We start from the raw sequence: 288,358 nt of genomic DNA on the forward strand, positions 1-288,358 counted from the left end.
ATCCACCTGTGGGCAAGCCCACTGATCCCTGCAGTTCCCGAGACGCGCCCCCACCGCACCTGTCTCCACCTGTGGAGCCCCAGCGTCATGCGGTGGACTCAGAGGAAGCGAGGGAAGATATTTGATCCTGGAACTGGCTGACTGGTGCAGCTTTTTCCTTCTTCCCTTGTCTTTGTGCAGAAAGGAAGCGCCTTTGACCCGCTTGCTTTTCTGAAGCCGAAAGGACTGTACCTGAAAATACGGTGCTTTCTTTAGGCTTTTGTGAGGAAACCTGAGGTAAAATTTTTTCTTCCCAGCTGTTGCTGTGGATACGAGGTCCCAGAGACCATCCCCAAACAATTCCTCACCCTTATAAGGCAGAATCTCCATGTGCCTTTTAAATGCAGCATCACCTGTCCACTGCCGGGTTTCTACTACCCTCCTGGCAGAATGGACATTGCATTAATTCTGGATGCCAGCCGGCAAATATCCCTCTGTGCATCCTTTATATATAAGACAACGTCTTAAATATGCTCAATGTTAGCAAATATTATTATCCCTGTCTTAGCGTATTAATATTATCTGACAGGGTGTCAGACCACGCTGCAGCAGCACTATTTATGCTGAGGCAATAGCAGGTTTCAGTATATAACCTGAGTGTGTAAATACAGACTTCAGGATCGCCTCCTGCTTTTTATTAGCAGGTTCCTTCAAGGTGGCCGTATCCTAAGGCGGCAGTGCCACCTTTTGACAAACGTGTGAGTGCCTAATCCACCCTAAGGGATATCTCCCAACGTGACCTATCCTCTGGCGGGAAAGGGTACGCCATCAGTAACTTTTTAGAAATAACCAGTTTCTTATCGGGGGAAACCACGCTTCTTTACACACTTCATTCATTCATCTGATGGGGGAACAAAAAGTGGCTGTTTTTTCTCCCCAAAAATAAAACCCCTTTTATGTGGTACTTGGGTTTATGTCAGAAAATGCGTAACACATTTTTCATTGCCGAGATCATGTAACGGATGTTCCTAGTGGATTGTGTATATGTCTCAACCTCGTCGACACTGGAGTCAGACTCCGTGTCGACATCTGTGTCTGCCATCTGAGGTAACGGGCGTTGTTTTGAGCCCCTGATGGCCTTTGAGACGCCTGGGCAGACGCGGGCTGAGAAGCCAGCTGTCCCACAGCTGTTACGTCATCCAGCCTTTTATGTAAGGAGTTGACACTGTCGGTTAATACCTTCCACCTATCCATCCACTCTGGTGTCGGCCCCACAGGGGGCGACATCCCATTTATCGGCCTCTGCTCCGCCTCCACGTAACCTTCCTCATCCAACATGTCGACACAGCCGTACCGACACACCGCACACACACAGGGAATGCTCTGACTGAGGACAGGACCCCACAAAGTCCTTTGGGGAGACCGAGAGAGAGTATGCCAGCACACACCAGAGCGCTATATAATGCAGGGATTAACACTATAACTGAGTGATTTTTCCCCAAATAGCTGCTTGTATACATATATTGCGCCTAAATTTAGTGCCCCCCCTCTCTTTTTAACCCTTTGAGCCTGAAAACTACAGGGGAGAGCCTGGGGAGCTGTCTTCCAGCTGCACTGTGAAGAGAAAATGGCGCCAGTGTGCTGAGGGAGAAGCCCCGCCCCCTTTTCGGCGGACTTTCTCCCGCTTTTTCTATGATACTGGCAGGGGTAATTTTACATCTATATAGCCTCTAGGACTATATATGATGTATATTTTGCCAGCCAAGGTGTTATTTATTGCCCTCAGGGCGCCCCCCCCCCCCCAGCGCCCTGCACCCATCAGTGACCGAAGTGTGAGGTGTACATGAGGAGCAATGGCGCACAGCTGCAGTGCTGTGCGCTACCTTGGTGAAGACCGAAGTCTTCTGCCGCCGATTTTCCGGACCTTCTTCGTGCTTCTGGCTCTGTAAGGGGGACGGCGGCGCGGCTCCGGGAACGAACACCAAGGTCGGGTCCTGCGGTCGATCCCTCTGGAGCTAATGGTGTCCAGTAGCCTAAGAAGCCCAAACTACCACCTGTTAGGTAGGTTCGCTTCTTCTCCCCTTAGTCCCTCGCTGCAGTGAGTCTGTTGCCAGCAGATCTCACTGAAAATAAAAAACCTAAATATACTTTCTTTCTAGGTGCTCAGGAGAGGCCCTAGTGTGCATCCAGCTCAGCCGGGCACAGAAATCTACCTGAGGTCTGGAGGAGGGTCTTAGTGGGAGGAGCCAGTGCACACCAGGTAGTCCTAAAGCTTTCTTTAGTTGTGCCCAGTCTCCTGCGGAGCCGCTAATCCCCATGGTCCTTACGGAGTCCCAGCATCCACTTAGGACGTTAGAGAAAAGAAGATAGATAACTGCAGCTTCTATATCTAGATAGTGTAAAGTGAGCTTAATGTGTGCAGCCATTATAGTGGGCTGGAGTGGGATACTACCTGTTAGCAGGTGTGCATGCATCAGTTAAATGTGGTGTGCTTAAAAATTGCACAAGTACAGATAGATGTGGAAATAATGAAGATAAGGAGGTATGCTGATGGCATGGTGATGCTAGGTGTGGGGAAAGGGAATGTACAACTGTGATGGAGTGAGAAAAGGGAGGAGGAGTGATATGTTATATAGAACAAATTGAACAAATGTCCTAGGTGATGGTTGTGGATGCAAAAAATATGGATGAAGGTGATATGGGGGGGGGGGGGGGGGGGGGGGGGGGGGGAGGGGAGGGGTGGAGGGAAAAAGGAAAATGGAAGAGGGTCAATGAAACTGGATGGGAAAAGGGGGGGGGGTGTTGAAAAGAAAAGATTCTGAAGCCGGCAAGAGTGTTGATTCATCAATGCACTCGGTTGCTAGGGAAGATGGAGGCGGCCTACGAGGCCATTCAGTTTGGCAGATTCCATGCCAGAGTGTTTCAGTGGGACCTGTTGGACAAATGGTCTGGATCCCATCTGCACATGCACCGACAGATAATCCTGTCTTCCAAGACCAGAATCTCACTCCTGTGGTGGCTGCACAGCTCTCACCTCCTAGAGGGACGCAGATTCGGGATGCACATCCAGCCTCCCTTTGTGCCCCCGGTGGCACCGTGGGATCTTAACGTGGTGTTGCAGTTCTTGCAATCTCATTGGTTTGAACCTTTAAGTAAGGTAGAGTTGAAATTCGTCACTTGGAAAGTGATAATGCTGTTGGCCTTGGCCTCTGCAAGGCGGGTGTCTGTATTGGCGGCTTTGTCTCACAAGAGCCCCTATTTGATCTTCCATGAAGAAAGAGCGGAGTTGAGAACTCATCAGCAATGTCTGCCTAAAGTGGTGTCATCGTTTCACATGAACCAACCTATTGTGGTGCCAGTGGCTACTGACGCCTTTGAGGAATCGAAGTCTCTAGATGTGGTCAGAGCTTTGAAAATTTATGTAGCCAGAACGGCTAAGATTAGGAAAATGGAGGCTCTGTTTGTTCTGTATGATCCCAACAAGATTGGGGCTCCTGCTTCAAGGCAGACTATTGCACGCTGGATCTGTAATACGATTCTGCAAGCTCATTCTACGGCTGGATTGCCGTTACCGAAATCGGTGAAGGCCCATTCTACCAGAAAGGTGGGCTCATCCTGGGCGGCTGCCCGGGGAGTCTCGGCATTACAGCTTTGCCGAGCAGCTACTTGGTCGGGTTCAAACACTTTTGCAAAGTTTTACAAGTTTGATACCTTGGCTAAGGAAGACCTTAGTCATCCGCACTCTCCCGCCCGTTCTTGAGCTTTGCTATAAACCCCATGGTTCTTGAAGTGTCCCCAGCATCCTCTAGGACGTAAGGAGAAAATAGGATTTTAATACCTACCATTGAATCCTTTTCTCTTAGTCTGTAGAGGATGCTGGGCGCCCGTCCTAGTGCGTACTGTATCTGCAGTCATTGGTTATGGTTACACACGTGTTGTATTGCATTTATAGTCAGCCTGTTGCTGTCATTAGTCATGCCGTTGCATGCATTGGGTTAAATGCCATGTTATACGGCATGTTTGAGGTGTGAGCTGGTGTATATCTCACCTTAGTTAAATCAAAATAAATCCTTTTTCCTCAAAATGTCCGTCTCCCTGGGCACAGTTCCTATAACTGGAGTCTGGAGGAGGGGCATAGAGGGAGGAGCCAGTTCACACCCCTTTTAAAGTCTTAAAGTGCCCATGTCTCCTGCGGATCCCGTCTATACCACATGGTTCTTGAAGTGTACCCAGCATCCTCTACGGACTAAGAGAAGAGGATTTACCGGTAGGTATTAAAATCCTATTTTTACACAGTTCTAATGCTTACTGGTATTCATTATTCTGGTGCCTATAATTTACTGAGAACTGCGTCCATACAACTGTTATGTTATGGAGAGGATACTAGCTAGCAGTATTGTTTGCAATTACTGGTTATGGAAGAGGATGGCCATGGATTAGGTATACATTAGCGAGGATGCGTGCGCTACGCCGAAGCATTGAAAGGCTGAACTCTTGTAACTAACCTGGAGTCCATTCAATGAGACAATATTGGAGGTGTTGCTTAAAATAGCACTACCTTATAAAAACCACTCACACATTTTTAATTTGATATTCACAGTAGATCATATTGCCTCTAACAAATGAGATTTTAGAAGACTTAAGACTAAGAATTGTTCACTTGCATAAAGCTAGAAAGGATTACAACATCATCTCTAAAAAGCCTTGATGTTCCTCAGTTCAAACTGTCTATAAATGGAGAAAGTTCAAAATAATATAGACAGATTAAGCCAAAGTTGAGTTGTTTGAAAGGAACACACAACCCTATGTAAAGTAAGGCACAGCACACCAGCAAAAGAAACCTTATACCAACTGTAAAGTAGGGTAAAGGGAGATCTTAGTTTGGGGCTGATTTGCTGCCACTTGCTCTCACTGATGGAAAAACACTGATTTGAATGATTATCGTTCAGTGTTTGGATTGATTAGTATGAATATCAAACCAGACGATCTAACTGGATTATGGGGAAAGACTTAATAGGTTAGGTATGTTTACACTAGAAAAAAGGCGCCTAAGAGGGGACATTATTTATATTTACAAATATATACATGGAGTTATCAGGCAATTTGTTCATTGAGAGATTTCTATACAAGACACACGGACACCATCTGAGGTTAGAGAAGAGAAAATGTCATACCCAACAAAGGAAAAGGTTCTTCACAGTAAGGGCAGTAAAGATTTGGAATTATCTGCCAGAGAAGGTAATAATGGTGGACTCAGACAATGTTTTAAAAAGGATTAGACAAATTTCTGAACATGATATCCAAGGCTATATCATTTAAAATTAATGTATTTTAGAAACAGCATGAATTATAGTTGTTATTATGGCTTAAAATATAACTTCATCGGGGTGACTATAGTAGAACTATAGTTATATACAGAATATTGTAAGAGTTATAATACAGGTTGAACTTGATGGACAATTTGTCTTTTTTCAACCTCATTAACTATGTTACTATGTTACCAGACCATTGTTCAACTGACTACAGGCAGTGAAGTAAAATGCCTCCACACATTTCGCCGTATATGGAGGTGCCACAATTAACGTATGGTCACTCCTCCCCATCTCTGTGTCTGTTAGTCGGTTGCACTATCATGCAGTTTATTGCTAGCATAAGGCTAGGTGTTCGCTAATTGAAGCTCAACAGAAGTTGGGTGATGCTTCAGGTAAAGGACCCAAAACATAAATAAACAACTGAATGACTTCAACAGTAAAAAAATTAGGTAAATTAAGTGGACCAGTTGAGTCCAGGCCTCAAACCGATTAGAAAGCTTTGGCATGAACTGCAGAAACCAGTTCACATTAGACATCCCAAAAAAATTGCTGAACTGCAAGTTTTGTAAGGAGGAATATGCCTCCTGACTGTTGTGTAGGTCTGATGCACAGATGAGGCTATTGTGCCAAAGTAGGGTCAACCACTTATTAAATCCAAGAGTTCACATACTGTACCTGTTCTACCTTAAGTTCAAGTTCAGTTTATTGCCATCAGCCAAAACAAATTGACAGAAGAAATTTCAATAGTACATAGCACCAAGTAGCAGGTGACACAGTCATAGCATACAAAAACATAACAATAATACAATCATACATTTAACATCCATACTGCAAATGTAATAAAACTGTTCCTAAAAGGACTAGTACACGCTAGCAGAGTATGAAACCTCTTTCGGAACGGAAGTTCGACAAAGAACTCATTACAAGGATGACCACTTCCTGATAAAATACTCCTAGCTTTACTTAAAGTCCTATGCCTGTACAACTCATCAAAGGTAGGCAGCGGCATTCCAATGATTTTACTAGTGGTTCTTCTAATTCTCTCTAATGCACACCGATCTTTGAAGGTACAGCCACCATACCATGTCACTATTCCATAACTCAGGATGCTCTCAATCGAGCACCTATAAAAGTTTAACATGGTCTGCGCGCCAACACCTGCTGCTCTTGAACGTCGCAGGAAAAAAAGTCGTTGTTGAGCTTTTTTTTTACTATTAATTGCAAGTGCGGCGACCATGTCAAGCAAGACGAAATCTGAATGCCCAAAAAGCGGAATGAAGCAATAATTTCGACTGCTTGATCACCAACAAACACTGGCGATTTCTGCAACTGTCCTTTCCTAAAATCCACAATCAGTTCTTTAGTCTTCCCACTATTTAAAAATAAATGATTTTCACTACTCCAACCAACTAATTTCGCAACGTCTGTCCTATAAGCTGACTCATCATCAACGTTAATTAAACCTACTACAGCAATGTCATCTGTAAATTTGATCACTTTAACAGATGCATCTGCTGACACACAGTCGTGGGTAAACATCGAGTATAAAAAAGGGCTAAGGACACAGCCCTGGGGTAGACCTGTACTTATATATTGGTAGATGCTCAATTAGCTTAGTGATATCATTCAGGTGCTCGAAAGGGAGGGGTATTTCTAAGCAAGAAAAAAAGGCATTTGTTTCCCGCAGCACCCTGAATGATAACCGTAACCAGATATAAATTCCACATAATAATAGAATTCAGAGATCTTCGTTACACATATTTGCGCAAATGTGTGAATAAGCCCCAAAGCCGCATCAAGGCATCTCTGTATATTTGGGGTCCCTAGCGCTATATCTAGGTGCAGGGTGTGGCACCCCAAAACACCAGCATAAGCCAGAAAGCCCAGCGTAGCATACCAGTGAAAAAACTATAGTGTTAATAAATTAGTATTTAGGAAGCCGAAGCTATAGAGAAAGTGATACAAAAATTAAATGCAATTAAAATAGAGAAATAGTGTTAAAAAATGAATAAGTGAAAAGTGTTAATAGGATGTAAAGGTATGCCACACTAAGGCCATCCAGCTCAGCCAGTCCAGAGGCACCACACCTCCATTACCCCAATCTGGGTCTAAGATTAACCAGCAAGGAGCCACATGATAATGGCTCCTTACTACAATATGTCTAAGCTAAGAGCTACCTACCTTGGAACAACCCCATAATGCTCCATGTGGCATGTCAGGGCCTTCACCTCCTCCTAATGCAGGAACCTCTCTGCCTCTCACAACAAACATATATATTGGTAGATGCTCAATTAGCTTAGTGATATCATTCAGGTGCTCGAAAGGGAGGGGTATTTCTAAGCAAGAAAAAAAGGCATTTGTTTCCCCCAGCACCCTGAATGATAACCGTAACCAGATATAAATTATACATAATAATAGAATTCAGAGATCTTCGTTATACACATTTGCGCAAATATGTGTAACGAAGATCTCTGAATTCTATTATGTGGCATTTATATCTGGTTACGATTATCATTCAGGGTGCTGGGGGAAACAAATGCCTTTTTTTCTTGCTGAGAAATACCCCTCCCTTTCGAGCACCTGAATGATATCACTAAGCTAATTGAGCATCTACCAATAAATATGTTTGTTGTGAGAGGCAGAGAGGTTCCTGCATTAGGAGGAGGTGCAGGCCCTGACATGCCACATGGAGCATTATGGGGTTGCTCCAATGTGGGTAGCTCTTAGCTTAGACATATTGTAGTAAGGAGCCATTATCATGTGGCTCCTTGCTGGTTAATCTTAGACCCAGATTGGGGTAATGGAGGTGTGAGGTGTGGTGCCTCTGGACTGGCTGAGCTGGATGGTCTTAGTGTGGCATACCTTTACATTCTATTAACACTTTTCACTTATTAATTTTTTAACACTATTTTTCTATTTTAATTGCATTTCATTTTTGTATCACTTTCTATATAGCTTCGGCTTCCTAAACACTATAGTTTTTTCACTGGTATGCTACGCTGGGCTTTCTGGCTTATGCTGGTGTTTTGGGGTGCCACACCCTGCACCTAGATATAGCGCTAGGGACCCCAAATATACAGAGACGCCTTGATACGGCTTTGGGGCTTATTCACATATTTGCGCAAATATGTGTAACGAAGATCTCTGAATTCTATTATTGTGTGGAATTTATATCTGGTTACGGTTATCATTCAGGGTGCTGGGGGAAACAAATGCCTTTTTTTCTTGCGTAGACATGTATTTATCAGCACCTCCCCGGACCTAACACTACCCATTTTAACCATCTGTGGGCGATTTGTCAAAAATTCTAAAATCCAATTACAAGTAAAACTATCAAGGTCCAACACAGATAATAGATTAGTCAAAGACGCAGGAATCACTGTGTTTGGATTTTCCTACCTGTTATCGGGTTCTTTTGTGATGCATGTGAATACAGAACCCTAGGAAAATGCTTTACCTATATGAATAATTGTAACCTGGATGCCCCCTCCCCGCCACCTCTCCATTAAAGAAAATATTTTGAATACCCCAGAAAAGGATTCCTAGGGAAATGCTTTACCGATGTGCCGAATTATAACCGGAAGGACACCTACCCTCTGCCTCACCATTAAAGAAAATATTTAGCATACACCAGAAATGTCACCGTACATCTGAGGGTACTTATACCCCGGGTTGAGAATCACTTCTCAAATTAAATGTGTGTGCGCGTGTGTGTGTGTGTGTGTGTGGGTGGGGGGAGTCATCCAATTTACACGCAAGTTCATCTCGTTGCAAGTAACTTGCCTTGCCTATGATACTGTCAGACCTGCGGATTTCTGTTTGTAGCCCCACAGGGGTGAGATCGAGTCGCAAGGGGGTGAATTGCGGCGCCGTTACCGACATTTACACTCTGCTGAAAGGGCAACTCATTCCCTTTGCGTGTAATTCGATTGACCCTGGTTTGGAGTTAAGTAGCAGAGCTACAGGATATATAGTTTGAGCTTTTGGCTGACATATACTTTTAGCACACAGTCCATGATCATATACTCATGGCATTTCACCTTAGATAACAATCTAGCGGTTCTCATTTAAACTGGACAACTACATATGTGGAAGGACTGCATAGAATAGTGCTGCTTGGTGCTCAGGCCAAACAACTGAACCAGCATGTCTGTAGTTGGCTTATCAATACAACATACATATTTACCATTTATTATGCTTCTTAAATCACTTATACACTAAATTCAGGAGCATTTCTTTCTTTAAGATATGTGCAGCAAGCTGACAGTACACCTCCTACTTAAGAGAGTTTAGGTCTATTTTGTGCCCTAATTCCCCATGTGAACCATTTTCCCAGTCAACAAATGTGACAAAGAATAAATGGACATTACAGTACGTGTACAAAACAACGTGACATAGATTATGTCAAGTGATGCATTTTCAGGCACTGTGCTTTGACGGCAGGAGTTTTGTATTTCTACAGAGAATGGGTTTTATCCTTGGATATCTAAACTAAGGGCTGAGGCAGCTGCCAGCATGTGGAGACTTAAGAAAGATCAATTCAGTCTATGTTTACATTTTTTGTAGGCTTTGCACTAAGCCCTGTGATTCAGAAAAAAACAGACATTACAATATACATATATATATAAAAACAATGAATTGGCGGTACCATCTATCTGACAAAGATAAATAATTCAAATGCATTTGGTCTAATTGCTTTTTAATACATCTATTTACATACAGTTGATGCCTGGAGCCTGTCTATCTCTCCAGAGGGGATGTAGTAATGTTTATATGTTGCTGTTATCCTAGTAGCAGCTGGTACCACACCCTTTGTCCATTGTGAGCCTTCCTCTGTTGCCGTTGACACTCTTCTCCACCCATTTCTCAGATGCCATTTTGTATTATCAATAATACAACTGTAAGATGCTTCCTGAATTCTTTTCAGGTAACAGACATCTTTAAAGGGAGAAATAGGCATTTGCTGAAGTATTCATTGTTTAAGCACAGATAGGGCATTTGTTTTTAAATCAATTGGGACATTTACATTACATACCCAATTATGTGCCACAAAGGTAAGCTTGCTTGAGCAGTTATTCAATTAAATATAGAGAAATGTACCATTTTTAAATGAAAAGGAGTCTGTAAAAGCAATGAGACCCTAGGGCCTAGTGAGGCTGCATAGATGGAAGCAGCCTCACACTCAATGCTGAGGCCAGGAACCTTGCAGACTGGTTACTAGTTATGAGCACAGCGCACGTAGCATTCATAGTGAGCGACTTGTGCACAATATACAATCACCTATACACAGAGCTTAATCTCAGTTGCACAGGCAGTATCTTTTTATAATGAAAAATACAGTGACAAGCTGAGTGATGACACCATCCCACAGTACTCTAGTGGTATTTCATATCATTAGCTATTCCTGGGCCATCTAGGTCTATATCACTCACTGCATTCAGGACTGGTACTCTCCAAAACATGCCAGATTCACTGATGTTATACCAATCAGAACGAAACACTAGGGATTGTACTGCTCGGGGACAACAACATGGCATTGACCAGCTGGGTTACTGTAGGGTTGAGACACATGGGCAATTCATATGTATTGTTCTTCAATCCATGCTGTGTTCAAGTCACCTGACATCATTGAACAGGTGATAGACACCTCAGCCATGTCTTGTAAAACCCCCCCCCCCCCAATCTCTGTTCTGTTCTTCATGCATCCTTAGCTATATTGGTTTTACTATGTCCCATGTGTTCCTCACAGAATTGTCAGAGGGCCCCCTGTGATGCATTTCAGCTACTTCCCATCCTTGGTGAATGGGATAGAGTAAGGGAGAACACATGTATGTGTAAACATCAAAACACGGAATTTGAATGCAGATAAGAACAAATTGGCTCATCTAGTCTGCCCCTCTTCTAACTATAGTTACCGCATACCATGTTTGATCCCTTAGGGGCTGACTGTGAGCCACACGCAAAGTAGCTGTAGTTATGAGCAGCCATGGGAGCCAGATTTATTGCCTTTACCTAATGGAGGGGAGAAATCTGTGCCACCCAATGACAGTATGCCAGCCATCGCAACAGTCACCATTAGTATTGCCCCCCCCCCCTTCAATGCTAGGTGCCAAAGTTCACGACACAGGATGGTTCCATTTGTTGTAATGTTGCTGCCAATAAATGTTCATGTATCATTTAAAATATATGGACAAATTCTGACACCTGACAATTATCACTTACATATATTATTTTATTGGATCACTCTTAAAAATCCCTAAACATAAAATAGACGATTGCGAATAGAAAAATACTACTAACTTTCACAAACACGGTACACATTAAGTTTAAGGATCTCATTAGAACTGAAGGTATGAGAGAATATTTCATGGGTTTGATATTGTCCTGTTTACACATCAAATTTCTTGTCATGAATCCTACAGTAGGTAAATCAGATATATTTGTATATGCTGCTGACCTGTTTGTACAGTAATCTTCCAAAAACATTAACAGGCCCCAGAGATACGAGATGTGATCTGCTGGCTTGGTCCAATGGACTATATGGTCATTGGTATGCATGACCGGCAAACGGGATTCCAGTGGTTACAATACCAGCACCAGCATCCCGATGGTCACGATCCGGACAGGGGTGAAGTAAGTATTCTAACTCCCCCCCTAACCCTAACCTCCTGCCTTAGTGCCTAAACCTACCCCCCTCCCCTCCCTTCTGTAGCCTAATACTAACACCATTGCCCCGCAGCCTAACCCTAATCTCCCCAGGTGGCATCTAAACCTACAAGTCAAACCTTAACCCTCCTGACTATACTTACCGTCGGGGATTCCGGCGTTGGGATGTTGACCAGGTTGGGATTCCGGCGACGGTATTCTGGCGGGTGTCAGGATTCTGGCTGCCGGCTGCCAGTATCTTGACCATAAACCATCTTATTCAATGTACTCACCTACATATTTGATCCAATTGCATACTGCCCATTGTGTGCAGGCTGGCTCATATGCCCAGCTTTAGAGACAAACCACTGACATGCAATACTCAGAATTAAAAAGTGTTCACCTTATTAACCAAAGTCTACTACTGATCAGCATAGTGGAGTAGAAATTGATGTAAGAATAGGCCTGCTACTCAGTCCAAGATTCAGGAACTAGTTGTTAAGACTGTAAAGGACATGTAGGGGTATAAAGGGTAATTCCATTAGAGCATCCACCCTAGTTTTACACTTTATACATTAATGCAAACCCAACTGTTTTTCATAAAATGTATATTGTTAAAGTATCTGTTCCTATGCGCTGTTGTATCTATTTTCTCTTTCTTTTCACGCAATTTTTTCAAGGGTTGAGTAACAGCAGCAGGGAATAACAGATATTATATATTCCTAGATCAAGCGTTAAATCATTTGGATTTTCAAACTTAATTGTTAACTCACAATGTAATTCAGAGTGCATGCATTTATTTATAGGCCTGGTCCTAGCAAGGTAGCACTGGGGCTTGTATACCGTTGGGTGACCTGTTACCTTTGCTTGTAGTGATTAAAATGTTCTCAAGAAGCAAGTAGCCTATTTTGTATGCTAGAAGAGTAACATGTGCCACATGAGCAATCACAGCCATCTTTATGGTTCTAGTTGAGAGTTTTGGCATTAGAGAGCACCAGCTGTGCTTTGTTACTTTCTATTACACAAGACTGCCCACTCGCGCCTAAGGAACCATTGAGGGACTGGACTATTTACCAACTACTCAAGGAGAAAAGATTTCACTTTCATAAATAGACCTGTGGGTATGCAACATATCTTCTATTCCCAACACATGATAAATCTACAACACATGAATTATATCTTGTTATTTTTGACTTTCAACAGATATTTTGTTACAGTTAATATACAGTTGCAGCATTGTCATTCTTCTGTCATCAGCAGCTCACTCTGGGTTAATGATAAAATTGTGTTGATAATATTTGTCATCTCAAGGACACATTGTGTAATACTCATTCTCAGCACAGATTCATGCTTCTCCCTGCATGTTCCTCATTGTCACACTACTTTCTGGGCATAAAAAGAGGTTTTTACTGATCACAAAGCTATGTGCAAAATCCAAAGCAGATGCTCTTAGAAGAGTATAATATTGCTGCCTTTAAGACACAAACAATGCTCATCCGTTTCACTTTTAATCATATTGAACCAAATTATATATATATATATATATATATATATATATATACACACACATACATACGTACATACATACACATACTGTATATTTCAGCAGCACGGCTGTGATGCAAGCAGCTGCAAACAGATCAGTGATTAAGCTCTTAGCTATGTGTGGCTTGTATATTTCACAACGTAGTGCAGGCTGGATACTTCTGGAAACAGTAAACGCCAAGCACAGATTTGCAAACTGCCAGACAAACACTTCATAAAATGTGTGTGTGTGTGTGTGTGTGTGTGTGTGTGTGTGTGTGTGTGTGTGTGTGTGTGTGTGTGTATATATATATATACACACACACACAAAGTAAAATACAACATATGAAAACAAGTACACCAAGTCCGCACAATTGTTAATGTTGACATTCCACTTTAGTGTTATGGTTAGGCTGCGGTTAGTGTGGGGCTGGTGGTAGGGCTACAATCTGCTGAAAAGCTACGTTAAAATGCAGACATTGGCAAAGCTGACATTATGTCAATATAAACATTCTGAATGTCAATACATCCGAGCACATTTTTTGTTGCGCAGAAAGACAATTATGTATATATTATTGCCTGAACACACAAACAAAATCATCACTTGTTGGGACTGCTATTTCTATTTTACTACAATTAACTACTACATCAGTCTAAAAATATTTGACATTTAAAAAGACATACATTCAGGTGCTAATGGCAACTGTATGCATATGGTGATAAATTACATTTATTGTGCTGTTTTGTGAGCTCGCTTTTTTAGGTGGGCATATATATGTACAGGGCCGGCTCTAGACCTTGTGGCGCCCAGGGCGAACGTTTCCTTTGGCGCCCCTCCCAACAAGCGAAATAGGGTTAGTGCGCGCCACAGGCGCGCAGCAAAAATAGGAGCGTGGCTTCATAGGGAAGGGCGTGGTCACAGTTTTGCTCCCTGTAGTTTTGCCCCCCCAGTAGCTGTTGTGCCCCCTGCAGCTTTGCCCCCAGTACTGCGCTCTCAGTATTTGTGCCCCAATTAGTTTTTCCCCCAGTAGTTGTGCCCACCAATAGCTGTACCCCTAGTAAAAAAATAAAGAATACTCACCAGCCCCGTTCCTGTTTCCCGACCACTGCTGCCCTCCGTCTCCAGTGAAGCTCCTCGGATCTATGCGTCTCTCCCATAGGAGCGGACAGACACTAGAGGTCAATTATGACCTCTAGCGTCTATGGCTGTTCTAAACTGTCATGCGGTGCTCAATGACGTCAGGCACACCGCACGGCAGGCACCAGTAGCGGGGAAAGGTCCTCTCTGCGAAGGGAAACTAGAAGCTACCTCACTGCACGTCTAGTTTCCCTTCATGGATAGGACCTTTTCCTAACCACTGCTGCCGCCACCCCAGTTAGTAGCAGCTCTTGCCACGGTGGCGGCGCCCTCAGGACAGCAGCGCCCCAGGAAAAAGTCCTGCTTGCCCGTGGTAAGAGCCGCTACTGTATATGTATAAAAGTCCACATAAAATACAACCATCTCATGTGGTATATCCTGCTTACCATGTTCTTAAAGCATGTAATAACAAAACAAAAAAAAATTATATATATATATATACATATATATAGGGACCTAAATGAAGTTGTCCACTTTTGGACAGCCTCTGGTCTTTCTGCAGTGACAGTGCTTTTGTGGAGGATTGGACTGTGATTGGGATAACTAAATAGCTGCTCATTGACAAATGTTTCAGTCATTTTACATATGTAGAGTTCTAAAACCTGTAAATTGAAGATTAATTTCACAATATAAGATGATTATGCACAATAGATTTTTCTGCATTTAGTGGAACTGTTCATATCCTTACATGTAGTTCTAACAATTTACATTTTATTTGTGATTTATATAGCATTGATATACTGTATATTACACAGCACTGTACAGAGCATAGTTAGTCATCCATATGAGACCCTGCCTCAATAAACCTTACAATATAAACCACACATTCAGGTTTAATTTCATTAATATACAATTAATCTACCAGTATATTTTGGAGTGTGAGAGGAACACACAAACTCCACACAGATATGGCTCAGGTCAGAATCAAACCCATGACTGCAGGCCATGAGGCAGCAATGCAAACAACCGTGCTGTCCAATGTTTCCCATTTGCCCTGTATTTCACAACAGTCCAGCGGGTATATTTACTAAAGTGCGGGTTTATAGAAGTGTGGTTGTTGGCCATAGCAGCAAATCAGATTCTAGCTAGTATCTTCTAAAAGGGGCACGATAAATGTTAAGTAGAATCTGAGCAGTTGCTACGGGCAACATCTCCACTATAGGTCAGGACGCAAATCTGTTAGGACGCTGCAGTGCCTAGTATATGAAGTGGCTAGTTATAAAGTGGCAGCTTAAATCAACAGCAGTGTTATACCTGTGTTAAACCGAAGGAAAACAGAAGGCAAACAAACCAACAAGACAACAGCGTTACAACCACAAAACTCAGGACCAGGAGCCCTCCCCTCACCTCTACCATGACAACTCCAGAACCAGGTTTGCCACCTCTCTGGCTGAGAACATCAAGTCCACCCCTGGGCCTAAACCTAAAGATGAGCAGGCAGCTGTGGGTGGAGAACACCAGGACCAGGCTCAGCAGGGACATCTGCATGGGTCCTGAGGGTGCTCCCCACATTCTCATACCCACCCATACTATGATCTTATCAAAATAATGTTATCCCAATTTTCCTTCTGACACTGGTTATCTGCAATAGTTCTTTATCTCCCCTTTTGTTTTGTGTGTGTGTGTATGTATGTGTATATATATATATATATATATATATATTATATATATATGTGTGTGTGTATATAATTTTTTTCTCTCTTCCACCCCACCATGTGCTTTTCCTGCAATGTTTACCTCCACTGATTGCACACCCAGCCATTGCGCCCTACATACAGGGTACATCATACACTACACGTGTCAGTTTTCCCATATATGCACTTGGCCCTTGTATGGCTCACCTCCCACAGTGTAACCTTCGAAGTGCGCCCAACATGGCTGCCTCATCTGGTACGCTTGTGGATGAGATGAAAAATACATAGACCTGATAGTTTTGTCAGAACCCTACTGTGAACTTTAGGACTCTGAAATCACCCCCATTTTGTGTCATCTCTTCTAGGGGTGGACTATTCCACCCTGGGTAATCCTACGCTGTGCGCCCAAGATGACTGCCGCACCTGGTACCTTGTGAGGGTGGAATACACAACCCTTGGAAGTTATTACCCAAAATGCCTACACCAATCCTGCATTATGCTTTCTGTGTGCTTAAGGTTTTCTTTTATTATGTCTGTGTGGCTTATCTATTGCTGTCTTACTTAAATATTCTGTATTATGTGCATTGTTTTTGATGTCTGTAAAGCGCCTTGAGTCCTGTTGGAGAAAGAGCGCTATATAAATAAAATTATGATTATTATTATTACTTCTAAAAACCTGCACTTTAGTCAATTCCTCCAAGAATTTTAAAGTATGGATAAATTATTATTACGTTTTTATCCTATAAGGATGCATTGGGCGGATTGTATTGCTAACAACACATCAGGGCAGATGTATTCAGTCTAGAGGAGTGATAAAGTGGAAGGTGAAAATGCACCAACCAATCAATTCCTAACTGCCATGTTACAGGCTTGGGGCCAGATGTACTAAGCCTTGAAAAGTGATTAATTGTATGGTGATGAAGTACCAACCAACCGGGTGGTCTTCAGGTTGCCGGCTGCCAGGATCCCGGCGCACAGTATACCGGCGCCGGCCCCGCAAGGGGCTCATTTGCGCTCGCCACGCTGTCGGTATGCTGGCGGTCGGGCTTCCGGCGCCGGTATGCTGGTCGCTGGGAGCCCAGACGCCGGCATACCATACTACACCCCAACCAGCTCCTGTCATTTTTCAAACCCAGCCTGTGACATGGTAGTTAGGAGCTGATTTGCTGGTACTTTATCACTGTGACATTTAACACTTTTGAAAGCTTAGTACATCTCCCCCTTGGTTTGAAAAATGACAGTTAGGAGCTGACTGGCTGGTGCGTTCTCACCTTCCACTTTATCACTTCTCCAGGCTTAATAAATCTGCCCCATTGTAGGTCACAAAAGTTATTCTGAGTTTCATTGACAAATTTTAGAAGACCTAGGCAGTGTGCATCCCCACTATTTGATAAACAAGTAGTGTCACATGCATTTGATAGGAACACATAACAAAAACGTGCATAGCTCTATGTACTTTAGTTCTAATTTTACTAGACACATGGGGCCAAATGTAATAGAGTGAGAGTTTCAAAAAGTGAGAGATTTGGTAAGGTTTTGCAGTTTTTTTTTTTAAAGTGGCAATCATTTACACAGCAAGATCATCCTGGTTTTGCAGTGTAAAGTGCCCCATACACTACTGCGACATGTCCATCTGACATGTCGCAGGCGATCACCCCGGCAGCCTCCTGGGTGGCAGGATCGCCAAAGATACATCGTATGCTGTCCTTTTGCATACAATGTATCTTGGGCGATCCCAGCCACGCCTGCGGGGTCGGACCAGATTGAATGTGTATTGGATCGGACGCACAGGCAAAATGCCGATTTCACCCAATATATCGGGCCGCATGCCCGAATTGGGCTGAAATCAGGCATAATCGTTCTAGTGTATGGGGCCCTTAAATCATTGCCACTTTAAAAAAAACTGCAAAACCTTACCAAATCTCTCACTTTCTGAAACTCTCACTCTATTACATTTGGCCCAGGGTCTGATTCATGTTTGTATGGAATTGCATGGCAGCAAGGAAGCAGCTATGCAGTTCAGTGTAATTAAAATTCAATTGCAGCAGATGGCATCGGTAGGAGATAGAAGCCTCCAGCATGTATTTGTGAGAGCTGCGGACACAGCCTCTGATCACTGTTGCGACCAATGGACATCTGATCCAGACACCTGGGTCCAGTAAGTCTGCTTCCTACGACACAGACCCTGGCTGCATCATGCCTTCAAAAAGAGGGCAACACGCCCCCATTTTGAAGAACAATGCAGGTATCGCCCCTGCGCTGCCGCCCAAATGCTGTGAGCGATATCGCAAGACCCATTGTGCACATGTGCATAACGGGTCTTCTGCCTGCGCAAACCCCACACCTCAGATATGTACATAAACTATACGGTTTACCACAGTAGGAACAAAATAATTGTTTGGCTACATTATGTCAACACTGTATGCTACTATGTATATAAGACATAAACAGCTATAGGCAGAAGCTGCAAAGAAGAGCATAGTGGCCACAACTGTAAACTAATTTACTTCAATATATTCACTTAATGTTCTAGAAATATCAAGCTGGGCTACTTGAGAAATTGGCAGAAACAGATGGACAGTATAGGACAAGCAATCAGAATTGGCTGATGATCCGGCAGACACACTGACTAATTCCCTCATACAGCATAGGTTTGACACTATATTGAAAACTGTATGCGTATCAGCCACTGGGGCCCAGCAGAATCAGATGCCAGAAGCAAAGAAAACAACATGCCGCCAAAGTCCCCATCTGTCTAGCAGTGAATGGATTCATTCATTTGGCAGCTACACAAGATTAAATTAATATCTAGTTCAGGTGTTATTAGTAATTACTAGATATCTCCCCGATTGCATCTTAATGTCTTTTACAAATCAGCCCTACAATGGGGTATATTTACTAAGGTCCCGATTTTGACCGAGATGGTGTTTTTTGTCCAAAGTGTCATCTCGGGAATTTACTAAACTCAAATCTCGGCAGTGATGAGGGCATTCGTATTTTTTTGGAAGTCCAAGAAAAAAAATACGAATGAATACACTATCGGTCAAATACGACTGTTTTTTGATACAACTCGGTAATTTACTAAAAAGTGTATTTCACGAACACTGCCGGCAATAGCCAAACACTGCCGTGAAAAAATACAAATTGTAAAAAAAAGCAGATTTAAAACAGACCTGCTATTTTTTTTACCGTGTTGTGATAGGCATGCACATTGTAACCAATGGTGGGAACTTTGCGGTCAGCGGTTGACCGAAAGTAACCTCACCGCTGACCGCAAAGTTCCCACCATTGGATACAATGGAGCGCATAGGCGCTACATTGTATCTCTGCCGTGTGCTGCCTCACAGACACTACAGGAGCACACAGCCAATCAGGAGGGTGCCACGACGTGGCGCTCCTTGATTGGCAGAAGGGACCCTCTTTGACAGTTGTCAGGGGGGTCCAGGCAGTCGGGGAAAGGGGTCCCATGTAAAAACATGGGACCCCTTTCAGTGCGTGGTCGGATTTCCGTTTTTTTATTTTGCCAAGTACGTGGATTATACAAAGGAAAGAAGATACCCTGGATTATGTGAGTAAAATTTTTTTCACAGGTACCCCTAGGATTCTACATGGAGAAGAGGGCCGTGCCACGTGTGAACATAGGTAAGTATGTATGTTTGGAGGTGTGCATGTATGTAATAAACTTATACTATCACGGTGTGTGTGTTCTGTTTTTTGTTGGGTATTTTTTTAGTAGTAGTACTACAGGTACCAGCGGGCCCGTTTTTCCACCACATGCTGGTACTTGGGGTTCTCCAAGTACCAGCTTGCGGGGGAGGCTTGCTGGGATTTGTAGTACTGCTACTAAAAACAGTTATTCTCTTTTTTTACACAAGGCTATCAGCCCCCCATCCGCCGCCCTTGGATGGGGGGACAGCCTCGGGCTTCACCCCTGGCCCTTGGGTGGCTGGAGGGGGGACACCCCTTGATTTAAGGGGTTCCCACTCCTCCAGGGTACCCCGGCCAGGGGTGACTAGTTGGGTATGTAATGCCAGGGCCACAGGGACCAGTATAAAGGTGTCCCCCGGCTATGGCATTATGTACCTGGCTAGTGGAGCCCGGTGCTGGTTTCAAAAATACGGGGGACCCCTACGCTTTTTGTCCCCCATATTTTTGGAACCAGGCGCAGAGCCCGGTGCTGGTTTATGAAATAACGGGGTACCCCTGTCATTTCCCCCCCCATATTTTGTGAACTCAAAGAGCCCGAGGCTGGTTTTGCTTAGGGGGGGGACCCCACACATTTTTTTTTTGCTTTTTAACAATGTTATTTTTTTTACGAAAGGTGCACAATGAAGCCATGCACGGATCTCACAGATCCGGCCGAGATTCATTGTGTTAATGTCGGCAGTGTTTTACTATTCACTCCCGTAAAACACTGCCAAAAAATACGAATGACATCGACATCGGAAAACACGAAAATGCAGAATACGACAGCTTAGTAAATTAGTCGTAATAAATTCAAAAAGTTGCAAATTTACACTTTCGATGTCATTCGTGTTTGAACTTTAACCTCATTCTGAAAAATATGAATTTTAATAAAAAATATACCCCATTGTGTGAGGTTTTTTTTTTCTGTCCGCCCTGTTTGAGCAAAGCATAAAGGAAGCCTTGGGAAGAAATAAAATTAGAGATCATTGATCCCTATGGGAAGCACATTAGAATATGCCTGTTTTTACTAGCCCTTTTTGGTCCGTCTGGCATCTGGAATATATTGTTTGGCCTAGTTTTTTTTATATGTCCCCTGTAAGGAGCAATGATCCCTATCCCAAGTTTAGTTGGGGGTCCTTTCTCCTTGTGTTTAGTGGACCTCATGAAGAAAAAAGATCCCCATTTGTGCGTAGTGGAAATCCCAACATTTCATTTCAGCACTGATACTAAATGAGAGTACAAGCAACTGAATAAATGACACAAAATCTTAAAAGGATTAGAATGTTATCTATAAATAAACTTGAGTATAAAGATATTACAGGGACAACAGCTGGAGTACGTGATTTACGGGTGTGGTTCATCAAATCGACAGTGTCTAGGTCGACAATGTTTAGGTCGACCACTATAGGTCGACAGTCACTAGGTCGACATGGATGGAAGGTCGACAGGGTTTCTAGGTCGACATGTGCTAGGTCGACAGGTCTAAAGGTCGACATGAGGATTTTTTTTTTTTTTTGGTGTCGTTTTCTTCGTAGAGTGACCGGGATCCCAAATTAGTGCACCGCTTCGCTCGCCATGCTTCGGGCATGGTGCCTTCGCTCCGCTACCGCTCGGCACACTTTACCGTTCCAATCGTAGTCCACGTGGATCGTTAAGTATGAAAAAATTTAAAAAAAGAAAAAAAAAATGTGAAAAACTCATGTCGACCTTTAGACCTGTCGACCTAGAAACCCTGTCGACCTTCAATCCATGTCGACCTAGTGACTGTCGACCTATAGTGGTCGACCTAGACACTGTCGATCTTCAAACCGGATCCCGTGATTAAAACGTACTCGCAGTGCTGGTCATGTTTACGCAAGGATAAATAAGCATTGTAGTTAGGTCATGCTGGTCATAGTTATGTAATACGGTGTGTGGAAATTCACGGCTGTTATCACTTATACCTGTTATCAGTTTGTGTTTCCACTCAGGATACAAAGTACCTGCTGCAGACAACTACAGGGAAAGGACAGATCTATAAATATTATTTTCATTTTGGCAAAGATGTGATGCATAAATTAAGGCAGAGAACTCCACCCATACCTTAGAGAGCTGGTGCTGCAATCGCACCCCAATGCTCTTACGATTACTTCTGCTCACCTTTAAAACCCATATGGAAAGGGGAATCCAAAATCTAAAGAGAACATATTGTCATAATAAAGGGATAGCAACTGTGTACTTGACCTCCCGGATTATAAAGGCTAACAAAAAGAGGCGTGGTAAATGCTATTCAAAACTTTAGTACATAATCTACAGTAAAAGTGCATGGAATACAGTGTATGTTCAGTTGGTGTTGAATATAAGAATGTAAGCTCTCACGAATGTAAGCTCTCACAAGCAAGGCCCTCTTCCCTCATGTGCTTACCCTTTTCTTACTTTAATAATCTTCAGCTGCACCAAATCCCGCAGTCTTCTGCCACCTGATACTTATTCCAGTGTCATCTGCTGATGTAGCTATGTTTATTTACCCTGTACTTGTCCTATATTGTCGTCAACTGTAAGTTGCTGTTTTCCTGTTTGATTATTTGTTTATGTACTCTGTAATTGGGTGCTGCGGAACCCTCGTGGCGCCATATAAATAAAGAATAATAATAATAATATATCATCCAGATGGTGGCCTTCATTCGTGAGACACATTGGTAGTCAATTTCCGAAAATTTTGGCGTCGATTCTATTCGGCAACTAATGAATAGCGCCGGGAATTAGCTCCCAACGCTATTCAATTCAGCAACTAATTACCTGCAATTGTCGGGAATTCTTCTCTCATCCCCGGGGGATGAGAAGAGAAACCCGACAAAAGTGCTGCCTCGCGGCCGGCGCGAGGCTGATTCTGTCGGGAATCAGCCTCGCGCCGGGGAGTTAAGTCGGAGAATGCCCGTTCTCCCGACAAAACTACCTGTTTTGTCGGCGAGAACGGGCCATCGCCGACGTAACTAGTTGCTGAATTGAATAGCGTCGGGAGCTAATTCCCGGCGCTATTCATTAGTTGCCGAATAGAATCGACCCCAATGAGTCACTCAGCAGTTCATTTCCGGAGTTATCGCTGCAAGTTCTTGATAAAGCATTTGTCTGGATACATTAATAAGCAGAATTTTTGTTACTGGCCCCTGCACAGCCAACGTGGCCATCTGAAAGCTGAGGTCTACAAACATCAACCAAGGACCATTATTATTTATTTACCAAGCGTTTCTTATATAGCGCAGCAAATCCTGTTGCTCTTTACAATTGGAAAACAGTGATAAAACATAACTGGGTAACAACAGACAGACAAAGAGGAAGGAAGACCCTGCTTGTAAGTTTACACGCTACAGAGAAATAGGCATTAATAAACAAGGATAGGTGTTATCTATGGGTGTGGTATAAAGTATCTATATTCATTAGGTCTACAGTTGACAGATAGGTCAACTTATCAAAGGTCAACATAAAAATGGTCAACACTTTTTTTTTTTTTTTTTTGCATTTTGGGGTTAGTGTGGATAGCTTTTTCATCTGGGACCACCAATTGTAGAAATGCTTCACTCGCCATACTTCGGGCAGTCTCGCTTCGATCGTCACAAGGTTTCTAAAAGTTAGGATTTGTGACATGGATAGTCAAGGAAGGGAAAAGTACAAAAACATGGGGGGGAAAAAAACCCAACCTATAGTCTGCATCCAGTTATGTATTGCATAATGGTCCACCAGATTGCAAAATTGTTGGTTGTATGATATGGTCACACAGCAATTATGGCTAGGAGGATGTGAAAGTGAATAGAGAAAATGTGAGGATGTGTGTGGACTGTACAGTGGGGATGTAAATTGGCTGGGGAAGTTTATGAAGGTTATGCGGGCAGTTTGATCAGCTTGCCTGAAAAGGTGAGTTTTCACGGAACACTTGAAGGTTTGGAGACTAGAGGAGAGAGTCTCATTGGTTCCAGAGTGGGTGCAGCACAAAGAAAGTCCTGCAATCGTGAATGGATGCGAATAATGTGTGGAGGAGAGACGCAGATCTTGTGGGAGATATTTTGAGATAAGCAAAGAGATGTCTGTTGGTGAAAATTTGGTTATTGGCCTAGTGTGTGAGTAAAAGTATTTTATATTGAATACGGTAGAATACAAGTAACCAATGGAGGGACTAACAGAGAAGATCAGCAGACTATGACTGTCTAGAGAGGAAGATTAGCTACCTTCAGGATGGATGATAGTGGTCAGAGTCTCTTTTTGGCAAGACCAGCATGAAGAATATTGCTATAAGCAATGCGAGAGACAAGGGGGGTAATTCAGACCTGATCGTAGATGTGCTAAATTTAGCACATCTACGATCAGCTTCCCTGACATGTGGGGGGACGCCCAGCACAGGGCCGTCGTAGAAGTACAAAAGCATCGCGCTTTTGTACTATAGGAGTAGCTCCCAGCCAGCGCAGCTCCTGCGCGCTGTCAGGGAGCTAATCGTCGCTGTCCGTGTCGCAGCGGCTGCGTGTGACGTCACGCAGCCACCGCGGCCCGCCCCCCAGCGGTCCTGCATTGCTCGGACCACACCGCCGGCCCGCCCAGCAACCGCCTCTGCCTGTCAATCAGGCAGAGGCGATCGCTGGGCTAAGACAGCCGTCGGCTGTCTGGCATGCGCCGGTGCACTTCAGACCTGATCGCTGCTGTGCACAGCAGCGATCAGGTCTGAATTAGCCTCAATGAGCGCATGGATTAGAGTTTTCGCAGTGTCTTGTGTAAGATATGGTCAGATTTTGGATGCGTGTAACATGATTTTTGAGACTGACTGAATGTGGGGGAAGAGAGGACAGTTCAATCAAGAATGACACCTAGACAGGGAGCTTGTGGGGTAGGATTGATTGTTGAGTTCTCAACAGTGACAGATATCAGGTTGATAACCACAATTGGTTGGTGGAAAAATAATCAATTGGTTTGGAAATATGTTTGAGATGGCGAGATGACATCCAAGATGAAACACCAGAAAAGACATTCAGTGACACGGACCAATACAGATGGTGACAAATCAGGGGAGGACAGGCAGATGATACTGAAATCCAGAAGCGCTGATTAGTTTGCCAAGCGATGTGTATATTTTGAGGAAAGCAGGGGGCCTAAGACTGAACCTTGCGGTACTCCAACTGATAAAGTTAGCAAAGAGGAGGTGGCCTCAGAGAGCACACACTGAAATAGCAATTAGGTAGGATGATAACCAAGAAAGGGCTGTGTACTGAAGACCTAGGGATTGTAGTGTTTGTATGAGAAGAATGTGGTCAACTGTGTCAAAAGCAGCAGAGAGATCTAGAAGACTTTAGGAGTAATAACCTTTAGACTTTGCAGTGACCAGATCAATCACTACCATTAATGAACTTAAGACTGCTATACGCCAAGATATGATGGCATCATATTCAAAACCAAATAAACTGAATTCTACTCACTTGATTATGTACTAAAATTCTTAATAGTATTCACCATGCCTTTTTGTTAACCTTTAAAATCTGGGAGTTCTTTTTGCCTCACCCAAATACATCCACTGCAAAGTGAATCTGTGAACTACTGCAGCTACTATTATATGTGATTTAGCAAGGATATATGTGTAGCTGAATTAAAGTCAGTATACTCATTTCCATTAATCAGCTACCCTTATGGAACGCTAGTGACTCAGCCTTAGCACTGCACATGTAGAAAGTAGAGTAACACATGAATGCAAGTATATTTAAAACAATGTCCTCCATCAGTAAAATAAATACTATAGGTATTTGTCATGAAGCAGGTTGCCTTTGCTGCATTCTCCTGAAGGAGAAAAATACCATGATAGGTCCTATAAATTGTGATCTCAAAGTCTAGGACCATCAATATGGGACTAAAAAGCTAGAGGGATAGGCAACCATTGGCTGTGAAGGTATACACATCCCAGACTACTGACAGTATTGGCATGCACTAACCGAACACATGGCAGGGCTTGTTCTACAGGCTGCCTACCCTTGAAATACAGCATCTGAAGTGCAGTGAGCACTGATCGTGCAGCCCTGCTGGGGAACCATTGACTAACACTGTTCACCAACAGGTAAACGTAATGCAGCATAAAATACTGTAGAACTGTTCATATCAGTAACTAAAGTAACCCAAAAAAACTAATTTTGGGGCAGAGCTGGCTTTCTTTTTAGTGGCATAATGCAATTGAGAAATTTTAGTAAAATTAATGGGGCAGATGTATTAAGCCTGGAGAGGTGATAAAGCAGTGATAAACGCAAGGTGATAACGCACCAGCCAGTCAGCTCCTGTCAATTTACATATTGGAGCTGACTGGCTGGTGTGTTATCATCTTGCACTTATCACTTCTCCAGGCTTAATACATCTGCCCCACTTTACCAAAAACAAAAGGAATGGAAATTAGAACTGAAGTGGACAAGCAACTATTCTATATAAGGCAACTGATCTCTTTGGTTTAATGGTCATTTAACATAGGTTGTGCTGTGACCAACATAGCTGTATAATTTAAGAGACTAATAATAAGAATTTACTCACCGGTAATTCTATTTCTCGTAGTCCGTAGTGGATGCTGGGTACTCCGTAAGGACCATGGGGAATAGACGGGCTCCGCAGGAGACTGGGCACTCTTAAAAGAAAGATTAGGTACTATATCTGGTGTGCACTGGCTCTTCCCTCTATGCCCCTCCTCCAGGCCTCAGTTAAGGAAACTGTGCCCGGAAGAGCTGACATTACTAGGAAAGGATTTGGAATCCAGGGTAAGACTCATACCAGCCACACCAATCACACTGTACAACTTGTGATAACCATACCCAGTTAACAGTATGAACAACAACTGAGCCTCAGTCAACAGATGGCTCAAAACAATAAACCTTTAGGTAAGCAATAACTATATACATGTATTGCAGAGAGTCCGCACTTTGGGACGGGCTCCCAGCATCCACTACGGACTACGAGAAATAGAATTACCGGTGAGTAAATTCTTATTTTCTCTGACGTCCTAGTGGATGCTGGGTACTCCGTAAGGACCATGGGGATTATACCAAAGCTCCCAAACGGGCGGGAGAGTGTGGACGACTCTGCAGCACCGAATGAGCAAAGGCAAGGTCCTCCTCAGCCAGGGTATCAAACTTGTAGAATTTAGCAAATGTGTTTGAACCCGACCAAGTAGCAGCTCGGCAAAGTTGTAAAGCCGAGACCCCTCGGGCAGCCGCCCAAGAAGAGCCCACCTTCCTCGTGGAATGGGCTTTTACTGATTTAGGATGCGGCAATCCTGCCGCAGAATGAGCTTGCTGAATCGTTACAGATCCAGCGCGCAATAGTTTGCTTTGAAGCAGGAGCACCCAGCTTGTTGGGCGCATGCAGGATAAACAGCGAGTCAGTCTTCCTGACTCCAGCCGTCCTGGCTACATAGATTTTCAAAGCCCTGACTACATCTAGTAACTTGGGAGTCCTCCAAGTCCCGAGTAGCCGCAGGCACCACAATAGGTTGGTTCAAATGAAACGCTGATACCACCTTAGGGAGAAATTGGAGACGAGTCCTCAATTCTGCCCTGTCCATATGGAAGATCAGATATGGGCTTTTACACGACAAAGCCGCCAATTCTGACACACGCCTAGCCGAAGCGAAGGCCAATAGCATGACCACTTTCCACGTGAGATATTTTAGTTCCACGGTCTTAAGTGGCTCAAACCAGTGGGATTTCAGGAAATCCAACACGAAGTTAAGATCCCAAGGTGCCACTGGAGGCACAAAAGAGGGCTGAATATGCAGCACTCCCTTAACAAACGTCTGAACTTCAGGTAGTGAAGCCAGTTCTTTTTGAAAGAAAATAGATAGGGCTGAAATCTGGACCTTTATGGATCCTAATTTTAGGCCCATAGTCACTCCTGACTGTAGGAAGTGCAGGAATCGACCCAGCTGGAATTCCTCTGTAGGGGCCTTCCTGGCCTCACACCAAGCAACATTTTCGCCATATACGGTGATAATGTTGTGCTGTCACATCTTTCCTAGCCTTTATCAGCGTAGGAATCACTTCATCTGGAATGCCCTTTTCCGTTAGGATCCGGCGTTCAACCGCCATGCCGTCAAACGCAGCCGCGGTAAGTCTTGGAACAGACAGGGCCCCTGCTGTAACAGGTTCTGTCTGAGAGGCAGAGGCCATGGTTCCTCTGAGATCATTTCTTGTAGTTCTGGGTACCAAGTTCTTCTTGGCCAATCCGGAACGATGAGTATAGTTCTTACTCCTCTCTTTCTTACTATCCTCAGTACCTTGGGTATGAGAGGAAGAGGAGGGAACACATAAACCGACTGGTACACCCACGGTGTCACTAGTGCGTCCACAGCTATCGCCTGAGGGCCTCTTGACCTGGCGCAATATTTTTTTAGCTTTTTGTTGAGGCGGGACGCCATCATGTCCACCTGTGGCCGTTCCCAACGGTTTACAATCTGCGTGAAGACTTCTGGATGAAGTCCCCACTCTCCCGGGTGGAGGTCGTGCCTGCTGAGGAAGTCTGCTTCCCAGTTGTCCACTCCTGGAATGAACACTGCTGACAGTGCTAGCACGTGATTTTCCGCCCATCGGAGAATCCTTGTGGCTTCTGCATCGCCATCCTGCTTCTTGTGCCGCCCTGGCGGTTTACATGGGCGACCGCCGTGATGTTGTCTGATTGAATCAGCACTGGTTGGTTTTGAAGCAGGGGCTCTGCTTGACTCAGGGCGTTGTAAATGGCCCTTAGTTCCAGTATATTTATGTGTAGTGAAGTCTCCTGACTTGACCACTGTCCCTGGAAGTTCCTTCCCTGAGTGACTGCCCCCCCATCCTCGGAGGCTTGCGTCCGTGGTCACCAAGATCCAGTCCTGTATGCCGAATCTGCGGCCCTCGAGAAGATGAGCACTCTGCAGCCACCACAGCAGAGGCACCCTGGCCCTTGGGGACAGGGTGATCAACCGATGCATCTGAAGATGCGATCCGGACCATTTGTCTAACAGATCCCACTGAAAGATCCTTGCATGGAACCTGCCGAAGGGAATTGCTTCGTAAGAAGCCACCATCTTTCCCAGGACTCGCGTGCAGTGATGCACCGACACCTGTTTTGGTTTCAGGAGGTCCCTGACCAGCGATGACAATTCCTGGGCCTTCTCCACCGGGAGAAACACCTTCTTCTGTTCTGTGTCCAGAATCATGCCCAGGAAGAGCAGACGCGTCGCAGGAATCAGCTGCGACTTTGGGATATTCAGAATCCAGCCGTGCTGTTGCAACACTTCCCGAGAAAGTGCTACGCTGACTAACAACTGCTCTCTGGACCTCGCCTTTATAAGGAGATCGTCCAAGTACGGGATAATTATAACTCCCTTCTTCCGAAGGAGTATCATCATTTCGGCCATTACCTTGGTAAATACCCTCGGTGCCGTGGACAGACCAAACGGCAACGTCTGGAATTGGTAATGACAGTCCTGTACCACAAACCTGAGGTACTCCTGGTGAGGTGGGTAAATGGGGACATGCAGATAAGCGTCCTTGATGTCCAGCGACACCATAAAATCCCCCTCTTCCAGGCTTGCAATAACCGCCCTGAGCGATTCCATTTTGAACTTGAACTTCCTTACATAAGTGTTCAAGGATTTTAAATTTAGAATGGGTCTCACCGAACCGTCCGGTTTCGGTACCACAAACATTGTGGAATAGTAACCCCGTCCCTGTTGAAGGAGGGGAACCTTGATAATCACCTGCTGAAGGTACAGCTTGTGAATAGCCGCCAGCACTACCTCCCTTTCCCTGGGAGCCGCTGGCAATGCTGATTTGAGGTAACGGCGAGGGGAAGTCGCCTCGAAGTCCAGCTTGTATCCCTGAGATACCACTTGTAGAACCCAGAGATCCACCTGTGAGCGAACACACTGGTCGCTGAAGTTCCGGAGACGCGCCCCCACCGCACCCGGCTCCACCTGTGGAGCCCCAGCGTCATGCGGTGGACTTAGTGGAAGCAGGGGAGGATTTTTGTTCCTGGGAACTGGCTGTCTGGTGCAGCTTTTTTCCTCTACCCCTGCCTCTGGGCAGAAAGGATGTGCCTCTGACTCGCTTGCCTTTCTGAGGCCGAAAGGACTGTACTTGATAATACGGTGCTTTCTTAGGCTGTGAGGGAACCTGAGGTAAAAAAGTCGACTTCCCAGCTGTTGCTGTGGATACGAGGTCCGAGAGACCGTCCCCAAACAATTCCTCACCCTTATAAGGCAAAACCTCCATGTGCCTTTTAGAATCAGCATCACCTGTCCACTGCCGAGTCCATAATACTCTCCTGGCAGAAATGGACATTGCATTAATTCTAGATGCCAGCCGGCAAATGTCCCTCTGTGCATCCCTCATATACAAGACGACGTCCTTTATATGCTCTATGGTTAGCAAAATAGCATCCCTGTCGAGGGTATCAATGTTGTCTGACAGGGTATCAGACCATGCTGCTGCAGCACTACACATCCATGCTGAGGCAATAGCAGGTCTCAGTATAGTACCCGAGTGTGTATAAACAGACTTCAGGATAGCCTCCTGCTTCCTATCTGCAGGCTCCTTTAGGGCGGCCGTATCCTGAGACGGCAGTGCCACCCTTTTAGATAATCGTGTGAGCGCCTTGTCCACTCTAGGGGATGTCTCCCAGCGTAACCTATCCGTTGGCGGGAAAGGGTACGCCATCAGTAACCTCTTAGAAACCACTAGTTTCTTATCAGGGGAACACCACGCTTCCTCACACAATTCATTTAATTCATCAGATGGGGGAAAAGTCACTGGCTGCTTTTTCTCCCCAAACATAATACCCTTTTTAGTGGTAACTGGGTTAATGTCAGAAATATGCAACACATTTTTCATTGCCGTAATCATGCATCGGATGGCCCTTGTGGACTGTACATTTGTCTCATCCTCGTCTACACTGGAGTCAGACTCCGTGTCGACATCTGTGTCTGCCATCTGAGCTAGCGGGCGTTTTTGAGCCCCTGATGGCCTCTGAGACGCCTGGGCAGGCGCGGGCTGAGATGCCGGCTGTTACGTCATCGAACCTTTTATGTAAAGAGTTGACACTGTCGGTTAATACCTTCCACATATCCATCCACTCTGGTGTCGGCCCCGTAGGGGCGACATCACACTTATCGGCTCCTGCTCCGCCTCCACGTAGCCCTCCTCCTCAAACATGTCGACACTGCTGTACCGACACACCGCACACACACAGGGAATGCTCTGACTGAGGACAGGACCCCACAAAGTCCTTTGGGGAGACAGAGAGAGAGAGTATGCCAGCACACACCACAGCGCTATATAACACAGGGATATCCACTATACTGAGTGATTTTTCCCAATAGCTGCTAATACACAAATTGCGCCTAAATTTATGTGCCCCCCCTCTCTTTTTTACCCTTGTCGTACTGGATACTGCAGGGGAGAGCCTGGGGAGCGTCCTTCCAGCGGAGCTGTGAAGACAAAATGGCGCTGGCTGTGCTAAGGAAGATAGCCCCGCCCCCTCAGCGGCGGGCTTCTCCCGCTTTTTATAATGTTAATGGCGGGGTTTTTTGCACATATACAGTGTTATACACTGTATTATGTGCTAATTTATGCCAAAAGGTAAACTAATTGCTGACCAGGGCGCCCCCCCCCCCAGCGCCCTGCACCCAACAGTGACCGGAGTGTGTGGTGTGCTATGGGAGCAATGGCGCACAGCTGCAGTGCTGTGCGCTACCTTAATGAAGACAGGAGTCTTCAGCCGCCGTTTTTCATCTTTATCTTCTGGCTCTGCAAGGGGGACGGCGGCGCGGCTCCGGGAACGGACGATCGAGGTCGGGCCCTGTGTTCGATCCCTCTGGAGCTAATGGTGTCCAGTAGCCTTAGAAGCACAAGCTAGCTGCAAGCAGGTAGGTTTGCTTCTCTCCCCTCAGTCCCTCGTAGCAGTGAGTCTGTTGCCAGCAGATCTCACTGAAAATAAAAAACCTAACAAATACTTTTCTAGTGAACTCAGGAGAGCCCACTAGGTGCGCATCCAGCTCTGGCCGGGCACAGATTCTAACTGAGGTCTGGAGGAGGGCCATAGAGGGAGGAGCCAGTGCACACCAGATATAGTACCTAATCTTTCTTTTAAGAGTGCCCAGTCTCCTGCGGAGCCCGTCTATTCCCCATGGTCCTTACGGAGTACCCAGCATCCACTAGGACGTCAGAGAAATAAAGATTTGTTATGCAATCAACGTATTAATTATGAGCTGCCAAGATCATTCTTTTGACTTCCCGGTACGGCAGCCACGTGAGGAACTGTTTTTGTGATGCTGTTATGAAACACCACTTATATAAACAGGGCTTTAGGTGAGCCTTATAATTAACATTTTAATTTATGTAATATTTGACACTTGTGACCTGTAAACAAAGCACAAAAGTAATTTTATATATGTGCACATACATATATAGAAACTGCTGAGGCAAAAGTTATGATAGCAATCTGATGTAATTGATTACTGTATGGCCCATGCTAACATATGCCTTTTTTATACATTTAGGCAAAATATATAATAAAAGATGATTTATATTAGGAGTCATCTCTTCCAGGGGCAACATACCTGAGAAATAGACATACCTTTGAATCAGGAGGCCACAGTGCAGAAGAATTACCTATCTTCCAGGCAAGCTTTATCCACCAGGACATTTTAAACACATTATATGGATGCAGCCTATCCATGATGTTATCCAACTCTGCAAATCACCATGCATTGTTTACATACAATCGAGCATCTGCTGCAAAGTTAATACTTTGCTATAAAAGTTTCCAGGATGAAATGCACCATGGCATTTGCACAGTTGCCTAGGAAAATCTCCATGCAAATGATAGATTTGTGGGACATAACTGTATTTATATCCTTACTTCACAGAAGGGTTGCATTCGCCTGAGATTACTGTCCAGTGTGTTTTCTGGCAATACAACTCTGAACTTATTTCCGTATCATAAAGACACTTACGGAAAACCATGTACATATTTTACTCTAGCCTAAATCCAATACATGGTTCCAAAATGGGTAGGTGTATCCAAAGATTCCAGGAGTTTACGTGAAGGATCCGATTAACTGTAGATTGTCATGAATTAACCCCCCTCTACCCAGTCTCCCCGATTCTTCTGTTTATGTACATTGTTTATTTCAGCATACAGACCAGACTGTTTAAAATGCCAAGATAAGAAACAATTTATTATAGAGAAGAAAAATCTCTCATTTAAAATAGAAATCTGTACATCTTTGTCACAATCAATATACATGAACTGTACACATTTACAGCAGTTCATAATTTATCAAATAAAAGACTAACAAAGTTCACAAAATAGATGGTGGTTTGTGGAAAAGACTTTTACCCAATTAAGTACAAGAAATTACAAAGCAGAACTCCACTTTCTAAAAATAAGAAGTTTACTCCGTATTAGAAAACTACAAGCTAGGAAATGTACAGATAAGCTGGCTGGTGAGAACGCCATAGTTCAGACAGTGTCTTTATTGTGTATTTTCAAAGCCTGCTGCCAAAGCAGAAGAATGTATTTACTTTCAAGTTTATGTCACAATATGAAGGATTCTCAAGTATATTTTGGCAGACTTGGAATATTCTCCAGATACTATATACAACTATATCTATTTTCAGTGCAAGTTATGTCTGCCATATACAATTCCAGTAAGTGTCATATTCCAAACTCCTCACCCTGCTACTGAGCTGCCAGAAATAGTAACAATGAAAACATTAGTGCAAGTTGTACTCTGCGGTACTGCAGAGAGGAAAATAGTCCTACAAACACAAGAGCTTTGGGTTCACAGATGAAGGCCAAGTACGCACTGGTATCAATTTAACACTAGTAAAAATGAGAAACACATGACTTGCATATCTTACTAATAATAAGGGCAGTGGCTGTCCTAATGTTGAACACAAGAATCGAGGAATATGCTGTTGCTGGAAAAGCAACGCAAACTGCATACTAGAGAGACCTACTGTACATTGGGTATGGTGCTATTACACAATAATTGGTTGTGTTGACAGCAGTTTACTGTATACTATTAGTGATGAAAATGTGTGAAATTAACACCAGTGAGTACAAGGTCTTAGAACAGGTGTGTCATCCAGTTCTGTCAGGTTTGGCTTGCTGCAAAGGGAACATAGCTTGACCTGATCTAATCATAGGGGTCATTGAGCTCTATAGTAAACACACTGTCAGCACACACTGACAATATAGGTGCTAACTGATGAAGACAGCCAAATGCTGGGGGAAGATAAACATGAAGTATGCACATTCACCCTAATACAGGCATGTCCAAACTGTGGCCCTCCAGCTGTTGAAAAACTACACATCCCAGCATGCCCTGACAGATTCAGCATTCTCTGACAGCAAAACTGTGTCAGGGCATGCTGGGATATGTAGTTTCACAACAGATGGAGGCCCGCAGTTTGGACATGCCTGCCCTAATACAAGTTAACCACTGACCAAAGGACTAGTGAGAAATACACAGAGACTAATTCAGTCCCTAAAATCTATTATTGCCCTTTAGTTACAGGCTATTAAATTACTAAAAAGGTACTGTCCAAACCATGGCACTTTCACTTCAGTAAGGTCTACTTCTATTTTGTGCCCCATCTTCACTGCTGTGACATTTTAAACCTCACAATCCTTCCCCATAGGAGCCCTCCCAAATTAAAGACAATATTATTCCATCTGTTACAAGATGATCCAGCCATTGACCATATCTTAGCCAGATACAGTCATCATGTTGTAGTTTTTGGAGGGGCTTGTTCGACCGATGAGTAGTTCATCTTTGCAGCTGATTCTGCTCTCAACAAGAGTGCTGCTATTTTGGTTACAGACACTTAATGGTACAGACTCATACAGCACACATATAGAGCCATCCTCCCCAATGCGATAAGACACTTCATAGGGATCAATCCACAAGGTGAGTTCGCTTGGCAGAAGTTTGAACATTTCTTGGCCGCTTAAGCCAATACGGTCAGCGGCTTGCCCAACCAAGGGATCCATTTTGTGGTTAATCCTAATACACCGATAGGCAGAACCTTTGGTAGGCTTTTCTGGAAACCAATGATGTCTGTAATGTTCTATAATGGAAAAGTAACTTGTTTATGTACAATTACAATAATTTTTGTTTATATACAATGGCAACACAATTACTAGTCAAAATCAAGAAAATAAAATCAAACAGTATTTGTAAGGTGAAGTAAGTTAGTTGCTGCTTAAATATAAAGGATCAAAAATATGGCTATATATGCAAAATACAATTATGGTCTGAGAAGAAAATCATGTAAATAAGTCAAAAACACACAATATGGTATTTCTTATCCCAGGCTCACAACAAAGTTGTGCACGTAAATTCAAGTTTTCACAAACTTCTTACCGAGGTAATTTATTTTAACTACCACTTCAAGTAGACACAGCAAAAATGTTTCACAATAGAATTAGTAACAAGATGCTTTGACCTTTATAGCCACCCTACTGTGCATTAGGAAGATTCAATAGCCTTAATTTAAGAATGTGGCACAGTATATTTCCTATAGTTATGGCACTTCATGCATTAGGCTGGGGAGATCGGGCAACATGCTTTGTTGTAAGCATGTAGATGTAGTGCTGCTGTGAATAACAGATTAGCACATCAGTTGTACTTCATAGGCCAGTGATGGCTAACCTTGACACTCCAGCTGTTGAACTAAACATCCCAGCATGCCCTGCAACAGTTTTAGCATGGCCAAATAGCAAAACTGTAGCAAGGCATGCTGGTATGTGTAGTTCAACAACAGCTGCAGTGTCAAGGTTAGCCATAGGGCATATAGATTATTGTATAATTATTATTCCATACAGGCTGCCACAGGACAGCAGTGTAGGAAACCACTTTAGGCTAAAAGGCCACATGCCAGTAAGAGGGAGTGTGCGTGAGCAATGTGCCACCTGGGAGGCAGCCAGGAGACACCCTATAGACACCCGGAGAGGAGACTGCTGACATCAGTCACGTACAGGGCAGATGGGAAGTGTGATACCGCACACACAGGTACACATACAGCGGGTGGGCGGGTGTGATTACACTGTATATACATATATGGGGGGAGGGAGGGGGAGGTGCCCGGACAGCCCAGAGAGCTGTCACTACCAGCAGCAGGAGGGACGCAGCAGCAGCGCGGGGGGCAGGAGGGGGCCGGCGGCCGCACTCTACAACAAAGACTCGGCAAGCGCCAAAGTACCCCGGACCACTGTCACACCCGCGCCCCGGACACACACACCGCACGGCCGCCCTTACCTGCCAGCAGCTCCTGCAATGACTGGTTGAACGTCTGCAGCTCCCGGTCATTCATCAGGCCCTTGGTCCGCAGGAACTTTAAGAGAAAGCCCACGGCTGCGATGATCTCTGGCTTCATGCTGGCGCGGTTGTAGTGGGTATGCATGGAGGCTGCGGGCTCAGGCGGGCGGCTCCCACCGGCGGTATCCGGCTGCTCTCCGGTTTCTTATGTTACGATTTTTTTGTTCTTATTTTTCACTTTTTTTTTTTTTTTTATGTGTTTTTATTAGAGACGAGACAAAGCCCGTGACATGTCCGGAGATACACGGGGAGCCCGGGGTGTGTACAAGCGCCGCTCCCTGCTTACCATCCCTCGGGCAGGAGGACACCGCTCACATTCACACACACAGTCTCTACAACCACTTCCCGGAGGCAAAGTGCTCTCCGCTAGCCTAGTGCGCACTCTTATAAGGCGAGGGGAAGGAAATGGCGTCAAAGGGGCGGGGTCAGGGTAACGGCCCAATCGGGAGATCGCCCCATTCTGACGTCGCCGTGTTGCGGGGAGGATGGAGGAGGGGTGACGTAATCTGTCTGCAAACAGTGGAGAGCGCAGGTGCGGCGGAGGGGGAAAGTCCCTCCTGGTAAACACGGCAGCACGGAGGGGGAGGGGCGGTGTGCTACGTGATACAGAATGTAGGCTGTGTCCGTCGCATGCGTGTTACTGTGTATATACATAGGGAAGCTCGCGGGTGCCTGCTGCCGCGTTTGTGAGCTGTGGCCTATAGGCGGCGCTGTCATCAGTGTGACGTCACGCAATGGCCGCCTGTGAGCCCCCCGCCCCCACCGGAAGGCGTCCCGAGACCATAACAAGGCAAAGTCATGGCACAACAACAAAGGCTAGGCAGCGCTGCAGCCGTCGCCGCTGGGATTAGTGGGCAGGGGTCTGCAGCAGACGGGTGCTGGGGGCCGGCTGTGCACCTTCCCCACTGATTCCCCTAGCACTTGGTGACACGGGCTCTTCGCCTTGTCTCCTATGTGAGAGAGAAATATGGGTGTCGGGCGGCAGCAGCAGAGTCACACGGCACAGCACACTGCCGGGCCGGCTGGCATCACAGTACACAGGCCTCTGATCCACGTGATAGTGTTATTCAGAAATTAAAAATATCCATGACTAAATCCGTATACGTATATTACGTAAGGGATCTGCAGAGAGCAGCCGGTTCCATCTAGTAGTATATGTAAATAATACTGTAAGAAGCAGGTATCTTGTGAAACATCTCCAACTTACTCATTTACATTGGTATTTTCAGGATTTTTGTTTTGTTTCAATAACGTGTTTTGTTTAATATCTGCATATTGATTTTTTTAATATGGTCCAGAAACACGAGGCTGAAGTTAGCTTCTTATTCACTTCTTATAAGAAACCAGGTCTTGTACAATATAATACAGTTTAGGGTAGTGTTCGGTACTACATAGGTTTGCAAAACATGGTAATTGTCCACACAGATTACAGTAAGGCAAGTATTTTTCATATGGGAAAACCAGACCGTCTTCATTTTCTATACTTATATTTGTTTTTTCCTAAGACAGAAAACGCTCAAAAGTGTTTGAGCTTTCTACATACTAGTTACATAGGCGAATGGAGCAGCGTTTTAGGAGTATATGTAAACATGAAAGTGCTACAAATACACTGCTCCTTCCAACAATGTAAAACTATAAATGCAGCCTAAATACATTGGTAACATGCTGGATGCTTTTTCCTTTGGTCGTGGCCCTATTGATCAACATTTTCCTTTATATGACAACTACATTTATTTGGGTCTTTTTTTTTTATTTAAGTGGGGGAAAAAATATTCTACTGTACAGTAGGTTGCAATGCATAGTTTATTGTAGTTGTAGCTCTGTCAATTATACATTTTATGTAATCCATTAACTAAATGCATTATATTTGGTGTTGCACATATTTTAAGACACTGGCCTCTCAAGTCATGGGTTTGTGTGCACAGATTGCATTTCTCAGATAATAAACACTGTACTTGAATTTCAATCTCAAAAAGTAATGATTTACCTAGTATCAATGATTGATTATACTTTGGTATAGTTTTTGTGTTTCTTGAAGTTAATGAGTGACTATTAATAAATTACATCTAAACGGTCTCTACAGTTGTTGTCAACTTAGGGTTTGCGTGCTTAATATGACATAGTTTTTTTTGTTTTGAGGTGGTTTTGTCTTTGTTCTTGAGCTGTTGATTTTTAGACCTTGCACATATGTGTTTTTGAAAAACATTAAAAGTAAATGTTTGGCATACAAAACAACAGTAAGGTGGTTAAAAGTGTAGTAAGGTCAATATTAACACTGGAATATTAAAATATTGTATGTATACATTGTAAATTGTTACTATACTGAGTACAAACTAGACGATAAAGTGGCCAATACTGACACATCGTTCACGATATCATCCAGTGCACATGTACTATGTCGCTGACGATTCACGCTCCCGCGCGTCATCAGCGACATCTTCATGCATGTACAGCCGACTGCAATATTGCCAGCGAGGGCCATGCAGCATGGCCCTTGCTTCTCCCCCCCTCCCTGCTGTCATTCATTGCTGGGGTCACGTCGCTGACGGCATCGCTGGGTACACATGTCATCCAATGTGTACTCAGCTTAAGTGTTCTTTATGCTTTATAGTCTTGTTTGTTGCTGCTTTTTAGGACTCTTCAAACCTCTAGGCTGACCATCTTTATATAATAAGCACCAACTCATTCACGTTTCCATACTCGACTGGATAATTATATTAGAAGGAAATCCACCAATAGTACCCAAGAAATAAGGCTGATGGCCAAGCATTTTGCGGTACAAAAACTCATTTAGTACTCCATTTATAAACAACCTACAGTATTTACTTATCACTTTTTGTCTGCACATCCACTAACTGGTTCAGCCACCCGTTTCACCATTTCTGCAACCTCTTCAGCAGTGTAATGGCGAAATTCCTGTCAGGTAGATAGACATTAAGGGTCCTCCACGTGCTCTGGACCCTAAAACAGCAGCAGATCCACAGGAAGCACACACCCTTCTTGTGGACTCAAGTATCCATCTGTGGATGTTCAGTTCTGTGCTTTGGTGTTTTGTATGTGGTTAGTTTTAGGTTTGGAATAGCAGGGATTGTCTAAGAGGAACAGCAAAGTAACATGTACTCATTTTGAACAGAGAGACAAGTAGGATCTCATAGCTCAAGATAAATGTTTACATTTCTATTTACGATGTGCTTTGATAGTATTATAGCAACTGTACAGAGAGCTTGTAAAAAACAAAAAAACAAACAAAAAAAACACATGTTATTCCTCCTAAATATAGTATGTGATAAAAAGTGCTTCAGGAAGTAGGTTGTTGGTGTTGTCTGGAAAAAGTATTGTGGGTGTATAGCCATGTTAGGTTTAATCTACTTTTCTCTTACGTCCTAGAGGATGCTGGGGTCCACTTTAGTACCATGGGGTATAGACTGGTCCACCAGGAGCCATTGGCACTTTAAGAGTTTGAGAGTGTGGGCTGGCTCCTCTCTCTATGCCCCCCCCTACCAGACTCAGTTTAGAAAATGTGCCCAGAGGAGCCGGTCACAGCTAGGGGAGCTCCATAGGAGTTCTTTTAGTTTTATTATTTTTAATAGAGTTTAGGCACAGGGAGGCTCTTACTTCGAGGGACTAAGGGGGGAGTAGTGTCCGCCCTGCGAGGTCTGAACCATTATCTCCGCTGACAGGACACTGAGCTCCTGAGGGGATCGAACGTTCCCCGCCACAGGGGATCATTCACCCCAGCAGCATGCCGCCACCCCCTTACAGAGCCAGAATATCAGTGGCGAATTAGTCACCGGCCCCGCTGGCAAGCGGGGAGCTGGTGTGAAGATGGCGGCAACAGGGTATGGGCGCTTCGGGGCTCAGCGGTACATAGTGCAGTGCTGTGAGGGGTGCCCTGAGCCAGCTCCTACACCCTGCACTGACCACCAAGCCTGTCAGAGTCCCAGGATCGCTGCCAGCACTTTTCTTCAGGCCAGTATAATCTTCAGAAGAGCGGGAAGCAGCGCCATGAAAGGGGGTGGAGCTTCTCAGAGCGGACCCAGCAGTGTTCAGCGCCATTTTCCTGCCTGCAGAAATGCTGTCAGTGAGAGCTGTCCCTCCAAATCAACTCCAGCTATCTAATACAGTACCACAGAAAAGAACACAAAGATACCAAGTATCACCTGGTGCCAATTAAATGCTCAGTCTTTAATCCTAAACTGTCTGCAGCTATTCAATATCGAAGGAGCTACTCCCCCCTTCAAAGAACAAACACTTCCAAAAAGATTCAGACAGAATTTATTTTAAAATATAATTTTATTTTTATTTAACTGTTTTTACTTACTATAATAAAATATATACTCATAAGATAGCTCCCTGTGGACCAATTAGACTGACAATTATCAAACTAAAAAACAATAATAAACAATATACAATTATTCTCTAGCTCAGTGCATCCTTTACCTTCACATATCACAAAAAAAACTGTTGTTCATAAAAAACCAGCATGCTATTAGTGTACTTTTAATATAGCAAGATATTTCCTAGCCAAGCTGACTTGCGGCATGCATATATTTATAGCCTAATTGCAACTAGTCCTTTAATACGAATAGTCCTTGCTTGGAAGATCTTTCACTAAAGATCCTTTCTTACCAAGTTAGTACTTAGTCTGTTGGTTTGTTTTGCAGTTTGCCAAGCAGAGAAAGGGTTAATGGTTAATTATCCAAGCATAGAGAGATTAATATGCAGATCGGTTTAAAACAGTTCCTGTATAGACTTCTATAGTAGGCAGCTGTTATTTAGGTATGCAGTCATAGATAGTTTTTATGCAGAGTTTAAAATTTGCAATCGCAGTTAAGCATGGCCATGCTAATTTAAAACAGGTGATTTACCACATCCTCACTGTGGGTGGTGTATTTCCATTCTCTCCCGGCTCTGGTGCTTTAAACCTGTAATGTGAGCCTTGTCCGGAGGTATGTCCAGTCCCAGTCGTGTGAGGTAATGCAGCAGATCTTGCCAGTGTGGTCCCACCGAGCGAACAGATTGAGACGCGTTTCCCCACCTTACAGCAGCTCTGTAGTTCAGCGGCTGGTTGCAATTAGGCTATAAATATATGCATGCCGCAAGTCAGCTTGGCTAGGAAATATCTTGCTATATTAAAAGTATACTAATAGCATGCTGGTTTTTTATGAACAACAGTTTTTTTGTGATATGTGAAGGTAAAGGATGCATTGAGCTAGAGAATAATTGTATATTGTTTATTATTGTTTTTTTTTTTAAATAATTGTCAGTCTAATTGGTCCACAGGGAGCTATCTTATACAGTACCAGGGGGTTGTAGAAGAGGGGGGGGGGGGGGGGGGAGGCTGTATATCTGTACTGTGCAACCTATTAAGATACACAGTAAGCGCTGGTTAGGGGTCTCCCTATCTTGTAGTGCTGTGTGTGGGTTGGCTCCAATCTCTGTGTCTCTCTTGCCATTCTTAGGGGGGAAACTCTGTCTGCCCTTCACTGTGTGTGTGTGTGTGTGTGTGTGTGTGTGTGTGTGTGTGTGTGTTTGTGGTCTCCTTTAAGCTATGTCCAGGGACTCTGAGTCATATGCTGCAGAGGATATGTCCTCTCAGGATGATCCCATTCCATGTAATCAGGATTGCACTGTGTTAGCGCAGGTCCCAGCAAGGGAGCCTGAGTAGTTAGCCTCTATTAAAAGTATGATTTTTCAGATTTCTACTAGAGTTGCACAAAATTAGTCTGCAACTCAGGTTTTACAGAACTCTATGGAAGTTTGGTCCGGTTCTGTTACCTCAGGTCCCCCTACTGTATGCTCCCAAAAACGTGCTCTTGCCCAGGTTATGCACGATGACACGGATACCGATTCTGATACGGCAGACGGTGATGGGGATGTACTGCGGGGGGTGGCATCTCTTGCAAAAGGGGTGCAGTTGATGATAGAGGCCATTAGAGATGTGTTGAATATTGCTGATACAACACCTGAGCAGGTTGAGGAGGCATACTTAACTGACAATAAGAAAACCTCGCTAACCTTCCCTGCGTCTAAGGAATTAAATGCTATATTTGAGAGAGCCTGGGAAAACCCGGAGAAAAAAATTTCAGATCCCTAGAAAGGTTCTGGTTGCTTTCCCTTTCCCTGAAGAGGATAGGAAAAACTGGGAAAACCCACCCATAGTTGACGCATCTGTATCCAGACTCTCAAAAAAAGGTGGTTTTACCTGTCCCCTGATCTACCGCGTTCAAAGAACCATCTGATCGCAAAATTGACACTACGCTCAAATCCATATACACGGCTTCACGGGCTATACTACGTCCTACTATTGCCTGTGCATGGATTTCCAAAGCTATAGTAAAGTGGTCAGGCACGTTACTTGAGGATTTGGATACAATGGATAAAAGTGACGCTGAATTGTTTTTCCGTAACATTCAGGATTCTGGAGGATTTATGGTGGAATCCATGAAAGACCTGGGTTCGATGGCTGCAGGGATATCTTCCATGTCTGTTTCGGCTCGTAGAGGACTTTGGCTGCGCCAGTGGTCTGTCGACGCGGAATCCAGGAGAGGTGTGGAGACCCTACCCTACACAGGTCAGGCTCTCTTTGGGGAATCGTTGGATGCGTGGATTTCCACAGCTACAGCTGGTAAGTCACCTTTTCTTCCCTCAGCTGCACCTGCTACGAAGAAACCTTTTTCTTCAGCTGCATCATAGTCCTTTTGGGCTGCTAAAACAAGAAAGACCAAGCCGTCCAACACCTTCTCTAGAGGAGGTCGTCCAAAATCCAAAAAACCTGCTGCGGCGGGTTCCCAGGAAAAGAAGCCTGCTTCGAGCACGCCAAAGTCCTCAGCATGACGGTGGACAGCACAGCCTGGAGGTAGGGCGGGTGGGGGTGAGACTCAGGCATTTCAGCCACGTCTGGGTGTCGTCCGGCCTGGATCCCTGAGTGCAAGATATTGTGTCCCAGGGGTACAGGCTGGAGTTTCAAGATCTCCCTCCTCACCGATTCTTCAAATCAGGCTTGCCAGCTTTGCTGGCAGACAGGGCTATCCTACATGAAGCCAACCAGAAGTTGGTGGAGTCACAGGTCATTGTACCAGTTCCACCCCATTTGCAAAACAAAGGTTACGATTCGAACCTTTTCATGTACCGAAACCAGATGGTTCGGTCAGGCCCATTTTGAACTTAAAATCGCTAAACCCCTTTCTGAGGGAGTTCAAGTTCAAAATGGAGACTCTGAAGGCGGTGATATCAGGTCTGGAGGAAGGGGAATACCTGGTATCACTGGATATCAATGATGCGTACCTCCACATTCCGATTTGGCCCCCGCATCAAGCTTTTCTCCGATTCGCACTGTTAGACAGTCATTTTCAGTTCCAGGCCCTGCCATTCGGCCTCTCCACAGCACCAAGGGTATTCACCAAGGTGATGGCGGAGATGATGGTTCTCCTCCGCAGACAGGGGGTGAACTTAATTCCGTATCTGATGATAAAGGCATCATCCAAGGAGAAGCTGTTACGGTCCATTGTTCTCACGACCCACCTACTCAGGGAACACGGTTGGATCCTGAATCTTCCAAAATCACATTTGGAGCTGACCAGGAGGTTGTCCTTTCTGGGAATGATCCTCGACACGGAAGTGCAGTGGGTGTTTCTTCCGGAGGAGATAGCAATATTGTTGCAAACAATGGTCCGGGATGTACTGAAGCCAACCCGGGTGTCGGTTCATCAGTGCATTAACCTTCTGGGGAAGATGGTGGCCTCTTACGAGGCTCTGCAGTACGGGAGGTTTCATGCTCGACCCTTCCAACTGGATCTCCTGGATGAGTGGTCGGGATCTCATCTACACATGCATCAGAGAATACGTCTGTCGCCAAAGGCCAGGATTTCACTCCTGTGGTGGCTACAATTACCTCACCTTCTGGAGGGCCGCAGATTCAGGATTGAGGAATGGATCCTTCTAACCACGGATGCAAGTCTCCGGGGCTGAGGCGCAGTCACTCAAGGGGAGACCTTCCAAGGAAGGTGGTCAAGTCTGAATCCGGCCTACCAATAAACATTCTGGAACTAAGAGCTGTCTACAACGGTCTTCTCCAAGCGGCCCATCTTCTGCGGGATCGAGCCTTTCAAGTGCAGTCGGACAATGTAAAGACAGTGGCTTACATAAACCGACTGGGCGGAACGAAGAGCATGGCTGCAATGTCAAAGGTAACAAGAATCATCCTCTGGGCAGAAAAACACGCATTGGCGCTGTCAGCAACCTTCATTCCGGGAGTAGACAACTGGGAAGCGAACTTCCTCAGCAGACACGATCTCCATCCAGGAGAGTGGGGACTCCATCCGGAGGTGTTCACGGAGGTAAAAGATCTTTGGGGTGTACCTCAAATAGAAATGATGGCCTCTCGTCTCAACAAGAAGCTTCGGCGGTATTGTTTCAGGTCGAGGGACCGCAGGCCGTGGCAGAGGGCGCCCTAGTGACTCTGTGGGTGTACCAGTCGGTATACGTGTTTCCTCCACTTCCACTCATTCCAAGAGTTCTAAAACTCATAAGGAGAACAAGAGTTCAGGCGATCCTCATTGCTCCTGACTAGCCAAAAAAGGCTTGGTACACAGATCTTCTGGATCTACTGCTAGAAGAGCCGAGGCCTCTTTCTCTTCGGGAGGACCTGCTGCAGCAGGGGCCGTTCGCATATCAAGACTTACTGCGGCTACGTTTGACGGCATGGAGGTTGAACGCCAGATATTAGCTCGGAAGAGCACTCCGAACAAGGTTATTCCTACCCTGATGCAGGCTAGGAAAGGAGTAACGTCTAAACATTACCATCGTATTTGGAAAAAATATGTCTTGGTGTGAGTCCAAGAAGTTTCCTACGGTGTAGTTTCAACTGGGACGGTTTCTCCTCTTCCTGCAAGCAGGTGTAGATATGGGCCTGAGGTTGGGATCCGTAAATGTCCAGATTTCGGCCCTATCCATTTTCTTCCAGAAGCAATTGGCTTCCCTCCCTGAGGTTCAGACTTTCTTGAAAGGGGTTCTACTCATCCAGCCTCCCTTTGTGCCGCCTACGGCACCATAGGATCTTAACTTGGTGCTGCAGTTTCTCCAATCGGATTGGTTTGAGCCTCTACAGGAGGTTGAGGTCAAGTTTCTCACATGGAAGGCTGTCACTTTGTTGGCCTTCGCTTCTGCTAGACGTGTGTTGGAGTTGGGGGCTTTGTCTTGTAAGAGCCCCTACTTGATCTTTCATGAAGATAGAGCTGAGCTCCGGACACGTCAGCAGTTCCTTCCGAAGGTTGTGTCTGCATTTCATATCAACCAACCTATTGTGGTGCAGGTTGCTACTGACTCCTCAATTTCATCAAAGTCCTTGGATGTCGTTAAGGCTCTGAAAACCTATGTGAAGAGGACTGCTCGTCACAGAAAAACGGACTCTGTTTGTCCTGTATGATCCCAAGAAACTTGGGTGTCCTGCTTCTAAGCAGACGATCTTTCGCTGGATTAGATTCACTATCCAGCATTCGTATTCTATGGCAGGATTGGCGTGTCCCAAGTCTGTTAAGGCCTACTCTACTCGTAAGGTGGGTTCTTCCTGGGCTTCTGCCCGGAGTGTCTCGGCATTACAGCTTTGCCGAGCGGCTACTTGGTCTGGGTCGAACACGTTTGCAAAGTTCTATAAGTTCGATACTTTGGCCGCTGAGGACCTGAAGTTTGGTCAATCTGTTCTGCAGGAACCTCCGCGCTCTCCCTCCCGTTCTGGGAGCTTTGGTACATCCCCATGGTACTAATGTGGACCCCAGCATCCTCTAGGATGTAAGAGAAAATAGGATTTTAATTACCTACCGGTAAATCCTTTTCTCGTAGTCCGTAGAGGATGCTGGGCGCCTGCCCAGCTCTTTGTGATCCTAAAGTGGTTACTTAGTTCAGTAATGCTTAGTTCTTGGGTAAGTACTGTTTTGTTACTTGGTTAAGTAATATGGGCCCTCATTCCGAGTTGTTCGCTCGCTAGCTGCTTTTAGCAGCATTGCACACGCTAAGCCGCCGCCCTCTGGGAGTGTATCTTAGCTTAGCAGAATTGCGAACGAAAGATTCGCAGAATTGCGAATAGAAATTTCTTAGCAGTTTCTGAGTAGCTCCAGACTGACTCCTACACTGCGATCAGTTCAGTGAGTTTTGTTCCTGGTTTGACGTCACAAACACACCCAGCGTTCGCCGAGACACTCCCCCGTTTCTTCAGACACTCCCGCGTTTTTCCCAGAAACGCCAGCGTTTTTCCGCACACTCCCATAAAACGGCAAGTATCCGCCCAGAAACACCCACTTCCTGTCAATCACACTACGATCACCAGAACGATGAAAAATCCTCGTTAGGCCGTGAGTAAAATACCAAACTTTTGTGCTAATTCACTTGGCGCAGGCGCACTGCGAACATTGCGCATGCGCAGTTTGCGACTAATCGCTCCGTAGCGAAAAAAAATAACGAGCGAACAACTCGGAATGACCCCATTGTTCAGCCGTTGCTTATGTTTCAATCTGGCTAGCTTGGTTTGCCTTGTGTGTGAGCTGGTGTGAATCTCGCCACTATCTGTGTAATATCCTTCTCTCAAAGTTGTACGTCTGCTCGGGCACAGTTTCTAGACTGAGTCTGGTAGGAGGGGCATAGAGGGAGGAGCCAGCCCACACTCTCAAACTCAAGTGCCAGTGGCTCCTAGTGGACCTGTCTATACCCCATGGTACTAATGTAGACCCCAGCATCCTCTACGGACTATGAGAAAAGTATTTACCGGTATTTAATTAAAATCCTATTATTACAAGATTAATTTTTACACCATTGTAAGGCCAATACTAAGGTTCTTTGCTCTGAAGATAGCAAAGAATAGAAGAAGATATTTAAGATAGAAAGGCAAGATACCTTGGCTACGGTACCTATCTATTAGTGTCTAAGTGCCATAGCTTTCATCTTCATGGTTTTTGAAAAGTACTCACAAAAAATGTCATTTGAGATTGTATGGTCATAGGACTCTGTTCCTAATTCCCCCTCCCTATAGCTTTTTATAGAGTAGTTCAGTATTATAAATAATATAATGAAATTGACTATTACAGGTTGAGTATCCCATATCCAAATATTCCGAAATACGGAATATTCCGAAATACAGACTTTTTTGAGTGAGATAGTGAAACCTTTTGTTTTTTGATGGCTCAATGTACACAAACTTTGTTTAATACACAAAGTTATTAATAATATTGTATTAAATGACCTTCAGGCTGTGTATATAACGTGTATATGAAACATAAATGAATTGTGTGAATGTAGACACACTTTGTTTAATGCACAAAGTTATAAAAAATATTGGCTAAAATTACTTTCAGGCTGTGTGTACAAGGTGTATATGTAACATAAATGCATTCTGTGCTTAGATTTAGGTCCCATCACCATGATATCTCATTATGGTATCTAATTATTCCAAAATACGGAAAAATCCGATATCCAAAATACCTCTGGTCCCTAGCATTTTGGATAAGGGATACTCAACCTGTATAAGAGCTCTGTTTATCAAATGTATTTTATCGACATTTTGTTATTGTGCTTGTGAATACTTTGAAATCACATTGGATTTAGTTAATTTTGCATGGGGTTTAGATTGAGAATGGACTTTCGAGACTGTAGATGTGGTGTCGTCAGACAAGCATATGGAATGCCTTCTGCCATAGCCAGTTGTTTGCATGATAGCCTGAGTGGCACTACAGTATTTACCAGTTGTCCCTTCAAGTGTTGAGCTGCATTACAACAGCAGGAGGTTGAGCCGGAGCCTTTTCTAATCTCACTTGCAGATACATCTGAATAAAGCTCTGTTTTGAAGAACTCAGTGCAGCAAGATGAGAAACTGGCAAAGCAAACTTTTGGTTTTGTGCAGTCATGTCATTTTAACATTAGTTTTTGTCATTAAGAAAGAGTGTTCTGGACATAAAACAATATGCCTCTCGAAAATATGAACCCTTGTATTTTGTTTTTGTTTCTCGTATTCTAAGGCTGTATCCTAGTGTGCCTATTGGTCAGTGACGTAGCCCCTCCAATCTTGTTTAGCCTTACACTGTCTCTAATTTTACACTGGTGAATGACTCCCCAGCATTAATTAGTGCATGTTGTTCTTAGTATTGCCTTCTGGTTCTATTCCTGAGTTATAGCATAGCGTAGAGATGCAGGTGGTCACACAAAGGGCCTAATGTGCTCATGTCTGCTAAATCACAAGATTCTTTATTAGATTAGGATTCACATTTGGATGACTTCAGACTCTCCATTTTAATATGAGGAGTGCTCCATGGGAAACAAAGGAGTGATTGATGGCTTTATATACGACAGTGAGGAGTTTTGAATTTTTTTTGGTGGATGAGGAGCCAGTGATCAGTTTGCAGCGTGTTGAAGCCAATACAGAACAGTAGAAGAGGTGAATGAAAGGTGAGTGAGAGTAAGTCCAGGTAAGAGGAGGTTGCAGTAGTCTGGGCAGAAAAGGACAAGTGTGTGTATGAGTCATGGTAAGAAAAGGCTTTATTCTAGATATATAGTGGATGTGGCATGATTGTGAGATAGATTGTATGTGGTGAGTGAATGAGAGGGAAGAGTTAGGGATGTCACCCAGGAATGGGGACAGAGGAGAGGATGGTGGTGGGATCTTAGATGGGGGGATACAATGAGTTTGATTTTGAATCTATTGCATTTGAGAAAATTCTGGGGCCGAGGAAGGGACAGAGACCTAAAAGTTCAATGGTGGAAAGGTAAATTTGCGGGTCATCAGTATAGATATTGTTGTGGAGGCCAGAGGAGCTGATGAGAACTCCAAGCAAGACTGTGTCTAAGGAGAAGGGGGCCAAGAACAGACCCTTGGTAGATACTGAGAGGTAGACGGAGAGGTGGCATCAGAGGAGGAAATAGCAAAGGAGAAGGTAGAAAGATAAGAGGTCAGCCAAGAGAGGGCAGAGTAATGGAGACTGAAAGGGAGTAGGGTTTGAAGGAGGACATTGTTATCTACCACATAAGAGGCAACAGAAAGGTCAAGGGGAATGAGTAGATACAAGTGACCGTTGATTTGGCAGTGAGGAGGTTATTAGTGACCTTAGGGTAGTTTCAGTGGAATGGCGTAAGCAAAATCCAGATTTAAAATGCTCTAGGAAAGAGATGAATGTGATAGATGAGCTGGTGAAAAATCTTGGCGTTAAAAAGAAAAAGAGTGATTGGATGGTAATTAGAGAGAGAGTTTGAGTCATGTGAGGGTTATCACTGACCTGGTTTGGGAGTGTTGTGGACTCGGGGTTTCTTCCGGTGACCGGGAAGAGGAACCGCAACTGGGTCGCAGCAGAGATGGCCGAATGTAGGTTTTCCTCATGCAGGATTTGGACGGCAGGCAGGAGGCACGTGCGGATGCTGGCGGTCTCCTGAAAGACAAGACTTGAAAAGGCGCTGATGAATTGGTGAAGAGTACCGTAAGCTCGCTGAGAGCGATACTGAGGTGCTGGAGGCACTGGGGTGCTTGGAGGCACTGAGATACTTGGCGCTGAGGCGCTTGGAGGCACTGAGGCGCTTGGAGATGCTGAGATGCTTGGAGGCGCTGAGGTGCTTGGAGGCACTGAGGCGCTTGGAGGCACTGAGATACTTGGCGCTGAGGCGCTTGGAGGCACTGAGGCACTTGGAGATGCTGAGATGCTTGGAGGCGCTGAGGTGCTTGGAGGCGCTGAGGTGCTTGGAGGCGCTGAGGTGCTTGGAGGCGCTTGGAGACGCTGAGGCGCTTGGAGGCACTGAGGTGCTCGGAGACGCTGAGGTGCTTGGAAGCACTGAGGTGCTCGGAGACGCTGAGGCTCTTGGAGACGCTGAGAAGGCTGGAGACTACAGGGATACGGGAGCACTGGTGATCACAACTCTTGGGAGAATAGATGATACTCAGGCGCCGGAGCTCTGCCCGGCGTCTGAATTTGAACTTCCCGCCAGTGCCTGATTGGAGGGAAGTACTGATGACGTCACCCGCACCTTCCGTGGACGCCGGGCGTACCCGCGACGTCCACTCTCCTGCTGGCCGAACGGAGCACCGGGAGCCGGGAACCGCCAGCGAGGACGGCCGCACGGAGACCCAGCGCGCCCGGAGGGGTAAGTATGGTGGCCGCGGCGGCATGACAGTACCCCCTCTTCTAGGAGTGGCCCATGGCCACTTTCCTGGTTTCGTAGGGTGTCTAGAATGGAAAATCCGGATTAGACGAGGAGCTGAGACCTCAGAAGCCTTTATCCAACTTCTCTCCTCAGGACCAAAACCTTTCCACTCTACCAGATATTGCAGATTCTTATGATGGTAACGAGAGTCCAGAATAGTTTTGATCTCAAAGTCTGTTCCGGTTTTAGTTTCTACTGAGGTGGGGCTAGAAGACTTTGAATGAAAACGATTAAGGATGAGAGGTCGAAGAAGAGAAACATGGAAGGCATTTGGTATACGTAGGTGAGAAGGTAAACCCAACTTACAGACCACAGGATTCAGGACTTGTAGCACAGGATAAGGACCGATGAACCTTGGAGCAAACTTCATAGTGGGTACCCTTAACCGGAGATTACGTGTGGAAAGCCATACCCTATCACCAACCTTGTATTGAGGAGCGGCTCGCCATTTCTTATCCGCGAAGAACTTGTATCGGACAGAAACCTTTTTAAGACTAGCATGAATCTTACTCCAAATTTGTCTGAAGTGTAGTAAAGTGGAAGTCACAGCTGGTACCTCTTCTGTCGGAAGAATTGGCAATTCCGGAACTCGTGGGTGGAACCCATAGTTGATGAAGAACGGAGACTCGCCAGTGGAAGAATGAAATGAATGGTTATGGGCAAACTCCGCCCAAGGTAACAACTCCACCCAGTTGTCCTGTGAAGGGGAGAGATAAAGGCGGAGGAAAGTCTCTAAATCTTGGTTGACTCGTTCCGTTTGTACATTCGTTTGGGGATGATAGGCAGACGAAAATTGAAGTTTAATTTGTAAGGCTGAGCAGAGGGCTCTCCAAAACCTTGCGGTGAACTGTACCCCTCGATCAGAGACTATTTCTTGAGGTAAACCATGCAACCTAAAGTGTTCCCGGACGAATAGTAGAGCCAATTTGAGGCAGAGACAGGCAGACCTGTCAATGGAACGAAGTGCGCCATCTTAGAAAAATGGTCGACAATCACCCAGATGGTATTGTAACCCTTGGAACAGGTCAACTCGGTAATGAAGTCCTTGGAAATATGAGTCCAGGGTTTCATAGGAATGGACAGAGGACGAAGCAACCCGGCAGGAGGCAGACGAGGAGATTTATGCTGCGTACACTGTGGGCAAGAATTAACGTAATCCTGTACATCCTTCCTCATGGTGTCCCACCAGTAAGATCTTTGCAGAAACTTGAACATCTTCTGTGCGCCGGGATGACCAGAGAACTTGGAGATATGGGCCCACTGCAGTATTTTCGGCCGGAATTTTGTTGGTACAGACATTCTTCCAAGGGGAGGACCCGGAGTAGCGGAAGCAGCGGAAACATAAATTATATTCAGAATTAAACTCCGCTCAAAAGAATCTTCTTCATCTGTGGGAGTTTGTGAACGAGAGAGCGCATCAGCTTTAGTATTGAAAGTCCCGGCCCGGTACTTGATAACAAAAGAAAATCGAGTGAAGAAAAGCGCCCATCTAGCTTGGTGAGGATTCAAACACTGTGCGGTTTTAATGTACAACAAATTTTTGTGATCGGTGAAATAGTAATCACATGTTTGGCCCCTTCTAAAAGATACCTCCACTCCTCCAAAGCAGATTTTATTGCCAAAAGTTCTTGATCACCAATAGTATAATTCCGTTCGGCCGGAGAGAACTTACGAGAGTGGAAGCCACACGGATGCAATTTCTTATCCGAAGAGTACTGGGAGAGAACGGCTCCGACTCCGACCAAGGACGCATCAACCTCCAGGAAAAAATGTTCTTCGAAATCTGGTTGTTGGAGGACCGGGGCTGACATAAAAGCTAATTTCAAGTAGGTGAAGGCTCCCATGGCTTCGGGAGACCACAAACCCGGGTTGGAGCCCTTCCTGGTCAAGGCGGTAATGGGTGCAACTATGGTGGAGAAACCCCTAATGAATTTCCTGTAATAATTCGCAAAGCCTAGGAATCTTTGTACGGCTTTCAAAGAGAGGGGTTGAGTCCAGTCACGAATGGCGGAGAGTTTCTCCGGGTCCATGCGAAGCTCCGTCCCCAAGATGATATAACCGAGGAACGGAATTGATGTTACTTCGAAAGTACATTTGGAGATCTTAGCGTAGAGATGATTCTTTCTTAAACGGTGGAGCACTTCTTTGACCTGTGTCCTGTGTTCGGCAAGATCTTTGGAAAAAATCAGTATGTCGTCTAAATATACCACAACGCTTCGATATAACATGTCTCGGAAGATTTCATTGACGAATCCCTGGAAGACGGCAGGGGCATTACTAAGGCCGAACGGCATCACCAGATATTCATAATGCCCATCCCTGGTATTAAAGGCGGTCTTCCATTCATCCCCTTCTCGGATGCGTATAAGATTATAGGCTCCCCTCAAATCGAGCTTGGAGAAAACATGGGCGCCACAAACCCTATCAAATAACTCTGTGATTAGTGGCAAGGGGTACTTATTCTTGATGGTGATATCGTTTATGCCGCGGTAATCGATACATGGCCTTAACCACCCGTCCTTCTTCTTCACGAAAAATAAGCCTGCTCCAGCCGGGGAGATAGAGGGGCGAATGAATCCCTTGAGAAGATTGGACTTAATATAGTCCGACATAGCTTGAGTCTCAGGAAGTGACAGAGGATATGTGCGGCCACGGGGCGGCATTTTCCCCGGGATAAGGTCAATGGGGCAGTCCCAAGGCCTTTGGGGTGGTAACTGGTCAGCCGCCTGTTCCGAAAACACATCCTTGAACTCTTGATACGTCTCCGGAATAAGCTCTTCATCCGACTTAGAAGAAGCACGGAGTGGACAGACAGGAGTGAGACAGTTAGCGTGACAAAAAGAACTCCAAGACAGAATTTGAGAAGACTTCCAATCGATGTGGGGATTATGAATTTTGAGCCAAGGCATTCCGAGGACCAGATCGTGATGCATTTCCGGAATCACCAAGAATTTCATACATTCCTGATGTAGAGCTCCGACCTGCAGCTTAACTGGTTCCGTGCGCCACGTTATGAGACCCTTGGATATTCTTGTACCATTGATAGCCGTCAAAGAAATAGGCCGCTCGATAGGCCGTACCTTTAAATCCATGCTTTGGACACAGGAAGAAGAAACGAAGTTCCCCGCAGCCCCAGAGTCCAACAGGGCCTCACAAGACTTGGAGATTGACTTGGTGATTAAAGACACAGGAAGCAAACAATCCAAAGTCGGAGAAGATTTGGTCGTGACCCCCAACTTGACTCCTCCGGAACAAGCTAGGCCTGCCCGTTTCCCGGACGGGATTTGCAGGATTTAATGAAGTGATCTGCGGCTCCGCAGTACAGACAGAGTTTGCCCTCACGATGACTCTGTCGTTCTTCCGGAGACAATCGGGACTGGTTAATCTGCATGGGTTCGTCCGGACTTGGTACCACCGCTTGCCTAGAGGGAGGAAGCCGGAACCTGGATCGATCCGATCGACTACGTTCACCTCCACGTTCCTGCATCCGGAGATCCACTTTGACGCAGAGAGAGGTTAATTCCTCCAATGAATCCGGGAGTTCCTTAGTGACCAACTCATCCTTCAGGCGATCAGAGAGACCGTTCCAGAAAGCAGCTCTCAGGGCGTCATTATTCCAGTGAAGTTCAGAGGCAATGGTCTAAAAATGAACCACGTACTGACCCACGGATCGGGAGCCCTGACGGATGCGCAGCAAGTCAGAAGAGGCTGTGGTCAACCTGCCGGGCTCATCGAAAATTCTTTGAAAAGACGTGATGAGTTCAGAGTAGTTCAGTGAATCAGATCGTTCCCTTAGTGGAGACACCAAATCCAATGCAGATCCTTCAAGCAACAAAATAATATATGCCACTTTGGACCGGTCTGTTGAAAAATTATGTGCGAGTAGCTCAAAATGAACTTCGCATTGGTTTAAGAAACCTCAACAATTTCTTGGATTCCCATTATAACGGGAAGGAGTAGGAAGTTGAAGGCGCGGACTGAGACCAGCCGATGGTTGAACATTGCTGGGGGCGGCAACTGGTACGGCTACGGGAGCTGGGGCCGGAATTACAGAAGCTAAGGATGCTTGTATCTGATCCAAACGACCGGACAACTCCTGGAGGTACTGCATCACCTGGCCCTGTGCTGCTTCCTGACTTTGCACTCGGGAAGCCAGATTCTGGATGGCACTTGAGTCCGTGTTCCGATCCCCCGGGTCCATGTGGCCTGAGTATACTATCACTGACCTGGTTTGGGAGTGTTGTGGACTCGGGGTTTCTTCCGGTGTCCGGGAAGAGGAACCGCAACTGGGTCGCAGCAGAGATGGCCGAATGTAGGTTTTCCTCATGCAGGATTTGGACGGCAGGCAGGAGGCACGTGCGGACGCTGGAGGTCTCCTGAAAGACAAGACTTGAAAAGGCGCTGATGAATTGGTGAAGAGTACCGTAAGCTCGTTGAGAGCGATACTGAGGTGCTTGGAGGCACTAGGGTGCTTGGAGGCACTGGGGTGCTTGGAGGCACTGGGGTGCTTGGAGGCACTGAGGTGCTTGGAGGCACTGAGGTGCTTGGAGGCACTGAGATACTTGGCGGCGCTGAGGCGCTTGGAGGCACTGAGGTGCTTGGAGGCGCTTGGAGACGCTGAGGTGCTTGGAGGCACTGAGGCGCTTGGAGACACTGAGGCGCTTGGAGACACTGAGATGCTTGGAGGCACTGGGGTGCTTGGAGGTGCTTGGAGGCGCTTGGAGACGCTGAGATGCTTGGAGGCACTGAGGTGCTTGGAGGCACTGAGGTGCTTGGAGACGCTGAGGTGCTTGGAGGCGCTGAGGCGCTTGGAGACGCTGAGGTGCTTGGTGCTCGGAGACGCTGAGGTGCTTGGAAGCACTGAAGTGCTCGGAGACGCTGAGAAGGCTGGAGACTACAGGGATACGGGAGCACTGGTGATCACAACTCTGGGGAGAATAGATGATACTCAGGCGCCGGAGCTCTGCCCGGCGTCTGAATTTGAACTTCCCGCCAGTGCCTGATTGGAGGGAAGTACTGATGATGTCACCCGCACCTTCCGTGGACGCTGGGCGTACCCGCGACGTCCACACTCATGCTGGCCGAACGGAGCGCCGGGAGCCGGGAACCGCCAGCGAGGACGGCCGCACGGAGACCCAGCGCGCCCGGAGGGGTAAGTATGGTGGCCGCGGCAGCGGCATGACCAGGGTTTTTTGAGGATTGGTGTGATGAGGACATGCTTGAAGGAGAATGACATTGTACCAGATGAGAGGTGGTTGAGCTGGAAGTAGGCATCAAAACAGTGACTAGAGAATGTGAAAGAGACTATATGGGTTCTAAGGGGCAGGTGGAGGGAAGAAGTGGATGAGAGAAGGGCACAGACTTCTTCAACTGTATTGGGTGAAGACAGGGCAGACAGACAGTTACAGATGGGTTGGATACGGGAGACTGGTGCATAGAATTCCAGTGGCATTCCTACGTTTAGAACACAGACGCAGCGTAAGTAAGTACACTAACCCTCCCTTCCCGCAGCCTAACCCTAAGCCTCCCTTCCTGCAGCCTAACCCTAACCTAACCCTCCCTTCTAGTGCCTAACTCCCCCCCCCCCTCAATACCACCCACAACCTAACCCTAACACTCCCCAACCAGTTACAAAATGCCCCCAGGAGTGCCAGTTACACAATGCCCCCAGCAGTGCCAGTTATGCAATGTGCCCAGTAGTGGCAGATACACAATGTCCCCAGCAGTGCCAGATACACAATGCCCCCAGGAGTGCCAGATATAAAGGTGCCCTCAGCAGTGACAGATACACAGTTCCCTCAGCAATGCCAGTTACACCAGTACTATTTAAAAACAAAACAAAAAAAGGTCTGGGGATGGAGCTATTAAAAAAGTTATAGGTAGACAGATAATCGTTTTTAGAAAAGAAGGCACTCAAAATGGAAAATACATTTTGTCCCAGGACAGGTTCAGGAACCCAGTTCCTGATGATGTCATATTTAATGAGAGGTTCAGGAACTCCGTTCCTGCTGAAAAATAGCACTGGTTGTGATAAAATGGACCATGCTCTTACATTTTCAGTGCTGTTAACACTGGTACTTTTCCATTAGTTGCTGGATAGCTCCCTCGGTTATGAACTTACTGTGGATCAAATTCATTTGCAGTAGTGTTATTATTTTTTTTCTGCAGCGGGGTACACTGGTATTCCATAGGGAATAACATTGAGGTGTAGAGTAGGATCTTGATCCGAGGCACCAACAGGCTAAAAGCTTTGAATGTTCCCAGGATGCTTAGTGCCGCCTCCTCTATATCCCTGCGCCCAGGCATGGAGCTCAGTTTGTAAGTTGGTGCCCTGCAGGCAGGATCACTAACAGGCGGGCTGCTCCAAGCAGCCCTGAAAAGAGCTTTTTTTCTGAAGATTGAAGACTTCAAGGGCCTCAGCATAGCACTGACAAGTGCTGGATGTCAGTCTGACATTAAATGCTGCGGCTCCATCGCCTCCCCTGGCGGCACTGTATACTCCCGTGTCCCTGGTTGCCGGGTACTTACAGTGGAGGGCTCCGGTTTCCGGCGCATAGCACACACATCCACCGCTGCTCTCCAGGATTTCGTGGCCGCATCAGGGAGGAGGTAAGAGGGTCCCCCAGGCAGGACCCGCCGCAAACTGCGATCCGACGTGGCCAGTGGGAGGCGGGCCGCACGCGCTTGCATGGGCACTGTGTTGGTACAGGGACCCCACTAGACCACCAGGGCAAGGGCACAGGTCGGGTTTTAACCCGTTTTACAAGGTCCCGCAGTACCCGGTGAGGAAGTCCAGCTAGGGGATATGGCTCCAGCCTGTAGCCCCAGCCCCAGGCACCATTTTATATAAACATTCCCACCCTGGAGCTGCATATATCTTCTCCCTCATTCCCTGTGGCAGTGTTTGGTGCCATCACACATGCTGAGCTGCTCTGGGACTCCATGGGCAAAGCCTCCTCTGCAAAGCCGCCTCTGTAGTCAGCGCTGTGCATTTGCAGGACACTTAAGTATTCTACATGTCTTTTGGCAGTGTTAGTTAAGAAATAGTGCATTGTGACAGGGTAATCTGGTACAATTTCCCTGTGATATACATCCAGTCTTTACTGTGCATTATATCTAGTGACATATATAGCTTTACTTAGTATTGCTAGTCCAGTGCAGTTTTATTGTTTGTCATAACTTCTGCATTGTATATGTGACTGTGTGCATATAGCTACTGTGTGATATCTACTCCTTGTATCTATCTCATAAGTGCTAACCCTATATTCTCTACCCTGAGGGGGGCTCAAGGGTTTTCGGTTAATATAGGTGTTTTTCACAGGATATACTTGTATAGTATTTTTCCCTGTGCTTTTCAGTCACCATTTGCCACTTGAATCCTCTGTGCATTAAACTGTACATGGGGGTTCTTGTTTGGGTAAATTTTTTCTGCATTTATTGTACTGCGTTGCCTATGATGTCGGCTACAAGGGGCGACGGTTCCGTGGCTGATCCCGCCAGTCGCGGTGGTGACGTCATAGACCCCTTAGAGGATAACATTGCAGCTGAGGGCTCAAGTGCTGTGGGCTCTTTACCTCCCAGTCAGGTTGTAGCAACGGGGGCACATTCAGACCCACCTTGGGCTACTTTCTCTACATTGCTGAATACGCTTGTAACTCGACTCACGCCCCTTATGGGACCACCTGTGCTTTTACAGCCAAAATTTGTCCCTGCGGTTAATCCGCCATGGGCAGATACTCTGTCCACTGAGTTACAGCAATTCCATCAGACAGTGGATAAGCAGATACCTTGCCCTCACCCGCCTAAGGTCAAGGGGCCCTCTAAGCTGGCCCTTACTTCCTCGCAATCCACTCATGTTCCTGATACCGCTTCTGATGAAGAGGCTGTGTATACTGACCCCTCCGACACTGATGCAGATACTTCTGATGGGGAATCTGTTTCACAGGTAGATGTTCCTGATCTCTTGGAGGCTATCAGGCTGATTCTCCAAATCGATGATGACACAGAACCTCAAAAGGCCTCTAAGAAACCTGATAGGTTCAAACGTCAGAAGGTCGCTAAACTTGTTTTACCTCATTCTGACCATTTGGTTGACATACGTCAGAAATCCTAGGAGTGTCCAGGGAAAAAGTTTACACCTCAAAAGAAGATGCTAGCTCGCTATCCTCTTGCCGCAGAGCTAAGTAAAAATTGTGAAACACCGCCTCCAGTGGACTCACAAGTCGCACGGCTGGTGGTTTCTTCTGCTCTTCCTGTCACTACCGTCACTTCTCTGAAAGATCCAATGGATAAGCGCGTGGAGGGTTGCTTGAAGTCTATTTATACTCTCGTTGGAGCTCTACATAGACCTATTATTGCGGGCTCTTGGGCTGCTGAAGCCATCACGGCTTGGGTTCAGGAGGTGGAAGCGGAACTGCCGTCCAACTTTCCTGATAATGCTAAACAATGTCTCTCATATATTGTTACGGTTTCTCAATACATTCAGGAGGCGGCTTCTGATGCTGGTGTTCTGGCGGCCAAAGCGGCTACTACGTCTGTTCTGGCTCGCCGGATCTAATGGTTATGGTCCTGGTCTATGGATCTGGACTCTAAGAAAACTCTGGCGGTTCTCCCTTTTAAGGGGAATATTCTTTTTGGGGAAGACCTCAACAAAATTGTTGCTGATCTTGCCTCTGCTAAGACTGCATGTCTGCCTAGTACTGCTCCGAAGTCTAAGAGTACTTCCTTTCGTTCCTTTCGACCTCCAGGTAAAGCAAAAGGTCAGGCGTACCCGAAACAGTCACGCACTTCCAAGTCCAGTAAGCCCAAGCCTAAAAGAGCCTGGGCAGCCCGTCAGCCTGCTTCCAAATCTGACAAGCCTGCTGCATGATGGGGCGGGCCTCCCTCTGGGGAATCCCAGGGTGGGAGGCCGACTTCTAGGGTTTTCTCAGGCATGGTTACAGACCACTTCGGATGCCTGGGTTTGGGAAGTCGTTACTCACGGATACGCCATCTCTTTCCGGAAGCGTCCCCCTCGTCAGTTTTGCTCAACAAACATCCCTTTGGACCTGGTGAAAGCAAACGCTCTACAGGTGGTGGTACGATCCCTCCTGGACACAGGAGTGGTAGTGCCGGTACCTGTGACTCAGAGAGGTAGGGGGTACTATTCAACGATGTTCCTAGTCCCGAACCCGAATGGGTCCTCACAGCCCATTCTCAACCTCAAGTCTTTGAACAAATTTGTGCTAGTATCCAAGTTCCGTATGGAGACTCTTTGCTCTATTGTTCTGGCTTTGGAGCCCGGGGACTATATGGTATCCCTGGACATACAGGATGCTTACCTACATATTCCTATTGCCATGTTGCACCAGCAGTACCTGCGGTTTGCTGTTGGCAACCTACATTATCAATTGAGGGCCTTGCCTTTTGGACTGACAGCAGCTCCGCGAATCTTCACCAAAGTCATGGTGGTGATGACGGCTCTACTCCGCCGTTGGGGTATCAGGATCCTGCCGTATCTGGATGACTTGCTGATCCTGGCCAATTCACCAGAAGTTCTCCTCCATCATCTGGATCTGACGGTCCAGTTTCTGCAAGCCCACGGGTGGCTCATCAACTGGAAGAAATCATCCCTGGTCCCTGCTCAGAGCATGGTGCACCTGGGGGCACTGTTGGACACTCACAACCAGCGGTTGTTCTTGTCCCAGGAGAAGGTCCTGAACCTTCAGGACAGAATAAGATGCTTCCTTTCTCGCCCACGTGTGTCGATACACTCGGCGATGCAAGTGCTAGGCCTCATGGTGTCGGGTTTCGACATAGTAGAGTACGCTCAATTTCATTCCCGTCCTCTCCAGAAACTGATTCTGGCCAAGTGGGACGGCCTGCCTCACCGGATCAGGTCTCACATGATCTCCTTGTCTCCGGAGGTCCGTCTGTCGCTAACGTGGTGGCTACAGGACCAGCAGTTGAGCAGGGGCCGTCCCTTCTGGATCTCCAAATTTAGTCCTTCTGACGACGAATGGCAGTCTGAGGGGTTGGGGAGCGGTGTTGGAGCATCACTCTCTTCAGTTTCGGTGGACCTGGGAGGAGTCTCGCCTCCCGATAAACATTCTGGAATTACGAACAGTGTTCAATGCGCTGACATTAGCCCTGCCTCTGGTACGGAACAGGCCTGTTCACGTACAGTCAGACAACGCCACCACGGTGGCGTACATAAATCATCAAGGCGGCACTCAAAGCTGCATGGCAATGCTGGAAGTGTCAAGGTTTCTTCGCTGGGCGGAATGCCATCTGCCAGCCATATTGGCAGTGTTCAGTCCGGGAGTCCTCAACTGAGAAGCGGACTTCCTCAGTCGTCAGGACGTACACGCCGGAGAGTGGAGCCTTCATCCAGAAGTATTTCAACTCCTAGTGGACAAATGGGGCCTACCAGATGTAGACCTGATAGCGTCTCGACACAATCAAAAGGTTCCGGTCTTCGGATTGAGGACCAGGGATCCTCAAGCAGCGTTCATGGACGCACTGGCAATTCCATGGAACTTTCGGCTGCCGTACGTGTTCCCTCCGGTGTCTCTCCTGCCCAGAGTAATAAGGAAGTTCAAGCAAGAAGGAGGAATCCTACTTCTGATCACTCCAGCGTGGCCCAAACGGCATTGGTTCTCAGACCTACAGGGTCTCTCGTTACGACCAGACCTCCTTGTTCAGGGCCCCTGTGTCTACCAGGATTTGGCCCAGCAGGCTTTGACGGCGTGGCTCTTGAAGCTTCAGTCCTGAGAGCCAAAGTTTTTTTTGAGGCGGTCACTCAAACTATGTTGAAGGCCTATAAGCCGGCTTCTGCTCGGATTTATCATAGGATCTGGAATTCTTACTTCGCCTGGTGTGCCGCTAAGAATTGTGATGCTTTCAAGTTCAGTACTGCCAATCTTTTGGCTTTTCTGCAACAGGGCCTGGACTTAGGCCTTCGTCTGGCTTCCCTCCCTTCATATTTCTGCCTTGTCAGTTTGGTTTCAGAGAAAAATTGTGACTTTTCCTGATGTTCACACATTCACTCAGGATGTTCTTCGGATTCAACCTCCCTATGTTCCTCCTGTGGCTCCTTGGGATTTGTCGGTTATTCTGAATGAAATACAAGAGTCTCTGTTTGAACCTCTTGAGTCTGTGGACCTCAAATGGCTTACGCTTAAAGTCTTGTTTTTACTGGCTATTGCCTCTGCTAGACAGGTTTCAGACTTGGGTGCCTTATCCTGTAGGTCTCCCTTTCTGATTTGTCACCGTGACCAGCAGTTCTTAGAACGCGCCCTGGTTATCTACCTAAGGTGGTGTCTTCTTTCCACCTTAACCAAAAGATTGTGGTTCCGGCCCTTATCTCTCCTGATTTGTCCTCCAAAGAGCGGTTTTTGGATGTGGTACGGGCTCTCCATATCTATTTGAAGAGGACAGCCTCCATTAGGAAGTCTGATTCCCTCTTTGTACTTTTTGGTTTTCACAAACATGGCTGGCCTGCGAATAAGCAGACCCTGGCCAGATGGATTAGAATGGTGATTGCACAAGCTTATGTACAGGCTGGTCTTCCAGCTCCTGCTACCATCAAAGCCCATTCTACTCGGTTTGTTGGACCGTCTTGGGCGGCTGCCGTGGTGCGACCCTTGAGCAATTGTGCAAGGCGGCTACGTGGTCCTCAGTGAACACGTTCATAAGGTTCTATGCCTTCGATACTTCCGCCTCCCAGGATGCTTCCTTTGGACGCCGGGTTCTTGTGCCCACTACAGTGCGTCCCCTCCCATGAAGAACTGCATTAGGACATCCCTGATGTTATTCCCTGTGGAATACCAGTGTACCCCGCTGCAGAAAAGGAGATTTATGGTAAGAACTTACCCTTGTTAAATCTCCATCTGCGAGGTACACTAGATTCCACAGGGTGCCCACCCTGATGCACTTAGCTTCTTTGGGTTGGTATGGCATTAGCCACTGATACCTTCTCCTGTCGAGAGAATGTGATGTCTGTGGCTACTAACTGTTGTCTCTTTTACCCGCTACTGCATTGGACTGGTTAACAAAACTGAGCTCCAGTGCCTGGAGGCAGGGATATAGAGGAGGCAGCGCAATGCATCCTGGGAACAGTCAAAGCTTTTAGCCTGTTGGTGCCTCGGATCAAGATCCTACTCTACACCCTGATGTTATTCCCTGTGGAATCCAGTGTACCTCGCAGAAAGATTTAACAAGGGTAAATTCTTACCATAAATCTCCTTTTTTTTTAGTTTACCAATGAGAGGTTGGGAGTTCTTTTAGTAGATTGGAAGAATGAATTTTTTTTTAGCTATGTGGATATACATACCAGTGCCAGATTAAGGTCCACATGGGTCTGGAGCTGAAATTTACAAAGGGCCTATAATATGGGGCCATCGAGGGTGTGACTAGTGATGTGAGGGGAGGGGGGGGTAAGACCAGTAGCACCTATTACTATACTCACAGCAGCACCCATTACTATACTCACACAGCTGCACCTGTTAATCATATGGTGGCCAATCCTGGGATCGAGATCGGCGGTATCCTGGTGTTTTGGCCTAAAATTGGGCGGGATTGAATCCTCGGATTGGAGCTTCCAATCCCGGTATTCGGGCCAATGCTTTTTTTTTTAAAGCCGGGCACCATCTCAGCCAGTTCAGCACACGGCTCAGATGCTGCTCGGCTCCCCCTGCCCCCGGCAGTGTGGCTGTGTGCACTGCGCAGCGTAACATGGTGTTAGAGGTCACGCAGCACAGCACAAACCTCGCTGCCGGCCTGGAATGCCTGAACCCACCTCCTGCCGCCCTTACTCGCCGCCAGCTAGAGGCGCCGCCTGCTACCCGGACCTGCCAATAGCACAGCCGCCTGCCAACAGCACCGCCGACATCCTTACCTGAGGAGGGTATTTTTTTTTTTTAACCCTAATTAGTCCCGGGTATTAGGACCATCAGCATTATATAAACCATATAAATTGTAAATAATATTGTGTTTTAGATTTTTATGCTTTATAACCTAATAAATTGGAGTATACCAGAATTTAAAAGTAAACTGCATATGTGATATTATTGGTTTAGGAGTGGACGCTGAGAGTTATATACGCTAAGCATCACATTTCTATGGGCTGGCGGATCCCCTTCCCTCCTCAGCTGCTAGTCATATAACAAGTATATAACGCAGCCCTCCCAAACATAGCATATACACACAGACCCCCATCATATAAAGTACACACACCCACATATACACACAAAGGGGGTAATTCCAAGTTGATCGCAGCAGGAAATTTTTTAGCAGTTGGGCAAAACCATGGCCCTCATTCCGAGTTGTTCGCTCGGTAAAAATCTTCGCATCGCAGCGATTTTCCGCTTAATGCGCATGCGCAATGTCCGCACTGCGACTGCGCCAAGTAAATTTGCTATGTAGTTAGGATTTTTACTCACGGCTTTTTCATCGTTCTGGCGATCGTAATGTGATTGACAGGAAATGGGTGTTACTGGGCGGAAACAGGCCGTTTTATGGGCGTGTGGGAAAAAACGCTACCGTTTCCGGAAAAAACGCAGGGGTGGCCGGAGAAACGGAGGAGTGTCTGGGCGAACGCTGGGTGTGTTTGTGACGTCAAACCAGGAACGACAAGCACTGAACTGATCGCAGATGCCGAGTAAGTCTGAAGCTACTCAGAAACTGCTACGAGGTGTGTAATCGCAATATTGCGAATACATCGTTCGCAATTTTAAGATGCTAAGATTCTCTCCCAGTAGGCGGCGGCTTAGCATGAGCAAATCTGCTAAAATTCACTTGCGAGCGAACAACTCGGAATGAGGGCCCATGTGCACTGCAGGGGAGGCAGATATAACATGTGCAGAGAGAGTTAGATTTGGGTGTGGTGTGTTCAATCTGCAATCTAAATTGCAGTGTAAAAATAAAGCAGCCAGTATTTACCCTGCACAGAAACAAAATAACCCACGCAAATCTAACTCTCTCTGCAAATGTTATATCTGTGTCCCCTGCAGTGCACATGGGGGGTAATTCTGAGTTGATCGCAGCAGCAAGTTTGTTAGCAATTGGACAAAACCATGGTGGTCATTCCGAGTTGTTCGCTCGCAAACTGCTTTCTCTGATGTCCTAGTGGATGCTGGGAACTCCGTAAGGACCATGGGGATTAGCGGCTCCGCTGGAGACTGGGCACAAAAGTCAAGCTTTAGGACTACCTGGTGTGCACTGGCTCCTCCCCCTATGACCCTCCTCCAAGCCTCAGTTAGATTTTTGTGCCCGGCCGAGAAGGGTGCACACTAGGGGCTCTCCTGAGCTTCTTAGTGAAAGTTTAGTTTTAGGTTTTTTATTTTCAGTGAGACCTGCTGGCAACAGGCTCACTGCATCGAGGGACTAAGGGGAGAAGAAGCGAACTCACCTGCGTGCAGAGTGGATTGGGCTTCTTAGGCTACTGGACACCATTAGCTCCAGAGAAACCGAACACAGGCCCAGCCTCGGAGCTCGGTCCCAGAGCCGCGCCGCCGGCACCCTTACAGAGCCAGAAGCAAGAAGAGGTCCGGAAAAATCGGCGGCAGAAGACATCCTGTCTTCACCAAGGTAGCGCACAGCACTGCAGCTGTGCGCCATTGCTCCTCAGCACACTTCACACTTCGGTCACTGAGGGTGCAGGGCGCTAGGGGGGGGCGCCCTGAGCAGCAATAAAAACACCTTGGCTGGCGAAAATACATCACATATAGCCCCCAGGGCTATATGGATGAATTTTAACCCCTGCCAGATTCCACAGAAAAACGGGAGAAAAGGCCGCCGAGAAGGGGGCGGAGCCTATCTCCTCAGCACACTGGCGCCATTTTCTCTCACAGCTCCGTTGGAGGGAAGCTCCCTGGCTCTCCCCTGCAGTTACTACACTACAGAAAGGGGTTAAAAAAGAGAGGGGGGCACTAATTAGGCGCAGTATAACAATACAGCAGCTATAAGGGGAAAAACACTTATATAAGGTTATCCCTGTGTATATATATATAGCGCTCTGGTGTGTGCTGGCATACTCTCCCTCTGTCTCCCCAAAGGGCTAGTGGGGTCCTGTCCTCTATCAGAGCATTCCCTGTGTGTGTGCTGTGTGTCGGTACGTTGTGTCGACATGTATGAGGAGGAAAATGAGGTGGAGGTGGAGCAATTGCCTGTAACAGAGATGTCACCCCCTAGGGAGTCGACACCTGAGTGGATGAGCTTATGGAAGGAATTATGTGACAGTGTCAGCTCTTTACAAAAGATTGATGACATGAGACAGCCGGCGACTCAGCCTGTGCCTGTCCAGGTGTCTCAAAAGCCATCTGGGGCTCTAAAACGCCCGTTACCGCAGATGGCAGATACAGACGCCGACACGGATACTGACTCCAGTGTCGACGATTAAGAGACGAATGTGACTTCCAGTAGGGCCACACGTTACATGATTGAGGCTATGGAAAATGTTTTTACACATTTCTGATAATACCAGTACCACTAAAAAGGGTATTAGGTTGGGTGAGAAAAAACTGCCTGTAGTTTTTCCTGCATCTGAGGAATTAAATGAAGTGTGTGATGATGCGTGAGTTTCCCCCGATAAAAACTGTTAATTCCTAAAATGTTATTAGCATCATACCCCTTCCCGCCAGAGGATAGGGCACGTTGGGAAACACCCCTTAGGGTGAATAAAGCGCTCACACGCTTGTCTAAACAGGTGGCACTACCGTCCACGGATACGGCCGCCCTTAAGGAACCTGCTGACAGAAAGCAGTAAAATATCCTAAAATGTATATACACTCACACGGGTGTGATACTGCGACCAGCAATCGCCTCAGCCTGGATGTGCAGTGCTGGGGTGGCTTGGTCGGATTCCCTGACTGACAATATTGATACCCTAGATAGGGACAGTATATTACTAACTATAGAGCATTTAAAAGATGCATTTCTATATATGCGTGATGCACAGAGGGATATTTGCCGACTGGCATCAAGAGTAAGTGCGCTGTCCATTTCTGCCAGAAGAGGGTTATGGACAAGACAGTGGTCAGGTGATGATGATTCCAAAAGGCATATGGAAGTATCGCCTTATAAAAGGGAGGAGTTATTTGGGGTAGGTCTTACAGACCTGGTGGCCACTGGAAACAGCCAATTCCCAGGAACAAAAGCCCTCTCCCGCCTCCGCAAAGTCCTCAGCATAACGCTGGGGCTTTACAAGCGGTCTCAGGCACGGTGGGGGCCCGTCTCAAGAAATTCGAGACGTCTCCCCCTCGCCGTTTCATAAAGTCTGCTTTACCGACGTCTCCCTCAGACAGGGAGACAGTATTGCAAGCCATTCACAGGCTGTATTCCCAGCAGGTGATAATCAAGGTACCCCTCCTGCAACAGGGAAAGGGGTACTATTCCACACTATTTGTGGTACCGAAGCCGGACGGCTCGGTGAGACCATTTTTAAATCTAAAATCCTTGAACACTTACATACAAAGGTTCAAATTCAAGATGGAGTCACTCAGCAGTGATTGCAAACCTGGAAGAAGGGGACTATATGGTCTCTCTGGACATCAAAGATGCTTACCTACATGTCCCAATTTACCCTTCTCACCAAGGGTACCTCAGGTTTGTGGTACAGAACTGTCACTATCAGTTTCAGACGCTGCCGTTTGGATTGTCCACGGCACCCAGGGTCTTTACCAAGGTAATGGCCGAAATGATGATACTCCTTCGAAGGAAGGGAGTTTTAGTTATCCCTTACTTGGACGATCTCCTGATAAGGGCAAGATCCAGGGAACAGTTGGAAGTCGGGGTAGCACTATCTCAGATAGTGCTGCGCCAGCACGGTTGGATTCTCAATATTCCAAAATCACAGCTGATCCCGACGACACGACTTCTATTCCTAGGGATGATCCTGGACACAGTCCAGAAAAAGGTGTTTCTCCCAGAAGGAGAAAGCCAGGGAGTTATCCGAACTAGTCAGAAACCTCCTAAAACCAGGCCAGGTGTCAGTGCATCAGTGCACAAGGGTCCTGGGAAAAATGGTGGCTTCCTACGAAGCAATACCATTCGGCAGATTCCACGCAAGAACTTTCCAGTGGGACCTGCTGGACAAATGGTCCGGATCGCATCTTCAGATGCATCAGCGGATAACCCTGTCACCAAAGACAAGGGTGTCTCTCCTGTGGTGGTTGCAGAGGGCTCATCTTCTAGAGGGCCGCAGATTCGGCATTCAGGACTGGGTCCTGGTGACCACGGATGCCAGCCTGAGAGGCTGGGGAGCAGTCACACAGGGAAAAAATTTCCAGGGCTTGTGGTCAAGCCTGGAGACATCACTTCACATAAATATTTTGGAGCTAAGGGCCATTTAGAATGCCCTAAGCCAAGCAAGACCTCTGCTTCAAGGTCAGCCGGTGCTGATCCAGTCGGACAATATCACGGCAGTCGCCCACGTAAACAGACAGGGCGGCACAAGAAGCAGGAGGGCAATGGCAGAAGCTGCAAGGATTTTTCGCTGGGCGGAAAATCATGTGATAACACTGTCAGCAGTGTTCATTCCGGGAGTGGACAACTGGGAAGCAGACTTCCTCAGCAGGCACGACCTCCACCCGGGAGAGTGGGGACTTCACCCAGAAGTCTTCCACATGCTTGTAAACCATTGGGAAAAACCAAAGGTGGACATGATGGCGTCCCGCCTAAACAAAAAATTGGACAGGTATTGCGCCAGGTCAAGGGACCCTCAGGCAATAGCTGTGGACGCTCTGGTAACACCGTGGGTGTACCAGCCAGTGTATGTGTTCCCTCCTCTTCCTCTCATACCAAAAAGTACTGAGAATTATAAGACGGAGGGGAGTAAGAACTATACTCGTGGCTCCGGATTGGCCAAGAAGGACTTGGTACCCGGAACTTCAAGAGATGCTCACGGAGGACCCGTGGCCTCTACCTCTAAGAAGGGACCTGCTCCAGCAAGGACCCTGTCTATTCCAAGACTTACCGCGGCTGCGTTTGACGGCAGGGCGGTTGAACGCCGGATCCTGAAGGAAAAAGGCATTCCGGATGAAGTCATCCCTACCCTGGTTAAGCCAGGAAGGATGTAACCGCAAAGCATTATCACCGCATTTGGCGAAAATATGTTGCGTGGTGCGAGGCCAGTAAGGCCCCGATGGAGGAATTTCAACTAGGTCGATTCCTGCATTTCCTGTAAACAGGAGTGTCTATGGGCCTAAAATTGGGGTCCATTAAGGTTCAAATTTCGGCCCTGTCAATTTTCTTCCAGAAAGAACTAGCTTCACTACCTGAAGTTCAGACGTCTGTAAAAGGGGTACTGCATATACAGCCTCTTTTTGTGCCTCCAGTGGCACTTTGGGATCTCAATGTAGTTTTGGGGTTCCTACAGTCACATTGGTTTGAACCACTTGAATCTGTGGAGTTAAAATATCTCACATGAAAAGTGGTCATGTTGTTGGCCCTGGCCTCGGCCAGGCACGTGTCAGAATTGGGGGCTTTATCCTAAAAAAGCCCTTATCTGATCTTCCATTCAGACAGGGCGGAATTGAGGACTCGTCCTCATTTTCTCCCTAAGGTGGTTTCAGTGTTTCATCTGAACCAACCTATTTTGGTACCTACGGCTACTAGTGACTTGGAGGACTCCAAGTTGTTGGACGTAGTCAGGGCCTTGAAAATATATGTTTCCAGGACGGCTGGAGTCAGGAAATCTGACTCGCTGTTATCCTGTATGCACCCAACAAGCTGGGTGCTCCTGCTTCTAAGCAGACTATTGCTCGTTGGATTTGTAGTACAATTCAGCTTGCACATTCTGTGGCAGGCCTGCCACAGCCAAAATCTGTAAAAGCCCATTCCACAAGGAAGGTGGGCTCATCTTGGGCGGCTGCCCGAGGGGTCTCGGCGTTACAACTTTGCCGAGCAGCTACTTGGTCAGGGGCAAACACGTTTGCTAAATTCTACAAATATGATACCCTGGCTGAGGAGGACCTGGAGTTCTCTCATTCGGTGCTGCAGAGTTATCCGCACTCTCCCGCCCGTTTAGGAGCTTTGGTATAATCCCCATGGTCCTTACGGAGTTCCCAGCATCCACTAGGACGTCAGAGAAAATAAGAATTTACTTACCGATAATTCTATTTCTCATAGTCCGTAGTGGATGCTGGGCGCCCATCCCAAGTGCGGATTGTCTGCAATACTTGTACATAGTTATTGTTACAAAAATCGGGTTATTATTGTTGTGAGCCATCTTTTCAGAGGCTCCTCTGTTATCATGCTGTTAACTGGGTTCAGATCACAGGTTGTACGGTGTGATTGGTGTGGCTGGTATGAGTCTTACCCGGGATTCAAAATCCTTCCTTATTGTGTACGCTCGTCCGGGCACAGTATCCTAACTGAGGCTTGGAGGACGGTCATAGGGGGAGGAGCCAGTGCACACCAGGTAGTCCTAAAGCTTTACTTTTGTGCCCAGTCTCCTGCGGAGCCGCTAATCCCCATGGTCCTTACGGAGTTCCCAGCATCCACTACGGACTATGAGAAATAGAATTATCGGTAAGTAAATTCTTATTTTTTGCAGCTTTGCACACGCTAAGCCGCCGCCTACTGGGAGTGAATCTTAGCTTATCAAAATTGCGAACGAAAGATTCGCAATATTGCGAAAAGACTTCTCTGTGCAGTTTCTGAGTAGCTCGAGACTTACTCTGCCAGTGCGATCAGTTCAGTGCTTGTCGTTCCTGGTTTGACGTCACAAACACACCCAGCGTTCGCCCAGACACTCCTCCATTTCTCCAGCCACTCCCGCGTTTTTCCCAGAAACGGTAGCGTTTTCTCTGACGTCCTAGTGGATGCTGGGAACTCCGAAAGGACCATGGGGAATAGCGGCTCCGCAGGAGACTGGGCACAACTAAAGAAAGCTTTTAGGTCACCTGGTGTGCACTGGCTCCTCCCACTATGACCCTCCTCCAAGCCTCAGTTAGATTTTGTGCCCGGCCGAGGTTGGATGCACACTAGGGGCTCTCCTGAGCTTCTAAAAAGAAAGTATATAATTAGGTTTTTTATTTTACAGTGAGACCTGCTGGCAACAGGCTCACTGCAGCGAGGGACTAAGGGGAGAAGAAGCGAACCTACCTGCTTGCAGCTAGCTTGGGCTTCTTAGGCTACTGGACACCATTAGCTCCAGAGGGATCGACCGCATGGAACTGGCCTTGGTGTTCGGTCCCGGAGCCGCGCCGCCGTCCCCCTTACAGAGCCAGAAGCAAGAAGAGGTCCGGAAAATCGGCGGCAGAAGACATCAGTCTTCACCAAGGTAGCGCACAGCACTGCAGCTGTGCGCCATTGCTCCTCATACACACTTCACACTCCGGTCACTGAGGGTGCAGGGCGCTAGGGGGGGGCGCCCTGAGCAGCAATAAAAACACCTTGGCTGGCAAAAATACCACAATATATAGCCCCAGAGGCTATATATGTGATAATTACCCCTTCCAGAATCCATAAAAAAGCGGGAGAATAGTCCGCGAAAAAGGGGCGGAGCTATCTCCTTCAGCACACTGGCGCCATTTCTCCCTTACAGCTCCACTGGAAGGAAGCTCCCTGGCTCTCCCCTGCAGTCTACACTACAGAAAAGGGTAAAAAAGAGAGGGGGGGCACTAAATTTAGGCGCAGTGTATATAACAGCAGCTATAGGGGACATAATTCAGTTAGTCCCTGCATTATATAGCGCTCTGGTGTGTGCTGGCATACTCTCACTCTGTCTCCCCAAAGGGCTTTTGTGGGTCCTGTCCTCTGTTAGAGCATTCCCTGTGTGTGTGCGGTGTGTCGGTACGGCTGTGTCGACATGTTTGATGAGGATAATGATGTGGAGGCGGAGCAGATGCCTATAGAAGGGATGTCACCCCCTGCGGGGCAGACACCTGAGTGGATGGACTTATGGAAGGAATTGCGTGCACGTGTCGACTCCTTACACAAAAAATTTGACGACATGCCAAATGCGGGACAGCCGGCTTCTCAGCTCGTGCCTGTCCAGGCGTCTCAAAGGCCATCGGGGGCTCTAAAACGCCCGCTACCTCAGATGGCAGACGCGGATGTCGACACGGATACTGACACCAGTGTCGACGACGATGAGTCTAGTCTAATGTCCACTAAGGCCATTCGTTGCATGATTGAAGCAATGAAAGAGGTGTTACAAATTTCTGATATAAACCCAGGTACCACTAAAAGGGTATTATGTTTGGGGAGAAAAAACTACCCGTAGTTTTTCCCCCATCAGAAGAATTAAATGAAGTGTGTGAAGAAGCGTGGGCTTTCCCTGATAAAAGATTGGTAATCTCTAAGAAGTTACTAATGGCGTTCCCTTTCCCGCCAGAGGATAGGTCACGTTGGGAGACACCCCCTAGGGTGGATAAAGCGCTCACACGTTTGTCTAAAAAGGTGGCACTACCGTCTCCGGATACGGCCGCCCTCAAGGAACCTGCTGATAGAAAGCAGGAGGCGATCCTGAAGTCTGTATATACACACTCAGGCATTATACTTAGACCAGCTATTGCGTCAGCATGGATGTGCAGTGCTGCCTCTGCGTGGTCAGATTCCCTGTCAGAAAATATTGACACCCTAGACAGGGACACTATTCTGCTAACCATAGAGCATATAAAAGACTCAGTCTTATACATAAGAGATGCACAGAGGGAGATCTGCCGGCTGGCATCTAAAATAAGTGCATTGTCCATTTCTGCTAGGAGAGGCTTATGGACTCGCCAGTGGACAGGACCAGAGGCAGAGGTAGGGGAAAAAGGCTGCAACAAACAGCAGGTTCCCAGGAGCAAAAGTCCTCCCCCGCTTCTTCCAAGTCCGCCGCATGACGGTGGGGCTCCACAGGCGGAGCCAGGTACGGTGGGGGGCCGCCTCAAAAATTTCAGCGATCAGTGGGCTCGCTCACAGGTGGATCCCTGGATCCTGCAAATAGTATCTCAAGGGTACAAACTGGAATTCGAGGCGTCTCCACCCCACCGGTTCCTAAAATCTGCCTTGCCGATTACTCCTTCAGACAGGGAGGCTGTGCTAGCGGCAATTCACAAGCTGTATTCCCAGCAGGTGATAATCAAGGTGCCCCTACTTCAACAAGGACGGGGTTACTATTCCACACTGTTTGTGGTACCGAAACCGGACGGTTCGGTGAGACCCATTTTAAATTTGAAATCCTTGAACACATACATAAAAAAATCCAAGTTCAAGATGGAATCGCTCAGGGCGGTTATTGCAAGCCTGGACGAGGGGGATTACATGGTATCCCTGGACATCAAGGATGCTTACCTGCATGTCCCCATTTACTATCCTCACCAGGAGTACCTCAGATTTGTGGTACAGGATTGCCATTACCAATTCCAGATGCTGCCGTTTGGACTCTCCACGGCACCGAGGGTGTTTACCAAGGTAATGGCGGAAATGATGATACTCCTTCGAAGAAAGGGAGTTTTAATTATCCCGTACTTGGACGATCTCCTAATAAAGGCGAGGTCCAAGGAGCAGTTGTTGGTGGGAGTAGCACTATCTCAGGAGGTGCTACACCAGCACGGTTGGATTCTGAATATTCCAAAATCACAGCTGGTTCCGACGACACGTCTACTGTTCCTGGGTATGATTCTGGATACAGTCCAGAAAAAAGTGTTTCTCCCGGAGGAGAAAGCCATGGAGCTGTCATCTCTAGTCAGAGACCTCCTGAAACCAAAACAGGTATCGGTGCATCACTGCACGCGGGTCCTGGGAAAGATGGTGGCTTCTTACGAAGCAATTCCTTTCGGCAGGTTCCATGCCAGAATCTTTCAGTGGGACCTGTTGGACCAATGGTCCGGATCGCATCTTCAGATGCATCGCCTAATAACCCTGTCTCCAAGAACCAGGGTGTCTCTGCTGTGGTGGCTGCAGAGTGCTCATCTTCTAGAGGGCCGCAGATTCGGCATACAGGACTGGGTCCTGGTGACCACGGATGCCAGCCTTCGAGGCTGGGGGGCAGTCACACAGGGAAGAAACTTCCAAGGACTATGGTCGAGTCAGGAGACTTCCCTACACATAAATATTCTAAAAATAAGGGCCATTTACAATGCCCTAAGTCAGGCAAAATCCCTGCTTCTACACCAGCCGGTACTGATCCAGTCAGACAACATCACGGCAGTCGCCCATGTAAATCGACAGGGCGGCACAAGAAGCAGGATGGCAATGGCAGAAGCCACAAGGATTCTCCGATGGGCGGAAAATCACGTACTAGCACTGTCAGCAGTGTTCATTCCGGGAGTGGACAACTGGGAAGCAGACTTTCTCAGCAGGCACGACCTCCACCCGGGAGAGTGGGGACTTCATCCAGAAGTCTTCACGCTGATTGTAAATCGATGGGAACGGCCACAGGTGGACATGATGGCGTCCCGCCTAAACAAAAAACTAGAGAGATATTGCGCCAGGTCAAGGGACCCTCAGGCGATAGCTGTGGACGCTCTAGTGACACCGTGGGTGTACCAGTCAGTTTATGTGTTCCCTCCTCTGCCTCTCATACCAAGGGTACTGAGAATAATAAGAAAACGAGGAGTAAGAACAATACTCGTGGTTCCGGATTGGCCAAGACAAGCGTGGTACCCGGAACTTCAAGAGATGATCTCAGAGGACCCATGGCCTCTGCCGCTCAGACAGGACCTGTTACAGCAGGGGCCCTGTCTGTTCCAAGACTTACCGCGGCTGCGTTTGACGACATGGCGGTTGAACGCCGGATCCTGAAGGAAAAGGGCATTCCGGAGGAAGTCATTCCTACGCTGATTAAAGCCAGGAAAGATGTAACTGCAAAGCATTATCACCGCATATGGCGGAAGTATGTTGCTTGGTGTGAGGCCAAAAAGGCCCCAACAGAGGAATTTCAACTAGGTCGATTTCTGCATTTCCTACAAGCAGGAGTGACTATGGGCCTGAAATTAGGCTCCATTAAGGTACAGATCTCGGCTCTGTCGATTTTCTTCCAGAAAGAACTAGCTTCACTACCTGAAGTTCAGATGTTTGTGAAAGGAGTGCTGCATATTCAGCCCCCGTTTGTGCCTCCAGTGGCACCTTGGGATCTCAACGTGGTGTTGAGTTTCTTAAAATCACATTGGCTTGAGCCACTTAAAACCGTGGATCTAAAATATCTCACGTGGAAAGTGGTCATGTTATTGGCCTTGGCTTCAGCCAGGCGTGTGTCAGAATTGGCAGCTTTGTCATGTAAAAGCCCTTATCTGATTTTCCATATGGATAGGGCGGAATTCTCCCTAAGGTGGTATCAGCTTTTCACTTGAACCAACCTATTGTGGTGCCTGCGGCTACTAGGGACTTGGAGGATTCCAAGTTACTGGACGTAGTCAGGGCCTTGAAAATGTATGTTTCCAGGACGGCTAGAGTCAGGAAAACTGACTCGCTATTTATCCTGTATGCACCCAACAAACTGGGTGCTCCTGCTTCTAAGCAGACTATTGCTCGCTGGATTTGTAGCACAATTCAGCTGGCGCATTCTGCGGCTGGACTGCCGCATTCTGCGGCTGGACTGCCGCATCCTAAATCAGTAAAAGCCCATTCCACAAGGAAGGTGGGCTCATCTTGGGCGGCTGCCCGAGGGGTCTCGGCTTTACAACTTTGCCGAGCTGCTACTTGGTCAGGGGCAAACACGTTTGCAAAATTCTACAAATTTGATACCCTGGCTGAGGAGGACCTTGAGTTCTCTCATTCGGTGCTGCAGAGTCATCCGCACTCTCCCGCCCGTTTTGGAGCTTTGGTATAATCCCCATGGTCCTTTCGGAGTTCCCAGCATCCACTAGGACGTCAGAGAAAATAAGATTTTACTCACCGGTAAATCTATTTCTCGTAGTCCGTAGTGGATGCTGGGCGCCCATCCCAAGTGCGGATTGTCTGCAATACTTGTACATAGTTATTGTTAACTAAAGGGTTATTGTTGAGCCATCTGTTGAGAGGCTCAGTTGTTTCATACTGTTAAACTGGGTATAGTATCACGAGTTATACGGTGTGATTGGTGTGGCTGGTAGGAGTCTTACCCGGGATTCAAAATCCTTCCTTATTATGTCAGCTCGTCCGGGCACAGTGTCCTAACTGAGGCTTGGAGGAGGGTCATAGTGGGAGGAGCCAGTGCACACCAGGTGACCTAAAAGCTTTCTTTAGTTGTGCCCAGTCTCCTGCGGAGCCGCTATTCCCCATGGTCCTTTCGGAGTTCCCAGCATCCACTACGGACTACGAGAAATAGATTTACCGGTGAGTAAAATCTTATTTTTTCACACACTCCCTTAAAACGGCCAGTTTCCGCCCAGAAACACCCACTTCCTGTCAATCACATTACGATCACCAGAACGAAGAAAAAACCTCGTAATGCCGTGAGTAAAATACCTAACTGCATAGCAAATTTACTTGGCGCAGTCGCACTGCGGACATTGCGCATGCGCATTAGCGACTAATCGCTCTGTTGCGAGAAAAAAATAACGAGCGAACAACTCGGAATGACCCCCCATGTGCACTGCATGGGGGGGGGGGGCAGATATAACATTTGCAGAGAGAGTTAGATTGCCAGGCTTCCTGCAGCAGCAGCTCCCTGTACAGTCTGGGGCCGGAGCTTGGGCCTGTGAGTGACAGCAGTACCCCGAAGAAGGAGAGACTGGAGGAGAGGGAGGGGCAGCCAGCACACTGCCTGCATGGCTCTGTGACAGGTGAGAGCACTGGAGCCGGAGGAGTGGGCATGGGAGAGAGGAGGCCGCTGGCAGTATGTGACGGGAAAATGTTTTTCTCTTACGTCCTAGATGATGCTGGGGACTCCGTAAGGACCATGGGGTATAGACGGGCTCCGCAGGAGATATGGGCACCTAAAATAACTTTCTAGTATGGTGTGCACTGGCCCCTCCCTCTATGCCCCTCCTCCAGACCTCAGTTAGATATTGTGCCCAGAGGAGATAGGGTGCATTACAGGAGCTCTCCTGAGTTTTCTGTAAAATGAATTTTGTTAGGTTTTTTATTTTCAGGAAGCTCTGCTGGCAACAGACTCCCTGCATCGTGGGACTGAGGGGAGAGAAGCAGACCCACTTCTTAAGAGTTAAGGGCCCTGCTTCTTAGGCTACTGGACACCATTAGCTCCAGAGGGAGTCAGAACACAGGTCTCACCCTGGGGTTCGTCCCAGAGCCGCGCCGCCATCCTCCTCCAAGATGCCGGAAAAAAGAAGCCGGGTGAGTATGACAGATCATAAGAAGACATCAGGCGGCAGAAGACTTCAGATCTTCATGAGGTAAGCGCGCAGCAGGTAGCTGCGCGCCATTGCTCCCACATTTACACACACACATGGCACTGATAAGTGCAGGGTGTGGGGGGGGGGTGGGGGGGGCGCCCTCTGGGCAGCAATAAACCTCGTTTTTAGGCAAGAAGCATGTAGTTTGGTTGCGGGGCAGTAAACTACGAATCCCCGCCATTTTTCTCTTACGTCCTAGAGGATGCTGGGGACTCCGTAAGGACCATGGGGTATAGACGGGCTCCGCCGGAGATAGGGCACCTAAAAAGAACTTTGACTATGGGTGTGCACTGGCTCCTCCCTCTATGCCCCTCCTCCAGACCTCAGTTAGATCTTGTGCCCAGAGGAGAATGGGTGCACTGCAGAGAGCTCTCCAGAGTTTTCTGTGGAAAAATAATTTTGTTAGGATTTTTATTTTCAGGGAGTCCTGTTGGCAACAGGCTCCCTGCACCGTGGGACCGAGGAGAGAGAAGTAGAGCTGGCTTGTCAAGTTGGGCACTGCTTCTAAGGCTACTGGACACCATTGACTCCAGAGGGAGTCGGAACACAGGTCTCACCTGGGGTTCGTCCTGGAGCCGCGCCGCCGTCCTCCTCACAGATGCCGAAGATAGAAGCCGGATAGAGAAGGCAGAAGACATCTTAGGCGGCAGAAGACATCAGATCTTCATGAGGTAACTGCGCGCCATTGCTCCCAGTCACACACACAGAGCAGCACTGAAGGGTACAGGGCGCAGGGGGGGCGCCCTGGGCAGCAATAAACCTCACATTTTGGCACAAATACAGTTGTATTAGACTGCGGAGGCAGTAAATCTATGATCCCCCGCCATTTTATTAAAAAATCACTGGGACCGAAGCCTGCCGTCGGGTGGGCGGGGCTTGATCCTCAGCACTAACCAGCGCCATTTTCTCCACAGAAGCTGCATGAGGAAAACGCTGGCTCCCTGGTCTCTCCCCTGCTGAACTCAAAGGCTGGAAAAAAAAAGGGGGGCACATTAGCGACGCAGTGAGTGGGAATTGGCATAATATATATAAAAAAGCGCTATCTGGACATATTTTTTCCAGTATTTTTAAGCGCTGGTGTGTGCTGGCATACTCTTTCTCTGTCTCTCCTTAGGACCTGGTTGGGGTTTTGTCCCATTATAGGTTAATCCCTGTGTGGGGGGGGGTGTCGGTACGTGTGTGTCGACATGTCTGAGGCGGAAGGCTTCTCCAAGGAGGAGGTGGAGCAAATGAGTGGTGTGTCCCCGTCGGTTGTGCCGACTCCAGATTGGATGGACATGTGGCATATGTTGAATGCAAGTGTGGCGTCTTTACATAAAAGGCTTGATAAGGCTGATTTAGGGGGGACATCAGGGGGTCAATCCTCAGATTGGACCGACTCACAGGGCCCGTCGGGGTCTCAAAAGCGTCCCTTAACACAAGACACTACTACCGACACGGATTCTGATTCCAGTGTCGACTATGACGAAGTAAAATTGCACCCTAGGGTGACTAAAACCATTCAGTGTATGATTGTGGCAATAAGGGATGTGTTGCATATTGTGGATGAACCCTCGGTCCCCGACACAAGGGTACACATGTTTAAGGAAAAGAAACAGATTATTAACTTTCCCACATCTCATGAATTAAATGAATTCTTTGGAAAAGCTTGGGAGACTCCGGATAAGAGACCGCAGATCCCCAAAAGAATTTATATGGCATACCCTTTCCCTAAGCAGGACTGGGAGATTTGGGAATCACACCCCACTGTGGACAAGGCCCTGACGCGCTTGTCCAAGAAAGTGGCGGTACCGTCTCCTGACACAGCGGCCCTTAAGGACCCTGCAGATCGCAGGCAAGAAACTACCTTAAAGTGTATTTCTCTGACGTCCTAGTAGATGCTGGGGACTCCGTAAGGACCATGGGGAATAGACGGCTCCGCAGGAGACTGGGCACATCTAAAGAAAGATTTAGGTCTATCTGGTGTGCACTGGCTCCTCCCCCTATGACCCTCCTCCAAGCCTCAGTTAGATTTCTGTGCCCGGCCGAGCTGGATGCACACTAGGGGCTCTCCTGAGCTCCTAGAAAGAAAGTATAGTTTAGGTTTTTTATTTTACAGTGAGACCTGCTGGCAACAGGCTCACTGCAGCGAGGGACTAAGGGGAGAAGAAGCGAACCTACCTAAGTGGTGGAAGCTTGGGCTTCTTAGGCTACTGGACACCATTAGCTCCAGAGGGATCGCACACAGGACCCGACCTCGTCGTCCGTTCCCGGAGCCGCGCTGCCGTCCCCCTTACAGAGCCAGAAGCAAGAAGGTCCGGAAAATCGGCGGCTGAAGACTTCTGTCTTCTCCAAGGTAGCGCACAGCACTGCAGCTATGTGCCATTGCTCCTCATGCACACCACACACTTCGGTCACTGATGGGTGCAGGGCGCTGGGGGGGGGGCGCCCTGAGCAGCAATATTAACACCTTGGCTGGCAAAACTGACACCATATATAGCCCCAGAGGCTATATAGGTGTAAATTACCCCTGCCAGAATAACACAAAAAGCGGGAGAAAGCCCGCCGAAAAAGGGGCGGAGCCATCTCCCTCAGCACACTGGCGCCATTTTCCCTCACAGCTCCGCTGGAAGGATCGCTCCCTGGCTCTCCCCTGCAGTCCTGCACTACAGAAAGGGTAAAAAAGAGAGGGGGGCACAAATTTAGGCGCAGTATAATATATATATGCAGCTATAAGGGAAAACACTCTTTATAGGGGGTTCACTACGGGTGGCCGGCGGTCGGGCTCCCGGCGACCAGCATCCCGGCGCCGGGAGCCCGACCGCCGGCTTACCGACAGCTTGGCGAGCGCAAATGAGCCCCTTGCGGGCTCGCTGCGCTCGCCACGCTACGGGCACGGTGGCGCGCTACGCGCGCCACACTATTTTATTCTCCCTCTATGGGGGTCGTGGACCCCCACGAGGGAAAATAAGTGTCGGTAAGCCGGCGGTCGGGCTCCCGGCGCCGGTATACTGAGCGCCGGGAGCCCGACCGCCGGCAAACAGAAGACCACCCTTTATAGGTGATATCCCTGTGGTATATAGCGCTCTGGTGTGTGCTGGCATACTCTCCCTCTGTCTCCCCAAAGGGCTTTGTGGGGTCCTGTCCTCTGTCAGAGCATTCCCTGTGTGTGTGCTGTGTGTCGGTACCGCTGTGTCGACATGTATGATGAGGAAAATGATGTGGAGGCAGAGCAAATGCCTGTAAATGTGTTGTCACCCCCTGAGGGGTCGACACCTGTGTGGATGGACTTATGGAAGGAATTACGTGACAGTGTCAGCTCCTTACATAAAAGGTTTGACGACATAGGACAGCCGGCTACTCAGCTTGTGACTGTTCCAGCGTCTCAAATGTCATCAGGGGCTTTAAAACGCTCGCTACCTCAGATGGCAGACACAGATGTTGACACGGATACCGACTCCAGTGTCGACGACGATGAGACTAGTGTACCCTCCAATAGGTCCACCCGTTACATGATTGAGGCAATGAAAAATGTATTACACATTTCTGATAGTACCCCAGGTACCACAAAAAAGGGTATTATGTTCGGTGAGAAAAACCTACCAGTAGTTTTTCCTGCATCTGAGGAATTAAATGAGGTGTGTGAGGAAGCCTGGACTTCCCCCGATAAGAAATTGATAATTTCTAAACGGTTATTGGCAGCGTACCCTTTCCCGCCAGAGGATAGGTCACGTTGGGAAACGTCCCCTAGGGTAGATAAAGCGCTTACACGTTTATCAAAACAGGTGGCACTACCGTCTCCGGATACGACCGCCCTAAAGGATCCTGCTGATAGAAAGCAGGAGGCTACCCTAAAAGCTATATATACACACACGGGCATTATATTGCGACCAGCGATTGCATCAGCATGGATGTGCAGTGCTGCTGCTGCGTGGTCAGATTCCCTGTCGGATAATATTGATACCCTGGATAGGGACACTATTTTGCTGACAGTAGAGCATATAAAGGACGCTGTCTTATACATGCGTGATGCACAGAGGGATATTTGCCGGCTGGCATCAAAAATAAGCGCAATGTCCATTGCCGCCAGAAGGGGGTTATGGACTCGGCAGTGGTCAGGTGATGCCGATTCAAAAAGGCACATGGAAGTTTTGCCTTATAAGGGGGTGGAACTGTTTGGGAATGGTCTTTCAGACCTCGTTTCCACAGTTACGGCTGGGAAATCGACATTTTTGCCACAGGCTACCCCACAGCAAAAGAAGGCACCGTATTATCAAGTACAGTCCTTTCGACCCCATAAACACAAGAGGGCTCGAGGCGCATCCTTTCTGCCGAGAGGCAAAGGTAGAGGGAAAAAGCTGCAGCATACAGCCAGTTCCCAAGAGCAAAAGTCCTCCCCCGCGTCCGGTAAGTCCACAGCATGACGCTGGGGCTTCACAGGCGGATCCGGGTACGGTGGGGGCCCGTCTCAGAAATTTCAGCACACAGTGGGCTCTCACAGGTGGATCCCTGGGCCCTTCAAGTAGTATCTCAGGGGTACAGGCTGGAATTCGAGACGTCCCCCCCCCCCGCCGTTTTCTAAAATCTGCCTTACCAGCAACTCCCTCTGCCAGGGAGGCAGTGTTGGTGGCTATCCAAAAACTGTATTCACAGCAAGTGATTGTCAAGGTACCCCTCCTTCAGCAAGGGAAGGGTTACTATTCCACAATGTTTGTGGTACCGAAACCGGACGGTTCGGTGAGACCCATCTTAAATTTAACACTTATATCAAAAGGTTCAAGTTCAAGATGGAATCGCTCAGGGCGGTTATTGCGAGCCTGGACGAGGGGGATTACATGGTCTCCCTGGACATCAAGGATGCGTACCTGCATGTCCCTATTTACCCTCCTCACCAGGAGTACCTCAGATTTGTGGTACAGGACTGTCACTATCAGTTCCAGACGCTGCCGTTTGGGTTATCCACGGCACCGAGGGTCTTTACCAAGGTAATGGCCGAAATGATGATACTGCTTCGCAAGAAGGGAGTTTTAATTATCCCGTACTTGGACGATCTCCTGATAAAGGCGAGGTCCAAGGAACAGTTGGTAGTGGGGGTAGCACTTTCTCGGGAAGTGCTACAACAGCACGGCTGGATTCTCAATATTCCAAAGTCACAGCTGGTCCCGACGACACGTCTTCTGTTCCTGGGAATGATTCAGGACACAGACCAGAAAAAAGTGTTTTCTTCCAGTGGAAAAAGCCGAGGAGTTGTCATCTCTAGTCAGAGACCTCCTAAAACCGGGACAGGTGTCTGTACATCAATGCACACGAGTCCTGGGAAAAATGGTAGCTTCGTACGAAGCGATTCCATTCGGAAGGTTCCACGCAAGGACTTTCCAGTGGGACCTGTTGGACAAATGGTCCTGGTCCCATCTCCAGATGCAACAGCGGATAACCCTGTCGGCAAGGACCAGGGTGTCGCTGCTGTGGTGGCTGCAGAGGGCTCATCTACTAGAGGGCCGCAGATTCGGAATACAGGACTGGGTCCTGGTGACCACGGATGCCAGCCTTCGGGGCTGGGGCGCAGTCACACGGGGAAGAAATTTCCAAGGACTGTGGTCAAATCAGGAGATTTCGCTTCACATAAATATTCTAGAGCTAAGGGCCATTTACAATGCCCTAAGCCAAGCAAGGCCCCTGCTTCAGAACCAGCCGGTACTGATCCAATCAGACAACATCACGGCGGTCGCCCATGTAAACAGACAGGGCGGCACAAGAAGCAGGAGGGCAATGGCAGAAGCCACAAGGATTCTCCGATGGGTGGAAAATCATGTGTTAGCACTGACAGCAGTGTTCATTCCGGGAGTGGACAACTGGGAAGCAGACTTCCTCAGCAGGCACGACCTCCACCCGGGAGAATGGGGACTTCATCCAGAAGTCTTCCAAATGCTGGTAAACCGGTGGGAAAGACCACAGGTGGACATGATGGCGTCCCGCCTCAACAAAAAGCTAAAAAGATATTGCGCCAGGTCAAGGGACCCTCAGGCGATCTCTGTGGACGCTCTAGTAACACCGTGGGTGTACCAGTCGGTTTATGTGTTTCCTCCTCTGCCTCTCATTCCCAAGGTACTGAGAAAAGGGCATTCCGGAGGAAGTCATCCCTACCCTGATCAAAGCCAGGAAGGATGTCACTGCAAAACATTATCACCGCATTTGGCGGAAATATGTTGCTTGGTGTGAGGCCAGGAAAGCCCCAACGGAGGAATTTCAACTGGGTCGATTCCTGCATTTCCTGCAAGCAGGGGTGACGTTGGGCCTCAAATTGGGGTCCATTAAGGTCCAGATTTCGGCTCTGTCGATTTTCTTCCAGAAAGAACTGGCTTCACTGCCTGAAGTTCAGACTTTTGTCACAGGAGTTCTGCGTATTCAGCCTCCTTTTGTGCCCCCAGTGGCACCTTGGGATCTCAATGTGGTTTTGGAAGTTCCTGAAATCACATTGGTTTGAACCACTGAAGACTGTGGATTTGAAATATCTCACGTGGAAAGTGGTCATGCTGTTGGCTCTGGCTTCGGCCAGGCGTGTGTCAGAATTGGCGGCTTTGTCCTATAAAAGCCCTTATCTGATTTTCCATATGGATAGGGCAGAGTTGAGGACTCGTCCTCAGTTTCTCCCGAAGGTGGTATCAGCGTTTTCACTTGAACCAGCCTATTGTGGTGCCTGCGGCTACTAGGAACTTGGAGGATTCCAAGTTACTGGACGTAGTCAGGGTCCTGAAAAATTATGTTTCCAGGACGGCTGGAGTCAGGAAAACTGACTCGCTGTTTATCCTGTATGCACCCAACAAACTGGGTGCTCCTGCTTCTAAGCAGACTATCGCGCGCTGGATTTGTAGCACTATTCAGCTGGCGCATTCTGCGGTGGGACTACCGCAGCCTAAATCTGTGAAAGCCCATTCCACAAGGAAGGTGGGCTCATCTTGGGCGGCTGCCCGAGGGGTCTCGGCTTTACAACTTTGCCGAGCTGCTACTTGGTCAGGGGCAAACACGTTTGCAAAATTCTACAAATTTGATACCCTGGCTGAGGTGGACCTGGAGTTCTCTCATTCGGTGTTGCAGAGTCGTCCGCACTCTCCCGCCCGTTTGGGAGCTTTGGTATAATCCCCATGGTCCTTACGGAGTCCCCAGCATCCACTAGGACGTCAGAGAAAATAAGAATTTACTCACCGGTAATTTTATTTCTCGTAGTCCGTAGTGGATGCTGGGCGCCCATCCCAAGTGCGGATTGTCTGCAATACTTGTAAATAGTTATTGTTACACAAATCGGGTTGTTATTGCGAGCCATCTGTTCAGAGGCTCCGTTGTTATCATACTGTTAACCGGGGTTCCTATCACGAGTTATACGGTGTGATTGATGTGGCTGGTATGAGTCTTACCCGGGATTCAAAATCCTTCCTTATTGTGTCAGCTCTTCCGGGCACAGTGTCCTAACTGAGGCTTGGAGGAGGGTCATAGGGGGAGGAGCCAGTGCACACCAGATAGACCTAAATCTTTCTTTAGATGTGCCCAGTCTCCTGCGGAGCCGTCTATTCCCCATGGTCCTTACGGAGTCCCCAGCATCCACTACGGACTACGAGAAATAGAATTACCGGTGAGTAAATTCTTATTTTATTCTCATACGGGTGCTGTGCTAAGACCGACAATTGCGTCGGCATGGGTGTGTAGCGCAATTGCAGCTTGGACAGATGAGCTGACAGATCAATTTGATAGTATGGATAAGGATACTATATTCCTAACTCTAGCCCATATTAAAGACGCAGTCTTATTTATGAGGGATGCTCAAAGGGACATTGGATTGCTAGCTTCTAGGGCCAATGCCATGTCTGTCTCAGCGAGAAGATCCTTATGGACTCGCCAATGGACGGGTGATGCGGATTCCAAGAAACATATGGAAGTACTACCCTATAAGGGGGATGTATTGTTTGGGGATGGGCTGACGGACCTGGTTTCCACAGCTACAGCAGGTAAATCAAATTTTTTACCATATATTCCCCAACAGCAAAAGAAAGTAACACCTTATCAGATGCAGTCCTTTCGGTCGCACAAGTCCAAAAGAGGTCGGGGATCCTCTTTCCTCGCCAGAGGTAAGGGCAGAGGCAAGAGAGCACCTGCTGCGGCAGGTGCCCAGGAACAAAAGTCCTCCCCGGCTGCTCCAAAAACCACAGCATGACGCTGGGGCTTCCCGAAGGGAGTCCGCACCGGTGGCGGCACATCTTCGACTTTTCAGTCAGGCCTGGGTCAGTTCGGACCTGAATCCCTGGGTGTTGGAAATAGTTTCCCAGGGTTACAAATTGGAATTCGAGGAGGTGCCCCCGCGCTGATTTTTCAAATCGGCTCTACCAGCTTCCACATCGGAAAGGGATGTAGTGTTAGCTGCAATTCAAACGCTGTGTTTACAGCAAGTGATAATCAAGGTTCCCCTGCACCAGCAGGGAAGAGGTTACTACTCAACCCTATTTGTGGTCCCGAAACCGGACGGTTCGGTCAGACCTATTTTGAATCTGAAATCCCTAAACCTGTAAATAAAAAGATTCAAATTCAAAATGGAATCTCTCAGAGCGATAATAGCCAACATGGAGGAAGGGAAGTTTATGGTGTCTCTGGACATAAAGGATGCGTACCTTCATGTCCCCATATATGCCCCCCATCAGGAATACCTGAGATTCGCTGTACAGGATTGTCATTACCAATTTCAGACGTTGCCGTTTGGACTCTCCACGGCCCCGAGGATTTTCACCAAGATAATGGCGGAAATGATGGTGGTCCTGCGCAAGCATGGAGTCACAATTATCCCATACTTGGACGATCTCCTGATAAAAGCGAGATCAAGGGAGAAATTGCTGAGCAGTGTGGCGCTCTCTCTGAGAGTGCTCCAGCAACACGGTTGGATTCTAAATCTACCGAAGTCACAGTTGATTCCGACAACTCGACTACCGTTCCTAGGTATGATACTGGATACGGAACAAATGAAGGTCTTCCTCCCAATAGAGAAAGCCCAAGACATCCAGAACATGGTCAGAGACCTGCTAAAACCGAAAAGGGTGTCAGTTCACCAATGCACTCGAGTTCTGGGGAAAATGGTGGCGGACTACGAGGCCATTCCCTTTGGAAGGTTCCATGCAAGGACTTTTCAATGGGACCTTCTGGACAAGTGGTCCGGGTCCCATCTGCACTTACATCGGAAAATAACTCTGTCCCCAGGGACCAGAGTGTCTCTCCTGTGGTGGTTGCAAAGTGCTTACCTCCTGGAGGGTCGCAGGTTCGGAATTCAGGATTGGATCCTGGTTACCACGGATGCGAGCCTCCGAGGATGGGGAGCGGTCACACAGGGAAAACATTTTCAGGGTCTTTGGTCAGACCAGGAGTCCTGTCTACACATCAATGTGTTGGAACTCAGGGCCATTTACAACGGCCTTCGACAAGCGGAGAGTTTTCTTCGAAACCTACCGGTTCTGAATCAATCAGACAATGTCACAGCAGTGGCTCATGTGAACCGCCAAGGCGGGACAAGAAGCAGAGTCACGATGGCGGAAGCCACAAGGATCCTTCGCTGGGCGGAAAATCATGTAAGCGCTCTGTCGGCTGTCTTCATTCCGGGAGTGGACAACTGGGAAGCAGACTTCCTCAGCAGACACGATCTCCATCCAGGACCGTGGGGACTTCATCAAGAAGTCTTTGCAGATGTAACACGTCTTTGGGGAACTCCTCAAATAGACATGATGGCGTCACGCCTCAACAAAAAACTTCGGAGGTATTGCGCCAGGTCTCAGGACCTTCAGGCAGTAGCAGTAGACGCTCTGGTAACACCGTGGGTGTTCAAATTGGTCTACGTGTTTCCTCCTCTTCCTCTCATCACAAAAGTGTTGAGGATCATAAGACGAAGAAGAGTACAGACGATACTCGTTGCCCCAGACTGGCCTCGAAGGGCCTGGTACTCGGATCTACAAGAGATGCTCACAGGAGATCCCTGGCCTCTTCCTCTGAGGGAAGACCTGTTGCAGCAGGGGCCCTGTGTATTTCAAGACTTACCGCGGTTACGTTTGACGGCATGGCGGTTGAACGCCGAATCCTAGCGAAAAAGGGGATTCCGGAAGAGGCCATCTCTACTTTAATAAAGGCTAGGAAGGAGGTGACGGTAAAATATTATCACCGTATCTGGCGAAAGTATGTGTCTTGGTGTGAGACCAAGAATGCACCTACGGAAGATTTTCATCTGGGTCGTCTTCTCCACTTCCTACAGGCAGGAGTGGATATGGGCCTGAAATTAGGCTCTGTTAAGGTACAGATTTCGGCCCTCTCGATTTTCTTCCAGAAGGAATTGGCTTCTCTTCCAGAAGTCCAGACGTTTGTGAAGGGAGTGCTGCACATCCAGCCCCCTTTTGTGCCTCCAGTGGCACCATGGGACCTGAACGTGGTGTTGCAGTTCCTAAAATCACACTGGTTTGAACCGCTTAACAAGGTTGAGTTGAAATTTCTTACCTGGAAGGTGGTCATGTGTTTGTTGGCCTTAGCATCAGCAAGGCGAGTGTCAGAATTGGCGGCTTTGTCACACAAGAGCCCCTACTTGATTTTTCATGTGGATCGAGCTGAATTGAGGACACATCCGCAATTTTTGCCTAAAGTAGTTTCTTCGTTCCATATGAATCAACCTATTGTGGTGCCTGTGGCTACAAGTGACCTGGAGGATTCCAGATCCCTGGACATAGTCAGGGCCTTAAAAATTTATGTAGCCAGGACGGCTAGAATTAGGAAAACAGAGGCTCTGTTTGTCCTGTATGCGGCCAATAAGATTGGCGCTCCTGCTTCGAAGCAGACTATTGCTCGCTGGATCTGTAATACGATTCAGCAGGCTCCCTCTACGGCTGGATTGCCGGTACCAAATTCGGTTAAGGCCCATTCCACTAGGAAGGTGGGCTCTTCTTGGGCGGCTGCCCGAGGCGTCTCGGCATTACAACTTTGCCGAGCGGCGACTTGGTCGGGGTCAAACACTTTTGCTAAATTCTACAAGTTTGATACCCTGGCTGATGAGGACCTAGCGTTTGCTCAGTCGGTGTTGCAGAGTCATACGCACTCTCCCGCCCGATTGGATGCTTTGGTATAAACCCCATGGTCCTTACGGAGTCCCCAGCATCCTCTAGGACGTAAGAGAAAATAAGATTTTAAACCTACTGGTAAATCTATTTCTCCTAGTCCGTAGAGGATGCTGGGCGCCCGTCCCAGTACGGAAACTCTGCAAGACTTGTATATAGTTATTGCTTACATAAGGGTTATGTTACAGTTAGACTCGGTCTTGGATTGGTACTGTTGTTTGTTCATACTGTTAACTGGTTATGTGTATTCCAGGTTATATGGTATGATTGGTGTGGGCTGGTATGAATCTTGCCCTTAGATTAACAAAATCCTTTCCTCGTGTTGTCCATCTCCTCTGGGCACAGCTCTCTAACTGAGGTCTGGAGGAGGGGCATAGAGGGAGGGTCCAGTGCACACCATACTAGAAAGTTCTTTTAGGTGCCCATATCTCCTGCGGAGCCCGTCTATACCCCATGGTCCTTACGGAGTCCCCAGCATCCTCTACGGACTAGGAGAAAAAGATTTACCGGTAGGTTTAAAATCTTATTTTTCCTGTCAATGCTGTCAGTTTGCTGTGGGACTATTTTCAATGGGGGGCCTGGAGCTGCAGCTCCATCCACCCCATTGTTAATCCGGCTCTGCCTATTACTGTATAGCTGCCTGGAACCTGTTCTCTCAGAAGCTGGTCAGTGAGACCTGTAGCAGTGCGATTTTCCATCCTTTGCCAGCCCTGCCCCCAACCAATCTCAATAATTTAAATAAAAGTACCAAAACTTCAATAATTTGACATTTATCCTTCCTCAACTCTGGACTGGCTTAGGTATGTTATGTTGACATGGTCATGTCGACATTCATCTACACACTGATGAAATAGCATATTGTGCCTTTGGCCTGTCGGTCACCAGCAGCAATGGCAGCTTTCGGGTCCCAGCGGGCATGTGACTTTAAGTTTTTAAGCAAAGTCATGTGATGTGCCTAATCCCATCCCGCAGCCTAACCCTAAAGTCGACATTCTGAGAATGTCGCCATGTTGCCTGTTGATATTTTAATATCAACATCATAACTGTTGACAATGTGGTGTCGCCATTGTGAATGTCAACATTGTTGTCAACCGAATGACTAAGGGTGTTATTCAGGTTTGTTAGCAAACTAAAAAAGCATACTAATGGGCAAAACCATGTTGCACTGTAGGTGGGGCGGAATAACCCACCCAAATCTAACTCTCTCTGCAAATGTTATATCTGTTCCTCCCCCCCCCCCCCCCTGCAGTGCACATGGTTTTGTCCAATTGCTAACAAACTTGCTGCTGTGATCAACTCAGTATTACCCCCCATGTGCACTGCAGAGGACACAGATATAACATTTGTAGAGAGAGTTAGATTTGGGTGGGCTATATTATTTTTGTGCAGGATACATACTGGCTGCTTTATTTTTACTCTGTAATTTGGATTTCAGATTGAACACACTCCACCCAAATCCAATCTCTCTGCAAATGTTACATCTACCCCACCTGCAGTGCACATGGTTTTGCCCATTAGTGTACTTTTTTGGTTTGCTAACAACTCTGAATAAGGCCCTAAATCCCTTCTGTATGGTGCTGCGATGTTACCAATACTGATGACTTCTCTTTTTTTTCCCCCCATCACTTTCTTCAAACATTGGGGCAGATGTATTAAGCCTGGAGAAGGGATAAGGAAGTGATAAAGCAGTGATAAGTGCAAGGTGATAATAGGATTTTAATACCTACCGGTAAATCCTTTTCTCCTAGTCCGTAGAGGATGCTGGGGACTCCAAAAGGACCATGGGGTATAGATGGGATCCGCAGGAGCTTGGGCACACTAAAAAGACTTTGACTGGGTGTGAACTGGCTCCTCCCTCTATGCCCCTCCCCCAGACCTGTGCCCAGGAGAGACGGACATTTCGAGGAAAGGATTTTTGTTAAACTAATGGCGAGAAACATACCAGCCCACACCACAAACTGGAGTAGCATGAAACCAGATAACAGTATGAACTAACAACAGCAACAAGCTGAACATAACTGATACACAAACCATGTGTAACCGAAAATAACCAGTATCAACCTAACTGCAAGAACAGTCCGCACTGGGATGGGCGCCCAGCTTCCTCTACGGACTAGGAGAAAAGGATTTACCGGTAGGTATTAAAATCCTATTTTCTCTTATGTCCTAGAGGATGCTGGGGACTCCAAAAGGACCATGGGGTTTATACCAAAGCTCCAGACCGGGCGGGAGAGTGCGGACGACTCTGCAGCACCGATTGAGCAAACAAGGTCCTCATCAGCCAGGGTATCAAACTTGTAGAACTTAGCAAAAGTATTTGAACCCGACCACGTAGCTGCTCGGCAAAATTGAAGTGCCGAGACCCCTCGGGCAGCCGCCCAAGATGAGCCCACTTTCCTTGTAGAATGGGCCTTTACTGACTTCGGCAACGGTAGCCCAGCCGAAGAATAAGCTTGCTGAATCATAGTACAAATCCAGCGTGCAATAGTTGGCTTAAAAGCAGGATTTCCAATCTTGTTGGAAGCATACAGGACAAACAGAGCCTCTGTCTTCCTAGTAAGAGCCGTCCTGGCGACGTAAATTTTCAATGCTCTCATAACATCAAGAGATTTTGAGACCGCCACAGCATCCGTAGCCACAGGCACCGCAATAGGTTGGTTAATGTGAAACGAAGAAACCACCTTCGGCAGAAATTGTTGACGAGTCCCCAATTCCGCTCTATCCGAATGGAAAATCAAATATGGGCTCTTGTGAGACAAGGCCGCCAACTCAGACACTCGCCTGGCAGACGCCAGAGCCAAAAGCATGACAACTTTCCAAGTGAGAAACTTTAACTCAACCTTACGCAAAGGCTCAAACCAGTGAGACATAAGAAACTGCAACACCACTTCCAGATCCCACGGCGCCACGGGTGGCACAAATGGAGGATGGATATGCAGCACTCCCTTCACGAAAGTCTGAACCTCAAGAAGGACGGCCAATTCCTTTTGAAAGAAAATAGATAAGGCCGAAATCTGCACCTTGATGGAACCCAATTTCAGGCCTGCATCCACGCCTGCCTGCAAAAAATGGAGGAAACGACCCAAGTGAAACTCCTCCGCAGGAGCTGCTTTGGATTCACACCACGACACATATTTTCTCCAAATACAGTGATAATGTTTCGCCGTGACCTCCTTCCTAGCCTTAAGGAGAGTGGGGATGACTTCCCCGGGAATACCCTTCCGAGCTAAAATCTGGCGTTTAACTTCCACGCCGTCAAACGCAGCCGCGGTAAGTCTGGAAACAGGCAGGGCCCCTGCAGCAACAGGTCCTCTCTTAGAGGAAGCGGCCAGGGATCTTCCACTAGTAATTCCTGAAGATCCGGATACCAGGCCCTCCGAGGCCAATCTGGAGTGACGAGTATTGCCTGAACCCTTGTTCGTCTTACGATCCCCAGCACCTTTGGAATAAGAGGAAGCGGAGGGAAAACATACACCGACTGAAACATCCACGGAGTTACCAGGGCGTCCACCGCACAGGCTTGGGGGTCCCTTGACCTGGAACAATACTTCGGAAGTTTCTTGTTGAGGCGAGATGCCATCATGTCTATCAGAGGAGTACCCCAACGCCTTGTCACTTCTACAAATACTTCTTGATGAAGAGCCCACTCTCCTGGATGGAGATCATGTCTGCTGAGAAAGTCTGCTTCCCAGTTGTCCACGCCCAGGAGGAAGACTGCTGACAGAGCGCTTACATGCTGTTCCGCCCAGCGGAGAATTCTTGTGGCTTCTGCCATTGCCGCCCTGCTCCTTGTTCCGCCTTGGCGGTTTACATACGCCACCGCTGTGATGTTGTCCAACTGGATCAGGACAGGGAGACCCTGAAGAAAACTCTTCGCTTGTAGGAGGCTGTTGTAAATGGCTCTTACTCGAGAACATTTATGTGGAGAGAAGATTCCTGGCTTGACCATTTACCCTGGAAACTTCTTCCCTGCGCGACTGCGCCCCAGCCTCGGAGACTTGCATCTGTGGTCAGCAGGACCCAGTCCTGAATTCTGAAGCGGCGTCCCTCTAGGAGGTGAGAGCCTTGCAGCCGCCACAGGAGAGAGATCCTGGCCCTGGAAGATAGACTTATTTTCCGGTGCATGTGTAGGTGAGACCCGGACCATTTGTCCAGCAGGTCCCACTGAAACACCCTGGCATGAAACCTGCCAAACGGAATGGCCTCGTAAGCCGCCACCATCTTCCCTAGCACTCGAGTGCATTGATGAATCGACACTCTTGTCGGTCTCAAAAGCTCCCTGACCATGGTCTGTATTTCTAGAGCTTTGTCCTCCGGAAGAAACACTCTCTGAAGCTTCATGTCTAGGATCATGCCCAGGAAGGGCAGCCGAGTCGTCGGAATTAACTGAGCCTTTGGTAAATTTAAAATGCAACCGTGATGTTGCAGAACCGTCAGGGAGAGTTCCACATTCTTTAACAATTGTTCCTTTGATCTCGCCTTTATCAGGAGATCGTCCAAGTACGGGATAATTGTGATCCCTCGCTTGCGAAGGAGTACCATAATTTCTGCCATAACCTTGGTGAAAACCCTCGGGGCCGTGGAAAGCCCAAACGGCAACTTCTGAAATTGGTAATGACAATCCTGCACCGTAAATCTCAGGAAGGCCTGATGTGGAGGATAAATCGTGACGTGTAAGTAGGCATCCTTTATGTCGACTGACGCCATAAAATCCCCCCCTTCTAGGCTGGAGATCACAGCTCGAAGAGATTCCATCTTGAACTTGAAAGTTTTCAAGTATGGATTGAGGGATTTTAGGTTCAGAATCGGTATGACCGAACCGTCCGGCTTCGGTATGACAAAGAGGCTCGAATAGAACCCTTCCCCCCATTGGGACGGGGGAACGGGAACAATGACCTTCTGTTGACACAACTTTTGTATCGCCGCATTTACTACTTCTCTTTCTGGAAGAGAAACTGGCAAGGCCGATATGAAAAAGCGGCGGAGGGGGGGGGGGGGGCATCTCCTGAAACTCCAGCTTGTACCCTTGGGACACTATGTCTAAGACCCAAGGATCCAGAGCTGATTGAAACCAGACCTGACTGAAGATCCAGAGGCGGCCCCCCACCGGCACGGACTCCCGCAGGGGAGCCCCAGCGTCATGCGGTGGACTTGGTAGAGGCGGGGGAGGACTTTTGGTCCTGGGTGCCTGATCCTGCAGGTGACTTCTTTCCCCTCCTCTACCCTTTGAAGCGAAGAAGGAGGAGCCTTTACCTCGTTTGTATCTATTAGGCCGAAAGGACTGCATCTGTTGATGGGGCCCCTTCTTCTGTTGAGTGGGAACATAAGGAAGAAAAGATGACTTACCCGCAGTAGCGGTAGACACCAGGTCAGCCAGGCCGTCACCAAACAAGACACTACCTTTGAAGGGGAGAGCTTCCATATTTTTCTTGGAGTCAGCATCAGCATTCCATTGATGGATCCACAGTGCCCTCCTGGCCGAGACTGCCATGGCATTGGCTCTTGATCCCAAGAGGCCAACATCTCTCGCCGCATCCTTTAGGTAATCTGCAGCGTCCTTGATATAACCAAGAGTCAAAAGAATATTATCTTTATCAAGGGTATCCATATCAGAAGCTAAATTATCAGCCCATTTAGCAATAGCACTACTCACCCATACGGACGCCACAGCAGGTCCGAGCAATGCACCAGTATTAACGAAAATGGCCTTCAAAGACGTCTCCAGCTTGCGATCCGCCGGATCCTTGAGAGCAGCTGTGTCAGGAGACGGAAGCGCCACCTTCTTGGACAAACGGGATAGAGCCTTGTCGACATTTGGAGACGACTCCCATTTTTCCCTGTCATCAGAGGGGAAAGGATACGCCATAAAAATTCTCTTGGGAATCTGCCACCTCTTGTCCGGCGACTGCCAAGCTTTTTCACAAGGGGGGTAATTCCAAGTTGATCGCAGCAGGATTTTTGATAGCAAATCTAACTCTCTCTGCACATGTTATATCTGCCTTCCCTGCAGTGCACATGGTTTTGCCCAATTGCTAACAAAAATCCTGCTGCGATAAACTTGAAATTACCCCCAAAGAGTATTCATTTCATAAGATGGAGGAACTTTACCTCAGGTTTTTTTCCCTTTAAAGAGGCAAATCCTTGTTTCCTGAACTGCAGGTTCATCAGAGATATGTAAAACATCCTTAATAGCCACAATCATGTACTGAATACTCTTAACTACCCGTGGGTGTAAAGTAGTCTCATTAAAATCGGAATCCGAGTCCGTGTCGGCATCTGTATCTACCATCTGGGTAAATGAACGCTTTTGTGACCCTGAGGGGGTCTGCACCCGAGCCAAAGCTTCTTCCATGGATTTTCTCCATGTTTGAGTCTGAGAATCAGATTTATCAAGCCTCTTAGACAATAAAGCCACATTAGCATTATGTGTACTTAACATAGCAACCCAATCAGTAGTCGGCTGTGCCGACAGAGCCATCTCCAGCTCCTTTTCTGCGCCCCCAGTAACTTCCTCCGGGGAGGAACACTCAGCCTCAGACATGCCGACACGTAGTACCGACACCCCCATTCACACTGCCAAATAAAGGGGACAGCCTACAGGGAAGCCTGGAGAGAGAAACACAGAGGGAGTATGCCAGCTCACACCCCAGCGCCCATATACTACACAAGTATAATATATATGTCAGTAGCGCTGTAACAATAAGAAAAAGCACCAAATTATCTGTGCCCCCCACCCTGTTTTGCTCCCTTTTACTTGTGAGGAGCAAGGAGGTTGCGGGCCAGCGTCTCTGCAGCAGCTGTGGAGAGGCGCTTCAGTCCCGCTCAAATTTGAAATAATTTATACTGGCGGGAGTATTATATACGGTGCCCGGGCACTGAATATGCCTTTAGCCAGTCCCAAAGACCTCCGTAACTGCTGCCCAGGGCGCTCCCCCCCAGCGCCCTGCACCCTGTAAGTGCCGTTGGTGATGTGTGTGGGAGCATGGAGCGCAGCGCTACCACTGCGCTGTACCTCCGTTACTGAAGTCTTCTGCCGTCTGAAGTCTTCGGTTCTTCTAATACTCACCCGGCTTCTGGCTTCTGTGAGGGGAGTGACGGCGCGGCTCCGGGAACAAGCAGCTAGGCGAACCAAGTGATCGAACCCTCTGGAGCTAATGGTGTCCAGTAGCCTAAGAAGCAGAGCCTTTAACTAAGAAGAAGTAGGTCTGATTTCTCTCCCCTCAGTCCCCTGATGCAGGGAGCCTGTAGCCAGCAGGTCTCCCTGAAAATAAAAAACCTAACAAAAGTATTTCTAGAGAAACTCTGTAGAGCTTCCCTAGTGTGTGTCCAGTCACTCCTGGGCACAAAGTCAGGGCCGAAACTAGGATTTCTCTCACCCGGGGCAAGACAGTAAATCTGCGACCCCCCCCCCCCCCACCCACACACACACACACACACACACACACACACACACACACACACATACATACACAAAAAAAATATGTATAAAAATAATAATAATTAAAATATGCAATACAATACAATGCAATATATATATATATATATATATATATATATATATTATATATATATATGCCCATTACATAGATTGTATAGGGGGCACACTGACACACATATAGTGCAGGTCCCAGGGGAACACTGACACCCACACACAGACCAGGAGCACACTGACACAAAAACAGATTGTATATGAGCACATTGACACACACACACACACACACACACACACACACACACACACACACACACACACACACGGTATAGGGACCAGATGCACACTGACACACACACACACACTAAATGTATAGGGACCAGATGCACACTGACACACATACACACTGCATAGGGATCAGATGCACACTGACACACACACACACACACACACACACACACACACACACACACACACTGCATAGGGACCAGATGCACACTGAAACACACACACTGTATAGGGACCAGATACACACTGACACTCACACACAATGTATAGGGACCAGATGAACACTAACACACACACACACACACACACACACACATTGTATAGGGACCAGATGCACACACACACACACACACACACACTAGAGATGAGCGGGTTCGGTTCCTCGGAATCCGAACCCGCCCGAACTTCATGTTTTTTTTCACGGGTCCGAGCGACTCGGATCTTCCCGCCTTGCTCGGTTAACCCGAGCGCGCCCGAACGTCATCATGACGCTGTCGGATTCTCGCGAGGCTCGGATTCTATCGCGAGACTCGGATTCTATATAAGGAGCCGCGCGTCGCCGCCATTTTCACACGTGCATTGAGATTGATAGGGAGAGGACGTGGCTGGCGTCCTCTCCATTTAGATTAGAAGAGAGAGAGTGAGATTGATTTGAGACAGAGACACTTGATTTACTGGAGCTTAGGAGTACTGTAGAGAGTGCAGAGTTTAGTAGTGACTGACCACAGTGACCACCAGACAGTGCAGTTTTATTTAATATAATCCGTTCTCTGCCTGAAAAAAACGATACACAGTGACTCAGTCACATACCATATCTGTGTGCACTGCTCAGCCCAGTGTGCTGCATCATCTATGTATATATCTGACTGTGCTCACACAGCTTATAATTGTGGGGGAGACTGGGGAGCAGTGCCAGTTATAGGTTATAGCAGGAGCCAGGAGTACATATTATTAAAATTAAACAGTGCACACTTTTGCTGCAGGAGTGCCACTGCCAGTGTGACTGACCAGTGACCTGACCACACTGACCACCAGTATAGTTAGTAGTATACTATATTGTGATTGCCTGAAAAAGTTAAACACTCGTCGTGTGACTTGTGTGGTGTTTTTTTTTTATTCTATAAAAAACTCATTCTGCTGACAGACAGTGTCCAGCAGGTCCGTCATTATATAATATATACCTGTCCGGCTGCAGTAGTGATATATATATATTTTTTATATCATTATTTATCATCCAGTCGCAGCAGACACAGTACGGTAGTTCACGGCTGTAGCTACCTCTGTGTCGGCACTCGGCAGTCCATCCATAATTGTATACCACCTACCCGTGGTTTTTTTTTCTTTCTTCTTTATACATACATACTACATCTCATTATCAACCAGTCTATATTAGCAGCAGACACAGTACAGTAGTCCACGGCTGTAGCTACCTCTGTGTCGGCACTCGGCAGTCCGTCCATAATTGTATACCACCTACCCGTGGTTTTTTTTTCTTCTTTATACATACATACTACATCTCTTTATCAACCAGTCTATATTAGCAGCAGACACAGTACAGTAGTCCACGGCTGTAGCTACCTCTGTGTCGGCACTCGGCAGTCCATCCATAATTGTATACCACCTACCCGTGGTTTTTTTTTCTTTCTTCTTTATACATACATACTACATCTCATTATCAACCAGTCTATATTAGCAGCAGACACAGTACAGTACGGTAGTCCACGGCTGTAGCTACCTCTGTGTCGGCACTCGGCAGTCCGTCCATAATTGTATACCACCTACCCGTGGTTTTTTTTTTCTTTCTTCTTTATACATACATACTACATCTCTTTATCAACCAGTCTATATTAGCAGCAGACACAGTACAGTAGTCCACGGCTGTAGCTACCTCTGTGTCGGCACTCGGCAGTCCATCCATAATTGTATACCACCTACCCGTGGTTTTTTTTTCTTTCTTCTTTATACATACATACTACATCTCTTTATCAACCAGTCTATATTAGCAGCAGACACAGTACAGTAGTCCACGGCTGTAGCTACCTCTGTGTCGGCACTCGGCAGTCCGTCCATAATTGTATACCACCTACCCGTGGTTTTTTTATCTTTCTTCTTTATACATACATACTACATCTCTTTATCAACCAGTCTATATTAGCAGCAGACACAGTACAGTAGTCCACGGCTGTAGCTACCTCTGTGTCGGCACTCGGCAGTCCATCCATAATTGTATACCACCTACCCGTGGTTTTTTTTTCTTTCTTCTTTATACATACATACTACATCTCTTTATCAACCAGTCTATATTAGCAGCAGACACAGTACAGTAGTCCACGGCTGTAGCTACCTCTGTGTCGGCACTCGGCAGTCCATCCATAATTGTATACCACCTACCCGTGGTTTTTTTTTTTTTCTTCTTTATACATACATACTACATCTCTTTATCAACCAGTCTATATTAGCAGCAGACACAGTACAGTAGTCCTGTCATGACTGAGGTTTTTGTGAACCCGGTGTAGTGAAGTCTGTGCGGGCGACTGGAGGATTATGTGAATACTACCACTGACCTGGTTTGGAAATGTTGTGGACTCGAGTATTCTTCCGATGACTGGGAAGAGGAACCGCGGCAGAGATGGACGAATCTAGGCTCTCCTCATACAGGATTAGGTCGGCAGACAGGAAGCACGTGGGGGCGCTGAAGGTCTCCTGAAAGACAGAACTGGAAAGGCGCTGATGAATCAGTGAAGAATACCAGGTTCAACTGTGCTAAAGGGCACGGGATGCTTGGAGACACTGAGGTGCTTGGAGACACTGAGGTGCTTGAGGACACTGAGGTGCTTGAGGACACTGAGGTGCTTGAGGACACTGAGGTGCTTGAGGACACAGGTGCTTGAGGACACTGAGGTGCTTGGGGACACTGAGGTGCTTGGGGACACTGAGGTGCTTGGGGACACTGAGGTGCTTGAGGACACTGAGGTGCTTGAGGACACTGAGGTGCTTGGGGACACTGAGGTGCTTGGGGACACTGAGGTGCGTAGAGGCACTGGGATGCGTGGAAGCACGGAGGTACTGAGGCACGGAGGTGCTGGAAGCACGGAGGTACTGAGGCACGGAGGTGCTGGAAGCACGGAGGTACTGAGGCACGGAGGTGCTGGAAGCACGGAGGTACTGAGGCACGGAGGTGCTGGAAGCACGGAGGTACTGAGGCACGGAGATGCTGAGGCACGGAGGTACTGAGGCACGGAGGTGCTGGAAGCATGGAGGTACTGAGGCACGGAGGTACTGAGGCACGGAGGTACTGAGTCACGGAGGTGCTGGAAGCACGGAGGTACTGAGGCACGAGGTGCTGGAAGCACGGAGATGCTGAGGCACGAGGTACTGAGGCACGGAGGTACTGAGGCACGGAGGTGCTGAGGCACGAGGTACTGAGGCACGGAGATGATGAGGTACTGAGTCACGGAGGTGCTGGAAGCACGGAGGTACTGAGGCACGGAGGTGCTGGAAGCATGGAGGTACTGAGGCACGGAGGTCCCAACTACAACAGTAGTAAAACTGAAACACGACTTCTGTGGTTTTCAGTGAAGAACACGGAATTCAGTACTGTGCCTTTAAGACGAAACATTGCAGCTGTGCCTTTACATTGAGACTCAGGGAAAATGATGAAATCAAATGGCAACACACAAGTAAACCAAACGGTAACAAGGGAACAGAGTTCCCACAGGAACTTAGGTACAAAGGTTACCTTAAGGGAGCTCAGCATAAGACTCACACAAGGCTGTATGTGACATGAGGAACTGGCCCAGATTCCAACTCAGCCTCCTGATTTATACTTCCTGGTCCCTGATGATTGGTGGGCAGGATTAGGTGATGTAGAGAGTCTCAGGCTGGCAGAGGATTGGACAACTCTGGGTCAGGTGAAGTCACTGTCATGTGACTACTCTAGAGGAGGCTGTGAAGTGCAGCGAGGCCTAGCAGGCCGAGAGAACACTGAAGCCTGAACTTCAGATTACTGAATTCAGCCTCACACAGGAGATCACCACAGGTGGAGCTAATTAACTATTACCTCTCAGGCAGAGAACTCAGGAAAACTGACAAGCTGTTTAACTCCGTGAGTGAAAAGACACAGGATCCAGGACAGATGGCAGGGGTAAGTCACCAAATATAAAACCTACAGTCAGGATTGTGACAGTATCCCCCTCTTCAAGGGTGGACTCCGGACACCCATCTTGAATCTTAGAGGAACTTGAGAAATTCATACAGAAGAATTTAGGACCTTCGTTGATGCAGATTCCAAAGGTTTAGGACTAAATTCTTTAACTACAGCGTTACTGAAAGTCTGTAAGTCATGGAACACAGGATCATTACTCTCAAAGAGCATGTTGGCCCACTCCAAAGCTCTTCCTCAGAATGCCAGGAACAGATATCGAGTAACGTTGGAAAGAGTTACTGCACCTGAAGGATCAGACTCCATCCGAGAGAGAAATTGTTCAACCAGAGCGGCATATTGCAATAAATCTCCATCAAAGTAAATAGGTGGAAAACCATCAGACGAAAGCTTAGAGGATGAAACTGAAGAAAGCTTTGGCTGGACGAGTAGGACTGGATTGGATCCGAGGATACTTGAATTGGCTGGAGCCAAAGGAGACGGACCAGGCTGGTCCTGGAGTATTGCTGGACCGGCTGGAACCGGGACGGACTGACCAGGCGGAGCCTGGAGTATTGATGGACCGGCTGGAACCGGAACGGACTGGCCAAGCTGGGCCTGGAGTATTGCTGGACCGGCTGGAACCGGGACGGACTGACCAGGCGGAGCCTGGAGTATTGATGGACCGGCTGGAACCGGGACGGACTGACCAGGCAGGGCCTGGAGTATTGCTGGACCGGCTGGAACCGGGACGGGCTGAGCCCTTTCTTCACAGGGCTGGGCTGAGGCAAGATCCCCCTCTTCACGGGGCTGGGCTGAGGCAAAAGCCCCCTCTTCACGGGGCTGGGCTGAGGCAAAAGCCCCCTCTTCACGGGGCTGGGCAGCACTCTGTAGACTCTCTCGCTGGGCAGCACTCTGTAGACTCTCTGGCTGGGCAGCACTCTGTAGACTCTCTGGCTGGGCAGCACTCTGTAGACTCTCTGGCTGGGCAGCACTCTGTAGACTCTCTGGCTGGGCAGCACTCTGTAGAATCTCTGGCTGGGCAGCACTCTGTAGAATCTCTGGCTGGGCAGCACTCTGTAGAATCTCTGGCTGGGCAGCACTCTGTAGAATCTCTGGCTGGGCAGCACTCTGTAGAATCTCTGGCTGGGCAGCACCCTGTAGACTCTCTGGGGCTGGGCGCTCTGAACCCCTCACTGGGGCTGGACGCTCTGAAGACGCCCCTCCTGGGGCTGGACGCTCTGAAGACGCCCCTCCTGGGGCTGGACGCTCTGAAGACGCCCCTCCTGGGGCTAGATGCTCTGAAGACGCCCCTCCTGGGGCTGTGGACACGGACTCCTCTGTGACTGTAAATGGCTTGAACATTCTTCTCTGGACACCCAACTTGGGATAAGGTCTTTTAACCACCGGACCCCAGTCATAAATTTGAGTCTCTCTCAGAAGAGTAGCCTTCTTGATACCCCCGTCAGCAGCAGATGGATCGGATACTGTGGATGACTTGTAGACATGAGCACTATGATACTGAGATTTGTCACTATTACCTGGCTTGCGAAGAATACAGTCTTTAACAAAATGACCAGAATTTCCACAGTAAAGACAGAGATGTAGCTCCTTACGCCGCTGACGTTCAGTTTCAGAGAGCTTGGGCCGTGGATAGCTCTGATGAAAAACTTTCCCTTGCGCAGAGGAAGAGACTCTATTAACTGAATGGGACAAAACAGGATCAACAACGTTGGTAGTATTCCTGAGGAGATCAGGCATCACAGAGAGAATACTAGGCAAAAGTTCTTGTAACTGTAGTAACATCTGGTAGAAAATCTGCAGTTGGTCAGGAGTCTTAGAGCAGAAGGTCATAGAATCTCTGGAGGACGAATTCCGCTGCAGACACTGTGCCAATCGATGCTGAGTCGACTCCAGACCTCCCAAGCGTCCTGCAATATTGCTTAGGAGGCCATGCGTCAGACAAACACTTTCGGCCGGGTCCATGTGGCCAGTTCCTACTGTCATGACTGAGGTTTTTGTGAACCCGGTGTAGTGAAGTCTGTGCGGGCGACTGGAGGATTATGTGAATACTACCACTGACCTGGTTTGGAAATGTTGTGGACTCGAGTATTCTTCCGATGACTGGGAAGAGGAACCGCGGCAGAGATGGCCGAATCTAGGCTCTCCTCATACAGGATTAGGTCGGCAGACAGGAAGCACGTGGGGGCGCTGAAGGTCTCCTGAAAGACAGAACTGGAAAGGTGCTGATGAATCAGTGAAGAATACCAGGTTCAACTGTGCTAAAGGGCACGGGATGCTTGGAGACACTGAGGTGCTTGGAGACACTGAGGTGCTTGAGGACACTGAGGTGCTTGAGGACGCTGAGGTGCTTGAGGACACTGAGGTGCTTGGGGACACTGAGGTGCTTGGGGACACTGAGGTGCTTGAGGACACTGAGGTGCTTGAGGACACTGAGGTGCTTGGGGACACTGAGGTGCTTGGGGACACTGAGGTGCGTAGAGGCACTGGGATGCGTGGAGGCACGGAGGTACTAAGGCACGGAGGTGCTGGAAGCACGGAGGTACTGAGGCACGGAGGTGCTGGAAGCACGGAGGTACTGAGGCACGGAGGTGCTGGAAGCACGGAGGTACTGAGGCACGGAGGTGCTGGAAGCACGGAGGTACTGAGGCACGGAGGTGCTGGAAGCACGGAGGTACTGAGGCACGGAGGTGCTGGAAGAACGGAGGTACTGAGGCACGGAGATGCTGAGGCACGGAGGTACTGAGGCACGGAGGTGCTGGAAGCATGGAGGTACTGAGGCACGGAGGTACTGAGGCACAGAGGTACTGAGTCACGGAGGTGCTGGAAGCACGGAGGTACTGAGGCACGAGGTGCTGGAAGCACGGAGATGCTGAGGCACGAGGTACTGAGGCACGGAGGTGCTGAGGCACGAGGTACTGAGGCACGGAGATGATGAGGTACTGAGTCACGGAGGTGCTGGAAGCACGGAGGTACTGAGGCACGGAGGTGCTGGAAGCATGGAGGTACTGAGGCACGAAGGTCCCAACTACAACAGTAGTAAAACTGAAACACGACTTCTGTGGTTTTCAGTGAAGAACACGGAATTCAGTACTGTGCCTTTAAGACGAAACATTGCAGCTGTGCCTTTACATTGAGACTCAGGGAAAATGATGAAATCAAATAGCAACACACAAGTAAACCAAACGGTAACAAGGGAACAGAGTTCCCACAGGAACTTAGGTACAAAGGTTACCTTAAGGGAGCTCAGCATAAGACTCACACAAGGCTGTATGTGACATGAGGAACTGGCCCAGATTCCAACTCAGCCTCCTGATTTATACTTCCTGGTCCCTGATGATTGGTGGGCAGGATTAGGTGATGTAGAGAGTCTCAGGCTGGCAGAGGATTGGACAACTCTGGGTCAGGTGAAGTCACTGTCATGTGACTACTCTAGAGGAGGCTGTGAAGTGCAGCGAGGCCTAGCAGGCCGAGAGAACACTGAAGCCTGAACTTCAGATTACTGAATTCATCCTCACACAGGAGATCACCACAGGTGGAGCTAATTAACTATTACCTCTCAGGCAGAGAACTCAGGAAAACTGACAAGCTGTTTAACTCCGTGAGTGAAAAGACACAGGATCCAGGACAGATGGCAGGGGTAAGTCACCAAATATAAAACCTACAGTCAGGATTGTGACAAGTCCACGGCTGTAGCTACCTCTGTGTCGGCACTCGGCAGTCCGTCCATAATTGTATACCACCTACCCGTGTTTTTTTTTTCTTTCTTCTTTATACATACATACTACATCTCTTTATTAACCAGTCTATATTAGCAGCAGACACAGTACAGTAGTCCACGGCTGTAGCTACCTCTGTGTCGGCACTCGGCAGTCCATCCATAAATGTATACTAGTATCCATCCATCTCCATTGTTTACCTGAGGTGCCTTTTAGTTGTGCCTATTAAAATATGGAGAACAAAAATGTTGAGGTTCCAAAATTAGGGAAAGATCAAGATCCACTTCCACCTCGTGCTGAAGCTGCTGCCACTAGTCATGGCCGAGACGATGAAATGCCAGCAACGTCGTCTGCCAAGGCCGATGCCCAATGTCATAGTACAGAGCATGTCAAATCCAAAACACCAAATATCAGTAAAAAAAGGACTCCAAAACCTAAAATAAAATTGTCGGAGGAGAAGCGTAAACTTGCCAATATGCCATTTACCACACGGAGTGGCAAGGAACGGCTGAGGCCCTGGCCTATGTTCATGGCTAGTGGTTCAGCTTCACATGAGGATGGAAGCACTCAGCCTCTTGCTAGAAAAATGAAAAGACTCAAGCTGGCAAAAGCAGTAGCACCGCAAAGAACTGTGCGTTCTTCGAAATCCCAAATCCACAAGGAGAGTCCGACTCCAATTGTGTCGGTTGCGATGCCTGACCTTCCCAACACTGGACGTGAAGAGCATGCACGCCCCCTGCAAGTGATGGAAGGAGCACCCGCAGTCCAGTTCCTGATAGTCAGATTGAAGATGTCAGTGTTGAAGTACACCAGGATGAGGAGGATATGGGTGTTGCTGGCGCTGGGGAGGAAATTGACCAGATGGATTCTGATGGTGAGGTGGTTTGTTTAAGTCAGGCACCTGGGGAGACACCTGTTGTCCGTGGGAGGAATATGGCCGTTGACATGCCTGGTGAAAATACCAAAAAAATCAGCTCTTCGGTGTGGAAGTATTTCACCAGAAATGCGGACAACAGGTGTCAAGCCGTGTGTTCCCTTTGTCAAGCTGTAATAAGTAGGGGTAAGGACGTTAACCACCTCGGAACATCCTCCCTTATACGTCACCTGCAGCGCATTCATAATAAGTCAGTGACAAGTTCAAAAACTTGGGCCGACAGCGGAAGCAGTCCACTGACCAGTAAATCCCTTCCTCTTGTAACCAAGCTCACGCAAACCACCCCACCAACTCCCTCAGTGTCAATTTCCTCCTTCCCCAGGAATGCCAATAGTCCTGCAGGCCATGTCACTGGCAATTCTGATGATTCCTCTCCTGCCTGGGATTCCTCCGATGCATCCTTGCGTGTAACGCCTACTGCTGCTGGCGCTGCTGTTGTTGCTGCTTGGAGTCGATGGTCATCCCAGAGGGGAAGTCGTAAGACCACTTGTACTACTTCCACCAAGCAATTGACTGTCCAACAGTCCTTTGCGAGGAAGATGAAATATCACAGCAGTCATCCTACTGCAAAGCGGATAACTGAGGCCTTGACATCCTGGGTGGTGAGAAACGTGGTTCCGGTATCCATCATTACTGCAGAGCCAACTAGAGACTTGTTGGAGGTACTGTGTCCCCGGTACCAAATACCATCTAGGTTCCATTTCTCTAGGCAGGCGATACCGAAAATGTACACAGACCTCAGAAAAAGAGTCACCAGTGTCCTAAAAAATGCAGCTGTACCCAATGTCCACTTAACCACGGACATGTGGACAAGTGGAGCAGGGCAGGGTCAGGACTATATGACTGTGACAGCCCACTGGGTAGATGTATGGACTCCCGCCGCAAGAACAGCAGCGGCGGCACCAGTAGCAGCATCTCGCAAACGCCAACTCTTTCCTAGGCAGGCTACGCTTTGTATCACCGGTTTCCAGAATACGCACACAGCTGAAAACCTCTTACGGCAACTGAGGAAGATCATCGCGGAATGGCTTACCCCAATTGGACTCTCCTGTGGATTTGTGGCATCGGACAACGCCAGCAATATTGTGTGTGCATTAAATCTGGGCAAATTCCAGCACGTCCCATGTTTTGCACATACCTTGAATTTGGTGGTGCAGAATTTTTTAAAAAACGACAGGGGCGTGCAAGAGATGCTGTCGGTGGCCAGAAGAATTGCGGGACACTTTCGGCGTACAGGCACCACGTACAGAAAACTGGAGCACCACCAAAAACTACTGAACCTGCCCTGCCATCATCTGAAGCAAGAAGTGGTAACGAGGTGGAATTCAACCCTCTATATGCTTCAGAGGTTGGAGGAGCAGCAAAAGGCCATTCAAGCCTATACAATTGAGCACGATATAGGAGGTGGAATGCACCTGTCTCAAGCGCAGTGGAGAATGATTTCAACGTTGTGCAAGGTTCTGATGCCCTTTGAACTTGCCACACGTGAAGTCAGTTCAGACACTGCCAGCCTGAGTCAGGTCATTCCCCTCATCAGGCTTTTGCAGAAGAAGCTGGAGACATTGAAGGAGGAGCTAACACGGAGCGATTCCGCTAGGCATGTGGGACTTGTGGATGGAGCCCTTAATTCGCTTAACAAGGATTCACGGGTGGTCAATCTGTTGAAATCAGAGCACTACATTTTGGCCACCGTGCTCGATCCTAGATTTAAAGCCTACCTTGGATCTCTCTTTCTGGCAGACACAAGTCTGCTGGGGTTGAAAGACCTGCTGGTGAGAAAATTGTCAAGTCAAGCGGAACGCGACCTGTCAACAACATCTCCTCCTTCACATTCTCCCGCAACTGGGGGTGCGAGGAAAAGGCTCAGAATTCCGAGCCCACCCGCTGGCGGTGATGCAGGGCAGTCTGGAGCGACTGCTGATGCTGACATCTGGTCCGGACTGAAGGACCTGACAACGATTACGGACATGTCGTCTACTGTCACTGCATATGATTCTCTCACCATTGAAAGAATGGTGGAGGATTATATGAGTGACCGCATCCAAGTAGGCACGTCACACAGTCCGTACTTATACTGGCAGGAAAAAGAGGAAATTTGGAGGCCCTTGCACAAACTGGCTTTATTCTACCTAAGTTGCCCTCCCACAAGTGTGTACTCCGAAAGAGTGTTTAGTGCCGCCGCTCACCTTGTCAGCAATCGGCGTACGAGGTTACATCCAGAAAATGTGGAGAAGATGATGTTCATTAAAATGAATTATAATCAATTCCTCCGTGGAGACATTCACCAGCAGCAATTGCCTCCACAAAGTACACAGGGTGCTGAGATGGTGGATTCCAGTGGGGACGAATTGATAATCTGTGAGGAGGGGGATGTACACGGTGATATATCGGAGGATGATGATGAGGTGGACATCTTGCCTCTGTAGAGCCAGTTTGTGCAAGGAGAGATTAATTGCTTCTTTTTTGGGGGGGGGTCCAAACCAACCCGTCATATCAGTCACAGTCATGTGGCAGACCCTGTCACTGAAATGATGGGTTGGTTAAAGTGTGCATGTCCTGTTTATACAACATAAGGGTGGGTGGGAGGGCCCAAGGACAATTCCATCTTGCACCTCTTTTTTCTTTTCTTTTTCTTTTCGTCATGTGCTGTTTGGGGAGGGTTTTTTGGAAGGGCCATCCTGCGTGACACTGCAGTGCCACTCCTAGATGGGCCCGGTGTTTGTGTCGGCCACTAGGGTCGCTTATCTTACTCACACAGTCAGCTACCTCATTGCGCCTCTTTTTTTCTTTGCGTCATGTGCTGTTTGGGGAGGGTTTTTTGGAAGGGACATCCTGCGTGACACTGCAGTGCCACTCCTAGATGGGCCCGGTGTTTGTGTCGGCCACTAGGGTCGCTTATCTTACTCACACAGTCAGCTACCTCATTGCGCCTCTTTTTTTCTTTGCGTCATGTGCTGTTTGGGGAGGGTTTTTTGGAAGGGACATCCTGCGTGACACTGCAGTGCCACTCCTAGATGGGCCCGGTGTTTGTGTCGGCCACTAGGGTCGCTTATCTTACTCACACAGTCAGCTACCTCATTGCGCCTCTTTTTTTCTTTGCGTCATGTGCTGTTTGGGGAGGGTTTTTTGGAAGGGACATCCTGCGTGACACTGCAGTGCCACTCCTAGATGGGCCCGGTGTTTGTGTCGGCCACTAGGGTCGCTTATCTTACTCACACAGTCAGCTACCTCATTGCACCTCTTTTTTTCTTTGCGTCATGTGCTGTTTGGGGAGGTTTTTTTGGAAGGGACATCCTGCGTGACACTGCAGTGCCACTCCTAGATGGGCCCGGTGTTTGTGTCGGCCACTAGGGTCGCTTATCTTACTCACACAGTCAGCTACCTCATTGCGCCTCTTTTTTTCTTTGCGTCATGTGCTGTTTGGGGAGGGTTTTTTGGAAGGGACATCCTGCGTGACACTGCAGTGCCACTCCTAGATGGGCCCGGTGTTTGTGTCGGCCACTAGGGTCGCTTATCTTACTCACACAGTCAGCTACCTCATTGCGCCTCTTTTTTTCTTTGCGTCATGTGCTGTTTGGGGAGGGTTTTTTGGAAGGGACATCCTGCGTGACACTGCAGTGCCACTCCTAGATGGGCCCGGTGTTTGTGTCGGCCACTAGGGTCGCTTATCTTACTCACACAGCTACCTCATTGCACCTCTTTTTTTCTTTGCGTCATGTGCTGTTTGGGGAGGGTTTTTTGGAAGGGCCATCCTGCGTGACACTGCAGTGCCACTCCTAGATGGGCACGGTGTTTGTGTCGGCCACTAGGGTCGCTTATCTTACTCACACAGCTACCTCATTGCGCCTCTTTTTTTCTTTGCGTCATGTGCTGTTTGGGGAGGGTTTTTTGGAAGGGCCATCCTGCGTGACACTGCAGTGCCACTCCTAGATGGGCACGGTGTTTGTGTCGGCCACTAGGGTCGCTTAGCTTAGTCATCCAGCGACCTAGGTGCAAATTTTAGGACTAAAAATAATATTGTGAGGTGTGAGGTATTCAGAATAGACTGAAAATGAGTGGAAATTATGGTTTTTGAGGTTAATAATACTTTGGGATCAAAATGACCCCCAAATTCTATGATTTAAGCTGTTTTTTAGGGTTTTTTGAAAAAAAACACCCGAATCCAAAACACACCCGAATCCGACAAAAAAAATTCGGTGAGGTTTTGCCAAAACGCGGTCGAACCCAAAACACGGCCGCGGAACCGAACCCAAAACCAAAACACAAAACCCGAAAAATTTCAGGCGCTCATCTCTAACACACACACACACACACACACACACACACACACACACACACACACACACACACACACACACACTGTATAGGGACCAGATGCATACTGACACACACACATACACACATGTTGTACAGGGGGAGCTGTCTGCCAGCCAGAGATATATACCTTCTAAATCTCCTGTCTGTCTGTCACAGGTCCGCTCCATCTCCCTCTCGTTCAGAGTTGACGCTGCACTGTGTTCCCAGGCATGGGGGAGGGCTGTGTGCTCAGGGCTGCCAGAGACATACAGTCTCCATGAAAGCTCCCCTGTCAGAGGAGCCTTTAGAATCCAGTGCGGAATGCTGCAGCGTGAGTGACAGTGGCTCTTTCACTGTCACTGATTGCAGCCAGCGTGCCCTTATCAGTCCCGCGCTCTATGCGCATGGGTTCAACCCCGCCAGCCAGACTCCTCTCTCCAGTCCGTCCTCTCTCCCTCTCCTCCGTCGATGCGTGATGCGTGTGACATTACGCATCGACGTGGCAGCCAGAATCCGAACGCGTCCCTGGAGCCGGCACCCGATAGGCTGTCAGGTATTGACAGCTGCTGTTTGCTGGCGTCTGCAGGCACAGCACGCGGTAACCTCAGATAATCTTGGCTCCGAAAACAGCCTCCCTAGCGCCCCCTCATTCCAGCGCCCGGGGTGCGTGACCCCCTAGTCCCCCCCCCCCCTAGTTACGGCCCTGACAAAGTCTAACTGAGGTTTGGGGGAGGGGCATAGAGGGAGGAGCCAGTTCACACCCAAAGTCTTTTTAGTGTGCCCAAGCTCCTGCGGATCCCGTCTATATCCCATGGTCCTTTTGGAGTCCCCAGCATCCTCTAAGAAAAAACGCACCAGACAGATCCTAACTGTCATTTTTCAAATCCGTAATGATTGGCTGGTGCGTTATCACCTTGCACTTATCACTGCTTTATCACTTCTCCAGGTTAATACATCTGCCCCAATGTTACTTATATATTGCCCTAAATCTCAGTTCACCTGACACATCTCCCCCATGTACAGTATGTCACATTCCATTATCTACTTTAATCTGTCTGGACTTTGATGACTTTACTTTCATGAATATGAAACCATGCATGTTTTAATAAGATTTTACTCACCGGTAAATTTATTTCTCGTAGTCCGTAGTGGATGCTGGGAACTCCGTAAGGACCATGGGGAATAGACGGGCTCCGCAGGAGACTGGGCACTCTAAAAGAAAGATTAGGTACTATCTGGTGTGCACTGGCTCCTCCCTCTATGCCCCTCCTCCAGACCTCAGTTAAGGATACTGTGCCCGGAAGAGCTGACACAATAAGGAAGGATTTTGAATCCCGGGTAAGACTCATACCAGCCACACCAATCACACCGTATAACTCGTGATACTACACCCAGTTAACAGTATGAAATATAACTGAGCCTCTCAACAGATGGCTCAACAATAACCCTTAGTTAGGCAATAACTACATACAAGTATTGCAGACAATCCGCACTTGGGATGGGCGCCCAGCATCCACTACGGACTACGAGAAATAGATTTACTGGTGAGTAAAATCTTATTTTCTCTGACGTCCTAGTGGATGCTGGGAACTCCGTAAGGACCATGGGGATTATACCAAAGCTCCCAAACGGGCGGGAGAGTGCGGATGACTCTGCAGCACCGAATGAGAGAACTCAAGGTCCTCCTCAGCCAGGGTATCAAATTTGTAGAATTTAGCAAACGTGTTTGCCCCTGACCAAGTTGCAGCTCGGCAAAGTTGTAAAGCCGAGACCCCTCTGGCAGCCGCCCAAGATGAGCCCACTTTCCACGTGGAATGGGCTTTTACTGATTTAGGATGCGGCAATCCAGCCGCAGAATGCTCCAGCTGAATTGTGCTACAAATTCAGCGAGCAATAGTCTGCTTAGAAGCAGGAGCACCTATTTTGTTGGGTGCCTACAGGATAAAAAGCGAGTCAGTTTTCCTGACTCCAGCCGTCCTGGAAATATAAATTTTTAAGGCCCTGACTTCGTCCAGTAACTTGGAATCTTTCAAGTCCCTAGTAGCCGCAGGCACTACAATAGGTTGGTTCAAGTGAAAAGCTGATACCACCTTAGGGAGAAACTGGGGACGAGTCCTCAATTCTGCCCTATCCATATGGAAAATCAGATAAGGGCTTTTACATGACAAAGCCGCCAATTCTGACACACGCCTGGCCGAAGCCAAGGCCAATAACATGACCACTTTCCACGTGAGATATTTCAAATCCACAGTTTTAAGTGGCTCAAACCAATGTGATTTTAAGAAACTCAACACCACGTTGAGATCCCAAGGTGCCACAGGAGGCACAAAAGGGGGCTGAATATGTAGCACTCCCTTTACAAATGTCTGAACTCCAGGCAGTGAAGCCAGTTCTTTCTGGAAGAAAATCGACAGAGCCGAAATCTGGACCTTAATGGAACCCAAGTTTAGGCCCATAGTCACTCCTGACTGTAGGAAGTGCAGAAAACGACCCAGCTGAAATTCCTCTGTTGAGGCCTTCCTGGCCTCACACCACGCAACATATTTTCGCCAAATACGGTGATAATGGTTTGCGGTTACTTCTTTCCTGGCTTTTATCAGCGTAGGAATGACTAGGAATTCAACCGCCATGCTGTCAAACGCAGCCGCGGTAAGTCTTGGAACAGACAGGGCCCCTGCTGTAGCAGATCCTGTCTAAGCGGTAGAGGCCATGGGTCCTCTGATATCATTTCTTGAAGTTCTGGGTACCAAGCTCTTCTTGGCCCATCCGGAACCACGAGTATCGTTCTTACTCCTCGTTTTCTTATTATTCTCAGTACCTTTGGTATGAGAGGCAGAGGAGGGAATACATAAACCGACTGGTACACCCACGGTGTCACTAGAGCGTCCACAGCTATTGCCTGAGGGTCCCTTGACCTGGCGCAATATCTAGTTTTTTGTTTAGGCGGGACGCCATCATGTCCACCTGTGGCCTTTCCCAACGGTTTACCAACAGTTGGAAGACTTCTGGATGAAGTCCCCACTCTCCCGGGTGTAGGTCGTGTCTGCTGAGGAAGTCTGCTTCCCAGTTGTCTACTCCCGGAATGAACACTGCTGACAGTGCTAAGACGTGATTTTCCGCCCATCGGAGAATCTTTGTGGCTTCTGCCATCGCCATCCTGCTTCTTGTGCCACCCTGTTGGTTTACATGGGCGACTGCCGTGATGTTGTCTGATTGGATCAGTACCGGCTGGTTTTGAAGCAGAGGCCTTGCCAGTCTTAGGGCATTGTAAATGGCCCTCAGTTCCAGAATATTTATGTGTAGGGACGACTCCTGACTTGACCAAAGTCCTTGGAAATTTCTTCCCTGTCTGACTGCCCCCCAGCCTCGAAGGCTGGCATCCGTGGTTACCAGGACCCAGTCCTGTATGCCGAATCTGCGGCCCTCTTGAAGATGAGCACTCTGCAGCCACCACAGTAGAGATACCCTGGTCCTTGGAGACAGGGTTATCAGCCGATGCATCTGAAGATGCGATCCCGACCACTTGTCCAAGAGGTCCCACTGAAAGGTTCTTGCATGGAACCTGCCGAATGGAATTTTGCTTCGTAAGAAGCTACCATTTTTCCCAGGACTCGTGTGCAGTGATGCACCGATACCTGTTTTGGTTTCAGGAGGTCTCTGACTAGAGATGACAGCTCCTTGGCTTTCTCCTGCGGGAGAACACTTTTTTCTGTTCTGTGTCCAGAACCATCCCCAGGAACAGTAGGCGTGTGGTAGGAACCAGCTGTGACTTTGGAATGTATAGAATCCATCCGTGCTGTTGTAGCACTTCCCGAGATAGTGCTACTCCGACCAACAACTGCTCCTTGGACCTCGCCTTTATAAGGAGATCGTCCAAGTACGGGATAATTAAAACTCCCTTTTTTTGAAGGAGTATCATCATTTCTGCCATTACCTTGGTAAAGACCCTCGGTGCCGTGGACAGTCCAAACGGCAGTGTTTGGGATTGGTAATGGCAATCCTGTACCACAAATCTGAGGTACTCCTGGTGAGGATGGTAAATGGGGACATGTAGGTAAGCATCCTTGATGTCCAGAGATACCATGTAATCCCCCTCCTCCAGGCTTGCAATAACCGCCCTGAGCGATTCCATCTTGAACTTGAATTTTTTTATGTATGTGTTCAAGGATTTCAAATTTAAAATGGGTCTCACCGAACCGTCCGGTTTCGGTACCACAAACAGTGTGGAATAGTAACCCTGTCCTTGTTGAAGTAGGGGCACCTTGACTATCACCTGCTGGGAATACAGCTTGTGAATTGCCTCTAGCACAGCCTCCCTGCCTGAGGGAGTTGTCGGCAAGGCAGATTTGAGGAAACGGCGGGGGGGAGACGCCTCGAATTCCAGCTTGTACCCCTGAGATACTACTTGAAGGATCCAGGGTTCCACCTGTGAGCGAGCCCACTGATCGCTGAAATTTTTGAGGCGGCCCCCCACCGTACCTGGCTACGCCTGTAGAGCCCCCGCGTCATGCGGTGGACTCAGAGGAAGCGGGGGAAGAATTTTGATTCTGGGAACTGGCTGACTGGTGCAGCTTTTTCCCTCTTCCCTCGTCTCTGTGCAGAAAGGAAGCGCCTTTAACCCGCTTGCTTTTCTGAAGCCGAAAGGACTGTACCTGATAATACAGTGCTTTCTTAGGCTGTGAGGAAACCTGAGGTAAAAAATTTTCTTCCCAGCTGTTGGTGTGGATACGAGGTCCCAGAGACCATCCCCAAACAATTCCTCACCCTTATAAGGCTCTATGTGCCTTTTAAAGTCAGCATCACCTGTCCAGTGTCGGGTCTCTCTCTAATACCCTCCTGACAGAATGGACATTGCATTAATTTTGGATGCCAGCCGGCAAAATATCCCTCTGTGCATCCCTCATATATAAGACGACGTCTTATGTTCGCAAAATAGTATCCCTGTTTGACAGGGTTACAGACCACGCTGCAGCAGCACTATCTGCAGGTCTCAGTCTAGTACCTGAGTGTGTAAATACAGACTTCAGGATAGCCTCCTGCTTTTTATCAGCAGGTACCTTCAAAGTGGCCGTATCCTAAGACGGCAGTGCCACCTTTTTTGACAAACGTGTGAGCGCCTTATCCACCCTAGGGGATATCTCCCAGCGTAACTTATCCTCTGGCGGGAAAAGGTACGCCATCAGTAACTTTTTAGAAATTACCAGTTTCTTATCGGGGGAACCCACGCTTTTTCACACTTCATTCACTCATTTGATGGGGGAACAAAACACTGCCTGCTTTTTCTCCCCAAACATAAAACCCTTTTATAGTGGTACTTGGGTTAATGTCAGAAATGTGTAACACATTTTTTATTGCCGGGATCATGTAACGGATGTTCCTAGTGGATTGTGTATATGTCTCAGCCTCGTCGACACTGGAGTCAGACTCCGTGTCGACATCTGTGTCTGCCATCTGAGGGAGCGGGCGTTTTTGAGCCCCTGATGGCCTTTGAGACGCCTGGGCAGGCGCGGGCTGAGAAGCCGGCTGTCCCATAGCTGTTACGTCATCCAGCCTTTTATGTAAGGAGTTGACACTGTCGGTTTATACCTGCCACCTATCCATCCACTCTGGTGTCGGCCCCTCAGGGGGCGACATCACATTTATCAGCATCTGCTCTGCCATCACATAAGCCTCCTCATCAAACGTGTCGACACAGCCGTACCGACACACCGCACACACACAGGGAATGCTCTGACTGAGGACAGGACCCCACACAGCCCTTTGGGGAGACAGAGAGAGAGTATGCCAGCACACACCAGAGCGCTATATAATTTAGGGATTAACACTATATTGAGTGAATTTTTCCCAATAGCTGCTTGTATATACAATATTGCGCCTAAATTTTGTGCCCCCCTCTCTTTTTAACCCTTTGAGCCTGCAAACTACAGGGGAGAGCCTGGGGAGCTGTCTTCCAGCTGCACTGTGAAGAGAAAATGGCGCCAGTGTGCTGAGGGAGATAGCTCCGCCCCTTTTTCGCAGACTTTTCTCCCGCTTTTTTATGGATTCTGGCAGGGGTATTTATCACATATATAGCCTCTGGGGCTATATATTGTGATATATTTGCCAGCCAAGGTGTTTTTATTGCTGCTCAGGGCGCCCCCCCCCCAGCGCCCTGCACCCTCAGTGACCGGAGTGTGAAGTGTGCATGAGGAGCAATGGCGCACAGCTGCAGTGCTGTGCGCTACCTTGGTGAAGACTGATGTCTTCTGCCGCCGATTTTCCGGACCTCTTCTTGCTTCTGGCTCTGTAAGGGGGACGGCGGCGCGGCTCCGGGAACGAACACCAAGGCCAGTTCCATGCGGTCGATCCCTCTGGAGCTAATGGTGTCCAGTAGCCTAAGAAGCCCAAGCTAGCTGCAAGCAGGTAGGTTCGCTTCTTCTCCCCTTAGTCCCTCGATGCAGTGAGCCTGTTGCCAGCAGGTCTCACTGTAAAATAAAAAACCTAAAATAAACTTTCTTTCTAGGAGCTCAGGAGAGCCCCTAGTGTGCATCCAGCTCGGCCGGGCACAGAAATCTAACTGAGGTCTGGAGGAGGGGCATAGAGGGAGGAGCCAGTGCACACCAGATAGTACCTAATCTTTCTTTTAGAGTGCCCAGTCTCCTGCGGAGCCCGTCTATTCCCCATGGTCCTTACGGAGTTCCCAGCATCCACTAGGACGTCAGAGAAATTTGGTTTACATTTTGAACAACTTGTTATCCCATTGTTATTTCTCTGACGTCCTAAGTGGATGCTGGGGACTCCGTCAGGACCATGGGGAATAGCGGCTCCGCAGGAGACAGGGCACAAAAGTAAAAGCTTTAGGATCAGGTGGTGTGCCCTGGCTCCTCCCCCTATGACCCTCCTCCAAGCCTCAGTTATGCTGCTTTCACATCGCAAAACCTGCTTTTGAAATGGTATTTGAAACGGTTCTTAAAACGGGTCTGAGCAGTTAAACCCCTTTCACATCTCATGTTGTAACCAGTAAATTACCATTTCATTACCGTTTTGGTACCTTTCACACTGAACCCGTTTCACCCATAGAAAACAGTGGTTGTCATTATAAATGGACTTTTCTGGCCCACACATTATTAATAATTATTAATTAATTCATTATTAATAATTTGGATAGTCGTACGATGGAACCCAGCAGCTTGAAGCATTTTTGCTATGTTTTTATATATGAGGGTATCCTTGACTGTCCCAGTAATTTGGCAGCAGATTTCCTCATCCGCTCTGATCCTAAAGCAGCTCCCTCACCTCTTCATCACTCCAATTAGACATTTTATAATGGCTTTGCAGTCTAAACGTTTATAAAGCCACTCTCACATGTGTCTCCTGTGTTTTCCAAGCTGTTTCCTGGTTGTGGCTGCTGACATCACACATGGAGACAGCCTATGACCTGCTGGGGCTTGCAAATACCGTTTCAGACCCTTTCACACTGCACAGTGAAATGGGACTGAAACGGGTAGGACCCTTCTTTTTTACCGTTTCAAAATACAGGTATTTTGAAAACGGTAAATTGAAGGGGACCCTTTCACATCGCAGCTTGACCCGTTTAGGAAGCCAGTTAAAACGGCAAAATACCGGGTACAAGCTGCGGTGTGAAAGGGGTATTAGGTTTTTGTGCCCGGCCGAGAAGGGTGCAATCTAGGTGGCTCTCCTAAAGAGCTGCTTAGAGTAAAAGTTTTGTTAGGTTTTTTATTTTCAGTGAGTCCTGCTGGCAACAGGCTCACTGCAACGAGGGACTTAGGGGAGAAGAAGTGAACTCACCTGCGTGCAGGATGGATTGGCTTCTTAGGCTACTGGACACTAGCTCCAGAGGGACGATCACAGGTACAGCCTGAATGGGTCACCGGAGCCGCGCCGCCGACCCCCTTGCAGATGCTGAAGAGAGAAGAGGTCCAGAAATCGGCGGCTGAAGACTTCTCAGTCTTCATGAGGTAGCGCACAGCACTGCAGCTGTGCGCCATTGCTCTCAGCACACTTCACACCAACGGTCACTGAGGGTGCAGGGCGCTTGGGGGGGCGCCCTGGGCAGCAATGAAAGTACCTATGCTGGCTAAAAATACATCACATATAGCCCCTGGGGCTATATGGATGTATTTAACCCCTGCCAGGTTGTCAGAAAAACGGGAGAAGAAGCCCGCCGAAAAGGGGGCGGGGCCTATTCTCCTCAGCACACAGCGCCATTTTCCTACACAGCTCCGCTGCTAGGAAGGCTCCCAGGCTCTCCCCTGCACTGCACTACAGAAACAGGGTTAAAACAGAGAGGGGGGGCACTTATTTGGCGATATTATTATATATTAAGATGCTATAAGGGAAAACACTTATATAAGGTTGTCCCTGTATAATATAGCGTTTTGGTGTGTGCTGGCAAACTCTCCCTCTGTCTCCCCAAAGGGCTAGTGGGGTCCTGTCCTCTATCAGAGCATTCCCTGTGTGTGTGCTGTGTGTCGGTACGTGTGTGTCGACATGTATGAGGACGATGTTGGTGAGGAGGCGGAGCAATTGCCTGTAATGGTGATGTCACTCTCTAGGGAGTCGACACCGGAATGGATGGCTTACTTAGGGAATTACGTGATAATGTCAACACGCTGCAAGGTCGGTTGACGACATGAGACGGCCGGCAAACCAATTAGTACCTGTCCAGGCGTCTCAAACACCGTCAGGGGCTTTAAAACGCCCATTTACCTCAGTCGGTCGACACAGACACAGACACGGACACTGACTCCAGTGTCGACGGTGAAGAAACAAACGTATTTTCCATTTGGGCCACACGTTACATGTTAAGGGCAATGAAGGAGGTGTTACATATTTCTGATACTACAAGTACCACAAAAGAGGGTATTATGTGGGGTGTGAAAAAACTACCTGTAGTTTTTCCTGAATCAGATAAATTAAATGAAGTGTGTGATGATGCGTGGGTTTCCCCCGATAGAAAATTATTGGCGTTATACCCTTTCCCGCCAGAAGTTAAGGCGCGTTGGGAAACACCCCTTAGGGTGGATAAGGCGCTCACACGCTTATCAAAACAAGTGGCGTTACCGTCTCCAGATACGGCCGCCCTCAAGGAGCCAGCTGATAGGAGGCTGGAAAATATCCTAAAAAGTATATACACACATACTGGTGTTATACTGCGACCAGCGATCGCCTCAGCCTGGATGTGCAGCGCTGGGGTGGCTTGGTCGGATTCCCTGACTGAAAATATTGATACCCTTGACAGGGACAGTATTTTATTGACTATAGAGCATTTAAAGGATGCATTTCTATATATGCGAGATGCACAGAGGGATATTTGCACTCTGGCATCAAGAGTAAGTGCGATGTCCATATCTGCCAGAAGATGTTTATGGACACGACAGTGGTCAGGTGATGCAGATTCCAAACGGCACATGGAAGTATTGCCGTATAAAGGGGAGGAGTTATTTGGGGTCGGTCCATCGGACCTGGTGGCCACGGCAACAGCTGGAAAATCCACCTTTTTTACCCCAAGTCACATCTCAGCAGAAAAAGACACCGGCTTTTCAGCCTCAGTCCTTTCGTCCCCATAAGGGCAAGCAGGCAAAAGGCCAGTCATATCTGCCCAGGGATAGAGGAAAGGGAAGAAGACTGCAGCAGGCAGCCCATTCCCAGGAACAGAAGCCCTCCACCGCTTTTGCCAAGTCCTCAGCATGACGCTGGGGCCGTACAAGCGGACTCAGGTGCGGTGGGGGGTCGTCTCAAGAGTTTCAGCGCGCAGTGGGCTCACTCGCAAGTGGACCCCTGGATCCTACAAGTAGTATCCCAGGGGTACAGATTGGAAATTCGAGACGTCTCCCCCTCGCAGGTTCCTGAAGTCTGCTTTACCAACGTCTCCCTCCGACAGGGAGGCAGTATTGGAAACAATTCACAAGCTGTATTCCCAGCAGGTGATAATCAAAGTACCCCTCCTACAACAAGGAAAGGGGTATTATTCCACACTATATTGTGGTACTGAAGCCAGACGGCTCGGTGAGACCTATTCTAAATCTGAAATATTTGAACACTTACATACAAAGGTTCAAATCAAGATGGAGTCACTCAGAGCAGTGATAGCGAACCAGGAAGAAGGGGACTATATGGTGTCCCTGGACATCAAGGATGCTTACCTCCATGTCCAAATTTGCCCTTCTCACCAAGGGTACCTCAGGTTCGTGGTACAAAACTGTCACTATCAGTTTCAGACGCTGCCGTTTGGATTGTCCACGGCACCCCGGGTCTTTACCAAGGTAATGGCCGAAATGATGATTCTTCTTCAAAGAAAAGGCGTCTTAATTATCCCTTACTTGGATGATCTCCTGATAAGGGCAAGGTCCAGAGAACAGTTGGAGGTCGGAGTAGCACTATCTCAAGTAGTTCTACGACAGCACGGGTGGATTCTAAATATTCCAAAATCGCAGCTGTCTCCGACGACACGTCTGCTGTTCCTAGGGATGATTCTGGACACAGTCCAGAAAAAGGTGTTTCTCCCGGAGGAGAAAGCCAGGGAGTTATCCGAGCTAGTCAGGAACCTCCTAAAACCAGGAAAAGTGTCAGTGCATCATTGCACAAGGGTCCTGGGAAAAATGGTGGCTTCTTACGAAGCGATTCCATTCGGCAGATTTCACGCAAGAACTTTTCAGTGGGATCTGCTGGAAAAATGGTCCGGATCGCATCTTCAGATGCATCAGCGGATAACCCTGTCTCCAAGGACAAGGGTGTCTCTTCTGTGGTGGCTGCAGAGTGCTCATCTACTAAAGGGCCACAGATTCGGCATTCAGGACTGGGTCCTGGTGACCACGGATGCCAGCCTGAAAGGCTGGGGAGCAGTCACACAAGGAAAAAATTTCCAGGGAGTGTGATCAAGTCTGGAGACTTCTCTCCACATAAATATACTGGAGCTTAGAGCAATTTACAATGCTCTAAGCTTAGCAAGACCTCTGCTTCAAGGTCAGCCGGTATTGATCCAGTGGGACAACATCACGGCAGTCGCCCACGTAAACAGACAGGGCGGCACAAGAAGCAGGAGGGCAATGGCAGAAACTGCAAGGATTCTTCGCTGGGCGGAAAATCATGTGATAGCACTGTCAGCAGTGTTCATTCCGGGAGTGGACAACTGGGAAGCAGACTTCCTCAGCACGACCTCCACCCGGGAGAGTGTGGACTTCATCGGGAAGTCTTCCACATGATTGTGAACCGTTGGGAAAGACCAAAGGTGGACATGATGGCGTCCCGCCTGAACAAAAAACTGGACAGGTATTGCGCCAGGTCAAGAGACCCTCAGGCAATAGCTGTGGACGTTCTGGTAACACCGTGGGTGTACCAGTCGGTGTATGTGTTCCCTCCTCTGCTTCTCATACCTAAGGTACTGAGAATTATAAGACGTAGAGGAGTAAGAACTATACTCGTGGCTCCGGATTGGCCAAGAAGGACTTGCTACCTGGAACTTCAAGAGATGCTCACAGAGGACTCATGGCCTCTGCCGCTAAGAAGGGACTTGCTTCAGCAAGTACCATGTCTGTTCCAAGACTTACAGCGGCTGCGTTTGACGGCATGGCGGTTGAACGCCGGATCCTAAGGGAAAAAGGCATTCCGGAAGAGGTCATTCCTACCCTGGTCAAAGCCAGGAAGGAGGTGACCGCACAACATTATCACCACATGTGGCGAAAATATGTTGCGTGGTGTGAGGCCAGGAAGGCCCCACGAAGAAATTTCAACTCGGTCGATTCCTGCATTTCCTGCAAACAGGAGTGTCTATGGGCCTCAAATTGGGGTCCATTAAGGTTCAAATTTCGGCCCTGTCGATTTTCTTCCAGAAAGAATTGGCTTCAGTTCCTGAAGTCCAGAAGTTTGTCAAGGGAGTACTGCATATACAACCCCCTTTTGTGCCTCCAGTGGCACTGTGGGATCTCAACGTAGTTCTGGGATTCCTCAAATCACATTGGTTTAAACCGCTCAAATCTGTGGATTTGAAATATCTCACATGGAAAGTGACCATGATGCTGGCCCTGGCCTCGGCCAGGCGAGTGTCAGAATTGGCGGCTTTGTCTCACAAAAGCCCATATCTGATTGTCCATTCGGACAGGGCAGAGCTGCGGACTCGTCCCCAGTTTCTCCCTAAGGTGGTGTCAGCGTTTCACCTGAACCAGCTTATTGTGGTACCTGCGGCTACTAGGGACTTGGAGGACTCCAAGTTGCTAGATGTTGTCAGGGCCCTGAAAATATAGGTTTCCAGGACGGCTGGAGTCAGGAAAACTGACTTGCTGTTATCCTGTATGCACCCAACAAACTGGGTGCTCTTGCTTCTAAGCAGACGATTGCTAGTTGGATGTGTAGTACAATTCAGCTTGCACATTCTGTGGCAGGCCTGCCACAGCCAAAATATGTAAATGCCCATTCCACAAGGAAGGTGGGCTCATCTTGGGCGGCTGCCCGAGGGGTCTCGGCTTTACAACTTTGCCGAGCTGCTACTTGGTCAGGGGCACACCCTGGCTGAGGAGGACCTGGAGTTCTCTCACTCGGTGCTGCAGAGTCATCCGCACTCTCCCGCCCGTTTGGGAGCTTTGGTATAATCCCCATGGTCCTGACGGAGTCCCCAGCATCCACTTAGGACGTCAGAGAAAATAAGAATTTACTTACCGATAATTCTATTTCTCGTAGTCCGTAGTGGATGCTGGGCGCCCATCCCAAGTGCGGATTGTCTGCAATACTTGTACATAGTTATTGTTACAAAAATCGGGTTATTATTGTTGTGAGCCATCTTTTCAGAGGCTCCGCTGTTATCATGCTGTTAACTGGGTTCAGATCACAGGTTGTACAGTGTGATTGGTGTGGCTGGTATGAGTCTTACCCGGGATTCAAAATCCTTCCTTATTGTGTACGCTCGTCCGGGCACAGTATCCTAACTGAGGCTTGGAGGAGGGTCATAGGGGGAGGAGCCAGTGCACACCACCTGATCCTAAAGCTTTTACTTTTGTGCCCTGTCTCCTGCGGAGCCGCTATTCCCCATGGTCCTGACGGAGTCCCCAGCATCCACTACGGACTACGAGAAATAGAATTATCGGTAAGTAAATTCTTATTATTTAGCCTACCAACTGTTTTTACCTGACAACGCAATATTTTTGTTTATTTTGTATCACTTGTAAACATGCAATTGATTAGTTTATTGTATATTTGCTAGAGATGTGCGGCTGGCACTTTTTGTGTTTTGGTTTTGGTTTTAATTCCACTTTCGTATTTTGATTTTGGCTTGGTTTTGCAAAAAGCACCCTTTCGTGTTTTGGTTTTGGATCTGGACGATTTTTAAAAATAGCATAAAAACAGCTAAAATCACATAATTTGGGGGTAATTTTGCTCCTACGGTATTATTAACCTCAATAACATTCATTTCCACTGATTTCCAGTCAATTCTGAACATACCTCACAATATTGTTTTTAGGCCTAAAAGTTGCACAAAGGTGGCTGTATGACCAAGCTAAGCGACACAAGTGTGCAGCACAAACACCTGGCCCATCTAGGAGTGGCACTGCAGTTGCAGACAAGATGGCACTATTCAAAAACTAGTCCCCAAACAGCACATGATGCAAAGAAGAAAAAGAGGTGCACCGAAGCTGCTGTATGACTAAACCAAGCGACACAAGTGTGCGCCACAAACACCTGGCCCATCTAGGAGTAGCACTGCAGTGTCGGACAGGATGGGATTTTTCAAAAACTAGGCCCCAAACAGCACCTCGTGCAAAGATGTAGAAGAGGTGCAATGAGGTAGCTGTATGACTAAGCCAAGCGACACAAACAATTCCCACTAGAATTATACGTCCAAATCACTGTAATTATACGTGCAAAATCACTGGAATTATACTGCAAAATCACTGTAATTATACGTCCAAATCACTGGAATTAACAAAATCACTGGAATTATATGTCAAAATTACGGTAATTATACTGCAAAATCACTGGAATTATACGTCCAAATTACTGAAATTATACGTCCAAATCACTGGAATTAAATAACAAAATCACTGGAATTATATGTCAAAATTACTGTAATTATACAGCAAAATCACTGGAATTATATGTCCAAATCACTGGAATTTTATGTCCAAATCACTGGAATTAAATGGCGAAATCACTGGAATTATACGTCCATATCACTGGAATTAAATGGCAAAATTACTGGAATTAAATGGCAAAATCACTGGAATTAAATGGCAAAATCTCTATCACCTGCCTAGTGAAGTGGAATCTAGATGGGATTTGGTACCGGGGACACAATACCTCCATCAATTGTCTAAATCCCACTGCACTACTGGTGGATACCGGACGCACGTCTAACACCAACATAAGTGTCAAGGTCAGTTATGAGGGCTTCCATCGTCATGTGCAGCTGAACCACTAGTCATGAACATAGGCCAGGACCTCAGCCGTTCCTTGCCACTCCGTGTCGTGAATGGCATATTGGCAAATTTACGTTTCTACTCAGACCATTTAAATTTCTTTTTTTGGGTCTTTTTACTGAACTTTGGCTTTTTGGATTTTACATGCCCTCTACTATCACATTGGGCATCGGCCTTGGCAGACGACGTTGATGGCATTTCATCGTCTATGTCATGGCTAGTGGCAGCAACTTTAGCACTAGGAGGAAGAGGTTCTTGATCTTTCCCTATTTTATCGTCCAAATTTTTGTCCTCCATTATTTTTCTGAAGTTATATAACACAATATGTGGCACAGGAATGACTGATAGCAGAACTCCAGGACTTGCAGCCTCATACCATCAACCCGGAACTGGAAGTCCACCAGGAACATTTTGTTGACATTTCATCATTGACGTGGTCAATATCAACATTCTGCATCATGTTGACATTATGAATGATGATGAAGTATACCTAACCTTCACTAAGCTGCTACCTTTAGAAAACTAACAAACCCCACAGCCTCTCAGCACTGGACGAATTTGTATGTGTTTTTTTTTTTTAAAGAAAATCTTTTTTGACTTTAAGTTTCTGACTTTGGGGGTCATTCCGAGTTGATCGAACGCTGCAACTTTTTGCAGCCCATGCGATCAACTAGACGCTGCCTATGGGGGAGTGTATTTTTGCATAGCAAGGCTGCGATCGCATGTGCAGCCCTGCTATGTAAAAAAAGTTTTGTGCAGAACAAGACCAGGGTGTGAGTTACCTACCCTGTGCAATGAATCCAGCATTGATGGTTCCCGGAATTGACGTCAGACATCCGCCCTCCAAACGCCTAGACACGCCTGTGTTCACCGCACCACTCCCAGAAAACAGTCAGTTGACGCCCCGGAATGCCTTCCTCCTGTCAATCTTCTTGCGGTCGGCGCTGCGATCGCTTCCCTCACTAGCGGCGTCGCTGCCCGGCGATGGCCGTCGCTGGGCAATGACGCGCCTGCGCAATGTGGCCGCAGCGCATGCGCAATTCCGACCGATCGCATGGCTGCGACGAAGCGCAGTGTGTGATCGGGTCGGAATGACACGCTTTAAGCAGTCATCAGAGCAGGCTGTGTTGGTATAAAACTTTTGATCTTGAGAACTACTAATCTAGTTTTATGCTATAGTTTGCTATTATACTTAATTACGGTTGTTGTTTTTTCTTTTTAAAGGAAATAAATGACAGCTTTTCTTTTGCTGTGAAAACCACTCCTGAAGTGGATACAGATGTGACAAATGAAGAACTTAGGGAGTTTCCTATCTATACTGGGAAAATTGCAAAACTACATGCATGCAAAATTTTATGCAAAGAAACAAAGTAGCTTTTAGTTTTGTTATGCTAATTGCTTCTGCAAAACAAAACATTTGCATGTGTTAATATGTTTAACAATTGCTTTACTAAAATAAAATTAAATATAAATATCTCTTATAAGTGCACATATCATTTACATAGAAGAAAAAGTACCCCCTTATTCTTAAAAGCCTGTTCTTTACTAAGTCTGACATTTTCAGGTGTAAGGCTGAGGGAGGCCATTCATTTGAAGCGGTTATCCTCAGGTCCAACTTTTGTTAGTGTCTACCCTTCCCCTCATTTGTAACTAATTTGTTTTTAATTTACCAGTGACATTATGCGCTTATAAAAATTCAGGTGTATAAATGACTGAACACACACTGCTTTAATAGGTTACTATAACTTTATATCACATAAAAATGTATTTCATACATACAAAGACAATTCATTACATTTAATGTTAATTAATGAACGGCATCCAATGCTATACATAAAAACAGCACGGTAACTAGGGATCAGTACTAAATGCCGCCGGTCGGAATCCCGGCGGTCGAAATACCGACGCCGGAATCCCGACCACACAATCCCGACAGGGGTGGTGAGCGGAACAAAGCCCCTTGCGGGCTCGCTTCGCTCGCCACGCTGCGGGCACGGTGCCTCGCTACACTCGGCACACTATTATATTCTCCCTCTATGGGTGTCGTGGACACCCACGGAGGGAGAATATGTCGGGATTGTGGCGGTCGGGATTCCGGCGTCGGTATTTCGACCGCCGGGATTCCGTCCGGCGGCATCCTGACCGCATCCCGGTAACTACGTGTGTGCCAGGTGTGCCTGGCACACAGCGCAGTTGCCCTGGGGGCGCAACGGCCAGCGGCTTGTAATGAGTCAAACTGACTCATTACAAGCCGCCTCTGCTGTGTGCGCCGCGCTGAAGCCGGAGGCAGGGGAGGAGGTGGAGGGAGTGGGACTGGAGCCGCAGCAGCGCTATGTAATTGGTAGAGGCGCCACTGCAGCAGTCCCCTCTCCTTCCGCATTGGCTGCCCGGCGCTGCTGTGAATGCTGGGATGCGCTTCCCTCATCCCAGCATTCACAGCGGCGGCCTGCTGCGGCTCCAGTCCCCCCCCCCTCTTCCTTCTCGCCTGCGGCTGCCCAGGATCTGCCAGCAGGAGGAGCCTGACTTACAGCGGGGAGAGATGGTAAGTATCTATCTGTCTGTCTCTCTCTATCTATCTATCTATTCTGTCTGCCGCATTGTGTAGAAAGGGGGACTGGCTGCCGTAATGTGTAAAAAGGGGGACACTGTCTGCCGTAATGTGTAAAAAGGGGGACTGGCTGGCGTAATGTGTAAAAAGGGGGACACTGGCTGCCGTAATGTGTAAAAAGGGGGACGCTCAGAGGCGGAACTATCGCAAGTGCAACCAGTGCGTTGCACTGGGGCCCGCCTCTGTCCAGGGGCCCAAAGCATGTAATGAGTCAAACTGACTCATTACATGCCGCTGTGTGCTGCGGGCAACCGCTGCCCGCAGCACACAGCCGCCCAGAGAGGAGAGGAGTGCACTGCAACGGCCACGGGGGAAAAGGAGAAGGAGGGAGGTGGAGGAGGGAGCCGCAGCAGCGCTTTGTTACTGGTGGAGGCGCTGCTGCTGCTGTCCCTCTGCTTCACTATAGGCTGTCTTCCGAGAACAGCCTATAGTGAAGCAGAGGGGCAGCAGCACCTCCACCAGTAACAAAGCGCTGCTGCGGCTCCCTCCTCCACCTCCCTCCTCCTCCTTCTCTCCTGCCCGGGAATCATGACCTGCCGCAATGTGTAAAAAGGGGGAATCTCACTGCCGCAATGTGTAAAAAGGGGGAATCTCCCTGCCGCAATGTGTAAAAATGGGGAATCTGCCTGCCGCAATGTGTAAAAATGGGGAATCTGCCTGCCGCAATGTGTAAAAATGGGGAATCTGCCTGCCGCAATGTGTAAAAAGGGGGAATCTGCCTGCCGTAATGTGTAAATAGGGGAACGCTGTCTGCCGTAATGTGTAACAAGGGCACGCTGTCTGCCGTAATGTGTAAAAAGTGTACGCTGTCTGCCGCTATGTTTAACAAGGGCACGCTGTCTGCCGTTATGTGTAAAAAGTGTACGCTGTCTGCCGCTATGTGTAACAAGGGCACGCTGTCTGCCGTTATGTGTAAAAAGGGGACGCTGTCTGCCGTTGTGTAAAAAGTGCATGCTGTCTGCCGTAATGTGTAAAAAGGGGGACGCTGTCTGCCGTAATGTGTAAAAAGGGGACGCTGTCTGCCGTAATGTGTAAAAAGAGGAATCTGTCCGCTGTAAGGTGTAAAAGGGTCTCTACCTGGTGTAGTGGTGCTACTGTGCGGCGTAATTTGAATAATGGAGACTACTGTGCACCGTTTTATGAATTGGTATTATTTTGTGGCCACACCCCTTCCCCACGAAGCCATGCCACTATGTATTTTTGCGCGCGCCTACGGCGCGCACTGCCCCTGTTTTACATGCAGGGGTGGGGCTCCGATGCCGTTTCTTGCACACAGTGCTAAAATGACTAGTTACGGCACTGTTGCTAGGTATCCATTTCTCTGGCCCTGAGCAGGTCCCCCTCACCAGATCCTCTCCAGGGGTGAGCGGGTGGACTTGGATGGGTTGGGGGCCCAAAGTATTTTGTCTCACCTGGGCCCACCGCTCGCTAGTTCCGCCACTGGGGACGCTGTCTGCCGTAATGTGTAAAAAGGGGGACGCTGTCTGCCGTAATGTGTAAAAAGGGGAACTGTCTGACGTAATGTGTAAAAGGGGCTCTACCTGGTGTAGTGGCGCTACTGTGCAGCGTAATTTGAATCTTGGAGACTACTGTGCACCGTAGTATGAATTGGCATTATTTTGTGGCCACACCCCTTTCCCATGAAGCCGCGCAGCTATATATTTTCTCTAACGTCCTAGTGGATGCTGGGGACTCCGTAAGGACCATGGGGAATAGACGGGCTCCGCAGGAGACAGGGCACTCTAAGAAAGAATTAGGAATACTGGTGTGCACTGGCTCCTCCCTCTATGCCCCTCCTCCAGACCCCAGTTAGAATCTGTGCCCGGACAGAGCTGGGTGCACTTTAGTGAGCTCTCCTGAGCTTGCTAATAAGAAAGTATTTTGTTAGGATTTTTTATTTTCAGAGAGATCTGCTGGCAACAGACTCTCTGCTACGTGGGACTGAGGGGAGAGAAGCAAACCTACTAACTGCGGATAGGTCGTGCTTCTTAGGCTACTGGACACTATTAGCTCCAGAGGGATCGAACACAGGAACTCACCCTTGGTCGTCCGATCCCAGAGCCGCGCCGCCGTCCCCCTCGCAGAGCCAGAAGACAGAAGCCAGCGTCAGAAGCAAGAAGACTTCGAAATCGGCGGCAGAAGACTCCAGTCTTCATATGAGGTAGCGCACAGCACTGCAGCTGTGCGCCATTGCTCCCACATTACACCCACACACTCCGGTCACTGTAGGGTGCAGGGCGCAGGGGGGGGGGGGGCGCCCTGGGCAGCAATTAGAGACCTCTTGGCAAAGTGGGCATATATACAGTTGGGCACTGTATATATGCATGAGCCCCCGCCATTATTTTCCACAAAATCGCGGGACAGAAGCCCGCCGCTGAGGGGGCGGGGCTTCTTCCTCAGCACTCACCAGCGCCATTTTCTCTCCACAGCTCCGCTGAGAGGAAGCTCCCCAGGCTCTCCCCTGCAGAAGCACGATAGAAGAGGGTGAAAAAGAGAGGGGGGGCACATAAATTTGGCGTAAAAACAATGTATACAGCAGCTACTGGGTTAACACTACGTTACTGTGTGATTCCTGGGTCATATAGCGCTGGGGTGTGTGCTGGCATACTCTCTCTCTGTCTCTCCAAAGGGCCTTGTGGGGGAACTGTCTTCAAATAGAGCATCCCCTGTGTGTGTGGTGTGTCGGTACGTGTGTGTCGTCATGTCTGAGGTAAAAGGCTCCCCTAAGGAGGAGATGGAGCTAATATGTGTGAGAGAGGGTGTCTCCGTCGACAACGCCGACACCTGTTTGGATATGTGTAAGTGCTAAGGTGAATTTATTGCACAAAAGATTAGAGAACAGACAGGAAATCTACCCATGTCTGTCCCTATGGCGCAGAGACCTTCAGAGTCTCACAATGCTCGCTATCCAAAATAATAGACACTGATATCGACACGGAGTTTGACTCCTGTGTCGACTACGATAATGCAAAGTTACAGCCAAAGTGGCAGAAAGGTATTCAATATATGATTATTGTAATAAAGATGATTTGCATATCACTGATGACTCATCTGTCCCTGACACAAGGGTAATCATTTTAAGGGGAAGAAAGCTGAGGTAAATTTCCCTCCTCTCATGAGGAAAAATAGCGTGAATCTCCAGACAAGAGACTGCAGCTTCCCACAAAGAATTCTCACGCAGTATCCTTTCCCCACTAGGGCCAGGATGTGATGGGAATCTTCCCCTAGGGTGTCACGTTTGCCCAAAGGGTAGCCCTAGCTATTCTCAGGGATCCTGCAGATAGCGTGCACATTTTGATACACTACTCAGACCGGCGATTGTGTCGGCATGGGTTTATAGCGCTGTGGCGGCGTGGACAGGTACCTTATCAGCAGAAATTGAGACCCTAGTATGTATATATACATATATATATATGTATATATAGAGATATGTATATATGTATTAAAGATGCTGTCTTAAGAGATATATATCATAAAACATGCCCAAAGAGACATGAGTATACTGGGTCCTAGAGGCAAAGCTATGTCGATTTCTGCTTGACGTGTCCTGTAGAATATGCAATGGACAGATGATGCCAACTTAAGTGGCATATGGTAGGCTGAGGATTGTGTGGAGAAGGGATCTCGGACCTGGTCTCCACAGCTATAGCTGGTAATTCTGATATTTTGCCTTATATTCCTGCACAGCCTAGGAAAGCACGTCATTATCAAATGCAGCCTTTCGAACAAAGAAACAAGAAAGTCCGAGGTGCGTCCTTTCTTGCCAGAGGCGGGGGCAGAGGAAGCCAGCTGCACAACACAGCTAGTTCCCGGGAACAGAAGTCCTCCCCGGCCTCTACGAAAATCCACCGCATGTAGCTGGGGCTCCACAGGCGGAGCTAGACCCGGTGGGGGCACGCTTTCGTAAGTTCAGCCACAAGGAGGTTCACTCCCTGTTAGATCCCTGGGCAATAGATATTGTGTCTCAGGGATACAAGCTGGACTTTGAGGGAAAAAAAAAAAAGATGCCTCCTCACTGACGGCCCTGCCGGCTTCCCCCCACGAGAGGGAAACAGGGTTAACTACAATTCACAAATTGTATCTTCAACAGGTGATGGTCAAGGTTCCCCTCCTTCAACAAGGAGGGGGTTATTATTCGACCATGTTGTAGTCCCGAAACCAGATGGTTCGGTCAGACCCATATTGAATTTAAAATCCCTGAACATATACTTGAAAAGTTCAAGTTCAAGATGGAATCGCTCAGAGCGGTCATCGCAAGGGAGGGGGATTTTATGGTGTCGCTGGACATAAAGGATGCTTACCTTCATGTCCCCATTTATCCACCTAATCAGGAGTACCTCAGATTTGTGGTACAGGATTGTCATTACCAATTCCAGACGTTGCCGTTTGGTCTGTCCACGGCACCGAGAATATTTACCAAGGTAATGGCAGTAATGATGGTGCTCCTGCGAAAGCAAGGAGTCACAATTATCCCATACTTGGACGATCTCCTCATAAAGGCGAGGACCAGAGAGCAGTTGCTGATTAGTGTAGCACGCTCTCGGGAAGTGTTACAACAGCACGGCTGGATTCTGAATATTCCAAAGTGGCAGTCCAGAATGGGGGGAATTCTCTGGGGTGTGGGGCTCCCTGTGCCTACCGTGGCTGGGTGTCCCTGGGGCATCGCAATTTAACACAATTTCATCACTCCATGGCACTTATAGTTTGTTTTATATATATATGTAACACCTTCACATAATTTTCCTTTACTCCTCACATTATTCACACATGCAGTAACAGCTGCTCCTACCTCTTTAACCCTATATTTTTATCACTCCTGCGATGCCCTGGGGTTGTCTGGCTGGGTGGCTCTGGGGTGTCCTGCCCCCGGACCTGAACCCCTATAGTTAGTGTTAGGGACTTACCCAATGAGAGGCTACCTTGATGCGGTGGGTAAGCTCATAGTCCTGGCCAGGAATATGCTAAGTGCCTCTGGTTACTACAGGTTGAGCTAGTGTGAGATAGTGCACCTGCTACCTTTTCCCTCTGTACACTTTACTAAGTCTCAAGCAGAGTAGCACCTCACTACCTAATTAAGGCTTACAAATTAGGGCCCTTTTCCCTCTGTAACTGATGTATTCCAAAGTCGCAGCTGATTCCTACGACGAGTCTGCCCTTCCTGGGCATGATTCTGGACACAGACCAGAAGAAGGTTCTTCTCCCTACGGAGAAGGCTCAGGAACTCATGACACTGATCAGAGACCTCTTAAAACCAAAACAGGTGTCGGTGCATCACTGCACGAGAGTCCTGGAAAAGATGGTGGCATCATACGAGGCCATTCCCTGCGGCAGGTTCCATGCGAGGACCTTTTCAATGGGATCTGTTGGACAAGTGGTCCGGATCGCATCTACAGATGCATCGGCTGATCACCCTATCCCCCAGGGCCAGGGTGTCTCTTCTGTGGTGGCTGCAGAGTACTCACCTTCTCGAGGGCCGCAGGTTCGGCATTCAAGACTGGGTTCTGGTGACCACGGATGCAAGCCTCCGAGGGTGGAGGGCAGTCACTCAGGGAAGAAGTTTCCAAGGGCTGTGGTCAAGTCAGGAGACTTGCCTTCACATCAATATCCTGGAACTAAGGGCCATATACAACGCCCTAAGTCAAGCGGAGACCCTGCTTCGCGACCAATCGGTGCTGATTCAATCAGACAACGGAAGCCACCAGAATTCTTCGATGGGCGGAGAATCACGTACGAGCACTGTCAGCAGTGTTCATTCCGGGAGTGGACTACTGGGAAGCAGACTTCCTCAGCAGGCACGACCTCCACCCGGTAGAGTGGGGACTTCATCAAGAAGTCTTCGCGCAGATTGTAGGTCGGTGGGAACTGCCACAGGTGGACATGATGGCATCCCGCCTCAACAAAAAGCTACAGAGGTATTGCGCCAGGTCAAGAGACCCTCAGGCGATAGCTGTAGACGCACTGGTGACACCGTGGATGTTCCAGTCGGTTTATGTGTTTCCTCCTCTTCCTCTCATACCCAAGTTGCTGAGAATCATAAGGAAAAGAGGAGTGAGAACAATACTCATTGTTCCGGATTGGCCAAGAAGGACTTGGTATCCAGAGCTGCAAGAAATGCTCACAGAGGACCCATGGCCTCTGCCTCTAGGGCAGGATCTGTTGCAGCAGGGACCTTGTCTGTTCCAAGACTTACCGCGGCTGCGTTTGACGGCATGGCGGTTGAACGCCGGATCCTAGTAGAAAAAAGGGATTCCGGATGAGGTTATTCCTACGCTAATAAAGGCTAGGAAGGACGTGGCGGCTAAACATCACCGTATACGGCGAAAATATGTTGCTTGGTGTGAGGCCAGGAATGCCTCTATAGAGGAATTCCAGCTGGGCCGTTTCCTTCACTTCCTACAGTCGGGAGTGACTTTGGGCCTAAAATTGGGGTCCATTAAGGTCCAGATTTCGGCCCTATCCATTTTCTTTCAATAAGAACTAGCTTCTCTACCTGAAGTTCAGACGTCTGTAAAGGGAGTGCTGCATATTCAGCCCCCGTTTGTGCCTCCAGTGGCACCTTGGGATCTTTACGTGGTGTTGATTTTCCTGAAATCACACTGGTTTGAGCCGCTTAAAACCGTGGAGTTAAAATATCTCACGTGGAAGGTGGTCATGCTATTAGCCTTGGCTTCGGCTAGGCGTGTGTCAGAATTGGTGGCTTTGTCACATAAAAGCCCCTATTTGGTTTTCCATATGGACACTGACAGGGCAGAATTGTGGACTTGTCCGCAATTTCTGCCAAATGTGGTGTCATCTTTCATATGAACCAACCTATTGTGGTGCCTGTGGCTACTCGTGACTTGGAGGATTCCGAGTTACTGGATGTAGTCAGGGCTTTGAAGGTTTATGTAGCCAGAACTGCTACAGTCAGGAAAACTGAGTCGCTGTTTATCCTGTATGCATCCAACAAGCTGGGTGCTCCTGCTTCAAAGCAAATTATTGCTCGCTGGATCTGTAACTCGATCCAGCAGGCTCATTCTGCGGCTGGATTGCCGCTTCCAAAATCGGTAAAAGCCCACTCCACAAGGAAGGTGGGCTCTTCTTGGGCGGCTGCCCGAGGGGTCTCGGCATTACAGCTTTGCCGAGCGGCTACTTGGTCAGGTTCAAACACCTTTGCAAAGTTCTACAAGTTTGATACCCTGGCTGAGGAGGACCTTGTGTTTGCTCATTCGGTGCTGCAGAGTCATCCGCACTCTCCCGCCCGTTTGGGAGCTTTGGTATAATCCCCATGGTCCTTACGGAGTCCCCAGCATCCACTAGGACGTTAGAGAAAATAAGATTTTACTTACCGGTAAATCTATTTCTCGTAGTCCGTAGTGGATGCTGGGCGCCCGTCCCAAGTGCGGACTACTTCTGCAATACTTGTATATAGTTATTGCTTAAATAAGGGTTATGTTATGGTTGCATCAGGTTTGTCTGATGCTCTGTTGTTGTTCATACTGTTAACTGGGTAAGTTTATCACGAGTTATACGGTGTGATTGGTGTGGCTGGTATGAGTCTTACCCTGGATTCCAAAATCCTTTCCTTGTACTGTCAGCTCTTCCGGGCACAGTTTCCTTAACTGGGGTCTGGAGGAGGGGCATAGAGGGAGGAGCCAGTGCACACCAGTATTCCTAATTCTTTCTTAGAGTGCCCTGTCTCCTGCGGAGCCCGTCTATTCCCCATGGTCCTTACGGAGTCCCCAGCATTCACTACGGACTACGAGAAATAGATTTACCGGTAAGTAAAATCTTATTTTTTTTTTGCGTGCCTACGGCGCGCACAGCCCCTTTCTTGCATGGGGGGGCGCCAACGCCGTTTCTTGCACACAGTGCTAAAATGCCTAGTTATGGCACTGCATAAAAATTGTTGGTAACGTGACCGTTATTGTGTCTGCTACAGACACCATAAAAAATATATAAACTATCCTCATTTATATTGTCCCAACAAGAGGATTAAAACTTGTTGTGGGCTCACCTACCTCCACTCTCAGCCACACTGAATGTCCACTCCTGAGTGCTCCTTTCCAGAAGCTGCAGGTATGCTGTGAAGCGATTGGTGATGAAACACCATCCAGCAGAGGAATGGACTTGTAAATGGGCAATAACGGGAGTCCTATTCTGCTGCTGCTGCTGTGGGTGCGTCTCTCGGCGGTGTGTACCAGCCGCCGGAGCTCACATTCGTGTCTGGACCGCGTCCAGCCTTTACACACCCGCTGTTTGCCTCCGGTCCTGATGTCTCATTCACGGTGGGCGCCTCTAGCATGTGGCGTCACAATAGGTGCCGTGGTGACCAGACAAATTGAAGGCAGTGATCCGGATGTAGGCAGGCAATTATAGCTGATGGTGCATCCTTCCTGGAATTTAGGGGTGCAGTCTCTAACGCGTTTCGCACCATTGGGTGCTTCCTCATAGAGCAATTTGGGTGGGGTGTGTTAACTGAAATCTAAATTGCAGTGTAAAAATAAAGCCACCAGTATTTACCCTGTAGAAACAATATAACCCATCCAAATCTAACTCTCTCTGCACTAGTTATATCTCCACCCCCCCCCCCCCCCCCCCCCTGCAGTGCACGTGGTTTTGCCCATCTGCTATCAAAGTTGCTGCTACGATCAGGTTTGAATTAGGCCCATAGTTTGATGAGTTTGGTGTTGGAGAACTTGACTGGCCCACAGAAAGACCTGACCTCAACACCATTGAGCACCTTTAGGATGAACTGGAATAAAGATTGCGAGCCAGCCCTGCTCATCCAACATCAGCGCCTGACCTCATAAATGCTCTACAGAATGAATGGGCACAATTCCCACAGAAACACTGCAAAAGAGGAGCCAACCAGTGGCGTAAGCTCGCCCCATTCGTCTGGAGGCATGATAAATGTTGTTGCCCCCCCCCCCCCCCCACATATATAAGTTAGTGATCACAATAAAATAGACACCAGCATACCTTTATAGCACACATGACTCTTTCACTTACACACACACGCCTCTTTTGCTTAAATACACCCAAGCCTTTCACACACACACACACACACACACACACACACACACACACACACACACACACACACTCGCTTCTTTCACTTAAACACACACATACCTCTCACTACACACATGTGCACTGCAGGAGGGACAGATATAACTTGTACAGAGAGCTAGATTTGGGTGTGGTGTTTTCAAACTGAAATCTAATTTGCAGTGTAAAAATAAAGCAGCCAGTATTTACTCTGCACAGAAACAAAATAACCCACCAAAATCTAACTCTCTCTGCACATGTTATATCTGCCCCACCTGCAGTGCACATGGTTTTGCCATTAGAGAAAGATTTAGCTGCTGCGATCAGGTCTGAATTAAGCCCTATGAGTCACATGTAATATTAAATAATTTTATATACAATGTAACATGCATTTTGATATTATGTATTCTTTTGATGGGGTTCAGTATGGTATGCCGGCGGTCGGGCTCCCGGCGACCAGCATACCGGCGCCGGGAGCCCGACCGCCGGCTTACCGACAGTATGGCGAGCGCAAATGAGCCCCTTGCAGGCTCGCTGCGCCCGCCATGCTACGGGCAGGGTGGCGCGCTACACGCGCCACGCTATTTTATTCTCCAGGGGGGTCATGGACCCCCACGAGGGAGAATAAGTGTCGGTATGCCGGCTGTCGGGATCCCGTCAGTCGGCATACTGAAGACCACCCCTTTTGATGGTCCTCTGCTGGCCGCAGCTTCACTGTGTTGTTGTTTTATTGTAGCTATTGCACCGGGCGCTGGATAACGTCATCAGTAGGCGTCTTCATACTGGATTCGCAGCACCTGCACGTGGTGATGGTGATGCTTTATAAGGTATGTCCGTTTTAATTATTTGTATCCTGATGATGTGTAATTGTTCTTTGAAACGATGATTAATACGCCTGCTGTGTTGAATATGTATCCCGTGTACCACCTTCTGCACATTTGATATATTGGAGCTCTGCATGGGTTGCTTAAGGAAGGTACTGGAAAAAAGCTGCACCCACTTCCACTTAAAGTTTTATACCCCTTTTCCACCTACGTACCGTGTCCGATCCGGGATGTTTAACACGGCTACAACCCGTGTCGGCTCCCCCGTTTCCACTACACTTTGACACGGGTTATTCCCGTGTCTGATCTGTTTCCACCTAACCCGGGTAAGCTCTGTAAAAGCCTATTGCTGTCATTACAAATGGACTTTTTACTGTCTCATCAAGATGATGTCATCAAAAGGACCAAAACGGAGGGGTGGGGCCTGCTCACAGCATTGCAGCAATGGACGCCGGTGCAGTAGCTGTGTCTAGCATGGAGTCGCAGACTGTTTGCAGTTTACTGCTGCTTATTTCTGCTACAGACAGCTTGATGCAGCTTTTCACCTTGTGCTACCTACTGCAGAGCTGGAGAAGGAGAGCTCAATTCTTTGCAGAGAGGGCTACCTATCGACGCAAATATTTGAAAAGGAGGAGAGCGCGTATATCATCCACTGTTGTTATTTCTCTCATAACAATGAACTCTACACCAAGCCGAAGAATGTGGATGAGAGATCGCAGACATGGGGAAGCATTCATGCAGACTATTCTAGCATATCAGGAGGAGCAGTGGATGGCAAACTTCAGGATGTCTTGCCAGTGGCGGAACAAGCAAGCGGTGGGCCCAGGTGCGACAAAATGCTTTGGGCCCCCCCCCCATCCAAGTCCACCCCAGGGGCAGTGCGCGCCGTAGGCGCGCGCAAAAATACATAGTGGCGTGGCTTCGTGGGGAAGGGGTGTGGCCACAAAATAATACCAACACAGTAGTCTCCATTATTCAAATTACGCCGCACAGTAGCACCACTACACCAGGTAGAGACCCTTTTACACCTTACAGCGAACAGATTCCTCTTTTTACACATTACAGCAGACAGCGTGCCCTTTTTACACATAACGGCAGACCGCGTGCCCTTGTTACACATTACGGCAGACAGCGTGCCCTTTTTACACATTACAGCAGACAGCGTGCCCTTGTTACACATAGCGGCAGACAGCGTGCCCTTTTTACACATTACGGCAGACAGCGTGCCCTTGTTACACATTACGGCAGACCGCGTGCCCTTGTTACACATTACGGCAGACAGCGTGCCCTTGTTACACATTACGGCAGACAGCGTGCCCTTGTTACACATTACGGCAGACAGCGTCCCCATTTTTACACATTACGGCAGACAGCGTGCCCTTGTTACACATTACGGCAGACAGCGTCCCCATTTTTACACATTACGGCAGACAGATTCCCCATTTTTACACATAGCAGCAGGCAGATTCCCCATTTTTACACATAGCGTCAGGCAGTCCCCCTGTTTTACACATAGCGTCAGGCAGTCCCCCTTTTTTACACATTACGGCAGGCAGATTCCCCTTTTTACACATTGCGTCGGGCAGATTACCCCTTTTTACACATAGCGGCAGGCAGTCCCCCATTTTTACACATTGCGGCAGGCTGATTCCCCCTTTTTACACATTGCGGCAGGCAGTCCCCCCTTTTTACACATTGCGGCAGGTAGTCCCCCCTTTTTACACATTGCGGCAGGCAGTCCCCCCTTTTTACACATTGCTGCAGGCAGTCCCCCCTTTTTACACATTGCTGCAGGCAGTCCCCCCTTTTTACACATTGCGGCAGGTATGCCCCCCTTTTTACACATTGCGGCAGGTAGTCCCCCATTTTTACACAGTGCGGCAGGTAGTCCCCCATTTTTACACAGTGCGGCAGGTAGTCCCCCATTTTTACACATTGCGGCAGGCAGGCACAAGAAAGAAGGAAAGAAGGAAAGAAAGAAGGAAAGAAGGAAAGAAAGAAGGAAAGAAAGAAAGAAAGAAAGAAAGAAAGAAGAATTATACTTACCCTCTCCGCTGGCTCAGGCTCCTCGGTGCAGCGTCAGAGACGATTCCCGGGCTGGAGAGAAGGAGGAGGAGGGAGGCTGAGAAGGGAGCCGCAGCAGCGCTGTGTTACTGGTGGAGGCGCTGCTGCTGCTGCCCCTCTGCTTCCCTATAGGCTGTTCTCGGAAGACAGCCTATAGGGAAGCAGAGGGGCAGCAGCAGCAGTGCCTCCACCAGTAACAAAGCGCTGCTGCGGCTCCCTTCTCAGCCTCCCTCCTCCTCCTTCCCCCGTCTGTAGTACCGCTGCTCCTCTCCTCTCTTCGCCGGGCGGCTGTGCGCTGCGGGCAGCGGTTGCCCGCAGCGCACAGCGACATGTAATGAGTCAGTTTGACTCATTACATGCTTGGGCCCCTGGACAGAGGCGGGCCCCAGTGCAGTGCACTGCCTGCACTGCCGGTAGTTCCGCCTCTGTGTCTTGCGCTACATTCGAGTATGTTTTGGAATATAACCCCCGCAATAACCATGCAGACCACCAGGTTCCGGAAGCCCATTGAGCCAGCCAGGAGATTAGCGATTGCTCTCAGGTGGTATTCTACCCCTGGAGAGTATCGCACAGTTTCCAGTTTATTTGGAGTAGGGATTGGCACGGTCTGCAAGATTGTCTACCAGGTCACGCGGGCATTGCTGGATACCATGTACCATCGCTTTATTTCCTTGCCACAAGGACAGCGGCTAGATGCGACTATAAAAGGGTTTAAGAAGCGTGGCTACCCACAGTGTGCTGGTGCCATAGATGGGACCCACATCCCCATCATCGCCCCCCGTGACAACCCAGCAGACTATTACAATCGTAAGGGTTGGCATTCCATTGTTCTGCAAGCTGTAGTGGACTACAAATACTGGTAAGCACTGTTTCACTAATGTGTTTGAAATAGGCTTGGGCTGTTTTATGATAATCCATAAACCTTTATTTTTAGTTTCACATATGTCTTCATAGGGTGGCCCGGACGGTCACATGATGCAAGGGTTCTCGCCAACTCCGATCTTTACAGTATTGCTGAGGACAAGCTTGGTGGATGACTTTTCCCTTGAGAGGTAAGATTATTTGTTCGCCCATAAACCAATAGTCAAGTTTTACCCCTGTAATAATATTAATGTTTTATTAACAGAAATCGGTGATCGTACATGGTGTGGACATCCCGGTCCACCTCATTGGTGATGCAGCATACCCATTACAGCGCTGGCTAATGAAGGGCTACACCCAGCATGTTCACTTATCCCCCGAACAGACATCATATACCCATGCCCCAAGTTCGGCCCGTATGGCAGTGGAGAATGCGTTTGGGCGTTTAAAAGGACGCTGGCACTGCCTCATGAAGAGGAATGATGTGGACTTGAAAATAATGCCAGATATTGTAGCAGCCTGCTGCATTCTCCATAACATATGTGAGATTCAAAAGGAAAACTTTCTCCCCGAGTGGAATGTACATGATCATGGGGCGGGGGTCACTGTACATGATGCACTAGGCTTGGTGGGGGGGCATAACGCTGCCAGCGAGTGCATAAGGGCCACCATTGCAGCTAATCTTCAAACAATGTTGCAGTAGAGAAGACAGACAAGTTTTTGTGTGCAAACAATTTTTGTTTATTTCGTTTTTCAGTTATAAAAATTTGGTTCAAAAGTTATGTTATTATATTTTTTCTTTTAAACAGTTGGCACACATTTTCTGAGGTAACAATATAAAATATTTAAGTGCAAACATGACACTGTAAAATTCCACATAACGCAAGGGGTCTTCAACATGTGTCCCTCCAGCTGTTGTGGAACAACATGTACCAGCATGTGTTGCTATGTGTTTCCACAACAGCTAGAGGGCCACATGGTGAGGACACCTGCCCTGAGGTAAAAGAGTAAAGTGCAAACAGGGCACTCTGTAAAAAAAAAACCTTAATGTTTGGTTTGGCAGGTATCGGGTTACCCCCAATATTTGGATCACACTGCCGCACATTTTCTGAGGTAACAATATAAAAGGTAGCCCCAATATCTGGATCCCACTGCCCATTTTCTGAGGTAACAATATAAAAGTTTAAAGTGCCAACAGGGCACTCTGTAAAATCAAAATAATGTTTGCATTTGTAGGTATCAGGGTTGAGGATACAGTGCAAACAGAACCTTAAAACACAAACATTGTTTTATAAACCGCTGCTCTAAGGCAGTTGTCTATATACCCGATATTCTGAGGATTGCGGGATTTGTGTTGGGGGATTTGAGGGAGGTCTAGAAAAGGGTTGGTGGAGTCTGCACAGGATCTCTCAATGAAATACTTGGTACTTTATAACATGTAAGTTAAAGCTATAGCTCTAAATTAAACCAACATATGGCCATAAAGCAAAACAAATAATTAATATTTGGCACTAGGTTGGCGGTGCTCCCAGAAATAGTTCAGTAAACTGGTCAAGGGGAAGTGTATGGTTCCTGTATAGTACAGGAGCCAAAGAGAAAAGAAAGACTATATGTCTTTTCTGGGGCACACTTTTATTGAAAAATAGTGGTTAATCTTGTAATGTTTAAAATGTAACTTTTATTAATAGTCCTCTAAAAAAATGGCTATAAGGCAAAGAGCAAGGTAACAATAATGTTAATACGCAATTGTCATAGAATTGGGTCTATCCCAAAAGTAAATTAATGGGTTAAAGTTAGGTGATATGAATCAAACTTAATAGCTCCATTGGGCGAAATTATATGTGTGTCTCAGATGTTGTAAAAGATAAATACTGTAAGTAATATAGATTTCCTTCTTCCGAATAATAAATGGCAATATACTGGTAATAAAAATACCAATGTAATGGAAGAAAGGAATATTCTCAAATCTGTTAAGCCGGGCTCCACAATGATAATTAATAAATTAGTGATTTTCACAAACTGAGATAAAAAATAATAATAATACTCTGGTTCCAGGTCTTGTGTCCTGGATTTGGATATAAATACCTGCAGTACCAAGTATTCCCTGGTGGTCTCCCAACCAGGTACTGACCTGGCTCACAGTGCTTGGCTTCCAAGATCAGACGAGGTTGGGCATACTCAGTGTGGTTTGACCACAGGTAGGTATATCCTGCTTAGATGGTGCCTGGAACCAAGTTTTTGGCTCTGAGAAATCCCAAAGTGTTTTGATGAAATAGCTGGTTGTTCTTGAGTCCAAACACTGGCGGTCTCTGATATTCCCTGATAGTTTCAAAAATCCAGAGGCTTCCACGGCCCCCTGGACTAAACTTCAAAAATTTTTGGGCGGTATGAATATAGTTGGTCTTTTTAAAGTTGTTGACCTTGGATACATGGGTGGATAGTACCAGTCGCTATTTGGAGTCAACGAGGAAACAAAAAACAAAACAAAAAAAAAACCCCGCTGCGGGCTGATTGGGTTTTAATCTGAGGTGTATATGAATATGTATAGACTCTCCAGGTTTGGCCCGGGGTACTGAGTAATAATAACAGGTCGAAACGCGTTGGAGCTACCCATCTATACTACATTGGACTGAGGACGAATATTCACCACAAAGAAGGACAGTACTGCTAATCCTTTCCGCAAACCATCCGGTCACGTGATCCGGAGTTCCGGAAGCAACCGGTTGCCAGGCGACGGAAGAAGCCCGAGACAGCGGAGAGTGGAAGGTGGAGGGGAAGGGAGAAGGTAAGTCCCTGTAGGAGGAGGAGAGGCGCGGCCAGCCGCTCGGAGAGCTCCGGCCGGGTCCACTTCGCCTCTGTGACAGGCGCACACCCCAGGTCAGCGGCCCCACAGAGCGGGCCTGATTCGGGCGCTCTACTGTGGGACGTGCTGCAGGAGGAATAGCGCCAGTCCAGGGTCCTTATTCTCCACTCTAACCAAAGCATACACTACCGCTGTCAACTGTTCATCACTTCACAAGAGAATCCTTCACTTCAGAGCACAGATTAGCGGGACGCCGCTGTCTGTATAGACTTGTAAACCGTTTGGACTTTAGTACATATTATCATTAATATTTTTTTGTGGCATTTTTCTTTTTCTTTTTCTTTTTTTCGACTTTACAAAGATTACAGCATTTGTTCTTTCAATTGAACCTTGCACTTCAGAATTTAAGCTCAAACCAGGAGCGTGCCCCAATCACTGATTGACTTTTAAACCGAATTTATACCTGTTGGGAAAGAAAGTATCTCAGCATCTTAGAATAAACAACCTTAAGTATATTACCTGCTTTTTCATTATTGATTTTAGTTTCACTTTATAACCGTATCATTCACCACTACAAATAGGGTTTGAGCGCTGGTTCCCTGTGGATTTATCCACATCTGTATACTAATAATAATATGTAACTGGTATGCAGAAATTTATAGTGTTAAAAGTGAGTATAGAGATAAAAGAAGAAAAATGGAGAATCAGGTCTGTGTTAATCACCACTTCTGCTTTTTTATCATCTGTCTGGACATCGAATGACAAAATGAGAGGGTGGTGAGAAACGACACTGAGACCGAAGGAAGATAGGGGGACTCTTCTACTGTCCCGTCTTATAACAAAGTGGCGCTCTGTTTACATACTGCATTGCAGAGCCACCCAGATTGTTTAGGCGGAATGAGAGGGAGTGCCAGAAATTAAATCTAAGTGGGAATGTCAGATATATAATGCTGGGTTAGTAAGGATACCTATACTTGTGATTAGTCATGCGTTTGATCCAACATTTGGAGCAAAACAATTGTGTGTAGTCAATCGGATAATAAATTCACGGCTACACAGTACAGTTACAAAAAGGAGGAAGTAAAAAAAAAACAAATGAGGGGGTGAAAAATATTATTGAAAATTCAATTATTAGGGATATATCAAAAAGGTCACAATGTATTGACCTGAAAAAATGTAAGTGTTCCTGTTGAAATTAATAACCACAGGGTCAAAAAAACAGGACTAAACCTTTTTTAAGGAACCATGTATTATTTGTAAATAAGTATGAGAAAGTACATTGAAAAATGAGTCCCAGACCTCTGTGCGGCTTCCTATAATACCTAGTGTATTCCTAATGTGGTCATATATACCAGATATTGCGTCCAATATGGCTTCAGAAAAAAAGTGTCCTGTGACCTACTGTTAGGTGGAGGGGTGAAATACCCCCCTTAGTCTTTGGAAACCGCCGCTGGAGGTCCGTGGTGGAGGGTGAGCCCGGCAAAGAGACGCCGGCGTCCGCGGTCCGCCGACCGGAAGTTCGGAGCACCGGAACCGGAAGTGGACGTACGTTTCGCTCAGGAGAGCTTGTTCACCAATTGCCTGCTCCCTGACTCTCTTGCTTTGGTTTATAAGGACATGGTACATCCTGTTGATTATTTAATTAATGACTGTAATAGCTGATTAAGTCCTCAGTATTTAACTGATGAAAATAACTGAATATGATACAGCTATTTGTAATAATAAGTACGGTTAAATAAAGATACATTTGTTTAAGGAAAAAAGTGAGGGCTAAATTCTGGTAATTGAAGAACGGACTTAATGAGGCTTGTTAAAGCAATAAATACTTCCTTGAGCTAAATCATTTAGAGCTGTTGGAAAAGGTAATTAAGCTAATTATAGCTTGATATTAGTTAAACAGTGTGCCTGTTACAGAGAATAGTTGGTTTGATTGTTGCATATAGTGGGGAAAATAACTATTATTAGACCGGTTGGGAAACTTAAAGAATAATATGCAGAATTGAAAAGGAAAATAACTACAAAAAATTACAAAAACTTATGACAAAAAAGTTTGAAAATATGAATATCATTGAATGAATGTAAATAAAAATAAAAATCATATAAAATAAAATGTGATTGGAAAGAACAAATTATTATTGCTTGCTGAAATAATGTAGGGAGGGATAATATTCTCTAAAATAATATATATATATTGAATGAGATTTTGGTATTGTGTGGTAAGTGTATGAATGTTGGATAAGGACAAAAAAGGGGGGGCGGGGGCTGTGGGGGGGGTTGTTGTGGGGGGGTTTTATTGTGTATTAGTGGTTATGTGAAATGCTGGTGATGTGGTGTGGAATTGTTTGGTGGAATAATGGACGATGTGAATACCTGTAAATTAAATTGTAATATATAATATATAATATATTACAGGGTCGGAGGGACTTGGGCTGTCGCATGGGCAGACGGTGTGGAGGGAGAGGGAGGAATGGGTGAGGGTAGGGGAGTGGGAATGGGCGTGACATAGTGAATGGACAAGGGGAAGCTGATGTGAGTGGGGTAAACCATGGGGGGATAGGTGAAGGAAGGGAAAAGGTAAAGAGTGAGAAGGAGGAAATGTGAACTGGACTAGATGCGGGGGGGGGGAGGAATGGAGTTTCACATATGTATGGGGTGGTGAGGAAAGATGCAAATGGGTGAATAAATCTGGAGTGGGAGGGAACATGGATGGGGAAAAGGAAGGGGACAGAAGGGGAGAACTGGGGGACTAGCGGGAGGTGAAGTGGGTAGTGGGAGAGTGGGGTGGCTGTGGGGAGTGTTAGACCTGTGGTGAGTGGTTATAGAAACTCAGAATGTTAATACAAGCCTTCTTGGCTTAAGGCAATGAAAAAAGAATATAGAGACATTATAAGAAAACACTGTAGCTGATATATTCATTAAGACCATTTGGGGCTAGAGTATTCAGTCGAAAAGTCCATTCACTTTCTTTTTTAAGAAGTGTAGTCATGATGTCTCCGCCTCTGATTCCCATTTTGACTTGTTCTAAGCCACATATTTTTTTAAATCCTGCGGGGAGCAGGAATGTTTTTGTAGAAAGTGTCTGGAGACAGTGGTAAGTTGTTTCATCCTTTGTTGGTCTCTACTAGCATTTCTTATGTTGCTCATATGCTCAAAAGCCCTATGCTTCAACATGCGTGTGGTGATTCCTATATACTTAAGATTGCATGGGCACGATATGCAATAAATTACATTGGTGCTTTTGCAATTAAAGAAATCCTTGATTTTGATGGTATCCCCATATCTGTCAATTGTTGTTTGGAGATTGACAATATGCTCACAGATTTTGCAATTTCCACATGGATAGCTTCCTATTGCAATGGGGTCTCGTGCTGGTCTTGATATGAAATGACTTTTTACAAAATGATCTCTCAGATTTGGAGAACGTCTCCAGCTGAGATCTATTGTATCATTGAGTTTCCGTGACAGGTCGTTATCAGATAGCAGAATAGACCAATGTCGTTGTAAAATGGATTTGATTTCTTTCCATTCATCACAGAAGTCCCCCACAAATCGAATTGTCGTATTATCATTCGTGGTTTTGGACTCATGGAAAATTAGTGACTCTCTTGGTGTATGAAAGCAGATCTTTTTAGCTTTTTTGATGGATCTGGAACTGTATCCTCGTTCTTTCAGTCTATGTGCCAGTTCTTTACTTCGAGTGGCAAAAATCTTGTCGTTGGAACAGTTTCTTCGTAGGCGTAAGAATTCCCCTTTGGGGATATTGGTGATTGTAGGGGGAAAGTGGGAGCTGGTCTGATGTAATAAAGTGTTAGTAGAGGTACTTTTGCGGTAAATTTCTGTTGAAAGGAGATTATGCTCGTCTCTGTATATTCGGAGATCCAAAAAGGATATGCTATTCGAATTACATTCAAAAGTAAACCTGAGGTTTAGGTTGTTGTTATTGAGATGATTTATAAAACTGCCAAGTTCCTCCGATGTTCCACTCCAAATCAGGAGAATGTCGTCTATGTAACGAGTCCATAGAGCGACATGTTGAATGTATTCCTCCATACTGTCTGTGAATACAAACTCCCTCTCCCACCACCCCAGGAAGAGGTTCGCATATGTTGGGGCACAAGCTGCCCCCATTGCTGTCCCTCTTACCTGGGTGTAGAAGAGGTTGTTGAAAGTGAAATAATTTTGATGTAGTACAAAATGTAAGAGTTGGAGCAAAAATTTATGGAAATCCGTCATTTCTTCCGTTTTGAGAAAGTATTCAACAGCTCGTATACCCAAATCATGTCGGATACTCGTATATAGAGCCTCCACATCCAAACTCACCAGTAGGTGTGTTTCTTCTAATTCAATGGTGTTAATTTTACGAAGGACATCGGTGGTGTCCTTGGTATACGATGGAAGGCTCATTACATGATCTCTTAGATGTGTATCTATAAAGATACAGGCTTTTTCCAGTAAGCCTCCATTGCCCGATACAATTGGTCGACCTGGAGGGTTATCAAGGTTCTTATGTGTCACGATCCGGGTATCTGGACGCCATTTCTTACCCATCAGATGCCTCCTAAGGCTGGCTCAGCGCTCCAGGACCGGATCCCATCTGTTATCCTAATGTTCACATTCCTGCATCCTCTCCTGTCTCTCTGAGACGCTGTCACAGTAACGCCATATTACATCTGGCATGGCGTCTCCCGCGGCCTCCGCCGCCGTCCCTGAGCTTCTGCATGCAGAGTGTCAGAGTGGCGATTACGTCAGCCGCGGCCTCCGCTGTGTCCGCGTGGTTGGATGTGCACTTGTCAGCCTGGCGTCTCCTGTCTCCAGTGGCCGGCGCCGCCATTACTGTTTTCATTACCACATGGATTACAAACCAAACTTCCCTCCAAGTGTCTGCATGGGCGCAGCCATCTTGGATTCTGTCAGCTGATCATTTCCTCCAATCTGTTGTCAGTATTGTTAATCTGCATAATTGCCTAGCCAATCCCTTCCTTGCTGCAGGTATAAATACACTGTGCCTGAGCAAGGAAGGCGTCAGTGCTTTGGTTGTCAAACCTAGTTCCTGTTTGTCTCTCTCCTGTGATTGTCTTCCAGGTTCCAGCTCCTGTCTCAAGACTTCCACCATAGAGACTCGCACCAGCATTCCACCTGCGGTGTAGCCTGACTCTCTGATCCATTGTGGATTCATCTGTTTCCAGCTTCAACATTACCTGCTTCCAGCCCAGCTTCCAGCAGAGTACAGCTTCTCTTAAAGGGCCGGTGTCCTTTCTACACTTTACCACTCTCCACCGGTATTATTATTTCTCCGCTCTCAAACTCTACATTTTACTCATATTGCATCGCTCTCAAGCTTCATTTATTATTTAACTGGTTCCAGCCAGTATCCACTCCGTGCTAACAACAGTCTGGTTCCAGCCAGTATCCACAGCAGCTGTTTTATCTTCAGCAACCCAGCTTTTCCTGGAACACCAGCTGGTACAATCCTGGGTTATCTCCATTGCTACAGTCGGGCCTGGTAAGGTCTTTCCATCTAGAAGATTATAAGAACTATCTCACACTACCAGTGCCCTGTGGCTCCTGCCACCCTGTAGTACCCAGGAACTGTATTTATTCTTTGCTGACTTTTATGTTTTCTTTTACTGCTGCTGTGTTGCGGAGTTGTCATAATAAACATCATTGACTTTTATCCAAGTTGTCGTGGTCACGCCTTTGGGCAGTTATTATTCATGTTACTTACATGTCCAGGGGTCTGATACAACCTCCCAGGTTCCGGTAAATCTCAGCCCCTACAACTGAGGCTGCCTCCCGTCAGCTCAGGCCCTCTGTTGTGACAGTAAGCACTGACCTAATGAATCCAGCCGGAGACCAGGATCAAGCGGCCAGGCCGATGGAAGAACTGGCAGCCCGACTAGAACATCAGGAGGCTGCACAGGGCCACATCATCCGCTGTCTCCAGGATTTCTCTACTCGGCTGGATGGGATTCAGACAACTCTCTGTGGATCAGGCGCGTCTGGTGCGTCAACCACAGTGACTCCAGCTATAACCCCACCCACCTTACCCATTTCTGCTTCACGTCTTCATCTTCCAACGCCAGCAAAATTTGACGGATCTCCAAGATTCTGCAGGGGATTTCTCAACCAGTGTGAGATTCAGTTTGAGCTACAACCTGGCAATTTTCCCAGTGACCGTACAAAAATTGCCTACATTATTTCTCTTCTCAGTGGCTCAGCCCTTGATTGGGCATCACCGTTATGGGAGAGGTCCGACACCCTGCTATCTTCCTACACTGCCTTCGTGTCAACATTCAGGCGCATCTTCGACGAGCCAGGCCGGGTAACCTCAGCTTCATCCGAGATTCTCCGTTTACGCCAGGGGTCACGTACTGTAGGACAATATCTGATACAGTTCCAGATCCTGGCATCCGAACTGGCATGGAACGACGAGGCCCTGTATGCTGCATTCTGGCATGGCTTATCTGAGCGTATTAAAGATGAGTTAGCTACCAGAGACTTACCCTCTAAGTTAGATGAGCTAATCTCACTCTGCACGAAAGTTGATTTACGTTTCAGAGAGAGAGCAATTGAGCGTGGAAGATCATCTGCTCCAAAATCTTCTGCTCCTCCTCCTCGCCAACTGTCACCAACTAAAGATGAGTCCATGCAAATTGGTCGTTCCCGTTTAACTCCTGCTGAGCGCCGAAGACGTCTTTTCAAGTCTCTCTGTCTTTATTGTGCAGCTCCGTCTCACACCATTAATGCCTGTCCCAAACGTCCAGGACTCCAGACCCTAGCTCGCCAAGGAGAGGGCCGGCTAGGAGTAATGATCTCCTCTCCATCTCCTCAAGATTGTAATCTCCCAGTCTCGCTTCAAGTTGCTCAACGTTATCGGAACGTCATTGCCCTCCTTGATTCCGGAGCAGCTGGGAACTTTATTACCGAAGCCTATGTTAAACGGTGGTCCCTACCCACCGAGATACTTCCTGCGTCCATCTCCTTAACTGCCGTGGATGGCAGCAAGATCTTTGAGGCAGTTATTTCTTTAAGGACTCTACCAGTTCGTCTGAGAGTGGGAGTTCTTCATTCCGAACTTATTTCTTTTTTAGTGATTCCAAGAGCCACACATCCTGTGGTCCTGGGCCTTCCATGGCTCCGTCTTCACAATCCTACAATTAATTGGACGACTACGCAAATCCTGGCATGGGGTTCCTCCTGTGCTGAGACATGTTTGTTTAAAGTATTGCCTGTCTGTTCTTCCTCCCCCAGGTCGTCTGATGTTCCACCTCCTCCATATCAAGATTTCACGGATGTGTTCTGTAAAGCTTCTGCTGATATCCTTTCTCCTCATAGAGAATGGGACTGCCCGATTGATCTCGTTCCAGGGAAGGTTCCACCTCGAGGCCGAACTTACCCGTTGTCTCTGCCTGAGACGCATTCTATGGAGGAATACATTAAAGAGAACCTAGCAAAGGGGTTCATTCGACCTTCTTCTTCTCCAGCCGGCGCAGGCTTCTTTTTTGTAAAAAAGAAAGATGGTGGTCTGCGGCCGTGCATCGACTACAGAGGTTTGAACGACATTACCATCAAGAACTGTTATCCTTTACCCCTGATTACTGAGCTCTTTGACAGAGTTAGCGGAGCTACCATCTTTACAAAGCTGGACTTGAGAGGTGCATACAATCTCATCCGGATCCGTGAGGGTGACGAGTGGAAGACCGCCTTTAACACCCGTGATGGACATTATGAGTACCTCGTCATGCCCTTCGGATTGAGTAATGCTCCAGCTGTCTTCCAGCATTTTGTCAATGAGATCTTCAGAGACATTCTATACCGTCATGTCGTGGTCTATCTAGACGATATCCTCATTTTTGCCAACGATTTAGAGGAACATCGTTTTTGGGTTAAAGAGGTTCTGTCCCGTCTCTGTGTCAATCATCTCTATTGCAAATTAGAGAAATGCGTCTTTGAAGTCAAGTCCATTCCGTTTCTAGGGTACATTGTGTCCGGTTCCGGACTAGAGATGGATCCTGAGAAACTACAAGCAATCCAAAATTGGCCGGTACCCTTAACCCTCAAAGGGGTCCAGAGGTTCTTAGGGTTCAACAACTATTACCGAAAGTTTATACGAGACTTTTCCACCATTGTGGCGCCTATTACTGCTTTCACTAAGAAGGGTGCTAACCCGTCCAAGTGGTCTGAAGAAGCCATGCAAGCATTTCATCTTTTAAAACAAAGGTTCATCTCTGCGCCTGTTCTGAAACAGCCTGACATCGACTCTCCTTTCATCTTAGAGGTGGATGCCTCCTCCGTTGGAGTAGGAGCGGTGTTATCTCAGAGGGCTAAAGATGGCCATTTACACCCTTGCAGTTTCTTCTCCCGGAAGTTCTCCCCAGCTGAGCGCAACTATGCCATTGGCGACCAGGAGTTGCTAGCCATCAAGCTCGCTCTAGAAGAGTGGAGGTATCTGTTGGAGGGAGCTTCTCATTCAATCACCATACTTACAGACCACAAGAACCTTTTATATCTGAAAGGCGCACAATGTCTCAACCCTCGTCAGGCCAGATGGGCACTTTTCTTTTCCAGGTTCGACTTTAAACTCCAGTTCTGTCCGGGCTCTCAGAATCGCAAGGCCGATGCCCTTTCCCGCTCATGGGAGCAAGAAAATGAGTCAGAGTCTTCAGACAAGCATCCTATTATAAATCCGTTGGCATTCTCCACGGTAGGGATGGACTCTACGCCCCCATCAGGGAAAAGTTTTGTGAAACCGATGCTAAGGAAGAAGCTCATGCATTGGGCCCATGCTTCCCGTTTTGCCGGACATACAGGTATCCAAAAAACCCTGGAGTTTATCTCTAGGTCCTATTGGTGGCCAACTCTGAAAAAGGACGTCTTGGAGTTTATTGCATCTTGCCCAAAGTGTGCTCAACATAAGGTATCCCGCCAGTCGCCTGCGGGGCAACTGGTTCCACTATCTGTTCCCCGTCGACCTTGGACCCATTTGTCGATGGATTTTATTACAGAGTTACCCATGTGCAACAAGTTCAATACCATCTGGGTGGTAGTTGACCGGTTCACCAAGATGGCACACTTCATTCCTCTCACCGGTCTTCCGTCAGCTTCCAAGTTGGCTCAAGTATTCATACAAGAGATCTTCCGACTCCACGGTCTTCCTGAAGAAATTATCTCAGATCGAGGAGTTCAATTCACAGCCAAATTCTGGCGAAGTTTATGTCAAGTCCTCCAAGTCAAGCTAAAGTTTTCTACAGCTTACCATCCTCAGACCAATGGTCAAACCGAGAGGGTGAATCAGGACTTGGAGGCCTTCCTCCGCATCTATGTGTCCTCCTCTCAAGATGACTGGGTTCAATTACTTCCCTGGGCCGAGTTCTGTCATAACAACCAGTATCATTCTTCATCTGCTTCAACACCATTCTTCACTAACTTTGGATTCCACCCTAAAGTCCCTGAGTTCCAACCGCTTCCAGCAACTTCTGTTCCCGCAGTGGATATCACCTTGCATCAGTTTGCCAATATCTGGAAGAGCGTACGATCAGCTCTGCTCAAGGCATCGTTCAGGTACAAGAAGTTTGCGGATAAGAAGCGTCGAGCAGTTCCTGCTCTCAAGGTGGGTGATCGGGTATGGTTATCCACGAAGAATTTGAGGTTAAGAGTTCCCAGTATGAAGTTTGCACCTCGCTATATCGGTCCTTTCAAGATCGAACAAGTCATCAATCCTGTTGCTTACAGACTTCAGTTGCCTCCCTTCTTAAAAATACCCAGGACATTCCATGTTTCCCTGTTGAAACCGCTGATCTTGAATCGGTTTCATTCCTCACTTCCTCCAACTCCGAAAGTCCAAACTCAACGAGGCGTTGAGTATGAAGTAGCCAAGATCCTGGACTCACGTCACCGTTACGGTCAACTACAATATCTTATTGACTGGAAGGGTTATGGCCCTGAGGAACGTTCATGGACCAATGCTTCTGATGTCCATGCTCCTGCCTTGGTCCGGAGATTCCATTCCAAGTTTCCTCAAAAGCCAAAGAAGTGTCCTGGGGCCACTCCTAAAGGGGGGGGGTGCTGTCACGATCCGGGTATCTGGACGCCATTTCTTACCCATCAGATGCCTCCTAAGGCTGGCTCAGCGCTCCAGGACCGGATCCCATCTGTTATCCTAATGTTCACATTCCTGCATCCTCTCCTGTCTCTCTGAGACGCTGTCACAGTAACGCCATATTACATCTGGCATGGCGTCTCCCGCGGCCTCCGCCGCCGTCCCTGAGCTTCTGCATGCAGAGTGTCAGAGTGGCGATTACGTCAGCCGCGGCCTCCGCTGTGTCCGCGTGGTTGGATGTGCACTTGTCAGCCTGGCGTCTCCTGTCTCCAGTGGCCGGCGCCGCCATTACTGTTTTCATTACCACATGGATTACAAACCAAACTTCCCTCCAAGTGTCTGCATGGGCGCAGCCATCTTGGATTCTGTCAGCTGATCATTTCCTCCAATCTGTTGTCAGTATTGTTAATCTGCATAATTGCCTAGCCAATCCCTTCCTTGCTGCAGGTATAAATACACTGTGCCTGAGCAAGGAAGGCGTCAGTGCTTTGGTTGTCAAACCTAGTTCCTGTTTGTCTCTCTCCTGTGATTGTCTTCCAGGTTCCAGCTCCTGTCTCAAGACTTCCACCATAGAGACCCGCACCAGCATTCCACCTGCGGTGTAGCCTGACTCTCTGATCCATTGTGGATTCATCTGTTTCCAGCTTCAACATTACCTGCTTCCAGCCCAGCTTCCAGCAGAGTACAGCTTCTCTTAAAGGGCCGGTGTCCTTTCTACACTTTACCACTCTCCACCGGTATTATTATTTCTCCGCTCTCAAACTCTACATTTTACTCATATTGCATCGCTCTCAAGCTTCATTTATTATTTAACTGGTTCCAGCCAGTATCCACTCCGTGCTAACAACAGTCTGGTTCCAGCCAGTATCCACAGCAGCTGTTTTATCTTCAGCAACCCAGCTTTTCCTGGAACACCAGCTGGTACAATCCTGGGTTATCTCCATTGCTACAGTCGGGCCTGGTAAGGTCTTTCCATCTAGAAGATTATAAGAATTATCTCACACTACCAGTGCCCTGTGGCTCCTGCCACCCTGTAGTACCCAGGAACTGTATTTATTCTTTGCTGACTTTTATGTTTTCTTTTACTGCTGCTGTGTTGCGGAGTTGTCATAATAAACATCATTGGCTTTTATCCAAATTGTCGTGGTCACGCCTTTGGGCAGTTATTATTCATGTTACTTACATGTCCAGGGGTCTGATACAACCTCCCAGGTTCCGGTACATATCAGCCCCTACAACTGAGGCTGCCTCCCGTCAGCTCAGGCCCTCAGTTGTGACATTATGTACCTTCGGTAGAAGGTAAAATGTTGGAGTTCTGGAGTTGGTCACAGATAGGAATTCATGTTCACTTTTGGTTATGGTGCCTGAAATGAAAGCTTGTTCTACAATCCTCATATACTGTTGCATATAATTGGCTGTGGGGTCAAACAGGCTTTTTTTATAGCAAGATTGATCATCGAGTTGTTTGTTTGCTTCAATCAAATACATTTCTACTGGCCATATTACCACATTCCCCCCTTTGTCAGAGGGTTTGATCAAGATGTCAGTCCAAGATTGGATTTCTCTGATTGCTTTCCGTTCATTTTTAGATAAGTTGCCTACTGGTTTGGAAAATTTTCTTTTTAGGTATAGTCTGTCCAGGTCCCGGGAAACCAAGTTGGTAAACACCTTAAAAATATTTGGCGAGTAATAATTTACGACTAAAAAGCTGTAGATTCACCTGCCATTGGAATCTATTGAATTTGGTTGTAGGTGAGAAACTGAGGCCCATTCCCAGTACCCGTTGTTGATCTTCCGTCAGGATATGTTTAGATAAGTTGACAATCTGTAAATGGTTTGAATCATAGTTTATTTCTGTTTCCTGCGGTTTGGATATCTGCTGGGAGATGGGGACCCCCATTTTTCTCTGCCTCTTCTTCTTACTCCTCCTTGTTTTTCTTTTCCTCTGGTGTTGAAATCCCGTGCACCTCGGGTTTGTTCTAAAAAACCGGATACCAAGTTGTTTTCTCGTCTGAAGGTCGTGGAGTTCCTTGGATCCCGTGTCTGATGGTCGGATTCTTCTATACTTGAGAGTTCAGTTTCCGAAGATGATGGAGTTTGGGGGTGTCCTGTGAAACGCCCCTTCCTGATTGGTCTTGTCCAGTAGAAGACCCTGTTGTTAGTAAAATCCCTTTTGTCCCTGGAGAATTTGCTCTTTTTGCGATCTATTATAATCTGTTCATAGATCTGCAGATCTTTCTTGATGTTCTCAAATTTGCTCTGGAACTTGGAATTTTGTTCCCACTGTTCCAAATTTTTGCCTAATTTCTCAATTTCTTTTGAGCAATCATCTAGGACAAAATTGTTGTGTTTGATAAGGATACAGATTAGATCCTGTGAGCATTTTAACAAGGTTGTTTGAGGGAGGCTCATAGTTGTATGGACCATATGGGTGCTGTGGGTAGGCTGTGTCTTGCTGTTGTGCTTGTGTGGTATTCCCTATGGTACGTGCAAACGTGCGTTCAAAAAATGTCATCTGCCTATCATGCATGGTCATTAACTGCCTCATAAAAGTTTGATGCATTTCTCTTTCTGACGCAAGAAATCTCTCAAGCCGTGCATCTTCCTGGGCATTGAGCTCACTATCCGCCTCACGCAGGTGATCCACGATAATGGACTTCATTGCTCTGACCGTTTGTTCAGTTTTGTTCAGTTTCTTTTTCCGCTGTGGAACGTTGTAGACTGTGAAGGAGATGAAACAGAATGTAAGCAACAGTATAAAAATAGCAGTGGTAGCATATACGTGTTTGTGGCCTTCTCCCACCTGCACACTAGCTATACTCTGCAACATTACCATGATTCTATTAAAAAATATCAGTGGTAGCATATACGTGTTTGTGGCCTTCTCCCACCTGCACACTAGCTATACTCTGCAACATTACCATGCCTTTACATAGATTCTGTATAGGGACTGCTGCAACTGTATTTGTAATGGTAATACTTACTATTTGAGCGCAAATTCGTGGTCTTGGGGGGTTGCGACGTCTCTGCCTGAGACTGTGGTACGTCCTCAATAGTGGCACTGATGGAATCATCATTGACGGTCGAGTCTTCGAAACTGCTGTCCGATATAAGCAGCGGGGATGATGGGCTGCATTGTGAGCTGGGAAGGCTGTGCTGTGTTTCGTCACAGTCCTCGTCGAGTGACATCTGGTGACTGGCAGAGCTGGATGACGATAGTGCTATGGGATTTGTTATCGCAGTTTTGCCGAAGACACTATAGCATAGGTCATAATATGCCCATTCCATACGCCCAGCACCACTTTTCTTGCGGTTATGGTCGTGTACTTTGGTGAATTGTCTGCGTAGTGCCTTCAATTTGTTAACGACTTGTTGCTGTGTTTTTTGGATGCCCCTTTCTGCCAGCAAAAGGGATATGTTCTTGTAGACGATAGCATCCTTAACTGTTCCAGTCACCTGCCTTCTAATTTCTTCCTCTCCCCGAATATTAAGCAGCTCTTTGATCTCTGTGTCTGACCAGGTATGGCTAGCCATGTTGCTGTGCTGGAGCTTCTGCTGCTGTATATTGTCTGTTTGTTTGGAAGCTGCTGCAATAAAAATATCTGTATGTACCCAGCGTGACTTCAGAGTGTTTTGTTTGCAAGCTGCCTCAATGCTTGCATGTGCCCAGCGTAGTGTTGTTTGCTGCTGCGGTGCCTGCATGTGCCCAGCGTGTCTCCCAGGGATGACATCATCTTCCAGTGCCCCAGAAGCACCAATCAGCGTCTCAGAGCGTTACTCGGGTCTGAAAACACGTGTAATGACCGTTTCCACTGCACCGCTATCCGTGTCATTACCGTGTTCTACTCAGGTAAATAGCCGGGTTGGATTCCCGAGTCACTCAACCCGTGTTGACCCGTTTCCACCTACTAAAAACCCGTGTCGATGCGCGCCCCCGTGCAAAAACACGGGTAAAAACAGCTAGTGGAAAAGGGGTATTAGTGTGCTCACTCAAAGGAACTGCATTGACAACTGTTGCCAATATCACCAATCCACCAGGGGCTCAGTAATAATGGATGGATCAGCACACCAGCTTAATTCAAAAAGTCACAGTTCCAGTTTCATGCAATAAAAGCATATACAAACATGCAGCAGAAATAAAACTGTAGTTTTTACAGCCAAAGCAGCATTTCAGGGTTTATTGCCCATATTCATAGAGTGTCTAATGGCTGTTTCGGTGTGCCTACACCTTTGTAAAGTACTGCCAACTATTGAATGCGAGTATTAGTGGTGGGTTCAGCTTACCTGTGATGTATAGAACCCATGCAGAGCACGAGGCGCCAGCTAGCCGCCAACCATCGGTAGGCGGAAGCATACATCACCATCAACACATGGTGAAGGGACGAAGGTTCCGCCATACCAGAAGGGACATGGCCGCACTTCTTCCCATCTCTCACAGACCGGCAAATGAAACTAGGGAGCAAGCACTGAGCTGGGGGAAGCGAAACGAGTACCCTTGTGCCGTAAGTGACGTCACTGGCAAAGTTATCTTTATTAAACAACAGAAACCAAACCTAGATAATAAATAAAAAATCATAGGGTTTGGTATATGCAGTGGCAGCCAATGTTATGTCCATAATTGACACCGGGCATTGTCCAGATATAAGGAGGCCTGGTACTAGTAGGTCATACATACCGTACTAACAATAGCTCCCCCACTGGATAATCCAGGGAAATAAAAACCTGCTACTGGTGTACAAAAGTATTCTGAGAAAAGTACTAAAAAATAATATAATGATTCATTAAAAATAAAACGCTAATGTATAGGTAGGAACATTCCAAAACCTGATTTCAAAAGCAGAATTTACAGCATGCTTAATATGACACCATTAAATCATGTCACAAGTCATGTATGTTACAATAGCAACCAGCAATTGAGCATGGGCCTGCCACTGCAGGTACTGTACAAGCACCAGTGTAATGGCGAGACTATAGGGGAGTCTCACTGAGTAAGCAGGGCACCACACAGTAGTGTGAAAGCAGTGGGCAGCCACAAGCAGTGCCATGTTGGTGGGCAGGCAGAGTCCTGGTTGACAGAGCCGCTGCGGTGCCAGTGATATGTACACAAAGCAGTGCTGAGTGCTGTTCACACAGTAGCGGCATGCAGGCAGGTCATTAGCGCTACCAGTACTGCTGTTGGAAGTGCTGATAAGATTATTGAAAGCAGCCTTGTGATTGGCTGGAAGTTGCCTGTACAGATGCGATGCATACTCCTTGTTCTCATTGGTCTGCTAATCCAGGGTAATTGTTTAATTTTTTGGGGCAGTAGGAGACTCTGCCTTGAACTGTGAGTCTCCCCCCAGGATGCGGGAGGGTAGTCAACTATGGTATTATTCTTACATCATAGTGTATAATAATAATAATAGGATATTCTGAGATGGCAACTTAATCCTATAGAAATACTAATGAAATGGTCTTAATAAATGTAGAATTGTTTAGAATTCTGACCAATCATGGTTTAAGTTTTCATCCTCAAACCTGAAAAAAAAATCATGTTCCAATGCCAGCAAGGTAAATATTGTCTGCCTTTGCATGGAGCTCACAAATGCTCAACAGCTTTTCTCTAACGTCCTAGTGGATGCTGGGGACCCCGTAAGGACCATGGGGAATAGACGGGCTCCGCAGGAGACTGGGCACTTTAAGAAAGAATTTGGATTCTGGTGTGCTCTGGCTCCTTCCTCTATGCCCCTCCTCCAGACCTCAGTTTGAATCTGTGCCCGGACGAGCTGGGTGCTACTTAGTGAGCTCTCCTGAGCTTGCTATAAGAAAGTATTTTGTTAGGTTTTTTATTTTCAGGGAGCTCTGTTGGCAACAGACTCTCTGCTACGTGGGACTGAGGGGAGAGAAGCAGCCCTACTCACTGAAGATAGGTCCTGCTTCTTAGGCTACTGGACACCATTAGCTCCAGAGGGATCATACACAGGATCGCACCCTTGGTCGACCGATCCCGGAGCCGCGCCGCCGTCCCCCTCGCAGAGCCAGAAGACAGAAGCCGGTGACAGAAGCAAGAAGACTTCGAAATCGGCGGCAGAAGACTCCAGTCTTCATATGAGGTAGCGCACAGCACTGCAGCTGTGCGCCATTGCTCCCAAACTAAACCCACATACTCCGGTCACTGTAGGGTGCAGGGCGCAGGGGGGGCGCCCTGGGCAGCAAGTCGAGACCTCTTGGCAAAAGTGGGCATATATACAGTTGGGCACTGTATATATGCATGGGCCCCCGCCATATTTTTACACAGAAACGCGGGACAGAAGCCCGCCGCTGAGGGGGCGGGGCTTCTTCCTCAGCACTCACCAGCGCCATGTTTTTTCTCCACAGCACCGCTGAGAGGAAGCTCCCCAGTCTCTCCCCTGCAGTTACATGGAAGAGAGGGGGGACACATAATTAGTAAAGATGAGCGGGTTCGGTTCCTCGGAATCCGAACCCCCCCGAACTTCAGCCTTTTTACACGGATCCGAGGCAGACTCGGATCTTCCCGCCTTGCTCGGCTAACCCGAGCGCGCCCGAACGTCATCATCCCGCTGTCGGATTCTCGCGAGGCTCGTATTCTATCGCGAGACTCAGATTCTATATAAGGAGCCGCGCGTCGCCGCCATTTTCACACGTGCATTGAGATTGATAGGGAGAGGACGTGGCTGGCGTCCTCTCCGTTTATAGAGAAGAGAGTAGAGAGTTAGAGACACTATTTACTAATTTTGGGGAGCATATTAGGACTGGAGTACTACTACTTGCTGATAGTGTGACCAGTGACCATTGACCACCAGTTTAATTAATCCGTTCTCTGCCTGAAAAAAAACGATACACAGTGTGACACAGTCACATACCATATCTGTTCTCAGCCCAGTGTGCTGCATCATATGTAATACTGTATATCATTATCTGACTGTGCTGAGTGCTCACTGCTCACACAGCTTAATTGTGGGGGAGACTGGGGAGCAGTTAGAGCAGGAGTACATAAATAATATATTTTAAGTACAGTGCACACTTTTGCTGCCAGAGTGCCACACTGCCAGTGTGACTGACCAGTGACCACACTGACCACCAGTATATTGTGATTGTCTGCTTAGGACGGAGTACTACTTGCTGATAGTGTGACCAGTGACCACCACCAGTTTAATTAATCCGTTCTCTGCCTGAAAAAAAACGATACACAGTGTGACACAGTCACATACCATATCTGTGCTCAGCCCAGTGTGCTGCATCATATGTAATACTGTATATCATTATCTGACTGTGCTGAGTGCTCACTGCTCACACAGCTTAATTGTGGGGGAGACTGGGGAGCAGTTAGAGCAGGAGTACATAAATAATATATTTTAAGTACAGTGCACACTTTTGCTGCCAGAGTGCCACACTGCCAGTGTGACTGACCAGTGACCACACTGACCACCAGTATATTGTGATTGTCTGCTTAGGACGGAGTACTACTTGCTGATAGTGTGACCAGTGACCAGTGACCACCACCAGTTTAATTAATCCGTTCTCTGCCTGAAAAAAAACGATACACAGTGTGACACAGTCACATACCATATCTGTGCTCAGCCCAGTGTGCTGCATCATATGTAATACTGTATATCATTATCTGACTGTGCTGAGTGCTCACACAGCTTAATTGTGGGGGAGACTGGGGAGCAGTTATAGCAGGAGTACATATTTTAAGTACAGTGCACACTTTTGCTGCCAGAGTGCCACTGCCAGTGTGACTGACCAGTGACCACTGACCACCAGTATATTGTGATTGTCTGCCTGAAAAAGTTAAACACTCGTCGTGTGGTGTTTTTATAAACGCATTCTGCAGACAGTGTCCAGCAGGTCCGTCATTACATAATATATACCTGTCCGGCTGCAGTACTAGTGTGATATATATATATATTTTAATTTTATCTCATTATCATCCAGGCTATATTAGCAGCAGACACAGTACGGTAGTCCACGGCTGTAGCTACCTCTGTGTCGGCAGTCGCTCGTCCATCCATAATTGTATACCACCTACCCATGGTTTTTTTTTTCTATCTTCTTGATACTAGTAGCTTACTTTAGGAGTCTGCAGTGCTGACAGACAGTGTCCAGCAGGTCCGTCATTACATAATATATACCTGTCTGGCTGCAGTACTAGTGTGATATATATATATATATATTTTAATTTTATCTCATTATCATCCAGTCTATATTAGCAGCAGACACAGTACGGTAGTCCACGGCTGTAGCTACCTCTGTGTCGGCAGTCGCTCGTCCATCCATAATTGTATACCACCTACCCGTGGTTTTTTTTTTCTATCTTCTTGATACTAGTAGCTTACTTTAGGAGTCTGCAGTGCTGACAGACAGTGTCCAGCAGGTCCGTCATTACATAATATATACCTGTCCGGCTGCAGTACTAGTGTGATATATATATATATTTTAATTTTATCTCATTATCATCCAGTCTATATTAGCAGCAGACACAGTACGGTAGTCCACGGCTGTAGCTACCTCTGTGTCGGCAGTCGCTCGTCATCCATAAGTATACTAGTATCCATCCATCTCCATTGTTTACCTGAGGTGCCTTTTAGTTGTGCCTATTAAAATATGGAGAACAAAAATGTTGAGGTTCCAAAAATAGAGAAAGATCAAGATCGACTTCCACCTGAAGCTGCTGCCACTAGTCATGGCCGAGACGATGAAATGCCAGCAACGTCGTCTGCCAAGGCCGATGCCCAATGTCATAGTACAGAGCATGTAAAATCCAAAACACCAAATATCAGTAAAAAAAGGACTCAAAAATCTAAAATAAAATTGTCGGAGGAGAAGCGTAAACTTGCCAATATGCCATTTACCACACGGAGTGGCAAGGAACGGCTGAGGCCCTGGCCTATGTTCATGGCTAGTGGTTCAGCTTCACATGAGGATGGAAGCACTCAGCCTCTCGCTAGAAAAATGAAAAGACTCAAGCTGGCAAAAGCACAGCAAAGAACTGTGTGTTCTTCGAAATCACAAATCCACAAGGAGAGTCCAATTGTGTCGTTTGCAATGCCTGACCTTCCCAACACTGGACGTGAAGAGCATGCGCCTTCCACCATTTGCACGCCCCCTGCAAGTGCTGGAAGGAGCACCCGCAGTCCAGTTCCTGATAGTCAGATTGAAGATGTCAGTGTTGAAGTACACCAGGATGAGGAGGATATGGGTGTTGCTGGCGCTGGGGAGGAAATTGACCAGGAGGATTCTGATGGTGAGGTGGTTTGTTTAAGTCAGGCACCCGGGGAGACACCTGTTGTCCGTGGGAGGAATAGGGCCATTGACATGCCTGGTGAAAATACCAAAAAAATCAGCTCTTCGGTGTGGAAGTATTTCAACAGAAATGCGGACAACATTTGTCAAGCCGTGTGTTGCCTTTGTCAAGCTGTAATAAGTAGGGGTAAGGACGTTAACCACCTCGGAACATCCTCCCTTATACGTCACCTGCAGCGCATTCATCATAAGTCAGTGACAAGTTCAAAAACTTTGGGCGACAGCGGAAGCAGTCCACTGACCAGTAAATCCCTTCCTCTTGTAACCAAGCTCACGCAAACCACCCCACCAACTCCCTCAGTGTCAATTTCCTCCTTCCCCAGGAATGCCAATAGTCCTGCAGGCCATGTCACTGGCAATTATGACGAGTCCTCTCCTGCCTGGGATTCCTCCGATGCATCCTTGCGTGTAACGCCTACTGCTGCTGGTGCTGCTGTTGTTGCTGCTGGGAGTCGATGGTCATCCCAGAGGGGAAGTCGTACTCATAAGCCCACTTTTAATACTTCCACCAAGCAATTGACTGTCCAACAGTCCTTTGCGAGGAAGATGAAATATCACAGCAGTCATCCTGCTGCAAAGCGGATAACTCAGGCCTTGGCATCCTGGGCGGTGAGAAACGTGGTTCCGGTATCCATCATTACTGCAGAGGCAACTAGAGACTTGTTGGAGGTACTGTGTCCCCGGTACCAAATACCATCTAGGTTCCATTTCTCTAGGCAGGCGATACCGAAAATGTACATAGACCTCAGAAAAAGACTCACCAGTGTCCTAAAAAATGCAGTTGTACCCAATGTCCACTTAACCACGGACATGTGGACAAGTGGAGCAGGGAAGGCTCAGGACTATATGACTGTGACAGCCCACTGGGTAGATGTATGGACTCCCGCCGCAAGAACAGCAGCGGCGGCACCAGTAGCAGCATCTCGCAAACGCCAACTCTTTCCTAGGCAGGCTACGCTTTGTATCACCGCTTTCCAGAATACGCACACAGCTAAAAACCTCTTACGGCAACTGAGGAAGATCATCGCGGAATGGCTTACCCCAATTGGACTCTCCTGTGGATTTGTGGCATCGGACAACGCCAGCAATATTGTGTGTGCATTAAATATGGGCAAATTCCAGCACGTCCCATGTTTTGCACATACCTTGAATTTGGTGGTGCAGAATTATTTAAAAAACGAGAGGGGCGTGCAAGAGATGCTGTCGGTGGCCAGAAGAATTGCGGGACACTTTCGGCGTACAGGCACCACGTACAGAAGACTGGAGCACCACCAAAAACGCCTGAACCTGCCCTGCCATCATCTGAAGCAAGAAGTGGTAACGAGGTGGAATTCAACCCTCTATATGCTTCAGAGGTTGGAGGAGCAGCAAAAGGCCATTCAAGCCTATACAACTGAGCACGATATAGGAGGTGGAATGCACCTGTCTCAAGCGCAGTGGAGAATGATTTCAACGTTGTGCAAGGTTCTGCAACCTTTTGAACTTGCCACACGTGAAGTCAGTTCAGACACTGCCAGCCTGAGTCAGGTCATTCTCCTCATCAGGCTTTTGAAGAAGAAGCTGGAGACATTGAAGGAGGAGCTAACACAGAGCGATTCCGCTAGGCATGTGGGACTTGTGGATGGAGCCCTTATTTCGCTTAACAAGGATTCACGGGTGGTCAATCTGTTGAAATCAGAGCACTACATTTTGGCCACCGTGCTCGATCCTAGATTTAAAACCTACGTTGTATCTCTCTTTCCGGCAGACACAAGTCTGCTGGGGTTCAAAGAACTGCTGGTGACAAAATTGTCAAGTCAAGCGGAACGCGACCTGTCAACATCTCCTCCTTCACATTCTCCCGCAACTGGGGGTGCGAGGAAAAGGCTCAGAATTCCGAGCCCACCCGCTGGCGGTGATGCAGGGCAGTCTGGAGCGACTGCTGATGCTGACATCTGGTCCGGACTGAAGGACCTGACAACGATTACGGACATGTCGTCTACTGTCACTGCATATGATTCTCTCCCCATTGAAAGAATGGTGGAGGATTATATGAGTGACCGCATCCAAGTAGGCACGTCAGACAGTCCGTACTTATACTGGCAGGAAAAAGAGGCAATTTGGAGGCCCTTGCACAAACTGGCTTTATTCTACCTAAGTTGCCCTCCCACAAGTGTGTACTCCGAAAGAGTGTTTAGTGCCGCCGCTCACCTTGTCAGCAATCGGCGTACGAGGTTACATCCAGAAAATGTGGAGAAGATGATGTTCATTAAAATGAATTATAATCAATTCCTCCGTGGAGACATTGACCAGCAGCAATTGCCTCCACAAAGTAGTACACAGGGAGCTGAGATGGTGGATTCCAGTGGGGACGAATTGATAATCTGTGAGGAGGAGGATGTACACGGTGATATATCGGAGGATGATGATGAGGTGGACATCTTGCCTCTGTAGAGCCAGTTTGTGCAAGGAGAGATTAATTGCTTCTTTTTTGGTGGGGGTCCAAACCAACCCGTCATTTCAGTCACAGTCGTGTGGCAGACCCTGTCACTGAAATGATGGGTTGGTTAAAGTGTGCATGTCCTGTTTATACAACATAAGGGTGGGTGGGAGGGCCCAAGGACAATTCCATCTTGCACCTCTTTTTTCTTTCATTTTTCTTTGCGTCATGTGCTGTTTGGGGGGTGTTTTTTGGAAGGGCCATCCTGCGTGACACTGCAGTGCCACTCCTAGATGGGCCAGGTGTTTGTGTCTGCCACTAGGGTCGCTTAGCTTACTCACACAGCTACCTCATTGCGCCTCTTTTTTTCTTTGCGTCATGTGCTGTTTGGGGAGTGTTTTTTGGAAGGGCCATCCTGCGTGACACTGCAGTGCCACTCCTAGATGGGCCAGGTGTTTGTGTCGGCCACTTGGGTCGCTTAGCTTAGCCATCCAGCGACCTCGGTGCAAATTTTAGGACTAAAAATAATATTGTGAGGTGTGAGATGTTCAGAAAAGACTGAAAATGAGTGGAAATTATGGTTATTGAGGTTAATAATACTTTGGGATCAAAATGACCCCCAAATTCTATGATTTAAGCTGTTTTTTAGGGTTTTTTGAAAAAAACACCCGAATCCAAAACACACCCGAATCCGACAAAAAAAAAATCGGTGAGGTTTTGCCAAAACGCGTTCGAACCCAAAACACGACCGCGAAACCGAACCCAAAACCAAAACACAAAACCCGAAAAATTTCCGGTGCTCATCACTAATAATTAGGTGCTAAAATCAATATAAACAGCAGCTACTGGGTTAACATTAAGTTACTGTGTTATTCCTGGGTTAATAGCGCTGGGGTGTGTGCTGGCATACTCTCTCTCTGTCTCTCCAAAGGGCCTTATGGGGGAATTGTCTTCAGATGAGCATTCCCTGAGTGTGTGGTGTGTCGGTACGTGTGTGTCGACATGTCTGAGGTAAAAGGCTCCCCTAAGGAGGAGATGGAGCAAATATGTGCGTGAGAGGGTGTCTCCGTCGACAACGCCGACACCTGTTTGGATATGTGTATTAAGTGCTAAGGTGAATTTATTGCACAAAAGATTAGAGAACAGACAGGAAATCTACCCATGTCTGTCCCTATGTCGCAGAGACCTTCAGAGTCTCTCAATGCTCACTATCCAAAATAATAGACACTGATATCAACACAGAGTTTGACTCCAGTGTCGACTACGATAATGCAAAGTTACAGCCAAAATGGCAGAAAAGTATTCAATATATGATTATTGTAATAAAAGATGATTTGCATATCACTGATGACTCATCTGTCCCTGACACAAGGGTACACATGTTTAAGGGGAAGAAAGCTGAGGTAAATTTCCCTCCTCTCATGATGAAAAAGGGCGGGAATCTCCAGACAAGAGACTGCAGTTTCCCACAAAGAATTCTCAGGCAGTATCCTTTCCCCACTAGGGCCAGGATATGATGGGAATCTTCCCCTAGGGTGTCACGTTTGCTTAAAAGGTAGCCCTGACGTAACAGCTCTTCTCAGGGATCCTGCAGATAGCGTGCACATTCTGGTACACTACTCAGACCGGCGATTGTGTCGGCGTGGGTTTATAACGCTGTGGCAGCGTGGACAGGTACCTTATCAGCAGAGATTGAGACCCTAGTATGTATATATATATATATGTATATATAGAGATATATATATATTAAAGATGCTGTCTTAAGAGATATATATAATAAAACATGCCCAAAGAGACATGAGTATACTGGGTCCTAGAGTCAAAGCTATGTCGATTTCTGCTTGACGTGTCCTGTAGAATATGCAATGGACAGATGATGCCGACTTAAGAGGCATATGGAAGGTTGAGGATTGTGTGGAGAGGGGTTCTCGGACCTGGTCTCCACAGCTATAGCTGGTAATTCTGATATTTTGCCTTATATTCCTGCACAGCCTAGGAAAGCACGTCATTATCAAATGCAGCCTTTCGAACAAAGAAACAAGAAAGTCCGAGGTGCGTCCTTTCTTGCCAGAGGCGGGGGCAGAGGAAAGAAGCTGCACAACACAGCTAGTTCCCAGGAACAGAAGTCCTCCCCGGCCTCTACAAAAATCCACCGCATGTCGCTGGGGCTCCACAGGCGGAGCTAGGCCCGGTGGGGGCACGCCTTCGTAAGTTCAGCCACAAGTGGGTTCACTCCCTGTTAGATCCCTGAGCAATAGATATTGTGTCTCAGGGATACAAGCTGGACTTTGAGAAGATGCCTCCTCACCGACGGCCCTGCCGGCTTCCCCCCACGAGAGGGAAACAGTGTTAACTGCAATTCACAAATTGTATCTTCAACAGGTGGTGGTCAAGGTTCCCCTCCTTCAACAAGGAGGGGGTTATTATTCGACCATGTTGTAGTCCCGAAACCAGACGGTTCGGTCAGACCCATATTGAATTTAAAATCCCTGAACATATACCTGATCAGCGTATCACTTTCTCTGGAAGTGTAACGGCAACACGGCTGGATTGTATATATTCCAAAGTCGCAGTTGGTTCCTACAGCTCATCTGCCTCTCCTAGGCATGATCCTAGACACAGACCAGAAAAGGGTTTATCTCCCGATAGAGAGAGCTCAGGAGCTCGTGACACTGGTCAGGAATCTATTAAAACCAAAACAGGTGTCAGTGCATCACTGCACTCGAGTCCTGGGAAGGATGGTGGCATCATACGAGGCCATTCCCTTCGGCAGGTTCCATGCGAGGACCTTCCAATGGGACTTACTGGACAAGTGGTCCGGATCACATCTTCAGATGCATCGGTTAATCACCCTATCCCCCAGGGCCAGGGTGTCTCTCCTGTGGTGGCTGCAGAGTGCTCACCTTCTCGAAGGTCGCAGATTCGGCATTCAGGACTGGGTCCTGGTGACCACGTATGCAAGCCTCCGAGGGTGGGGGGCAGTCACACAGGGAAGAAATTTCCAAGGGCTGTGGTCAAGTCAGGAGACTTGCCTTCACATCAACATCCTGGAACTAAGGGCCATATACAACGCCCTACGTCAAGCGGAGTCCCTGCTTCGCGACCAACCGGTTCTGATTCAGTCAGACAGTATCACCGCAGTGGCTCATGTAAACCGCCAAGGCGGCAAAAGGAGCAGGGTGGCGATGGTAGAAGCCACCAGAATTCTTCGCTGGGCGGAGAATCACGTAAGCGCACTGTCAGCAGTATTCATTCCGGGAGTGGACAACTGGGAAGCAGACTTCCTCAGCAGGCACAACCTCCACCCGGGAGAGTGGGGACTTCATCAAGAAGTCTTCATGCAGATTGCAAGTCGGTGGGAACTGCCACAGGTGGACGTGATGGCATCCCGCCTCAACAAAAAGCTGCAGAGATATTGCGCCAGGTCAAGAGACCCTCAGGCGATAGCTGTGGACGCACTGGTGACACCGTGGGTGTTCCCGTCGGTCTATGTATTTCCTCCTCTTCCTCTCATACCCAAGGTGCTGAGAATCATAAGGAAAAGAGGAGTGAGAACAATACTCTTTGTTCCGGATTGGCCAAGAAGGACTCGGTATCCGGATCTGCAAGAAATGCTCATTGAGGACCCGTGGCCTTTGCCTCTAGGACAGGACTTGTGCAACAGGGGCCCTGTCTGTTCCAAGACTTACCGCGGCTGCGTTTGACGGCATGGCGGTTGAACACCGGATCCTAGCAGAAAAAGGCATTCCGGATGAGGTCATTCCTACGTTGATAGAGGCTAGGAAGGATGTGACGGCTCAACATTATCACCGTATATGGCAAAAATATGTGGCTTGGTGTGAGGCCAGGAATGCCCCTACGGAGGAATTCCAGCTGGGCCGGTTCCTTCACTTCCTACAGTCGGGAGTGACTTTGGGCTTTAAATTGGGTTCCATTAAGGTTCAGATTTCGGCCCTGTCTATTTTCTTTCAAAAGAACTGGCTTCTCTGCCTGAAGTCCAGACGTTTGTAAAGGGAGTGCTGCATATTCAGCCCCTTTTGTGCCTCCAGTGGCACCTTGGGATCTTAACGTGGTGTTGAGTTTCCTGAAATCACACTGGTTTGAGCCACTTCAAACCGCGGAGTTAAAATATCTCACGTGGAAGGTGGTCATGCTACTAGCCTTGGCTTTGGCTAGGCGTGTGTCAGAATTAGCGGCTTGTCACATAAAAGCCCCTATCTGGTTTTCCATGCGGATAGAGCAGAATGGCGGACCCGTCCACAATTTCTGCCGAAAGTGTTTTCATCCTTTCATATAAACCAACCTATTGTGGTGCCTGTGGCTACTACTGACTTGGAGGATTCCGAGTTACTTGATGTAGTCAGGGCTTTGAAGGTTATGTAGCCAGAACGGCTAGGGTCAGGGAAACAGAATCTTTGTTTATCCTGTATGCTTCCAACAAGCTTGGGGCGCCTGCTTCAAAGCAAACTATTGCTCGCTGGATCTGTAACACGATTCAGCAGGCTCATTCTGCGGCTGGATTGCCGCTGCCTAAATCAGTTAAGGCCCATTCCACAAGGAAGGTGGGCTCTTCTTGGGCGGCTGCCCGAGGGGTCTCGGCATTACAGCTTTGCCGAGCGGCTAATTGGTCAGGTTCAAACACCTTTGCAAAGTTCTACAAGTTTGATACCCTGGCTGAGGAGGACCTTGTGTTTGCTCATTCGGTGCTGCAGAGTCATCCGCACTCTCCCGCCCGTTTGGGAGCTTTGGTATAATCCCCATGGTCCTTACGGAGTCCCCAGCATCCACTAGGACGTTAGAGAAAATAAGATTTTACTTACCGGTAAATCTATTTCTCGTAGTCCGTAGTGGATGCTGGGCGCCCGTCCCAAGTGCGGACTTCTTATGCAATACTTGTATATAGATATTGCTTAAATAAGGGTTATGTTATAGTTGCATCAGGGTTGATCTGATGCTCTGTTGTTGTTCATACTGTTAACTGGGTATGTTTATCACAAGTTATACGGTGTGATTGGTGTGACTGGTATGAGTCTTGCCCTGGATTCCAAAATCCTTTCCTTGTACTGTCAGCTCTTCCGGGCACAGTTTCTCTAACTGAGGTCTGGAGGAGGGGCATAGAGGGAGGAGCCAGAGCACACCAGAATCCAAATTCTTTCTTAAAGTGCCCAGTCTCCTGCGGAGCCCGTCTATTTCCCATGGTCCTTACGGAGTCCCCAGCATCCACTACGGACTACGAGAAATAGATTTACCGGTAAGTAAAATCTTATTTATTTTGATATGGCAATATAGATTTGAGTTTGGAGAACCCTCTTCGTCTTAGGGGTAAATTTAATAAGATTCATGTTTGTTTGAGATTACATTCTCGGGTGTGTTTAGCCATTTTTTCAAACACAGAAATTTACTAAAGTCAAAAAGGGGCATGTTGCATCAAATTGAATTTCAAAACACGGTGAAATCAGAAATACGATCAAATACACCATTGGCCAAACTCGGAAGTACTTTCCATAGGAAAAAAACAGTACATGGAAATTTACCAAGAATCGTATTTGCTAACATAACCAAGAATTAGAATTGTCTGTCATAACTCACAGCCAATCAGTGGGCTTTTACCATGGTAGTGGTCGCTGATTGGCTGCTAGACCTACAAGTGACAGAACTCAAGTAGGTTCCACCACTATTGGGAGCCGTGCTATAGTATAAGTACACCATGTCAGTGGCAAACGCAGGATTTTTATGGGGGGGGGGGTGTCGTTTCCATACATGTATGTATGGTGTATGTGTATCATTGCACGGCACTTCAGGATTTTTAAATGCAGACTTCTCAATGTTTTGGGGTCAACTGTGCCCCATCATCAGGATAAATATACAATGGTATTGTGAATACCAAATTGATTTCTCACAAATATTTAAAATGCCCGCTCTAATATATATTGTAAACGCCTGCACCTCTTATTGCCATATCCCATGAATGTGCGCTATACATCGCAAAACACTGCATCCCATAAGAGAAAACAATACACCCACACATTATCTGAGTTCCAAAGCTCATTGATGTATATATTTGTATTAAAAAGGATATGGATTCAATATACACTGCTCAAAAAAATAAAGGGAACACTAAAATAACACATCCTAGATCTGAATGAATGAAATATTCTTATTAAATACTTTGTTCTTTACATAGTTGAATGTGCTGACAACAAAGTCACACAAAAATTATCAATGGAAATCAAATTTATTAACCCATGGAGGTCTGGATTTGGAGTCACCCTCAAAATTAAAGTGGAAAAACACACTACAGGCTGATCCAACATTGATGTAATGTCCTTAAAACAAGTCAAAATGAGGCTCGGTAGTGTGTGTGGCCTCCACGTGCCTGAATGACCTCCCTACAATGCCTGGGTATGCTCCTGATGAGGTGGCGGATGGTCTCCTGAGGGATCTCCGCCCAGACCTGGACTAAAGCATCCGCCAACTCCTGGACAGGCTGTGGTGCACGTAGCGTTGGTGGATGGAGCGAGACATGATGTCCCAGATGTGCTCAATTGGATTCAGGTCTGGGGAATGGGCGGGCCAGTCCATAGCATCAATGCCTTCATCTTGCAGGAACTGCTGACACACTCCAGCCACATGAGGTCTAGCATTGTCTGGCATTAGGAGGAACCCAGGGCCAACCGCACCAGCATACGGTCTCACAAGGGGTCTGATGATCTCATCTCGGTACCTAATGGCAGTCAGGCTACCTCTGGCGAGCACATGGAGGGCTGTGCGGCCCCCCAAAGAAATGCCACCCCACACCATTACTGACCCACTGCCAAACCGGTCATGCTGGAGGATGTTGCAGGCAGCAGAACGTTCTCCTTGGCGTCTCCAGACTCTGTCACGTCTGTCACATGTGCTCAGTGAGAACCTGCTTTCATCTGTGAAGAGCACAGGGCACCAGTGGCGAATTTGCCAATCTTGGTGTTCTCTGGCAAATGCCAAACGTCCTGCACGGAGTTGGGCTGTAAGCACAACCCCCACCTGTGGATGTCGGGCCCTCATACCGCCCTCATGGAGTCTGTTTCTGATCATTTGAGTAGACACATGCACATTTGTGGCTTGCTGGAGGTCATTTTTCAGGGCTCTGGCAGTGCTCCTCCTGTTCCTCCTTGCACAAAGGCGGAGGTAGCGGTCCTGCTGCTGGGTTGTTGCCCTCCTACGGCCTCCTCCACGTCTCCTGATGTACTGGCCTGTCTCCTGGTAGCGCCTCCATGCTCTGGACACTACGCTGACAGACACAGCAAACCTTCTTGCCACAGCTCACATGTATGTGCCATCCTGGATGAGCTGCACTACCTGAGCCACTTGTGTGGGTTGTAGGGAGGTCATACAGGCACGTGGAGGCCACACACACTACTGAGCCTCATTTTGACTTGTTTTAAGGACATTACATCAAAGTTGGATCAGCCTGTAGTGTGTTTTTCCACTTTAATTATGAGGGTGACTCCAAATCCAGACCTCCATGGGTTGATAAATTTGATTTCCATTGATAATTTTTGTGTGATTTTGTTGTCAGCACATTCAACTATGTAAAGAACAAAGTATTTAATAAGAATATTTCATTCATTCAGATCTAGGATGTGTTATTTTAGTGTTCCCTTTATTTTTTTGAGCAGTGTATATTACAAAGTGTCACGATCCGGGTATCTGGACGCCATTACTTACCCTTCAGATGCCTCCTAAGGCGGGCTCAGCGTTCCAGGACCAGATTCCGCTGTTCCTGAGTTTCCACATGCAGAGTGTCAGAGTGGTGTTTTCATCAGCCGCGGCCTCCGCTGTGCCCGCGTGGTTAAATGTGCATCTATCAGCCTGGCGTCTCCTGTCTCCGGTGGCCGGCGCCGCCATTACTGTTTCCCAGACCACATGGATTACAAACCAAACTTCCCTCCAAGTGTCTGCATGGGCGCAGCCATCTTGGATTCTGTCATCTGATCATTTCCACCAATCTGCTGTTTGTATTGTTGATTTGCATAATTGCCTAGCCAACCCCTTCCTTGCTGCAGGTATAAGTAAGCTGTGCCTGAGCAAGGAAGACGTCAGTGCTTTGGTTGTCAAACCTAGTTCCTGTTTGTCTCTCTTCTATGATTGTCTTCCAGGTTCCAGCTCCTGTCTCAAGACTTCCACCATAGAGACCCGCACCAGCATTCCACCTGCGGTGTAGCCTGACTCTCCAATCCATTGTGGATTCATCTGTTTCCAGCTACAACACTACCTGCTTCCAGCCTCAGCTTCCAGCAGAATACAGCTTCCCTTAAAGGGCCGGTGTCCTTTCTACACTTTACCACTCTCCACCGGAATTATTATTTCTCCGCTCTCAAGTTCTACATTTCAGTTCACATTTCATCGCTCCCAAAGTTCATTTATTATTTAACTGGTTCCAGCCAGTATCCACTCCGTGCTAACAACAGTCTGGTTCCAGCCAGTATCCACAGCAGCTGTTTTACCTTCAGCAACCCAGCTCTTCCTGGAACACCAGCTGGTACAATCCTGGGTTATCTCCATTGCTACAGCCGGGCCTGGTAAGGACTTTCCATCTAGAAGATCATAAGAACTATCTCACACTACCAGTGCCCTGTGGCTCCTGCCATGCTGTAGTACTCAGGAACTGTATTTATTCTTTGCTGACTTTTACGTTTTCCTTTATTGCTGCTGTGATGCGGAGTTGTCATAATAAACATCATTGACTTTTATCTAAGTTGTCGTGGTCACGCCTTCGGGCAGTTATTATTCATGTTACTTACATGTCCAGGGGTCTGATACAACCTCCCAGGTTCCGGTACATCTCAGCCCCTACAACTGAGGCTGCCTCCCGTCAGCTCAGGCCCTCAGTTGTGACAGTAAGCACTGACCTAATGAATCCAGCCGGAGACCAGGATCAAGCGGCCAGGCCGATGCAAGAACTGGCAGCCCGACTAGAACATCAGGAGGCTGCACAGGGCCACATCATCCGCTGTCTCCAGGATCTCTCTACTCGGCTGGATGGGATTCAGACCACTCTCCGTGGATCAGGCGCGTCTGGTGCGTCAACCACAGTGACTCCAGCTATAACCCCACCCACCTTACCCATTCCTGCTCCACGTCTTCATCTTCCAACGCCAGCAAAATTTGACGGATCTCCAAGATTCTGCAGGGGATTTCTCAACCAGTGTGAGATTCAGTTTGAGCTACAACCTGGCAATTTCCCCAGTGACCGTACAAAAATTGCCTACATTATTTCTCTTCTCAGTGGCTCAGCCCTCGATTGGGCATCACCGTTATGGGAGAGGTCCGACACCCTGCTATCTTCTTACACTGCATTCGTGTCAACATTCAGGCGCATCTTCGACGAGCCAGGCCGGGTAACTTCAGCTTCGTCTGAGATTCTCCGTTTACGCCAGGGATCACGTACTGTAGGACAATATCTTATACAGTTCCAGATCCTGGCATCCGAACTGGCATGGAACGACGAGGCCCTGTATGCTGCATTCTGGCATGGTTTATCCGAGCGTATTAAAGATGAGTTAGCTACCAGAGACTTACCCTCCAAGTTAGATGAGTTAATCTCACTTTGTACGAAAGTTGACTTACGTTTCAGAGAGAGAGCAACTGAGCGTGGAAGATCATCTGCTCCAAAATCTTCTGCTCCTCCTCCTCGCCAACTGTCACCAACTAAAGATGAACCCATGCAAATTGGCCGTTCCCGTTTAACTCCTGCTGAGCGCCGAAGACGTCTCTCCGAGTTTCTCTGTTTGTACTGTGCAGCTCCGTCTCACACCATTAATGCCTGTCCCAAACGTCCGGGAAACTCCAAATCCTAGCTCGCCAAGGAGAGGGCCGGCTAGGAGTAATGATCTCCTCTCCATCTCCTCAAGATTGTAACCTCCCAGTCTCGCTTCAAGTTGCTCAACGTTATCAGATCGTCATTGCCCTCCTGGATTCCGGAGCAGCTGGGAACTTTATTACCGAAGCCTATGTTAAACGGTGGTCCCTACCCACCGAGAGACTTCCTTCGTCCTTTTCCTTAACTGCTGTGGATGGCAGTAAAATTTTTGATACAGTTATTTCTCTAAGGACTCTACCAGTTCGTCTGAGAGTGGGAGTTCTTCATTCCGAACTTATTTCACTTTTAGTGATTCCAAGAGCCACACATCCTGTGGTCCTGGGCCTTCCATGGCTCCGTCTTCACAATCCTACAATTGATTGGACGACTACGCAAATCCTGGCATGGGGTTCCTCCTGTACTAAGACATGTTTGTTTAAAGTGTTGCCTGTCTGTTCCTCCTCCCCCAGGTCGTCTGATGTTCCACCTCCTCCATATCAAGATTTCACGGATGTGTTCAGTAAAGCTTCTGCTGATATCCTTCCCCCTCATAGAGAATGGGACTGCCCGATTGATCTCGTTCCAGGGAAGGTTCCACCTCGAGGCCGAACTTATCCGTTGTCTCTCCCCGAGACGCATTCTATGGAGGAATACATAAAAGAGAACCTAGCAAAGGGGTTCATTCGACCTTCTTCTTCTCCAGCCGGCGCAGGCTTCTTTTTTGTAAAGAAGAAAGATGGTGGTCTGCGGCCGTGCATCGACTACAGAGGTTTGAACGACATTACCATCAAGAACCGCTATCCTTTACCCCTGATTACTGAGCTCTTTGACAGAGTTAGCGGAGCTACCATCTTTACAAAGCTGGACCTGAGAGGTGCATACAATCTCATCCGGATCCGTGAGGGTGACGAGTGGAAGACCGCATTTAACACCCGTGACGGACATTATGAGTACCTCGTCATGCCCTTCGGATTGAGCAATGCTCCAGCTGTCTTCCAGCATTTCGTCAATGAGATCTTCAGAGACATTCTATACCGTCATGTCGTGGTCTATCTAGATGATATCCTCATTTTTGCCAACAATTTAGAGGAACATCGTTTCTGGGTAAAGGAGGTTCTGTCCCGTCTCCGTGTCAATCATCTCTACTGCAAATTAGAGAAATGCGTCTTTGAAGTCAAGTCCATTCCGTTTCTAGGGTACATTGTGTCCGGTTCCGGACTAGAGATGGATCCTGAGAAACTACAAGCAATCCAGAATTGGCCAGTACCCTTAACCCTCAAAGGGGTCCAGAGGTTCTTAGGGTTCGCCAATTATTACCGAAAGTTTATACGAGACTTTTCCACCATTGTGGCGCCTATTACTGCTTTCACCAAGAAGGGTGCTAACCCGTCCAAGTGGTCTGAAGAAGCCATGCAAGCTTTTCATCTTTTAAAACAGAGGTTCATCTCTGCACCTGTCCTGAAACAGCCTGACGTCGACTCTCCTTTCATCTTAGAGGTGGATGCCTCCTCCGTTGGAGTAGGAGCGGTGTTATCTCAGAGGGCTAAAGATGGTCATTTACATCCTTGCAGTTTCTTCTCACGGAAGTTCTCCCCAGCGGAGCGCAACTATGCCATTGGCGACCAGGAGTTGCTAGCCATCAAGCTCGCTCTAGAGGAGTGGAGATATCTGTTGGAGGGAGCTTCTCATTCAATCACCATCCTTACAGACCACAAGAACCTTCTATATCTAAAAGGCGCACAATGTCTCAACCCTCGTCAGGCCAGATGGGCACTTTTCTTTTCCAGGTTCGACTTTAAACTCCAGTTCTGTCCGGGCTCTCAGAATCGCAAGGCCGATGCCCTTTCCCGCTCATGGGAGCAAGAAAATGAGTCAGAGTCTTCAGACAAGCATCCTATTATAAATCCGTTGGCATTCTCCACGGTAGGGATGGACTCTACGCCCCCATCAGGGAAAAGTTTTGTGAAGCCGACACTAAGGAAGAAGCTCATGCATTGGGCCCATGCTTCCCGTTTTGCCGGACATACAGGTATCCAAAAAACCCTGGAGTTTATCTCTAGGTCCTATTGGTGGCCAACTCTGAAAAAGGACGTTTTGGAGTTTATTGCATCTTGCCCAAAGTGTGCTCAACATAAAGTATCCCGCCAGTCGCCTGCGGGGCAACTGGTTCCACTATCTGTTCCCCGTCGACCATGGACCCATTTGTCGATGGATTTTATTACAGATTTGCCCATGTGCAACAAGTTCAATACCATCTGGGTGGTAGTTGACCGGTTCACCAAGATGGCACACTTCATTCCTCTCACCGGTCTTCCGTCAGCTTCCAAGTTGGCTCAAGTATTCATACAAGAGATCTTCCGACTCCACGGTCTTCCAGAAGAAATTATCTCAGATCGAGGAGTTCAATTCACAGCCAAATTCTGGCGAAGTTTATGTCAAGTCCTCCAAGTCAAGTTAAAGTTTTCCACGGCTTACCATCCTCAGACCAATGGTCAAACTGAGAGGGTGAATCAGGACTTGGAGGCCTTCCTCCGCATCTATGTGTCCTCCTCTCAAGATGACTGGGTTCAATTACTTCCCTGGGCCGAGTTCTGTCATAACAACCAGTATCATTCTTCATCTTCTTCAACACCATTCTTCACCAACTTTGGATTCCACCCTAAAGTCCCTGAGTTCCAACCGCTTCCAGCAACTTCTGTTCCCGCAGTGGATATCACCTTGCATCAGTTTGCCAATATCTGGAAGAGCGTACGATCAGCTCTGCTCAAGGCATCGTTCAGGTACAAGAAGTTTGCGGATAAGAAGCGTCGAGCAGTTCCTGCTCTCAAGGTGGGTGATCGGGTATGGTTATCCACGAAGAATTTGAGGTTAAGAGTTCCCAGTATGAAGTTTGCACCTCGCTACATCGGTCCTTTTAAAATTGATCAAGTCATCAATCCTGTTGCTTACAGACTCCAGTTACCTCCCTTCTTAAAAATACCCAGGACATTCCATGTTTCCCTGTTGAAACCGCTAATCTTGAATCGGTTTCATTCCTCACTTCCACCAACTCCGAAAGTCCAAACTCAACGAGGCGTTGAGTATGAAGTGGCCAAGATCCTGGACTCACGTCACCGTTACGGTCAACTTCAGTATCTCATTGACTGGAAGGGCTATGGTCCTGAAGAACGCTCTTGGACCAATGCCTCTGACGTCCATGCTCCTGCCTTGGTCCGAAATTTCCACGCAAAGTTTCCTTTAAAGCCTAAGAAGTGTCCTGGGGCCACTCCTAAAGGGGGGGGTGCTGTCACGATCCGGGTATCTGGACGCCATTACTTACCCTTCAGATGCCTCCTAAGGCGGGCTCAGCGTTCCAGGACCAGATTCCGCTGTTCCTGAGTTTCCACATGCAGAGTGTCAGAGTGGTGTTTTCATCAGCCGCGGCCTCCGCTGTGCCCGCGTGGTTAAATGTGCATCTATCAGCCTGGCGTCTCCTGTCTCCGGTGGCCGGCGCCGCCATTACTGTTTCCCAGACCACATGGATTACAAACCAAACTTCCCTCCAAGTGTCTGCATGGGCGCAGCCATCTTGGATTCTGTCATCTGATCATTTCCACCAATCTGCTGTTTGTATTGTTGATTTGCATAATTGCCTAGCCAACCCCTTCCTTGCTGCAGGTATAAGTAAGCTGTGCCTGAGCAAGGAAGACGTCAGTGCTTTGGTTGTCAAACCTAGTTCCTGTTTGTCTCTCTTCTATGATTGTCTTCCAGGTTCCAGCTCCTGTCTCAAGACTTCCACCATAGAGACCCGCACCAGCATTCCACCTGCGGTGTAGCCTGACTCTCCAATCCATTGTGGATTCATCTGTTTCCAGCTACAACACTACCTGCTTCCAGCCTCAGCTTCCAGCAGAATACAGCTTCCCTTAAAGGGCCGGTGTCCTTTCTACACTTTACCACTCTCCACCGGAATTATTATTTCTCCGCTCTCAAGTTCTACATTTCAGTTCACATTTCATCGCTCCCAAAGTTCATTTATTATTTAACTGGTTCCAGCCAGTATCCACTCCGTGCTAACAACAGTCTGGTTCCAGCCAGTATCCACAGCAGCTGTTTTACCTTCAGCAACCCAGCTCTTCCTGGAACACCAGCTGGTACAATCCTGGGTTATCTCCATTGCTACAGCCGGGCCTGGTAAGGACTTTCCATCTAGAAGATCATAAGAACTATCTCACACTACCAGTGCCCTGTGGCTCCTGCCATGCTGTAGTACTCAGGAACTGTATTTATTCTTTGCTGACTTTTACGTTTTCCTTTATTGCTGCTGTGATGCGGAGTTGTCATAATAAACATCATTGACTTTTATCTAAGTTGTCGTGGTCACGCCTTCGGGCAGTTATTATTCATGTTACTTACATGTCCAGGGGTCTGATACAACCTCCCAGGTTCCGGTACATCTCAGCCCCTACAACTGAGGCTGCCTCCCGTCAGCTCAGGCCCTCAGTTGTGACACAAAGTACAGTATACCTATAGTTACATGGTTACACTCACACAGTAAGCAGTTAAAAAACATAGTTACATACAGTTACATGCCATTACATACAGTTTCAGTTACAGGCCAGCGATACAATTACCATTTCCTCCAATGCATCTTATGTCTCTCTCTCTTTGTAAATAAATACAGGAACTGATCTGGCAGCAAGTCCATCATCCTCTGAGACCAAAAAGCCACTGAGCTCCTGTGTGATCAATGTGTTATCTAGTTTTTGGGGGAGGGATTCACGATGAGTCACCAGTTCCTTTGTATATGCTAATCAGGTTCAGCCTTGAAGACATCCAAAGGGCTGGCCTGAGTTTTCTGTTCATTACCTGTTTGGAATATCTATTGTTCTAATAAAAGTGATTTTAGCTTTTATACATTTAATCATAATTCCGTGTTGCAATGTCCTACAACTTAATAACAAGTATCAAATGAATCTACATTCTGCACATTAATGTGGTTGTTTTAATAGTAAATATGACAGGTCTATCTTGTCTCGTTCAAATAATACACATTCATGACATTACTTCATTAGATAATTTTAAATCATCATGATGTCTGGCGCTTGATATTATTATAATTATGTACTGTATGAAATAATTGTCGAATCCATCTCTGTGGCATGTCCGTGTAAATGCGTGTGTTACCATATATTGCTGTGCTCGCTGCGCGTATTTGCAAGTATAGCGACTTATATGTGTGTAGTTTGTATGTTCTTTTTATGTAATATTTTTGACTTCGACAGTCCACCCTTTGGCAGTAAACAATAACTGCCATCAATTATTAACATAAGAAAAAATATTTCATACAATAATCGGTGACCTAGACACAAGTATATATGCATTTAGCAAATCAGACACTTGGCTATATTTGGGGAAGACAGGGAGGAGGACGAGACATCCTCTATATGCACTCGGCGGTCACGGGACCACTGGTTGGGTGTGGGACAACATTCAACCTATAGAGTATGCTGGGACAGTGTTTTGGCCTATAATGTCTGATTTGCGACGAACATTTCACACATACATGTACCTACGTCTTGTACACTGATGTTTGGATTCGATTGAGGTTCTGCTGGGTACATGAAGAAGACACAAACAAATCGTGACCGTGACATATAAAATTTTCATGATCTATATATTCCTATCATTTTCTGAACATTGTTTCCATTTCTGGAACGTATGCTAGGTCTGTTTAATCATTGAACAAGGGTTATAAGTAGTGTCCTTCCTAAATAAACATAAACCTTCGGAGTTCGGGGAGAGCCACTCATAAACCTTTCTTCCACATATATTAATGAGCTCCTTATCTGCAATGTGTGAATAGCCATTGTCTGATTGTTCCTGATTACCTCTGAACTCCATAACTACTAGACCTTTGATTTTTCTCTGACTTTAACAAACTGATCGGCTAATCCTGGGATCCTATAAGGAGATTACTCCACCCTACAGAACCAGTTCCAGTCCCACACTCGACTCCTCATAAAAAAACCTCGCAAAAATAGAATATCCTGAAAAATAAATGTTTGTCAGCGGGAAAGAGAGAAAAGAGAAATAGAACAAAACAACTCTTGTTCATAACAAATCAATTACAATGACTGGTCTTTCTGCAGTCCTTTAGTACGCTCAGGTAGTGTTCAACAGTGCCGCCTCTCAGTCTTCACGGAACAGAGTCTCTTGTGATACTTTTGCGATTGCCTTGCTATTTGAACACACAGTTCACTTGGAACACACAGTTCACTTTGCTCTCCACCTTGCTCTTTGAACACACAGTTCACTTGGAACACACAGTTCACTTCGAACACACAAACTCGATGAATGTGAGCAATAAACTACTTTGTCACGAGTTCTCTCCAGGTCAGCGACCTTCTTGCAGTGGGACGAGTGGACCCAAGTCTCTCTTTCGGCGACCTTTAGTGCTGTCAACAACACTTGGTATGGTCCTTCCCACCTGTCTATTAGCCAACCTGAGCGTAAGAACAATCACACAGTCTCTTGGTTCACAATGAAGACAATTAGTATTTGGCATACCAGCAATCAACAGTTTCAAGTTCTTTTGTCAAGTTCTCAAATGCTGGCTCATCTCAATAAGGTACTGTACTGTCACCTCATTGGTGTATTTCTGATCATTGGGGGTCATTCCGAGTTATTCGCTCGTTGCCGATTTTTGCTATACTGCGATTAGTCGCTTACTGCGCATGCGCAAGGTTCGCAGAGCGCATGCGCTTAGTTATTTTACACAAAAGTTAGGTATTTTACTCACGGCATAACGAAGCTTTTTCATCGCTGTGCTGATCGTAGTGTGATTGACAGGAAGTGGGTGTTTCTGGGCGGAAACTGGCCGTTTTATGGGAGTGTGCGGAAAAACGCAGGCGTTCTAGTTGCAAAACGCAGGAGTGGCTGGAGAAACGGGGGAGTGGTTGGGCAAACGCTGGGTGTGTTTGTGACGTCAAACCAGGAACGAAAAGGACGGAGCTGGTCGCAATGGCTGAGTAAGTCTGGAGCTACTCAGAAACTGCTAAGAAATTTCTATTCGCAATTCTGCTAATCTTTTGTTTGCACTTCTGCTATGCTAATATACACTCCCAGAGAGCGGTGGCTTAGCGTGTGCAATGCTGCTAAAAGCAGCCAGCGAGCGAACAACTCGGAATCACCCCCATTGTGCGGATCAATCATGACATGAGGTTGTCTTCCAAAAACAACCAAAAAGACACAAATACCAAAACAAAAACAAATTTCGAAGAGGGTGATTCGTTGTGTGAAGATCTGGGAGTGGTTTCCGAAGCTACATAATACTAGTGGCAGTATCTATGATCACAATAGTACAATTTCAAGCTTTGCTCCTACTTCTAGGGGTACCATTATCTACACACAAATTTCTGCACAATTTTTCTTTGCGGTAAACACAGCAGCTTCCGTGGTGGCAGGAAATGCCTCTACCCAGTTTGAGAAAACATCAGTGCACACCAATACATAACAATAATTAGTAAAGGGTGTTAACTGTACAAAGTCGATTTGTATTTCCTGAAAAGATCCGTCTGCAGGAGGGATATGGGATGGCTCTGTTGGTATTGCTTTACCAATATTCTTCCTCAAGCAAGTAAGACAGGTCATTGCTCTCTTTACCTGCATGAGAATAGAATCCTGGTGCACACCAGTAGACTCTCATCAGCCTGCACCTACCCTCTTTGCCTAGATGAGTCAGACCGTGTGCCATCTCAGCTAGACTTGGAAGGTATGCTCTGGGGGCTACTGGCTTACCGTGTCCACCTGCCCACAGTCCTGAGGACTCCTGGCCATACCCCTTTGTCCTCCAGACTGCCTCTTCCTGCAGGGAACACACATTTTTTCATTTTCATTTTCTATCGTGTGTTTGCAATGTAGAGTACCATGAGCATAACAAAAAAAAAAAAAGAAGAAACATCTCTAGAGGAGAGAAAGAAGAAGAAAACGAAAAAGAAAATGTCAGGTTTGCCATTCACCAACAGGCATATCAGTGTCTATACAAAATTTCTCTTCACCAGTATTCCCATTCTCCACCCTTTGTGCATGACAAGGCACACTGCAGTAATACTGGTGTCATCGTGCTATTGAGATATACTGGGTTCGGGCAGAACTCTGAAGGACCTAGGCATGTGGAGTTTGAACTGTACTTTGTCCATGTATTGTACCACCCTGTGTGAACGCAAAAGATGAAGAGGAAACTGTAGAGAAACAGAATTGAGGTTGGTGACAGATGAGTTTGTAGAGGTGAAGAAGATTTTATAAAAATTTGACAACTGGATTGGGCACTACGGGGAAGTGATTCTCTACTTGGTCTACTCCCCTAAAAAAAATTCTGTGTTTATCGTATCGCTATTGGGACTATCCCAGCCATCAATCCAGTGTCCTGTCCATCCTAAGTTCATAGGGAACCCGGTATCTGTGAGATAATTTCCTCTACCTGTGATGGACATGAATCTAGAACAGTAGAATGCGACATTAGTCTTCAAGTTTTGTCAAAGGGAATGTTGCATTTATTTTGTTCTTCCCATTAGTCGAATCTGTGTTTTCTATATGGCTTATGATTCCTTACTATATGTCCCTTGGTCCCGTCTATGTGTTTAATAATGTGGCTTGTGTTTTCTGTCTAGGGGATCTATATTGACTATGTGTCCTACTACTCCTACAATCTCTGGCAAAATGCCCTTCCTTCCTACAAGTGTAACATATTATTGACCATTAGAGATCTGGGGTTTGGACTGTTTGTGCCAGTATACTTACCGTCCTCAACCTCTCCACCTGTTGTTCTCCGCGCCTAGCACTGTTCTTGTGATGTTCAATAGCACACTATCTAAGATTAGCTACTGTGACCCCTTTCCAATTTTGCAAAGAAGTCTGCACCCTGACACTCAATGCCTTATTGAGCCCGTCCATTTGCCCAGAGACAAGCTCCTCCCATTTGCCGAATTAGTGTTTACCAGTGGTCTTATCCAGATGGAGAGTTTTCTATTACTGCAAGAAACAAAAACAAAAAAGTTTAACAAGCTTCTTGGTCATGCAAAGTATTTCATTCAATCCTTCTCATCCTGTATTAAGGGTCTGTACATGGCCCAACAAACTTTTCCAAGCTCATCTTTACTAGGGGCATTACTAGGAACGAATACTTCTTATATGGTAACTGAAAGAAATACCCTGGGGTTACCTTGTCTCTGTCCGCTTTCCTACTGGCAAATACTAATGTGCGGACAGGTTTTTCTCCATTTCTGACGTTACTTTCCTGATTTTTTTTGTTTTATTTTTGGGTTTTACTATATATGTACACGAATGATACCATACTTACCTGTTCCACTGGTTTCAGCCACTTCCCCCACAGGCTACTGCTCTTCTTTTACCGGTTGGATACTCCTCTGGGTACATGAGAAATGGCTGAAAACAATCAGGTCACCTTCTCCTCCTAAATAAAACTTCAACATTCATTAGTACATATATAGGTTACAGTCATATTTTTCCTATTTTCATTATTTTCTACAGTCTGTATGCTGGCCGTAACTGCTTCCACATCTACATAAGGCGGTGTACTTGCATTCTCTTTTTTTTTTTTTCCTTCTTATTTATTGTTGCTACAAGTTCAAACAGTTCTTATATTTCCATTCTTGTGTTATATGACTTTGGTTAGACATACCGCCTGCAATACCTTAGGATCAAACTCACCAACCCCTCTTGCTGTCACAGGTTTAAACAATTTGTATGTCTGACCCTTTGTTTTCGGGATTTTATAAGACATATTCTTATCCTTAAGTTCTGCAATACCTCTGGTTCAAAGCTGCTCACCCTAGGGAATGGTACCCTATCTTTGTCAGTCATACATACCCATTCATTGCAAAAAGCCTCCGTGTGTGACCCATATTTTTCACACATAATAAACCTCGCTGACCCCCTGGGCTGCGGCACCTCAACCTGAACCCTAGTTACCAAACGCCCACTGCTTGTGCAATTGGATCCCATCGCGGACTTTTTGCCAATAAACACAATCCCCAATGCACACCGCAGATAGATGGTGAAAGACACCTAGCGCTTTCACTCGCTCACGCCCACGTTGGCCAGTACTACCATACACTGTCGATAGCGAAGGCAATGTACCCAACCTAGGGCCCTATCTGACCTATATTTACTGGAAGTTTTTTAGGAATAACTTACCCTTTCCAGTAAAGTATCGGTCGTTGGAGATTTTCCGGAGAGAGACCAGCGAAAACTCCCTGTGCACTTTATTATACACAAATCACGCTTGTGTATGCTCTATACAGCGTTATTGATACCGCGATTTTACGCAAAAGCTCGTAAAAAGGATATCACGTTGCGCTATCTATCGCACCCACAAACGCGCGGTCCAATCACACAGCATATAGGTACTTGTTACTTATCTGCCGTACGACCACTGGAATCGAATCACAAGCTGCGAAACCTCAGCCGGAGCATAACAAAAAACCCTTTTACTTCAATACTACACAATACACAATTCCCTATTACGCTCCTCTGCAAATCTCCTCACGATTTGCGTATTTCAATCTATATTAACGTGAACCAGCCACTTCACGCCACCAAGCCTCCGCTTACTTGGTGTACCACGGGACCCGACTTCCGGGGTTCAGTTCCACTCACTCCTACGTTCGCTCGCTCAAGTACACTTTGTCTTTTCTGTACAGAAAATTTTGATTCATTCAGATAAGCAGCTTTACCCCCAGAGGCAATACAGTTTAAACAAAAAGTTTTATACTAATCTGCTTTAGAAACCGGGCAGTTTTGTGCTATTGTAGCATGGCTACTGTCCCACCTTTAAACTAAACGAACTATCGTGTGGTTTTATTATGCGCACACAACCCTACGCAAGCTTGCGTAATTACGCAACTGTGCGTACCTCTATGCCACGTGTGCGGCCTTGCGCCACGTGCACGTTTTTTGTACGCTGTCCTCACGTTCCGTACCACGTGTACCAATGTGCGTACGCAATAAAACAACTCACACAACTTAGATAAATGTGAGCAATAAAAACTACTATTGCCCACTAAACACAACACACACTTGTTCCGTTTAACCCTATTACGACTGGGCCAGAACTGCGTTTTGTGTCTTTATACTTACTTCCTTAAACAGTTATTTTAATTTTAACTATATAGCAACAAATGTATCCGGATTCACACAGATCTAAATGAATCTAGCAATAATCAATAATTTAAATGATATGATTCAGATTGGATAGCTATCTTGCAGAACATACACTGATATAAACACACACATAATTATAATAATATTATATATAATATACCATTCACTGGTCTCCTATAAGACACCTTACCCATTTAGTGCTTCTAATTTGCATATCAAAGCTATGTGCTTTTGCCTGCCTGTAAAAGTGGTTTTCACTGCTAAGAAAAAGCAGTTACACAGGTTAATTAACATTTCAATGGCTATCCTAAACTAGCAAGCAGATTTAACTAAATCCTGGAGGAAAAAGAAAAAAACTTTGTTTATATCTGTGTGTAATTCTTACATCAAGTATTCATCTATTAACTCTCAATAGGCCCAGCTGAAACTATTTGTAATTGACTATGGCATGGGTTAAATAAATGCATTGGTAACTCATAAATGGTGTTTGATGTGACCAAGGAAAGCTGATTATTCTGAGCAGTGAAAATCAGCCATTTAGAAAATGACCTTCCCAAAATGACCGCTGCTCCTCCCCCTACCACATCCATGAGGATTACACAAAATGGTGGACAGGCCATGTGGTTAGTCCAAAATGGAGGACAGACCATGCACCAGAAGTTATTTTAGGCCTGAGTTAAAAATAAAAACTATATCAAGGCTATGCAGCAACTTTTAAATATACTTTTAAACCTACTTAAACAGATAAACAATCCAATCTGAATCAAACACAATATGACTTATTTGAACCTTGTTTTGCAACAATAAAAATACATTTTAGCATCTTAAATATTATGAGAAACGCATTGTCCCTTGAAATTTGCCCGTAGCGTGGCGAGCGTAGTGAGCCCGCAAGGGGCTCATTTGCGCTCGCCACACTGTCGGTATGCTGGTCACCGGGAGCCCGACCGCCGGCATATCGTAGTGAACCCGATTGTACAGTATGTGCTTTAATACACTTTAATTATTCAATACGAAGTCCTCTGAGTGCCGCTGCTTCTTTCTGTGCTGTTGCTGGACCTTCAGAAGGCACCTGGGGCAACTGATTATATGGTGGAGTGCCAGACTACCTGCTGCTATATATCAACTGCGGCACTCACAGAACTTAGTTTGTCAGGTACCCGTAAAGATGCTCAGCGTCATCCACACGTAGTCTCCCGTTAATATGTAGATGTTTAATTTTTATTTAAAAAATTTAGTTAGGACATAGATAAATATACAGATGTGGATAAATCCACAGGGAACCAGCGCTCAAACCCTATTTGTAGTGGTGAATGATACGGTTATAAAGTGAAACTAAAATCAATAATGAAAAAGCAGGTAATATACTTAAGGTTGTTTATTCTAAGATGCTGAGATACTTTCTTTCCCAACAGGTATAAATTCGGTTTAAAAGTCAATCAGTGATTGGGGCACGCTCCTGGTTTGAGCTTAAATTCTGAAGTGCAAGGTTCAATTGAAAGAACAAATGCTGTAATCTTTGTAAAGTCGAAAAAAAGAAAAAGAAAAATGCCACAAAAAAATATTAATGATAATATGTACTAAAGTCCAAACGGTTTACAAGTCTATACAGACAGCGGCGTCCCGCTAATCTGTGCTCTGAAGTGAAGGATTCTCTTGTGAAGTGATGAACAGTTGACAGCGGTAGTGTATGCTTTGGTTAGAGTGGAGAATAAGGACCCTGGACTGGCGCTATTCCTCCTGCAGCACGTCCCACAGTAGAGCGCCCGAATCAGGCCCGCTCTGTGGGGCCGCTGACCTGGGGTGTGCGCCTGTCACAGAGGCGAAGTGGACCCGGCCGGAGCTCTCCGAGCGGCAGGCCGCGCCTCTCCTCCTCCTACAGGGACTTACCTTCTCCCTTCCCCTCCGCCTTCCACTCTCCGCTGTCTCGGGCTTCTTCCGTCGCCTGGCAACCGGTTGCTTCCGGAACTCCGGATCACGTGACCGGATGGTTTGCGGAAAGGATTAGCAGTACTGTCCTTCTTTGTAGTGAATATTCGTCCTCAGTCCAATGTAGTATAGATACTACATTGGACTGAGGACGAATATTCACTACAAAGAAGGACAGTACTGCTAATCCTTTCCGCAAACCATCCGGTCACGTGATCCGGAGTTCCGGAAGCAACCGGTTGCCAGGCGACGGAAGAAGCCCGAGACAGCGGAGAGTGGAAGGCGGAGGGGAAGGGAGAAGGTAAGTCCCTGTAGGAGGAGGAGAGGCGCGGCCAGCCGCTCGGAGAGCTCCGGCCGGGTCCACTTCGCCTCTGTGACAGGCGCACACCCCAGGTCAGCGGCCCCACAGAGCGGGCCTGATTCGGGCGCTCTACTGTGGGACGTGCTGCAGGAGGAATAGCGCCAGTCCAGGGTCCTTATTCTCCACTCTAACCAAAGCATACACTACCGCTGTCAACTGTTCATCACTTCACAAGAGAATCCTTCACTTCAGAGCACAGATTAGCGGGACGCCGCTGTCTGTATAGACTTGTAAACCGTTTGGACTTTAGTACATATTATCATTAATATTTTTTTGTGGCATTTTTCTTTTTCTTTTTTTCGACTTTACAAAGATTACAGCATTTGTTCTTTCAATTGAACCTTGCACTTCAGAATTTAAGCTCAAACCAGGAGCGTGCCCCAATCACTGATTGACTTTTAAACCGAATTTATACCTGTTGGGAAAGAAAGTATCTCAGCATCTTAGAATAAACAACCTTAAGTATATTACCTGCTTTTTCATTATTGATTTTAGTTTCACTTATAACCGTATCATTCACCACTACAAATAGGGTTTGAGCGCTGGTTCCCTGTGGATTTATCCACATCTGTATACTTACCATTTAAGGGGGGGTGGGACACCCCTCATTACCAGCAGCACACCCCGCCTCAGATTAACACCTCAGTGCGCAGAGAACCCATTTCTGTATAGGACATAGATAAATAAGTGTACATTCTTACCTTATTACCTTGCTTACGTCATTGGGAGCCGACGGCCCACACACTGGAGGTGGTGGGCTCGACACCGGGTGCTTTTGGCTATATACTGTAAGGTAAGAATGTACACTTATTTATTTATACCCTGATATAAATGAAATGTTGACTACATATTATTATAATTATTATTATCCTTTATTTATATGGCACCACAAGGGTTCCGCAGCGCCCAATTACAGAGTACATATGCACATAATCAAAACAGGAAAACAGTGACTTACAGTTGTAGACAATATAGGACAAGTACAGGGTAACAAAGCATCACTACACTAGTAAACGACATAGAGATAAGTTCCAAGGTGGCCAAAAAACTGCGGGATCTGGGCAGTTGAGGATTATTAAAGCAAGAAAAGTATAAGCACATGAAGGAAGAGGGCTCTACTCGTGAGAGCTTACATTCTAAGGGGAGGGGTAGACAGACAGGGGTAACACAGATGGGGTACATAGAGAGCGTAGAACAGAGGGTTAGGATGAGATTTGGCTGGGTTTGGTAAAGAAATGGGTATTAAGAGCCCGTTTGAAGTTTTGTGGAGAGTCTGAGGGGGAGAGGTAAAGAATTCCAGAGAAAGGGAGCAGCACGTGAAAAATCTTGGAGATAGGAGTGGGAGGAAGTAATCAGAAGACAGGAGAGTCGGCGTGCATTAGCAGAGCAAAGAGGACGGGTGGGAGAGTATAGGGAGATAAGGTCAGAGCTGTAACTGGGAGAGGAGTGGGTGAGGGCTTTGTAAGTGAGTGTGAGAAGTTTGAATTGGATTCTGAAAGGGAAGGGAAGCCAGTGAAGGGCCTGTAGGAGAGGGGAGACTACATGTGGATGACGCTGAGCATCTTTATGGATACCTGACATGCTAAGTCCTGTGAGTGCCGCAGTTGCTATTTTTTTTATATTAACGCACCCAAGTGCTACATTTTGGAACTGTCTTTGAGTGGCAGCCATTATTGACAACATACAGTAGCACAAACACACAGCATACATACACATAGCGTACATACACTACATACACATACAGTACACACACACACATAGCAGAGACACATACACACCAATAATAGAAAGCACAGCCCCCCCAAAACACACAGGCCCTCATTCCGAGTTGTTCGCTCGCAAGCGGATTTTAGCAGATTTGCTCATGCTAAGCCGCCGCCTACTGGGAGTGAATCTTAGCATCTTAAAATTGCGAACGATGTATTCGCAATATTGCGATTACACACCTCGTAGCAGTTTCTGAGTAGCCCCAGACTTACTCGGCATCTGCGATCAGTTCAGTGCTTGTCGTTCCTGGTTTGACGTCACAAACACACCCAGCGTTCGCCCAGACACTCCTCCGTTTCTCCGGCCACTCCTGCGTTTTTTCCGGAAACGGTAGCGTTTTTTCCCACACGCCCATAAAACGGCCTGTTTCCGCCCAGTAACACCCATTTCCTGTCAATCACATTACGATCGCCAGAACGATGAAAAAGCCGTGAGTAAAAATCCTAACTACATAGCAAATTTACTTGGCGCAGTCGCAGTGCGGACATTGCGCATGCGCATTAAGCGGAAAATCGCTGCGATGCGAAGATTTTTACCGAGCGAACAACTCGGAATGAGGGCCACAGTGTACATACACATAGCAAAGACACAAATACACACCAATAACTGAAAGGACATTGGCTCACAGAGCCGGAAGATAGAAGCCGGGTAAGTGTAAGAAGCAAGAAGACTTCTAAGGCGGCAGAAGACTTCAGATCTTCATGAGGTACCGCGCAGCGGTCGCGCTGCGTGCCACCGCTCCCACAACACACACAGGCACAGCACGGGTGCAGGGCGCAGGGGGGGCGCCCTGGGCAGCAATTTTCACCTCAAATAAGTCTGGCACAGTTATATAGATACTGCAGAGGCAGTATATAATAAATCCCCTGCCAGTTTAAAGGAAAAGAGCGGGACCGAAGCCCGCCGTCGGGGGGGGGGGGGGGGGGGGGGGCAGAGTTTGATCCTCCAGCACTAACCAGCGCCATTTTCTCCACAGCAAGCTGCAGAGAAGCTGCTCCCGGACTCTCCCCTGTTGAACAAGTAACAGGGGGGAAAAACGAGGGGGGGTGGGGGGGGGCACATTTATTTGGTGCTAAATTGTGTAGATATAGCTCTTTAAAGGCTGGGACTTTGTTTCAGTATCTAGTGGCGCTGGGTGTGTGCTGGCATACTCTCTCTCTGTCTCTCCAAAGGGCCTTATTGTGGGTCTGTCCCCATATTCAGATATCCCAGTGTGTGTGTGTGTGTGTGTGTGGGGGGGGGGGGGGTCAGTACATGTGTGTCGACATGTCTGAAGCGGAAGGCTCGTCTAGGGAGGATGCAGAGTAGATGGTGGTGGTGTCTCCGTCGGCACAGCCGACACCTGATTGGTTGGACATGTGGAATGTTTTAAATGCTAATGTGACTTTATTACATGACTTTATTACATAAGAGATTGGACAAGGCAGAGTCCAAGGACAGCACAGGGAGTCAATCCATGGCTTTGGCTGTGTCACAAGACCATTCAGGGTCCCATAAACGTCCCTTCTCCCAGGTAGCAGACACTGATACCGACACGGATTCTGACTCCAGTGTCGACTATGATGATGCGAGGTTGCACCCAAGAGTGGCCAAGAGTATTTAATATATGATTATTGCAATAAAAGATGTTTTGCATATCACAGAGGACCCCTCTGTCCCTGACACAAGGGTCTGCATGTTTAAGGAAAAGAAACCTGAGGTAACGTTTCCCCCATCTCATGAGCTTAACGCTTTATTTGAAAAGGCTTGGGAAACTCCAGACAAGAGACTGCAGGTTCCCAAGAGAATTATTATGGCGTATCCTTTCCCCTCAAAGGACAGGTTACGGTGGGAATCCTCGCCCACGATGGACAAGGCCTTGACACGCTTGTCCAAAAAGGTGGCGCTACCGTCCCCGGACATGGCGGCCCTAATGGATCCTGCGGATCGCAGACAGGAAACTACCTTAAAATCAATTTATGTGACTTCGGGAGCCCTGCTCAGACCTGCAGTAGCGTCGGCATTTGTGGGTAGCGCAATTGCAGCGTGGGCAGATAACTTGTCATCTGACATTGACACCTTAGATAAAGATAGTATTTTGTTGACCTTGGGTCACATTAAGGACGCAGCGTTATATATGAGAGAGGCTGCGAGAGATATAGGGCTGTTGGGTTCAAGAGCCAATGCCATGGCAGTTTCGGCTAGAAGGTCCCTGTGGACCCGTCAATGGACAGGTGATGCTGATTCAAAGAGACATATGGAGGCTTTGCCTTACAAAGGTGAAGTTTTATTTGGGGAGGGCCTCGCGGACCTGGTTTCCACAGCTACCGCGGGTAAGTCTTCTTTTTTGCCTTATGTTCCCCCACAGCAAAAGAAAACACCTCAATACCAGATGCAGTCCTTTCGGTCGCATAAGTTCAGAAAGGGTCGGGGCTCTTCCTTCCTCGCCAGAGGTAGAGGGAAAAGAACACCAGCTACAGCTAGTTCCCAGGAACAAAAATCCTCCCCGGCCTCTACAAAATCCACCGCATGACACTGGGGCTCCGCTGCGGGAGTCCGCACCGGTGGGGGCACGTCTTCGTCTCTTCAGCCACGTCTGGGTTCAGTCGGATTTGGACCCGTGGGTGGTCGAAATTGTATCCCAAGGCTACAAACTGGAGTTCGAAGATGTGCCTCCACACCGATTTTTCAAATCGGCCTTGCCAGCTTCTCCCCCAGAGAGGGAAATAGTTTCAGCTGCCATACAAAAGCTGTGTCAACAGGAGGTGATTATCAAGGTTCCCCTAGGACAACAGGGGAAAGGGTTTTATTCAACCCTATTTGTGGTCCCGAAGCCGGATGGCTCGGTCAGACCAATTCTGAATCTAAAATCCCTAAACCTATATTTGAAAAGGTTCAAATTCAAGATGGAATCTCTCAGGGCAGTGATCTCCAGCCTGGAAGGGGGGGATTTTATGGTGTCACTAGACATAAAGGATGCATACCTTTATGTCCCCATATATCCTCCTCATCAGGCGTACCTGAGATTCGCTGTACAGGATTGTCATCACCAGTTTCAGACGTTGCCGTTTGGGCTTTCCACGGCCCCGAGAATTTTCACCAAGGTAATGGCGGAAATGATGGTGCTCCTGCGCAAGCAGGGAGTCACAATTATCCCATACTTGGACGATCTCCTGATACAGGCAAGATCAAGGGATCAGTTACTAAAAAGTGTGTCTCTCTCCCTGAGAGTACTTCAACAACATGGCTGGATTCTAAATCTACCAAAGTCGCAGTTGGTTCCGACAACTCGGCTGTCATTTTTGGGCATGATTCTGGACACGGAAAAAAAAAGGGTTTTTCTCCCAATGGAAAAAGTCCAGGAACTCCAGAGCATGGTCAAGAACCTGCTGAAACCAAAAAGAGTGTCAGTTCATCAATGCACTCTTTTTAGTGGGACCTTCTGGACAAGTGGTCAGGGTCCCATCTACAGATGCATCGGAGGATAAGCCTGTCCCCCAGGGCCAGGGTCTCTCTCCTGTGGTGGCTCCAGAGTGCTCACCTTCTAGAGGGTCGCAGGTTCGGCATTCAAGATTGGGTTCTTGTGACTACGAACGCGAGCCACCGAGGATGGGGAGCAGTCACACAAGGAAGACATTTTCAGGGAATATGGTCAAGCCAGGAGGCTTGTCTACACATCAATGTGCTGGAATTAAGGGCCATATACGACAGCCTGCAACAGGCGGAGAGTCTTCTTCGCAACCTACCCGTTCTGATCCAATCAGACAACGTCACAGCCGTGGCGCATGTAAACCGCCAAGGCGGGACAAGGAGCAGAGCAGCAATGGCAGAAGCCACCAGGATTCTTCGCTGGGTGGAAAATCATGTAAGCGCTCTGTCAGCGGTCTTCATTCCGGGAGTAGACAACTGGGAAGCAGACTTCCTCAGCAGACACAATCTCCATCCAGGAGAGTGGGGACTTCATCAAGAGGTCTTTGCAGAAGTAACAAGTCGTTGGGGACTTCCTCAAATAGACATGATGGCGTCACGCCTCAACAGAAAGCTTCGGACGTATTGTTCCAGGTCGAGGGACCCTCAGGCAGTGGCGGTGGACGCCCTTGTGACACCGTGGGTGTTTCAGTCGGTCTATGTGTTCCCTCCACATCCGCTTATCTCAAGAATACTGAGAATCATAAGACAAACAAGAGAGCAGACAATACTCATTGTTCCAGATTGGCCTCGAAGGGCCTGGTATTCAGATCTTCAGGAAATGATCACAGAAGATCCGTGGCCTCTTCCTCTCAGGGAGGACCTGTTACAACAGGGGCCCTGTGTGTTCCAAGACTTACCGCGGTTATGTTTGACGGCATGGCGGTTGAACACCAAATCCTAGCTAGGAAGGGTATTCCGGGGGAAGTCATCCCTACTCTAATCAAAGCTAGGAAGGAGGTAACGGCGAAGCATTATCACCGTATCTGGAGGAAATATGTGTCTTGGTGTGAAGCCAAGAATGCTCCTACGGAAGATTTTCAGCTGGGGCGTTTTCTCCATTTTCTACAGACAGGAGTGGATATGGGCCTGAAGTTAGGCTCCATTAAGGTGCAGATTTCGGCCTTATCTATATTCTTTCAGAAGGAATTGGCTTCTCTCCCAGAAGTCCAGACTTTTGTAAAGGGAGTGCTGCACATCCAACCTCCTTTTGTGCCCCCAGTGGCACCGTGGGACCTTAACGTGGTGTTACAGTTCCTTAAATCACACAGGTTTGAACCTCTTCAAACAGTTGAATTAAAATTTCTCACTTGGAAGGTGGTCATGTTGTTGGCCTTGGCATCTGTGAGGCGGGTATCCGAATTGGCGGCTTTGTCTCACAAGAGCCCCTATCTGATTTTCCATGTGGATCGGGCAGAGTTGAGGACTCCTCCTCAATTTCTGCCTAAAGTGGTTTCGTCGTTTCATATGAACCAACCTATTGTGGTGCCTGTGGCTACGCGTGACTTGGAGGATTCCAAGTCCCTTGATGTAGTCAGGGCCTTAAAAATGTATGTAGCCAGGACGTATCGGGTTAGGAAAACAGAGGCACTGTTTATCCTGTATGCAGCCAACAAGGTTGGCGCTCCTGCTTCTAAGCAGACTATTGCACGCTGGATCTGTAACACGATTCAGCAGGAACATTCTACGGCTGGATTGCCGTTATCAAATTCGGTAAAGGCCCATTCCACTAGGATGGTGGGCTCATCTTGGGCGGCTGCCCGAGGCGTCTCGGCACTACAGCTTTGCCGAGCGGCTACTTGGTCGGGGTCAAACACTTTTGCAAAGTTCTATAAGTTTGATACCCTGGCTGATGAGGACCTCATGTTTGCTCAATCGGTGCTGCAGAGTCATCCGCACTCTCCCGCCCGGTATGGAGCTTTGGTATAATCCCCATGGTCCTTACGGAGTCCCCAGCATCCTCTAGGACGTAAGAGAAAATAAGATTTTAAACCTAGTCTACCGGTAAATCTTTTTCTCCTAGTCCGTAGAGGATGCTGGGCGCCCGTCCCAGTGCGGACTATTTCTGCAGGGCTTGTATATAGTTGTTGCTTACATAAGGGTTATGTTACAGTTGAGATCAGTCTCTGGCTGATGCTGTTTTGTTCATACTGTTAACTGGTTTAGTATATACCATGTTGTACGGTGTGCATGGTGTGGGCTGGTATGTATCTCGCCCTTAGATTAACAAAAATCCTTTCCTCGTACTGTGCGTCTCCTCTGGGCACAGTTCTATAACTGAGGTCTGGAGGAGGGGCATAGAGGGAGGAGCCAGTTCACACCCATCTAAAGTCTTAGAGTGCCCATGTCTCCTGCGGAGCCCGTCTATACCCCATGGTCCTTACGGAGTCCCCAGCATCCTCTACGGACTAGGAGAAAAAGATTTAACTGTAGGTTTAAAATCTTATTTTTTTTAAAGCCCCCGGATGCTACTGGTGAAGTGGACTGACCTGCGCCCAGGGATAGATGAGTATGTATATATTTTTTAAACCACTTAGCGGATTCTACAGGAGAAGGAGTCCGAATGGCGGCGGGGACAAGGTGAGTATGTGTGAGTGAGTGTATTAAATTTTTACTATCTAAAGCAGTTATTTTCAAACTGTGTGCTGTAGAACCCTGGGGTGCCTCTGGACACTTGCAGGGGTGCCTCAGGTTGGTGGTCCAGCACCAATTCAAATTATTTACGGTCAGTGTAATAAGCAAAACCAGTGCTGGTGGCTGCCAGTCATAAAATATGTGGCCAAACAGAAGCAAATCTTGTCATTCACCACACAATGGAACCTAAGGATGACATATAAACATAATTTACTTAATTTCTCAATAAGAAACTTTTGACCTAGGAGTGCCTTGAAAAAAATGATGATACTCTAGGGCGCCATGATTCAAACAAATTTGGGAATCACTGGTCTATAGTGTGTGTGTTTTATGGTTATTTTAATATTTCTCTTACAGGAGGACAATAGGTAGCAGTAGACCTTTAATTCCCCACTTGCGAGTACTTGTGGTTCTCCAAGTACTAGCATGTGGGGGAAGCTTTTTTATCGGACCTGTAGTACTCCGGTAAAACACAATATTACTTTACTCTAACTTTGATTGTTATCAACTCGGCACCCACCACCTAGGGGTGTTGGGAATAGCCCTGGGGAATCCTCGTGAGCGGTGACCCCTTTTTTGGGGGTCCCAACTTCCAGGGGAATCCCAGAGCTGGGGTGACAAGTTGGGGGGGGAATGTATGCTTTGGCCAGGGGACCCCATCAAGTGTGTCCCCTGGCTGTGGCGTTACCCCCTGCCAGTAAGAGCCCTTTGCTGGTCTTGGAAATGCAGGGGACCCATATGCAATTTTTTGCCAGGATTTCCAGCACCAGGACCTGCTCAAGAGCTGTGTGACCCTTTTTTTTACATTGTCACACACACACAAGTCTGCACGGATCTCGCTGATCACAGCCAGGACTATGCACTTCGGGCACAAATACGACTGAACACTCACACTTTTAAATACTATTGCATACACCCAGGGGTTAAAGTGAGCCGGAACGGGGCGGAACTGCGTTCCGTCAGTTCCACCAGGAGACGGAACGCAGTTCCGCCTCCCCCGGCTCACCTAACCCGATGTCCCGGGCGGCGCTGCAGGGAGATGCCGGGCGCCCGCTGAGATCGCGTTACCAGCGTGCGCCCGTCTCCCTCTCCGCAGCGGCAGCCGGAGCTCAGTACTGAGCTCCGGCTTCCGGCTCTGTCAGTGCGCGCTATGGGAGAGACGTCATGACGTCTCTCCCATAGTGCCGAGGAGCGGGCGGCGAGAGAGTACTGCGGCGGGAGCGGGGCTTGGTAAGTATGGTGCTCCCCCCCTCCCTCCTATATGTGTACCACTAGCGGCGTTTCTACTGGGGGCTAGTTACTGGGGGGCTTTTACTACTGGGGGGCTTTACTACTGGGGCAAACTACAGAGGGGCAAAACTACCGGGGGGCTTTACTACTGGGGCAAACTACAGAGGGGCAAACTACTGGGGGGCTTTACTACTGGGGCAAACTACAAATGGGCAAACTACTGGGGGGCTTTAGTACTGGGGGCAAACTACTGGGGGGCTTTACTGCTGGGGCAAACTACTGGGGGCTTTACTACAAGGGGGCAAGCTACAAAGGGGCAAACTACTGGCAGCATAACTACTGGGGGCTAAACTACAAGGGGGCATAATTACAGGAGCTAAACTACTGGGGGTATAACTACAAGGGGGCAAACTACTGGGGACATTACTAACTTTGGCAAACTACATGGGGGCTAAACTACAGGGGCTAAACAACTGGGGGCACAACTGCAGGGGGCATTACCACTGGGGGATAAACTACATGGGGCAAACTACTGGGGGCATTACCACTCAGAGGCTAAACTAAAGGGGGGGGGGAGTAAATTGCTTGGGTCATAACTGCAGGGGCATTACCAGTATGGGCATGACTACTGGGGCTAAACTACAGGGGCTAAACGACTCGGGGCAATACTACACAGGGGCATTACCATTAAGGGCATTACTGATGGGGTGCACAGCTAATGAGGGCATTGTAAAGGGGGCACTTCATAGGGGCACTACTGTTGGGGGCATTGCATAAGGGGCACTACTACTGTGGGCATTGTATAAGGGGTGCTACTGCTGGGGGCATTACTGTATGGGCCGACAAAGAAGCTGCGTTCCCGGTCCGCCCTCCGTCGCTCCACCCCTACCATCGCCGCCGCACTGGAAGCCGAGGTTCCAGACTCCCAGCTGCAGCGGATCTGGGACCAGGCCGGCTTTATTATCCCTGCCGCTGCATCGAGCTCCTGTGACCGCGGCGCTACTAGTTCAAATCTGTCGCTGATTGGCTGCCGGTCCGCAGCAGTTTTGAAATATTAGCGCCGTGGTCACAGGAGCTCGATGCGGCGGCAGGGATAATGAAGCCAGCCTGGTTCCAGATCCACTGCAGCCGCCCTCAGCCTCTTCTGCCGTCCCGCCCTCGGACCTCTGCGCACCCACAGCCTCCTCCTCCGCACTATCTCCGAGGCCCACAGCCTCCTCCACGTCACGCCTACCACAGCCTACTCATCCACAGCACCGCAGACCACCGCCGCTGCTAAACAGGTAATCTAACCTGCTGCCTTTCTCTCTCCCTAGTCCCTACTGTATTCCCGTGCTGTCACTTTCCATGTCCCTGCTGTCACTTTCCATGTCCCTGCTGTCACTCTCCCTGTCACTCTGTCACTCTATAATGTGAATTTCGGCTCATACCGTGTGCTATAATGTGAATTTTGGCTCATACCGTGTGCTATAATGTGAATTTTGGCTCATACTGTGTGGTGTAATGTGAATTTCGGCTCATACCGTGTGCTATAATGTGAATTTCGGCTCATACTGTGTGGTGTAATGTGAATTTCGGCTCATACCGTGTGGTGTAATGTGAATTTGGCTCATACTGTGTGGTGTAATGTGAATTTGGCTCATACTGTGTGGTGTAATATGAATGTGGCTCATACTGTGTGGTATAAATGTGAATTTCGGCTCATACTGTGAGGTATAATGTGAAAGGGGTCCTACTATTGTGGTGCATAATGTGTATAAGGGGTATATGGTGTGGTAAACCACACTGAAGGGCACGCCCCCTTTTGCGTGGCCACGCCCCCTTGTCAGGAGTGCGAGCGCCTTCGGCGCGCACATAATTGCACCCTTCACTTTTCCATACCCCCACTTCAAAATTTCCACTTGGGTACTACTACTGTGGGCATTATTACTATTGTGTGACCACGCCCCTTTCTTTTTGAGGCCACACCCCCTTTTTGCTGCGCGCGCCTACGGCGCGCTCAATACCTTTATTACGTGGGCACCGTGGGGAGGGGGGTGAGTTCCACCACCTCTCTAGGACCACTTTAAGCACTGCATACACCATTGGAAACCACAATATTGTCATAACACAATTCATAGTAAATGTCTGTGTTTGACTTCCATGTGTCCGATCGATCACCAGCGTATTTAAACTTGAGACAAACACGACAAGTAAATTTACCCCTGAATCTCGATGCACATTTTAAGTCTGCTCCACTAACAGTGCAACATGATTTTACCAATGTGCAGTTATCTGTTTTAGTTTTGCTCCCAACTCAGAATCAACACCTCAGTGCACATTTAATTCATACAGTTTTTAGAATCACACAGATGTATATTCCCCTTGTTTACGTGCATACAGTCAGAATACTTCCTATGATTCAATGTACAGTCTTGTACTACTTTACACTAGAACATTGGGTCAGATGTATTAACCTGGAGAAGGCATAAGGAAGTGATAAACCAGTGATATGTGCAAGGTGATAAAGGCACCAGCCAATCAGCTCCAATATATAAATTAACAGTTAGGATCTGATTGGCTGGTGTGTTTATCATCTTGCACATATCACTGGTTTATCACTTCCTTATGCCTTCTCCAGGTTAATACATCTGCCTCATTGTTTGTTACAATTTACTTAAAAATGTAATAATCTTCCTGGTAATACAGGTTTTTTTGAGGATCATCACATTATCACAGCTATATCTAAATAGACTTGAGATAATCAATGTACTTGTCTCTTCATTTTCTTTACTCCGTATAGAGTCAATCTTCAATCATTTAACATAATTGATCCAGAGCCACTTTGGAGACATGTAGTAATGGTTTTCCTTTTACAGGAAAATTTAATGAAGCAGTCATTGCAGTTGAAAGCATCTCACTCTCTTAATAAGGTCATGGTCTGAATTGTGCATTCTTATACCTTGCTCTGGATCCAGGCTGAGCATTTATGCACTCATTACACAACATTTATGTTTTTTTTAAATATAGAAAGAGCAGGAATTAAATCAATTGTATTGTGCCCTTTTGCTGAACTCTTTGGGCTGTCATTGGCAACTGTGGTCCAGCAAAAGGGGATGTGAAACCACTCATAGGCTCATGTAGCTACCGGAGACATATACCATTGTATATATAACTGTAAGATTTTTCTGATTCATTTTTATATCTATTTAGCATCATTGAGAGCTTAAGTTAATCGTGAGAGAGGCAGTGGGACTTTTGTTTGTTTGTAGTCTTCATTTACAGTGGAAGCTTGTGCATATAAATGTGCACCTCCACCAAATTATTATTATTATTATTATTATTATTATTAATAATAATGATAACCTTTATTTATGTGGCACATATATAGTGCATAACATTACAATATAAATAAGCTAGATGCTAAACAAACAATTGTGCTTATACAGATATATTAATAATAGATGATTCTCTGGGGGTGGCGCGAGTGGGGGAGGGGTGGTTGTGGAGGTGTCGCGGGTGTGGGAGGGGCTGGCGCGGTGGTGCCACGGGTGGGGGTCCGTAGCCACCACAGGTGGGGGAGGGGCGGTTGCAGCGGGTGGATGAGGGGTGGGTGCGGGTGTGCTGTGGGTGGGGGAGGGGGTCTGGGGACCAAGGTTCTGTTAGTGGGGGAGGGGCGGGTAATGCTTCTCCTGCTTCTCCTTCTGGAAGCAGCTAAGCTGCTGTCCTCCCTTTGGCAGTGGCTCTCCCGGGGACTCGCACAGCAGCCAAGCAGCCAGTCACTATTGTTAGTGCCAGTGTCCCAATGCGCCGTAGTACAGAGAAGAAGATGCACTCAATAAACTACAGCTCCCAGAAGGCCTTAGCGCCAGAATGCATCAGCCATGGACCCAGGAGTTAGGTCTGAATGGGGGCCTGAAAGAAGTTATTTAGGATGACATCTGATATTTTTTGGTTAAAAAAAAGTAGATTTTGAGAGCTTGTTTGATGAGGGAGGGCGTTCTGGATGTTGGCACCAGTGAAATCCAGCAGAAAGGAGTGGGATGAAGTCCTCAGTTGTGAGGAGAGGAGAGAGTTGTTTCCAGACATTTATAGAAAGGGTATTTTGGGATCAGGAAATGCTGTATGGGAGTCCAAGCATGACTAAAAGAGCAACATCTGATAGTACCTCGCCAGTTTAGGGAACATCTGCACAAAATTGCGTATGAGTTCCCGCTAGCTGGGCACTTAGGGATACTAAAAACTAAACCTTGATTAGCTCATAACATTTTTGACCCCGCATGGGGACTGATATAGCTAACTATTGCCGTTCCTGTCTCATGTGAAAGGATAGGTAATCCTAGACTTATACACAAAGCCCCATTAGCACATTTACATGCAACTGAACCTTTACAGTAAATTATGTTTATATCATAGGACATTGTAAGGGGATCTCTAGCTCTAATAAGGGAATCCTGGGAGGGAGAACTGATTACTCCAGTGGTGTTAGTGGTAAAGTATGTTAGACTTAGAGACAAAATGCACACAATGATAGGTATGTGAGAGTAGGCAGAACACTGCAGAATTGTTCCAATAAGCTGCTAAGATTGAATGTTATCCGCAGTTATCTAAGGATCAGAGGTAGCAGTTAAGTAAAGTGTAACTTGGTGTGAAAAAAGTAATGGCTGCTATATCGTAGCACTTCGTATGCAGATTTAGATCCTCAGTCATACACAAATATACAAGTGTTTCATATCACATTAATCAGCACAGTCTCCTGGTGCGTCTTTGTTGCATCGCATTGCAACAAGATGCTTTTTGTGTAAGAAGACTCTCTGCGCTAGTAGAGTTGCATGGGACCTGGCACGCTGAAAGGGTCTGTTTGGCACGACTGTAGCAGTAATGTACACATCTGTAAGGGAACAATCTTGGAGGGGGAGTCTTACATCAAGAGATGTGCTCTGAAAACTCAGGGTGGCTTTTTATAATTGGTATAGGCAAACATATTGTTATACTCATTTTTCATAATTTGAAAAATCTTGGTACCGATATAATTTCAGGGACACACACAGGGCATAAGGTGCACTGGGTCTAACTGCAGAGAACCATCAAATAATTGCATATCTTCCTGATTGGGTCTTAATGATATCATATTGATGTCATATTTGATGTATAAATGTGCGGGAAGTTATGTTCGATTGATTAAAGTGAGTGTCATGTGTCTTTGACATGATCAAGAGAATATATAACAAGTATAAGACTTGGGAATATTTTTGTTCAGCTACAATTCACTCCCCCATATTACCATATACCCCACTCACTGAGTACCCACTGATTGGAAAATGTTTAAACACTCTGGGGTATATTTACTAAGCTCCCGATTTTGACCGAGATGCCGTTTTTTCTTCAAAGTGTCATCTCGGTTAATCTCGGTCATTTACTAAACACTAATCACGGCAGTGATGAGGGCATTCGTAATTTTTTGCTAGTTCAGGTAAAAAATTACGAATGAATACACCATCGGTCAAATTACGCCTGTTTAGATATGAATCTCGGTCATTTACTAAGAAGTGCAAAGCAAAAAAACACAAAACACTGCCGTGAAAAATTACAACTCGTAAAAAAGTCCTAAAAAAAAACAGACCTGCTTTTTTTTTCCGTGATTTGAGATGCATGCAGGGATCCATGAGATCCGTGCATGTATATCAGTGGGAAGGGGTGGGAAAGTGCTTATTTTTGCCAAAAAAATTGCGTGGGGTCCCCCCTCCTAAGCATAACCAGCCTCGGGCTCTTTGAGCCGATCCTGGTTGCAGAAATATGGGGAAAAAAATGACAGGGGTTCCCCCATATTTAAGCAACCAGCATCGGGCTCTGCGCCTGGTCCTGGTCCCAAAAATACGGGGGACAAAAAGAGTAGGGGTCCCCCGTATTTTTAAAACCAGCACCGGGCTCCACTAGCTGGACAGATAATGCCACAGCCGGGGGTCACTTTTATACAGCGCCCTGCGGCCGTGGCATCAAAAATCCAACTAGTCACCCCTGGCCGGGGTACCCTGGGGGAGTGGGAACCCCTTCAATCAAGGGGTCCCCCCCCCCCAGCCACCCAAGGGCCAGGGGTGAAGCCCGAGGCTGTCCCCCCCCATCCAATGGGCTGCGGATGGGAGGGCTGATAGCCTTTGTTGTAAAATAAAAGATATTGTTTTTAGTAGCAGTACTACAAGTCCCAGCAAGCCTCCCCCGCATGCTGGTACTTGGAGAACCACAAGTACCAGCATGCGGCGGAAAAACGGGCCCGCTGGTACCTGTAGTACTACCACTAAAAAAATACCCAAAAAAACACAAGACACACACACCGTGAAAGTATAATTTTATTACATACATACACACATACATACATACTTACCTTATGTTCTCACGCAGGTCGGTCCTCTTCTCCAGTAGAATCCAAGGGCTACCTGTTGAAGAAATTCTACTCACCAGATCCATGGGTCCAGGCTCCTCGGCAAATCCAGGGTTAATCCACGTACTTGAATAAATAAAAAAAAACGGTGTCCCGACCACGAACTGAAAGGGGACCCATGTTTGCACATGGGTCACCTTCCCACGAATGCCAGAAACCCACTTTGACTTCTGTCTAAGTGGGTTTCTTCAGCCAATCAGGGAGTGCCACGTTGTAGCACTCTCCTGATCAGCTGTGTGCTGCTGTCCTCACTGACAGGCGGCACACGGCAGTGTTACAATGTAGCGCCTATGCGCTCCATTGTAACCAATGCTGGGAACTTTCTGCTCAGCGGTGACGTCACTTTAGGTCAACCGCAGGGCAGAAAGTTCCCATCATTGGTTACAATGTAGCGCATAGGCGCTACATTGTAACACTGCCGCGTGCTGCCTGTCAGTGAGGACAGCAGCACACAGCTGATCAGGAGAGTGCTACAACGTGGCACTCCCTGATTGGCTGAAGAAACCCACTTAGACAGAAGTCAAAGTGGGTTTCTGGCATTCGTGGGAAGGTGACCCATGTGCAAACATGGGTCCCCTTTCAGTTCGTGGTCGCGACACCGTTTTTTTTTTATTTATTCAAGTACGTGGATTAACCCTGGATTTGCCGAGGAGCCTGGACCCATGGATCTGGTGAGTAGAATTTCTTCAACAGGTAGCCCTTGGATTCTACTGGAGAAGAGGACCGACCTGCGTGAGAACATAAGGTAAGTATGTATGTATGTGTGTATGTATGTAATAAAATTATACTTTCACGGTGAGTGTGTCTTGTGTTTTTTTGGGTATTTTTTTAGTGGTAGTACTACAGGTACCAGCGGGCCCGTTTTTCCGCCGCATGCTGGTACTTGTGGTTCTCCAAGTACCAGCATGCGGGGGAGGCTTGCTGGGACTTGTAGTACTGCTACTAAAAACAATATCTTTTCATTATCACAAATGGCTATCAGCCCTCCCATCCGCAGCCCATTGGATGGGGGGGGACAGCCTCGGGCTTCACCCCTGGCCCTTGGGTGGCTGGGGGGGGGGACCCCTTGATTGAAGGGGTCCCCACTCCCCCAGGGTACCCCGGCCAGGGGTGACTAGTTGGATTTTTGATGCCACGGCCGCAGGGCACTGTATAAAAGTGACCCCCGGCTGTGGCATTATCTGTCCAGCTAGTGGAGCCAGGTGCTGGTTTTAAAAATACGGGGGACCCCTACTCTTTTTGTCCCCCGTATTTTTGGAACCAGGACCAGGCGCAGAGCCCGATGCTGGTTGCTTAAATATGGGGGAACCCCTGTCAATTTTTTCCCCATATTTCTGCAACCAGGATCGGCTCAAAGAGCCCGAGGCTGGTTATGCTTAGGAGGGGGGACCCCACGCATTTTTTTTTGGGATTTTACATTGTTTAATTAAAAAAAAAAAAAATAAGAACCCCAGCACGGATCACACAGATCCGGCCGAGATTGATTGTAAAAAAAAACGGCAGTGTTTTGCTAATCACTGCCGTAAAAATAGGTAAAAAAAAACGAATGACATCGACATCGGAAGCCAAGAAAAATACGAATACGACAGCTTAGTAAATCCATCGTAATCAATTCAAAAAGTTGCAGTTTTACACTGTCGATGTCATTCGTGATTGAACTTTGACCTATTTTCGGAAATTACGAATCTTAGTAAATATACCCCTCTGTGTATTAGATAGAAAATTGTCAGACTGTTGGTAAATCAATCAGATTGATGAGATGTCCATTCTTCCAAGCCAATTTCCCTTGGCGCAGATTATACAATTTGTATGTAACTTTATATTCTGATACATTCTATTTTTATTTTATATATTATATATATATATATTGTTTTGATATGTTATCTTATCTTGTTATTAGCTTTTATAATCTGTAAGCATTGTCCCTTTTTTGTATATTAAATTTCAATGTTATAAGTGATGTCCGTATTGCTCTAAACAAATGAATTGCCTGATTAGAAGAGATTCAGTGCTTAGCTGCAGGGGTATCTTCAGAGAGGAGGAGGAGACCCGTGTGCAGTCTCCTTCTGGGCCCCCTCCTCTCTAGTTGGCAGCGATCTTGACTTTGGACACTAAGGGACCCTAGCGCTGTCCCAGAGTCTAGTGCGCATACACAGGTCTCCTAGAAAATGGCCCAGTGGCCACTTTCCCAGCGATTTTCCTACCACACATGGGCAAAACACCGGAAAAGTGTCCGCCAGGCAGAGAGTTAGAAGGAGGGTGAGGGCAGGGATGCTGACGGGGAGCTACATGGCGGGTGAGGGCAGATACGCTGATGGGTTAGCTACATGGAGGGTGAGGGCAGGGACGCTGATGGGGAGATACATGGAGGGTGAGGGCAGGGATGCTGAGGGGGGGCTACATGGAAAGAGAGGGCAAGGTATCTGATGGGCAGCTACATGGAGGGTGAGGGCAAGGACACTGACGGGGAGCTACATGGAGAGTGAGGGCAGGGACGCTGACGGGAAGCTACATGAAGGGTGAGGACAGGGAAGCTGCTGGGGAGCTACATGGAGGGTGAGGGCAGGGACGCTGATGGAGAGTTACAGGGAGGGTGAGGGCAGGGACACTGACGGGGAGCTACATGGAGGATGAGGGCAAGGACGCTGACGGGGAGCTACATGGAGGGTGAGGGCAGGAACGCTGACGGGGAGCTACATGGAGGGTGAGGGCAGGGACGCTGACGGGGAGTTACAGAGAAGGTGAGGGCAGGGATGCTAAGGGGGAGGTACATGGAGGGTGAGGTCAAGGACGCTGACGGGGAGTTACGTGGAGGGTGAGGGCAGAGACACTGATGGGGAGCTACATGGAGGATGAGGGCAGGGACGCTGACGGGGAGCTACATGGAGGGTGAGGTCAAGGACGCTGATGGGGAGTTACATGGAGGGTGAGGGCAGGGACACTGACGGGGAGCTATATTGAGGATGAGGGCAGGGACGTGACGGGGAGCTATATGGAGGGTGAGGGCAGGGACGCTGATGAGCTACATGGAGGGTGAGGGCAGGGACGCTGACGGGGAGCTACATGGAGGGTGAGGGCAGGGACGCTGACGGGGAGTTACATGGAGGGTGAGGGCAGGGACACTGACGGGGAGCTACATGGAGGATGAGGGCAAGGACGCTGACAGGGAGCTACATGGAGGGTGAGGGCAGGAACGCTGACGGGGAGCTACATGGAGGGTGAGGGCAGGGATGCTGAGGGGGAGTAAGAAGGAGGGTAAGGGCAGGGATGCTGATGGGGAGCTACATGGAGGGTGAGGGCAGATACGCTGATGGGGAGCTACATGGAGGGTGAGGGCAGGGATTCTGATGGGCAGCTACATGGAGAGTGAGGGCAGGGACACTGACGGGGAGCTACGTGGAGGGTGAGGGCAGGGACGCTGACGGTATGCTACATGGAGGGTGAGGGCAGGGACGCTGACGGGGAGCTACATGGAGGGTGAGGGCAGGGGCGCTGACGGGGAGCTACATAGAAGGTGAGGGCAGAAGAGACGCTGATGGGGAGCTACATGGTGGGTGAGGGCAGGGACGCTGACGGGGAGCTACATAGTGGGTGAGGGCAGGGACGCTGATGGGGAGCTACTTGGAGGGTGAGAGCAGGGACGCTGGCGGGGAGCTACATGGAGGGTGAGGGCAGGGACGCTGATGGGGAGCTACATGGAGGGTGAGGGCAGGGACGCTGATGGGGAGCTACATGGAGGGTGAGGGTAGGGACGCTGACGGGGAGCTACATGGAGGGTGAGGGCAGGGACGCTGACGGGGAGCTACATGGAGGGTGAGGGCAGGGACGCTGATGGGGAGCTACATGGAGGGTGAGGGTAGGGACGCTGACGGGGAGCTACATGGAGGGTGAGGTCAGGGAGTTGACGGGGAGCTACATGGAAGGTGAGGGCAGGGACACTGATGGGGATCTACATGGAGGGTGAGGGCAGGGATGCTGACGGGGAGCTACATGGAGGGTGAGGGCAGGGACGCTGACGGGGAGCTACATGGAGGGTGAGGGCAGGGACGCTGACGGGGAGTTACAGAGAAGGTGAGGGCAGGGATGCTAAGGGGGAGGTACATGGAGGGTGAGGTCAAGGACGCTGACGGGGAGTTACATGGAGGGTGAGGGCAGGGACACTGATGTGGAGCTACATGGAGGATGAGGGCAGGAACGCTGACAGGGAGCTACATGGAGGGTGAGGTCATGGACGCTGATGGAGAGTTACATGGAGGGTGAGGGCAGGGACACTGACGGGGAGCTACATGGAGGGTGAGGGCAGGGACGCTGATGGGGATCTACATGGAGGGTGAGGGCAGGGATGCTGACGGGGAGCTACATGGAGGGTGAGGGCAGGGACGCTGACGGGGAGCTACATGGAGGGTGAGGGCAGGGACGCTGACGGGGAGTTACAGAGAAGGTGAGGGCAGGAATGCTAAGGGGGAGGTACATGGAGGGTGAGGTCAAGGACGCTGACGGGGAGTTACGTGGAGGGTGAGGGCAGAGACATTGATGGGGAGCTACATGGAGGATGAGGGCAGGGACGCTGACGGGGAGCTACATGGAGGGTGAGGTCAAGGACGCTGATGGGGAGTTACATGGAGGGTGAGGGCAGGGACACTGACGGGGAGCTATATTGAGGATGAGGGCAGGGACGCTGACGGGGAGCTACATGGAGGGTGAGGGCAGGGACGCTGATGAGCTACATTGAGGGTGAAGGCAGGGACGCTGACGGGAGCTACATGGAGGGTGAGGGCAAGGACGCTGACGGGGAGTTACATGGAGGGTGAGTGCAGGGACACTGACGGGGAGCTACATGGAGGATGAGGGCAAGGACGCTGACGGGGAGCTACATGGAGGGTGAGGGCAGGAATGCTGACGGGGAGTTACAGGGAGGGTGAGGGCAGGGATGCTGAGGGGGAGTTAGAAGGAGGGTAAGGGCAGGGACGCTGACGGGGAGCTACACGGAGGGTGAGGGCAGATACGCTGACGGGGAGCTGCATGGAGGGTGAGGGCAGGGATACTGATGGGCAGCTATATGGAGAGAGAGGGCAGGGACGCTGACGGGGAGCTACGTGGAGGGTGAGGGCAGGGACGCTGACGGGGTGCTACATAGAAGGTGAGGGCAGGGACGCTGACGGGGAGCTACATGGAGGGAGAGGGCAGGGACGCTGATGAGCTACATGGAGGGTGAGGGCAGGGACGCTGACGGGGAGCTACATGGAGGGTGAGGGCAGGGACGCTGACGGGGAGTTACATGGAGGGTGAGGGCAGGGACACTGACGGGGAGCTACATGGAGGATGAGGGCAAGGACGCTGACGGGGAGCTACATGGAGGGTGAGGGCAGGGACGCTGACGGGGAGCTACATGGAGGGTGAGGGCAGGGGCGCTGACGGGGAGCTACATAGAAGGTGAGGGCAGAAGAGACGCTGATGGGGAGCTACATGGTGGGTGAGGGCAGGGACGCTGACGGGGAGCTACATGGTGGGTGAGGGCAGGGACGCTGACGGGGAGCTACTTGGAGGGTGAGAGCAGGGAAGCTGACGGGGAGCTACATGGAGGGTGAGGGCAGGGACGCTGACGGGGAGCTACATGAAGGGTGAGGGCAGGGACGCTGATGGGGAGCTACATGGAGGGTGAGGGTAGGGACGCTGACGGGAAGCTACATGGAAGGTGTGGGCAGGGACGCTGATGGGGAGCTACATGGAGGGTGAGGTCAGGGAGTTGACGGGGAGCTGCATGGAAGGTGAGGGCAGGGACACTGATGGGGATCTACATGGAGGGTGAGGGCAGGGATGCTGACGGGGAGCTACATGGAGGGTGAGGGCAGGGACACTGACGGGGAGCTACATGGAGGGTGGTGAGGGCAGGGACTCTGACGGGGAGCTACATGGAAGGTGAGAGCAGGGACGCTGATGGGGAACTACATGGAGGGTGTGGGCAGGGATGCTGACGTGGAGCTACATGAGGGTGAAGGAAAGGACGCTAATGGGGAGTTACAGGGAGAGTGAGGGCATGGATGCTGAGGGGGAGTTAGAAGGAGGGTGAGTGCACACTGAGTGGAGAGCTACATGGAGGGTGAGGGCAGGGACGCTGACGGGAAGCTACATGGAGGGTGAGGGCAGGGACGCTGACGGGGAGCTACATGGAGGGTGAGGGCAGGGGTGCTGACGGGGAGCTACATAGAAGGTGAGGGCAGAAGAGACGCTGATGGGGAGCTACATGGTGGGTGAGGGCAGGGACGCTGACGGGGAGCTACATGGTGGGTGAGGGCAGGGACGCTGACGGGGAGCTACTTGGAGGGTGAGAGCAGGGAAGCTGACGGGGAGCTACATGGAGGGTGAGGACAGGGACGCTGACGGGGAGCTACATGGAGGGTGAGGGCAGGGACGCTGATGGGGAGCTACATGGAGGGTGAGGGCAGGGACGCTGATGGGGAGCTACATGGAGGGTGAGGTCAGGGAGTTGACGGGGAGCTACATGGAAGGTGAGGGCAGGGACACTGATGGGGATCTACATGGAGGGTGAGGGCAGGGATGCTGACGGGGAGCTACATGGAGGGTGAGGGCAGGGACACTGACGGGGAGCTACATGGAGGGTGGTGAGGGCAGGGACTCTGACGGGGAGCTACATGGAAGGTGAGAGCAGGGACGCTGATGGGGAACTACATGGAGGGTGTGGGCAGGGATGCTGACGTGGAGCTACATGAGGGTGAAGGAAAGGACGCTAATGGGGAGTTACAGGGAGAGTGAGGGCATGGATGCTGAGGGGGAGTTAGAAGGAGGGTGAGTGCACACTGAGTGGAGAGCTACATGGAGGGTGAGGGCAGGGACGCTGACGGAAAGCTACATGGAGGGTGAGGGCAGAGGCGCTGACGGGGAGCTACATGGAGGGTGAGCGCATGGACGCTGATGAGGTGTTAAAGTGAGGATGAAGGCAGGGACACTGAGGGTGGACTCAGTGGCGTAAGTTCGTCCCAGTCGCCCGGAGGCATGATAAATGTTGGGGCCCCCTACATATACACACACATACCATATGTAGCTATCTGGAACTCAGGGTGAACAGTAGCAGCGTGCTCAGGTACCTTTCCCAATAGTAATATAGATACACATAGAAAGTGGATGCACTCCAAGTCAGTCATTACAATAAAACAAACACCAGCATACCTTTATAGTAAACCTACAGTGCTCCCTCACCCGCCAGCGGGTCTCGATGGAGATGCTTTGGCGCAGCGGTGTGCCGATATAATTAGAGTTCACTGTAGGATTTTTTTAGGGCAGGGCGCTGATCACGGGGAGGGCACATTTTTCATTCAGGAGGGCACATTTTTAAGTTAGATAGGTATACTTAGGTACATACTATAATGCTTGGTGCTCCCATTTCCACAGGCTAAAGCACGGACAGTGCGCGCGAAAGCGCGCAGCAAAAATTTAGGGGCGATGTTTCATGGGGAAGGGGCGTGGCCACATAATAGTGGCAATTCACATTACACCACACAGTAGTGCACCTAATAGACATTGCACCAGGTAGAACATTCTATACACACTGCGCCAGGTAGAGCACGTTATACATATTGCACCAGGCAGAGCACTGAGGCACACTACACCAGGTAGAGAGCACTGAGGCACACTGCGCCAGATAGAGCACATTATACACATTGCACCAGGCAGAGCACTGAGGCACACTGCACCAGGTAGAGAGCACTGAGGCACACTGCACCAGGTAGAGAGCACTGAGGCACACTGCACCAGGTAGAGAGCACTGAGGCACACTGCACCAGGTAGAGAGCACTGAGGCACACTGCACCAGGTAGAGAGCACTGAGGCACACTGCACCAGGTAGAGAGCACTGAGGCACCTGCACCAGGTAGAGAGCACTGAGACACATTGCACCAGGTAGAGAGCACTGAGACACATTGCACCAGGTAGAGAGCACTGAGACACATTGCACCAGGTAGAGAGCACTGAGACACATTGCACCAGGTAGAGAGCACTGAGACACATTGCACCAGGTAGAGAGCACTGAGACACACTGCACCAGGTAGAGAGCACTGAGACACATTGCACCAGGTAGAGAGCACTGAGACACACTGCACCAGGTAGAGAGAACCGAGACACATTGCACCAGGTAGAGAGCACTGAGATTGAAGTTTACAACTGTAGTACTTACAAGGTAAATTTAGCCCAGGACACAGAGGGGGAGCGCGGATCACCGCAACACTTGCGGAGCAGCATTAAAGATGGCGACCTGTTGATCCTCCCTGGCGTCTCTGAGTCCTTTTAAACATTCATACACAGGAGGGCTGGGTTTGCCTCGGCGGGAAAGGCAAACTCAGCCCTCCTGTCACACCAGATCATGAGCAGACCTATAGTCTGCTCGCAGAGGAGGGGAGATGCTGTCAGTCACTGTGTCAGCGCAAGGCTGAGACAGCGGCGGCTGACAGCTACGGACGGGCGGGGCGGGCCGCGGGGGACTCTCATGTGCTTACCCGGTCCGGCGGCGCATGGCTGGGTCCGGCAGCGTGGCGAGGTTCGGCGGGCTGCAAACGGCGGGGCGGCAGGGCGCACAAAAATGGTCCGGGGCGGGATTCAGCTCTCTAAAAAAGGGGCAGGGCGCAGCGCCCTGTGAAAGACACCTAGCGTGAACACTAGATATATATAAAAAAAAAAAACACAAACGCCTCATTCACTTAAAAACACACGCTCCTTTCACTTAAAAATACAAATGCCTCTTCCACACACACACGCCTCCTTCACTTAAAAACACACACACGCTGCATTCACACACACAAACATGCCTCCACTTAAAAACACACACGCCGTTTTCACTTACACACACACATGCCTCTCACACACACACACATGCCTCTCACACACACACATTCAGAAACAGACACCCTCCATATATTTGTAAGGTAGCGTGTAGCCAGACCAGGTGTGTGCCACCTTTAATCCTTGCCTCTCACACACATACCTCTCACTTACACACACGCCACTCACTTACACACACACACACACATGCCTCTCAAACACATGCCACTCACTTACACACACACACACACACACACACACACGCCACTCACTTACACACACACACATGCCTCACACACACACACACACACACACACACACACACACACACACACACATGCCACTCACTTACACACACACACGCCACTCACTTACACACACACATGCCACTTACACACACACATGCCTCTCACACACATGCCACTCACACACACACACACACACACACACACACACACACACACACACACACACACACACACACATGCCTCTCACACACACATGCCTCTCACACACATGCCTCTTTTACTTGAACACACAACTTTCCTTAAAAACACACACACCTCACTTAAAAACACGCACACACAAAACACAGCGCTTCCAACATTTATCAAAGCCCCCCAACTACACCTCTCCCCCACCCCCCACACAGTGCCTACCTTTGGCTACCATCAGACTGACAGAGGAGTAGAAAGCTTCTCCGGGCTGGCTTGCTTAACTGGCAGGGCCTGGGAGGAGCTGCGCTCTGGAGCTCCCCCTAGCTGCAGCCAGTGCCAGTGTATACACAGGAGGCAGCTTCCGTGTCACTGACACAGCTCCTCCGTCTGCAATAGCAGCGAGCGATCGTCAGGCATGGGGAGACAGTGGAGATGTGCCCCTTGTGGCCAGGAGCCCGGCGGCAGCCGACTCCACTGCCTCCCACCAGAGGTGGATTTAGGCCTCATGTACCTGATGACAGTCTATACCAGAGCGAAATGCTGTTATATTAGGGTACTGCTTTACAGTATCCTGAGTGTCGCACCTTCTAATCTATATATATTGATTTGAGGTACAACCCCTCTCCTCCTCCTCCCCCCCTCTCCCCCCCCCCCCCCAGGGATTTTGCAAATGAGGCTGACCCGGGCCCCACTACTTACATTACACACACAGAACCGGAGAACAGTGTGGCCGGCCGGTGGGGGTTTTCCTTAGGCGAGCTGGGAGTAACCTGTGCGATGCGCATCCTGCTGCTGCCATTCTATCATGCTCCTCGCCCTCCGGTGAGGTGACGGCTCCAGGCTGCCCCGAGTGCTGTAGCTCCTCCAGCCTCCGTCCACCTCGTCTGCGGTCTTGGCGGCTGGGGGCGGGCCGGGGACAGAGGGGGTGCTTATGGGAAAACTGACTGGCAGGTGGCAGGAGCAGCATGTTGTACACCGCAGCATTGTACTAGTCTCCTCCGCCGTCCCGGAAGCATCCTTGTCATGTGCAATCAGGAACCAGAAGGCGCACGCTATGATATGGGTTATACAGTGCAGTGTGCCACAGCCTCATCATCGCGTCAAAGGGGGATAATGTCCCACACACAGCAGCAGGTGACCCGGGCCTGTGGCTTTCTGCGGGCCCCTGGGATGCACCGGGCCCTAAGCACCTGCTTATGTTGCCTAGTGGTAAATCCGCCACTGCCTCCCACAGTTCCGCCACTGGGTGGACTTACAGGGAGAGTGAGGGAAGGGGCCTATAAAATAGCTTTATTAAAATAAATAAAATATTCTAAATCCAAGTGTGATAGTGTGGTCTTCCTGGGCGGGTGGGCGACGCATGTCCATTTCTGCGGCACATCTCTTGAAGCCGCCGGCGCCGCTGCTGCCTATGGTAAGTGTGATAGGCGCTGGCAGCAGCGATAGCCAGCAGCAAGAGACAGGACAGTGCGGCTCCATCAGTGATTACGTAGAGAGGGGGGAGCCGCTTTTCATGCTTCCGGCGCCGCTGCTGCCTGTCAGAGTGACAAGCGCTGGCAGCCAACAACATAGTTCACTGCACGGAGCAGAGGATGTTCACTGCACGGAGCGGAGGATGTTTGTGCTGGAGGAGTGGGCTTATCATTTTTATTGTTATTTGTAATGAGTATATCAGAGGGGCACAATTAGTATCAATAAAGATATGTAGTCGTTATGTTGACATGATCGAAATGTCAACTTTCATAATGTCAACAGTCACAATGTATTTGACAGTGCAAGGTTTAGGGTTAGGTTGCGATTAGGGAAAGGGATAGGGTTAAAATACTATAAAAATGCTATTGACATGTATATTCTTGTGTTGATAATTTCATACCATATCCTCACTAAATATGCACATCTATATACTACCCCCACCCTTGCCTTTTAGCTATGAGTATATAAGTATATACTATACCAACCCCATAGAATACCCTCAGGTAAGCCTCAACTGAATGACCTTTCCACAGTTTGTTATCCATATATCAACTTTCAAGGGGTGGTCTTCTGTATGCCGAATGTCGGGATCCCGGTGCACAGTATACCGGCGCCGGAATCCCGACACCCGGCATACCGACAACTATTCTCCCTCGTGGGGGTCCACGACCCCCCTGGAGGGAGAATAAAATAGTGTGGCGCGCATAGCGCGCCACCGTGCCCGCAGCGTGGCGAGCGCAGCGAGCCCGCAAGGGGCTCCTCTGCGCTCTCCACGCTGTCGGTATGCCGGCGGTCGGGCTCCCGGCGCCGGTATGCTGGGCGCCGGGAGCACGAGCGCCGGTATACCGTACGACACCCCTTTCAAGATATGAATAGATGAGCTTTACATGCAGTTTTGAAATATACATTAAGATGAGGAGCAATGCTTTATCATCTGACTATAGTATAAAGTACAGATGCCAAAGGAATATATTTAATAGATTGTAGACATTAGCCTACATTGCATTTCTTTTTATACATTGTAACCCATGTACTAAAAAAACTAGAACGAGAAAAACACAACTACGTGATTATGTGTAGGAGGATAATGCTTGGTTCCCAGGTCCTTTATGCACAAACACAGTGTTGGCAAATAGCTCTTCAAAGAAGCAAGTTAGTACTCAACAGACTTCCTAGCAGGATCTAACAGCTAGAGACCAAAACAAGCTCTGATTAACACAAAGAAGCGTGACATAGTCTGAGAGTGGCGTCTGTTGCTTCATCCATTAAAATCTTCTATTGTTCCTTTTGCTTTACTGGAACTTGAATGGTTTTATTTTGTATTTTCCATTGGGAAATGTTAATTCCTAGTGAAATAATAAACTTTTATAAGATTTGTTTCGTATTTACCAAAGCTAGTCTAATGTCCTCATCACATGATGAATACAGACACTCCTGAAAATCAAGCAATGATAACATTATTGATGACAACCAAAAATGTGTAATAGTATCGAAGAAAGGAAAAAGGCACACAGGGATGCACAGGCCACATGCAGAGAAGAAAAAACATTATTTAGAGGAGAAAAGGAGGGTATGTCCAAAAAGTGCAATAGCAAAGATGTAAAGAAAAAAGGTAATACTAATGATAATCTGTCTAATAAAATAAATGGATAATAGAAACAGACAAATAAGGGAGAGAGAGCAAAAAGGGGAGAAGTGGGGTGGGGTGCTGCGATGCCTGAAAACAAAGAGGAGGAAGGAAACTGAGAAAAAGAAAACCCAGGCAGCCCTGGGGACACAATCTAATGTATTTATATAACACTAGCATAAAGCACATCAGTTACAGTTGGGAACAAAATAAATAAACAAGACTGTGTTAGACAGGTAAGATGGGTCTGGTTAGGAAAGAACAGTAGGGAACTGCAAGGAATGTCGGGAGCAAAGGACAGTTTTACATCAAGGATGTCATACCCCTTTTCCACCTAAGTACCGTGTCCGATCCGGGATGTTTAACACGGCTACAACCCGTGTCGGCCACCCCGTTTCCACTACACTTCGACACGGGTTATTCCCGTGTCTGATCTGTTTCCACCTAACCCGGGTAAGCTCTGTAAAAGCCTATTGCTGTCATTACAAATGGACTTTTTACTGTCTCATCAAGATGATGTCATCAAAAGGACCAAAAGGGAGGGGCGGGGCCTGCTCACAGCATTGCAGCAATGGACGCCGGTGCGGTAGCTGTGTCTAGCATGGAGTCGCAGACTGTTTGCAGTTTACTGCTGCTTATTTCTGCTACAGACAGCTTGATGCAGCTTTTCACCTTGTGCTACCTATTGCAGAGCTGGAGAATGAGAGCTCAATTCTTTGCAGAGAGGGCTACCTATCGACGCAAATATTTGAAAAGGAGGAGAGCGCGTATATCATCCACTGTTGTTATTTCTCTCATAACAATGAACTCTACACCAAGCCGAAGAATGTGGGTGAGAGATCGCAGACATGGAGAAGCATTCATGCAGACCATTCTAGCATATCAGGAGGAGCAGTGGATGGAAAACTTCAGGATGTCTCGCGCTACATTCAAGTATGTTATGGAACTACTGTCCCCCGCAATAAGCATGCAGACCACCAGGTTCCGGAAGCCCATTGAGCCAGCCAGGAGATTAGCGATTGCTCTCTGGTGGTATGCTACCCCTGGAGAGTATCGCACAGTTTCCAGTAGTGATGTGCACTGGACATTTTTCGGGTTTTGTGTTTTGGTTTTGGATTTGGTTCCGCGGCCGTGTTTTGGATTCGAACGCGTTTTGGCAAAATCTCACTGAATTTTTTTTGTCGGATTCAGGTGTGTTTTGGATTCGGGTGTTTTTTACAAAAAACCCTTAAAAACAGCTTAAATCATAGAATTTGGGGGTCATTTTGATCCCATAGTATTATTAACCTCAATAACCATAATTTCCACTCATTTTCAGTCTATTCTGAACACCTCACACCTCACAATATTATTTTTAATCCTAAAGTTTGCACCAAGGTCGCTGGATGACTAAGCTAAGCGACCCAAGTGGCCGACACAAACACCTGGCCCATCTAGGAGTGGCACTGCAGTGTCAGGCAGGATGGCACTTCAAAAAAATAGTCCCCAAACAGCACATGATGCAAAGAAAAATGAAAGAAAAAAGAGGTGCAAGATGGAATTGTCCTTGGGCCCTCCCACCCACCCTTATGTTGTATAAACAGGACATGCACACTTTAACAAACCCATAATTTCAGCGACAGGGTCTGCCACACAACTGTGACTGAAATGACTGGTTGGTTTGGGCCCCCACCAAAAAAGAAGCAATCAATCTCTCCTTGCACAAACTGGCTCTACAGAGGCAAGATGTCCACCTCCTCCTCATCGTCCGATTCCTCACCCCTTTCACTGTGTACATCCCCCTCCTCACAGATTATTAATTCGTCCCCACTGGAATCCACCATCTCAGGTCCCTGTGTACTTTCTGGAGGCAATTGCTGGTGAATGTCTCCACGGAGGAATTGATTATAATTCATTTTGATGAACATCATCTTCTCCACATTTTCTGGAAGTAACCTCGTACGCCGATTGCTGACAAGGTGAGCGGCTGCACTAAACACTCTTTCGGAGTACACACTGGAGGGTGGGCAACTTAGGTAAAATAAAGCCAGTTTCTGCAAGGGCCTCCAAATTTCCTCTTTTTCCTGCCAGTATATGTACGGACTGTCTGACGTGCCTACTTGGATGCGGTCACTCATATAATCCTCCACCATTCTTTCAATGGTGAAAGAATCATATGCAGTGACAGTAGACGACATGTCAGTAATTGTTGGCAGGTCCTTCAGTCCGGACCAGATGTCAGCACTCGCTCCAGACTGCCCTGCATTACTGCCAGCGGGTGGGCTCGGAATTCTTAGCCTTTTCCTCGCACCCCCAGTTGCGGGAGAATGTGAAGGAGGAGCTGTTGACGGGTCACGTTCCGCTTGACTTGACAATTTTCTCACCAGCAGGTCTTTGAACCTCTGCAGACTTGTGTCTGCCGGAAAGAGAGATACAACGTAGGTTTTAAATCTAGGATCGAGCACGGTGGCCAAAATGTAGTGCTCTGATTTCAACAGATTGACCACCCGTGAATCCTGGTTAAGCGAATTAAGGGCTCCATCCACAAGTCCCACATGCCTAGTGGAATCGCTCTGTTTTAGCTCCTCCTTCAATGTCTCCAGCTTCTTCTGCAAAAGCCTGATGAGGGGAATGACCTGACTCAGGCTGGCAGTGTCTGAACTGACTTCACGTGTGGCAAGTTCAAAGGGTTGCAGAACCTTGCACAACGTTGAAATCATTCTCCACCGCTTGAGTCAGGTGCATTCCCGCTCCTTTGCCTATATCGTAGGCAGATGTATAGGCTTGAATGGCCTTTTGCTGCTCCTCCGTCCTCTGAAGCATATATAGGGTTGAATTCCACCTCGTTACCACCTCTTGCTTCAGATGATGGCAGGGCAGGTTCAGGAGTGTTTGTTGGTGCTCCAGTCTTCGGCACGCGGTGGCTGAATGCCGAAAGTGGACCGCAATTCTTCGGGCCACCGACAGCACCTCTTGCACGCCCCTGTCGTTTTTTAAATAATTCTGCACCACCAAATTCAATGTATGTGCAAAACATGGGACGTGCTGGAATTTGCCCAGATGTAATGCACGCACAATATTGCTGGCATTGTCCGATGTCACAAATCCCCAGGAGAGTCCATTTGGGGTAAGCCATTCTGCGATGATGTTCCTCAGCTTCCGTAAGAGGTTGTCAGCTGTGTGCCTCTTCTGGAAAGCGGTGATACAAAGCGTAGCCTGCCTAGGAACGAGTTGGCGTTTGCGATATGCTGCTACTGGTGCCGCCGCTGCTGTTCTTGCTGCGGGAGGCAATACATCTACCCAGTGGGCTGTCACAGTCATATAGTCCTGAGTCTGCCCTGCTCCACTTGTCCACATGTCCGTGGTTCAGTGGACATTGGGTACAACTGCATTTTTTAGGACACTGGTGACTCTTTTTCTGAGGTTTGTGTACATTTTCGGTATCGCCTGCCTAGAGAAATGGAACCTAGATGGTATTTGGTACCGGGGACACAGTACCTCAATCAAGTCTCTAGTTGCCTGTGAATTAACGGTGGATACCGGACACACGTTTCTCACCGCCCAGGCTGCCAAGGCCTGAGTAATCCGCTTTGCAGCAGGATGACTGCTGTAATATTTCATCTTCCTCGCAAAGGACTGTTGGACAGTCAATTGCTTACTGGAAGTAGTACAAGTGGTCTTCCGACTTCCCCTCTGGGATGACGATCGACAACAGCAGCGCCAGCAGCAGTAGGCGTTACACTCAAGGATGCATCGGAGGAATCCCAGGCAGGAGAGGACTCGTCAGACTTGCCAGTGACATGGCCTGCAGGACTATTGGCTTTCCTGGGTAAGGAGGAAATTGACACTGAGGGAGTTGGTGGTGTGGTTTGTAGGAGCTTGGTTACAAGAGGAAGGGATTTAGTGGTCAGTGGACTGCTTCCTCTGTCATCCAAAGTTTTTGAACTTGTCACTGACTTATGATGAATGCGCTGCAGGTGACGTATAAGGGAGGATGTTCCGAGGTGGTTAACGTCCTTACCCCTACTTATTACAGCTTGACAAAGGCAACACACGGCTTGACACCTGTTGTCCGCATTTGTGTTAAAATAATTCCACACCGAAGAGGTGATTTTTTTTGTAATTTGACCAGGCATGTCAATGGCCATATTCGTCCCACGGACAACAGGTGTCTCCCCGGGTGCCTGACTTAAACAAACCACCTCACCATCAGAATCATCCTTGTCAATTTCCTCCTCAGCGCCAGCAACACCCATATCCTCAAGAAGAACGCACAGTTCTTTGCTGTGCTTTTGCCAGCTTAAGTCTTTTCATTTTTCTAGTGAGAGGATGAGTGCGTCCATCCTCATGTGAAGCTAAACCACTAGCCATGAACATAGGCCAGGGCCTCAGCCGTTCCTTGCCACTCCGTGTCGTAAATGGCATATTGGCAAGTTTACGCTTCTCCACAGACGCTTTTAATTTTGATTTTTGGGTCATTTTACTGAAATTTAGTGTTTTGGATTTTACATGCTCTCTACTATGACATTGGGCATCGGCCTTGGCAGACGACGTTGATGGCATTTCATCGTCTCGGCCATGACTAGTGGCAGCAGCTTCAGCACGAGGTGGAAGTGGATCTTGATCTTTCCCTATTTTACCCTCCACATTTTTGTTCTCCATTTTTTAATGTGTGGAATTATATGCCAGTATCAATAGCAATGGCCTACTACTATATATACTGCGCACAACTGAAATGCACCACAGGTATGGATGGATAGTATACTTGACGACACAGAGGTAGGTAGAGCAGTGGCCTACTGTACCGTACTGCTATATTTTATATACTGGTGGTCAGCAAACTGTGCAAAACTTAAATGCACCACAGGTATGGATGGATAGTATACTTGACGACACAGAGGTAGGTAGAGCAGTGGCCTACTGTACCGTACTGCTATATATTATATACTGCTGGTCAGCAAACTGTGCAAAACTTAAATGCACCACAGGTATGGATGGATAGTATACTTGACGACACAGAGGTAGGTAGAGCAGTGGCCTACTGTACCGTACTGCTATATATTATATACTGGTGGTCGGCAAACTGTGCAAAACTGAAATGCACCACAGGTATGGATGGATAGTATACTCGACGACACAGAGGTAGCTAGAGCAGTGGCCTACTGTACCGTACTGCTATATATTATATACTGGTGGTCAGCAAACTGTGCAAAACTTAAATGCACCACAGGTATGGATGGATAGTATACTTGATGACACAGAGGTAGGTAGAGCAGTGGCCTACTGTACCGTACTGCTATATATTATATACTGGTGGTCAGCAAACTGTGCAAAACTTAAATGCACCACAGGTATGGATGGATAGTATACTTGACGACACAGGGGTAGGTAGAGCAGTGGCCTACTGTACCGTACTGCTATATATTATATACTGGTGGTCAGCAAACTGTGCAAAACTGAAATGCACCACAGGTATGGATGGATAGTATACTTGACGACACAGAGGTAGGTAGAGCAGTGGCCTACTGTACCGTACTGCTATATATTATATACTGGTGGTCAGCAAACTGTGCAAAACTTAAATGCACCACAGGTATGGATGGATAGTATACTTGACGACACAGAGGTAGGTAGAGCAGTGGCCTACTGTACCGTACTGCTATATATTATATACTGGTGGTCAGCAAACTGTGCAAAACTGAAATGCACCACAGGTATGGATGGATAGTATACTTGACGACACAGAGGTAGGTAGAGCAGTGGCCTACTGTACCGTACTGCTTATATTATATACTGGTGGTCAGCAAACTGTGCAAAACTGAAATGCACCACAGGAATGGATGGATAGTATACTTGACGACACAGAGGTATGTAGAGCAGTGGCCTTCTGTACCCTACTCCTATATATTATATACTGGTGGTCAGCAAAATTATGCACTGTACTCCTGCTATATACTACAATACAGCACAGATATGGAGCATTTTTCAGGCAGAGAACGTATAATACTGGTGGTCACTGGTCAGCAAAACTCTGCACTGTACTCCTCCTATATAATACTGCTGGTCCCCAGTCCCCACAATAATGCAGTGTGAGCACAGATATATGCAGCACACTGAGCACAGATATGGAGCATTTTTCAGGCAGAGAACATATAATACTGGTGGTCACTGCTCAGCAAAACTATGCACTGTACTCCTCCTATATAATACTGCTGGTCCCCAGTCCCCACAATAAAGCAGTGTGAGCACAAATATATGCAGCACACTGAGCACAGATATGGAGCGTTTTTCAGGCAGAGAACGTATAATACTGGTGGTCACTGGTCAGCAAAACTCTGCACTGTACTCCTCCTATATAATACTGCTGGTCCCCAGTCCCCACAATAAAGCAGTGTGAGCACAGATATATGCAGCACACTGAGCACAGATATGGAGCGTTTTTCAGGCAGACAACGTATACTGGTGGTCACTGGTCAGCAAAACTCTGCACTGTACTCCTCCTATATAATACTGCTGGTCCCCAGTCCCCACAATAAAGCAGTGTGAGCACAGATATATGCAGCACACTGAGCACAGATATGGAGCGTTTTTCAGGCAGACAACGTATAATACTGGTGGTCACTGGTCAGCAAAACTCTGCACTGTACTCCTCCTATAATACTGCTGGTCCCCAGAATAAAGATATGCAGCCCCTTGAAACAAAGTGAGAGGACGCCAGCCACGTCCTCTCACTATCATTTCCAATGCACGAGTGAAAAATGGCGGCGACGCGCGGCTCCTTATATAGAATCCGAATCTCGCGAGAATCCAACAGCGGGATGATGACGTTCGGGCGCGCGCGGGTTAACCGAGCCATATGGGAGAATCCGAGTATGCCTCGGACCCGTGTAAAATGGGTGAAGTTCGGGGGGGTTCGGATTCCGAGGAACCGAACCCGCTCATCTCTAGTTTCCAGTTTATTTGGAGTAGGGATTGGCACGGTCTGCAAGATTGTCTACCAGGTCACGTGGGCATTGCTGGATACCATGTACCATCGCTTTATTTCCTTGCCACAAGGACAGCGGCTAGATGCGACTATAAAAGGGTTTAAGAAGCGTGGCTACCCACAGTGTGCTGGTGCCATAGATGGGACCCACATCCCCATCATCGCCCCCCATGACAACCCAGCAGACTATTACAATCGTAAGGGTTGGCATTCCATTGTTCTGCAAGCTGTAGTGGACCACAAATACTGGTAAGCACTGTTTCACTAATGTGTTTGAAATAGGCTTGGCCTGTTTTATGATAATGCATAAACCTTTATTGGCCCAGACGGTCACATGATGCAAGGGTTCTCGCCAACTCCGATCTTTACAGTATTGCTGAGGACAAGCTTGGTGGATGGCTTTTCCCTCGAGAGGTAAGATTATTTACTACTTAAACTAATGTTCGCCCATAAACCAATAGTCAAGTTTTACCCCTGTAATAATATTAATGTTTTATTAACAGAAATCGGTGATCGTACATGGTGTGGACATCCCGGTCCACCTCATTGGTGATGCAGCATACCCATTACAGCGCTGGCTAATGAAGGGCTACACCCAGCATGTTCACTTATCCCCTGAACAGACATCATATACCCATGCCCTAAGTTCGGCCCGTATGGCAGTGGAGAATGCGTTTGGGCGTTTAAAAGGATGCTGGCGCTGCCTCATGAAGAGGAATGATGTGGACTTGAAAATAATGCCAGATATAGTAGCAGTCTGCTGCATTCTCCATAACATATGTGAGATTCAAAAGGAAAACTTTCTCCCAGAGTGGAATGTACATGATCATGGGGCGGGGGTCACTGTACATGATGCACCAGGCTTGGTGGGGGGGGCATGACGCTGCCAGCGAGTGTGTGGGAATGTGTCCTGTTTTACAGGACACATTCCAGCTGCAGCAGCCAGAGCGCCTGTGTCCCCTGCGGGACAATGTCTCTGACAGCGCGGGGACAGCTTGTCTGTCCCCAGCGCCTGTCAGTGTGTGGCGGCGGCGGGTGTCCGGTGCAGGGATTACCCTTTTCCCTGCACCGGACCAGAGACTGCGGGGGCATTTGAATGTTGGCGCCCTCCGGGAGCCAATCGCGGCTCCCGGAGCGGCAGCCAATAGGAGAGAGACGCGGCGAGCCAATCGGCGCTCGCCGCGTCATAGGCCCCGCCCCCGGCGTCTGACGTCAGACGCCGGGCGGGAGCCGTTCGGACAGGAGGCCGCGGCGAAGAGGAGGAGCCCGCGCGCAGGAGGAAGAAGAAGAGGATCGCGTGGCTGAAGAGAAGACACGGCCGGGAGCAGCGGAGGAGGTCGTCGGCGCGCCGGAGCGCAGAAGAGGATCCGGCGCCGAGGAGAAGACGACGACCGCGGGGAGAGGAGGTCCTGAGGCCGCGGAAGAGGCCAGAAGACGTCGGCCTGCAGAAAGAAGATGTCCAGCGGCGGCTGGACGCAGGGAAGAGACGGAGGCGCCGCTGGCCAGGACGGGTCAGCGGCAGAAGACGGTGGAGGCCCCCAGGTTAGGTAAGGCCTCAGTGAGGCTATCTTCCCCCTCCCCTTTTCCTCCCTCGACCACCAGGGACGGGCATTAGGCCCGAGGACACAATTCAGGCGCTAGGCCTGGGCGCAGTTAGGAGTTTGGGCCCCCAATATTTGATGAGGTGGTTTGGGCATTAGGCCCAAGCCACCCCACTCATGCGGCACCAGTTAGGCGGGCACTAGGCCCGGGGAACGATCTAGGCACTAGGCCTGTGGCTAATAGAGGGCGTTAGGCCCTAGGGTATTTGTGGCCAAATCAGGGATACGATAAGGTGACCCTGGGCACAAGGCCCAGGTCACCCAACGGGCGGCAAGTAGGCGGGCGCTAGGCCCGTGGGCAAAGTCAGGCCTCCGGCCTGTGGGCAGTTAGGGGGCGCTAGGCCCAGCGAAGCAGTGTTTCCCTGAGGTGAGTAAAGGTGGTACTGGGCGCTAGGCTCAGGCCACCCTGAGAGTACGGTAGGTGGGTGAGCTGTGCGGTCCCCACTACTGGGTGTTCTGGGTCGGGTAGATAAAGGGACAGCACCGTTTTATGTTGTAACTCCGATAGTGTGTTATATGTTGTTACCGTGCAGGGCAAAGTGTATGTGTTGTGTAAGTTGTGCATAGTTGTGTTGCACCACACCCACAGAGCTAGTTTGAGGGCTCCGCTGTTGTAGATAGTATAGGGTGTGACACTAGGTCAGAGTTAGGCCCTGCACGGCTGTTTCTCTTTGCCTCCTTACAGGGACCTGTAAGTGGAGAAGATCGGAGTGCAAGACTTGTGACGGTGAGTAGCATCCGTGTACGTCTGTCCCTTGTTTGTCCCCGAGCGCCGGAGTTAGGATTGCTCACGGACGTGAGAATCCCTTTCATCACACTACGTGCGAAAGCGCGAGTGTGTGAAAGCTGGGTAGCTGAGGCTTTGTGCCGGTGATGACCATTCACCCAGCCGGTGAAGGTCGCAGCCACCCCTGGGGTATCCCCTGTTCCAGCGGAAGAAGGGTCGATACCCCCTTTAATGTAAACCCTTCTCTCCTCAGCTAGGTCGTCGGTCAGCTCCGAGAGGGAATCACCGTGTCCGGATCCGACTGAAGAATTCCAGGTCCGTTGAAGGTTCCGGTACCTGAAGGTGAGAGAGAGCGGCGCCTGGTGAGTACCGCGTCTACACCTGCACGGCAGCAGGCACCACCACACGCACTCGCAGGCCCCGCACCGCACCTCTCACACTTGGCGTAGTCGGCAGGATCAAAGAGACCGGATCACGGACACGATGTGGAACGCCACCAAGAAGACCTCCCTGCGGACGGCTCCGGAGAAGACTCACCCCCGGACGTGTGCGGACCAGAGCGACTGGGTGACGGTGTCTGGGGCAGACATCCTGAAGATGGTGCAGCGGTCGGTCCAGCGTGAAAAAGAAGAGCGCCGGGAGAAGGGGCGCAAGAAGGCCGCTGTGACGCCCTGCAAGAAATGTCGGCAAACAGGTCACTTTGCCGACGAGTGTACTTGGCGAGAGACGTCCCCAAAGAAGGTGGTCCAGGAAGCGGACCGAAGACGTCAGAAGGGCCAAGCGAAAGAGTCCTGGTGTTTGCTCTGCGGAAACTACGGGCATGAGCACAACAGTTGTCCCTGGGACGAAGAGTTGAGCCAAGACGAGGTTGATTCCTGGTGTGAAAACTGTGGAGATCCCCGACATCGGCTCCTGGAATGTCCATGGACTGAAGACAGGACGGACTACGAGGCCACGGTGAAGAAGATGACGGAGTCTCGTCAGCAGCTTTGGGACCGGGTGGCTGCAGAGCCTGTGTGTGCGCTCTGCGAGGCGAGAGGACATGCGCTTCCCGATTGTCCGTGGAATGAAGACCGGATGATTGCGGATGGTCGCGCCCAGAGATGGGAGGAGGAAACCAGGGAAATGGAGCGGAAGGCCTTGCTTGAAGTTAGTTCGCAGGTGCCCATTTCCTCTGAGCCGGAACCAACGGGTGAAGATTCCCCAGTGAAGGAGGTGGATCAGGAACCCGTCTTGGAGAAGGTGGCAGTGGCCCTCCCTTGTTGGAAGTGTCGGCGACCAGGACATGCGGCCAGTGAGTGCCCTTGGGAAGATGCCGCGGACCTACTCTGTCCCAAAAAAGTGACCCCAGTAAGGCAGAATCCTTTCCCGCATGAAGCGGAGGTGGACGACTGGGAGGTGAAGAGACCACGCTGTGAAGAAAAGCGTGAAGACCCAGTGACTGAGACGTCCGGAATCTCCCCGCGATGGAACCGTCCACGACCAGGACGTGCGGAACAGGAGTGTCCTGGGTACCAAGAGATGCCAGCGGAAGCAAAGGAGTACGCTGAGGAAGTAACGATGCCAGCGGAAGCGAAGGAGTACGCTGAGGGAGTAACGATGCCAGCGGAAGCGAAGGAGTACGCTGAGGAAGCAGAGGTGCCAGCGGAAGCGAAGAAGTACGCTGAGGAGGAAAGTAATACCCCAGTCCAGATATCGGAGGAGGACTCGGACTACGGTGAGCTGTCCGCCGACGAATCCCTCCCTGAACAGATGGAGGACGACTCTGGCATCGGAAGCGCCGACGAGAGTGACTGGCAGGATCGGGTGGAGTCATGCTCCCAGTTGAATGCCCTCCGGAAAGAGGAGGAGATAGTCCTGGAGCAAGAATACCTGCCAGGAGTGCCGAAATGGACCGACGTACGGGGACAGGACTGCGATGCCGTGGGAGGACCCGTTCCAGAGGAAGAGATAGGACCTTTGGAGATGCCCCACGAGGAAATGCGACATGTGGTGGCTGTTGCCCGGGAGGAAACGGATGCCCCGGAGGATTCCGCTGTTGGGTGGTGGTCGATACCACACCCGGACGACAGGGACGAAGCCACAGACGGTATCGGAGGCCAAGAGTGGGTGGCTGTTGTCCCCGTGGAGGAAGATTCCCCTTGGTGGCCAACGTCAAGCGACCGTGAGGAGATGCCACTCCCCCAGAGGATCCGCCGATGGAGGTCAGGACGTAAGAGGAACCCGGAGCTGGAGGAGGAAGGATGTGGGGTCACAGCTGGTCCAGGCTGGGCCCCCGAATGTACCTTCGCCGGAGGGACCTCTGAATTCCCTGACCCGCGGACAATGGAAGTCGTGAGGAACTTTGTAGGGACTACAAAGGAAAAAGGGGGGGGAAATGTGGGAATGTGTCCTGTTTTACAGGACACATTCCAGCTGCAGCAGCCAGAGCGCCTGTGTCCCCTGCGGGACAATGTCTCTGACAGCGCGGGGACAGCTTGTCTGTCCCCAGCGCCTGTCAGTGTGTGGCGGCGGCGGGTGTCCGGTGCAGGGATTACCCTTTTCCCTGCACCGGACCAGAGACTGCGGGGGCATTTGAATGTTGGCGCCCTCCGGGAGCCAATCGCGGCTCCCGGAGCGGCAGCCAATAGGAGAGAGACGCGGCGAGCCAATCGGCGCTCGCCGCGTCATAGGCCCCGCCCCCGGCGTCTGACGTCAGACGCCGGGCGGGAGCCGTTCGGACAGGAGGCCGCGCCGAAGAGCGGCGAAGAGGAGGAGCCCGCGCGCAGGAGGAAGAAGAAGAGGATCGCATGGCTGAAGAGAAGACACGGCCGGGAGCAGCGGAGGAGGTCGTCGGCGCGCCGGAGCGCAGAAGAGGATCCGGCGCCGAGGAGAAGACGACGACCGCGGGGAGAGGAGGTCCTGAGGCCGCGGAAGAGGCCAGAAGACGTCGGCCTGCAGAAAGAAGATGTCCAGCGGCGGCTGGACGCAGGGAAGAGACGGAGGCGCCGCTGGCCAGGACGGGTCAGTGGCAGAAGACGGTGGAGGCCCCCAGGTTAGGTAAGGCCTCAGTGAGGCTATCCTCCCCCTCCCCTTTTCCTCCCTCGACCACCAGGGACGGGCATTAGGCCCGAGGACACAATTCAGGCGCTAGGCCTGGGCGCAGTTAGGAGTTTGGGCCCCCAATATTTGATGAGGTGGTTTGGGCATTAGGCCCAAGCCACCCCACTCATGCGGCACCAGTTAGGCGGGCACTAGGCCCGGGGAACGATCTAGGCACTAGGCCTGTGGCTAATAGAGGGCGTTAGGCCCTAGGGTATTTGTGGCCAAATCAGGGATACGATAAGGTGACCCTGGGCACAAGGCCCAGGTCACCCAACGGGCGGCAAGTAGGCGGGCGCTAGGCCCGTGGGCAAAGTCCGGCCTCCGGCCTGTGGGCAGTTAGGGGGCGCTAGGCCCAGCGAAGCAGTGTTTCCCTGAGGTGAGTAAAGGTGGTACTGGGCGCTAGGCTCAGGCCACCCTGAGAGTACGGTAGGTGGGTGAGCTGTGCGGTCCCCACTACTGGGTGTTCTGGGTCGGGTAGATAAAGGGACAGCACCGTTTTATGTTGTAACTCTGATAGTGTGTTATATGTTGTTACCGTGCAGGGCAAAGTGTATGTGTTGTGTAAGTTGTGCATAGTTGTGTTGCACCACACCCACAGAGCTAGTTTGAGGGCTCCGCTGTTGTAGATAGTATAGGGTGTGACACTAGGTCAGAGTTAGGCCCTGCACGGCTGTTTCTCTTTGCCTCCTTACAGGGACCAGTAAGTGGAGAAGATCGGAGTGCAAGACTTGTGACGGTGAGTAGCATCCGTGTACGTCTGTCCCTTGTTTGTCCCCGAGCGCCGGAGTTAGGATTGCTCACGGACGTGAGAATCCCTTTCATCACACTACGTGCGAAAGCGCGAGTGTGTGAAAGCTGGGTAGCTGAGGCTTTGTGCCGGTGATGACCATTCACCCAGCCGGTGAAGGTCGCAGCCACCCCTGGGGTATCCCCTGTTCCAGCGGAAGAAGGGTCGATACCCCCTTTAATGTAAACCCTTCTCTCCTCAGCTAGGTCGTCGGTCAGCTCCGAGAGGGAATCGCCGTGTCCGGATCCGACTGAAGAATTCCAGGTCCGTTGAAGGTTCCGGTACCTGAAGGTGAGAGAGAGCGGCGCCTGGTGAGTACCGCGTCTACACCTGCACGGCAGCAGGCACCACCACACGCACTCGCAGGCCCCGCACCGCACCTCTCACAAGTGCATAAGGGCCACCATTGCAGCTAATCTTCAAACAATGTTGCAGTAGAGAAGACAGACAAGTTTTTGTGTGCAAACAATTTTTGTTTATTTTGTTTTTCAGTTATAAAAATTTGGTTCAAAAGTTATGTTATTATATGTTTTCTTTTAAACAGTTGGCACACATTTTCTGAGGTAACAATATAAAATATTTAAGTGCAAACATGACACTGTAAAATTCCACATAACGCAAGGGGTCTTCAACATGTGTCCCTCCAGCTGTTGTGGAACAACATGTACCAGCATGTGTTGCTATGTATTTCCACAACAGCTAGAGGGCCACATGGTGAAGACACCAGCCCTGAGGTAACAGTATAAAAGAGTAAAGTGCAAACTAGAGATGAGCGGGTTCGGTTTCTCTGAATCCGAACCCGCACGAACTTCATGTTTTTTTTCACGGGTCCGAGCGACTCGGATCTTCCCGCCTTGCTCGGTTAACCCGAGCGCGCCCGAACGTCATCATGACGCTGTCGGATTCTCGCGAGACTCGGATTCTATATAAGGAGCCGCGCGTCGCCGCCATTTTCACACGTGCATTGAGATTGATAGGGAGAGGACGTGGCTGGCGTCCTCTCCATTTAGATTAGAAGAGAGAGAGAGAGAGAGAGAGAGAGATTGACCTGATTTACTGGAGCTTAGGAGTACTGTAGAAGTGTAGAGAGTGCAGAGTTTACTAGTGACTGACCACAGTGACCACCAGACAGTGCAGTTTTATTTAATATATCCGTTCTCTGCCTAAAAAAACGATACACACAGTGACTCAGTCACATACCATATCTGTGTGCACTGCTCAGCCCAGTGTGCTGCATCATCTATGTATATATATCTGACTGTGCTCAGCTCACACAGCTTATAATTGTGGGGGAGACTGGGGAGCACTGCAGTGCCAGTTAATAGTTATAGGTTATAGCAGGAGCCAGGAGTACATATTATATTAAAATTAAACAGTGCACACTTTTGCTGCAGGAGTGCCACTGCCAGTGTGACTGACCAGTGACCTGACCACACTGACCACCAGTATAGTTAGTAGTATACTATATTGTGTGATTGCCTGAAAAAGTTAAACACTCGTCGTGTGACTTCACTTGTGTGGTGTTTTTTTTTTTATTCTATAAAAAACTCATTCTGCTGACAGACAGTGTCCAGCAGGTCCGTCATTATATAATATATACCTGTCCGGCTGCAGTAGTGATATATATATATTTTTTATATCATTATTTATCATCCAGTCGCAGCAGACACAGTACGGTAGTTCACGGCTGTAGCTACCTCTGTGTCGGCACTCGGCAGTCCGTCCATAATTGTATACCACCTACCCGAGGTTTTTTTTTCTTTCTTCTTTATACAAACATACTACTACATCTCTTTATCAACCAGTCTATATTAGCAGCAGACACAGTACGGTAGTTCACGGCTGTAGCTACCTCTGTGTCGGCACTCGGCAGTCCGTCCATAATTGTATACCACCTACACGTGGTTTTTTTCTTCTTTCTTCTTTATACATACATACTACTACATCTCTTTATCAACCAGTCTATATTAGCAGCAGACACAGTACAGTACGGTAGTTCACGGCTGTAGCTACCTCTGTGTCGGCACTCGGCAGTCCGTCCACAATTGTATACCACCTACCCGTGGTTTTTTTTTCTTTCTTCTTTATACATACATACTACTACATCTCTTTATCAACCAGTCTATATTAGCAGCAGACACAGTACGGTAGTTCACGGCTGTAGCTACCTCTGTGTCGGCACTCGGCAGTCCGTCCATAATTGTATACCACCTACCCGTGGTTTTTTTTTCTTTCTTCTTTATACATACATACTACTACATCTCTTTATCAACCAGTCTATATTAGCAGCAGACACAGTACAGTACGGTAGTTCACGGCTGTAGCTACCTCTGTGTCGGCACTCGGCAGTCCGTCCATAATTGTATACCACCTACCCGTGGTTTTTTTTTCTTTCTTCTTTATACATACATACTACTACATCTCTTTATCAACCAGTCTATATTAGCAGCAGACACAGTACAGTACGGTAGTCCACGGCTGTAGCTACCTCTGTGTCGGCACTCGGCAGTCCGTCCATAATTGTATACCACCTACCCGAGGTTTTTTTTTCTTTCTTCTTTATACAAACATACTACTACATCTCTTTATCAACCAGTCTATATTAGCAGCAGACACAGTACAGTACGGTAGTTCACGGCTGTAGCTACCTCTGTGTCGGCACTCGGCAGTCCGTCCATAATTGTATACCACCTACCCGTGTTTTTTTTTTCTTTCTTCTTTATACATACATACTACTACATCTCTTTATCAACCAGTCTATATTAGCAGCAGACACAGTATGGTAGTTCACGGCTGTAGCTACCTCTGTGTCGGCACTCGGCAGTCCGTCCATAATTGTATACCACCTACCCGTGGTTTTTTTTTCTTTCTTCTTTATACATACATACTACTACATCTCTTTATCAACCAGTCTATATTAGCAGCAGACACAGTACAGTACGGTAGTTCACGGCTGTAGCTACCTCTGTGTCGGCACTCGGCAGTCCGTCCATAATTGTATACTAGTATCCATCCATCTCCATTGTTTACCTGAGGTGCCTTTTAGTTGTGCCTATTAAAATATGGAGAACAAAAATGTTGAGGTTCCAAAATTAGGGAAAGATCAAGATCCACTTCCACCTCGTGCTGAAGCTGCTGCCACTAGTCATGGCCGAGACGATGAAATGCCAGCAACGTCGTCTGCCAAGGCCGATGCCCAATGTCATAGTACAGAGCATGTCAAATCCAAAACACCAAATATCAGTAAAAAAAGGACTCCAAAACCTAAAATAAAATTGTCGGAGGAGAAGCATAAACTTGCCAATATGCCATTTACCACACGGAGTGGCAAGGAACGGCTGAGGCCCTGGCCTATGTTCATGGCTAGTGGTTCAGCTTCACATGAGGATGGAGGCACTCAGCCTCTCGCTAGAAAAATGAAAAGACTCAAGCTGGCAAAAGCAGTAGCACCGCAAAGAACTGTGCGTTCTTCGAAATCCCAAATCCACAAGGAGAGTCCAATTGTGTCGGTTGCGATGCCTGACCTTCCCAACACTGGACGTGAAGAGCATGCGCCTTCCACCATTTGCACGCCCCCTGCAAGTGCTGGAAGGAGCACCCGCAGTCCAGTTCCTGATAGTCAGATTGAAGATGTCAGTGTTGAAGTACACCAGGATGAGGAGGATATGGGTGTTGCTGGCGCTGGGGAGGAAATTGACCAGGAGGATTCTGATGGTGAGGTGGTTTGTTTAAGTCAGGCACCCGGGGAGACACCTGTTGTCCGTGGGAGGAATATGGCCGTTGACATGCCTGGTGAAAATACCAAAAAAATCAGCTCTTCGGTGTGGAGGTATTTCAACAGAAATGCGGACAACAGGTGTCAAGCCGTGTGTTCCCTTTGTCAAGCTCTAATAAGTAGGGGTAAGGACGTTAACCACCTCGGAACATCCTCCCTTATACGTCACCTGCAGCGCATTCATAATAAGTCAGTGACAAGTTCAAAAACTTTGGGTGACAGCGGAAGCAGTCCACTGACCAGTAAATCCCTTCCTCTTGTAACCAAGCTCACGCAAACCACCCCACCAACTCCCTCAGTGTCAATTTCCTCCTTCCCCAGGAATGCCAATAGTCCTGCAGGCCATGTCACTGGCAATTCTGACGATTCCTCTCCTGCCTGGGATTCCTCCGATGCATCCTTGCGTGTAACGCCTACTGCTGCTGGCGCTGCTGTTGTTGCTGCTGGGAGTCGATGGTCATCCCAGAGGGGAAGTCGTAAGACCACTTTTACTACTTCCACCAAGCAATTGACTGTCCAACAGTCCTTTGCGAGGAAGATGAAATATCACAGCAGTCATCCTACTGCAAAGCGGATAACTGAGGCCTTGGCATCCTGGGTGGTGAGAACCGTGGTTCCGGTATCCATCATTACTGCAGAGCCAACTAGAGACTTGTTGGAGGTACTGTGTCCCCGGTACCAAATACCATCTAGGTTCCATTTCTCTAGGCAGGCGATACCGAAAATGTACACAGACCTCAGAAAAAGAGTCACCAGTGTCCTAAAAAATGCAGCTGTACCCAATGTCCACTTAACCACGGACATGTAGACAAGTGGAGCAGGGCAGGGTCAGGACTATATGACTGTGACAGCCCACTGGGTAGATGTATGGACTCCCGCCGCAAGAACAGCAGCGGCGGCACCAGTAGCAGCATCTCGCAAACGCCAACTCTTTCCTAGGCAGGCTACGCTTTGTATCACCGGTTTCCAGAATACGCACACAGCTGAAAACCTCTTACGGCAACTGAGGAAGATTATCGCGGAATGGCTTACCCCAATTGGACTCTCCTGTGGATTTGTGGCATCGGACAACGCCAGCAATATTGTGTGTGCATTAAATATGGGCAAATTCCAGCACGTCCCATGTTTTGCACATACCTTGAATTTGGTGGTGCAGAATTATTTAAAAAACGACAGGGGCGTGCAAGAGATGCTGTCGGTGGCCAGAAGAATTGCGGGACACTTTCGGCGTACAGGCACCACGTACAGAAGACTGGAGCACCACCAAAAACTACTGAACCTGCCCTGCCATCATCTGAAGCAAGAAGTGGTAACGAGGTGGAATTCAACCCTCTATATGCTTCAGAGGTTGGAGGAGCAGCAAAAGGCCATTCAAGCCTATACAATTGAGCACGATATAGGAGGTGGAATGCACCTGTCTCAAGTGCAGTGGAGAATGATTTCAACGTTGTGCAAGGTTCTGCTGCCCTTTGAACTTGCCACACGTGAAGTCAGTTCAGACACTGCCAGCCTGAGTCAGGTCATTCCCCTCATCAGGCTTTTGCAGAAGAAGCTGGAGACATTGAAGGAGGAGCTAACACGGAGCGATTCCGCTAGGCATGTGGGACTTGTGGATGGAGCCCTTAATTCGCTTAACAAGGATTCACGGGTGGTCAATCTGTTGAAATCAGAGCACTACATTTTGGCCACCGTGCTCGATCCTAGATTTAAAGCCTACCTTGGATCTCTCTTTCCGGCAGACACAAGTCTGCTGGGGTTGAAAGACCTGCTGGTGAGAAAATTGTCAAGTCAAGCGGAACGCGACCTGTCAACATCTCCTCCTTCACATTCTCCCGCAACTGGGGGTGCGAGGAAAAGGCTCAGAATTCCGAGCCCACCCGCTGGCGGTGATGCAGGGCAGTCTGGAGCGACTGCTGATGCTGACATCTGGTCCGGACTGAAGGACCTGACAACGATTACGGACATGTCGTCTACTGTCACTGCATATGATTCTCTCACCATTGAAAGAATGGTGGAGGATTATATGAGTGACCGCATCCAAGTAGGCACGTCACACAGTCCATACTTATACTGGCAGGAAAAAGAGGCAATTTGGAGGCCATTGCACAAACTGGCTTTATTCTACCTAAGTTGCCCTCCCACAAGTGTGTACTCCGAAAGAGTGTTTAGTGCCGCCGCTCACCTTGTCAGCAATCGGCGTACGAGGTTACATCCAGAAAATGTGGAGAAGATGATGTTCATTAAAATGAATTATAATCAATTCCTCCGCGGAGACATTGACCAGCAGCAATTGCCTCCACAAAGTACACAGGGAGCTGAGATGGTGGATTCCAGTGGGGACGAATTGATAATCTGTGAGGAGGGGGATGTACACGGTGATATATCGGAGGATGATGATGAGGTGGACATCTTGCCTCTGTAGAGCCAGTTTGTGCAAGGAGAGATTAATTGCTTCTTTTTTGGGGGGGGTCCAAACCAACCCGTCATATCAGTCACAGTCGTGTGGCAGACCCTGTCACTGAAATGATGGGTTGGTTAAAGTGTGCATGTCCTGTTTTGTTTATACAACATAAGGGTGGGTGGGAGGGCCCAAGGACAATTCCATCTTGCACCTCTTTTTTCTTTTATTTTTCTTTGCGTCATGTGCTGTTTGGGGAGGGTTTTTTGGAAGGGACATCCTGCGTGACACTGCAGTGCCACTCCTAAATGGGCCCGGTGTTTGTGTCGGCCACTAGGGTCGCTTATCTTACTCACACAGTCAGCTACCTCATTGCGCCTCTTTTTTTCTTTGCGTCATGTGCTGTTTGGGGAGTGTTTTTTGGAAGGGCCATCCTGCGTGACACTGCAGTGCCACTCCTAGATGGGCCCGGTGTTTGTGTCGGCCACTAGGGTCGCTAATCTTACTCACACAGCTACCTCATTGCGCCTCTTTTTTTCTTTGCGTCATGTGCTGTTTGGGAGTGTTTTTTGGAAGGGCCATCCTGCGTGACACTGCAGTGCCACTCCTAGATGGGCCCGGTGTTTGTGTCGGCCACTAGGGTCGCTAATCTTACTCACACAGCTACCTCATTGCGCCTCTTTTTTTCTTTGCGTCATGTGCTGTTTGGGGAGTGTTTTTTGGAAGGGCCATCCTGCGTGACACTGCAGTGCCACTCCTAGATGGGCCCGGTGTTTGTGTTGGCCACTAGGGTCGCTAATCATACTCACACAGCTACCTCATTGTGCCTCTTTTTTTCTTTGCGTCATGTGCTGTTTGGGGAGGGTTTTTTGGAAGGGACATCCTGCGTGACACTGCAGTGCCACTCCTAAATGGGCCCGGTGTTTGTGTCGGCCACTAGGGTCGCTAATCTTACTCACACAGCTACCTCATTGCGCCTCTTATTTTCTTTGCGTCATGTGCTGTTTGGGGAGGGTTTTTTGGAAGGGACATCCTGCGTGACACTGCAGTGCCACTCCTAAATGGGCCCGGTGTTTGTGTCGGCCACTAGGGTCGCTAATCTTACTCACACAGCTACCTCATTGCGCCTCTTATTTTCTTTGCGTCATGTGCTGTTTGGGGAGGGTTTTTTGGAAGGGACATCCTGCGTGACACTGCAGTGACACTCCTAAATGGGCCCGGTGTTTGTGTCGGCCACTAGGGTCGCTAATCTTACTCACACAGCTACCTCATTGCGCCTCTTTTTTTCTTTGCGTCATGTGCTGTTTGGGGAGGGTTTTTTGGAAGGGACATCCTGCGTGACACTGCAGTGCCACTCCTAGATGGGCCCGGTGTTTGTGTCGGCCACTAGGGTCGCTAATCTTACTCACACAGCTACCTCATTGCGCCTATTTTCTTTGCGTCATGTGCTGTTTGGGGAGGGTTTTTTGGAAGGGACATCCTGCGTGACACTGCAGTGACACTCCTAAATGGGCCCGGTGTTTGTGTCGGCCACTTGGGTCGCTTATCTTACTCACACAGTCAGCTACCTCATTGCGCCTCTTTTTTTCTTTGCGTCATGTGCTGTTTGGGGAGGGTTTTTTGGAAGGGCCATCCTGCGTGACACTGCAGTGCCACTCCTAGATGGGCCCGGTGTTTGTGTCGGCCACTAGGGTCGCTTATCTTACTCACACAGTCAGCTACCTCATTGCGCCTCTTTTTTTCTTTGCGTCATGTGCTGTTTGGGGAGGGTTTTTTGGAAGGGACATCCTGCGTGACACTGCAGTGCCACTCCTAGATGGGCCAGGTGTTTGTGTCGGCCACTAGGGTCGCTTAGCTTAGTCATCCAGCGACCTCGGTGCAAATTTTAGGACTAAAAATAATATTGTGAGGTGTGAGGTATTCAGAATAGACTGAAAATGAGTGGAAATTATGGTTTTTGAGGTTAATAATAATATGGGATCAAAATGACCCCCAAATTCTATGATTTAAGCTGTTTTTTAGGGTTTTTTGAAAAAAACACCCGAATCCAAAACACACCCGAATCCGACAAAAAAAAATCGGTGAGGTTTTGCCAAAACGCGGTCGAACCCAAAACACGGCCGCGGAACCGAACCCAAAACCAAAACACAAAACCCGAAAAATTTCAGGCGCTCATCTCTAGTGCAAACAGGGCACTCTGTAAAAAAAAAACCTAATGTTTGGTTTGGCAGGTATCAGGGTACCCCCAATATTTGGATCACACTGCCGCACATTTTCTGAGGTAACAATATAAAATATTTAAGTGCAAACATGACACTGTAAAATTCCACATAACGCAAGGGGTCTTCAACATGTGTCCCTCCAGCTGTTGTGGAACAACATGTACCAGCATGTGTTGCTATGTGTTTCCACAACAGCTAGAGGGCCACATGGTGAAGACACCTGCCCTGAGGTAACAGTATAAAAGAGTAAAGTGCAAACAGGGCACTCTGTAAAAAAAAACCCTAATGTTTGGTTTGGCAGGTATCGGGGTACCCCCAATATTTGGATCACACTTCCGCACATTTTCTGAGGTAACAATATAAAAGGTAGCCCCAATATCTGGATCCCACTGCCCATTTTCTGAGGTAACAATATAAAAGTTTAAAGTGCCAACAGGGCACTCTGTAAAATCAAAATAATGTTTGGATTTGTAGGTATCAGGGTTGAGGATACAGTGCAAACAGAACCTTAAAACACAAACATTGTTTTATCACCCACTGCTCTAAGGCAGTTGTCTATATATATATACCCGATATTCTGAGGATTGCGGGATTTGTGTTGTGGGATTTGAGGGAGGCTCATAGTTGTATGGACCATATGGGTGCTGTGGGTAGGCTGTGTCTTGCTGTTGTGCTTGTGTGGTATTCCCTATGGTACGTGCAAACGTGCGTTCAAAAAATTTCATCTGCCTATCATGCATGGTCATTAACTGCCTCATAAAAGTTTGATGCATTTCTTTTTCTGACGCAAGAAATCTCTCAAGCCGTGCATCTTCCTGGGCATTGAGCTCACTATCCGCCTCACGCAGGTGATCCACGATAATGGACTTCATTGCTCTGACCGTTTGTTCAGTTTTGTTCAGTTTCTTTTTCCGCTGTGGAACGTTGTAGACTGTGAAGGAGATGAAACAGAATGTAAGCAACAATATAAAAATAGCAGTGGTAGCATATACGTGTTTGTGGCCTTCTCCCACCTGCACACTAGCTGTACTCTGCAACATTACCATGCCTTTACATAGATTTTGTATAGGGACTGCTGCCCCTGTATTTGTAATGGTAATACTTACTATTTGAGCGCAAACTAGTCGTGGTCTTGGGGGGTTGCGACGTCTCCGCCTGAGACTGTGGTACGTCCTCAATAGTGGCACTGATGGAATCATCATTGACGGTCGAGTCTTCGAAACTGCTGTCCGATATAAGCAGCGGGGATGATGGGCTGCATTGTGAGCTGGGAAGGCTGTGCTGTGTTTCGTCACAGTCCTCGTCGACTGACATCTGGCGACTGGCAGAGCTGGATGACGATAGTGCTATGGGATTTGTTATCGCAGTTTTGCCGAAGACACTATAGCATAGGTCATAATATGCCCATTCCATACGCCCAGCACCACTTTTCTTGCGGTTATGGTCGTGTACTTTGGTGAATTGTCTGCGTAGTGCCTTCAATTTGTTAACGACTTGTTGCTGGGTTTTTTGCATGCCCCTTTCTGCCAGCATAAGGGATATGTTCTTGTAGACGATAGCATCCTTAACTGTTCCAGTTACCTGCCTTCTAATTTCTTCCTCTCCCCGAATATTAAGCAGCTCTTTGATCTCTGTGTCTGACCAGGTATGGCTAGCCATGTTGCTGTGCTGGAGCTTCTGCTGCTGTATATTGTCTGTTTGTTTGGAAGCTGCTGCAATAAAAATATCTGTATGTACCCAGCGTGACTTCAGAGTGTTTTGTTTGCAAGCTGCCTCAATGCCTGCATGTGCCCAGCGTAGTGTTGTAGCTGCTGCAATAGATGTGCATCCGCGTTTGTTTGCTGCTGCGGTGCCTGCATGTGCCCAGCGTGTCTCCCAGGGATGACATCATCTTCCAGTGCCCCAGAAGCACCAATCAGCGTCTCAGAGCGTTACTCAGGTCTGAAAACACGTGTAATGACCGTTTCCACTGCACCGTTATCCGTGTCATTACCGTGTTCTACCCAGGTAAATAGCCGGGTAGGATTCCCGGGTCACTTAACCCGTGTTGACCCGTTTCCACCTACTAAAAACCCATGTCGATGCGTGCCCCCGTGCAAAAACACGGGTAAAAACAGCTAGTGGAAAAGGGGTATTAGGCAGCAGGCTCGTAGTGTAAGGTTTATTGCTGCATTTGCTACAAAGATATGCGTCAGGATGTAATGCCGCCCGAGTCCGGCGGCCGTGTAGGATGCTGGCCGAACTCTGACTTTTTTTAAAGGGGCAATCACTTACAAGGCATGGTTTTGCCTTGTAAGTGATTGCCACTTTAAAAAAAGTCTGAGTTTGGCCAGCAGGCAGCACGGCCGCCGGACTCGCACGGCATTACATCCCGCCGATAATGTCAGGTAAGTAGCTTTGGTAGCCTAAGGAAAGATTCATTGTTCAGATTTTGAAAACAAAGAGCCTAATTAATTTTTGTACGCAATGCCAATGTTCACGCAACTGAGCATTCACCAAGGTACTTTTGCAATGTTGATCTCAGTGAAAAATTTTTAACGCAGGGTGACTGGCGGGATCGTGGCATGTATCTGCCTTCAGCTGTGATCATGTATGCAGAGAAACATGGCCAGTCTGCACATATGACGGCAGCAGGGGGCACACACTACATACAGCACACTACACATTTGGCGGCAGCAGGAGGCAAACACTACATATAGCACACTACACACATGGCAGCAGTGGGCACACACTACATACAGCACAATACACACATGGCGGCAGCAGGGGGCACACACTACATACAGAACACTAAAGAGTACACATGGCAGCACAAAGTCACACAAGGAGTGGTGAATACAAAAGCGCACACATAGTGGCGTCGAGAGCGCAGGGGGGGTACAAATTACCTTGGCCCAGGTCTGCTAGAGGGGCCCAGTGGGAGCCCAGGTCCACGTCTCCTTTGATTAGGCCATGCCCCCTGAAAAGTACCTGGGCCCAGCCAGGCTCTCTACTACCCTGGCTGGGAGTCATGCCATGCTCCTGTGAGTGTGTGCTTCTGATGTGCTAGGCATGCCCCCAAAGAGGAGTGGCCATGCCTTCAGTATGCTGTGGTCACACCTCCAGTGGGGGCAGGGGGGCCCAGGAAGTCATTGTACCGGGGCCCAGAATTTGTGTTGGCAGCCCTGCACACACATATATATATATATATATATATATATATAATATGTATGTGTATCTCTCTCTCTCTCTCTCTCTCTCTCTCTCTCTATATATATATATATCTAGATATATATATATATATCTATATATCTATCTATCTATATATATATATATATATATATATCTACACACATTTGGGGCCAGATTCAATGTTATCGCGGGTCCCAGCACCCACAAGCGTCCGTCGGCAGCTATTCAAATGTTGCCGCCAACGAGTGCAAGAAGTTAATTTCAGCTCACTACCCCCATAGGGAGCGAGCTGAAATGCGTGTAAAAAGACCTGTTTAGGTGCCCAAATGGGTCTTTTCACGCTCGCGCCCATTAGTTAAGTCAGGTTTAGGTGCTTTGCATACCTAAATCAGTCTCTAATGGCCGCGATCAGTATATTATTTTCTGGTCGGCAACTTCACTTGCAATGGTTAGTAGTTCCTTAGCCTGAAAACTCACAGCTATGCAGGCATGTGCGTACAAACATGAATTAGGCCCTGAGTGTGAATCGGTGAGAGAGTGGAAAATTGCAAATATACAGTAATGCATGTCAGTGCAAATGGCGAAGGAACCAGAGATGAATCTATAATGGGTGCAGGGTGTGCAGAGCACATGGGCCCCTGGACCAGAGGCCCCACACTACAAACCCTACACCCATAGCCTATATATTTCTCTGCCAATGCTGCTGTTATCAGTGGGAAAGTAGCTGGGGGTGCAAAATATGGAATTTTATTAGGAGAGTTTTAAATGATTTAGGAGCAAAGCAATAACAAATAGCTGCAATACGCATAGAAAGACAGCTAAATATACACAAGTATAGCTGATCACCATAGAGTTGCTTATTCACAGTCTTATTAAATAAGCTTGAGATTATATTTAAAATATTTTTTTCAGACTATATAATAACATTTTACCCACAGTGACATTACCATAGCTGTATCTGGCACCAGTGTGTGTTTATGTTTAGGTATGTTCTGTGCTGCTATATGTACAGTATGCAGCAAGAAATATTCACCATGTTACCAGTAGGTGTATTTATAATTGGTGCAGGGTGTGTAGTCACTTGAGCCCCTGGGTCCAGGGGAACACGCACCACACACACTGCACCCAGAGTATACTTACCTTATGTCAAAAAGCGAGTCCATCCTCCCAGCGACATCTTCAGGAAGATGCTGCCAAGCAGTGAAAGAAAAGAGTTTGGCACTGTACCAGAACCTTTGAAGAGAGTATTGACTGCATAGGAGAGAAAAGAGTTAAACATCTGGGGAGGGGTGGACCTAGCTGTTAGGAAAGTACAGCCTTTAAGGGGAGGGCTTGATATATATAGGGAAGGCGAGGCCATTTTAAGTCTCTTGGTGATTTGGTTTTATGCAAGACAGTGCTGCGTCTCCCTAGGAAAAGGGGGACAAAGCCTGATAATGCAGAGGAGACAAAGATCCCCTTTTGAAGGGATCTGCATCACTGGGAGAGGCACAGGCGATCCTCTGCAAATCATCTGGCTGTGAGTACTGGTTGTATTAAGGGCCAGTTAGCACAGCTTCCTGCATATGACAGGTTTTAGAAACCATTTATTGTGGTCAGTTTCCCCCTCCCCTCTGTATCGCAGCGGACACACCGCTGTGAGGCGGCCGGGATCCCTCCCGCAAAGTTTCCCCTAACAGGGAGGCGCCCTGCGGGACCTGATCGAGCGGTCCCAGCGCGCCCAGCCAGCGGGAGATCCCAATGCCGTGCGGCGGTGCACATGCCCTCAGCCGCCGGAGGCGGGGAGCAGGGGAGAGACGCGGCAGTGAGCACGCAGCTGAGGAGATTTACTCAGCTGCGGGCAGGCACTGAATGGGTGCTAATCACCAGCGGCCAGGGGGAGAGCCGCGTCCGGGACATTACCAGCGTGCGGGGAGACACTGTATGGCGCCGCTACGGGACTTGGTGTGAAACGGTCTCGTAGCGCATGCGCACACCAGAGACGCCGCAGTGTTTCCGGGCGGCTGTAGGAGAAGTTCTCCTCAGCTTTGTGTGGGGGAGAGGCCGCTCAGTACAATAGCGCGCCTCCCCATATGGTTAGAATTATTAAAAAGGTCTTAATAGTCAGCTATCTTAAATATCCCAAACGAGCGCCATTTACGGGGAAGGGATAGCCCCCCCCCCCCCTGTATAGATCAGAGGGATGTTTTATGTATGCCAATAGCTCCCTCTAATGGCGAAAAAGTATATGCAGAAATGTGAGGATCTACTTTACAAAATAATCCTTTGGACTATTGTATGTCCAAAGGACTTCTATTATAAAGATCCTGAAAGGAATACAACGAAGCAAGCGGATACCAACTCTACCGCGTAGCTGAGTTACAGTTAAGGGTGTATATCGGCATGTCGGCTGGTGGTTTAAACGTTTTTCCCCCATTTATTTATATATATACATTTCTCATGTTCTGGATTCTATGTAAAGAAGAGAACAGTAATACCAGCCGGATCCGATAGCCTTGCTCCGTCATCACTCACAGCCTTTCTCTTCCTAGTTAAAAGGGTGGCAGTGCTGTGAAATACCCTGGTACGGGGTTTTAACCAACATGTCTAAAGCAAGGACCCTACACCTGGAAACAGTGCTCCGCATAGGTCATGGCAAAGGACTTGGCAGATGGAATCTCCAGGTGAATCGCAAAATCACGCATGCAGCACTAGAAAAAGGCTGCGAGATTTATATATATATTCATTTATAAGCTAGGATCAGACCGGTAACGGCAGGGGAGCACGGTCGCTGCGTATTCCACGCGGGGTGCCCGGCGTGCGCCGCAGGTGGGGGCCGCCCCCCCCCCCCCCTTTTTTGTTTTATCTTCCACAGAGGACCGAGGTGACAGGGATTTGGCAGACTTCGTGATTGACGATGATTGGAAGGATGACGACGAAGAATCCGGGTCGGAGAGGTCGACGGCATCCGGTGAGTTGGGACAGTCTTTATCAAATTCCGCCGCGAGCTCGAGTTCGCGTAACTCTTCATCCCCCTCCTCATCCTCCTCTTGGGCATCGCAGACGTCCGACGCTGATAGTACTGCTAGGACACGGAAGGAGACTGAGAAACTTGCCAAAAGGGCGGCAAAGCAGCAGAAGAGGCGTAAGCGGCAGGCGAATGTGGGAAGAGGAGCGTAGGGCGAAGAAGAGGCGAGATCTTCCGGGGGTAGTGCGCTGCGGGTATACGGCAGTGACGCGGGGCCTGCGAGATAGCTGCCGCAAACAGATACGTAGGGGTGACTTTGTAGACTATTTGGTTTGACTAAGGCCATGAAGAAGGATTACAAAGCGGCGGCCGCTACAAAGGGCATGGGGGCGGAAGCTTCCAGGTCTTTTGATAAATGGCTGGCCGGATTGGGGTGTTTGCGGCTTGCTATTTGGAGGACAGGCCGGAAGAGCACGTGAATATCACCCGGTACCTTCATCTAGTGCACGACATGCAGCGCACATCCTGGGGTTCGGAATGGCGGCGATATGACCAAGAGTTTCGGGAGAAGCAGGACAGGTTACGGGTCATGGACTTCGCGTTCAAAGACCTGGAGGTCTGTCTCAAAGTGACCCGGGCATCCCAGCGGGAGGACGAGACCCAGGAACAGGGTACGGGGGGGCGCCGCGGGGGGTCGTCAGCGCAGGGAGCGGGCGCGGACGGGGCATTTGCCAAAACAGGCGGATTGGCCGTTCGCATGGGCGGGCGGTCTGCCCCTCGGGGGAAATGCTTCGCTTTTAACAGCGGAGCATGTTCATTGACAAACAGTGCCGTTTTCGCCACTCTTGCCAGCAGGGCGGTGGAACCCAACCAGCCTCCTTTCGTTCCAAAGGGGGACGACAGGGCAATCGGGGGAAACAACCCTACCCTAAGCAGGCCGCGAGCGGGACCGCTCAGCAGGGCACCAGCGCCAGTTAAGTTGGAAACTATGGGTAAATGGTTGGGTCTTTATCCTAATAAACGGGATGCAAATTTTTGGTTAGATGTTTTTAAGTTCGGGTTCCGCTTGCCTGTTGCAAGCGAGATGTCCGTGCGTGCGCACAGAACCTTCAATCCGCCCGAGCTTCGCCGATGGTGTTGCGGGAAAAGTGGATAGGGAGCTCAGGTTGAGCAGGATGGAGGGGCCGTTTAAGTCAATCCCGGTGGATGACTTGGTCATCTCCCCGGTTCGGGTGGTGCCAAAGAAGACTCCGGGCGCCTTTCGGCTGATTCAGCATTTTTCTTACCCGCCACGAGCGTCGGTCAGCGACGCCATACCACCGGCTCATTGCTCGGTGGTGTATCAGTCGTTCGACGAGACGCTAGGTATGGTCCGCAGCTACGGGAGCGGGGCCCTCATGGCTAGGATCGATGTTGAGTCAGCTTTTAGATTACTGCGGCATCCTGTCTATCAATTTTGGGGGAATGAAATTGACACCGTGGCGGGAGAGTGTAGCCCGCCCCAGGACGAAGTGTCAAAGCTCCGCGAAACTATTCGCCGTTTCAACGGCTCGCGTAAAGTCACGCTGCGGCAGGCTCAGTCCGTGCGGGGCATGCTGAACTTTGCTTGTCGGGTGATACCGATGGGCAGGGTTTTCTGCAGGAAGCTCGACAGAGCTGCAGCGGGGTGTGCCAGGCCGCATCATTTCGTTCGTTTGTCCTCTGAGTTAAAAAGGGATTTGGCCGTTTGGGCTTCATTCCTGGAGGAATTCAACGGGGTGAGCATATGGCAAGCGCCAGCCATTGACAGCGAGAGTTTGCAGTTTTTTACCAATGCTGCGGGTTCCTCTGGATTCGGCTGTCTTCTGTAGGGATCGTGGTGTGCGGCATCTTGGCCGGCGAAGTGGCATAGCGAAGGTCTTAAAAAGGATCTGGTGCTGCTTGAGCTTTTTTCCCATTATGGTGGCGCTGGAAGTTTGGGGCGATCGGTTGGCTAACCGCAGCATAGTGTTCAGGGAGTTAATCTGGCCGTGGTACATGCGATTAATAACCAAAGGGCGAAATCGCTGGTGGTACTACGGGTTCTTGTACAACTGCTTTTCACTTGCTTGCGTAAGAACCTATAGTTCCGGACGCAGCACGTGCTCGGGTTGGAAAACGAAATCGCAGACGCGTTGTCGCGTGGACAGTGGGAGAGATTTCGGGGGTTTGGCTCCCAAGGCCGAAGAGCAAGGTTTTCACTGTCCCGGTTATGTTTGGCAGGTGACCGTACCGGACTGAAGGGTTTAGCGTTGCGGTCAATCGCGCCGGACACGCGCAAGGTGTACGGACAGGCTTGGAGTGAGTGGGAGGAGTTTGTCCGGGGGCGGCAACATCAAGGTAAGAGCAGGCATCGGCTGTTGCTTTCTGTTAGGTGGCAGCGCTACGTCTCCGACAGGTCACGAGCAGTGGTTTCTCGGTACTTGGCAGGCATTTCTTTTTCTGCAAGCTGCGAGGCGTCCCTGACGTAACGAAAAGCGAAGTTCTGCGGAAGGCAGTGAAAGGGTGGGCGCGAGTTGCGCCGTCGCCACCAGATAGGAGGCGGCCATCGATGCGGCTTTGTTGCCGGCCGTAATAATGGCCGGAGGGCGAGTTGAGTCGTCCAGGTTTGAGACGCTTTTGTTTAGTTTGGCGTTCTCGATGGCTTTCCACGGAGCCTTTCGATTTTCTGAGTTGTTAGCGCCTTCCAAGAGAGCAGATTCGCGTTTGCTGGTCGAGGACTTGGTAGTGGGTGAGAGGTCCTGGCTGTGCAGGTTACGACGCTCCAAGACGGATCAGGTGGGGAGAGGGCGCTGGGTTACAATGGTATCAGCGCTGGAAGAGAGCGTTGCCCGGTGAGGCTGGCACTGCAATACGTGGGGGTGCGACCCGTTAAGGAGGGGTCTGGGCTGTTGCATTATGATGGGCTGCCAGTCACGAAATACCAGTTTCAATGGATGCTGAGTCGCTGTTTGGCGGGCCTGGGCCTCCCACCCACTGCTTTTGGTACCCACTCCTTTCGCATAGGCGCAGTGACGTCGGCTGCTGCGGCGGGCTACTCCAGAACGGATATACAGGCGGTGGGGCGATGGAAAGCAGCGAGTTATAGACGATATATTCGCCCCGTCGCATGAGAGGTCGGTTTGCGCTTGGTGCTTTGCGTAAAGTCGCAATGTATTATGCTGTTACAGTTCTGTGAATTTGTGGTGTTGTGCGTCTGTTGGTGTTACCCCTTTTGTTTTGTTTTTGTTTGTTATCCTACTCAGGGATTAGCTACTCGCCGTTGCTGGCATGAGTCGGCAGCGGGGGTCTGGAGTTATTTGCGATTTTTTGCCTGACTTGACGGACTGAATTCTAATCCATAATTCGGCTAATTTGGTCTAATCAGAGTCCCTCAGCAGGTCTTTACGTTTCACCTCCAGCTGAGTTATTACATGTGTTTCCCATTTTATACCCCCCCCCCCCCCCCTTCCACCCCCCCCCTGTTTTTATTTCGTTTAATTTTATTTGATTTTCCCCCTTTGTGTCTTTAATTGCACTTCTAAATTGGCAACGAAAAGTGGTGCAGTCGGCTAGGCCGTGACTGCTGCAACAGCGAGTCATAAAGTTTTCTTTTTTGGCAGATCCTTCAGTATAAACAATGAATAAGCCTCTTAGTAATCAATCCTACCCCTCTTTTTCCCTTCAGGATGGTTTTAAGTCAATTTGACCATTTGGGTGGTTGGCCACTCTTACATTTACGGGGCGGCCAGGTTTGTGGCCTCAGAAGGGTCTCAGGCATTGTTTGGAATACAGGGTGTCAGATGGCTTGGCTGGCGCGGAATGATGTGGGGTGAGCTGAGTAGTAGGTTAGTGAGTCAGGCCAGCAAGCATGGAGTCCCTAAGGTTTTCGTTGTCCATCTAGGGGGCAGCGACTAGGGGAAGAGGACATCCTTGGAGCTGCGGTGGGCCATGATACAGGATCTGGCAAGTGTGACCGCGCAATGGACCAATTTGTGTGTTGGTTTTTTCCATGATGGTGCCGAGATTTGTGTTGGAGGGGTGTGGCGGATGGTCGCCGGATTGATGAGGCCCGGAAAATGGTGTAAGGAGCTGTGGCACAGTGGGTGCTGTCCCACGGCGGGTAGGGTGGTCCGCCACCCGAGGATACGGTGCAGAGACAGCCACCTTTTCCGGTGCGATGGAGTACATCTATCCGAGGAGGAGATGATGTTTTTTCTGGAGGATCTAGGTTTCGCTTTGCAGGAGTTAGGGTAGGTTTCTGGTGGCGGTGCGAAAGACTTTGGGGATGAGTCTTTCGCTGTTGGCGGAAAAGAACGGCAGTTTCGTATGGTAGAGAAAACTGTAGTGTTTTACAGTTTGTTGTGGTTTAGGTGCACTCACCTCCATCGACTTATGGCCGCTTGACCACCCATCCGGGAAGGCAGCGGCAGGGCACCCAGGAGCGGTGGGTAGCCACTGTGGGGGTTGAGTTGTCACCTATTACCGGTTTATGGTAAGCTTTTAGTAAATTTATAGGATTGAGTTATTTAAGTTAATTTAGATTAAGGAGCCGTTCTTTTGGGCCGCCACCATATGCCAGATGGAGCGGCATATTAAATTAATCTCTTTTTATTACAGGTTTCCTAATGGTTAGGGACAAATAAATAGCTAGCAATTTTCTGCCAAATTCAAGTCTCAGTGTCGTTATTTCTGGTTATGATTATGAATGCTTTACTTTCAAAGAAAGGGGTCCACCAAATATCACTAAGATGTTTAGAAGAGAGTATTGACTGCATAGGAGAGAAAAGAGTTAAACATCTGGGGAGGGGTGGACCTAGCTGTTAGGAAAGTACAGCCTTTAAGGGGAGGGCTTGATATATATAGGGAAGGCGAGGCCATTTTAAGTCTCTTGGTGATTTGGTTTCCCTCCCTCCCGCCCTGGTAGTTGGAGATTGTGGCACGTGGTGCTTTGGCTCTAAGTTGTTGGCTGTTTTCGTTGGCTATTTATTGGCGGAAAAGAACGGCAGTTTCGTATGGTAGAGAAAACTGTAGTGTTTTACAGTTTGTTGTGGTTTAGGTGCACTCACCTCCATCGACTTATGGCCGCTTGACCACCCATCCGGGAAGGCAGCGGCAGGGCACCCAGGAGCGGTGGGTAGCCACTGTGGGGGTTGAGTTGTCACCTATTACCGGTTTATGGTAAGCTTTTAGTAAATTTATAGGATTGAGTTATTTAAGTTAATTTAGATTAAGGAGCCGTTCTTTTGGGCCGCCACCATATGCCAGATGGAGCGGCATATTAAATTAATCTCTTTTTATTACAGGTTTCCTAATGGTTAGGGACAAATAAATAGCTAGCAATTTTCTGCCAAATTCAAGTCTCAGTGTCGTTATTTCTGGTTATGATTATGAATGCTTTACTTTCAAAGAAAGGGGTCCACCAAATATCACTAAGATGTTTAAATCTCTTACACATGTGCCTAATTCCCGAATAGGTCTGAGAAGATGTTGCCGAGGCGGAGGAGGGATCATCTGCTTGCCAGCACAAGCTAAGATGTGCGTCGGGGAAGGAGGGGGCGCTGCACAATGGCCCCCTCGGGTGGTCACACTGTTATTATAACTTAGTGTGTTTGAGCTGTTTGATACTGTAACTATTAGGAATGGTTTTCCCTTGTAAATGATTGCCGTAAAAAACATCCGACAACCTGCACCTCTGGCCAACAACAATGCATCCGGCCCATAGACTGAGCATAAGGACATACAGATAGGACTGGGAAATAGACTAACATGACAGACATACATGGGAGAGGGTTCACTACGATATGCCGGCGGTCGGGCTCCTGGCGACCAGCATACCGGCGTCGGGAGCCCGACCGCCGGCTTACCGACAGTGTGGCGAGCGCAAATGAGCCCCTTGCGGGCTCACTGCGCTCGCCACGCTCCAGGCACGGTGGCGTGCTACGCGCACCACGCTATTTTATTCTCCCTCCAGGGGGGTCGTGTACCCCCACGAGGGAGAATAAGTGTCGGTATGCCGGCTGTCGGGATCCCGGCGCCGGTATACTGTGCGCCGGGATCCCGTCAGTCGGCATACTGAAGACCACCCATGGGAGACAGTCTGACAGATTACAGACTCACAGTAGAAATGGACTTAATATCAATGGTTTAACAATATCAATGTTTTTCCTGTGATGATAGTGTTTTTACCATTCAATGGTAGCTGCCGTCAAATTGCGTGGAAGTGTTGGCCATTCAGTGTTAAAATACTACTTAACATCAAGAATAGCTACCCATGGTTTTTTGAACATGCGCGAAGCTTCGCAATACTTTTTCAGCAAATTCCTTTGATGCAATGGTATGTAACCATTGCATCGAAATTTTAGATAGCGGTAGCCCAGCCATCATTTGTCTGGCATCCACCTGACGTGGTCCCCTCGGCCAAAGCATTCATACTTCCAACTAGTCACCCCAGCCTTGGGATTTCTTGGACAGTGGGGACCCCCATTAAGGGGTCTGCCCCCCCTCCCCCCCCCCCCCACACACACACACACAAACACACACTCACACACTGAGGATCCCCCTGGGCTAGAGTGCAGATTGGGACATATAATGTACATTTAAGGGCAGGGTCAGTGGAAAGTTTCTTGGCACCCTAGGCAAAAATTCTGCCTAACCCCCCTGCCCCCTTAGACGAAAGTGTGGAGGTGGTGTGGAGAGAGAGAGACAGTGAGAGAAACAGTGAGTGAGAGTGTGAGACAGTTTGAGAGACAGCAAGAGAGTGAGAAAGAAGGAGGGAGTAACAGTGAGTGAGGGAGAGCCAGGGGCGGATTGGCGGCCAGTCTCCGGCGCAGCTCCCGCCTCATAGCTACGCCTCCGGCTCCAGTTGCTGCCCCAGCACAAAGTGATTGGAATTAGCACTTTCTAGTTACCGTGGCAACGCCACGCTGTCTCCTCCCGCCCCTCCAGCACAGTGATTCCAAACACTAATTGGCTGCTTCACAGGGAGACAGGGAATATCTCCACCCCCAACATCTCAGCAGCAGCTGCAGCAGGGAGAAGAGTAATATAACGGGGCTATGCGCACAGCCTATGCCCACCGCAGCACGACCCTATCCCCCTTACAGAGCCCTCCCTGGGCTGCCCGCTGCCTACTGTCATACAGACAGTGCCGGCCATGCTCAGGGCACTTATTTAAATGTCTGTGGGCTGAGCTGCTGAGCCAGTGCACCCTGTATAACAAACACTGGTCGGCACCTGTGAAGGGGCGGGCAGCCAAGCATGGAAGCTTTGAGGAGCCTTTGTGCAGTTGCTGCAGAAGTGCGGACCCCCCCCCCCCCCCCCGCCCTCCTTTCTCCGAGCACAGACCATGTCCACCCCAGCATCCAAGCACCCCTGGATCAGGGAAGAGACAGGAGTGAGCTGCTGGAGGTATGGGACGCTTCACACACACAGGCTTTCCGTGATGGCCAGGACCCGGGAGCTGCAAAGAGGAGGTAATATCCTTGTTCAGCTCATTTTAACTTATGCCAACCGAGTCTGTTCCACTCCCATCCTGCCCACTTCTTCCCACCACTATTCCCATTCCTGCATCCCCTTCTATTACTCCTTGCCTGCCCCCATATCTGCTACTCCCATCCTGCCCCACTTCCCACTACTACTCCCAGCCTGCCGCCTGCTCTCCACCAATACTACTTTGTCTGCCCCCCTTGCCCCTACCACTACTCTCGGTCTAATCCCCCCCTGTCTGTTCCCCACTACTACTCCCAGCCTGACCCCCTGCTCTCACCACTACTTCTCCCAGTCTGCTTCTCTTCTCCCAACTACTACTCCCAGCCTGTCCCTTGCTCTCCACCACTGCTACTTCAAATCTGCCCCCTGCTCCATACGACTTCCACTCCCATCATACTCCCTTCTCCGCATTTCTGCTATTCCTGTTCAGTAACCTTCCCCCCAGACCAGCAGGGACATACACTCCCCGTGCTACCACCTCCACCCCGTGGCCCCAGGGACGTACACTCCCCACCCTGCCCTTGGCCCCCTACACAGAGTACTCCTACCACAACCGAGGGACATATTCTATCCACCCAATTTTTTTTCTTGTGGAGGCCAGTGTGTTTATTTGTTCTGTTGTGGCTCATGTGTTTTCATTTTTCTGTTGAGGGTCAGTGTGTTTTTTTCTGTGCGTACCAAAGTGTTTTATATTCTTGTGGGGGCCACTGTGTTTTGTTCTCAGGGGGCTAATGTGTTTATTATTTTTTTCCTGTTGGGGTCAGTGAGTTTGTTTATTTTACTGTGCGGGGCAATGTTTTATTTGTTGTTTTCTGTGGCAGTGGGTTTTTTTTTCTTGGGGCCAACGTGTTTGTTTTTTCCTGCAGGGATCAGTGTCTCTGCGCATGTGTTTTGAGTTGTACCGCACATGCGTCTCGATGGTGCTCATACAGCAAAATTAATATGCAGCAAAAACATGTACACCAGGGAAGGGCATAGATTAATATGCAGCAAAAACATGTACACCAGGGAAGGGCATTGTAGTGGCATTAGCTTGAAGTTGCAGGCGCAACTGCAGCTAAAGACACAAGGAGGGCGGCAACTATGTCCAGCTCAGAATCAGGCCCTGTACTGTAGACAAATCACATGGCCCTATGTGGGGCACTGCCATTCTGTAATGTTAGGACTGGTGATATTGGAAAAGCCTTGACGCGGCTCAGCAGCTAAATATGTCTTTGCAAACGCATGTGACCAATTTCTCTGAAATTCTATTACCACATAGGTTCAGGTATGGTTACAGGTAATTCTTAGTGTGCTGGGGGGATACCACGGGGAGAAAAAGCACCCCTCCCCCCTGCTGTTTGTTTGTGACCCATCCCCTTTTTTTAGCACCTGATATATAATTATCTCTAGGATTGATTGAGCAGCTACCACTGTTTGTCTGCATGTGTGAGAAGGCATTGAATGGGAGCAGCATTTGGAAGGCATGCTGTTCCTTGTAGTGCTAATGGGAGATCCTGGGGTTGGCTCCCATGCAGTGGCGTAACTAGACATTTTTCTCCCCAAGCCAAAAAATTATCTCCCACCTCCCCATAATGGCCACTAGTCAAGTGATGAACTTGCGTGCGCCGCAGGCGTGTGCCGAAAAAGGGGTGTGGCCTAGTTAATATGAGTGTGGCTTCACTGACATGGGCGTGGCATTGCAGGAAAAGACTATTTTATACCCCAGTTTTGCAACCTGCACACCGAGACATTGGCGACCGCAGGAAAAAAAACAAAAAACTTACATTATTTGTCATTTTTCCTCCTTATAGTAATGCCCCTCACACATTATGCCACACATTGCAATGGCCATTAGACATTATGCCACACAACATAATGCCCATTACACAATATGCCACACACCATAATTCCTCTGACATATTATGTCACACACCGTAATGCCTGTGACACATTATACCACGCATCCCAATGCTCGTTATACATAATGCTACACACTGCAATGCCCTTGAGACATGCAATGCCTGTGATACAGTACACCATCATGCCTTTGACACATTATGACACCCACTGCAATGCCCGTTATACATTATGCCACACACTGGAATGCCCCTGAGACATTATACCACATACCATACCTGTGATACAGTATACCACACACTGACATGCCTGTGACACATTATGACACACACCGCAATGCCCATTATACCACATACCACAATGTCTGTGAAACATTATGCCACACATCGCAATGCCCATTATACATTATGCCACACACCGCAAAGCCCATTATACATTAAGCCCTACAGTAAGGCTTCTAATAACTTTAATTTACCTGATCATTGCCAAGGGTTTCATGATCTTGGTTCCATGCACGGTGCCAGGGGGTTTCATACTCAGGGTGTTATGCTTGACACTCCCCGCCCCAACAACAGGCATAGTACAGTGCAGCCTGACCAGCGAGTGACCACCCCATCCCCCTGACAGGAGGTTAAAGTGAGCTGCGGGCAATGCTGCCCTATCCCCCCTTCTCGCTGCTGATGTTTAAAGTGAGCCACGGGCAATGCTGCCCGACCCGCCCTCCGCTGTTTAGTGAGCCGCGGGCAATGCTGCCCGATCCCCCCCCTTCCCGCTGCAGGTTATAGTGAGCCACAGGCAATGCTGGCCAATTCCTCCTTCCCGCTGCACGTTATAGTGAGCCCCGGGCACCGCTGCCCAATCTCCCCGCTGCTGCTGCCGCACCAAGGTGGCAAGTTGTTAGGGTGCCGCAGCCAGCGCTATGCGCTCTCGGGGATCTCGGCACTTCCTAGACGCTAGAGGTCAAGTATGACCTCTAGCATGTCTCCTCCATGGTGGTGGCCATTTTGGAAGGGACATGTAGCAGATTGATATGTGGACGGCCAGTCTGCATGTCAATCTGCTCTTAGTCAGTGGTGGCGCCCCCGCAGCCATGCGCCTCCAAGCCCTCCGCAGTGGCTGCTGGGGTGGTAGTTACGCCACTGCTCCCAAGTAAGCTAGCCTTCTGTCTGGATGTGTTTTAGTATGAGACCTTATCATAAGGCCTTACTGTAGACAAATCACATGGCCCTATGTGGGCACTGCCATTATGTAGTGTTAGGACTGCTGATATTGGAGAAGCCGTGACGCAGCTCAGCAGCTAAACTTGTCTTTGCAAACACATGTGACCAATTTCTTTGAAATTCTATTGCCAGATAGGTTCAGGCATGGTTGCAGGTAATTTTTAGTGTGCTGGGGAAATACCAGTGGGGGAAAAGCACCCCCCCCCCCCGTCTGCTGTTTGTTTGTGACCCCTCCCATTCTAGCACCTGATATATAATTAAGTCCAGGAATGATTGAGCAGCTACCACTGTTTGTCTGCCTGTAAGTAGGAATCCTGCCCCCAACAGACCCCGCCCCCATTAGGGCTGCTTCCATAAGTTTCCCGGGCTGGTTTTCCATCCCAATCTGCCCCTGGAGAGAGCTGGGGGTATATAGATGTGTACAGAGTTGGGAATCTCAGGCAGTGCTGCTTACCCGGAGGAAGAAGATGCAGGGTCCCCCAGGCAGGTTGATCAGGGTATAGATCACAATATAAGCTGTGCTCGTCCAGCACCACCATGGACACCTGGCCGTCTCTCATCCAGCATCAGGCCCCCTCTACTGCCACCACGAAGTGCATGGGAGCCGCTGCACACAGCACACCAGTACAGAGTTGGAGGCTCTGAAGGGCAGGTAGGGGCAGTGAGCAGTCCAACAGCAGGCACCACGCAGTCTTTCCTGAGGAGGTGGCGGCTGTCAGTTAGGTCACTCTCGTATAAATGCAGCAGTCAGCATTGGGGGTTCCCACAGCTGCTACTTATTTGCCATACCCTGCCTGGCCCAATTAACAAGTACCCACTCCACCCCCCTATTGGCGCCTGTGGTCATAGGTTGCTGGCCTCTCAAGAAGAAAGAGACAGCCTTAATTTATCTCCACAGCAGCATCAGCAGGCTTTCCCTTCCTGTCCTGGCCCCCTTGCGGTCCTGCCTATTGGAAGCGCCGAACCTGTTTAGGTCTGAGTTTTCCTGGTTTAACATGACTTGATCTTTACACATCCTTAAAGGAAGAGGTTGTAGGTAGGGCCAGTCACAGTGGGTTTATAGATGCACAGCTACAGTACAGTACAGGACAGTAGCCACAAAGCTCCCACAGTGCACACCTCCCTTCTTATGGTGACAGCAACGTGCACTGTTCATATAAAGCCTCTGCCCAGTGCTCTGCATCAGTCAGTGCACTGCTCGTTTGAATTGCTCATGCACAGGCTGGCTGGAGGCTCTAGCAAGAAGTATTTTAAGATGAGAAAGGAAAAGTTTTATAAAGGGAGTGTTCCAAAAGTAATAGTAGGCAGGTATTTGCAGTGACATTTTTACTTTTGATATCCAGATGATAGGTCGACCAGTAGTAGGGCGACAGTCAATGAGTTGACCCCATATGGTCAACATGCATTAGGTCGACAAGTACAAAATGTCAACATGGTCAAAAGGTCAACATGTAAAATGTCGACAGTGCTTAAGGTTGTCAGGTTCAAATGGTCGACATGACATTGGTCAACACACCTATGATTGACACAAGGTTTTTTCATTTTTTTTTCTTAATTTTTTTTCCAACTTTTTCATCTTTTACCATCCATGTGAACTACAGTTGGGAATAGTTTCCTCTGCCGAGTGCAGTGGTAGCAGAGTGAGACACCTTGCCTGAAGTGTGACAAGCAAAGTGGTACACAAATTGGGGTTGCATGTGGCTTAATGTTGAAATGACACCCGGAATTTTTTTTTTTAAAAACTTGTTTTGACCTTTTATTGTGTCGACCATTTCAATGTCAGTTTCAACCTTTTGTACCTGTCACCCTAATACTGATCCACACCCTTTACTTTTGCTGACATACACAGTGCAGTGGCAGATTGCAATCCTGTGAAAGGTTGCTCTAAACTTAGAAAGAAAGCACTTTAAATGTATTCACTTGTTTATATACATTATGGAAAATAGGGGCATCTGCCACAAAACTTCCACTTTTATTGGTAAAATGATAAAATGCACATTTTTCATTCTCAAACGAGAATGAAAAATATCTACGAGAAGAATCTTTGTAAATACATTTTTTTTCTTGGTTTCCTTGTTTGCTCTGGCTGCTATTAATGATTTTGAATTTTGCACATAACAATGTCATGTCATGACAATAATGTAAACCACAGTTACATAATGTAATGAGCAGAAAGGCTTTGGAATGCCAATCTGAGCTCAAACTGTTCTTCGTAAAATCCCCCCAACCTCTACAATCACATGACATGCTGAGAACTGTGAGTCTGTGTGTCATCCTTGTCTGCCCTAAGGGTGATATTAAAAAGGAAATAATTTGTAGGAGGATAGTTAAGAACAATGAAATTAATATTTAAAATATACTTAGCTTGTTGTTTAAAGAGAAAAAAAACCTCTGTGGCACTGGTGTTTTAATTGTCCAGCTATTATCTGAGTTGACGACTGTAAAACAAAAATATACTTCTGTGTACTAAAATAATTTCCATTTTCTTAAAAGTATATTAAGTTATACTTAACGTGAAATGACAGGTCTTTCAACTATTATGAAGAGAAAAAAGTACAAGGGCGGTAATGGATGCAAATCACCCTCTAAAGCTGACCCTCTAAAACGTTAAAAACATCACCAAAAAAAAACACAAGGAGCGCTGCATACTTGCAGAAAATACTTCCAATATAAATACAAATTTATTAATACAATAAAAATGTAAATTAATTAGATCACAACTTGAGGTACATCGTCACAATATACAACTATTAAGCATCTTCTCCTTTTTGATTCTGATTAATCCTCGTCAGAGCTGGATTAAGTGGGCAGGTACTCCTGGGACCCCCTTTCTGACCAGGCCCCTCACCACCCGCCATAGATGGAATCTTAGTCACCGATCTGCAGCGTTGCAGTGGCAGTTATTGACAGCCGTCATACTGACAGTGCTACAGTGCATTGCTGGGCTGCTGGCGGCAGTTCTGTGTGAAGGATGCAAAGTTAAAGCCTGCACCTGCACAGTGTCCAGGTTCTCAATGTAATCAGACTGACTGGCCGCCTCGAAGGCTGCTGGGGGGAGCCAGGGAGGCAGCGGGCACATCAAGGGGACATGTTGGCAGAGGAATGTGCCTCAAGCACAGCAGTGCGTGTAGCCAGGCAGCTCAACACACAGAAAAAGGTAAGCCAGAAGTGTTTTTTTTTTATCAACTAAAATTAAATGGACATTTATATATATATATATATATATATATATATATATACAGACATTCTCAGATCCTTCTCTCAACACTCCTTCGGCAGGGTTGGGTGTGGACAGTCAAAATCCTATTAACCCCCTTAGTTCACAAGGAGATCCACAGTTGGACAGCCCTTCCCCAGCTCTCTCCCAGAACTCTTCTACCTCCTCCACTGGGCATGGTCATCACATCAGATGCATATCTTAAGAGCTGGAGTGCGTTCTCAAGAGACACAGCAGTGAGGGAGAAGTGGTTAAGCAGCTCACATCAGTCTCTTGGAGCTTAGGGTTGTCAGATTAGCTCTTTCCTGACATGTCCCTCCAAATTCCCGGGAGATCTCGTTCTAGCTCTACACATACAACAGTACCGGAATGGGAGGGATTCGATCTCTCATTTTCTGTCAAGAGGCAAAAGACATCTGGAATTGGGCAGTAGAGTGAATGTTCCAGGGAGCTAAATAAGTTAGCTGATTCCTTATCCATGAAAAACCTCACACTGGATCAGGCGTCTCTGGAAGCAGAAATTTTTCTCAGCATTGTGAACACTTTTGGACAGCCACAAGAGGACCTGTTTGCAACTCCAAACACACAGGTTCCAACCATCATGTTCAAAATCTGGACTCAAGGGTCCCTCCACATGGATGCAATGTCCTTCCCATGAACAGGCCTTCTTCCATACGCCTTTCCTCCACAAGATCAAAGTAGATGGGGTTTCTCAACTTATTCTAGTATACCTGTCAGGCCCTCCAGAATTTGGTTCCACTTGATCACACTACCCCACAAGGAACCCAAGCATGTCTAAAGATTGCTTCCAAGGGACTCCATAATTTCTACAGGGGCTCTCCCATTGCATGTGGAAAGCGACATTATTCAGTTGTTGTCCGCCACTAACCTCTTGGCCTCCCCCATGGCCTTGATAAACGCTTCTCTTAGACCCAGCACAAGATCCAGATACCAGCCCATCATAGATGTTAGTTTTTGGCATGGCTGGTTTCTCAGGCTTCGTCCTCGGGCTCTCTTTCTGAGCCTAACTTATCAAAGGAATTTGTGTACGCTAAGCTTGAGTCAGGCCTTGCTTCCACCACGATACATTCATATGGCTTTGCCCTGGTTATCCTTATTCCAGGCTATACTATAGATTTTAAAGATATTTTCTTGTGTAGACCTTTGTGCCCAAAATACTCTACTACGTGGAACATTAATCCTTTTCTGAACTTCTTAGCCACTACTACTTCTACCGTCAACATCTCTGATCTTTCAAGTAGGTTAGCTTCACTGCTAGCAATGCCATTTGCAGCCAGAGGGGCTGAACTTTTGTTAATACACACATCTGAACCCTGGATGACACCCACTCCAATGGGTTTCTATATTGTCCTAAGTGGACACACAAAGACCAGTTCCATTCAAACCCCCCTGGTGGAATTCGATCTAGTCAGAGACCAGTCAGATCCTGATCTTCGCATAGTCGAATGCTCATCTACTTACCTTATATTGACAGTTCCACTGAGGAACACATTTCTAACCTCATTATCATATGCCGTAAACCTTTTCATCCTGCCAGACCTTCCACGATTAGTGGTTGGATAGTTTCCGACGTGCAGAGGTCAGAAATAGACACCTCCTTCCTCAGAGGTCACTCCATTTGCAGTGCTGCCAGGACTTCATCAGATACTAGAGGCTTACCATTACAGTCCATAATGCAAGCCACACGTCGTCCACTCGTACCTTCGTTAAACATTATTGGAGGCCTTCCAAAACCCAAAGTATAGAATTCCTTAGAGCAACCACCAGGTATGTGGTAGTCTACTCAAAAGCTGTTGCTAGGTGGCAAGCCTCCCCTACAAACAAACACTAGTTTGCAGGATCTATGATCGGCAAACTCTCTTTGTTCTGGGGAAATAGTACAACCACAATAGCAACAGCTCCCACCCAACTCACCCTATACCTTGCTAGGTCTGTTGGTTGTACTCTCTAACATAAGTTAGTAGTTATACCTGATCTCTGCTTTGATTTCAGGCGCTCCAAAAGGTCAGAAGAAGCAGCTGCAAGCGCAGCTGGCGAAGGTTTAAAAGTAGTTTTACCTTTAACTCTTATGGTCACCACAAGTTCGCATGAGCTTTGATTATGTTTCTAATATCAAGGCAACATAAGAGTTCATTCTTCAGGCATTCACATTTGGCTTCCTTATTATCTTATTCTACAGTTTGATAGTTTCTATTAAACATACTTGTTTCTGACTCAACATGGTCATTTGTCTACCTTAATTACAAGGCTACAGGAATTAGGGTGATCTCACCCTTCCTAATCTCACTCTTGTTCTAGTTGGGATTGCCATCTGTAAGCTTCTGTAAAAATCAAGTCACTGTGTGACGCTTTATACCGGTCGCATGATCACGGGTGCATGTTCGTGACACGTGTGGTGCGTGCTCGGTGCGCATCGGTGACGTGCAGCTGCGACCCACGGCTCTGCTCTGCCCCGCTTACCCTGGCTGTAGAGAAGGTAAGTGAAAGTTTTCTTTCACTTTACCTTCTCAGCGCACATCCGGAGGCTTCCACCTAAACCACCAGCTGTTGCTAGGTGGCAATTCTATTCCCTAGAACAAGAGAAGAGAGTTTGCAAATCATAGATTCCTGCAAACTAGTGTTTTTCTTTGTCTACTGTTTGCATACAACACTGTATTTATTTAGTTTCATTAACTTATCTGGTACTGTAATATACCTTTTGAGTCATGGTAAATGATTTGTAACATCTGTGACATTTTTATGTGTAATAAAACAAAATATGTTTAGCTAAGTACTTACACATTCTTTCAGACAACTTCCTTGTGAGGTTTTTCTTTTCTTTGGAAATACTTGTGTACTTTACTTGTTACCTTTTTTTTATTATTTTTAAACATTTTACATAGTGAACATTGTTTAAAGCTTTGTTCTGTTTATGCAGTGTTTTGTTTTTGAATTACAGTACATTCTGACTACTATATCTAATATATGCTGAATATCTAAAAATAACCTGTTTTTACCCATGCTGTTCCAGAAATCTCCCACGTCATGACATTTTTTAGCAGTGCTCTTCACAGTAATTTAACAAAACAAAATCTCGGAATCAGAGGTTATGTTTGTGTGTAGGACATCATTGCCGAGGGCAACATCTGTTTTCTCTTTTACTCATCCAGAGGTTGTGAGCAGAACTCACTGCTGGGAGAACAGACCATGCAACTCAACTCAGGGATATAGAATCTGCCTTATAGGCTTAGGTGAGATCCTTTATATTGCCTGGGTGCCATCAGGCTGGTACACCCAGTACTGGGCCTGGACTCAAAGGGGGGGTGGTGCCTGTGGCCTGCCATTGATACCATCTGGTAGGGGCGTAAACTCATACCAGATCCCGGACTCAAAATATTTCAGCGTTATGGGGATACTTGAAGTCCATGAAGGATTGCAAATAGTCATCAAGCAATGCAACATAGCAGTTACCAATCAATGATGTGTTCACACTTGAACTTTACCTTCAGCCCGAGACAACTTGAACCGTGACTCATCAGACCATGCCACATGTTGCCAGTCCTCCGGGGACCAATGAGTGATGTCATGAGCCCAGATGAGGCACTGTGTCCGGTGTTGTACTGTTAACAGGGGCACTCTGGTGGGTCTTCTGCTCACATGTCCTATGGAAGCTATAGAAAGCTACACTGACCTGCTGGATATGCGTCTGGTACCTTCTGCATTGAATGTGGATGTGATTCGATCCAGCGTTGCTTGTCTGTTACTATGGACAATTCTGCCCAGACACCACTGGTCACGCTCATTAACCAAGCCAAGGTACTGTCCACAGTAGGTGGTAATGCCTTCCATGAGGTATTACCAGTATATACGTGACACCATAGATTGAGGAATGCTGACTGTTCGCACAGCTTCGGAAATAGAATGTCCCATCCGTTTGGCACCCACTATTATGCTCTGTTCAAACTCCGCTAATTCACATAGGCTTTCTATGAGCAATCTAGCCGGTCTTCAAAATTACAAAATGTCATATTACAATTGATGAGGTCTGGGCATTTGCAAGATGTCACAGTATGGTCGTGCTACCTACTATTACCTTTTAAATACTGCTATCCCATGACTTTTGGCACTTTAATGTAGAGGCCCGCAGAAGTGATACAGTGGAGAAGTTGCACCCATTCAGATGTACGAGGAATTGCCACAAAAATGCATATAACTCTAAACTGTAGTTGCACAGAGATGCGTATGCCCAGCTTGGAAGTGAAAAGTCACATGATCTGTCCACAAAATAGAGTTGCATTAAATCGAGCACAGTTTGTACAGGCATTTTTATGTTAGTGTATCTAAATTGTGCTTAATCTCATACTTTATTGGAAAAATAAATTCTATAACTACACTATAAAAGTAGGCATTATGACAAAAGGTCACTTAGAGACAAGCTTGTGTGAATGCTGGGGAATAAGTAAAATACAATCTGCACAGAACCAGAGCTGCAAGGCAAATAGCTCTTTTGAGTGCCCAGATGAAACCTGCTTACTATAGGAAAAGCAGTAAAATTGACAGCCACAGCGGATCAGATAAGTATGGAATAACAGAGATAAAAATAGCTGCAAGGGACTCTGGCCTTAATCGAATATACATCTAGACTTAAATGATATACACAAGAGCCTGAAACAATAAACAAAATGGTTTTAGACGTTACTGTTGGACAAACATGTTTTGTTTTTCCTTCTTTAGGTAATGCTGCTTCTAAATTAAGCCACCTATATTTTATGTTCTATAATGTGGTTCTTTAGATTTATATAAGAGATAGGTTACATATTAAGAAAATATTACATCAAGTTGCGTGCTGACACTTAGGGGTATATGCAATTGCGGTCGAATTCATGAAAATGTCGAAAAACGGGGCATTTTCGACAAAAAAAAATGTCGAATTGGATTCGTCAATGCAATACAGTACTTTTCGTCAAAATACCTGCCGTTTCAGATTCAACTTTTTGCAAATCGCCTTTTTCAAAATTCGACATGTCTGCAATGGTCAAAATGCGGCTTTTCGACAAAAGTATATTCAATTGAAGAATGTCGATTCGCCAACAGTGCTTTTCGACAGCAATTTCGTCAATTTTATTCCGCCTCACTTTGCTGGCGGGATCTAATAATTTTTTTTTTTTTAAATGTATTTTTTTTTTGCTTTTTGGATTGCTAATAGCATATCTATTTATATTTGAAGGGATTATCTACTTGGTTTGTCTTTTTTTGACTCACAGGTATTATTTAATTGATTTTTTAAAAGAATATTTTTTTCTTCACTCTGCTGAGGGAAATGTACCCATGATTTCACAGTTTTACCCAGGATACACTTCTGCAAAGCCACTCCAGTATTGGACCAGTTTACCCCACTCTACCATGGACGTCCTACTTGTGATGTGGACCTGAACCACCGCCATGTTAGTCACTCTTTCAGGTGAGATTTATTGGCCAAAAATCCATCTTGTCTGAGTAACCTGTGTGTATGCGGTGTTGCTGGGACCTTTTGTTCTTTCCCAGGGTGGAGGAAACGCTCTCAAATTAGCTCCTCATTCTCTTCCACAGGTCTTGCGGAGTATCCTTCCCAAGGTGCAGGAACCAGCGTGGATGAAGTGACAGGACAGTTCCCCTGCTGTACCTTGTGTTTGGATGACACAAATACCTGGAACCTCCTACTATTCTCTTCCACAGGTCTTGCGGAGTATCCTTCCCAAGTTGCGTGGATGTGAAGGGACACGACTGTTCCCCTGATGTACCATAGGCGACCTACTTGTGATGTGGACCTGGACCTCTGCCATGTAGCAGACAACCCCACTCAGGTGAGATGTATTGCCCAAAACCCCCTCCTGTCCAAGTCACCCCGGCGTGTCCCAAGTGCAGCCCTCCGGCATTTGCAAAACTGCACATCCAATCATGCCCTGACAGCAATGCTTACGCTGTGTCAGGGCATGCTTGGATGTGTAGTTTCTCAAGTGCCGGAGGGTTGCATTTGGGGCCGCTGTAACCTGCTTGTGTCAAAGTGTTGCTTGTACCTTTTCCATAGAAGGGTGACACTTCCAATACCTGGGACCTCGTACTATTCTCTTCCACAGGTCTTGCGGAGTATCCTTCCCAAGTTGCGTGGATGTGAAGGGACACGACTGTTCCCCTGATGTACCATGGGCGACCTAACACAATACCACTGCATCTCATATATTACATTTTATTTACTAATAATTTAAAGAAAAACACAAAACTTCTCATTTTCAACATTTATTGAATAAATATAAATAATTGTATTTTATTTTGGAATAAAAAATAAAATGTAATAAAACAAAAAAAGGAGTGTTTGTTCTTCTTTACATTCTTTTCTTGTGTAGATATCTGTGAAAAAAAATATATTAAGTTAAGACACTAGTGATGTCATGTTCATTCCTTTCCAAAGAACATTTGTGGAACCACACAGCCCAGCATGACCCATTGCTGGGCTGTGTGGTTACACAAGGGCAGGCGGTCCAAAGTGGAATAGTGGTGTCAGTGGTCAGCACTTTGACACGCCTGCCCTTGTGGAACCACACAGCCCAGCATGACCCATTGCTGGGCTGTGTGGTTCCACAAGGGCAGGCGGTCCAAAGTTTCTTGAATATATACATTGAAACATGGCTTTACTCACCTTGGTACGCACAACATGAACTACGCCGTCCACTTCAATTTTCCACCCATTCCTATGAAGAAGCCAAAAATAAACACTAGTGAATAGTAAATTCACACAACAGTGAAAGCCTATTGTACACCAATACAAAAAGGAGTTTTTTTGGTAAAAAAAAAGTGGTATCAGAATAGCTCTTTGGCCCATCATACATGTAGCCACAAGGAGCTTTCATCCGTTACCACACGCACCCGCATACATGCCCGCGCATGTATGCCTAGACATAAAGCTCCTTGGTAGTACCCGGTCACAGGTGGGGGAGCCCAACACAAATATAAAACAATAGTAAGAAAAAAAAAACTAATGGGAGGGGGAGAAAGGGATACATGAAAAACATAAGAGTAAATAAAACAATACGACCGGGCTTATGGTGGTTGTCCGTCCGGATCCTCTTCTTCCTCCTGATGGGGCGTCGATGCCCTGGGCGGCTGAGGAGTGTGTTGACTTGGCCTCGGTGGCCGTGCGGGTGTAGATGTTGTGGCCGGTGTTGGTGGTGGAGGCATCTGGTGGGTGGGGTACATCCCTGTATATCCTTGGTACAGCTGTGACCGTCTATACCAGGATGGTGGTGGAGGAAGGGAAGGAGGCGTCCATGTGGCTTGTGATGGCGGAAGTGGTGGTTCACCAGCGTGTTGATGAGCTGGCTCTGGGAGCTTATCGTACATCATCTGCAGTGTGGTTGCGATGATCTGTTGGCTGGATGCCGAATGTCGTTGGCTCTCCGACATGTTGTCAATGCTGTGTGCCAGGCATGATGTGTTCTCCACCAGCCGGTTGATGGATGTGGCCAGAATGTGAAGGATGTCCATAGTCTCCCTGTGATCTTCTCGTCTGGTCTTTTGCATTTCGGCCGTGCTGTCGGCATGAGCCTTTTGCATTTCAACCAGACCGTTTGCCATCTGCTCCATTATCTTCTCAATGGTGTCCAGTCTGGTTCCAACGACATTCGTGTAAGTATCCTGGCGGGAAGTAATCTCGGATGCCAGGGTGTGTACCCTCTGAACATTTGAGGGATCCTGCCCTTGCTGTACGTCTGCCACCAATTGCATTTGTGCAGCTGAAAAGAAAATTAGAAATTAGTATACACATTCATACATTTGTTTGAAGGCTCACAATTCAATATTTACTCACATAGGGATGTAGAAACAGCAGGCTGCTGCACTTCCACCTCGTCGTCCGACGAATCCTGTAGGAGATCCGGCCTGTAGAAGAAACCAATCCTCGACGCAAGTCCGCTGCTGGTCCGTGGCACCTCTGTTTGCAATAGAAAAAAAAATCAAAGTTAATAAACTATACAAAAATGGTGCACCCCCCCCACCCCTCCCAGCCCCCCCAAAAAAAGTAAATACAAACCTTCTCCATCCGGAGGTGCCGCTGCTCCAGGAGCTTCGCTTGTCCTCAATTCTGGAGAATTTTCAAGGGTCCGGCTGGATACTTCTGCACGGCTGTCTTCAAACCCAAGAAAAGTCTCGTCCGTTAACCCTGTAGACTCAAACAGTTCGGGTGATGGGTACACAAGGGTAGTGTCTTGTTGAGGCTCTTCGGTCACAGTCCCAGAGCTCCTGGAGAGATGACGAGCTGGTGATGGCCTGCGCGCAGGAGATGTAGTTTGGCGCCCATCTGGTGGTGTGGTCGTCGATGGTGTCTGGCGCACAGGTGACGTTCCGCGCACTGATGTCTGGCGCGCAGGTGATGGTCTGTGCGCTGACAATGTCTGGCGCACAGGTGACTTTCTGCGCTGACGATGTGTGGCGCGCAGGTGATGATCTGCGCGCTGCCGATGCTTGCTTGCAGGTGATGGTCCGCGCGCTGCTGCCGATGCCTGCTGCGCAGGTGATGGTCCGCGTGCTGGCGATGTCCTGCGCGCAGGTGATGTCCTCTGGGCAGGCGTGTCTGTGAAAAAAAAAAAACACATTAGCAAATACAAAAAAAAAAAAGATTTAGTACAGCTCATCTGAATGTATTCTTACCATCAGGCCTCCTTTTGGACTGCTTGTCTCCCGCCGTCTTCCGTCTTCTGGGCGGTTCTTCCTCCTCGGGAAAGCCAGCAGGACGGCTGGAGTCCACACCTCCGCGAACTCCTTGGAACATGACAGGGTTCATGCGCCTTTTAATAACGTCCTCCCAGGGTAGCCACTTCAGATTGAGAGCTGGACCACCTCCCGTAGCTGTCTCATGTCGGCGCTGAATCCCCATCTTCTTTTTGGTCTGTCTGCGGCAATCACTGTACCGCTTCATGCAGTTTCCGGTGCTCCGGCGGTTTCCAGATACTGCAGTGACTTGTCTCGCGATGGCATCCCAGATGTTTCGCTTGGTCTTAGCTGCTGTGGTCTGTGCCCTTGGTCCATACAGAACGTCGTAGGACCTGTCGACGCCATCCACTAGGGCACAGTTTTCCGCCTCAGTGTATCTTGGTCCACGCGGCTTCTTCGGTCCTGCATCTTCACCAGAGGCTTCCTCCTCCGACTGCTCCTCTGGCTGGCTTCTTACCTTTCAGGATTAAAAAAAAAACCATGCATTTAATAAGATCGGTATGTACCTGTGAGTGTCAGTATCCCTGGCAGTGCGCAAAGATACCTGTAGGTGTGCATGGCAGTGCGCAAACTAGGGTGTGTCAAGTTGGATGCTATTGTGTCTGCAGGTGTTGTCAGTATTTACCTTTCTAGGCTTTTTCTTTTTCTTTGACTTCTCCATTTGGTCCCTTAACGACCGCGGCTGGTCACCGCATGCCTGGTCGGTCGTATCCTCCTCCTGGGTCGGCTCCCACTCCTCGTTGCTTGCTATGCAGGGAAAGTTCTTCTGAGGGGTGGGGGGAAGGGGCGGGGATCGGGGCCGCTTGTCCCTGGACATCTCTGTTGTAAAAAGAAAAAAAAATATTTTTACAAATTTAACACACATTACAAAATTACATGCAACCACACGTCATGCTGCTGGGACCCCAGTTCTCAAGCAGGACCAAACACACATAAAAAAAAAAAAACCATAGAAAAAACAGCCAAATAAGCCAAAACCCCCGTACAAGCATCCCTGCACATGCTGGTGGTCAACCAGTGCTAACACAAACTGGCTGACACAAACAAAATGGCTGACACAAACAAAATGGCTGACAAACACAGTCACCCCAAACAAGCCAAAAAGCATCCCTGCACATGCTGGAGGTCCACCAGTGCTAAAATAGGAGCAAAAAAACATGTTTGGCCGACAAACGACATGACATGTCGACCGCATGGCTGACACAAACACGCTCAAAGTCACCCCAAACAAGCCAAAAAGCATCCCTGCACATGCTGGAGGTACACCAGTGCTAAAATAGGAGCAAAAAAACATGTTTGGCAAACAAACGACATGACATGTCGACCGCATGACTGACACAAACACGCTCAAAGTCACCCCAAACAAGCCAAAAAGCATCCCTGCACATGCTGGAGGTACACCAGTGCTAAAATAGGAGCAAACAAACCTGTTTTGGCAAACAAACGACATCACATGTCGACCGCATGGATACCGACATGCTCTGAAATCACCCCAAACAAGCCAAAAAGCATCCCTGCACATGCTGGAAGTACACCAATGCAAAAGCATGACCCAAAAAGTAATTTTATGAAGAAAAAAAACGTGAAAAACTACCCCAAAACACAAAACTCCAAAAAAAATGCAGCAATACAAGCAGGAGCTATATACACATACCTGCACACATATACATACCCCAAACACCCCAAAGCAACGCCACATGTACACCTCATGGCAACCCCCACTACACAAACACATACATGCAACACCAGACCCACATGTGGTACTTACCTAAAAATGTAGAAATCGCTCCAAAAACGACTCTCCTCCGGGGTAACAGGTATCCTGTCCGTCCTCGATTAAAGCCTGCTGGGTGTCCAAACGATACCACAGCAAACAGCAACCAATTTGCTAGCTCTGCACCTCCACACACCTCTCTGCAGGTTCACAAAATGGCTGCTGAACACGCAGCAAATAAGCCCTAATAAAGGGCTCAAAACAGCGGGAAGTCTAATTCAGGACTCCCACTACTCGACGATTGGTCCGTTATTCGACAAGGGGAGTGTCCAATGCGTTTTGTATTGAATATGTTGAATTCATGGTCCCGGCGGGAGGGCTGCGGCTGTCGAGTACAGTCGAATTTTAAAACGGATGAAAAAAAGGTGCAATTCGTCCGGAATTGCATATACCCCTTAGAAGACATTCTTGCAATTTATCTTATGTTCAAACATTTTACTATGGGATGTTTCAAATTAATGTCAACACTCTCTGCATGACTAAACAGTGACTCAGAAATCTCTGAAGATGCAGCATACAAGGCATTTCAGAGCTCTGAGCTTATCTTTTACTTTGTGACAAAGAAATTACATATCCTTAGCCTTGAGTGTGTCATCAGCACTATGAATATTAGGGTTTTTCTAGCTGGAAAAACCCAAGGATTAAAAGCAACAGTGAGACAGCAACCCTTATGCAGAAGACTGTATTTTCTTTCTCTCTCCTCTCATGCTTGCTGTTCCATAATGACAGTGCCCCTCAGTGGCGGAACAAGCAAGCGGTGGGCCCAGGTGCGACAAAATGCTTTGGGCCCCCCCCCCATCCCATCCAAGTCCACCCCATGGGCAGTGCGCGCCGTAGGCGCGCGCAAAAATACATAGTGGCGTGGCTTTGTGGGAAGGGGTGTGTCCACAAAATAATACCAATTCATAAAACGGTGCACAGTAGTCTCCATTCTTCAAATTACGCCGCACAGTAGCACCACTACACCAGGTAGAGACCCTTTTACACCTTACAGCGAACAGATTCCCCTTTTTACACATAACGGCAGACAGCATGCACTTTTTACACATAACGGCAGACAGCGTGCCCTCGTTACACATAGCGGCAGACAGCGTGCACTTTTTACACATTACGGCAGGCAGATTCTACCTTTTTACACATAGCGGCAGGCAGATTCCCCATTTTTATACATAGCGGCAGGCAGATTCCCCATTTTTACACATTGCGGCAGGCTGATTCCCCCTTTTTACACATTGCGGCAGGCAGATTCCCCATTTTTACATTGCAGCAGGCAGATTCCCCCTTTTTACACATTGCGGCAGGCAGATTCCCCATTTTTATACATAGCGGCAGGCAGATTCCCCATTTTTATACATAGCGGCAGGCAGTCCCCCCTTTTTACACATTGCGGCAGGCTGATTCCCCCTTTTTACACATTGCGGCAGGCAGTCCCAACAAATAAAAAAAGAAGGAGACAGAAAGAAAGAAAGAAAGAAAGAAAGAGACAGAAAGAAAGAAAGAAAGAAAGAAAGAAAGAAAGAAAGAAAGAAAGAAAGAAAGAAAGAAAGAAAGAAAGAAAGAAAGAAAGAAAAATTATACTTACCCTCTCTGTTGGCTCAGGCTCCTTGTGCAGCTTCCCGGGCAGTAGAGAAGAAGGAGGAGGGAGGTGGAGGAGGGAGCCGCAGCAGCGCTGTGTTATTGGTGGAGGCGCTGCTGCTGCTGCCCCTCTGCTTCACTATAGGCTGTTCTCAGAGACAGCCTATAGTGAAGCAGAGGAGCAGCAGCAGCAGCGCCTCCACCAGTAACAAAGCGCTGCTGCGGCTCCCTCCTTCACCTCCCTCCTTCACCTCCGTCCTCCACCTTACCCCTTACCGCTGCAGTGCGCGCCGCTCCTCTCCTCTCTCTCCAGGCGGCTGTGCGCTGCAGGCAGCGGTTGCCCGCAGCGCACAGCGGCATGTAATGAGTCAGTTTGACTCATTACATGCTTGGGCCCCTGAACAGAGGCGGGCCCCAGTGCAACGCACTGCTTGCACTGCCGGTAGTTCCGCCTCTGGTGCCCCTTGTAATAGAAAAACACAGGTAGTGGATAGAAACTGTTTGTGCCATTTCTGGCCAGCTTTTGGCATTTCCAGAGTCTGCTCGTAAGCCAGGATAGTCATGTGAGAGGAGGCTACATAAGACATACTTACCTACATTTTATTTCTCCTCTCCGGGAGAAGCCCGGAGAGGAGACGCTGCAGTGTCTTCGGGGGGCGGGGCCGGACTGTGACATCACGAAGCCCCGCCCCCCGCAACGGGAAATGCCGCGATTCGTGGGTCCGCGGGAAGGGGGCGGGGCTAAAATGACGCGATTTGCATCATTTTATCCCCTTCTCCACCCGACGGACCCGCGATTGCGGAAGGTTATCTCTCCATCTTGCTCGCATCACTAGGGTGCGAGCAGGATGCGGGAGACATGCCCACTCTTCCGGGGGTGCGGGGGCCTACCCCAAAAAACGGGAGCCTCCCGCAGCTTCCGGGAGAGTAGGTAAGTATGACATAAGATCTCATATCAAATTCCTTTAGTTTAGTGCTTGCTGCTGGGAACAAAAGCCTGATCGCAACTGTTACTGCTTCCTATAACTCATACATGCTTATTCCTTTGCCACCAACCCCCTGCACTTGCCGTTTGACATCTCCTCCAGGTAAGGCCTGCTCTACCATTAGGCAGCTGTAGGCAGCTGCCTAAGGTTGCCTGTCCTTGGAGGGCACAACTGAATTCATCAAGCAATAAACTGAAGGATGTCTCTGTACGAGACATCCTCCTTCTACACTGTGCTGGTGGCGGCTGCATGTCTAATCAGGTGCAGCCACCACTGTCAGGCTGCACCACATTGTGCCTCAGCACTTCCTCCATGCTGACATGTGTATAATCAAGTCATGTGGAGGCACATAGGAGGCGGAAGTAACTATGGTACCCAAGGGGTGCAACCACGGCCGTGTGTCATAGGCCTGGTGCACTGAGCCTCCAGGCCCCTGGATCCCGGCTCACCAGCAGCAAACAGCACTTGACTACATGTCTGCTTCCGGCAGTGTTGCTGTAATGCTGCTGATGCCTGTTAGATGAACCCTGCCAATGACAAGGGAAAACAAGAAATCAACTTAAGGTAAGTAATACATGGGGGTTTCTGTGAGACCACAGACAGTACAGACCTTACAGTCCAAGGGGGTAAACAACACAATAGAGAAAACATAGGAACACAAAAATATATGTATGTGCGTATATATGTATGTATACACATACAATTAAATATCCCCACCAGACCCTATCTATCTATCTATCTATCTATCTATCTATCTATCTATCTATCTATCTATCTATCTATCTATCTATCTATCTATCTATCTATCTTATCCCGGCACTCAGCATAAAAATAAAATTGGCCTCAGTGTCCTGTCCCATTCCTAACATGCCAACTAATGTTTATAGATAATATTCAGAGGTGTTTCTTCCCTCTGGGACTGCCAGACTGTGCTGTGATTAGCAGTAACAGGGCCACCTGTGGGAAGCCACTCCCTGCCTTTCATGAAGCCCAATCCGGCATTTATGGACTGTAGCTGATGCAGTCTATAGAAGCCTGTGTTTTGCGCATGCGCCATCAGGCTGCTGCTTGTGCGACTGACAGGGCTTGGCCATACCTCCAAACTTTGGCATCTCCGGCAGAGTGACCACATTGCGCGCCGAAGGTGCGTTCCCGATTTTTAGGGGGTGTGGCCTAATGAAAGGGGGCGTGGCCTCGCGTCAAGTGCCGCAATCGCAAGCCATGCCCCATTTTGGTCATTATGGGGGCATGAACAGCGCTGTGAGAGCTGCTGGTCATGCCCCCTGTCCCTCTCTGCCGGGGATAGACACTGTGCGCATGCGCACAGCATCTATTCACCGCTGCTCTCCTCAGAGCTGCGAGTGACGGAGGGATCTCCCAACTGCCCCCCCACCCGCGGGACACTGCGACCCGCGGGTGGGACAGCGGGACAGACCGTGAAAAACGGGACTGTCCCGTCAAAATCGGGACAGTTGGGAGGTATGGCTTGGCTCTCCTCTCCAGGCAGCTGCAGCCCCCCTGGGAGCCACCGCTGGTTACAGTTAAAGAAGTAGTAAGCAGGATTGTTGTGTCTAGAGGCCCAAAGTGGGCATCCTAGGCCTGGCACAGTCAGATGCATGCCTTTAGGCCATAGAAGGGCTTATACTATCATTAACATCATGTAGCAGATGTGACTATGGCAAACGAAGCTCCAGCAGTTGCAGCAGTGAGCGACTCTCAATCACCCTCATAATGTATTTCACCCATTAATGACGCTAAAGCAGTTTTGTGAAAAACAGAAAAGTTTATATTACATTTATACTTGAGTACATTGTACCTTTTAAATATTTCTCTCACTCTCCTCACATTGAGATCTACTTTTACTCTGCAGAAACTGGGTGCAGAGATAGGAAGCATGCACCTTGATGTAAGCTGTATGGAACTTGCAAGCATGCTGTGTAGAACTAAAATATTGTGTACTGTCTACACCATACTTACCTACTCTCCCGGAAGCTGCGGGAGGCTCCCGTTTTTTGGGGTAGCCCCCCGCAACCCCGGAAGAGTGGGCATGTCTCCCGCATCCTGCTCGCACCCTAGTGATGCGAGCAGGATGGAGAGATAACCTTCCGCAATCGCGGGTCCGTCGGGTGGAGAAGGGGTTAAAATGATGCAAATCGCGGCATTTTAGCCCCGCCCCCTTCCCGCGGACCCGCGAATCGCGGCATTTCCCGATGTTGGGGGCGGGGCATAGTGATGTCACAGTCCGGCCCCGCCCCCCGAAGACACTTCAGCGTCTCCTCTCCGGGCTTCTCCCGGAGAGGAGAAATAAAATTCTAAAGCAAAAAGACCTGGCTCCCAGGTAAGTGCGCAAAAAAAATAAGGAGCAGCCTATATCCAAAACACAACAGGGGTGTTCCCTCCACCCCCAAAAATAGTACAAATAGAGAAAAGTGAGTGAATTGGACAATGGCGCCCTTCTATCTCCACATATACGTAGATGTAATCTCAGTAAATATAAGAGAATAGATCAGCAATATACGTTCCTGTATGTAGCTTGTATCATCAGCATGTGATAGATCAATCTCCCCGTTTTCCACACAGTATTCTTCCTTTTGTTCCGTTTCCTCTCCAAATACCCATAAAATAGAGGGAAATGGGCAGACAATAGTATAATACCGTTTTATTTTTTGACAAACATAAAAACTTCAATCCAAATATTTAAAAAATTGACACAAGTGACAAGGAAAATCCCAGAGAATAGAGGTAATGTAATTACCGGATGGTAAGAGAACCTGAATAAGTTCTCAAACTCGCATGGATGTAACAGCAGTCTCAGGCAGCCACCCAGGTTAACAGCTCCCTGGAACCGGTAATCACTTTCGCCCACAGTCGTCTGGATGATCCCTCTCACAGCACCAACGCGTTTCAGGTCTATTCCAGACCCTTTTTCAAGGTAAGTGTGTCAGTATCTGTTCAACCTGCCTATTTATATGAACATCCCCCAATCAAAAAAAAAATACAAATTCCTAAAAGATAACACCTGTTGTAAAATGGCAGCTTCCATACAGTTTATTTCTGTAACCCTGGTAACCTTCTCTATCCACCTATCATATGGTGCCACATATTTAGTCACATGACATTAAATCATGTGACTACCATAGTTGTAATCCCAACACCAGTACTGTAGAGTGGGCACTTCCGCCCTTAATTGACGTCACATCCAGGATGTGACGTCAATTAATGGCGGAAGTGCCCACTCTACAGTACTGGTGTTGGGATTACAACTATGGTAGTCACATGATTTAATGTCATGTGACTAAATATGTGGCACCCTATGATAGGTGGATAGAGAAGGTTACCGGGGTTACAGAAATAAACTGTATGGAAGCTGCCATTTTACAACAGGTGTTATCTTTTAGGAATTTGTATATTTTTTTTGATTGGGGGATGTTCATATAAATAGGCAGGTTGAACAGATACTGACACACTTACCTTGAAAAAGGGTCTGGAATAGACCTGAAACGCGTCGGTGCTGTGAGAGGGATCATCCAGACGACTGTGGGCGAAAGTGATTACCGGTTCCAGGGAGCTGTTAACCCGGGTGGCTGCCTGAGACTGCTGTTACATCCATGCGAGTTTGAGAACTTATTCAGGTTCTCTTACCATCCGGTAATTACATTACCTCTATTCTCTGGGATTTTCCTTGTCACTTGTGTGTCAATTTTTTAAATATTTGGATTGAAGTTTTTATGTTTGTCAAAAAATAAAACGGTATTATACTATTGTCTGCCCATTTCCCTCTATTTTATGGGTATTTGGAGAGGAAACGGAACAAAAGGAAGAATACTGTGTGGAAAACGGGGAGATTGATCTATCACATGCTGATGATACAAGCTACATACAGGAACGTATATTGCTGATCTATTCTCTTATATTTACTGAGATTACATCTACGTATAGGAGAAATAAAATGTAGGTAAGTATGGTCTACACCAGGCATGTCCAAACTGCGGCACTCCAGCTGTTGTGAAACTACATATCCCAGTATGCCCTGACACAGTTTTGCTGTCAGAGAATGGTAAAGCTGTGTCAGGGCATGCTGGGATGTGTAGTTTCTCAACAGCTGGAGGGCTGCAGTTTGAACATGCCTGGTCTACACAGTGGATGGTTACACCCTATATTACCAGGGGATGAGTTATATGTGCTACTGGAGATTTAAGTTATCCTTGTTGGACATTTAATATCAAATACAATTATTTTAATTTTAAAGAATTGAACGCTTAACGTATTTTATTTCTGTACATTGCATTCACATCTGTATTTTATTTAGCTCTGCTGTGTTGTCTGATGTATGTTTGTGTTGCCCACATAAATACAGTGGTTAAACTAGATACGTTTAAAGACTACATGCAGTTCTCTGTCCATAATTAATGTGCTTCAACTGGTTTTATTTGATAAACAAAGAGCAGTAATGTGAAAACCATATTACTGGCAAAAGCTACACATCCATATGGATACAGTCTTTTAATATAGAAGGAACAGAGATCTGCACATTATGAGTCAGTATTATTCTGAGTCACACTAACATTTGTCACGTTTCACTTTTAAGGAATGAGTACTTGATGTGGAAAGTTAAGGATATAAGGGCCTGATGGTGAGCTGAACTTAGAGGGAAATGCCTGAGGAAAGGGGCGTGCAAGCGCAGGCTACGAGAAGTAAGGGTCATAAATGTTCCCGCAAATGCATTTTATGCAGAAACACACATATACCTTCTGTTAGGATGCATATCCTCTGTTCCTTGTAGAGGGTAAGTGCAAATACACACCGAAGATGATGATGACTTGGCATAAGGGGGGAGGGTCACTGCAGCTTGCAGCCCACAAATGTTAGACAACTTTATTTTTACACTGTAATTTAGATTTCAGTTCCGCCCAAATCTATATATCTCTGCACATGTTACATCTGTCCCACCTGCAGTACAGCATGGTTTTGCCCAGGTTCACAGTTACGTGCTTTTTTTTTTTGCTTTACTTTCAAATCAGGTTCAGGCGCATTATGTGATATTAAACAGAGCATTGGAGATCAGCACTTGTCTTCTAGCAGTTTTCCAGGTGTATATTCTTAATAAAAACCCAAATCGTTCTTAGTGCTTTATATGGATAATAGGATTCTATGCTATTACACTCTTTCCGGTGTCTTAAGGTCTGTACACACAGTGCGATATTACCTTGCGATTTTGACTATAAAGTCAAAATCACAAGGAAAATTAGTGCAAATCGCAAGGTGTTAGCCACCCTGATGCGCACTTCCGCAGGGTCGGTATCGCAAGGTTAGAAAGACTGTACAAACAAGTCAATTTTGACTATCTAGTACAGAAGTATAGTCAAAATCACACATAGCCATTAGCCAATATCGCAAGCACACATAGTTAATATTATATAGTCAAAATCAAAGATAGCCAAAATCTCACCATTTGTATGTACTTTTAGACAGCAGTTTGTTTCACAATTCTACCATTGAGAAGTTTGAGAAGTTCTGGATGCTTAGGCCAGGGGAAGACTTTACCAGTTGCCCAACTTGCATTACAGTGCAGATTGGACTCCTGATTTGAAGAATCAGAATCAGCTTCATTGGCCAGGTATACTTGCGTATACTGGGAATTTGTCTTCGGTTTGCTATACAACAGCCAAGTAGGTAACAGATAAGCAGGTGGGGGGTCAAGTAAAGCCATACAGATAGGCATACCGTAGGGACACAAGTTAGTTACATGTACGTCTACTCAGTCAATGTTCAGATGTTCAGCAGGCGGACCGCTTGGGGAATTCACTTATATTAAACCTGAAGATGCTTACTGATGTAATTATATATATATATATATATATATATATACAATGTCCATCAATCAAGTGAATCCTCCAGCATGTCAGCATTCACCAGAATTGTGACCCAAGGATGGTAGTTTATAGTACTGTTCATAACCTCTCTGTGGCATTAATCTGTAGCATTACATTACGATTTTTATTGGGATTGTAACCAATATATTGGTCAGCCAGTGGATGGAACGATCAGTCTCATGATTCCATGTAGAATCCAGATAACATCTAGCCAGCTATGCCTATCTTTCCAAAGCAAGTCAGAACAATAGGATTTGTCACACATAGGCCTTGGACACCAACTACATCATTCAATTACAGTGTTCTATTTTGCTTACTTTATTGACTTGTGTATGAATCACTATTTATACTTGCCTATAGTGTTATATTTATTTACCATTGTTATATTGTTCATACAATCTTTTGATTTAGCATTTAGGACTGGCACTTTTATCTTACCTAATTGAGCTGACCATTTAGTTTTCTGGTGCATGTGTCAAGGAGAGAAAGAGTGATTTGTCCAGGCATACAAAAGCTGGGAACTTGTAGCCGGGTCTCCAGTAAGTTTCTCGTTGTCAGTCCATGGTGATCTTCTGTACCTGCTAAAGTACTTCTTCTACAGTATGTGCTGCATATTTTCTCATTGTCACGTGTCTTTGGGGCTGATGTACAGTGCCTTACTAAAGTATTTACCCCCCTTGGCGTTTTACCTATTTTGTTACATTATAACCTGTAATTTATTTAATTTTTTTAATCTGAATTTTATGTGATGGATCTACACAAAATAGTCTTAAGTTAGTGAAGTGAAATGAGAAAAATTTATATAACAAAAGTTTCTAAATAAAAATTTGAAAATTGGCATGTGCATGTGTATTCACCCCCTTTGCTATGAAGCACCACGAAAGTTCTGGTGCAACCAATTACCTTCAGATGTCACATAATTAGTGAAATGAAGTCCACCTGTGTGCAATCTAAGTGTCACATGATTTGTCAGTATAAACGCACCTTTTCTGAAAGGCCCCAGAGGCTGCAACACCACTAATACCCCTTTTCCATCTGTAGCACGGTTCGCAGCCGTGTCGCCTGACACGGCTGCGACCCGTGCTACAGCCCCCTTTCTCACAGCGCTCACCAACCCGGCATATTGCCGGGTTGGTCACGCTGCTAGTGATGCGGCAGGGGCGGCGCTGGGAGATCACATGATCTCCCAGCGCCGCCCTCCCATACACTGTGAACGGGAGCCGTGTCACCTCGACACAGCTCCCGTTCACACTACACAGCTTACCGGGTTGAACACGTGTTCAACCCGGCAAGCTACCCGGGTAGGATTCCCAGATCACTTGATTCGGGAATTTGCATGGGGACCCGTTTCCACTAGGAAAAAACACAGGTAAATGCGTGCCCCCGCGCATTTACCCATGTTTTAAAAGCTAGTGGAAAAGGGGTATAAGCCAGAGGCATCACACCATGAAGACCGAGGAGTTCTCCAAACAAGTCAGGGACAAAGTTGTTGAGAAGTACAAGCCAGGGTTGGGTTTTAAAAAAATATCCAAATCTTTGATGATCCCCCGGGGCACCATCAAATCCATCATCTTCAATTGGAAAGAACATGGTACCACAACAAACCTGTCAAGAGAGGGCAGGCCACCAAAACTCACAGACCGGGCAAGGAGGGCATTAATCAGAGAGGCAACACTAACACCAAAGGAGTATGGGTCGTTGGGTAAACCCAATTTAGGTTGACAGTCATTAGGTTAACCACTGAAGGTAGATGTGGGCATTAGGTCGACAGGCACTAGGTCAACATGAGAATTAGGTAGACATGTGTTAGGTCAACAGGTGATAATGTTGACATGAGTTTTTGGACTGTTTTTGGTGTCATTTTCTTCGTAAAGTGATGGGGAACCCCAATTAGTGCACCATGTCCCCTCGCATGGCTCACTTCACTCGCCTTGCTTCACTCGGCACAGGTTACCATTCCAATCGTAGTCCATGTGGATCGTCAAGTATGGAAAAATCCCAAAAATGAAAAAAATGTGAAAAACTCATGTTGACCTTTTGACATGTCGACCTAGTACATGTCGACCTAATGACTATGTCGACCTAATACATGTTGACCTTCAGTGGTTGACCTAATGACTGTCAACCTAAGTTGTGTCGACCTAACGACCATATCCCCACCAAAGGTAACCCTGAAGGAGCTGCAGAGTTCCACAGCAGAGACTGGTGTATCTGCACATGTGACCACAATAAGCCGTACACTCCATAGAGCTGGGCTTTATGGAAGAGTGGCCAGAAAAAAGCCATTACTTAGTGTTAAAAATAAGAAGGTATGTTTTGAGTTTGCTAAAAGGCATGTGGACGACTCCCCAAATGTATGGAGGAAGATGCTCTGGTCAGATGAGACTAAAATTTTACTTTTCAACCATCAAGAAAAACGCTATGTCTGGTAGAAACCCAACGCATCTCATCACCCCAAGAACACCATCCCCACAGTGAAACACGGGGGTGACAGCATAATGCTGTGGGGATGTTTTTCAGCAGCAGGAACTGGTAAACTGTTGCTAGTCGAGGGAAAGATGGATGGTGCTAAATACAGGGATATTCTTGAGCAAAACCTGTTTCAGTCTGCCTGTGATTTGAGACTGGGACGGAGGTTCACTTTCCAGCAGGACAATGACCTGAAGCATACTGCTATAGCAACGCTTGAGTGTTTAAAGGGAAACATTTAAATGTGTTGGAATGGCCTAGTCAAAGCCCAGATCTCAATCCAATTGAGAATCTGTGGTCAGACTTGAAGTTTGCTGTTCACAAGCGGAAACCATCCAGCATAAAGGAGCTGGAGCAGTTTTGCCTTGAGGAATGGTCAAAATCCCAGTGGCAAGATGTGGCAAGCTCATAGAGACTTATCCAAAGCGACTTGCAGCTGTAATTGCCGTAAAAGGTGGCTCTACAAAGTACTGACTTTAGGGTGGTGAATAGTTATGCACACTGAAGTTTTCTGTTATTTTGCCCTATTTGTTGTTTGAAGATTTTTTTTTTATTGTGAAGCAAAGTTGTAGCCATGTTCTGTGAATGAAATGATGCAAACCTTCAAACAATCCATTTTCATTCCAGGTTGTGAGGCAACAAAACATGAAAAATGCAAAGGGGGGTGAATACTTTAGCAAGGCACTGTATTAAGCCTGGAGCAGTGATAAAGCAGTGATAAGTGTAAGGTGATAACGCACCAGCCAATCATTCTGGGTTTGAAAAATTACAGTAAGGAGCTGATTGGCTGGTGCGTTATCACCTTCCACTTAGTATCCCTGCTTTATCAAGTCTCCAGGCTTAATACATCTGCTCCAGTGATTCTGAATGTGTGTCAGTCATCATGAGGAATGAAAGGGCATATTTATCTGTAGGGCATGTCTTTAATGCCACCTCCTCCCTATTACAGGTGCAGTTTAGGAAACATAATTGCTTTAATGTAATAATAATATTTTGTTTACTCTGTCAAAGAATATATACATTGTACTTTTTGAAATACAACTTTGTGTCAGTGCTTCTATTTTTCACACGTACTGAGCAACAAATTTGGATAAAGCATAATGTGTAGTTATATAAAAGGACATTGAGTTACTGGCTGTTTGCCCAGACCTCATCTCAACCGCTGAACTGGATGAATGTCATCAGGCGAAATGAAAGGTTTTGATATCATGTTTCTGGTAATGAAGCCTGCCCTGGCCAAGAGCTCAATCTTTTGAATGGATAGAAAACCTAATCCACTCTTAACAGGTCTGCAGTGAGGAATCAGTGATACGGCATAAGCGTCATTGTGTGTTACAGGGAAAATGTCACTGGGCACAGAGAAAGCTATTGAAATATATATATGTGTATAATGCCTTGTACTTGTGTGACCTTACTATGGGAACAAATGAAATAGATTTATACCTATAAAACATTATATTTTACAGAAAACTACACATAGATGACCAAAAATTAGTCAAGGGATTTTGGCAAATACACATAAATATTCCATTATAGTATGGGCATTTTCATAGGTTACAGTTGTAGCAAACAAAACAAAGTCAAGAATTGGGATAGACAGCTATAATAGTATAGACTGATTCTACCGCCCTGGACCAAGTATTCCCAACCTCGGTTCATGCACACTAACAGTGCCAGTTTTAGGGATACCCAGGCTTCAACAGAGATGGTTAAATCAAAATAACTCAGGCACTAGTTACGTCGAGATTACTAAAACCTGGACTGTTAGTGGGCCATGAGAACCGAGGTTGGGAATGCCTGACCTGGACTGTTTGCTAAACACATTACTTTATAAGCAAGATATTATTAGAAGAGTTTCCTAAAATTTGTTCAATAATTCCTAGGAAATGAAGTCTGTAACACGACATTGTCAATCAAAGCCCAATGTGAATGGTCAATAATCTTCATCCAACTTATTTAGAACAAAACCTAAATAAATACTGTAATCAGAGCTGTTACTAGGTGTGTTCAAGCTGTGCTGACCCCAGGGTGCAGGGCCTAGAAGGTGGCTCCATCGCTGCCCCAAGGCACCTGAATTTGGCATGCACGAAGTCTTAACGGCACCCTGCAGCCTAGAATACGTCTGCATAGCCGCTCCGGAGCATCCTTATTACTGTGCTGCCTGTAGAGCCGCCCAGAGTATCTTTAAGCTGCTCCAGGTACTGCTCTTCTTCCTGGTCCAGACGGCCCTGCCCCTTTGAAATGACATATTTAACAGCGGGGCTGGCACAGTGCAAATGATAGCCCTGCTATGACCCTGAATATAATGGGTAGAAAACAATTGTCTGTTGTAATGTAAATTAATCTATATATACTATTGTCTGGTTACATCACAAAATGAAATGAAATTAGACAACCCATTTTCAGACATAACTAAATGCATCTGCCCTTCAAGAGACACTTAAAACGTGTAGAAAAAAATGATCTACAAGCTGTTTTCCAGAAGAAAAAGACTCCCAACGACCCAAAATAAAACAATGCTGAGAAGGAGGGTGTGATTTTCAAGTAGGCTAAGTAAAACCTACAATGTAATACTAAACAGTGCAAGGGCTATTGGTCACCCATTGCGTACAACAGTGTTTCTCGAATATTAACTAGTACAAAGACCGTCTTAACAAAATTATAGACCCTGGGCAAAGCAATGCACTAGGATCCCTACCCACAAATTCACTGGTGTAAATCTTTTAAAAAATCATAAATGATCCCTCCGTGCTCTCTCTCCACATACTTCCATACAGTGAATGGCTGTCAGCATGCTGATTACTGGATGGCTGGAGCTATCCACCAATCAGAGGGCTGACAGCCGTTTATTGTCTGGCTGCAGGCTGGGAGGCACATAGAGTATGGTGAATAGCTCCAGCCATCTACCAGGCAGCATGCTGACAGCCATTTAGAGTGACCGGCATCATTCTTTACCTGCCTCCCAAGAAGCTTCTGAGGCACCAGCTTTGAAAGCAGATTTTCCCCAGCCTGGCCCTCCCCTGCTCAAAGACCTCTAGAGTCGGTTGCCCAGTTTGTCTATACATTAAGATGGCCCTGAGGAGTACCGCATGTGGATCTTTTAATATGTTAGTTATTAATTAACACACCTATACTCCAGTTAGATGATATGGAAAACAAGCACTGTTAGGGATCCACAAAGGATATATTTGAGAAACGCTGGCCTACAACATTGCAGACAAACAGAATGGAAGTTTCCAGTGAAACCTTGTCATGGATAACATGGCCACGGTCAAGTTTGTATTGTAAGGCACAAAGGATCAGTTGAGGTCACCAGGGAATAAAGCACAGAACATCAGCCCTAATCCAGCATATGGCAAAATCTCCTCTAGGAAAACACACAAAACATAACTACCAGATGGCACTTCCAAAAAATAACAAAATACTAATGAAAATGTTAATTGTACATCTAGTATTCTTGTCCTTGCTAATGGTGAAAGTAATGAAGATGCACATGTTGAATGTTCTTGAAGTTGAACCTGTTGAAATTTGTGAAACACAAATGGTTTCAGGGCTTGATTCAGTGATGGACACAAAATCGATGTCGAACACAGTAGAGTGAGTGTGTAAGCAGCACTGGTCATGTGTGTAAGTAGCACTGCGCATGTGTGTAAGTAGAACTGCGCATGTGTGTAAGTAGTACTGCTCGTGTGTGTAAGCAGCACTGCGCATGTGTGTAAGCAGCACTGCTCATGTGTAAGCAGCACTGCTCACGTGTGTAAGTAGCACTGGCATGTGTGTAAGCAACACTGCTCATGTGTGTAAGTAGCAGTGCTCATGTGTGTAAGTAGCACTGCGCATGTGTGTAAGTAGAACTGCGCATGTGTGTAAGTAGTACTGCTCGTGTGTGTAAGCAGCACTGCGCATGTGTGTAAGCAGCACTGCTCATGTGTAAGCATCACTGCTCACGTGTGTAAGTAGCACTGGCATGTGTGTAAGCAACACTGCTCATGTGTGTAAGTAGCAGTGCTCATGTGTGTAAGTAGCACTGCGCATGTGTGTAAGTAGCACTGCGCATGTGTGTAAGTAGCACTGCACATGTGTGTAAGTAGCACTGCTCATGTGTGTAAACAGCACTGTGCATAAGTAGCACTGCGCAAGTGTGTAAGTAGCACTGCTCGTGTGTAAGTTGCACTGTGCATATGTGTAAGTTGCACTGCTCATGTGTAAGTATCACTATTAACAGGGGCGGAACTCTGTGAGGCAGTGGAGTCGGCTGCCGCCGGGCTCCTGACCTCAAGGGGGCACATCTCCTCCATTGTCTCCAGCTGTCTGACTCTGAAGATTGTTCGCTGCGAGGAGCTTTCGTGTCAGTGACACGGAAGCTGCCTCCTAGTATATACAGAGAGCTGGCTGTGGCTACAGCTAGGGGGGGCTCCAGAACGCAGCTCCTGCCAGGACCTTCCAGATGAGCTGGCCAAGTGAAGCTCTCTCTTCCTCCTTTGGGCTGATATCAGCAGGCAGCACTTGCCTCAAGCTGCACTGTGGGGGTGTGTGCAGTTGGAAAGGGGAGTGGTGCTGGGGGGTCTTTAATTTTGGCAGCACTGTGTTTTATGTGTGCATGTTTAAGTGAGGTGTGTGTGTAAGTAAAGGAAGCATGTGTTTGTTTTTGTTTGTGTGTGTGTGTTTTTAAGTGAAAGAGGCGTTTGTGCGTGTAAGAGAGACGTGTGTGTGTGCGTGTGTGTGTGTGAGAGGCATATATGTGTTTAAGTGAAAGAGTGTGTGTAAGTAAAAGAGGCTTGTGTGTGTTTAAGTGAAGGAAGCGTGTGTGAGTTTAAATGAAGGAAGCATGTGTAAGTGAGAGGTGTGTGTGTGTGTGTGTGTGTGTGTGTGTGTGTGTGTGTAAGTGAGAGGCGTTTGTGTGAGAGGCGTGTGTGTAAGTGAGAGGCGTGTGTGTGTTTAAGCGAAGGAGGCATGTGTAAGTAAGAGGCGTGAGTGTAAGTGAGAAGCTTGTGTGTGTTTAAGTGAAAGAGGCGTTTGTGTAGATTTCTTTTATATATGCTGATATACAGTGTGTATGTATGTATGTATGTATATATATATATATATATATATATATGTATATCGGCACACCACTGCGCTAAAGCATCTACATTGTGACACGCTGGTGGGTGAGGGAGTACTGTAGGTGTGCTATAAAGGTTTGCTGGTGTCTATTTTATTGTGATGACTGACTTGGAGTGCCGTCCACTTTGTATGTGTATCTATATTACTAGTGGGAAAGGAACCTGAGCACGCTACTACTGTTCAACATGAGTGCCGGATAGCTACATATGAAGGGTGTGTATGTATACATTATGTAGGGGGGGCATCAACATTTATCATGCCTCCGGGCGACTGGGGCGAACTTACGCCACTGACTATTAATGTGTGTAAGTAGCACTGCTCATGTGTATAAGCAGCACTACATGTGTGTAAGTTGCACTGCACATGTGTGTAAGTAGCACTGCTCATGTGTGAAAGCAGCATGTGTGTCAGTAGCACTGTACATGAGTGTCGTGTTTGTCACTGCAATCCTGTATGCAGTTCATATGGTCCAGCATCTTAGTTCCAATGAAAATGCTGCGCTACTATACAGTTATTCAGAAGTTGTTGATCACCAGATGTGTGTCCTATGGTTGCATCTTCGTACACAAACGGCTGATTTGAGACGCCACCAGGCTCAGTACAAACCCCTTCAGCTGTGACATTTGCTTATTTCTCACAAACGCTGCATACAGGATTGCAGCTGCAATTAAATTTCAGTCATCACTTTATGTTTGTAATACCGCATACGGCTATTGCCACCAACCATTAGGCAGCTTTACGCAGTTGTCTAGGGGCACCGGCCACTGGAGGGCGCCACACTCCGTTGATAAATGAGGTTACATTATACTATGGCTGTATGGTCTAGCGGCGGCCGCAGCACTGGTCTAGCCAGCCACCACTGTCAGTCACAGTGACAGTGTGCACCCACCGGCAGTGCACACTAGTCTCTCTACCAACAGCATCTGCTCTGGGCCCGGATGCCTGTCAGCACTGACGTGCGCTTGCCCCTGATGGGTTTATTAAACTATGCACGTCCTGTTTAAACAACATAAGGGTGGGTGGGAGGGCACTCTTTTTTTCCTTTGCATTATGTGCTCTTTAGGGCTTAGTTTTTAAAACTGCCATCCTGCCTGCAACTGTAGCGCCACTCCTAGATGGGCCAGGTGTTTGTGCCGCCAACTTGTGTCGCTTAGTTTAGTCATCCAGTGATCTTGGTGCAACCTTTTTGGCCTAAAAACAATATTGTGAGGTGTTTTGAATAGACTGGAAATGAGTGGAAATTAATGTTATTGAGGTTACTAATACCGTAGGATTAAAATTACCCCCAAATTCTGTGATTTTAACTTTTTTTTTATGTTTTTTTCTCAAAATCATCCAAAACAAAATTTTCTCAAAATCATCCAAAACCAAAACCAAAATGCAAAAGGGTGGTTTTGGCAAAACCAGTCCAGATCCAAAAACGAGTGGGGAACCAGATCCAAAACCAAAACACAAAACCCGAAAAGTGTCCTCCACACATCTCTAATTGTAATATGCTAGGCCACCCAAAAATGAATTTGATTGGATACGACTGATCTACATTATACTGCAGTCTCTCTCCATAGATGTGACTGGCAGTAAAGGAGTCTTGTGATTGGAATGAAATAGAGCATGCAAACAGTTTCTTGAAGATTCAATATTTATTGCTATTATCAAATGTAAAAAATATGTAGCCAGTGCTTGAGTCACCATTTGCTGCAACTGTTGTAAGAACAGTGGATTTATTGTTTAAGAGAAAAAAAACTGTTGCTTAATCTTTCTCTCTTCTTATTTCTTTCTTAATAGTGACTAGATTAGACTTGTAATGGCTTATTTGTCTGGGCACAAAGTACGATAGCACAGATGCTAAAACCACAGGAGGTCATTCTGTCATCAGGTGCTGTCAGCGGCATTGATCCCGTAGTCTTGTTATAGCAAAATGTACACAAATGAGCATGTCCATATGCTGCTACATGGGTACAGATTGTGATCAGTAGGCTGCACGCATGGGCTTTGGGCTCTTCCTTTACTCACCAGTCACTCTGCAGGAACATAAAATAGTGCCTATGTAAATTAGACCAAGCCAATAATTCAATCATCAGTAGCATGTAGGAGACAATTACACGAGGAATGGAAATATGCTCTTAAAGCAGATCTATACTCCTACTCTGATGCTTACAGTTTTGGAAAGTAATGAGTACCTTTGTCTGAGCAGTGTACAAGGTAGAAAGAAATGTTCTCTCCTTTTACCATGTACTTATCCATCATTAGTCTATTCCACTCATTGATGTTTAAAAACAGGCAATATTTAAAGCACCCCTGGTGCTCATTACATGTCATGTAAAAAAAAAATAATAATAATAAAATAATAATAAGATTGCTATTAACCCAACGCAGTGACGGATCTAGACTTTTCTTTTAGGGGGGGGTGGTTTACTGTTTAGTCCTGGCTCCTCCCCTCTCCGTAATCCACCCATGATTAAGGAACAAACTGACCCTCTGAGTTAAGTCTAACTGTCATTACATGCCAACGTGATCTTGGCACTACAGATAGAAGCAGATACCATGTAGTACTATAGAAGGAGACACTACACTATACATATAAGCAGATACCTTGTAGCACTATACAGTAGATACAAGCAGACACACCATGTAACACTATAGAAGCTGCTAGCCTGTATCCCTGTCTTACCTGTTGCTCAGATCCCGATCACAGGGGGGCAGCCTTACCCAGGGGGTCTCTATAGCTGGGGGTCTCAGGTCTCTATAGCTGGGGTTCACTCAGTGCTTGAGTGAATGCTGCACCCCCCAGTCACCCCGTTCCTGTCCCCTGCACTCACTTCCTGTCTGTAAGTAAGAGCTGCCATGGATCACTCTACACTGTGAGGCAGCACTGAGGAGGCAGCAGGGGGTAGTGGAAGTAGCCCCGAAGCTTCCTCTATTGCACAGCATGCACCTGTGGCGCTGCATGCAGCCTGAGTGCCAGCTGCAGGGGGGAGGGAGCAGGGCATGGTAAGTAGTCCCGTGCAGAGGGATATGTGTGGGCTCAGAGCTGCTGCTGCCGCCCATGATGTCATGTCAGTGGGACTGCCAGTGATGGGGCAGCATTACAGAAATAGCTAGGTGAGAAGATGGGCAGTGTTACGATGTCTGGCTGCAGGGCCAGTGACCTGAGCTGACCAGGGATCAGGTGTCATTGCCCCCAGTATAAATACCAGCCTATTTCAGGGCTGCCACTCCCGGCGCAGGTGACTTTCCGAGTGGGCAGCAGCTCCTGTGTGCAGGCCCAGCTTGCACACCCCCTGCAATCCCAGGCTGGCAATAATCTCCACTCATCCCGCTGTCCGCCCCGCACTTACTGATACAGGTCTGACTCTGAGCGGGGGGCTGAGACAGCGGCATGGGGCTGTGCTTGGGGACTCCCGGGTCAACAGCAAGTTGTCGGGGCTTAGGCTGTTTGTTACGAGGGGCGTTCGCCCTGATCGCCCCCGTCCAAATCCGCCAGTGACCCAACGATGACCAGAAGGTCTGCCCTAAACCATGGTTTGTTTACAGTTATAATCAAAGTGAATTGTTCTGTGTGACTGGACTGTATGCAGAAATAAAACTGAGGACCCACATTGCGAATGATCGACTCAGCATTAGTTCTGACGTTCTATTGCACAGTTCAGTTATCATTTATATTGTGCAGACTTCACTGCAGCCACATTTCACAGCATGCTCATTTACATACCACTACACCAGGCCCGGCAACAGGGGGGATCAAAGGGGACAACTGTATAGGGCCCCGAGAGACAGAGGGGCCCCGTGGATCAGGAACAGGAAAAAAATGGGTCCGCACCAACCTCCCCTACCCCGCCGCTCCCCCTTCCTTGGTCCAATCGCTCCTTGTGGTGACGGTGATGTTGTGCTGCGCCAGCGCTTCTCCCTGTCTTCAACCACAGCTGCCACCATAAAGAAATACTGAGCCAGCCTAGTACTAATGCCATTGGCTAGCCTACCGCCTACGCCGGACACAACAAATGTCTATGTGACAGACAGTCTGTGGGGGCATACAAACAGCAACATCCGCCCGCAGCCCCCCTGTCCATACATACAGAGAGAGGCTGTGGTGAGTTCCTCCTGGCATCCGCACATATGTCTGCTTTGCAGATTTATGTATATCTATCTATACAGTATTATCTATGTGCATATGTATATATATACATATATATAAATGTATATGTATATATATATATATATATATATATATATATAGTATGTATGTTGAGGGGAGGGGGAGCCCAGAGATATCAGTGTACCGGGCCCCACGATTTCTGTTGCCGGCCCTGCACTGCACATATCGGAAGGGGCAAGAGTCAATGCGCACGCATCTCACGGATTTCAGCATACTGCGCATGCGCCTAATTTATTTATTTATTAACAGTTTCTTATATAGTGCAGCATACTCCGTTGCCTAATCAGCTATATGCACACGTACAGAGACAGCTAATGCATTTGAATTCATCCGTCCATCAAGGGACCACAGTATCTGCATAATGGCCATGTTTAGTCCATGCAATTGCACAGAAATCTGCTGTCTCGTAGGCAAGTCATGAGAGTTTGTGGGCATGTTGGACAAGTTCTGTGCTCTTTTGCACCTTTCAGATCAGATAGGGGAAGCCTATATCAGACAGATTTTTTGCACTCCACATAGATAGTAAAGATAATAGGTTTGGCAGCGGACAAGATTTCAGTGGCTGGAATAGACTTCCATACGTAGTTGTGTGCAATGATGGATTTCCTACTAGGCCCCAATGCCTAGGGGTGACACTTGCTGGGGGGTGGCACAGCATGCTCACTTGCATAAGAGCCCTGCTAGGCTGTTGGCCAAATGAGCCCATGTGATTCTTGTTTTATTTGTGTCATTATGATTTTTTTTGTTTTTATTTTGTAACTGGTGAGGGAGGGAGGTCAATGGTCAGTAAATTGTGGTGGTGGAGGGGTGAGGTTGGTGCTGCTTTGGCAGTGAGGAGGCCCTAACATGAACGGACTGTGATATGATGGGGGGCGACTGATAATGTTATGCCTGGGGGTGGCCCAGGGCCGGCGCTACCACTAGGCAGCTTTAGGCAGCTGCCTATGGGCGGCGACCACTGGAGGGCGGCACCGCACACTGAATGAAAAAGAGAATGCTTTCTTTATCACCCTGTCTCGCCTCATCTCAGCCAAGCTCCTCCTCTTCTTTAAGAGACGGGAGCAGCCAGGGATGTTGTGGGCGCCCATCGAGTCTGTGTTCAACGTGAGTGAGTCAGTGAATTATCGATCCCTTTCTAAACACTGACTGTTCCTCCTGTTTCTGCAATCCTGCCCCCCCCCCACCTCCGCGATAGCATAGCACCCAGCATAGATATATATCGCCACCCGCATAGTGGAATGTTCAGACTGCCGCATGTGCCCCCAACCATGATTAGCCTCCTGAGTCCCGCATATTACCAGTTGGCAGCTCCCCCCGCGTCATGTTGCCCGCTCCCCCCCCCTGCGAATGGGCTCCTGAATGTTACTCGCTTCCTTCCCGCATCTTGTTACCCGCTCCCCCTCCTCCTGCATCTTGTTACCTGCTCCGACCTCCGCGATTGGCTCCGCATCTTGTCACCAGCTTTCCCCCCCCCCCCTGCACTTGGGCTCCCCCCTCCAGCATCTCGTTACCAGCTCCTTCCCCCCGCGATTGGGCTCCCGCTCCCAAATGTTACCCGCTGCCTCCCCCCTTCCTGCATCTTGTTACCAGCTCACAACCCCCCCACCGTAATTGGGCTCCCACTCTCTAATATTACCCTCGGCCTCCCCCCCTCTCCTGCATCTTGTTATCAGCCTTCCCCGCAATTGGGCTCCCGCTCCCAAATGTTACTCGCTGACACCCCCCCCCCCCCCCCCCTCCTCGTTACCTCTTGTGCTCCTGCCTTGTCTTCATCCTGGATATCAACACTATTGGATTTCTGGTCTTGACAGTTTACACCAGCATCAAAACATCTTCACACCAACGCTGAATTGTTATGACAAGCTTCAAAACAGCAGAGCCTTGGTCATACATCAAAGGTGACATCTGATACAAAAAGTAGTGTCTGTGTAGTTTGTGTGTGTGTCAGTAAGTGGTGTCTATGTGCATTTGTGTCAGTAAGTGGTGTGTGTATTTGTGTCAGTAAGTGGTGTCTGTGTAGTTTGTATGTGTC

General features: G+C 47.8%; 2 protein-coding genes, 1 long non-coding RNA gene and 1 pseudogene across 3 annotated transcripts; 1 reads left to right on the forward strand and 3 right to left on the reverse strand.

Moving 5' to 3' along the window:
• Positions 1-33,092: 33,092 nt before the first annotated feature.
• Positions 33,093-36,637, reverse strand: BTG1 (BTG anti-proliferation factor 1). Its single transcript, XM_063927635.1, has 2 exons — positions 36,208-36,637; positions 33,093-35,017 (listed from the first exon to the last, which is right to left on the reverse strand). The coding sequence occupies exons 1-2, from the start codon at positions 36,350-36,352 to the stop codon at positions 34,656-34,658; spliced, it is 507 nt and encodes a 168-aa protein (XP_063783705.1). The 5' UTR covers positions 36,353-36,637; the 3' UTR covers positions 33,093-34,655.
• LOC134932849 (uncharacterized) lies at positions 35,873-139,205 on the forward strand. The gene is made up of 4 exons (XR_010179509.1): positions 35,873-35,961; positions 135,404-135,494; positions 138,510-138,607; positions 138,682-139,205. It is a non-coding gene; the product is annotated as an uncharacterized LOC134932849 (long non-coding RNA).
• Positions 139,206-140,498: 1,293 nt separating this feature from the next.
• On the reverse strand, positions 140,499-140,616 carry LOC134937694 (5S ribosomal RNA; annotated as a pseudogene).
• Positions 140,617-262,324: 121,708 nt separating this feature from the next.
• On the reverse strand, positions 262,325-263,594 carry LOC134935420 (uncharacterized). Its single transcript, XM_063930497.1, has 2 exons — positions 263,486-263,594; positions 262,325-263,411 (listed from the first exon to the last, which is right to left on the reverse strand). Exon 2 carries the CDS (start codon positions 263,401-263,403, stop codon positions 262,720-262,722), a length of 684 nt encoding a protein of 227 aa, XP_063786567.1. The 5' UTR covers positions 263,404-263,411; positions 263,486-263,594; the 3' UTR covers positions 262,325-262,719.
• Between the last annotated feature and the right edge of the window lie 24,764 nt (positions 263,595-288,358).

Source organism: Pseudophryne corroboree, chromosome 6 (genome assembly GCF_028390025.1).
Source record: "Pseudophryne corroboree isolate aPseCor3 chromosome 6, aPseCor3.hap2, whole genome shotgun sequence".
NCBI classification, from domain to species: domain Eukaryota; kingdom Metazoa; phylum Chordata; class Amphibia; order Anura; family Myobatrachidae; genus Pseudophryne; species Pseudophryne corroboree.

Bases quoted from the DNA above. Each gene is read 5' to 3' on its own strand.
- BTG1 (XM_063927635.1), bottom strand. From the start codon at position 36,352: ATGCATACCCACTACAACCGCGCCAGCATGAAGCCAGAGATCATCGCA. The intron at 35,018-36,207 runs GTAAGGGCGGCC...TTTCCATTATAG, and splicing joins ATTGCAGGAGCTGCTGGCAG to AACATTACAGACATCATTGG.
- LOC134935420 (XM_063930497.1), bottom strand. From the start codon at position 263,403: ATGCAATTGGTGGCAGACGTACAGCAAGGGCAGGATCCCTCAAATGTT.